The 211,773-nt window shown below is 42.5% G+C and overlaps 7 protein-coding genes across 23 annotated transcripts; 3 read left to right on the forward strand and 4 right to left on the reverse strand.

Annotated features, from left to right (window-relative positions):
• Positions 1-16,753: 16,753 nt before the first annotated feature.
• Positions 16,754-44,333, reverse strand: Ift25 (intraflagellar transport 25). Of its 7 annotated transcripts, none has more exons than XM_058581489.1 (7): positions 44,204-44,317; positions 35,950-36,030; positions 34,312-34,424; positions 23,083-23,189; positions 21,262-21,330; positions 18,507-18,550; positions 16,754-16,896 (listed from the first exon to the last, which is right to left on the reverse strand). In XM_058581489.1, exons 3-7 carry the CDS (start codon positions 34,407-34,409, stop codon positions 16,783-16,785), a joined length of 432 nt encoding a protein of 143 aa, XP_058437472.1. In that variant the 5' UTR covers positions 34,410-34,424; positions 35,950-36,030; positions 44,204-44,317; the 3' UTR covers positions 16,754-16,782. The 7 variants fall into 7 exon arrangements, with proteins under 7 accessions (XP_058437472.1, XP_058437471.1, XP_058437473.1 ...); XM_058581488.1 differs by lacking the exon at positions 44,204-44,317 and adding an exon at positions 43,885-43,935; XM_058581490.1 differs by lacking the exon at positions 44,204-44,317 and adding an exon at positions 43,652-43,670.
• On the forward strand, positions 44,177-66,489 carry Lrrc42 (leucine rich repeat containing 42). 4 transcript variants are annotated; one of them, XM_058581485.1, is made up of 10 exons: positions 44,177-44,315; positions 45,546-45,578; positions 49,722-50,208; positions 56,486-56,617; positions 59,067-59,185; positions 60,503-60,591; positions 60,918-61,031; positions 63,552-63,653; positions 64,754-64,838; positions 65,989-66,489. In XM_058581485.1, the coding sequence occupies exons 3-10, from the start codon at positions 49,736-49,738 to the stop codon at positions 66,261-66,263; spliced, it is 1,389 nt and encodes a 462-aa protein (XP_058437468.1). In that variant the 5' UTR covers positions 44,177-44,315; positions 45,546-45,578; positions 49,722-49,735; the 3' UTR covers positions 66,264-66,489. The 4 variants fall into 4 exon arrangements, with proteins under 4 accessions (XP_058437468.1, XP_046306849.1, XP_058437469.1 ...); XM_058581487.1 differs by lacking the exon at positions 44,177-44,315 and adding an exon at positions 44,541-44,599; XM_046450893.2 differs by lacking the exon at positions 63,552-63,653.
• An 8,415-nt stretch (positions 66,490-74,904) lies between these two features.
• On the reverse strand, positions 74,905-89,899 carry Ldlrad1 (low density lipoprotein receptor class A domain containing 1). Of its 2 annotated transcripts, XM_046450836.2 has the most exons (7): positions 89,804-89,899; positions 89,276-89,330; positions 86,245-86,370; positions 84,678-84,815; positions 82,885-83,013; positions 82,538-82,661; positions 81,449-81,576 (listed from the first exon to the last, which is right to left on the reverse strand). In XM_046450836.2, exons 1-6 carry the CDS (start codon positions 89,822-89,824, stop codon positions 82,579-82,581), a joined length of 552 nt encoding a protein of 183 aa, XP_046306792.1. In that variant the 5' UTR covers positions 89,825-89,899; the 3' UTR covers positions 81,449-81,576; positions 82,538-82,578. The 2 variants fall into 2 exon arrangements, with proteins under 2 accessions (XP_046306791.1, XP_046306792.1); XM_046450835.2 differs by lacking the exon at positions 82,538-82,661 and having other exon boundaries at positions 74,905-81,576.
• Positions 89,900-103,509: 13,610 nt separating this feature from the next.
• Tmem59 (transmembrane protein 59) lies at positions 103,510-122,747 on the reverse strand. Of its 4 annotated transcripts, none has more exons than XM_046450968.2 (9): positions 122,359-122,747; positions 120,130-120,162; positions 119,059-119,164; positions 117,282-117,376; positions 114,853-115,005; positions 112,463-112,544; positions 111,122-111,203; positions 106,616-106,724; positions 103,510-104,138 (listed from the first exon to the last, which is right to left on the reverse strand). In XM_046450968.2, exons 1-9 carry the CDS (start codon positions 122,545-122,547, stop codon positions 103,983-103,985), a joined length of 1,005 nt encoding a protein of 334 aa, XP_046306924.1. In that variant the 5' UTR covers positions 122,548-122,747; the 3' UTR covers positions 103,510-103,982. The 4 variants fall into 4 exon arrangements, with proteins under 4 accessions (XP_046306924.1, XP_046306922.1, XP_046306926.1 ...); XM_046450966.2 differs by having other exon boundaries at positions 111,122-111,206; XM_046450970.2 differs by lacking the exon at positions 120,130-120,162 and having other exon boundaries at positions 122,359-122,744.
• On the forward strand, positions 122,044-159,443 carry Tceanc2 (transcription elongation factor A N-terminal and central domain containing 2). Of its 4 annotated transcripts, none has more exons than XM_046450974.2 (5): positions 122,044-122,184; positions 123,607-123,750; positions 133,070-133,211; positions 150,223-150,416; positions 158,412-159,443. In XM_046450974.2, the coding sequence occupies exons 2-5, from the start codon at positions 123,649-123,651 to the stop codon at positions 158,598-158,600; spliced, it is 627 nt and encodes a 208-aa protein (XP_046306930.1). In that variant the 5' UTR covers positions 122,044-122,184; positions 123,607-123,648; the 3' UTR covers positions 158,601-159,443. The 4 variants fall into 4 exon arrangements, with proteins under 4 accessions (XP_046306930.1, XP_046306927.1, XP_046306929.1 ...); XM_046450971.2 differs by lacking the exon at positions 122,044-122,184 and adding an exon at positions 122,906-123,054; XM_046450973.2 differs by lacking the exon at positions 122,044-122,184 and adding an exon at positions 122,906-123,030.
• Positions 159,444-180,273: 20,830 nt separating this feature from the next.
• Positions 180,274-180,717, forward strand: LOC124096980 (large ribosomal subunit protein eL32-like). The gene has a single exon (XM_046451091.2). The coding sequence runs from the start codon at positions 180,306-180,308 to the stop codon at positions 180,711-180,713; it is 408 nt and encodes a 135-aa protein (XP_046307047.1). The 5' UTR covers positions 180,274-180,305; the 3' UTR covers positions 180,714-180,717.
• A 12,711-nt stretch (positions 180,718-193,428) lies between these two features.
• Positions 193,429-211,493, reverse strand: Cdcp2 (CUB domain containing protein 2). The gene is made up of 7 exons (XM_046450912.2): positions 211,477-211,493; positions 210,935-211,071; positions 204,429-204,776; positions 202,733-203,068; positions 200,753-201,106; positions 197,477-197,655; positions 193,429-194,724 (listed from the first exon to the last, which is right to left on the reverse strand). Exons 1-7 carry the CDS (start codon positions 211,491-211,493, stop codon positions 194,398-194,400), a joined length of 1,698 nt encoding a protein of 565 aa, XP_046306868.1. The 3' UTR covers positions 193,429-194,397.
• Positions 211,494-211,773: the final 280 nt, after the last annotated feature.

The following is a 211,773-nucleotide window of genomic DNA, read 5'->3' on the forward strand; positions in this document are numbered from 1 at the left end:
ATAGGAGCTGGCACTGAAGAGTTTTTAGAATGACAAAATACCCCAGGGTTTCCAGTTCAATTATTTTCAATTTAATGCATCAGACATGAATTGAGCACTAATTCAGTGTGTGGAGTAATGCAAAGACAGAGAAGGCACAACTATTGTCCTCTAGCAGCTTAATCTCCTGGGGGGCCACACAGACACCACAGTAACCATTCAAGATGCAATATGATATGTTAGCCTGAGGTGAAGGTAAATGTTCAGAGGTCAGAGAGGGGAGAGCAATCCCTCCGAGCTGCGTGAATTCAAGCAAGGCTTTGTGGAGCTAGCGACACTTGCACTGGGTTTATAAGGATGCCTAGTACTTCCATATTTGGAAAAAGCCTGGAAAACACAGGCAGGGAGAAGCATTTCAAATGGAGACAATGACATGGACAAAGGTTGATAAAGAATATTTGCAAAGGCCTGCTTGAGGTTTAGGTTTAATTCTAATTGATGACAGAGAAGAGGATTCTTCTTTAGAGGGGACCTCTTTGAGTCTGGATCACAAAAATAAACCCATTCTGCTTATTAGTATTGTAAAGCACTGGTATGCAAACAAGCTTGTTAATATGTCCTGTCCAGATAGGAGTGTAGTCAACACAACACTATCTGCTTTTTTTTTTCCTTTCTTTTTTGCAGTACCAGGGATAGAACTCAAGGCCCTGTGCACGCTAGATAAAAGGCTCTACCACTGAGCTACACTCCCATCCCCAGTCTGTCTGCTTTTAAAAAAAAGAAAAAAATTTTTTTTAGTCGTAGTTGGACACGATACCTTTATTTTATTTATGTATTTTTATGTGGTGCTGAGGATTGAACCCAGGGCCTCACATATGCTAGGCGAGTGCTCTACCGCTAAGCCACAACCCCAGCCCCAGTCTGTCTGCTTTTGAAGGGAAGATTTCCTTCTACTTTGCTCTTTCTCTGAGGGTGATACCTTTTGTGGTACTTGCCTTAACATGGGGACTCGCAGCCTATGCTCCATTCGGACACCAAGATATTGCCTCCTATGCCTGGTAGGAGGCCTAGGAAATGAAAGCTCTGACTACCAGGAATTGGCAGCCTCACCCAGAGTGGCTGATGATTTTAGCACTTGTCTACCTCCCTGGAGCTGGGCTCACAATTCATTCCTGGCCACAGAATATTTTCTTTTATTTATGGTAAACTCAGCCATCAATTCTAAAAGGTTGATTATGATATTTTCTCCAGCATTTCTAGATTTGTATTGAGGGATCCAGAGTACCTAATCTGCCCAACACCTTAGCTCAGTGGAGTTACCAGCAGTTTCATTGAGAAGCACATGTGGGTCCCCCATTCCCTGAGGCCTTGCATGCTGATGAACACCAGTCTGTCATTTTGAAGCCAGAAGGATATGTGGGTAGGTTTCAGATTCTTGTGTTTCAGTTCTCTGCCTCAGATTTATGAACATTGCTAGACTATTTTTTGGCAGGAGATGCCTGAGGTCGGCCTAATTTACTTCTCCTGGCACTTGTATCACTTTTATTCTGCCAGGAAACCTGACAGATTCTTTTTACTTGACATTCAGTAACTCTACCAAGAGAGACTGCAGTGTTGACTTTCCAGGAACACAATATCCTCTTTTAAGCTGGGTGTGGTGTTGTGCACCTATAGACCCAGTTACTTAGGAGGCGAAAGATCGCTTGAGCCCAGAAGTTTAAGGCCCACCTGGAAGACAGCGAGACCCTGTCTCAAATCCAAACAGAAACAAAACAGCAAAATCTTCTCTGGAGCTCAAGATTTATTGTTATATATATTTTTAACTTCAGGGATGTCTTCTTCTGTTGCCTTGAATCTTTCCTGTTACATTTGTCCTATTCTCTTACTTAGCACCTATAATCACAGATATGTTGTATTTCCCTCTCTTTCATAAATATCATCTCTCTATGGCCATTTTTTCCATCTTTGTTATTTTCTATTTCATGTTGTGATTTATTTTTGCCAGCTGTTCCCTCTAATCCTGATTTTTTTTAAAGTTGGATTTGATTGTGCCAGGTGGTGTTGGTTCTTATCCATTCCTACACTTCCATTCTCTTTTCTGTATTCCAGGAAGCAGGAAGTCCAAAAACTGCATTTCCAGGCTCCCCTGGTAGCTACTTTCTGGTTAAATTCTGCCATTGGGGAGCAATGATGAGATATTAGGAGGTGGCTGGATGGGTGAAGCCATCATCCCACTTCTGGCTGTGAGGACAGGTGACTATGCACTGTAGGTAGTAGCTTTGGTTTCACCAGCATGGTGGCAGGTGACTTCTAGCACCTTGCCAGAAGCAGCAAGGTGCCTCCACGGGCCCACAGTACACATGGTTCCTGGGTTTCAGCTCTGGGTCACATGCAGTCTGTTTTTCCAGCCTCTTCAATACTTGGACACCAAGTCCCCTTACGTGTCTCTCTCTGCTTGAAACATCTGGACAGAGTTCAGTCTTTCTAATTGAACTCGGAGGGTCACAAATGCCATCGTCGTCATCATGCCTTCATTGCTTTTAAGATTCACCTCTGAAAAAGTTTTTTTCTCTTTTATTTCCTTTCTTCACTCTGCAGGCTCATGTTTCACCTTCTGTGTCATCATTTTTTCCCTTTAAATCCTTGTATCTCTTCTTCAAGCTCTTTTTGAGATTACCATGTGTAATTTCTTTTACAACACGTTTTGTATCTTATTTTCCTGGGGCTTTATCCCCCCCTCATCCTTTGTTTTACGGTTTCTTACCATAGGCTCTTACGGTATAGTGGTTCTCAAACTTTGGCTACATCAAAATCACCTGGAGGGCTGTTGAAACAGAGTCTTGGGTCACACCCCAGAGTTTCTGATTCAATAGAGCTGGGGGTGGACTGGAAATCTGCATTTCTGACAAGCTCTCAGAATAGGCGGCTGCTGCTGTTCCAGGAACCACCCTTTAAGAAGCAAGGCTGCAGTGGATGGTGCTTGTACTCTGCCCAGATGCCCTTTACGAAGCCAGTGTACTCATCTGCCAACTGCTGTGAGCTCTGACTGCTAATGGCTCACAGATGTTCCTGTTCCTGAGAAGTGTCCTCCAATGACAGGAGCTAGTTTACCCAGAAATACCTGAGAGATTACATCTTCCATCTGAACACGATTCACAGCCAGTTACTGATGGACAGGGACATACAAATGCCCGGACCCTTGCCTCAAGGTGCAGTAGTATGTGCACGTGGCTCTGTGCCATTCCCACTTCAGAGTGCCCTGTGGGATCAGGCTTTGGCTGAAGCCATATCTTCGGTTAGCTTTCTCCTTCGCTCTCTCCTGCTTCCCACACGTCCCCAGAGGTTTCTCCAGAGAGCGTCCCCAATAAATCTAACTCAAACTCTGTTTCTAGAACACCTGACCTAAACTTCTGAGTCTTTTCTGGTTATTAGTTTTCTTTAATGGAGTTTGTTATTTGCTAAACCACAGTGGGGGTAGGATAGGGAGTCAGCAGGGCAATCTGCAACTTTAGTTATTCTAAATACCCTCCTAGTAAGTTCCTTTACAATGTGGCTCACCGAGATCCCTTTCAGTGACATCCTCTGCTTTGGCTGCCATCTCATTTTCTGAGATGAGCTGAGTTGTGCCCCTACACTTCTCAAATTCATATGCTGAAGCCCTAACTTACTCTGATAGGACTGTATTTGGAGATAGTGCCTATATAGAGGAAATTAAAAGTAAATAGGTCATAGGGGAGGGGCCCTTATATGATAGAAATAGTATCCTTAAAAAAAGGTGCAATGGCACACACCTGTAATCCCAGCAACTCGGGAGCCTGAGGCAGGAGGATTGTGAGTTCAGAGCCAACTTCAGCAACTAAGCGAGATTCTGTCTCAAAATAAAACATAAAAAGGCTCAGTGGTTAAGTACCCCTAGGATCAATCACTGGTACAAAAAAAAAAAGAAAGAGGAAGAGACAATGAAGAACAGTTCACTTTGTTGCTGCACACACCTGAGAAAGAGGTCATGTGAGCACACAGTGAGATGGTGGCCACCTACAAGGCAGGAAGGGAGGTCAGAAATTGACCATGCTAGCACCCTGACCTCAGACTTCCAGACTCCAGAACTGTGTTCCCATCAGCATTTGTTGTTTAAGTCACCAGTGCATGGTACTTGGTAATGGCAGCCCAAGCTGTGCTCTACTTCCAGCAATCTCTTTACTGTGTCTTGCCTGGATTCTTCTTTGTCTCCATCTTCCCTCCCATTCTGTGTTATTAATGTGGGCCTCCACAGGGACATTCTCCATCCTCTTGAAGCCACCTGTAGCCCTCTTCAATCTAATCAAGGGATTGCTGGGTAAGCCTTTAATAACTGTGACATGTTCAGTTAAGTCTCCAGCTCTGGAAGCGCATATGTCAGTTCTTAATTCCTCCACTAAAATCTTGATTTCATAGTACTTAACAACTACAGGCATGTGTCTTAGTTGAAAGGGGATCCCTTTATTGCACTATCTTTAACCAGAAATATACATTCTATATTTATATATGACTAATATCTCATAAAGTATGAGATACTTTCTAACATATAGATACATAGTAGTTTCTAGTTTTCTTTTTTGCAGGGATACCAGGGATTAAACTCAGGGGTACTTGACCACTGAGCCACATCTCTAGCCCTATTTTTTTTGTATTTTATTTAGAGACAGGGTCTCAATGAGTTGCTTAGCATCTCGCTTTTTGCTGAGGCTGGATTTGAACTGGTGATCCTCATGAACTGCTGGGATTATAGGTGTGTGCAAATATATTCGACTTAGTTTTCCTTTTTTTATATATATTTTTAGTTGTCAATGGACCTTTATTTTATTTGCTTATATGTGATGCTGAGAATCGAACTCAGTGCCTCACACATGCTAGACAAGTGCTCTACCACTGAGCCACAACCCCAGCCCTTGACTTAGTTTTCTTATCTGATAAACAGGACTGCTATAAATTTTTGTCCATTCATTTCCTGTCTGATTATTTCATTAGAATGTATTTTTAGAAGTGGAATATATATATTCCACTTATATATATTCCATATATATGTATGTGTGTTTGTGTGTGTGTGTATATCTATATCTATATATATATATGTGTGTGTGTGTATGTATTTTGATGCATTTTGGAAGGCTTGCTATCAGGGTCAAGTTACCAAGGAACATCACCTGGAGGGAGAAGCCCATGAAAGGTGTCTCCCAGAGAGGGGAATTCATGAGATAGGACCTGTGTTTTAGTCAGCTTTTGAATCACTGTGACCAAAATACCTGACGAGAACAACTTAGAGAAGACAAAGTTCTCTTGGGGCTCACCTTAAGTTTCAGAAGTCTCAGTCCATAGACAGCTGACTCCATTGCTCTGGGCCTGAGGTGAGGCAGCCATTGTAGTCGAAGGGCCAGTGGAGGAAAGCTACTCAGCTCAGGGTGGGGTCAGGAAAAAGAGGCCACAGAAAAGATGTCCTTTTCCAGAGCACACTTACAGTGACCCACCTCCACCTGCCTACAGTTACTTCCAAGTCAGTCCACGCAAATGAGAACACACTGATTAGGTTACAGCTCTCACAACCAAATCATTTTGCCTCTGAATATTAATGTGTTAACAGGAGCTTTGAGGGGGAGACCTCATATCCAAACTATTACACTCTACCTCTGGCACTCAAACGCTCACAAAACTTAACAGTTCAGCATTGTCCGTAAGTCCAAGTCTAAGACAAACTCTAGGCTGTTTATCCCTTTAAAGATAAAAAGCAAGTTACATATATCCAATATAAAATGGCACAGGGCAAACACTCCCATTCCAAAAGGGAGAAGGGAGCACAGAAAGAAGGGATGGGCCAAAGCACGACCTAAACCCAGCCAAGCAAACAGGTCTGGTAACTCCGCATACAGCATCTAGGACACTTGGCTGTAAGATATTATTTCCAAAGGGCTTGAGCAGCTCTGCCTCTTTGGCCTTGCTGGTCTCAATGCAACTGCCCCTATTTTAGCCTGGCTCTCTCTGCAGTCAGCAGTTCTTCTCAGCAAACAGTCTGTGTGACTGGCATCTTCTTTCCAGTTTCAGCTTCACCTTCGCAGCTTCAGTCATCACCTTCTCAGGGACAGCCCACAAAGTATATGACCCTGCTATACTTTGCCTGGCCTCCCAGGCCTTCCTTTGAAATCTCAGTGGAAGCCTCTACCACCCCCTAACCCAAACATCCTGCATTCCTCCAGAACCAGCATCCGCACATCGCATGGATGAGAATAAGATCTGCTGCCATCTGGCGCAATACTTGGGCCCTAGAGAATCACGGTGGCAGTGACCTTTGAGTGCCTGCAGGGCTTAGCATGGTGAAACAACTTCCTAGGCCCCCCAGTGTGAGCAGGATGCCCCATAATCTCTTTTCAAAGGAATTTTCTTTTATATCCCCCCTCCCCCAGCCTGCAGTGAGTGTGGTCTTGCAGGTTTGTGAGATACCCTCAAGGCATCTTTCCTATTGTTTCTGTGCAAAGTACTGTTTCTTTGGGGGCTATCATTTCTTCAACAAGCACAGCTTCCATGACCCCAGTTTTATGTGCACTTTTTTGGCCAAACTGCAAGTTTTAAAAATTCTATAGCTCTCTTTTCTGTTACCAATTCTAATTTCAACCTGGCTCAAAGCTGCCAGCAACATCTATGCCACTGAATGAATGCTATGCTGCCTTGAAAGTTTCTCTGCCAGATTCATATAGTCCATCATTTTAAAATTCAGCCTCACACAAAGTCTCAGGATATGGGAAAAATGTAGACTTTTTTTTTTTTTTTTTGCCAGCATATAACACAAATGGCCTCTAGTCCAATTTGCAATAGAGTCCTCAATTCCCTCTGAAACATCATGGACACAGTTCACATTCCTATCCTCATTCTGGTCTTCTGAGCTCCCACCAGAGTTGCCCATTAAGCTCTGCTTACACATTTTAAAGCTTTTCTGGGTTTCATTTCCAAACTTTTCTAAATTCCTCCTGCAGATCATTTCCAAAGATTAACCACATGGTCAGGTTAGTCATAGGAATGACCCTACTCCTGGTACCAATTTCTGTTTTAGTGAGCTTTTATATCACTGTGACCAAAATACCTGACAAGAACAACTAAGAGGAAGGAAAGTTTATTTGGGGCTCATGATTTTGGAGGTCTCAGTCCACAGTCGGCTGACTCTCCTGCTCTGAGCCCAAAGTAAGGAAACATATCATGAGGAAAGGGCCCAGTGAAGGAAAGCACCCCAGCCCTGCAAAGTCAGGCAGCAGAAAGAGGGAAGGAAGGAGGGAGGATGGGACCTCAGGGAAAATGCACCCTTTCAGGGCACATGCTCAGTGATCCACTTCCCCCAACTGTACCACACATACCTACAGTAACAACATAGTCAATCCACGTAAACTAGAATGGACTGATTAAGTTACAGTTTTCACAATCAAATCTTCTTTTTATTGCTAAATATTTGTGTATTAACAAAAGGCTTTGGGGCATTCCTCAAATTCAAACCAGAACAACTCACAACTGCATTGCTTGTGCGTGCGTGTGTGTGTTATTGTGGATTGAACCTAGGGTCTTGTACATGTTGCTGCTTTTTTAAAAGTCTGCATAAGCCCAGCGTGGTGGCATACATGTGTAATTCCAATGGCTCAGGAGGCTGAGGCAGGAGGATCCAGAGTTCAAAGCCAGCCTCAGCAAAAGCGAGGCACTCAGCAACTCAGTGAGACCCTGTCTCTAAATAAAATACAAAATAGGGCTGGGGATGTGGCTCAGAGGTCAAGTGCCCCTGAGTTTAGTCCCTGGTACCCCCACAAAAAAAGTCTATATAAAGAGGCAAAAGCCATAGTGCTTTTCATTCTATAATATTTCTTTGCCTTGATTGGGTTCATGACTAAAAGGGCATTAGAGTTTTACTTTTCTATCCATCCCTTTAAGTAAATATTTAACTTTATGCAAGGCATTGTGACAGGCACTGGCCCAAAGTAAGTGATCTGAAAATGTACATATTGTTAGCATTATATTAAAAACCTCCTCAAAGGTTTCACAGAATAAAGAGATACAGACATACAAATCAATGAACAGAATTCATTCATTCAGTCAACAAATATTTACTAAAAAATCTGTGTACCAGACACTACTCTAAGTCTTAAGGATAGCAAAACAAACAAAACTCCCTGCCCTGTTGTGCTTACATTCTAAGCTCTCAAGAGAGACAACAAACAAGATTTCTGTGAGTGATAAACAAGACAGTGATAAGCAGGCTGTGGGTATGGGAGCCTAGGGCAATTCAACCAGTTAAATCCCCTATCCAAGATGCTCACATTGGAAAGAGGCCACACACTGCTTTGCTCTTTCTTCTTCTTTCACAGAAGAATGATATCTTGAGATATCATTAAGGGAGGAAAATTTAGTTGAATTGTAATAATACTTAGAAGAGAGAAATACAGAACACAGGTTAGCTATCTCAGATCCCTAATCCAAGAAAAGGAGAAAATAAAACAGAAGAAAGATTGAATGTGTTTCTGTTGCAGGGATGTGCTGTGGTGTGGTGAGGGGACCAGGGTAGGGAGGTCAGGGAAGACCTTACAAGAGATTTTGGGTAAAAATCTGAAGTAAATGAGGAAGCTCACTGTGCAGACACCTGAGCAAAGAACACACCAGGCAGTGGGAACAGTAAGCACAAAGGTCTAAACTGCATAGTATGCATAGCACAAGGGCAGGCAGGAGTCCACAGGCAGACAAGAGTCCACGCACAGGTGAACAGGTGAGATGGGGAAAGAGGATGCACAATGGAGGACAAATGAAACTTTAAAGAGACACTGGGGTTCAGCAGTGGAAAACAAACCAAAGCAAAAAGTGCCCCTGAGTTCAATCCCTGGTACCCCCACAAAAATGTCTATATAAAGAGGCAATAGACATAGTGATTTTTCATTCTATAATATTTCTGTGTCCTTAAATCTATTGTCTGAAACTTGGAATGGTTTTATAAGGAGAATGTAGGTTTTTTTTTTTTTTTTTTTTTGGGGTGGGAATGTAAATGGTATAACTGCTATGGAAATAAGGATGGAGGTTCACCAGAAAATTAAATTATGACCTAATAGTCTCACTGCTGCTACATATGCAAACAATGTAAAGTCGGGGAGTAGAGGAATTCTCGCTCATGTATGTTGTAGCATCATTTACAATTGCAAGATAAGGAAACAACATAAATGTCCAGATGGATGAATGAGTTTTAAAAACATGGCATATACATAACATTGGAATCTTATTCAACTTCAGATAGAAGGAAGTTCTGCCATATACAACATCATAAATGGACATTATGCTAAGTGGAATCAGTCTCTCAGAGAAGATTAAAGACTTCAGTATATTTCATATATTGAGGATATGAAACAGTCAATTCATAGAAACAAAATAAGAGTATTTCCTAGAGATTGGAAAAAGGCAGAAATGAAAGTTCCTGTTCAATGGGTATAATGGTTCAATTATACTAGATGAATAAATTCTGGAGATCTGTTGTATAACACTGTGCCTATAGTTAACAATAAAGTAGTATGCATGTTTAAAAAAAATCTCTTATTTATTTACTTTCTTTTTTGATATTGGTTTGATTGAACCCAGGTATGCTTTGCCACTGAGCTACATTCCCAGCTCTTTTTAGTTCTTATTTTGAGACAGGGTCTCTCTAAGTTGCTTAGAGCTTCGTTAAGTTGCTGAGACTGGCTTTAAACTTGGGATCTTTCTGCTTCAGCCTCCTGAGTCTCTGGATTACAGGTGTGAGCCACCACACCTCCCGAGAAAACAAGGTCCAGGAAAATTAAGGTTATAGCATGCTGTTTTCCTACCAATATAAAGTGGAATTACAAGTACTATACAACATAGATCACTTGTTCTCTGAATCCATAGAAGATAGAGAAAAATGCTTTAAAGAGAATGTACAAGGCCTGGGCCAAAGAGATCTATCAGATAACCCCTGGAGATCCCTTCCAGCAATCTATAGGTCTCAACACAGTGCTTCTCACACAAAGAATTATTGACATTTCAGTTTAGGAACTTGGCAAAAAGAAAATCCTCAGCATTTCATATTATTGAATGTGAACACAATTGTTCTAAGTTACATTCTCAAAAACCTTAATGGCTCGGGGGTGGCGGGGGTGGGGGGTGGGCTGGGGTTGTGGCTCAGTGGTAGAGCGCTTGCCTTGCCCATGTGAGGTCCTGGGTTCGATTCTTAGCACCACATAAAAATAAATAAGGTATTGTACCACTAAAAAAAAAAAAAAAAACCTTAATGGCCCTAGTGTTATAGGAAAACTCTCAAAAGCACAATATTCAGATTTTAGTCAGATTCTCTGTTTTAGTCACACTTTTCTATTTGTTATTCTTCAAATGTGCTTTATGAATTAGTACTCACCTTCACATCTTTGATTACACAAGGCCACTCCTGAGATGCCTTTCCTGCTCTCCTCCACTTATCTAAAACCTTCTTTTCCAAGAGTAAATCCTTATAAAAACTTCTGGCAAACAATTTACCAGAAAGTCCCAGGAATTTAAAAACTGTTCCTGGGTGGGGGATGTGGCTAGGTGGTACAATACTTTCTTAGCATGCAAGAGACTGCGGGTTTGATTCCCCAGCATCTCAAAAACAAACAAACAAAAAAACTTTGTTCCTAACTTTGATGATAACTCCCTTCTGAGAATCTCATCCAAGAAAGTCAGCACAGGGGCTGTGGTTGTAGCTTAGTGGTTGAGTGCTTACCTAGCACATGTGAGGTGCTGGGTTGGCTCCTCAGCACCACAAAAATAAATAAATAAATAAAATGAAGGTATTGTGTCCATCTACAACTAAAAATAAATAAGTTTACAACTGTTTAAGAAACAAAGCCAGCACAAGGATGTGCTCTGTGGTATTATTTTTATTTTTCTATTTTGAAGAATTGTAAGCATACATAAAAATAGAAAGATTAGTATAATGAACCTCATAAAACCATCACACAGAATCAATAATTTATTGCTACATTTGCCTCAACTAAAAACTCCAAAAAACTTTACTAAAAAATCTCTCCTTGGGGCTGGAGTTGTGGCTCAGCGGTAGAGCGCTCGCCTAGCACAGGTGAGGCCTTGGGTTCAATCAGCCCCACATAAATAAATAAATAAAGGTATTGTGTCCAACTACAACTGAAAAATAAATATTTAAAAAAATCTCTCCTTGGGCTGGGGATGTGGCTCAAGCAGTAGCGCGCTCGCCTGGCATGCGTGCGGCCCGGGTTGGATCCTCAGCACCACATACAAACAAAGATGTTGTGTCCGCCGAAAACTAGAAAATAAATATTAAAAAATTAAAAAAAAAAAATCTCTCCTTAAGTATATCAAATGCCAGATATGCCATTTCATCCTATATAGTTCCATGTGTACCTCTGAAAAAACATGGGCATTGTCTTATATAAGCTTACAACCAGTATCACATCTAGGAAAATGAAAGTACACCCAGTCAACAAGCAAATTTCCCTAACTGCTTTTCAGTACTGGGGATCAAACCCAGGGCTACACAAGCATTCAACTACTGAGCTCAATTATCCTTAAAATGTCTTTTCTCAATTGGTTTGTTCAAATCATCATTCAAAAGATCCACGTATGGGGTCGGGGTTGTGGCTCAGTGGTAGAGCGCTCACCTGATATGTGTGAGGCACTGGGTTTGATCCTCAAAACCACATAAAAATAAATAGATAAAATAAAGGTATTGTGTCCATCTATAACTAAAAAAAAGAAAAAAAAAAAAAAAGAAAAGACCCATGTCTAGCATGTGGTTATAGGGAGCTCTTAGGTCTTAGGAAGCCAGAGTGGAGCCCCTTCCTCAATGAACATTTTTCATGCCAGCAACTTGTTGGAAGAAACCAGATGGATTGTCCTATAGGATAAGCTACAGTCTAGATTAGCTTGTATATCATAGGATAAGCTGGGTTACACTGTGGGACCCAGAAACTCCAGCATCTCATTGGCTTAAAACAATGAAACTATTTCTCACTCCTATATATCCATCTTAGATTGAGGGGGAGTTCTGCTACCATTTAATCATCAATCTCACACCCAGAACCAGACTAATGAAGTAATTACAGTGCAAAACATTGCTGGTTATCTTAGTAGCAGAAGAAAAGAGCTCTAAAGAGTCTCTTTTAGGCAATTAAATGCTCAGACTGGTAGTCAATTATTCTTTATCTCATTGGCCAGAACTGATCATAAAAAGAAATCCAGGAAGTATATCTTACCATGTGCATGGAAATTACAGATGTGAACATTTCAGTGAGCTGCACTAACATCTACTAGTCTATTTGCTCCCTTGTGGTGTCATTTTCCTTGATTTGACAAGAGAACATCGTAGGTTGGTCTGTGTGCTTCACACAGCATCACAGCAGAAGACATGCAGTGTTGAAACAGATTGCAGCAGTAACAGGCCCTTTCTCCACAGCCCCTCCTTGAATTCATGCCCTTGGGTAGATCTCTCACTTTGACACTGGCTTTGATCATGTGACATGATTTGGAAATCAGAACAAGAGTGAATCCGATGCAGTCAGAGATTCAAAAAGTATGTGTACTGCCAAGCATAGTGGTGCATGCTTGGAGGTTGAGGCAGGAGGATCCTGAGTTCAAAGCCAGCCTCAGCAAAAAGCAAGGTGCTAAGCAACTCAGTGAGACCCTGTCTCTAAATAAAACACAAAATAGGGCTGGGGATATGGCTCAGTGATCAAGTGCCCCTGAGTTCAATCCCCGGTACCAAAAAAAAGTATGTGTACCTTGGGACCTTCCCCTCTTGCTACTTCTTAGAATACTGAGACATCATCTGAAGAGACCTGGGCTAGATTACTGGAAGGTGAGAAACTACTCAGAGCAAGAAATGAACAGTTACAGATAAGTCCACCTAGACCAACCATCCTGCATTATCTAGACTTCCTGACCACACAGATCAGTCAAGCAGCACAAACAAGAAAATCTGCCAGTAGATCCACAGAACTGTGAGCAAATGAAATTGTTCCTTTTAAGTCAAAAAATTTGAGGGTGGTTGATAACAGAACACAAGCTAACTAATATACTAGTTAATCCATTTTAGTAGATCAGTAGATCCAACCTGATCCCTGCATTGTAAAGTTCCCCATAAACTTTTCAAATAAGGTTTCATCTACTGATTATTACTGCCTATATCAACAATTAATGGCACCCAAGTTAATGATTTTCTAATTCTATTATACCATCCACACTAATTAGCAGGATTTTTTCTGCAAATAACTTTCTCTTATCTACTAGTGATAATTAATAACCCTTAAATAGTTTGTACAAGATAAATTCCTAATTCTTTCTTTTGAATTTTAAGTTTCAAAGGAAAAATTTGTGCCCTAGTTACTTCTCATGGAGCTCAATGAGGGTTTAGTTTTGTTCATTTATTTATTTTTTTGTTCTCATATCAATATGAATCGATTTTTAAAAAATATTAGATATGGTTTCAATAAACTGCAGATGCTTTTTTTTTTCTATCCAAACCACTCCAGTTTTGGCTCACATGTTGGCTTCTGTATCTTTTTTTCTTTTTATTTTTTTTGGGGGAGGCAGTATTGGGAATAGAACCCAGGGACATTCTACCAATGAGCTACATCCCTCTTGTTTAGTTTTTGAGATAAGGTCTCAAAATAAAGTTGCAAAGGCTGGCCTTGAACTTGTAATCCGCCTGTTTTGGCCTTCTAAGTAACTGAGATTACAGGCATGCACTACCGTGTCCACTTGGTTCCTGTAGCCTTTTGACATGATCCATTAGTTGTTACTTTAAGGCATAATGAAATTTCCCAAGCTCATTTTGTGTATTTCTCCACAAGCTAGCCATTCCTCCAAAGAGCCTTGGATCTAATTAATGGGAAAGGTATTTTGAGATCACAATCTGGGTAGTTGGTGTGATCAATGCTATTTGAATGCCATTGCCTCTAGACAATAACAGACTTTAGTAGACAGACTTAAGAAATATGTATTCCTAGCAGGGCACAGTGGTGCACTCCTATAATCCCAACTACTTAAGAGGCTAAGACGAGAGGATTCCAAGTGCAAGGCCAGCCTGGGAAATGTAGCAAGATCCTGTCTGAAAATTAAATCTTTAATAAGGGCTGGGGATGTATCTTTGTGGTAGAGTGCTTGACTGGCATATGTGAGGCCCTGGGTTCAATCCCTAGTACCTCCCCCTCCCCCCCCCCCACACACACAAAGGAAGGAATAAAAGAAATATGTATTCTTGGGTTGGGGATGTGGCTTAAGCTGTCGCGCGCTTGCCTGGCATGCGTGCGGCCCGGGTTCGATCCTCAGCAACACATACAAAGATGTTGTGTCCACCGAAAACTAAAAAATAAATAAATAAATATTAAAATTCTCTCTCTCTCTCTCTTTAAAAAAAAAAGAAATATGTATTCTTTAAAAAAGGTGGGGGGAGTTTATGCTGCTACTTCAATTAAAATTAAACCATAGAGGAATTTACTCAATTTATTTGATTTTATACCTGTATTTCTTTATCTAAAAAATATAATATTGATTCTTAACCACATTAATATAATAACTAATTTGCACTATCCTATAACTTACAGAATATTAAAACAGTTTCAAAGTATAATATTACTACCAATAATGAAATGAAATCTAAGATCTTTTTGTAGTTCTATTTGTTTTTATCAAAAAATGCCTGAAAGGGCAGCAGAATAGAATTGACAATATGATTGATGTATGTACATTCCATGTATGTACTATATGTCAAAATTCATTCTGTTGTCATGTATGACTAAAAATAAAGAAAGAAAGAAAGAATTAAAAAAAAAAAAAATGCCTGAAAGGACTGGGGTTGTAGCTCAGGCCTGCCTTGCACATGTGAGGTACTACGTTTCATTCTCAGCACCACAAAAAAATAAAAAATAAAATATTGTGTCCATCTACAACTAAAATTAAAAATAAAAAATTAATGCCCGTAGTCTCAGCTTTTAGGAATATCACCTGATCCAGCCTGGATGCGTATATATAGAAAGAATTTTAAGGCTTTGGCTCTTGGAAGCCAGCAAATCCAAAATCTGCAGGGGAGACTTACCATCTGGAGACCCAGGGAAGAACCAATGCTGCATGCAGTTCAATTCTGAAGTTCAATTCTTCATATCTGGAAGAATTCCTTCTTGGCCAAGGGAAGTCAGTTTTTATTCTGTTAAGGCTTTTAAATGATTTGACAAGGCTGCCACATTATGGAGAAAAGTGACCTGCTTTATTCAAAGTCCACCAATTTAAATGTTTATCTTATATAAAAAACACCTTCACAGCAACGTCCAGAATAATGTTGGACAAATATCTGGTCAACATAGCCCAACCAAATTGATCAGTAAAATTAAGCATTACAAATGCACTGCTTTGTGAGTTGAACTGTGTCCCCCCAAAACATATTTGAAGTTTTAATACCTGGAACCTGTGAACATGATCTTACTTGAAAATGAGGTCACTATAGATGTAGACAATAAAGCTGAGGTCATACTGGGGTATGGTGAGCCCTTAATATGACTCAATATGACTGGTGTGGTGATAAGACAAGACACATGGAAAAGTCATCCAGAGGAAAAAACATGTGAAGATACACAGAATGCCATGTGACACTGAAGGTAAAGACTGGCACTATGGTGCCATATGCCAAGGGTTGCCGGCAACACCAGAGACTAAGAAAAGTCATGGAACAGAGCCTCCCTTATAACACCTAGTAGCAACTAACCCTGTCAACACCTTGATTTTGGACTTCTAGACTTCAGAATTATGAGAAAATAAGTTTCTTTGGTTTAAAATTTAAAATCACCAAGTTTGTGGTACTTTGTTATAGTAGCACTAAAAAACTAATGCAGACTACACAGACAAAATACTATCACTTAAAATAATCATCTTTTCCAGTATGTTTATTTTACCAACTTGTAATAAAGTTAGGTTCATGAATTCCTGTTTGCTTTTATTTTGAAACTGCTTTTTAATTTAATTTTTGGCTATATAAGTTATTTATGTTTCAAGTCAAAACTATTGATATATCCATGGGGCTGGGGGTGTAACCCAGTGATAGAGCTTTTGCCTGCCATGCATGAGGCCCTGGGTTTGATCCCCAGCAACACACACACACACACACACACACACACACATACACAAAGATATACTCAGAGAAGTCTTTTACCAGTGTGTCCTACTTTCTTCTTGTTTCCTCAAAATATCAAAAAATATAAAATAATGTGAATAATCGGGAAATATGGTTATGCTTCCTAACTCTTCTATAAGGTTTTCAAATCAGAACAAAATTTCAAAAACTGAAAATCAAAATTACAACTCATTTTACAGGGCCTAGTTCAGGTCCCATGGCCTCAATCAAACTTTCCCATAAATACTTTTTTTTCTTTAAACTCTTACATTGTTTACTATCTATATTGCTCAGCTCTTTGCATCAATCAATAAATTAAAAAATTAATGCATTGAGATCTGATAGGTATTATATTAGATGCTGTGGGGACATACTGTATTATCAGTTAAATTTTCATGTATAGTCATTTCCTTGATTAAGCTATATATTGAAACCAAGGCTTCCTCATATCCTCCATGGTGGTCAGCACTGCTGATTAACGAAACCAGAATGTTTTTGCCCAAAATATTGAAAAAATATAAAAACTTAAGCAGACTGATACACATCTTTTAATAAAGACTACTAATGACAATTTCATGTTTAAATAAATACACTGTTAAAAATCATGCAAGAGTATTTTATTATAATTACTAAGAATGATTTGAGACTACTAGTCCCTCTGCAGAAACACAATGCACAGATATAAAATGATCAAAGGCTTTTGTAATTATGAATCTCAAGTAAGTACAGTAGCCATCATGAACCTGTAGAAGAAAAATCAATATGGATACTTTTAGTAATTGTTAACAAACAGCAGAAGAAAGGGTATGATGCAAGAGTGATATTCTAAATACATAACAATATGCAAGATATAATATTCAGAAGGTAACCCAGCCACATATAACGGTTGTTCTGGGGTGTAGCAGTTTTGAAAGTAGTCTTCATGAAAACAGATTTCCCTTGGTTAATGATGCCTCAGAATATACTACCCTATAGCATAACTATACTTTTATATTTGAATAGATTTTCTGGAAAGCACTTTGGCAAATATGTAAAAAGCTATAAAAATGTTTGTACCCTTATACCTAGTAATTCCATTCCATGAAATTTAATCTTAGAAAATAATCAAAAAGGTGAAGGTCATGATAGCAAGAACATGTATAAAATGTCTCCTGTATATTACTTGTAATGACAGCAGGAGAAAAAAGAAAATTAGTTTAAATGAATGCAAGTAGCAAATGTTATCTTAAAATTGAAATTATGAAGCTTGTGAAATAACATTAAGTTAAAAAGATAAAACAAAATTGTACAATATTATTATAACTATGTGATGCATATGGTCAACAACTAGAAGAGAATAAGTGTAGTAAATCTCTTGTGACAGAGTAATAAAATTATGGGTAATTTCCAGCCTCTAATTCCCCCTTACTACTTTCTGAATTTTCTATAATCCTGCCCTAATCTACAATGAATCCAGAAACAAACTATCAAGACAGCAAGGGCTCACTAATCTTAACCCACTAGGTAAAGAGGGAGAACAGGAAGGTAAAATTCAGCAAAAATAATCATTTTTGTCGTCCTCTCCTCCACCTTCTCAATTATCAGGCCAATTTTGGTGGAAGAAAGAGACTAATGTATTCAAAAACTTCCCACAGAATCTCAATTTCATAGCAGCTCCTAGCAAGATATGAAGACATAAACTTAATGGATAAGGTACCTTTAGAGAAACCTTATTTAAACAAACCTTAGTTAAACAAATACTACCATCTAAAAAAATACACATTCGGTTGTTTTACTTTTGTGTTTGTCTAAACCAAGGCCTGAAAACCTAGCAGGAACACAGGAACTCCTGACGAGGCAGCAGTTCCCTCATCAAAGGGCATTCATTCCACTTGACAAGCAAAGCCCAGTGGAATGTTGTTGAAAAATACTGGTTCTCTTTCCACTTCATCTCTCTTTGGCTTATTTGTTGCTGATCCTATGCTCCAGTTCCTTTTATCTGAATCTCCCTTGTCCTTTCATGCTTAAATTAACATCCAGTTTTGACATCTCAACCTTTTTTTGATTCCTGTTCTAAATGGCCTACAGAATCACATGAAAGAAAGCCAAGTAGAACTATCAAATACTTCCAAATAAATAAATGAGCAGAATAAAACAAAAAAAAATTCTGCTTTATCTTTGCTTTCACCCTTCCTTATAATATATTTAGCTTATAATACTGTTGAGAATAACCTCTCTAATGGTTGATGAGGTACAGAACCTATAATACCATAAGGATATTTATTAATTCTAGGACTAGGGAGATAGATTTAAAAATTAAAAACATTGTGCTTACTAAAGATGATATTTATCTAAACAAAGTATATTCACTTACCAAAATTTCTTCATTTTGAAGCTGCCCCTCTGTGTGTACAAAATCTAAAAAATAAATTTAACAGAAATGAGTTAAGGTTCAAAATATATAAGGATAACTCCTGAAATTTATGTACAACAAAATATGATTATCTTGGGCTGGGGTTGTGGCTCAGTGGTAGAGCGCTTGCCTAGCATGTGTGAGGCACTGGGTTTGTTTCTCAGCATCACACAAAACAAATAAAGGTTCATCAACATCTAAAAAATATATTAAAAATATGATTATCCTGTAAACCATAAGTTAAAATTGAATTTAAAGGAATTGTCAGTGCTTGGGTGTTGAAATCTGATATAAAAATAGAGACGTTTGATATAAAAGTTTAAAAAACTATATGAGCTATAAAATATCTCTAGGGAGTATAAACAAAAGATAACACAAATGTAAATTTATTATAAAGGAATGTAAAGCAAGGACCAGATAAAATGTGAAAATGTCTCCTGACAAGAATTATTTCATCACACTCAGGGATAACAACTAGAGCTTCGTTGCTCAGAGTAAATTCTCACTATGATGTAGAATTATGAGGCTGGTGAAGTGATCTTTTCTGGTATTCAAGTATAAAAAAACCTTTACTTGTATAATAGGATAGATTATTTATTTGGTCATGAGTTAATCACATCAAACATTTTTTTTTGAAACATTGACAACTTAATTGATATAGTAATATTTACTGGCATTAATTTTATTTCTATCAAAATAATTAATGTATGTAATTTTAAAAGACACAGAGTATGAGGGCAGTCTCTAGGAAGAAAAATTATGTGTGACTTCTGCTTCTTGATGAAAAACTGTAAATCACCCCCCTCCATTTGCCCTCATTCTCTTCCAATCATACTCCCTAGCAGTAATGTTTTCAACTCTTTAAGCTGTTCTTCCTGGATTATGATTATATTCCCTTTCTTTTTATATCAATTTTTTTAATTGACTTTACATTATAGTCAGTGAAAATTTAGGTTTCTTAAACCAAGAATCCTTTCTTCTTCCTGCTGCAACTTCTACCTCCTCCCATCCCCTCAGTTTTGAAATCAATATTTGATAGTTATATTATTATATCCATATAAATGTTACTGAGTACTGAGATAAGTAATACATTATGATCACATTTTCTTTCTTATACATCTCCATTAAAAATTAATTACAACCCCTTCTTTTTAAAAAAATATTTATTTTTTAGTTGAGTTGGACACAGTACCTTTGTTTTATTTATTTATTTTTATGTGGTGCTGAAGATTGAACCCAGGGTCTCACACGTGCTAGGCAAGTGCTCTACCGCTGAGCTGCAACCCCAGCCCCTGATAATCCCTTCTTTATTTGCTTAGCTTCTTTTTTTTTCAGTTATGAAAAACTGGAAAATCTCAAAATGAAATGAAGAGAGAAAATAATATTTGCTATATATACCTACTATCTAGATTTTTTAATTACTAACATTTCAGCATTATTGACTTAATTTAAAAAAATTTTTTTAGTTGTAGATGAACATAATAATTTTTAAAAAATTTTTATTTTTTAGTTTTAAATGGATCTTTTATTGTTGATGTATTTATATGCAGTGCTGAGGATAGAACCCAGGACCGCACACGTCAGGCAAGTGCTCTACCACTGAGCCAAAACTCCAGCCCCCCCCCAATATCTTTATTTTATTTATTTATTTTTATGTGGTGCCGGGGATCAAATCCAGTGCCTCACACATGTGAGGTAAGCACTCTACCACTGAGCCACAGTCCCAGCCCTACATTATTTTTGTTACATTATTTTAAAGTTAGCCTAAGATATCATGACATTCCACCTCTAAATACGTGATTATCCATCTCTCTCCCTCGTTTTTTTTTTTTTTTTTTTGGTGCCAGAGATTGAACCCAGGTGTGCTTTACCACTTTTTTTTATATTTATTTTGAGACGATACTGGCTAGTAATCTTTGACTGTCTTTTGTTACATTTGACTAAATCATTTGAAAACTGTGTGCATTTTCTGACTGGTACACTTCAAAAAGAACAACAGGGGGGCTGGGGATGTGGCTCAAGCAGTAGCGCGATCGCCTGGCATGTGTGCGGCCTGGGTTCGATCCTCAGCACCACATACAGAAACAAAGATGTTGTGTCTGCTGAAAAACTAAAAAATAAATATTAAAAAATTCTCTCTCTCTCTCTAAAAAAAAAAAAAAAAAAAGTTATTTGCTTTCTCCTCTATTAAAATATACATCTTACATTTGCTTTAGTTTCCTGAGTTTTGTTTAATTTTTTTGTTGTTGTTCTTGTAAATTTGCTTCATTTTATTCCTTTATTATTATTCTCATAGTATTTGGGAAAGGAAAAGAGATAGCACATGAAGGCAATGTTTTTGTTTAATTGGAGGCTACCGATTTTGTTGATGATATTTATTGTTCAACTTTAATATGCCAACCACTAGTTCACAAAAGCCTTTAAATGATTGGTATCCTCTCTCTTTTTTCTGATAAGGATTCTGAAATTCAGAAAAATTCATTGTTATATAACAAGCCAGGTTTTTCGGTCTTAATTGTGTACAAGAATCAACAAAGTCATATGGAAAAAAATAAAAATGAAAATAGAAATGACCCATAATCCCATAAAAAATAAATAAAACAATCATTATGGTCACCTATTATTCAGCAAAATGCAGTTGGAGTGGAAAAGTAGAGTCAGAGGACAATTATCTACTCTCTTGTGTTCAGAACAATGCTGGTAAACAAGCACATACCCCTTTCAATCCATTGCTCAAAATCGACAGGCTCTTTAGATTTGGTCTTTTCAATCTTCAAGGTCCGCACTGACATTGTAAATAAACAAAATGTTAATTACCTTTCTGACTCTATGTTGTTTTCTCTATATTTCTTTTTCCCTCTGCCAGAGACTGACATGCATTGGTAGAACTAGAGTATTAGGATCAGAAATACCATGTTCTGGAAGTTATCCATTCTGTTTTTCTATATATCCCCACGGTAAAATGTGGTCTTTCCTTTTTTTTTTTTTAATAGTACTGGGGATTGAACCTAAGGCTACTCTACTACTGAGCCATATCTCTAACCCTTTTTTTTTTTTTTTTTATCTTGAAACCGTTTCTGAGGCTGTCCTTGAACTTGTGCTACTCCTGCTTCTGTCCCCCTGCCTTCCCCGAGTCTCTGGCATACAGGCGTGCACCTCAGTGCCACAGAACTGGGCTGTGTCATGGTGATCTTATAATGTTTATAACTGTAAAACATAAAGCTAGTGGAACTGTTTTGAATTTGATCATCATCCAGAATTATTTTATATATTGATGATAACATTTGGTGGTCTTGGTCATAAACATTTATGAAGAACCTATTATGAGTACAGGCAATTTTTTATTGTCTTGTGACTACAGTCTTAAGGGAAAAGTATTACTAATCTATTCTACTGATGAGGATGTAAGCTTAGGGAAGCAAGGTAAGGTGTTTAATGAGAAAGAACAAGTAAGGAGCAGAACTGAAATTCAACCTCAAGGACTGTCTGACTCCAGAGCCTATGCAATTAATGGCAGAGGAAAGACTGAGCCATGCATTTTCCTTCTGCACTGTGTTCCCTTCCCTGTCTTCACCTAGTCTCTGCCACTCTAGATCCATTCCTCCTCTTCTCTATCTTGTCCTGTGCCTTGAATGGCTGACCCCTGTGGACTAGTCTCCTGGACTTACCCATTGGCTTCTGAGTGGAGTTGGCCAGTGGAGGCACCAGGAGTGGACAAAGGGCTGTAAGAAGTAAGATCAGGCTATTCTCTCTCCACTTCCTCTCTGCTTTGGTGTCAGGTGTTGGACAACAGTCAAGTCCCTTCATGATCATAGCTCCTGCTGGGCAGGATCTGGCTCTCACTGGGGTGAGATAACATTATCTCCTTGCCTTGTCCCAGGGAAATAATGGTCTCCTGCTGTAGCTAGTTTCTGAGGGCCTCATCATCCCTTGTTTATTCCCTTAGCCCAGGACATACTTTCATAAGTGGACCCATCAATAAAACCTCTTATTTGAAACATCTGGGATGTGTTTTGTTTCCTGCCATGATTTTGTCTGATATACTCTATCCCTAAATAAACACACAGGATTAGAAGAATGTTTCAATGGGAGATTCTGTTCCTAAATTCCCAGAAAATGTCATTATTAATAGAAGAATCAACACCATTCAATGTGAAAAAATCAGGGTTATTGAATTTTCAGCAAGAATTTGATAGAGAACTCCAGGATGAAGGAATCTTGGGAAAAAAGATGTCATGGAAACTAGCATTCTGGCAAGTCAGCTTCTTATGTTCATAATAGGGTCTTTTGCCAAAGACTTTCATGTCGTAAATTGCATGGAAATTATTATGTGCTTTGGAAGGGTTTCAAATTTGCAATTTAAAGAGGTTAGTTGTGCTGAAGGCAGTTAACCCAGAATCCCTACCCTCCCATTCCAACAATAAAACTGGATTCCACACTGTGAAGAAAAACTAGGGTTTTGCCAAAAGTTTACATATATGTCCTCTGCTTATGGAAAAATTAAAGGATGGTGAAAATTAATGTATGATTTGCTTACCTAAGTAACTTTGGATTATAAGTTTTTCAACCTTTACATGTTTGTGAAAACATATAATGAACTCCTGGGGAAACATTCCTGTGGTGGTCCAAAATGTTTCTGGATTCCTGTCGTTAATTTGAAAGAAAAAGAAAAATAGCTAAATATAAAAGTTAAATCATAAAGTTCTCATGATAAGTATTATAAAAATGACTATGGGATTATGATAATCCATTTCTGTTAATTCTGCCTCTAATCTCTCCCCAAGTTTAATAATTCTTTGCTACCACCAGATATTCTCTTCTAAAACACAGGAATAGAACTGATATCACTCCTGTCTAAAAGCCTTCAGTGGTCCCTCACTGCCAATAAATTTAAACTCCTTAGTATGACATTTAAGACTGTACAGTCTGGTTTCATAATTAAAGGACATTATCCTCCATCACTACATCACCATCAATCACTATAGTCACTCTGGGCCACTTAAAATTCTGCAAACACATCATGCAGGCTCTTGTTTCCACATAGCAGTTCCTGAGATTCTCTTTACCCAAAAAGTCTTTCTTCCCTTGCAAAAGTTTATTCACTTTTGGGCCCAATCTCTCTAACCCCAACAAACTGGAATCACTTCCTCCTTTCTTTGCACTTCCCTGACACTCAGCAGCCCATTTATGCACTGACACTTATCTCTTATGTTTTTATGGCTCCTACAAGATGATGAGCTCTTTGAACCCAAACACTTCCCACTACTCATCTTCATATCCCTAGCAACTGTTAAATAGTTAAACCACAGTATGTGTTTGCTGAAAAAAAAATTAAATATGCAGCTTTAAGTTGTACAGATGTGTGTTTGAAATAGTATATGTGGTACTGACGACAGAAGTAATAATTTCAACAATGTAAACCTTTTTCTTTTATGGAGGCAAAATTTATATACAATGAAATTTACCTTATAACTTCATAAGATTTTGTTTTTTGCTTTTTATGATGCTGGAGATCAAACCCAGGGCCTTGCATATGCTAGGCAACTACTCTACATGAATTACATCCCCAGGCCATTTAATGAGTTTTGATAAATGTATATGCTTATGTAACTGATCCCAGGATAACCAATACCCCCATCAAGATATAGAACATTCTCATGACTCCAGAAACTTTCCTTCCAGACAATCCCTACTTCCCTCAATTATTACTTTGACTTTTATCACCATGACCTATTCTGCAATGTATGTATGTGTATACACACATGTATATATACATACACACATACATATGTGTGTATATATACATATATATTCATATATATATGTAGTGCATTTTTTTTTAACTGCTGGGGATTGAATCCAGGGATACTCTATCACTGAGCTACATACAGTCCTATTTTATTATTTGCTTACTTACTTATTTTGCATTACTGGCAACTGAACCCAGGAGAGTTTTACACTAAGTTACATCTCTAGTCCTTTATCTATCTATCTATCTATTTATAAGCCAGGTCTCACTAAGTTGCCAAGGCTGATCTTTTATTTTTTCTTTTCTTTTTTTTTTAATTTTTATTTTTTATTAGTTGCTCGAGACAATACAATGATCTTGACATATCATACATTTGACTCAAATGGGGTATGAATTCTCATGCCAAGGCTGATCTTGAACTTATGATCCTCCTGTCTCAGCCACCCAAGTCACTGTGATGACAAAAAATTGAGACAGGATCACACTAAATTGCTCAGGCTAGCCTGAACTTGCAATCCTCCTTACTCAGTTACCTAATAGCTGGGATTACAGGCATGTACTACCACACTTGACTTGTTCATTCTTTTGTTTGATATTTGGATTGCTTCCAGTTTTTTAATGTTATAATAAATAAAGCTACTATAAACATTCTTACACAAGTGTCTTTGTAGACAAAGTCATTACTAAGAGTGGCTTTGTAGGATGATAAGGTAGAGTTATATTTAACTTTATAAAAACTGCCAAATTTCCAAAGTGGTTGCACTATTATATACTCTTACCAGCAATGTTAAGAGAGTTCTACTTGCTCCACACCCTTTGTCAACATTTGCTGTTATCAGTCTTTTTAATTTAACCATTCTAGTAAATGTGAAATGGTCTCCTATTGTTTTAATTTGCATTTTCCTGATAACTATAATGCTAAGCCCCTTTTTCATGCATGTTAGTCGCTCATCTATTTTCTTTTGTTAAGTGTCTCTTAAATATTTTGTCATATTTTTATGAAGCTGTTTGTATTTTTATTATATACCTGTAGCAGTCCTTTGGTATGTATGTGTGTGTGTGTGTGTGTATATATATATATATTTTTTTTTTTTTTTCCCCAAATGAATATTTTCTCCCAGTCCATGATTTGCCTTGTTTTTTTTCTTTTTCTTTTTGGTACCAAGGGTTTGATTCCAGGGGTACTTAATCATTGAGCCACATCCCTAGCCCTTTTTATTTTTTATTTTGAAACAGGATCTTGCTAAGTAGCTTAGGACCTTGCTGAGTTGCAGAGACTGGCTTTGAACTTGTATCCTCCTTCCTCAGCCTGCCGAGTTGCTAGAATCACAGGCATGCAATGGCTTGCCTTTTCATCTTCTTAATCATGGCTTTCAATAAGCAGAAATTTCATTACTGACAAAGTCCAGTTTTGTTACTTTTTTTCTTTCTTTCCTTCTTTATGTTTAAAAAAATTTTTTTTCTTTTGTATTTACATGTGGTGCTAGGGACCGAACCCAGTTTCTCATGCATGCTGAGCAAGCTCTCTACCACTGAGTTACATGACCAGCCCCATTTTTTAATTTTATGCTTAGTAATTTTTGTGTCATCCCCTTCCCAAAAGAAATATTTGTCTACTGCAATGTCGCAAAGTTCTTTCTTATGAGGTCCATGATCCATCCTGAATTAATTTTTGTGCTCAGTATAGGATAATGGTCACAGTTTATTTTTACCTATGTTTACTCTGTTGCTCAAGCACCATTTGTTAAAAAGGCTTTCTTTTTCTTATTGGAACTCATAGTGTCTTTCTCCAAAATAAAACATATTCTGTCAAAAATATAACCTAAATAACCTGATGCTGTGGGTCTGTTTTGGGCTCTCTATTCTATTTCACTGGTCTAATATTATAAATATATTACACTGCTTTGATTATTGTGAATTGGTTATTCTATGTCCTGAAATCAGATAAAGTAAGTAAGTGCTTTAACTTTCTTCTTTTTCAAGATGATTTTGACTAGTCCAGGTCTTTGTATTTCCAGATATGTTTCAGAAAAAAATTTGTTAGTGTTTATGTAAAAGTATACCGAGATTTTTAATTTGGATTGTACAGATTCTACATTAATTTAGAAAAAAGCTGGCATTTTAACAATATTAAGTTTTCTAATTATGCACATAGTATATATTTTCATTTATTTAGCTCTTTATTATATTAAAAGTTTTGTCAACAATATCTTATAAACTTCATTGTGAAGGTCTTGTGTGTCTTATTAAATTTATTCTAAACTATTTTATGTTTTAAACGCTATTTTAAGTAGATTTTTTGGGAGGAGGGACGGGTACCAGATATTGAACCAAGATTTATAAAATGATGTTTTAAAATAAAATTTAGGTAAATTCAATCCCAAATTAGAACTAATCCAGATATCTATCACTGACAAATGGATAAATAAATCTGCTTTATCCATGCAATTGAATATTATTTGACAATAAAAAGAAATTGTTCTGAGATATGATCTACCACATGGATGAAGCCTGAAAACATGAAAAGTGAAAGAAGCTAGTCAAAAGGCCATATATGTATGATTCCATTTATATGAAAAGTCTGAATCAGTAACATCTACAGAAATAAGGTAGATTAATAATGGTTACCTAGGACTGGTGGGGATGGATAAATACAGGGTGACTGCTAATGAATGCAAGGCTTCTTCTGGGGGTGATGAAATGTTCTAACATGGATCGTGGAAATGGTTGCGTAACTCTGAATATGTGGGAAATACTAAATTGTAGACTCTAAATGGGTGAATTATACAGCATATGAATATATAAATAAAGGGTATTTTTTTGGGGGGGATACCAGGGATTGAACCCAGGGGTGCTTAACCACTGAGCCTCATCCCCAGCCCTTTTTTATATTTTATTTAGAGGCAGAATCTCATTAAGTTATTTAGGGTTTTGCTAAGTTGCTGAGGCTGGCTTTGAACTTGTGATCCTCCTGCCTCAGGCTCCCAGGGATTACAGATGTGCGCCACCATGCCTGGTATATGTCAATAAAGTTGTTACAAAAAAAGGGTTAGGTCTCCTATCTAATAATTCTGATTTTTAAATTCTATATTTAATAATTTATAATTTCCTTTTTACTTATAACTATATGGTTTAAAATTTTATCTATTTAAATAATTTAGTGAATTTAATTGTCCTAGTTTTTCCTTCAGTGCTTTCAATAAACATGACCAATATAATAATTCTACATATTATTATATAGATGCACTTGGACTTTAAAATGACATAATTGCATCCTCATAATTAGGTATAAGGAAATTGTCAAAGTAGTAGTTTTCTTTTTCTCTTTCTTTTCCCAGCACCATGTATTGAACCCAGGGGCATTCAACCACTGAACCACATCTCCAGTCCCTGCTCCACACACGCCCCACCCTGTTTTGTTTTTTTTTTTTTTTAATTTTTTTTAGTTGTAGATGAACAAATAACTTTATTTTGTTTATTTATTTTTATGTGTGCCTCACTCATGCGAGGCAAGCACTCAACTGCTGAGCCACAACCTCACCCCCCTTTTTTTGGTATTTTATTTAGAGACAGGGTTTCACTGAGTTGCCTAGCACCTCACTTTTGCCAAGGCTGGCTTTGAACTCGCGATCCTCCCTCCTCAGCCTCCTGAGCCACTGAGATTACAGGCACGCGTGGGCCCTGCCTGGCAATAGTTTTCTGTTGAATAAGGATTGACTGCTAACAACTGTTTCACATCTATTATCTCATGTGATTTGTTGTTGTTGTTGTTGTTTTAATAACTCTGAGGAAGGCAGAAAAGGTGGTGTTATCTCTATTTTTTAGATTGGAAATGGAGGCCCAAAGGCTGAAATATATGTCATCCTTAAAAAAAAAAAAGAGGGAGAGTAAAACACCAGATCTCTGAATGCCCCTTTCTTTTCCAAAGAACTTAGCCAAGTTAAGGGAACAATGACAGCAATCTGGGCTGGATGTCCAGATAAATATTATCATGAAGGACACTGGCTTTCTCTGTTATATGCTTGGAATTAGGGCAAGTTAGTATTATGTATGGAAAGTTGCTTTCTTGCACACATGTCAGGATAGCTGCTCCTTGGGATGATGAGCATACAAGGAACAAACTAAACAATTTAATGATTGTCAATGTTTCTGTAGCTTAATTTATAAAATTCTTCTCCCTACAGTAACTGGTATGGATCAGAGCACTGTCTAAAGGGAAGTGCTCATTTGCCACCTCCTGACAAAATACCATGACAGATAGGAGGCACTGTTCTCAGGCAAGGCACCAGAGGTACCGAGTGAAGCAGAGGTATACCTGTCCAGCCTGTCACCTCTGGATTCTCAGGCAAAGTTATCTGTCAATCATTTCTATTGGACTTCCCTGTAAGCATTTTTTTTTTTTTAAGAGGAGGAAAAGTTTATTTTGGCTTATGATTTAAGAGGTTCAGACCATGGTCAGCGAGCTCCATTGCTCTGGGCTTAAGGTAAGGTAGACCATCACAGGAGAAGGGCATGGGGGAGGAAAATTCCTCAGCTCAAGGCCCAGGGTGACCAGGAAACAGAGAGAGAGGGAGGAGCCAGGGACAAAAATGTATAATCCTCAAACCACATCCCTAGTAACCTACCTCCTCTAGCCACACCACACCTGCCTTCAGCTAACCAGTAACTGAAGTTACCCAGTAAAGAAGTACTTTCAGATTAGTAATCCATCAAATGAATTAACCCACGGATTATGTTACAGTTCTTATAATCTAATCATTTCAACTCTTGTATTAACATACGAGTTTGGGGGATAGCTCATCCAAACCTCAACATTCCACCTCTGGGTCCCCAAAACTCATGTCCATTTCATAATGCAAAATGCATGTGGTCCATTTTCAAGAGTCCCCATAGTCTTAACAGCTCCAGTTTTGCCCAAAAGTCCAAGTCCAAAGTCTCATCTGAGGCCAAGGCAAACTTTTGATTATGAGCCCCTGTAAAGATCAAAGGCAAGTTGCATATATCTAATATATATTGTCACACAGTAAGCATTCCCATTCCAAAAGGAAGAAATGGGGGCATAGAAAAAAGTGATGGGCCCAACACAAGACCAAAATCCAGCTAGGAAAACAAGTCCTGTAGCTCTATGTTCTGTATTCAGTGCACATAACGGCAAAATATGATCTTCAAAGGGCTTGTGCAACTCCACCCCTATGGCCTTGCCAGTTGCAGTCCAAATGGCCTTTCTCTTAAGCTGGCTCTGTCCACAGCTAGCCTCTTTCCCCAGCAGATGTTCCATGTTGTTGGCATCTCTTAATCCAGAGTGTCTGCAGTGCATCTTTGGCTTCCTTCTCAGAGCCTCGTGCATTGATATTTCAGGGGCTGCCTGCAGGGATTCTGACCTGCTGCACTTTCCCTGGCCTTCCAGGCCTTTCTCTGAAATTTCAGTGTAAACTTCCGGTATCCCTTAATTCCAGTGTCCTGCATCCATGCAGAATTAGCACCATGTGAATGATGCTGAGGTCTGAAGTCAGCTCAAGCTGTAGCCTGGCCCCCTTAGTCCATTCCCTTAGATCATTACTGCTGTGACCTCTGAATGCCTGGACAATCAAACACAGTGAAATGAATCCTGGGGAAACTTCTTTCTAGGCAACCCTATGTAAGCATAGGTCCAAAGTCTCTCAAACAAGTTTTCACTTCTACACCCTTGAGCCTGCAATGGGTGTTGTTTTGCTGACTCCTGAGATGCCCTCAGGGTATCTTTCCTTTGTCTCAGCAAAGTACTTAACTTCTCTTTATTGATGACCATCTTTACAGTAAATTCCTTGGCCCCAATTTTACCTGCGCTTCTTTGACCAACAAAGTTTTCCAAATCTCTCTGCTTCCAATTTTCACAGTAAACCTAGCTAAAATCTGCCAGCAACACCCAGGCCAACCAGGCCTGAATGCTATGCTTCCTTGAAATTTCTTCCACCAGATTATTAGTCCATTACCTTTAAATTCACCTTCACAGAAGGTGTCAGGGCATGCGCAAAATGTAGACAACTTCTTTGCTGGAATGTAACATGAATATTCTCTAGTCTGATTCCCAATAGAGTCCCCATTCCCCTCTGAAAACTCATGAGTACAGTCTTTATTGGCCACATTTCTAACAGCATTCTGGTCTTCTGAGCTCCCACCAGAATTGCCCATTAAGCTCTGCTCACAACATTCTATGGCTTCTCTAGCCCATATCTGTAGGAACCACGGAAAAGCTCCGCGGAAAAAATCGTTTACCTGTCTGAGATTTTATTAGCAGGACGAAGAGGTCAGTCGCAGAAGAGAAGGGGGTGGAGAGGGAGAGAGAGAGGGAGGGAGGGAGGGAGGGAGAGAGAGAGAGAGAGAGAGAGAGAGAGAGAGAGAGAGAGAGAGGGAGGGAGAAAGGGAGAGAGAGAGAGAGAAGGAGAGGGAGGAGAGGGAGGGGGAGAGGGAGAGAGAGGAGAGGGGGAAGAGAGAGAGCCCTGTAAGCATTTTTTTTTTTAAGAGAGAGAGAGTGAGAGAGAGAGAGAGAGAATTTTAATATTTATTATTTTTTAGTTATCGGGGACACAACATCTTTTGTTTGTATGTGGTGCTGAGGATTGAACCCCGGGCCGCACGCATGCCAGGTGAGCGCGCTACAGCTTGAGCCACATCCCCAGCCCCTGTAAGCATTTTTCAATGAACTTTATATCTCATGTCCCACCTCCAGGTATATTCCTTGGTCTCTCTGATCTTATCTCACTGACCTAGCACAACTGGGCTTAAAACATTACATATAACCTTTGTCTAAGGTAAAATATGCAGTTCAATTCGACAAGAATTTTAATTCTAAATCTAGTATATTCCAACACTATGTAAAGTGAATCAGTTCTCCTAATTTTTTTCTTTTTTCTAGGGTAGAATTTTTTCTACTTTTTCACTGACATTTTAAATATAAAGGACAAAGGTAGGGTCAATGGGAAATAGAAACATAATCATTTTCTTTAACTCTTATTTTTGAAGAAACTGAAACTTTGGAGCAGGGCCATAAACATTCTTCACTGTTGAATAGGGGTAAATTTATAGTATGTTTTCCCTAAATAATTCTATGATTACTTGCATTTAGGTATATCAATTTGTGAACAGAAGTTTTTTTAACATCTAATATATAAGGTCTAATTATATGTGCTAGAATTGCATATGAATTACAGTCAATGACATACTCCGTTCAGTCTGCAGGACAGTAACTACCTATATTCCATGTTTTTCTGTACTAACAGTTTTTGTCTAATCTAAAAAAAATTAGGTCCTTAGTCATTCCTTAATATAAACTTGACAGATCCTAAAATATTATCTGCTACATAATATAGCTAACCCTAATAATCTTTTTTTCTTTTGGTACCGGGGATTGAATTGCGGGCACTCAACCACTGAGCCACATCATCCCCAACCCTATTCTGTATTTTATTTAGAGATGGGGTATCACTGAGTTGCTCGGCATCTAGCTATTGCAGAGGCTAGCTTTAGACTCTTGATCCTCCTGTCTCAGCCTCCCGAGCTGCTGGGATTACAAGCGTGCGCCATCATGCCCAGCTGACCCTAATAATCCATAAACATATTACCTTGAGAGAAAAGTCATCAAAAGGGTAGAAGGTAAACTGATCTTGCCTTAGAAAAATGATCTCTCTCCAATCAGAGATAAGGAATGTTTCTGGAAAGATCTCTATTCCTAGCAAACAACATTAAGGCAAATCTCTACAGTTCTGTATATTCTTTTTTTGGGGGGCGGGTATTGGGGATTGAACTCAGAGGCCCTCAACCACTGACCCACATCCCAACCCTATTGTGTATTTTATTTAGAGACAGGGTCTTACTGAGTTGCTTAGCATCTCACTTTGGCTGAAGCTGGCTCTGAACTTGCAATCCTCCTGCCTCAACCTACGGAGCTGCTGGGATTACAGGCATGTGCCACCATGCCTGGATCAGTTCTATGTATTCTTATAACAGTTCCCATGCTAATTTTTCTACTCCAAGTTAAGAGTGGGATAAGAAATATTACTTCACTTTCAGAAAGTAAAAAACTGACATGAACTAAGAGACACAGGCAAAGGCAGATATTAACTTTTTGATTCAATGTTGATTTGATTTGTTATAGTATAGGACAAAGAGCCCTTAACTAGCAGTTAGAAAATATGAGTGTTAGTTGATTTTGCCATCTGCTTCTCTGTATGATTTTAAGCAAGTCATTTTACATGTGATCATTTGTTTTCTCATCTTTACAGTAGGGTTGAAAATACTTCTTTGGGTTTCTTATTTCCCAATTGAATAACATAGTATATGAAATTATAAAGTCTTATACAAACATATAACATATGCATATACATGTATGTAGGTTTATGTATATGTGTGTATAAATATACACTCTAATACTTTTCAATATTAGCCAAGCTGAGAGCAGTGGTGCATGCCTGTAACTTCAGGTACTAGGGAGGCTAAGGCAGGAGGATCACAAGTTCAAGGCCAGCCTCAGCAAATTAGTGAGGCCCTGTCTCAAAAAATAAAAAGGATTGGTGATGTAACACAGTTGAAAGCCCCTTGGGTTCAATTCCTAGTATTTAAAAAAAAAAAATTAGCCAAGTTTAACTAATATTTGATGTTCTAACTCTGTTAAACGTTTTTTTTTTTTTTTAATATTTATTTTTTAGTTCTCAGCGAACACAACATCTTTATTTTATTTATATGTGGTGCTGAGGACCAAACCCAGCGCCCCGCGCATGCCAGGCGAGTGCGCTACCGCTTGAGCCACATCCCCAGCCCCTCTGTTAAACTTTTAAGGCTCTATGGAATAAAAGATGAACAAGATATAGATTTTGATTCCTAGGAACTCACAGTTGAGAGAGGAGAAAAACATTAAAAATAAACAATTACACAAAAAGGAATAAGAAAGATACTAGAGGTATATACCAAATGCTATTAGAGTCCACAAAGAGATAAACTTATCCTACCTGAGGGGAAAGGAGCAGAAAGGAGATGGCAACTAAAGTTGAAAGAAGAGGTCAATTTGCTAGCATTTTGTCTAGACATGTAGTCTTCATAATAGAACACAAAGAATCCAACATCTCTATCTTACAACCAGCTCTGCCTCCAATAATTAAAGCTGGTATTTAACATACTTACACCTCTCTTACCACAAGTTTAAATGAAGGGCTTAGACAAGATGAACTCATAAGTTCTTCCAGCTCTAAAATTACATGATTCTGTGAGTTAAACTCTGGTGATTATACACAAACCAAGGAAGAGAACTCAAGACAGTAAGGAAATAAGTAGAACTATTAAAAAAGGAGTTCTCCCATTTTATTTCTTGGAATTAAGACTCTGAGAATAGTATTTATCTCTACAGAGAATGATTCTAGACCTGTTAAAGAGTGGAAACTGGAAGGATATCAAGAAGCTGAGAAACAAACAATGCAGGAGCAATAAATAGCATAAAGTGAAACATTCATTTCAGCAAAGATGTCACTTGGGCCAGTAAGGAAATAGGGAGCAGATAGGAAGCTATGTTTACATTTATATTTCCAAGAAAAATCTGGAATAAAAACAAACAAAACTAGACATAAAAATTTACACATTCATAAAATGAAGTTGTTGTTTGCCTTGGTAAACAAAATTATAAAATGTCCTATTGTTGGGGGTGTAGCTCAGTGGCAGAGCACTTGCCTACCATGCACAATGCCCTGGGTTCCATCCCTGGCACTAGAAAAATAATGAAAAATAATAATAGTAAAAATAATAAATTTAAACACCTCTTTGTATAAAGAGGTCCATTTAGGAATTATAAAGAAAAGGATCAAAAACTTAAATATCTACATATGAATTAGTTGCAGGAATGATGACAAAGGTGGATACTACCAGGAAATCTGGTTTATCAAACACTTATTAAACTATATTTAACAGCACTAATTGTACATAGTTCCAGTACCACAGGGGTTCACTAGCCCAATATAAAGACTTCAAGTGAGACAGTATAGTAACTCTTACCCATCAATGATATTTTCAGGTGGGTGTTTTTCATCACTTGATGTAGCTAAAACCACTTCAGATCCTTCAGAGCTCAAACAAAGATCAAATTGTCTCATCTTCAAGTGTTAAACCTGCAAATAATAAAATAAAAAATAAAAAAGCAACTCCATGATTCTCTTAGCTTCATCTAAAAAAGGAAAGAGAAGGAAAGCCTGTTGCCTAGCATACTGTTTAACCACCAAGCAATTCAACAAGTGGGAGGGACTCCAGTGTTTGTTTATATAAGGAAACTTCTGACCTCAACTCTGTTCTACAAAATGTCTTTTGACTACCTAAACTGACATCATTTCTCTGCTCCAATAATTACATGGAAACTGTTAACAAGTCAGGGAGACATAAATTAGTGGAAGTTGTTGATAGTTATACTTCTGAAATTAAAAAAAAAAAACCTGGAAGATAAAAACAGATTTTATAACTGTTTATCCATATACTTTTTTCTTTTTTTGGGGGGTGGGGTACCAGGGATTGAACTCAAGCACTCGACCACTGAGCCACATTTTGTATTTTTATTTAGAGACAGGGTCTCACTGAGTTATTTAGTGCCTCGCTTTTTGCTGAGGCTGTCTTTGAACTCACGATCCTCCTGCCTCAGCCTCCTGAGCCGCTATGATTACAGGCGTGCGCCACTGCGCCTGGCCATGTATTGTTTTTTGTTTGTTGGTTTGATTGGCTTGGTTTTGGTATAAGAGTTTACTACCCTGCTTAATTTTTTGTCATTGAACTATACCATACATACAGAAAAGTGCACACATCATAAACATATAGCTCAATAAAATTTCATGAATAAACGCAACTAGATAAAGAAATAGAACACTCGAGAAGCCTTTCTCACCCACCCCTTAAGAATTACCAACCCTCTTGCCTTCCCATAAGTAACCAATACTAAAGGTTAACTTTGCCCAAAATATATGTACATGAAATCACACAGTTAATACTGGCTTTCCCCCCTCCCCTCATTATTGTTTGTGAGATGTATCAATGTCATATATAACAGAGAATAGCTACAGAGGCAACCCAGCCCCTACTCAGTACAACTCTGTATGAGATCAAAGAAACTAGCCCTTGTGGAGCTTCACAGGAAACTGGGTATGAGCTGAAAAGCAAAGACAGGTTTCTTTGGTCTCAGGTACTTAGACACCAAAGCCCTCAAGAAGGAGGGAATTAATTTCATTCTCAGTTGTATGAAATCAGAGTCAACTAAAAATATTTAAATCTGCAACTTGATCTACACCCAAAATAATTTATAGCTAGACTGAATTGGTTTACCCCTCATCCTCACTACTAGATTAAAGAAAGATTGGGTTTTCTCTCTGGGGAAGAAAAGGAGTGGGGGGAAAACAATCCCCAAACATTATCTATTTCAGTCTCTACTATTATTTAACATGCAATATTAAACAAAGCTATTAGAAGCAAATCTATAGGTAACTAAGTGCTGGAATGACCCAGGTGCTAAATTTCATTAGCAAACATAAACTAAAATATTATATATCTGTTAGAGAATTTAGAGAGAAGATAGACCAATGAGTGAACAGAAGCAGCACCTTAGCAGGAAATGGAGACTCAAAAATGGAAAACCTAGAGCTTAAAATACAGCACCTTGGGCTGGGGATGTGGCTCAAGCGGTAGCACGCTTGCCTGGCATTCGCGCGGCAATAAAGATGTTGTGTCTGCGGAAAACTAAAAAAAATAAATATTAAAAATATTTAATAGTTTATTTAAAAATAAAACTATTTTTTTTAGTTTTCTCTCTCTCTCTCAAAAAAAATAAAATAAAATACAGCATCTAAAATAAAAAATTCATTAGTTGGGTGAAATAGTTGATAGGATCTAGCTTAAGAATGGGATCAGTGAACCTAAAGATGGATTCAGGGGCTGTAGGCCTTGCTCTCTAATAGAGCACTTGCCTAGTATCCTGTTGAGACCCTCTTACGACCAGCTCTGCCTCCAATAATTAAAGCTGGTATTTAACATATTTACATATTACACATATTAACATATATACACCTCTCTTACCACTCCTCTGTACAACCAAAAAAAAAAAAAAAAAGTCAATAGAAATGATCCAAAATAAAACAAAAAAAATTTTAAAAATTAAGATAACAGAATAGAATATTAGATATCCTTTAAACAGTATTAAACTATTAAAGATACTGTTTGGCCCTTTACAGATGCAGACTGAAATACATGTAATTGAATTCCCAAGAGAAGAGAAAGTGAATGGTGTAGAAGAAAATGATGAAGAGATATGCTTGAAAATTTCTCCAAATCTATAAAAGACATAAATCCACAAATCTAAGACTCAGGAACCCACGCTAAATAAATACAAAGATTCCATCTAGGCAAAACATAGTTAATTGCTGAAAGTTAAAGAGAAGAAATTAAAAGCAGTCAGATTTGGGGCTGGGCTTATAGCTCAGTGGCAGAGCACTTGCCTCATCCATTTGAGGCACGGGTTCAATCCTCAGCACCACATAAAAATAAACAAAATAAAATAAAGATATTATGTCTGTCTTTAAAAAAAAAAAAGCAGTCAGATTTTGCAGAACAACAGTTAAGAATTAAAATTAGGGGTTGAGGCAGTAGCTCAGTGGCAGAGCACTTGCCTGGCCTGTGAGAGGCACTGGTTAGATCCTCAGCATTACATAAAAAAAAAATATATATATATATATATATATATATATATATATATATATATTAATAAGCAAAGATATTGTGTGTCCATCTACAACTAAAACAATATTTTAAAAAAGAATTAAAATTAAAGGGCTGGGGTTGTAGCTCAGTTGTAGAGCACTTGCCTAGCATGTGTGAGGCCCTGGGTTCAATCCTCAAAGGGGAATTTTTTTTTTTCCAATTTTTATCAGAAATAATACAGACCAAAAGAAAATGGAATGGCATTTTTGAAGTGCTGAAAAAAACCCTACAGAATTCCATATCTAGCAAAAAATGTTCTAAAGGCAAATTAAAGGTATTTTTAGATAAAAGCTGAGTATATATCAGTAGACCTATACAATTAGAAAAGTTAAAGAAGTTCATTAGGCTAAAGGTAAATGATTCCATAGTTACATTCTGGGTCCAACGGAAGGAATAAAGAGCATTATAAATGGAAAAAATATCGTTAATATAAGTGTATATTCTTAAAATATATTTACAAGGTACTGGGGCTGGCAGTATAGCTCAGTGGTAGGGTGCTTGTCTAGCATGTGCAAGGCCCTGGGTTTAATGATGTCCAGTACCAGAAAAAAGAACTGGACTACTGTCTGGGTCTAAAGAAGAAAAATTAAAAATATTATCAATGAATGGTGGGGACTTAACAGATGCAGAAGTAAAGGCAAGGGGGAAGGTAAGTGAAAGTACTTATAGAGTATTTTAGTAAAGTTCTTACACTGAACATGATGTCATAGAATATTAACTCAAAGTAGACTAGGATGTTAAAGATGCATGTTATAATCCTGGAACTAGAATAAAGTAACTGCTAAAAAAAAAAAAAAAAAAGTAATATAAGAGAACCATTATGGTTTGGATATGGTTTCTCCCTCAAAGATTCATGTGCTGGAAGCTTGGTTCTTAACAACATATCAACACAACTCTGAAAGGGGCAGGGGTTGGGAGTTGGGGTGGGTGGTCCATATGCTGTGGCACAAGCCTAAAATTTTACCCAGCAACTCAGAAGGTTAAGACAGAAGGATTACAAATTCATGGCCAACCTGAGAAACTTAAGTGAAACCCTGTCTCAAAATTTTAAAAAGGACTAGCGATGTAACTCAGTGGTAGAGCATCCCTGGGTCTGATGCCGGTGCTAAAAAAATAAAAATAAAAAAGTGGGACCTTTAAGAGATGGAGCCTATTGGGAGGTGATTGGGTCATAGCTGCCTTTCTAAAGGAATTAATGCTGGTCTTGTAGTAGAGTGGGTTAGGTCTCATAGGAGTCAATTAGTTTTCTGGGAACTCAAGTTATTATACAAGAATAGTCATGTCCTCCATCCTTGCTTCCTTTCTTGCCATGTGACCTCTCTTTCTCCCATATGCTATCCTCAAGGATGCCATCACCAGAGCCTAGCAGAAGCCAGTGCATGCTCTTGGTCCTCCAGAACTGTGAACTAAATAAAATTTTTCTTTACAAATTACTCAGCTTCATGTATTTTGTTACAGAAACATAAAATGGACTAAGATAAATGTCAACAGAAGAGAAAATCTGGAATACCATAAAAATAATTAATCTGGAAAAAAGTAGAAAGGAACAAAAGAACAAACAGGGCAGACAGGAAAAAAAAACGTATCAAGAACACAGAACTCAATTAAGTACAAATATACCAGTTTTCCTGCTAAATATTAATAAACTAAGCATTAGACTATTTTACTGTATTTTTAAAAAAAACCTGTTTTTGAGCACAGGAGCACCCTACCACTAATATACATCCCCAGTCCCTTTTATTTTGAGATATGGTCTCATTAAGTTGCCTAGGCTGGCTTCTGGGCAACTTGTGGTCCTCTGCCTCAGCCTTCTGAGTCACTGGGACTATAGACATATACCACCATGTCCGGCTTAAGTTACACATTATGAATATAAAGATGCAGACTGAGGGCTGGGGTTGTGGCTCAGTGTAGAACACTTGCCTAGCATGTGCGAGGCCCTGGGTTCAATCCTCAGTACCACATAAAAATAAATAAATAAAATAAAGGTATTGTGTCCAACTACAACTGAAAAATAAATATTAAAAAAGATGCAGACTGAAAGCAAAAATTATCAAATTTAATATTTGACATGGTAAATTCCTCTACTTAATTATCAAAATTGGTTTGGTCCTATACTTTGTACCTAGCTTATTAGAAACAATTTTCTTAAACTACATGAAAATTTTGAGATTAGATAGCAATTCAATTAGATTATAATTTGGGGAGAAGAGACATGTTAATGATAATCAGTGCCCTGAATCTAGCATATCTCTTCATTATTAAAAAACTTTTAAAAAATCCTTCTCCAAATATATGTCTCTTTTGTTAGATATACTCTTAGACACCTTATAGTTTCTCCTTCTATTGAAGTGGGATTTTTTTTTTCTTTTTTGGTACCGGGGATTGAACTCAGGGGAACATAACTATTGAGTCACATCCCAGCTCTTTTTTGTATTTTCATTTTGAGACAGGGTCTCACTGAATTGCTTAGTACCTCGCTAAGTTGCTGAGATTGGCTCACGATCCTCCTGCCTCAGCCACCCGAGCCACTGAGATTATAGGCATGTACCACTGTGCCCAGCTACATAAGTGGGATCTTTTTAAAAATAACATTTATTCTTGACTATACAATGGGTATTTCTTTTTTTTTTTTTCTTTGCAGTGTTATGGATGGAACCCAGGCCTTATACATGGTAGGTAAGCACTTTCCCACTGAGCTATGTCCTCAGCTCTATAAGGAATATTTCTTAACATTTCACCATGAAATGTGTCATGTGTCATGTACACTGTGGTTTTTGTTAGATATTACTAAGTAAACACAAATTTCCTTCTCCTTGTTTGTTGTTGTTTTTTTTCTATTAAATATGAATAAAAATTGAGTTTTACCAAATACTCCTCTATATCTACGAAAATAATCATAATAGATTTTTCTACAGATCGTTAATATAAATTAAGGAAATTTCTATCGTTATAGCATCCCCAGTTCCTGGCACAAATTCTATCTATGTGTCTATGGTGCATTATTATTTTTATGGTTAAATTCAGTTTCCTAGTATTATATTTGGAATTTTTGCAAATATATTGTTAAGATTATATTGGCCTATAATTTTTCCTTTAGTTCATATGTCTTTGGAATAAAGATTGTATTCCAAAGAAATCAGAGAGCTTTGCTTTCTTTTTCTAATTGTTGAACAATTTATATAAGGTAGGGATTATCTGATCGTGTATACCTGGTGAAGTGTTCATAGCGTAATTTTTGACAATTCAAATTCAATAGATCTCTTCAGGTTTTCTATACCTTGAGTCAATTTTAGTCAGTTGTATTAATTATTGATAATTTGTATTTCATAAGAGATCTAGTTCTTCTTAGTTTTTATTTTATTATAATAGAAAGTAAAGCCCACTTTTTATCTTAGTTTTAAAATCTAGTAGTAATAGTAATAAAAGCTGGGTCACACTGGTCAAGAAAAAAAGAGATTCTAAGCCAGGTGCAGTGGCACATGGCCGTAATCCCAGTGACTCAGGAGACTAAGGCAGGAGGATCTCCAGTTCAAAACCAGACTCAGCAATTTAGCAAGGCCCTAAGCAACTTGGTGAGACCCAGATTCTAAATAAAAATGGATGGGGATGTGACTCAGTGGTTGAGTGCCCCTGGGTCGAATCTCTTGTACAAAAAAAAAAAAAAATACACATATATGAATATATGTATACCCATACACAGACACACACACAGACCAGACTGGGGTGGGAAATATGGATTGTAGGACAGGCTGCACTTTAGGTAGTTTCTTATAACTTTTTGAGTGGCTATACTCAAAATAATAATGACTATTAGAACAAAATAAACTTGTGGAAGACTTTTATCCTTTTAAGAATTTTAACTAAGGGTACAAAAATATGCTTATCAATTCTACAGACAATAACAAAGATGGGGTATCAGCTAATATAGCAGATGATGCAACTGACCCTCAAAGAGAAGTGATCAGGGTTTGGGGGGTGTATCTCAGTAGTAGAGCATACGTAAGTAATGTGTGAGTCCCTGGGTTAAATCCCTAGAGCACGTCTGTGCATGCATACACATACACACACACACACACACACACACACAGAATAAAGACACAAGAGCAAGCTAGAAAGATGTGTGCAATGAATTATAAGTTAAAGATAATCATAAAGGCTTATACTTAAGTCTTAAAAAATTAGTCCTACAAGATCAGGGGTTAGCAAACTACTGCTTTCAAGTCAAATCTAGCTTGCCACCTATTTTTTTTTATGATCATGAATAGTTTTATTAGAACATGGCAGTTCTCATTCTTTTACATATTGTCTATGATTACTTTTGTGCTATAGTACAGCTGAATACCTGTGACAGACTATAAGACCAATAAAGACTAAAATAATGTTTGGCCCTTTACAAAAAAGTTTGCTGATCCTTGATTAAGATGTATAAAACTTATTGGCTTCATTGATCATAAAGTCAATGACGATAACAGTGTACTATATCTATCTCCAAAGGTAAAGAAATGCTATCTTCAATTATTAAATAGGGCTTGAGGATGCAGCTCAGTGGTAGAGCCTTTGCCTAGCATATGAGCCCTTGGTTTGATCCTCAGTATCGTCAAAAAAAAGGTAAGGAAATACTATATTCTGTCAAAATTTCTGAATACAAACTAAGGCCCTTTTGAACCAAGGGCCTTCTGGGAGCCATTAGCCAAGTAGGTATGACAATTTCCTTGCCAGCGTACCCCATGTTGCTTAGTGGAAGGACTCGTGGAAATAGGACATTTTGCAGTGACATTGCATGTATGTGACCTTGCTCAAGGACCAGGGCGGTTCCAGGATTAGGGTGTTCCTGGTTTAGGATAATCGGGTTTAGGGCGTTCCGGTTTAGGTTCCAGGTTTAAGGTTTAAGATTATTCCTGCTGGGAATAGGGCGTATCCTGCTGCCTGAGTTCCCCTTGAGTTCTCACGGGATTCAGACAGTATTTTTTGGGAGATAGAAGCCCAGTGGAGGTGGATTTGGGCAGAGAACGTGGATTTCCCCAGAATGTGATTGTAGATGGCTGGTGTGAGTTCGGGAATAAAGAGTTGCTGTTTGAATCTACAAGCTGTGTGGTGGCTCGTGATTTTGTGCCCAGCCAGACTGCGGCATTTGTGCCCAGCCAGACTGCGGCAAGGGCCAGGCACCATGCTAGTAATGAAAAGATGCATACAACCTAAGTTACTGAGACTTGTCTGTCTTCAAGCTGAGTCAAGGAAGATGGACAAATATGCAATTAATAATACAATGCCATGTTCTAATATAGTGTGACCCACACAGAATAATTATTCTATATGTGAGAAGAGTTTGTTATTTTTTTTTTGGTACTGGAGATTAAACACAGGACATTTTACCACTGAGCTCCTCAGCCCTTTCTTTTTTGAGATGGTCATGCTAAATTGTGGAAGCTGACCTTGATCCTGTCATCCTCCTGCCTCAGCCTCCTGACTCTCTGGGATTACCCTTGTGGTGGGCTTGTTTCCTTAAAAAAAAAAAACTTAATTCAACTTTTACTATCTGAATTCATTTGAATGTGTTCAAACAAATGAACATAGTAAAGCGTGTATTCTTCATTTCTTATGTAGACCAAAATGTACAAGGAATTATATTTATGAATTAGAAAAGAGTTACATTTTAGGAAAATGCATCTGGAATTCACATGTATATTAAGTAGATAAATGGGATAGGGTGTATTCTTCAAATGTTCAGTTCTTTGCTTACTGCACATTCTTAATTATCTAAGTTGTCTGAAGGAAGCAAACAATATCCTTTGATTCCCTGTTTTGGAAAAATTGCTTAAATAACAAGAAAGAAAGGGAGGGGGCTGAGTTCCCTTTAAGTTTCTTTTGTTACAATTCAGGAGAAAGGCAAACCAATTCCAAAAAACCCTCCAGGAACAACAATATGCTGTTCTCCCAACTCCAAGGTGCAGGTTTAAGATATAGTCTAATCCTCCATACTGAGATGCCTTGCTCTAAATAAACACGTATTTCTTCAGAGCCTCAGTTCACCGAATGTGGGAGGTGCACTCCAGGATGCCATCCTTCCCATTTTTATAATCGCTAACCTTGGACTTCCCTGCCTTACCCTAAGCCTTGGCCACTGGTTTCACCTGGAGTTCACACGCCCTTTCCGTGCATCCAGTCTCCCCAGAGGCCAGGACCCGTTGCTAGAAAGGCGGGAATCAGCCCTGGACACAAAGCTCACATCCATCCCAAGCCTTTGACTCAGTCCCGTCCCAGGTGACATAAAATACATTAATTGAGCCCGCCTTGATAGTAAATACAACTTATAACTACATGGGTTATGTTGCAGCTACATCTAAAGTTTAGGCAGATTCATTAACTTCTATTTGCAATCAGTTTTTCCTTTGGGAGCCAAAGCACTACTTCAAACCTCAAAAAGGTCCTCCCCGGGCCAAGCAGGGAGCACTGGCCGGCGTCAGACGCCTTCATGAGGCTACCTCTCAGCGCCGCCCGCCACACCCCCGCACCTTCCACGCCGCGACTCCGCACCAGCCCCCCGCGCTCGCTCCCTTCGCGCCAGCATCCCTTCCGTCCGCCTAGCCCGCCAGACTCCCACCTCCCCCGGTGCCGGCCTACTCCACCCCGCTGACTCGCTCGCCTGGGCCTCAAGGTAGATCCGGGCGTACTGATGGTCCCGCTTGGGATTTCCCCCGCGCCCAGCTCGAGGCGCCCCGGCGGAGTCCCGGCCAAGCGCACAGCACTACTCAAAGCGCTCCACCCGTCAGCTTCCCTGCAAACTCGCCGGCCCAGCTGCGTAATCCCGCCCGAGAGCCTTTTCCCAGGCCTAACCTCCCCCAGCTCAGCTCGGCTCAACCCAGCTGGCCCGCAGGACCGCAGGACCCAGGAGACCCGCCCTCCCGCGGGCACGCACGCGCAGTGCCCAGGCCTGCCGGCTCCTAGCCCCGAGCCCTCAGGTCGCTAGCCCGGCTTCCAGGCCCAGCCCCGCCTCCAGGCCGGCCCCGCCCTAGGCCCAGCCCCGCCCCTTATGCCGGCCCCGCGCACGCGCGCCTCCATGGCCCAGCCCTCCCCCCGCCCCGCCGGTCCCGCGGTCCCACGGCGCCAGGTCGCCCCCAGCCCCCTCCCTCCTGCCACCCTCTCTGTTTCCCACCCTCAACAGCGTTGTGCCCAGTGTGTCGAGCCGCCTTCCTCGTCAGCCGCGCTACAGAAGGAAGGAGCCGCCGCCGAGGTGCTGCCGCTCGCTGCCCCAGGCAGGGGCACAGGTAGGTGGCGGCCGCGGGCTTGGCCGCTGGCCGAACCCCGGGCTGCGTGTGGGGGCGGGGGCAGGGTGTGAGGGAGGGGCGGGTGGGGGAGGGGAGGGCGAGGGAGGGTGGGAGGATGAGGATGTAGGGGTGTGGGAGGTGGGTTTGAAGGTGGGGGCGGGGAGCCGGGGAGAGCTGTGGGGGCGTGTGAGACTCGGGGTCGGGGTGCGAGGGGAAGCAGCATTGGCTTGGGAGGAGTGGAAGAGAGGCGTGCGTGGGAATTGAGAGGCGGGCGAAGGACTGCGGTACCGGGCGAGGCGAAGGGGAAGGTGGGTGGGGGGGGGGTGCACGGAAGAAGGGAGCTAGGAGTGGAATGGGGGAAGGGGTGGGGTCTTGGAAGCAGGGAAGAAAGAAGAAGTTGGGGCTGCGAATTGTGAAGTTGGGGATGTTGAAGCGTGAAGGAATGGGATTTTGAGGGTTGAGGACACAAGACTGGAGAGGAATGGAGAGGTTGGGGTCCGAGGAGAGGAAAGCCCGAGGGAGAGGAAGGGAAGGATGGATGCTGAAAGACCCCAGGGATGTGGGTGGAATGGCGTAGAGACAGGAAGGGAAGCAGGTGGAGGTGGGATTGGGTTTTGGAGCCACGTTTTTGGAAGGGGTGCGGAAGGATTGAAAGGGTATGATCTCTGAAGAGGGGGCAGATGAGCTGTGAGTGTGTGAAGGGGAAGGTTTAGGATTTGGGGTGAGAAGCTGTAGAGTTGGTAAGAGTATCAAGATGTGGAAGAGATTAGTTTGCCCTTGAGGGAAAGTAGAGAGCTGGGTACGGTGTGAGCCTTCAGAGTTTGTGGGAGGAACGGGTATGGGTGAGAAGGCAGGTAGGGAAGTGCAAGCTACAGGAAAAAAGAAGTAGTGGGGAGAACTGAAAATTGAATAATGGCGGTGACACAGAACAATGAGAGGGGGATTGTTTGTTGGTTATAGGTAGTTTAGAACTGCTTTCTTTTCGAGTTTTTAATGTTAGAAACTTTCTTAAAAATTCTAATAAGCCAAACGTGTCTGCAGTCTTGAAATGAAGGTCATGGGTTGACAGATGTTTTCCTGCTGTGGGATGTGGCTAATTTCTACACTGGCAAAAAGAAGGGAGGCCTCATTGTAACTCTATTCTGGCTCTGTTCCCACCAATTCTCTCCTCAGAATCCCCCTGTTTTTTGGTTTTTGTTTTTAATCTCCTCTCTTTTCCCTACCACTCAGCCTGAGCCAGTGAGTACCAGAGGGATCAAACAGGTGGGTGAGATTAATTTTTAACATTTTTTTAATCCTTAAGATTGATGTCATGTTTTTATTCTTGAGAGAGAGCATCACGCAATGGAAAGAGCTTGAACTTTGGAGTAGTACAGCCTTGACATTGAATTTGGGCTCTGCCAATTACTAGCTCTGTTCCTTGAAGAAGTTACCACCCCTTAGGATAAGTAATTACATGAGGTCATTTTATTTAGTACTTATTATAGTGCTTGACAACTGGTAAGCACTTAATAAATGGTAGCCTTTGCATCCAGTATTGACTAATATCAGTCATTATTATAACCTGTTATTCTTTTTTTTTTTTTTTTTTTGGTACCAGGGATTGAAGCCAGGGGCACTTACCACTGAGCCACATTCCCAGCCCTTTTATTTTTTGAGACAGGGTCTCACTAAGTTGCTGAGTCTGGCCTTGAACTTGAGATCCTCCCGCCTCAGCCTCCTGAGTTGCTGGGATTATAGGTATACACCAGCACACCCAGTTTAACATGTTATTCTTAAGGGGTTGTTAATTATTTTACCTACTTAAGTTAGGTGCTTTCTTACTTTTCTTCTTCAAATTAGATAATCGCAGACTCATCTCACAATTTTAACCCTATTATCCTCTTCATCTTCCTCAGTTCACCTGACTGGGATAATTATGCTTTTTGCTTGGTAAACTGGTTTCAGGGTCTGAAAAACTGTCATGTTTAGTTATTTATTTATTTTTTCCTATTCAAAGAAGCTACAGAGAGCTGAATTTTGATTACTAAGGTCATATTTCATTTATTGGAAGAAATTATATGGCAACTTTGGCTCATTTGTGATGACCAGACCCTAGAATATGCACTACTGTATTGTTTTGTAAGATATTGTGTGTGACAAAGTTGCTTCTCTGGAGAGGACTGGGAGACCTATTAGAATGCCTGTCACTCTGGCCAGACATGGTGTTACATGTAATCAGGAAGCTAAGGTAGGAGGATCACAAGTTCAAGGGCAGCCTCAGAAACTTGGGAGAACCTGTCTCAAAATAAAAAGGGCTAGAGATATAGCTCAGTGGTAAAGCACCCCTGGGTTCAATCCCTAGTTCCCCCCCACCAAAAAAAAAAAAAAGCAAGTACACCTGTCACTCTGTTGACCTAATATAGCTGCAACTGATCTACATTGGACATTGTTATTCTTGCAGATATCCACTATTTTAATTTTCCAATTTCAGATTTTTGCCATCCTATAGAATAGGCCCTGTCTCCTGAGAAGTCAGTTTGTAATAGATTACCATGTATAATAGCCAGGGGCAAGCAAAGTTGAATACAGGAGCTTTGTGTAGAATCATCTTGCCTTTGTGGTTCTTAACCTCAGAAGGTTCAAACATTAATTTAATTCTTAGATCATTTTATAGTACAATACAAACTCCAAGGAAGCACCTTATTGGGAGGATACAGGATATACAAATTTTAGTAGAAGAAATCAAAGGTCACTAGAATTTCCTGAACCAACTTCAGTTCCTTATATATCAGTAGAAGAAAGAAAGGCTTTGAACAACTGGACAAATGATATAGTTCTACTCTTCAAGAAATACTGAGTTTTTTCATTATTTAGAAAGAGAAATAGCATTTGATGAGTAATTTAAAGATAAAATATAGTTGTAACTGTGCCTTTATGCAAAATGATCCCTGGAAGCTCAAGCTGACAGGATTTGGGGCAGGGGTTAGCAGCATTCTTACTGTGGTCCCAAGCTGTTTGTGCCCTCTGCTGGATGAAGTCACACTTTCCTAGTTTACATCAGAAATGGTCATCCATACAATTATTCTTGAATTTGTTTATTTTACTCCAAAGTTTGTGGAACGTTACTATTGGGACTGAGGATTATGAGCAGTGAATATGGACAGACCCTATTTCGTTGCTCAGGGCTCATAATGTGCTGATTTATTCTAATGTTATCTTCCATAGAATTTGCCTTTCTACCATTAAAATTAAGTCATTTCTTTTTAGGGCCCTTGGTGTCTACTTCCTGATTGGCAGGTAGAGTAGGCTGTAAATACCCTATGAATAAAGACTGAAGGAGATCTGCCTTTTCTCCTCATTAGGATTAATGTCTGTGAGGTTGAAGGGGCCAGATATTAACCTCTGCTGGATGAAGAGTTTAGAATAAGTGAGGCATCTCCTTAGCAGCAGACATTGAGTGCTGGCAAGGGAAGAGTGGGTTATGAGAGCTGGCACTATGACAAAATTTTCCCTTAGTTTTTAGTTAAGTTCTTTCTTTCTTTGTTTTTTCCTCCTGGTAGTACCAGTAGCAATATACTCCCTTCATTTGGTCTGCTTCAGCCACCTGCAGAAGGGTCTGGCAAGTGGGGGAGGAGCATGCAGCTGTTACTTGGAGGAGGAGCTGGCTCCTAGCAACAGTATCAGCAGGCCCTGTAACTCAGAGCACTAAATCTGTCCCTTTGAGGTCTCTCCCTTCCTCCTGTTTAGTTCAGCAAATATCTTTTGAGGGCTTACTCAGTACTAGGCACTTACTTTGTCTTAGGAAAGAGAGATGAATCAAATTTTAAGTGCCTTGCCTTTAAATTGCTCTCAGCTCTTGGTACAGTAACAAGTAAACAGACTTAGACATAGTACATAGTACTAACTGCTAATGTAGAAGGAGACACTGGGTGCTCTGGGAAAACCAGACAGACATGTCCTGGTGCAGGGATTGGCACAGGATTCCCAGGAGGGGGATGATGTTGGAGCTCGGTGTTAATGAAAAGTAGGAATTAACTAGCTCAGGGAGGCAGAGAAGGATGCTCCAGCTGAAGGGAGTAGAATAGTTCAAGACCAGTGGAACAGAAGAGCACGACCAATTAACAAGTAGTACAGCATGGCCATGGAGCAGGGGATAAGGGGATGAGCAGGAGAGGGTGAGGCTCTAAGGCTAGACCGGGTCCTCTTTTCTGATGTGCTACATACACATAATTATCCTTAGGAGAATCATGTATAGTACTGATTTTCATAAACAGGATCATTGTTTGATCTCCAGAGACTCAGCATTTTTTATCACTGACTTAATTGTTTGCTGACACTTGTAAGTGGCTTCAGGGCTGCTTGTAGCCCTGCGTATTGCAAAAGCTAAATTGTTCACTCAAAGGTCAGTCAATCTTAGGGATAATATCAGGCCTATTTATATTAAATTTTACCTCTTTTCTCTTTGAATTGTAGAAATGATTATCAAACACTTTCATTTTATTTCAGATAACAATTTTTCATGTGTTTAGAAATCTCAGTTACTCAAGAAAACAAGTATTTATTCCAGTTAGTTGTTGGGCATATAATGTCACCCACATGATTGCAGAAAAACCCAACTGTGTTTTTATTTTTTTACTTACTTCAAAAGTGCCCTAACAAAACCTTAATATTCATGATGCTTTCAAGAGATTTTATTTAGATCTGGTGGTGAAGGCCTTTTTATAGATCCAGAAAATTTTGTTGCTTATGGTTTATGTAAGGTTTAACAAGTAAGAATGCTTTAATTCCACAACTGTCTGCCGAAGGACTATAACATGCCAAAGTGCTGGTTAGGGAGCTTGGTTGAATTAAACATGGTTCCTCCTCTCAAGGGGCCCAAAGCAGTAGGGGGCAGGCCCAGAAACAAATCAGGAGGAGCCAAGTGCAACAGTGTGTGCAGGATGCAAGACTAGCAAGGGAGTTATTTATTTACAGTCTTTTTTTGTGCCCCCCCAATATATTTTTTAAAACTCTGTAATTTTCATGACTTCATAACATGTCATGGTGTGGAATGGATAGTTTACTTAATAAAAATCCCAATTATTAGACATTTATGTTGTTTCCGATTGTTTTTCCAATATAAACTACTACCATGAATTTACTTGTAAAAAAATTGTTGCTGACATCTGGAAGAACTTTCATAAAATGGGCTCTAAAAGATGAGTACGTTACCCCAGGCAAAGGGTAGAAAAGGGTCTTCCAGGAAGAGACAGTAGTTGCACCTCAGGTGCCAGAGTTCCCAAGCAGCTGGTGAACTTCGCTTTCCTCACACCAGCCACAGGGCCTGCTGGGTAGGCTTATAAAGCTCTGGGCACAGCTAGATGAAGTTACATGTTACAGATGGCATTTTAATTGGATTTGCTTCCTTGTGTCTCACTTTTACAGTTGTAACCAAGGCAATGTCTTACTACCTCAACTCAGAAAATCACCTGGACCCAGGACCCATCTACGTACGAGAAAATGGGCAACTGCACATGGTGAATCTGGCTCTGGATGGTGTCAGGAGTGGTTTGCAAAAGCCAAGGCCATTCAGACTGTTTCCCAAAGGCTTTTCTGTGGAGCTTTGCATGAACAGGGAAGATGATACTGCACAGAAAGAGAAGACTGATCATTTCATCTTCACATATACCCGAGAGGGGAATCTTCGGTATTCCGCCAAATCCCTTTTCAGCCTCGTCCTGGGCTTCATCTCTGACAATGTTGATCACATTGATTCCCTTATTGGCTTTCCTGAGCAGATTGCTGAAAAGCTGTTCTCTGCTGCTGAAGCCAGACAAAAATTCACAGAGCCAGGTGCAGGGCTGAGGGCTTTACAGAAATTCACTGAGGCCTATGGAAGTCTGGTGCTGTGCTCACTGTGCTTGCGAAACAGGTGAGTGTTCTCATTAGGATGTTGAGTATTTTACTGGATGTGTTCATTCTGTCAAGCCCAGGGGCTTAGTGGAGAGGACTTAGGAACTTCCAACATGTGTAGTACTTCAGTTTAAAACTTACAAATATTGGGGCTGGGATTGTGGCTCAATGGAAGAGCGCTCGTCTAGCACATGCAAGGCCCTGGGTTCGATCCTCAGCACCACATAAAAATAAATAAAATAAAGGTATTGTGTCCAACTACTTCTATAAAAATAAATGTTTTTTTTTTTTTAAAAAAAACCTTCCAAATATAAAATGACAGGGCATTTTGAGGAAAATAAAATACTCTGTCCTATTTCATCTCCCAGATGACATATAACTTTATTTTGAAAATATTTTATAAGGATTGTTCAGCTCCTCTATTAGGTAGAAAATACTTTGCAGCCAACTTTTCTCATAAAATGGAGAAGATAAGGTATGATCTGCCAAATATCTCTTAGTATGTTCTTGGAGGTGTGAAGATTACTACCCAGAATTCTTGGCCCTGTTTCAGTTTGAAGACCATTAAATATTGATTGTTAGATGAAAAAACAACCTTAAAAGAATGAGTGATTTAAATTTTAAATATTCTAAAAGTTGGGAAATTGTCCAATAAGGTCCCAATGCCAAGGCATGTCTTCTGACAAAGCAGATATTTCCTCTTGTGACTTCCTCTTCTGCTCATACTTTATGTATTTATTCAAAAGTTTTATTCTACCATTAAATAAAAACACTTTCAGAAAATCTACTAATTTAAAACTCTTACAAAAGAAAATAAAAACGGGGCTAGGGGTGTGCCTCAGTGGTAGAATGCTCGCCTTGTATGTGTGAGACCTTGGATTCAATCCTCAGCACCGCCTAAAAATAAATAAGTGAAATAAAGATATTAAAAAAAAGAAAAGGAAAGGAAAACGATCAATTCCAACAGGAACACAGAAAAGTATGAATTGAAAACGTAAGTCTTCCCTTCTGTCTCATCCGTTTCCTCTCGCCAGAGACCAACTAATATTATCCATGTCTTTTATGTCATTCTAGAGAGATTCTGTACATTCACATGCTTATATAGCTCTCCGTGTTATGACACAAATACTTACATACTGCACACAGAGCCTTGCACCTGGCTCTGAATTTCTGCCTGGCTTCAGCAGCAGAGAACAGCTTTTCAGCAATCTGCTCAAAATCTTGCTGTTTTTTTTTTTTTTTTTTTTGCAGGGGTATGTGGGATTGAATTTATGGGCTTGACCACTCAGCCACGTCACCAGCCCTATTTTGTGATTTATTTAGAGACCAGGTCTCACTGAGTTGCTTAGCGCCTCACTTTTTTTGGAGGCTGGCTTTGAATTCACAATCCTCCTGCCTCAGCCTCCTGAGCTGCTGGGATTACAGGTGTGCGCCATCGTGCCTGGCCTTGCTGTTGTTTTTGTTTGTTTGTTTGTTTTGTTTTGTTTTTTTAAGAGAGAGAGAAAGAGAATTTTAATATTTTAGTTTTTAGTTTTCGATGGACACAACATCTTTGTATGTGGTGCTGAGGATCGAACCTGGGCCGCACACATGCCAGGCGAGCGCGCTACCGCTTGAGCCACATCCCCAGCCCCTGGCCTTGCTGTTTTTGAAAATCATTGTTATTAATACTTGTAGACTTTTAAAATAGCTTCATATTTCACTACCATCTGAACTTTTTTTCTCTCTCTCTTTTTTTTTTTTCTAGCATCATATTTAGGGTTATGCACCCAGGACCTTGCACATGCTAGGCAAGCCATTTATCACTGAGTTGTATCCCCAGCTCATGATTAGAAACCCTGAGGGGCTGCTTATCATTAAGATGCACGATCACTGAATGGTAAAATGAGGTTCAACAAAAGGTGTGCAGAAGAGAAAAACATACCAGAAAATGGAAGAAAAACTCATGTACCTTAAAAATAAAAAAAGAAATTATTTAACTGGCTCAGAATTACCGGTTTTACCCCAGGCTGAGTATTGTACTTTAAAAAGAAAAGGCATATATACGTACGGAAAAGAATAGAATCTTGGACTCAAACTGAGCAAGCGCCTTTGAAACCTCTGCCTATGTGCCATGGTCTCAGTCTTGGCAGGACTTAGGTCTGCTGCCAGTGGGAAGGAGAAAAATTGCCTTGCCTAACCTAAGTGAAAAAGTCAAGCCATATTTCGTTGTAGCTTATATATTTAATATTCATTTTATTCCTTCATTTTTTTTTAATTCCAAGTTATTTGTATTCATTGTAGAAAAATAAGATGTGGAAAATAGAATTATGTATATCTTGTTTTAAATTATCTTATAAAAACTACATATTATTTGGGAGTTATTACATACTATAAAACTATAATTAATATTAAGAAAATTTGTGCCAGGCACAGTGGAGAATGCCTTTAATCCCAGCAGCTCAGGAGGCTGTTCAAAGCCAGCCTCAGCAACAGTGAGACACCAAGCAACTCAGTGAGACCCTGTCTCTAGATAAAATATAAAGTAGGGCTGGGGATGTGACTCAGTGGTTGAGTGCCCCTGAGTTCAATCCCCAGTACCAAAAAAAAAAAGAGAGAGAGAGAGAAAAGAAAATTTATAATCTCACCACAGTAATCATTTTTATGCATTTGAGAATGTATTCTCTACAATTTCCTCTTCTACCCTTACAGCTGAAGTACTTTCCATGCTTTTGAAAGTGCTGCTTATCCATTTGTTCCTATGGTCAGATTGGTGAGTCTGTGATGAGAAATGCACTTTCATTCACATTTGATGAGCATATAAATTAGTGTATCATTTCTGGAAAGCAGTTTGGCAGTTTGTGTCAAGAGACTGAAACGCATCAATACCATTTGTTAACCCATAATTTCACTTACCAAGAGTCTGTTCTAGTTTCTGATGTAATAATCAGAGGCGGGAACAAATATTTTTATATAATGGTGTTCCTTTTAGTAATATTTGTACTAGTGAGAATCAAAACTAAATATTCAACAATAGGGAATTTGTTAAGCAAAAATAAGTCATGGTGAAGTATTATATAACTACTTAAGAGAATAATCAAGTATCATTTTACGATATAATAAAATATTGATAGTGATGAGTGATCAGAAGAATGGGCATATACTGAAGAATCCTTTTTTTTTTTTTTTTGGTGGTGGTGTTGGGAATCAACCCCAACCCCAGGGCAGTTGGGGTGATATAATGGTTTTTTACTCCCCAGTTTTTTTTTTGTTTTTTTTTTTTAATATTTGTAGCCAGGAATGATGGCACCTGTCTATGATTCCAGCTACTTGGGAGACTGAGACAGAAGGATCCCAAGTTGGGAGGCCAGGCGAGCACTTGCACAGTACATGTAAGCGTGTGAGGCCCTGAATCCCCAGAACAACCAAAATAGATAGATAGATTGCACATTTAGAAAGACAAGAGAAAATCTCACCAAAATATAGTCTAGACGGTGGGATTGCAGTTTTTTTAAATTTTCTCTATACTTTTCCATATTAATTTTTTCTCTCTCATGAGCATGTATTACATTTATAAAAGAAAATGTAGGAAATGTTTTTAAGGTAATATTTGGGATGTTATTTTGACACAATAATTTTAAACTTTACTATCATTCAGATCTGAGTAAAACTTTTCAAATAAGAGTTTAAAAAAAAAAAAACTCAAAAAACCCAAAACTCTCTTCTTTTGCCTCTTCAAAGGAAAAAAGAGGGTAGAAAGTCTGTGGTTGTGTTTGCAATCCAGGGCTGAAGTTACAGCTGCAGAGGTTTTACCAGCACAAAAGAGGTCAGGTCAAAGGGAATGAGCTTGAGAAAATAAGGTAAAAGGGTAGGTGCAGGCAGTTCTGTCTTGGGTGAGATCACAAAGCTGCCTGTCAGAAGGAGAGGCCAGTGTCTTTGCAACTGGGTTCCAACTCTACAAAAATTTTCTCTTTCCACTGTGTTAAAACTTTAGTGATTTTAATTCCACTGGTGGCTACAGGGATACAAGTATGTTTTCCTTAAAATAGATCCCTGTGTTACTGAAGTTATAATAATAGCTACCTTTTAATGAGGGGCCTATAAGATGTCATATACTTTTAAAATACTGTTTCTGATTTTCTTAGTTCTGAGAAGAAAATTAAAAGCCCCATTCTGTAGTTGGAGAAGCTGATGCTCAGAAAGCTAAAGTAACTTTCTCAAAATTGCAGAAGTAATTAAGGTTCTAGAATCCATACTCAGGTCTTCTGGCATTGAATATGTTTGTGTTTTTTTCTGTTGCTTCTCCACTATACTGTTCTGACCCTTTAAAGGTCAAATTGGAAGACCAGTTGCAAACAAGAACTGGGAGCTTTGAGTATGTACTAGATAAGCATCTGGTATTTTCTATGGTCTAGCATATAGTTTCCTCAGCCTTGATTTTGTAATGTTTTTAATCACGTTGCACAGTGTTATATCCTTTACAAATAACCCTTGTTTTAGAATTACTGAAAATCTTTTGGTTAATTGATCAAAGGATGTGTGTTTTCCTCTCTCTGATTGCCAGTAATCCCCTAAATCCCCATTAATATACTTCAACTCTGTGATTGGAAGGTGGAAAACAGCAGCTTTATTTACAGTGCAATTAAAATACATCTGAGTAAATAAGGCTCATTTGTGTACCCAGCTGAACTCAAGTCTTCATGCAGCTTAGGTTCCACAGTTTAAAAAGGTACCAGTGCCTCGAGTCATCTGTACCTAGCAGTCAGGCCATTGATTGGTTCCAGTACATCTGATTTTGGTTGGATGTAGAAAGAAAAGTGATCCAACTAGCCTCTTGCATTCTGATTATTCCATTCTGGTTTTGGCAGTTATACTGCCGATGGAAGAAAGATGTGAACTCTTAGGTATAACCCCACTGATCCTGGCACACCATCCTGCTGTGGAAATTTAGAGATCTCCAGGAAGAAAGTAGATGAGAATGGAGTGCTCTTGCCACCAGTCAGTTTCCCTGGTCCCTTAGGATCCTCTCCTCTCTGGTTCCTGTCACACCTAATCCCTTTCATTTTTTCTCACTGACCTCATCTGAAATAGACGAACAACTGGAAGGTGGGGTGAGGCCCAGCCTGGGCTGTGGAATGCTGTTTTGATCTCCTTTTCCTCTTCAGAGGCCTCCCTGATGCTTCCTGATAACTTTGGCAAGGTGCTCCAAATTGTAATTAAGTTGCTTGCGCTTATGATTTGTCTTAATAAGCATCTAGTGGAGTGGTTAGTAGGGTGACAGAGTTACAGTGGAATGGATAGGTGTTCAGGCTTAGGTGTGAGGAGGAAAGGTAAAATGTGATCTGCCAAATATCTCATGGGATATTTTTTTTTTGAGAATATTTTTTAGTATTTGTTTTTCAGTTTTCGGTGGACACAACACCTTTATTTTATTTTATGTGGTGCTGAGGATGGAACCCAGCGCTTCGCGTATGCCAGGCGAGCGTGTTACTGCTTGAGCCACATCTCCAGCCTGCTTGGGATATTCTTTAGGGATGTGCAGATTACAACTCAAGAGTTCCTGGCTTTTTTGAAATCACTGGATTTTGAAGATCAGATTAAAAAAAAAAAAAAAAACAACTTTGAAAGAGTGAATACTTAAAACTTTGAATATCCTAAAGTTTGTAAGTTTTTAGAGAAGGTCCTAACACTAATGCCAAGATTTATCTTGTCTAATAAAACAGATGTTTCCTCTTGTGACTGGCCTTTGCTCATATACCTTTTTTTTAGGGAGGTACTGGGGATTGAATTCAGGGGCACTTGACCACTGAGCCACAAACCCAGCCCTATATTGTGTTTTATTTAGAGATAGGGTCTCTAAAATAAGCCTAGTGCCTTGCTGTTGCTGAGGCTGGCTTTCACAACTTGTGATCCTCTTGCCTTGGCCTCCCAAGTTGCTGGGATTATAGGCATGTACCACCGTGCCCAGCTCATATACTTTTATTTATTTGAAATGTTTATTCCACTACTGTATGCAAAACCTTTTGAGGCATTTACTAATTTAAAAATTCAAACTGTGGGCTGGGGTTGTGGCTCAGCAGTAGAGTGCTGGCCTAGCCTGTATGAGGCGTTGGATTTGATCCTCAGCACCACATAAAAACAAATAAAATAAAGGTATTGTGTCCAACTACAACAATAAATAAATAAATAATTCAAACTATGCCCAAGTGTCATCAGTGAAGAAGAGATGATGGGATGTTGACTAGCACAAAGCCACAAACTTCAATGTTCTAAAGGAAGGAAAAGAAAAGCTGTTGATTGCTCTCCACACTCCACAGGTATCTGGTGATTTCAGAAAAACTTGAAGAGATTAAGTCTTTCCGGGAGCTGACTCGCCTGGACCTTTCCTGTTGTAAGCTTGGAGATGAGCATGAACTTCTAGAACATCTCACTAACGAGGCCCTGTCCAGGTACAGACCTGCCACTGCTTGTGGAAGAAATGTTTTACATTTTTAACGATGTCCATTCCTGTAGTTATTTGCTAGTTGTTGATTTGGTTTTGATTTTTTTTTTCCCTAAAACAAATTAAAACCTCCACTTGCTTGGTACAAGCAATATCATTTGCGCAATCCTTAGGAAAGTCAGTCAGTTGGTTCTTTTTTCTAAATAACCTTTATTTCAACATGGACTTGAAGCTACCTGGGTTATAAATTTTTGCCTTTTGTTATCTTATTCTAACGAGAGATGAGAAGTTACACCATTTCCCATAAACATTATTATCTGCTGTTTTTAAGTGTTATTGAGCTGTAAACTATAAAGAAAATCAGCTTTTTAAAAATTTTTATTTAGTTTAATTAGGTATATATGACAGCAGAATGCATTTTGATTGATTGTACACAGTTACAACACAACCCTACATTTCTGTGGTTGTACACAATGCAGTGTCACACCATATGTGCAGTCATATATGTACCTAGGGTAATGACGTCCATGTCATTCCACCATCTTTCTTGCCCCTGTGAACCTTCCCTTCTCTCCCTCCCCTTTACACAAAGTTCCTCCATTTTTCCCATGCCTCCCCCCTCCCCATTATAGATCAGCATCCACTTGTCGGCTTACTTCACTTAACATGATATTCTCCAACTCCATCCATTTACCTGCAAATGCCATAATTTTACTTTCTTTTAATGCTGCGTAATATTCCATTGTGTACATATATACCACAGTGTCTTTATCCAATCATCTATTGAAGAACATTTAGGTTGCTTCCACAGTTATTGTGAATTGAGCTGCTGTGATGTGGCTGCATCACTATAGTATGTGATTTTAAGTCCTTTGGGTATAGACCAAGGAGTGGGATAGCTGGGTCAAATGGTGGTTCCATTCCAAGTTTTCTAAGGAATCTCCATACTGCTTTCCAGATTGGAAGCACCAATTTGCAGTCCCACCAGCAATGTATGAGTGTGCCTTTTCCCCACATCCTCACCGACATTTATTATTGTCTGTATTCTTGATAACTGCCATGCTGGCTGGTGTGAGATGAAATCTTAAGGGTAGTGGTTTTTTTGTTGTTGTTTTTTTAATTTTCAATTGTAGTTGGACACAATACCTTTATTTTATTTATTTATTTATTTATTTATTTATTTATTTGTATGTGGTGCTGAGGATCAAACCCAGGGCCTCGCACCTACTAGGTGAGCACTCTACCACTGAGCCACAACCCCAGCCCTGAAATCTTAGTTTTGATTTACATTTCTCTAATTACTAGATATATTAAACATTTTTTCATATATTTGCTGACCATTTGTATTTCTTCTTCTGAGAAGTGTCTGTCACCTCCTTAGCCCATTTATTGATTGGGTTGTTTGGTTTTTTATTTTTTTGGTGTTAAGTTTTTTGAGTTCTTCATATATCCTGGAGAATCGTGCTCTATCTGATGTGTGGGGGGCAAAAATTTGCTCCCAACATGCAAGCTCTCTGTTCACCTCATTAAATTGTTTCTTTTGCTGAGAAGAAGCTTTTTAATTTGAGTCCTCCCATTTGTTAATTCTTGATTTTATTTCTTGTGCTTTAGGAGTCTTGTTAAGGAAGTCAGGGCCTAATCCAACATGATGAAGATACGGGCCTACTTTTTCCTCTTTTAGGCTCAGGATCTCTGGACTAATTCCTAGGTCCTAAATCAACTTTTAAAGACAACCTTTTCAAGAACCATAATTTAAAGAAATAGCTCAGTTCATACCATTCACAGATAACCTAGCTGATCTCAAATAACTCAGTTTGGCCAGAGGAGTGGAGGCCAGATGGGTTCCTGTATAGTTTCTTCAACACCATGGAATGAAACAGCTTTTTACATCTGCTATGTGGGGCTACCTTCTGAAAGTGATACCTGCATAGTGCCCTGTACAGAGGTCATTTTATGTGAGGCTGCTAGCACCAAGGCTCATATATCTTAATGAAGGACAGTGTAGCATGTTACTACATCAGTTTCATGTTAACTAGTTGGATTAGATTATGGCTATAGCCTAATAAGCCCAATCTGAAAATCTGGATGCATAAAGCATAGAATTCTTACAGGAATTCTTTTGCAGGCTTTCTTGACCTGTTGAGAATGTTTTTGGTTTTTCACACAGTTGGTCCAAAAATGCAGTTTTTTATGTTAAAGGTATATTTGTCCCCTTAATGGAAGACCTTTTTTACCTAATACCCGTATTCCTTTGGTGCCCTCTGCCATCTGAGAGTAGTACTGCATGACACTTTGACCCTTGAGTTCCTCACTTGATAACTGCAGTAGCACCAAAAGAGCCTTAACTGTTCAGTGCATTGGGTGTGACACAGCAGAGGGTAAGGTGGTTTTATATTTTTAAATGAAATGTTTGAAAGCATGTTTAAATAAATTATTTATGGGCTTTGTTTTCCCAGTGTAACTCAGCTCCACCTGAAGGATAATTGTTTATCTGATGCGGGGGTGCGGAAAATGACAGCTCCAGTTCGAGTGATGAAAAGAGGTCTTGAGAACCTAACACTGCTAGACTTATCTTGTAAGTTTTACTGACAATTGTAGGTTATTAATGTTGGAAGAATGGCTTTAGATATTATCTAGTTCTCTTTGTTTTAGAAGTGCTCTTCCTAGGTGCCATAACAAGTGAGTGGCAGAATAAGACTAAAGCCAGAGGCCCTGATTCTGGGCCCAATGCCTTTTCCAGCATAGTGCCCCTTCTCAAGAGGGCAGGAAAAGCCCTTTCAGATTATCCATGCCACTTTGTGGATGGAAGGCACCAGGCAGCTTTCCATCACATTCATAGCGTGCACAAAGGACATTTGGCACTACTTTCTTTGAGTCTCTTTATCTTGATAAAATGTTAGGTCTTTTTTGTCTTATAAGTCTACCTGATGAAAAGCTGCAAGACTCCACACTTGTGGTAGGTAACATACTCAGGATTAGCTGGATATTGATTCCAATGATAGGAAATCATCAGGTCATTTACAGTTTGACTGAGTATCCACTGAATTTGTAACAGGCTGGTGTGGTGCCAGAAGAGTAGGAGCCTGGGATGTGAGGTCAGAGGACTGGTCTTGCTCTGCTACTTTTACTAGCCGCTTATATACCCTTGGGTATATTATCTTAGCATTGGTTTGAACCTATGTAAAAATGAGAATAATAAGTGCTCTACCCTATCTTCCAGAGAAGTATATTCATTCAACAGGTGTTTTCTTTTCTTTTTTCTTTTTCTTTCTTTCTTTTTTTTTTTTTTTTTTGTGGTGCTGGTGATCGAACCCAGGACCTCGAGCATGCTAGGCAAGTGCTCTACCACTGAGCTACACCCCCAACAAGTATTTTTTGAGCATCTACGGTGTGCCAGGCACTGTGCTTGTGTCCGAGAGGACAATACTAAATGCAGTACTCTCTGATGTGATAAGGTAATAAGATTCTGGAAAAAAATACAATTTAGTAAGAGTAGTGATAGCTTCTGTGTTTAAAATACCCTTGCAGATCTTTTTAAGATAAATAAGTGCTTTTACTTTTGAGGTGAAATGGCCATGAATGATGAACCATTTTAACACATGTTTATTTGTGCTGTTTTCATATGGTTCCTAATTAAACCCTTTGGGATAACTACTTGGTTCATTTATTTTTCTGTTTCTCCCCAACTCCTAGGAGCCACCTAGTGTGGCTGTTTCGTGTTACAAAATAGAAAATAGAAAAGATAAGACCATTATGTTTAACTTACTCTGAAGAGTTTGCTCACTCAATATTTTATAGTTTATTATTGCCTGGACATTTTTTCTGAGGTTATAGTTTGCATTTTAGCAGCAGTTATATTATAACTGATGGTCACCTTGTTTTTGATATCTAGGTAACCCGGACATCACAGATGCAGGAATTGGATACCTCCTTTCTTTTAAAAAATTAAACTGCTTAGATATTTCTGGGACAGGGCTCAAGGTAAGTAAGACTTTAAGTTGCTTCTCTTGTTTTTCCCAAGTCTTGATTAATATTTTGTTCCTGCTAATTGGTGTTTAGAAAAGGCTGGTATTTATGATGATCTTCGTTTGCTACTTAAAACAAGTAAGAATTGACCAAATGTATATCCTTCTAGAGATAGTCTATGTAATCAGGTCACTGCTGGCTACAGTCGATAGCATGCATATCATCATGATCCAGCACTTTGCTCTTGTCACTCAGCAACTCTCTTGGAGGTGTATTTACACAACTTTGTATAAAGCTACTTAGTAACAGCTTATATTTCTGGTTGGTCTCTCTTTCTCTAGGACATCAATGCTGTCAAACAGAAGCTCCAGACCCACATAGGCCTCATTCACTCCAAAGTGCCTTTGAAGGAATTTGATCACAGTAACTGTAAGACAGAGGGCTGGGCTGATCAGGTACTCCACATTTTTCTCCCCTACAATTAATATAGCTATTCATTTTAATACCACATGTCTTATACAACAACACATTGAGCAGACATTAATCCTTTTGATATTTCTTGGCTGAATTGTCAATCTCATGTCAAATTGGAAACAGTAATGGGGTAACTGACTCATCTACTTAAGGAGTTAGTGTTGGATGCCAGACCTTCTATCTCAATACTCTGGTCCTTAGATTGTGCCAAATCTTTACTGAATATAGGAAAAAATGCCCCTTTACAAACGACTGAAAACAAATTCAAAAGTGAATTTTGGTTCGCTGTGCAAAAAAGCAGTCTTACATAACTTCAGGAAAGATTCACTTAACAGTATGTTTATGTTGGAAAGAGAATAAACTCTGGTGTCACCTGGTATGGATTTAAATCCAATCTTCCCTTTCCTTTGGGCACATTTCTTACCTCCCAGAGCCTTAGTAAAGAAATGTCTTGGTCTTTCTTTCACTGAATCTTGCCAGTGAAAAAACTTAACTTTGACTTTTGTCTTTCTGATAGGTTTTCTCAACTTGGCAAAGTAGAGACTTAAGTAAGAAGTCAAATAATGAAGTAGGGCAGCATGAGCAAAATGCCAGCTTGCCTGTGGCTGGTGCCTTTTGCCTTCAAATGTTTTTGACAAATGTTTCCTGATAGAGGCTTAGAGGACCTATCAAACTCTTTTGTCCTGGTTCTCTCCTTAACTCCAAGACCTACTGCATGATGATGAATCTATCTAGCGGCCTTATGGTAGCATCACCTCCCTGTAGGTAGATAAGAAAGGAGACCAGTGAGTCAGCCTTTCAGAAACAAAGACTTTGAGTTTAATCTAAAACATGCATAATAAAATAATTGCCAGTTTAAAACTGGTTGAATTCTGGATGCATCCAATGAATTTGGAGTGGGTGTGGGATGGTCACATAAAGGCTTGATGAAGTTTGTTAACAGGTGGCTTGGTGGAGTCAGAGAGCACTGGGTTGGGGATCTTGGCTCAACAACCCCAGAGCTGTATGACCTAGGACAATTTTGAGTATTTTTTTCTCTATCCGTAAAATGAAAAACCAAACTTCTCTTACAAAGAGGGCTTGTAAGGATCAAGTAAAATACCTATCAGTCTGTCCTGAAAGTAAGTTCTTCGGGCAGGTGCAGCTGCCCTGGGGCTTGGTAGCAGTGCTTTTCCTTTTCTCTGTTCCCTTACAGAAAGCACTTGAGCTTGACCCCATTCTCCTCCTACTGTCATTCTTAGCAGGTGCTAAAGAATGAGGCCATGTAACAGAAGTCTACTTTTTTTCTATCTCTGTCTCAAATTTTCTCCATTTCTTCAGTCATATTCTACTTCCCTCCTGTCTGAGGGAACCAGGCACACTACTTTATTTCGGTGTCAAGCCCTTTATTTCTTCATTTTTTTTTTTTTAGTCTATACCTGAATGTCTCCAGTTTCCTCTGTGATATTTACTAATAATTATTTCCTCCTACTTTTCTGCCACCACATAGACAATGTCACTCTTTGGTAGTTTGTTCCTTTTTTTGACATGTTCTCCATCTCCTCCCCGCCCCCCCCCCCGCCCCCACATGCAACTTTTTCCTCTGTCCAGTATTAGGGATTCAACCCAGGGGTGCTCTACAGCCAAGCTGCATCCCCAGCCCTTTTTATTTTTATATAGGTTCTTGCTAAATTGCCTTTGCTGGCTTTGAACTTGCAATCCTTCTGCCACAGCCTCCTGAGTTTTAGGGATTACAGGTGTGTGCCACTGTGCCTGGCTTCCCCAGCTTTCATTGTTTCCTGTTCTTTTTTGTTGTTGTTGTTGTTGTAGGTAGACGCAATACCTTTATGTTATTTACTTATTTATTTTTATATGGTGCTGAGGATCAAACCCAGCGTCTCACACTTGCCAGGTGAGCACTCTGTCACTGAGCCACAATCCCAGCCCTGTTTCCTGTTCTTATTCCTCTTTCCTGTTCACTGCCATCTCAGTTCCTAACCCCATGCAGTCAGTTCTGGCTTCCATTGAGTGTAGCAGATGACCTCCTTCTTCACCTTCCCTGACTTTTCTGCAGCATGTGATGTAAACATGGATGCCTTAGGGTTTTTCTCTCTTGGGTAATTCCTCCTTCCTCTCTCTTACGTCTTTACTCATTCCCACAGTGATCTTATCTTTTACTCAGGATCGTAACTATCCCTATGAGAATGACTCTACCATCTCAGGCCCATTCCCAAATACTTTCCATAAATCTCTGCCTGGCACTTCAAGTTAGTCTTACCTAGAACAAAATCATTTTCTTCTCCTCTCTCCCCAGTTAGCTCTTCGTATTGACATTTTTGTTAGTGAAAGGAAAATTTTCCTATTTCCCACTAAATCAGCAGGTTCAGTTAGTCCATCGTAGCCTTCAATCTGTTCCCATTTTCTTTCTTTTTGTGGGGGGAGGCAGGGGGTACTAGGGATTGAATTCGGGGACATTCAACCACTGAGCCACATCCCCAGTCCTATTTTGTATTTTTTTTTAGAGACAGGGTCTCACTGAGTTGCTTAGCACCTTGCTTTTGCTGAGGCTGGCTTTGGAACTCGTGATCCTCCTACCTCAGCCTCCCAAGCCACTGGGATTACAGGTATGCACTACTGCACCCGCCTGTTCCCATTTTCTATAGCCAGAAAAAATATAGGAGGGTCCGCAGTGAATATTTATGAAATACTTTCTTTAATAGGACATTGTGCTAAACTCTGTGTTATTAATCCTTGTAACAGCTCTATGGAATATATATAATTATTAATCCCAATTAGAAATTGGGACTCAGAAATTAAATCCCTTGTAATTCCAGCATCTCAGGAAGCTGAGGCAGGATGATCGCAAGTTCAAAGCCAGCCTCAGCAACTGAGCAAGGCCCTAAGCAATTTAGCAAGACCCTGTCTCTAAATAAAATGTAATGAAGGGGCTGGGGATGTTGCTCAGTGGTTAAGCACCCCTGGGTTTAATCCGTGGTACCAAAAATAAAAAAAAATAAAAAAGGAGGAGGAAATGAAATTTCTTGCCAAGGCTTCTCTGGCTAGAAAGTGGTGTGAGTAACTCTAGAACCATTCTTAAACTCTGTTGTACTGCTTTTGTGTTGTGAAAATGTTATTCTTTATGATCATTTGATTGCATGCCATAATGAGAACTATTAAATGCAAAGTTTTTGTTATTTTCCGTGTATTGAAATTATCATTTACTTTTCTTTCATTTATTTGTATATAATTTATATTCATTCAAATTGCTTTAAGAATTTATAGTAGCTTATAGTAAAAAAAATTGTAACAGCAAAAAAAAAAAAGGAAACTGTAGGAATATGGAAACATAAGAGGAGGTACATTTTAAGGCATTGGGGGGTTTGAAATGTATGAAAAGTATTATGACTAAGGTTTTATATTTTGGTATTTAAGGATGTGCAGTTTATTTCTAGCTTGGACTAAGAATGGAAATAGTCAGATTTATAGACTTGCCTGACTCCTAAAAAAAAAAAAAATATATATATATATATATATTCAACGTGTATTCTCATTCAACTTACATGAGAACAGAATATCTGGTTCTTATTCTTATTGTGAATCATCTGAAATAAAATTTTTTACAAGGGGTTTGTGTTGATGGAAAAGAAACAAATGGATTGGGAAGCATTTGAGATTAAAAACTTGAGATTTTGTGTGGATTTAAATTTTTCCAAAAACCTTTTAGATTGTTCTGCAGTGGGAACGTGTGACGGTGGAGGCCAAGAAACCCAGAAAAGTCCCCGAACCTCGAGAGGCAACTCAGTACTTTTGTGAGAAATTCCCCCCCCCCTTTTTTTTTTTTTAATTTTTGCCCTTTGGGTTTTGTACCTTTCAAATCATCAGCCTGTCCTCACAGTGGGAAAATTAATAAATAGTATTGGCTTATTTACTGTCATCAAGACTTGTATTCCATCATCATAACTTGCAGTGTAAATTCACACTTAAGTTTTGATCGCCAGCACTCACCAGCAAGATAGTTTTTTAGAATTATTTATTTATATCATGTTTCAAAGAAGATTTGTGATGACACAAAAACAAATTAAACAGGAATTAAGAATAGCCAAAAGGTGAAAGAGGGGCTGGGGATGTAGCTCAGTGGCAGAGCACTCACCTAGCATGTGTGAGGAGTCCCCTGGATTTGATCTCAGCATCACTGGAAAAATAAAAAAAGGTCTTGGGTGAGGGGAGAGTAGGGAGTGACTATTTAATAGTTACAGGGTAAGTTTCAGTTTTCAAAATAAAGAGTTCTGGAGATAGCAGTGATTGCATGTTGTGAATGTGCTTAATACCACAGAACTTCATACTTTAAAAATGATTAAAATGGTTAATTTTATGTGTATTTTTACCACAATTTTAAAGGAGAAATTAGGTGATGAAATCAAAGTGAAGAAAACATAGGTATCAGACTTCGAATCCAGACATATTAAGAAAATATGAAGTAATATTTATTGTTGGCTGGAGTTGTACCACAGATTTGGCTCTTCAGATGCAGAGTCAAGTCCAGATTTTGAATAACAATTGTTAGTTTTAATGTGTGATAAGTCCAGATTTTAAGTAGTTGTTACTACTTATAATTTTTGAGCTTTTAGTGTGTGCCAGGCATTGTGCTAAGCACTTTATCTACATTATTTCATTTATCTTTATATTACCCTATGAAATAGGTCTTATATTCCTAGAAGGGAGAGAAAACTGAATCTTAGCCAACTTACTTGCTCAAACTCATTTATCCAGTCTGAGTCCATGTCTTCAACCTGTGCTGGACATACCACTGTTACTTCACAGGCACTCAACAAGATGTAGTTAACCAGACCTCTCCCTGTTTGGGCCTTTGTCATTTCCCTGGGGTCATTTCTGGATTCAAGCAGTCCTTAGCATTCCAGCTTAGTAGATTCATTACCCTGTCCTTTGTCACTCTTATAGATCGGAAGCGGGCTCTGATGGAAGCCTCAAGGAAGTGTCCCCTGGCAGACTCCCACATGAACTCTTCTGGAAAACTCCAGTTCTATAAAGAGAAAGCCCCAGACTGCCATGGGCCATTGTTAAAACGTGAAGCCACAGAGAGCCAAGAGTCAAAGAAGAGCAAGAAGAGAGCTTTTGAGGAGTCAGAGAAGGAACAGAATAATTCTTCACAGTCTTCAAAGCAAAAATATGTATGTCTTGCTGTGGAAGACTGGGACTTATTAAATTCCTACTGACTGGCAGATACAAGTTGACCTTGTCCTCTCAGCTCTAATGGATGAGAAAAGGAGACTGATGATGACTTACTTTTTGTTTGAATTTACCTACGGCATTAGCGTAGCAAGCAGATATTTCTACTTTTGTGGTGGGGGAGGGGAATGCTATGGAAGTATGTAATAATTTCTAATGTATATTTTCAATACATAGTAATTTTTTCAAATAAACCGTTTTGCTGTCCTTAAATTCTGCTTGTGAATGATGGACTGGAGCCACAGGAAATCACACTGGATAGAAGACCACGTGAGCTAACAAGGCTGCTTATCCTGGTTTGTTACTCCTACAATTGCCTTGGCTAATAGGCTACATATGTGAATGTAGCTATCAATTATTGAATGTCTCCTCTGTGGCATGTCCTGTCCTTGACACCAACCATGGAGGATAGGTACTAGCCCCAATTAGAGTTTAAAAAAAAAAAAAAATCAGCTTCAAGTTAAATGACTTGTTTAAGTTCACCGAGTTTATAAGTGACAGAATTTATACTCCTTTCTAGCCAACTCCAAAGCCCATTCTGTTACATTGCCTTAAATGTAACCGTTTATTAGAATCCCATCCATTAAGTATGTTAAGTAAACCACCAGGAATCTTTACATTTGATCTCAAGCAAATAACTGAGTCCAGTGTCTTGCCTAAGAGGCAGAGGCTTCTTTTTTCCTTGAGACAAACTTTTGGAAAGGGATGGATAATAAATATTTTAGACTATATAAGCCATAAAATTCCAATTGTAACTACTTAGCTCTGCACAAAACCAGCCATATACAATAAATAATTGAATGGAGGTGTATTCCAATAAAATTTTATGTACAAAAACAGGTGATTGACTAGAGTTGGCCTGTGGGCCATAGTTTGCTTACCTCTGCCTTAGACCCATGTTTCTCAACCTTTTTTGTATATGCAAATCACCTGGGGCTTTTGTTCAAATGCAGATTCAATAGGACTTAAGATTCAGTTTCTAACAAGTGTCCAGGTAGTACCAGTTTGCTTGTGGACCGAACTGAGTAGCAAGGCTCTAGACCTCACTGTCCCAATTTGGTATTCCCTAGCTGCGTTGAGTATTGGCTGTAAGATGTCAGAGACTTAGTTAATACCTAAAAGTATGAATTACATCTTCAAGTACTGATAATGTTTTAATCTACAAGTACTTGGACCCATTTTTACTTTTCTAATGTGACTACACAGGGCTTACATTTTATTTTGTCATGTTTTTGTGTATGTGGTGCTGGGGATTAAACCCATGGCCTGCTGCATGCAAGGCAAACACTCTACCAACTGAGCTATATCCCGAGCCCTAGACCATCTATCTTTAAAAAGCAAGCTAACAGCAGACTACAGGCAATTAAAAGGAAGGGGAAAAAATGCCTCAAGAACTGGAGTATATTGGTTTGATATTTGGAAATGCTCTGAAGGTCAATCTAGGATCAGATATGTGTTTTATTTGCTATCCCAAGCTATTCAAGGTTCTGTCTTTGTAAAGGTAGCCTGTTGTCTAGGGTCATATCAGAAACTCTGGTTTTTGAAATTTATGAAAAAATGCAAATATGGTGCAGGTTTTTCATTTATTTGAAAACTATTGGGGCTGGGAATTTACCTCAGTGATAGAATTTACAAGGCCAAGGCCCCGGATTCAATCCCAAAACCACACAAAAAAATAAAATTATCTATTGAAAGTATAACAGACCAGGTTTTAAGGATTCAACTCATAACAAGTATTTGCCTTTGAGGAGATTACAAGTCCTTTAAAGGAAATGAATGAGGGTGAAGGTACATTGAGGGATAAGAATGAAAAGAATTCATTTAGATTTTTAATCAATTTAGAAGGTTAAAGAAGAATTACATCTGGGAGAAGAGAGCCTCAGGGAAGGAAAGAAGTGTAGAAGTAAGGTGGAAAATGCTTAGCACATTGAAGGGACGGGGGAAAGGAAAAGAAGGCCTAGGGCCTTCCCACTCTTAAGAAAGAGGAGTAGATGTTGAGGCTGGAGATAAAACCAGAAAAGGGCTCAATATAAGGCTAGAAATGAAAATATTTCAACAAAAAAGAATGAATCGTTGGCTGGGGTTATGTTTCAGGGGTGGAGTACTTGCCTCGAATGTGTGAGGAACTGGGTTCAGTCTTTAGCACCATATAAAAATAAATAAAGGTATCCTGTCCATCTGTAAGTGAAAAAAAATATTTTTAAAAAAATGAATTGTGTTGACGAGTCAAGTCAGATGAAGACAGAATTAGCTTTGTCAATGTGGAGTCAAACCTATGGTCTCGACTGAGTTCAGGGTAAAGGTGAATATTAAAGGCCTGATTGGAATAGGTTAGAGAAATGCAAGATGAGAAATTGAAAATACAGGAAATTTTCAAGAAATTATATAAAGGAGTATAAATTTCAAATTCAATGATAACTGGGGTCTTAGGGTTAAAAGTTTTCCTTCATAACTTCTATTCAAACATTCAAAAGTAGAATAAAACAAACCTCCATGTACATTGTACCCAACATGGAAAACTAAATAATGGCTCCCTACAGATGTCCATGTCATAATCCCCAGCACCTGTGAATTTGTTACACGGGAACAGTGATGATTATGATTAAGGAATTTGCAAAGGAGACTTTTTTTCAGGGCCTGGATTGAATCCAGGGCTAGGCAAGTGCTCTGTCACTGAGTTATATCCCCAGCTCTGAAGGAGATTATCCTGGATTGTCCCCATGGGCTCTACGTAATCACTAGGATCCTTACAAAAGAGAAGCAGCGCAGGATAACACCCCTGTAATCCCAGTTGCTCAGGAGGCTGAGGCAGGAGGATCCAAAGTTCAAAGCCAGCCTCAGCAACTTAGCAAATCCCTATCTCAAAATATAAAAAGGGCTGGAGATGTGGCTTAGTGGTTAAGCACCCCTGGGTTTAATCCCCATTATCAATAACAGAAAATTTTTAAAAAGAGGCAGGAGGGCCCAAGTCATAGCAGGAGACGTGATGATGGAAGCAAGAGGTTGGAGCGACACAATGAAGAGGCCAAGAACCAGATCAAATAGTGGCCTCTAGATCCTGAAAAGGGCAGGGAGTGACTGCTACCCTGCCGCCTCTGGACACAGGAAAATGCAAGGGACTAGGAAAGCCTCCGAAAGTGGAAGGATTGAGTGCTTAGCCTCCCCAGTCACTGGCAGTTTGGAGAATTTGGCTTCTTCACAAGTCTTGCAGAGGTGCCTTGCAGACTTTTTTCTCATCTTGGAATTCTCCCCACTGTCCTTTTCATTGTTAAATTAGCCATACACTTCTGGAGGATTATAAATAAACAAAGGTGACACCAAGTCAAAATAAATAGGACACCTCACCAGGTGGCCTTGCACCCTAGCTTGTAATGTGGGTCCAGGAGGAGCATGAAGCCCAAGCTTTGGAATAGATCTGTAGGAGAATAATCTGGCAACTTTCAGAGCTGTGTGACTCCCAGCGAGCAAAGAGCAAGGGCCTCAACTTTTCAAGCCTTTAATATTCATCTTTTACTGCCTTTACTTTTTGAACATTGTAGTAAACCCTGAGTTGATAGTTTTTCATAATACATCAGGTGTGTACTCCTGACCATACCTGTGCTCTCTAGATCACAGAAGAGAAACTACATTCAGGAATTCCTGGGTTGGCCTTACCTGGCTCATTTGGACATCCTATTGTTGTGGTCTGAGTTTCCATAGTAGAGGCCCCTCTACTCCTTCCTCTGCTTCCTGCTCCTGGAGACTTCTGCCCTCTATCAACTCTCAAAGACAGTTCTTCAAGCCCAGAAAGATCATCTCTAGATTGGGAATCAGGGAAACCAGGCTCTAGCCCATTTCTGCCACTTCTTGAAAAATCTCTTTCTTTGTCAACTGTATAAAGAAGACAGTAACAAACTTGCTTGATAGAATTGTAGGAATTAAATGACATTAGTGAAAGTACTTTAAACTATAAAGTCTAGCCGGGCATGGTGGCACACACCTATAATCCCAGCTACTTTGGAGGCAGGAAGACCATAAGCTTGAGGCCACCTCAGCAACTGAGAGAGATTCTAATAAATAAATAATAAATTAAAAATAAGGGATGAAGCCCAGTGGCAGAGCACTTGCCTAGTACACGCAAAGCCCTCAGTTCAATTGTTAGTACCAGAAAAAAAAATCTGTAAATTCTAATCCAGACATTATCCAATTAGAACATTATCATAGCTCTTTGTTTTACAGATGGGGAGGCTGAGATTCAGAGAAGAACATACTCATTTTGATAGTTAATCTTTCGTGACAAATTCGCTATGATATGGTGCCCAGCTATTTAGTCTGAGGCCAGTCTAGATGTTGCTGTGAAAGTATTTTTATTTTTGTGGTGATCGGGGTGAAACACAGGGCCTCACATATATTAACAGGCATTCTGCCACTGAGCTATATCCCCAGCCCTGTGAAGGTATTTTCTATATGAGTTTACCTTTTAAATCAGTAGACTTTGAGTAAAGCAGATTGTCTTTCAAAATGTATGTGCCCAAGCTGGAGATGTGGCTCAAGCGGTAGCGCGCTCGCCTGGCATGCATGCGGCCCGGGCTCGATCCTCAGCACCACATACAAACAAAGATGTTGTGTCCGCCGAATACTAAAAAATAAATATTAAAAAAATTCTCTCTCTCTCTCTTTCTCTCTCTCTTTAAAAAAAAAAAATGTATGTGCCTTCAGAGAAAAAGACCAAGATCACCCGAAGAAGAACGAATTCTGCCTCTAGACCACATTTGAATTCAAGACCTTACCATCAACTCTTGCTGGAATTTCTATAAAGTTAGCCTGCCCCTCAGATTTCAGACTTACCAGCCCCCACATTTGCATAGGTCAATTCCTTATATAAATCTTCGATTACAAATACAGATATGCACATAGAGAGAGACACACTGTGGTGCTGTTTCTCTGGAGAACTCTGACTAATACAGATATCTTTTCACTTACGTGGTAAATTATTGGGAACTACTGTGGGCCCAGTTAGACTCAGAAAATGAGACAGCGTTCCTGCCCTCAAGTAGGGGACAGGCAAGTGACTTCCCGTGTGACCAGTGCTGTGAATTGAGTTTGCCTTGGGACACAGCAGAATGTTCAAATGAATAACCAAGAACTGGAAGTCAGGAAATGTTTCCTAAAAGATGCGTGAGTGAGTTTGAAGGATGAATATGAGGTAGCAATCACAGAAGAGAGGGGTCAGGCCTTCCAGGCTCTGTGGGGTATGGAAGAGAGTGGCAGCGTTTCCACATGAGACTCTCAGGAGTTCCTGGTGGCTGGGACCAGTGGGTGTTGGAGAGAGTTAAGTATTGAAGCCAGGATAAACAGCAGGGACCATTTTTAGGGAAGGCCTTTATCCTGAAAATCATAGGGAGTCATGCAAGGAATTCAAGCAGGGGACAGGTATCTGTGTTTCAGAAAGGTATCTTTGAAGATGACTTGGAGGGGAAGTCTCCTGAAGAGCCAGGTAGGGTGTGAGGAAAGCAGAAGGATAAGAAGAGGTGACAGCGGTGAGATGTAATCCTTTACTCAGCACATATTTGTGGAGCATCAGTTACCATTCAGTCATTCTGTTTAGTGATGGAGAGCCATAATAAACACTGCTGCTAGTGAGCTTAGTGGTGGAACTGAATGGATCTGGTATTCCCTATCAATTTATTAGTCCCTTGGGCCTGGGAGAGAGATTGGAAAGAAGCCAGGAGTGAGAATAAAATCAGGCAGGGAGGGGCTGGAGTTGTACCTCTGTGGTAAAGTGCTTGCCTAGTGGGGGTGAGGCACTGTGTTTGATCCTTAGCACTACATAAATAAATAAATGTTAGATTCTTAAAAAAAAAAAAAAATCAGGCAGGAGAAACACTTTGGGTTAAGAACCTGGAGTCATAGGCAAAATGTTGTGGGTTGAGTTGTGAGCTCCCCCACCCCCAAATTCTGTGGAGAGGATCCATGGTCATTATCACATTCTCAAAGGGAAGAAAGGAACTCCTTCAAAATTAGAAATCATCAAGATAGAATTGGGTGAGGAGTTGGCTAAGAATGGAGTGCTAGGGAAGGGCAATGTTTAAAGGGAAGCAGAGGAAGAGAGAACTGAGAAGAAATGGCTAAAGAAAGAGAAAACCAGGACAGTGCACTATTATGGAAACCCAGAGGGGAGTGTTTCAAGATGGCGGGGAGCACTCTGGCTCTACCTCCTGGGCAGAGAGAGCAAAGAGATAGACATAGGCAATTGGGCTTGAAGTTGAGAAGGTAGCCATGGAAGAACCTGTTAGAGAAGGAGGCGGTTTTAATATCAGAAAGATTGCAACATGGCACATGCTTACATGCTTCGAGGAACAAGTCCCTAGAAGGAGAATAGGCACTGGCCAACAGGCTGCACCAGTCCTTGTCCTTCAGGGTGGCAGTGACCATGCTGGCTTCCATGGAGCAAGACAAAGCCAAGTAATAGGTAAATGAAGGAGGCCCTGTACAGCTCTACATGTCTAGTTCAGGACTAAAAATTTTGGTCTGAATAGGAAAAGCCAAAGACTTCAGGACTGTGCAGCTTGAAAGGCCTCAAGGGAAAAGGACTGCTGCTTTCAGAGAAAGGCCTTTCCTGGGGCAGAGGGACCTGATGTGTTTTCTGGATCCAGGACTAATTAATGAAAGACCAAGTAGATACAGTTGCAGAAGGAAATTTCTAAAGTAAAGGAAATCAGCAGGAGTGGCAAGTTCCTTGTTGTTAGAAGCGTGCAGAGGCTGGGTGGCTATTTGTCAGGGTTTGTACATAGTCAATACCAACACTTAGATGGGGTTGGATTTGGTGAACTTAAGGTCCCCTCCTGGCTTGAGAATCTCTAACCCATACCCCATTTCCCTGATCATCTCAAAGGGTTTTATGGAATTATCAAAAAGACATTTTACTTGGTTTTATCCCATGCCACATAGTGCTCATGAAGTTAGACATAGAGAGGAATATTGTAGCTTACCAAAACAACACATTTAGTAAGTACTGTAGCTTTTTTTTTTTTGTACTGGGTTTTAAACCCAGGGGCGCTTTACTACTGAGCCACATTCCCAACCTTTTTAAATTTTTAAATTTTGAGACAGGGTCTCACTGAATTGCTGAGGCTGATCTCAAACTTGGAATCCTCCTGCCTCAGTCTCCCAAGTTGCTGTAATTATAGGCATATGCCATTGCATCTGGCTTGTTATTTGTGTTCTTGATGTCTGCCATTCTAATTAGAGTAAGATGAAGTCTCTATGTAGTTTTGATTTGCATTTCCCTAATTGTTAAAGATGGTGAACATTTTTTTCATACATTTGCTGGCAATTTGTATTTCTTTTGAGAAGTATCTGGTTCATTTATTGATCGAGTTATTGATTTTTGTATGTTAAATTTTTTGAGTTCTTAAATAGTCTGGATATTAATCCTCTGTCAGAGAGTAGTTAGCGAAAATTTTCTCCCATTCTGTAAGTTCTATCTTCATGTTCTCATTTCTTTTGCTGTGCAGAAGCTTCTTACATTGGTGCTATTGTGTTTATTAATTCTCAGTATTATTTCTTGACCTTTAGGAGTTCTACTGAGGAAGTGGTGACCTGTGCCTATTTATTGGAATCCTGACTCTACATTTTCTTCTAGCAGTTGCAAAGTTTCTGGTCCAATTCCTAGATTTTTGATCCTTTCTGTGTTGACTGTGTGAAACGTGAGAGATAGAGATCTAATTTCATTCTTCTACATATGGATATCCAGTTTTTCCAGCACAATTTGTTAAAAATATATTTTTGATGTCTTTGTCACATATCAGATGATTGTAGATGTGTGTGTGTTTGTCTATGTCTTCTATTCTGCACCATAGGTCTATGTGTCTGTTTTCATGATAGTACCATACTGTTTTTGCTACTATACCTCTGTAGTATAATTTGAAGTCAGGTATTGTGATGCCTTTAGCATTTTTTTGGTATTTTTTTGGTAAAAGACCCAATTCTGGGTCTTTTATTCCTTGAAATGAATTTTTGAACATTTTTTTCTGGTTTTGTGAAGAATGTGCGGTATTTTGATGGAGATTGCATTGAATCTGATATTGCTTTTGAGAGTATTGCCATTTTAACAATATTAATTCTGCCTATCCATGAACATGGGAAGTCTTTCCACCTTTTGAGGTCTTCTTCAATTTCTTTATTCAGTATTCTATAATCGTGATTATAAAGGTCTTTCACTTCCTTGATTAGATTTATTTCTAGGTATTTTATTTTTAAAAAACTGTTGTGAATGGAATTACTTTCCTGATTTCTTCTTCAGCAAATTCATTATTGCTGTATAGGAAAGTATTGATTTTTGTATATTGATTTTGTATCCTTCCCACCAAATAAAATTTTAAACTAAAGCCTTAAAGTATCAAACTGTTCCAAGAAAATTAACTGTAGTCCCAGAATGAAGCTTAATAATATTTATTAGAAATAAAAATATTCAGCACTTGGGCTGGGGATGTGGCTCAAGCGGTAACGTGCTCGCCTGTCATGCGTGAGGCCCGGGTTCGATCCTCAGCACCACGTACAAACAAAGATGTTGTGTCCGCCGAAAACTAAAAACTAAACATTAAAAAAAACATTCTCTCTCTCTCTCTCTGTCTCTCTCTATCTCTATCTATCTATCTCTCTCTTTAAAAAAAAAATATTCAGCACCAGACATTAAAATTCACATCTGGAATCCAATAAAAATTATTTGATATGATAGATCGACGTGGATTAACTGAGGGGTAACTGTAGGAAGATAGGGTGTGGTTGGAGGTGATAGGTCAATAGTGGTATGCCTTTGGGGTTTATATTTTTTCTCTGGTGAGTGATGCTCTCTCTGCTTTCTGATTGCCATGTCTTGAGCTTGCTTTTTATCCTTCTCAATCTTCTGCCATGATGTTCTGCCTCATCTTGGGCTCCGAGATGGAGTCAGCCATCTATGGCAATCTATGAACCTCTGAAACCATGATCTCCAAAATAAACTTCTTTTTCTAAGTTCTTGTTAGGTCTTTTGATCTTAGTGATGAAAAAGCTGATTCAAACAGAAATTGATAGAAAGACTAGGGTCATTGCTGTTACTAATATAACCATGTGTTTCAGAAGCCTTTGGAGCTGGTTTGTGGAGAAGAATTTTTAAAAGTTTAGAGATGCAAGCCAGAAAAGCTTTAGAACTTTGTAAGGGAAGCTAATGTGGGAGTCTGGTGGTAGCTCAGGAGACTAAAATGCTAAATGGACTATGGATAGTAAAGACTGGGTTCATGGGATTTCAGAGGGAAAGGAGGACTCTTTTGGATATTGGACTAGAGGCCACTCATGTTATTCTGGCAAAAAAGTCATCTACATTTTGCCCATGTCCCGAGATTTTCTGTGAGAATGAATTTAAAGGTGATGGATTTCTTAATCTTGTGAAATAAATTTCTATGCAGCATAGAATTCAGGTGGTGGCATGGATGGATATTGCTGGTGGCTTTTAGTCAAGTTTAGTGTGATATTCAGGAGCAGAAAGCAGAGAAGATTTGAAAAACTTTAAATTTGGCCAGAAAAATAAGAGTAAAACTGAGGTTAAGAAAGTTGTGGTTGTTAAAGACATTGCAGCCACTAACAGGATGCTAAATACTTTACTCAGAGACAATAGGAAAGATGGTTTGAGGGCATCTCATAAATTGGCAAGACTACACCCATTTCAGGTGAAGGGTATAAAGGCAAAAATCCCTGCTGGGTAAGGTGGTGATGCTGTAATCCCAGCTGCTCAGGAGGCTGCGACAGGAGAATCACAAGTTCAAAACCAGCCTCATCAATGGTGAGGTGCAAAAATTTTCAGAGTTGAAATGACTGAGTAATAAAAGCTTTAACCTGAATCAGTAGACAACTAATCAGTATAACTCCATCAATATGGGCTGGGGTTGTGGCTCAAGCGGTAGCACGCTCGCCTGGCATGCGTGCAGCCCGGGTTCGATCCTCAGCACCACATACAAACAAAGATGTTGTGTCCGCCGAAAACTAAAAAATAAATAAATAGATATTAAAATAACTCCATCAATATGGATTACTGGGTGATAACTATATGCAAATAGAGGAGGTATGTCACTGGGAGTGTGCCTGAAGGCTTTATATTTTGTCCCTGGTGAGTGGAGCTCTCTCTGCTTCCTGATTGCCATGTCCTGAGCTGCTTTCCTCCTCTGCAGCTTTCCACCATGATGTTCTACTCCACCTTGGGACCAGAGCATGATTTCAGACCTCTGGAATTCTGAGTGTCAAATAAACTTTTCCTCTTCTACACTGTTCTTATCAGGTATTTTGGTCACAGTGGCAAAAAAAAAAAAAAAAACTGACTAATACAGTAATTCTACAGAAACAAAGTGATTGTCTAAGAATGGGTAGTTGGGGATGACTGTTAATAGTTACAAGGGTTGCTATTTGTTGTGATGAAAATGTTTTAATAGTGAATATGATGATGGCTGCACAACTCTGAATATACTAAAACACATGGAATAGTACATTTTAAATGAATGGATTATATGGTATGTACATTATAACACAATAAAGCTGTTGTATTAAAATAAAACTACTAGGAGGCTGGGCTTGTGGCTCAGCAGTAGAGCACTCACCTAGTATGTGTAAGGCCCTGGGTTCAATCCTCAGCACCATATAACAATAAGTAAATAAAATAAAGGTATTGTGTCCAATTACAACTAAAAAATAAATATTTTTTAAATAAAACTACTAGGCATTTAAAAGAAGCAAGAAAGTATACTTCACAATGAGGAGAAAACTCAGTTTATCTGAATCAACTCAAGACTGATATAGATACTAGAATCGGCAGAGAGAGAGAGAGAGAGATTAATAGCTATAATTGTGCTCCATGCGTTGAAGAGTTAAGTAGAGACATGGAGAATATCAAGGACCCAAATCAAACTTCGGAGTGAAAAATGCACCAATGGAATTAATGACAAATTAAATATTGAAGAAGAAAGAAACTGTGAATTTGAAGACAGATCAATAGAAACTATCCAAAATAAAATGCTGAGAGGAAAAACAATTTTTTAATATTTATTTTTTAGTTGTAGTTGAACACAGTATCTTTTATTTTATTTATTTATTTTTGTGTGGTGCTGAGAATCAAACCCAGGGCCTCGCATGTGCTAAGCAAGAGCTCTACCACTAAGCCACAATCCCAGCCCAGGAAAAACAATTTGTAAGACCATGAGCAGAATATTAGTGAACTGTGGACATATACTGCTCAGTATGTATGTAATTAGAGATTATGAGGAGAGAAGAAGAGGGACAGAGAAAATACTTAAAGAAATAATGGTCAAAATTTTTGTAGATTGGGGGCTGGGGATGTGGCTCAAGCGGTAGCGCGCTCGCCTGGCATGCGTGCGGCCCGGGTTCGATCCTCAGCACCACATACAAACAAAGATGTTGTGTCCGCCCAAAGCTGAAAAATAAATATTTAAAAAATTAAAAAAAAATTTTTTTGTAGATTGGACCAAGAATCCCACACCAAGGCACACATCATAATATAATTGTTCAAAAGCAATGATAAAAGAAAATCTGAAAAGTAATCAGAGAAAAAAGACATCCTAGCATATCCACACTGTATATACTACCCTCCTGTTAGAAATTAATAGCCCTTGACTATTGAGACATTGCAGTGTTGTATTAAAGTAACCCTTATTTTGCTTAATAATGCCCGAAAGCACAAGAGAACTGTTACTGGCAATTTTATTACAGTATATTGCTGTATTACAGTATATCGCTATTTTATTAGTAGTCATTGTCATTAATCTCCTATCATGCCCAATTTATAAATCAAACTTTTCTATGTATGTATAGAAAACAACATAATATATGTAGTTTTGATGCTATTTGCCCATCCTCTAGGAGTTTTGGAGTACATCCCCACAGACAAACAAGGACTATTGTGTGAATACATGTGTGCGTGTGCCTTTTTAGGACTCAGCGAAATTGCTTCTACCTGGTCTGGAGTTGTGGGTGGCCCTCAAAATCCCCAGCAATAACCACTAGGCAGTGCAGCTTTGGATTGGTGTTCTCTTTTGTCAAAAGCCTGGCTGATGGGGCTGGGGCTGGGGCTCAGAGGTACAGCGCTCACCTAGCATTTAAGATGCAGTGGGTGCGATCCTCAGCACCACATAAAAATAAAATGGGGATTTGTATCCATCTATAACTAAAAAATAAATGTTAAAAAAAAAAAAAGGCTGGCGGCCTCTGAGGTCCCTACTAGCTCTAATGTCTGTGGCTCTGTGAGCCTAAGGATGAAAGGAGAGCCCGGGGCCAACAGTGACAGCAGACAGTTAAACCAGACCAGATTTCCAATCCAAACCCTGGGGCCAAGCCTGAGCCGCTTTAAATTCCATTAATCTATCCCTGAGTGTTTGCACAGCAAAGAACCTGTTGTACTTAAAGTCCTGATCTTGTTGCTGGGGCCAGGGAGGATGAGAGAAGACAAATATTGACACGGGCTGCTGGGTTCTTGCTCCAGCCTACTCTGCCTCCTTGGTCTGGGGAGGGCCTGCCAGGCTGCCCTGTGTTGCTGTCTCTGGGGGCCTGCATAAGCAGCGCTGTTGGGATATTGCTATGGCACCTGCTCCTTTCTGAAAGGAAAAACCAATAAACAGAGGAATAAACACAGGTTCTGCCAACCTCAGCCACTTCCTGTTTACAGGCTGTGGCTCCCTGGCTCCCCATTCCTGGCTGGGAAGACCAGGCTGACGTAGAGTGAGCCATCAGGAGGGCTGTGATGGGCTGAGAATTTGGGCCTGTGTAAGTTTAGCTCCTGGCTCTATCCTGAAGGCTATGTGATGGTAAGCAAGCAGCTTCATCTCTCTGTGCCTCTGGAAGGGTGTGAGTAATAAACCAGGTTCTTGAGAATTGGAGGAAATGATATTCCAGAGACAAGGCTTGCAGCGGTGCCAAGCCTGGACTAAGTGCTCACTAAACACTGCAGCTAATACTCCCCAGAGGCTCTGGCACGGCTCTTGGCAACCCTTCTTCTGTTTTTTGATGGCATTTGCATTCTGGATCTCACTTTGCCCTCTTGGCAAGGCTGTGAGCTAACCTGGTGCTCAGTCATCCTTCCTGAGCCTTGGTTGCAGCTACTTCACCCCCTCAGTCAAGGTCCCTCTCTACAGCTTGTGCAGTCTGGGCACAGGGAACACTTCATGCTCCTTTAGTTACTGGTGCCCTCCCTGTGCCTGGCTGCCTGTCCCTGCCCAGCCCCTACTCCTGTCCCAAGTCCATCTGTCCTCCATTTCCCGCTTTCCTCCTGGCTCAGTCCTCTTCGAGGTCAAGGCCCTGCTCAGCCATCCCCTCTGAGCAACTGGAACCAGCTCCTGAGACAGGGGACCCCTCTGAGCAAGTTTTTCCAGCCCTCCAGAGACAGCACAGAATACTGAGCTGTCACGGCACGCACCTAGGTTTCTGAGTCCATGCGTCTGGTTCTGGTCCCCACCAGAAACATGCCCTTCGACAAGCCGCCTGTCTCTACAAGTGAGAGGTCTTAAGTGCTCTAAAAGCAGTTCCGTTTTCCTGCTTCATGCCCCCCACCATGACACCTCACTGGCCTTGGGATGAAGTGTGACATGCTGTGCCCATCATGCTCGGTCCCTGCTCCCCCCTCTCCAGCTGTCTCCTCTGCCACCCTACGCTTTGGCCACTGGTTGGGTGGACATTCCCTGGCTGAGCTGTACCCTGTCACGTCTCAGTTCACATGGACCAACTCAGGAATGTCCTTTTCCTCTACCCCACCCTCTGAAAAGCCTCCCGGCCCCCTAAGGCCAGTTCGATGCCTGAGACCCTCCATAGCCCCTGCTTGGGCTGCAGTTGGAAAGAAACCCAGCCAATGGTGACAGAGCAGAAAGCTGACTGTCCCTCTGGCAGGAGCCCAGAGGTTCCCTGTCCCAGGAACTGGTTCCAGTTGCTCAGAGTCAGGGATGTAATTGTCCTGGCTCCTAGAGGTCCTTCCTTGGGGCCCAGAATTTCCTGCTGTCCCACTCATCCCTCCAGGGTGTGAGGTGTGATCTCCGTAAGACTCCATATTCCTCCTGTGCTGGGACCCAGTTCTCTTCTTGGGGGGACCAGCACCCTGCTCCTGGTTTGCCCAGAGAAAGCAGAGACTGATGCATGAACGAACAAATGAATGAAAGAGGGGAAGAGTGACCCGGGGCTCACCAGCCTCTCCAATGCTCATTTTCAGTTCAAAACATATGCAAGACTGCTATCTAAAACCAATTTCAATAATTTCCAATGGGGACACACCTGTCTCCTTTAACAGGAACCCTCCCCTTGGCCAGATTCCAAGACTCTCTTTCAGAATAAGTGTGGGACCATTTCTGCCCCTCAAGCTACCTCTTATAATACCCCTTAGAGACTGCCCCTGCCAAGGAAGGACCATATTGGTAGCTTTTAGAAAGGTCTTGAGGTTGAGGGCACATGGAACCTGTCTGGGTACGTGGAACAGTTTCAGCCTTGACTTTGCTGCAAGATCCTGGGCAAGCCATTTCCTGCTCTGGGCCTCAGTTTCCTCATTTGTCTAATGGAGACATCTATCCCTACCTGCCTGGGTGCTGTGAAGCTGGAAAAGTATGCAGAGAAATGGCTCAGTCCAGCTCTGGGACCAAAATAGAGCCCCTTCCTCAAGAGCCCAGGGCTGCTCAGCTAGCTAAAGTGGCCTCCGAACCCAGCACCATCTGCCTTAGATACCAAATAGGCAGGGAGTGGCATATACTTTACTTATGTACCCCCCTTGGGGGCTAAACTCCTAGCTTGACACTTAAGTCTCAAACATTTCTTCTAAAGGGGACAAGATTGGGATCAGCAAGCCTGGCATGGAGTAGAGGACCACATTTCCTCCGCGTTGTCTCAGAGACAGGCCTAAAACCATAGGGGCAGATTCTCCTCGTCTTTGTTAGAAACTGACAACGTGTTAGTGAGCTCCCTGTCACTGGAGGCATTCAAGCAGTGGCTGAGCAACTGGAAAAGTGAAGAGGCAATTCCTATTGAGATACAGTGTGTAGATCCTGCTAGAAGATTTTGAAGGCTCCTCTTGCCTTTTGGTCCAGGACTTGACGTTCTTGTGAAGAGTTACCAGTGCCATTCCAACCAGCCTCTCCCGCTGGCCTGGAAGGCCCTCTCAGGGTCCGGGACAGGAGTACTCATCGGACCAGTCAGAGCAGTGCTGCACGTGGTCCTGGCAGAGAGTCCTTGGGATACAGCTGCAGTATTTGAAGACAGTTGGAGAGCAGCGCCACCACCCAGCGTCACAGGGTGGGCATGCAGTCACTGAGGGGATAAAAGCAGGTAGAAGAACCACTGTGGTGTCCTGGAGCACTCCAGGCCCCAGGGCACTCCCTAGCTCTGAAACCTGCCATAGCTCCCCGTAACCCCACCCCATCTGACATGGGCTGACTGTGTTCTTGGTTTTCTTGCAGAGGAGAGAATTGAGACCCCACTACTCGATGTTTCCTCCCTCACCCTGTCTGAGCCTCAGTTTCTGCATCTACTCAAGGTTGTTATTAAGGAAGACAGTAGTGCTCAAATATGAATGGCTGCTGATTCCCCCTCCCTATCACCTGCTCTACCTCCCAGCCTTATCCTAACTCCAGCTACACCAACCCCTGAAGTTTCCCCAGTGGTGCCTCACAGACTTCTCTCCCTTGCCCCGTACCCTGTACCCTGTACCCTGTACCCTGGACTTCATGTCAGCCCCTGCCTGTTGAAACCCTATCTATTCCCCCCGCCCCTCGGTGTTGGGCAACACACCCAGGGCCTTGTGCATGCTAGACAAGTGCTCTGCCTCTGAGCTACATTTCCAGTCCCTTTTATTTTATTTTGAGACAGAGTCTCACTAAATTGCCCAGACTGGCCTCAAACTTGTGATCCTCCTGCCTCAGCCTCCAGAGTAGCTGGGATTACAGGCATGCACCAGCACGCCCAGCTGTTGAAACCCTGGAACGTCACCTCTCCTGACAAGCCTCCCTTGCCTCCTTCAGGGCCCAGCATTTCCTTTTGTCGTCGGCATGATGTGAGTCCTGGGGGCATCCTTCTCTGACCCCTGACTGTCCCCCACTGGAATCTTGTACCAGGCCCAGGCCCAACGGTGTTCTGGGCGTGATTGTTGATTGAACACCAGGGAAGGGATTTAAAGGAGCAAGACTCCAGACAGGGAGTCAGGAGACGGGTTTTCACCCGAGGTCCCTTTCTGTCACTTGCTGTCCCTTCTCCTCTTGGAGCTTCAGCTTACCTACATACAAGTCGGGTCCAGCCATTCTTGCCCTGCTTTCTTCATGGGGAAAACCCAGGTTCAAATCCCAGGTGGGCCATGCACGTCTCCTTACATGATGACCTCTGGGTCCCAGTGTCCTCATCTGTGCCCTCAAAGGTAAGTTGCCCCTCATAGGAGAAAGAACCGCCAGGAGGCCCCAAGGTAGTGAGCACCCCACCCTGAGGCATTCAAGCAGGAGTAGAAAGCTTCTTCCCGGGATGCAGGGAAGGCAGGTAGAGTGGAACCTCACAGATTCCCTGGTCAACCTCTGCCCTCTGGCCACGGCCTGGCCACCTGCCCCAGTCCCTCCTGTGCCAGTCCCCCACCTGGGCTCAGTTCATCTGAGCAGTCCCCGCAGTTGTTGATCCCATCACACTTTTGGTCTGAGTAGATCCAGGAGGCCAGGTCTCCACAGCGAGCCACAAGGAAGCTGGGGAGGTTCTGGGGCACATCTCCTGCAGAGGGACAGAGGAAGCAGGAAGAAGTTCACACCTAGCCACAGCTACCTCGGGGCCATCTGGAGGTGGATCATCCTGGCCACCCTGGCAGTTGTCAAACTCAGGGTCACCTCCTGCTCGTCCCAGGAAGGGCACAGGTCTCGTGGGAGAGGAGGTCAAGTCCACGGAGAGGAGTACTTTTTTGCCTGTGCATCCAGCAAGAGGCCCAGAGGGCTGCCTCGCCCTTCCTCACCCCCTGCCCAGCTCCGCCTCCCCACCACACCATTGCTTGCGCTATTTCTCCTTCCAGAAGAGTCTCCTTGACACCAATTTTAAATCATTCTGCCTTCAAGTCCAGGTTCAAACTCCTTCACCTCCAGGAAGCCTCCTCCAACTGGAATGTAACAGGTGCGATTCTTGCACTTGGGTCTCAGAACTAAGCAGGTGTGGCTTACACGCCTCTTGAGAGGGACCCAGAGCACCTTTCTCAAAAGTGGGCTCTGTGTTAGGCAGCCGTGTGACAGGAAAATCCAAAGTTCACACAAACTTAGGCCACATCCATACTGGAGGGAAAAGATCCAGACTCGGGATCCTTGGACTGGACAGATTCAGGCAGGAGTGTGATGGATGTTTCTGGGGCCTGACCAGGGAGAGGGACATGGGCAGTTGGTATGTGTACACTGGTAGAATGGGAGGGAGCAGGAACCGGGTCCCCTGGAGGGTGACTGTGGGAGTTCAGGGTGTGACCTAAAGAAGCAGGCCAGAGAGGGAACCCCCAAATCCATGCAGAACCACCATCACAGGAGAAAGATTGAAAGATGGTCTATTGGGGCAGGGGTTGAGGAGAGAGCCGGGCGGGAACCAGTCTGGGAGAACACTGGAAATAGCAGTACTTGCAGGACAAGGCATGCCTTTCCTTGGGAAGAGCATTCAAAGCTGGGGGCGGCCACCCCAGGTGGCAAGTTCCCCATCCCAGGAATATGCAAGCAGAGGTTGGTGACTTGTCGGGGCTTCTGGCAGAGGGGGTGGATAGGAGCTGGGGCACCGACTAGAGGCTGTTCAGGGTTTGAGCGCCAGGCACCGTCCCTGCCGGCTCGGCTCCACCCCACCTCATCAGGCTCTCTCCCCCCTGGGGCTTCAGGTACTGAATCTCCCCCTGCTGGTTCTCCTTTCTCCCGAGATCTGTCTGGCCTCTGGGGTGTGGGTCCAGGTCTTCCCATCCATTCGTCCACTGGTTCATTTGGTGTCATTCCAGATACCCATCTGTGCCGAGCTCAAGCAGACCAGAACTGCCCCAGGGGAGCTGAGTCTGATGGGGCTGCAGAGATGACACCAATAAGCCTAGGGCTGGGTCCCAGGGAGGCACGGCAGTTGTGGACCCTCAACCTAGTGCAGGAATCAGGGGAGGCTTCCTGGAGGCTACTTCGCCCTTGAATTCTTTCTTGAAGGACGAATACAGGTCCTCTGGGAGTGGAGGTGCACAGTGAAGGCATGTACGCATGTATACCTGACTGAGGCAGGGTGGGGACAGGGGTTTCCGGCCAGAGGCACTGTATCTTCAAAGGCCTGGGGCCTGACTTGCTCAGAGATGGTCAGGCTTCAGTGGAGCTGCAGGGAGAGATGAGGTGGGGGCCACCCTCGGGAGGGCTGATCTGGGCAGGGCATGACTAAGGGGCACTCACGGCACAAGCTCTCATCCTCGTCATCGCCGTGGGGACAGGTGCGAAGGCCATCACACACCTGGCTGGCGGAGATGCAGCTCCTCCGGTCCCCACACAAGAAGCCTGTCCTGTTAGTCAGCGTCACACAGGCCTGGGCCCCTGTGTGGGTAGGGGAGGCCCCAGAGAGTCAGGGTGGTGCTCACAAGGGCAGCACCTAGGCGGGCATTGAGCCCCACCCAAGCTCCACCCTGAGAGGCTGGGACAGTACACCGGCCCTGTTTACTCAATGGTAGGGATCCTTTAAGTCCCAGTGTGGCCTCCTGCCAGCTGTATAACCTTGAGCAGATGATCTGACCTCTCGACCCAGAGAGGGCTTCCCAGAGGAGAGCTAAGTCCGGCACAATGAGACCCAAAGCCCACCCCCGTAGGACTCATGTGGGTGCAGTAAACGCTTCTCTGTAGACACACCTAGAGCACAGAAGGCACACAATCAGCCTCGGTCCCGGCTCTCACTGAAGACTTATCTGCACTCTCACAGGAGGCTCTAGGGACAGTGCTCCACTCAGGGAAACCTCAGAAGCAATGTATTTGGGCTGCCATGAGGACTGTGGGTCATGATCCCTCACATCTGGGCTCAGCTTCATGGTCCACAGAACACGGTCTCAATTTCATCCCATTGTTCCCCAAGCATCCCTGAAATGTCATTGTCACCCCCCTCAGAGAGAAGAGATACCCACATATTCACCCCTAGGGCTGCTCCTAAGACTTAGGAAAGAAACTGGCAGATGAGATGTCCCCTGGCCCCAGACTGTGCACGTGTCTGTGTGTGCTCACTGGGGATGGCAGCAGGTTTGTGTGCGTGTGTGTGTGTGTGTGTGTGTGTGTATGTTCATGTGAGCCACATCTCAGCTCCTGGCACCCTCGGTTAGTGTGAGAAGGCCAGCGCTCAGGGACACCAGGCTGTCACAGACATACACACACAGACGCCCACACTGACACACGCATGCTCACACAGACATCTGCACCTACATACACAGTCCCACGCAGATACCGACAATAGGCCCACACGTGGACACGCCCACACTGACACACATACCCGTGCGTCCAGGTGCATGCAAACACTACTGGCACACGCGGGCTCACAGACACGCATGTGCACACAGGCATGTGACTGCGACTCCTTGCGTATTCCCAGCTCTGCTCAGTCCCCTGTTCCTGCACAGGAATGCAGAAGACTGTGAATTTCACTCTCTCCCCATCTTGTCCCCTTACACCCACCCTGCCTGGCGGCAGAGCCATCTCTTGGGTGACCGGGATAGGGGAAGAGAAGTGTGGAGGCTGTGGGGGCTGACATGAGGCACCTAACCCAGCCTCGGAGTCAGGGAAGGCTTTCAGGAGGAGGCGACATCAGAGCTGGGTCTTCTCGACAACTCGTGTCATAGATGTGCAAACCAAGGCTCAGAGACATGTGTACAGTGTGTGTCTGCGTTTGCATCCTAAGGAATTATGCAAAAAGCACTTGCAGAAGCCAGGGAGGGCTGGGCTCCCCGTACCCTGCAGCAGGTCTGACCCATCCCCTCATGACCACCTGATGTGCGTGAAGGGAGTCCAACGATGGTGACCAGGGTGATGAGGGCCGCGAGCATTGCCAGCAGGAACAGCAGGAAGGCCGAGAGGCAGGCCCCACGTCGGGAGCAGCAGGGGCCGCAGGTTGCTGTGAGGGTTGGGACACATGTTGATGCTGCAGCCAGTGGCTAGCACTGGGCCCAGGGGTCCCCTGCACTGATCTGGCCCCAGCAAGCACCCCCACAGGGAAGGCCAAGGCAGGAGAACTTCCCAGAAAGAGGGCTCCTGCATCCTCCAAGGGGCTCTGGCTTCTCCCTGCCAACCCACTACCACCAAGTGCTACCCGGCTGGCCTCTGCTCCAGACCTCATCCTCCACAGTCCTCACCCGCCTATGCTCCAGGCAGCCTCCTCAGGATGCAGAGATGGAAACCTGTGCATTCAGTCCCTACTGTGGGGTGGAAGTGACATCAAGTCCTTCATAACCATTATTTCTATTTTTCAAAACCACCCTTTATTTATTTTTTGGTACCAGGGATTGAACTCAGGGGTGCTTAACCACTGAGCTATACCAGCCCTTTTTTTTATCATTTTGAGACAGCATCTCACTAAGTTGCTGAGGCTGGCCTTGAACTTGTGATCCTCCTGCCTCAGCCTCCCAAGTCGCTGGGATTACAGGTGTGCACCACTATGCCCAGCAAAACCACCCTTTATTTTGATGGATGAAGAAACTAAGGTTCAGAGAAGCAAAGGTCCAGTTTACTCTATGAAAAGCTAGGATGTGCGTCCACACTGTCAAATGCCACAACTGGTATCCTTTCCAGGATTTTAGTTGTTTGTCCATTCTAAAGCCTGTCAGTACACTGGAGTCCCAGCTCCACCACTTCCTAGGTGAGCAACATTAAGTCACTTATTTTTTCTGTGCCTCAGTTTCCTCATATGGAAAATGGGGACCATCGTATGGGTCAGTTTGTTGAATTAGTATACCAGGACAGCATTTGCACATAGTAAGTGCTAGGTGTGAGCTATTCTTAGTGTTTATTGAGCATCTCTCTTGTGTATAGCAGTGCTCCTAGGACTACACTTTTCTCCTTTATCCTCTCTTTATCCTCTCTTGCTGGCAAAATAATGAAAGAAATCTTAATTGAGGACCTTCTGGGTATCTTGCTCTGAAGAGGACACAAAAGTAACTGTGGCTCTGATTTTGTTCCCCAAAATTTTATGGTTGCATTAGAAGGTGAAGCATGAACACAGGAATGAGTGTGGGCTACTGTCAGGTCCAGGTCACAGATACCTCCAAAAAAAAAAAAAAGGGCAGGAGCAGGTTGATTCATATCTGTTACTAGCTCTGAGGCAGGCACACAGTAGGTGCTTTGTGAATACTTTGGGAATATACTCAGCCAGAGATCCAGGGGAAGGCTATCAATTTGATGAGTTTGGGTCATTTCCACTCAATCCACTCACTTGCCCAGAGCCACCTGCCAGTTAGAAGTGGACCTGGGTGGCGTTAGGTGTAAAGGGTGCTAAGAAAGTGTGGGCCAGGTGCCCCGTGAGCTCCATGCAGCTTCAGAAGCATGGGCGCTACCCCTGCAGGGGAGGCCAGGGAGGCCTAAAGAGGGTGTTCCAGGAGAGGCCATGGAAACCTGGAAGCTGGTGGATGGCCTGCAGGACAGGATGTGGGCGTGCCCTGTGCTGGGAGAGGTGACAAAAGCAGGTCGACAGGAGGCTCTAAAGCCAATAATCCCTGCAGCCCTGGCAGGTAAACACAGGGCAGGTAACCCGGGAGACAGTGCAAAGCTGGGCCAGGGGAGGTGTCCTGCTCAGCCAAGCAGCCACTTCTCAAATATTTGTGCAGCATAGGCTACTTGCAAGGTGGGGTCCCCGGGGGAAGGGAGAGGGGGGACTCAGTGCTGAACCTGCTAAACTGAAGCTCACTCCCAGGAGAAGATGACATACTGCAAAGCCCCAAAATCTTTATGTGTCATTGCCTCCCTGGACAGATGGAGGAAAGGAACCTGCTGGTCCGGCAGCCACGCCCACCGTGAGCTAGGACTTGGAAGCAGAAACACCAGTGCAGAGCAGCAAAGGCCCTGGGCCGGGCACAGTGGAGCGTGCCTGTGATCCCAGCACCAGGGGAGGCTGAGGCAGGAGGATCGCAAGTTCAAAACCAGTCTCAGCAGTTTAGAGAGACCTTAGCAACTTAGTGAGATCCTGCATCAAAATAAAATATAAAAAAGGCTGGGGATATGGCTCAGTAGTAAGCGCCCATAACAACAACAACAAAAAAAGCACTGGGCTTTGCTACAAGAGGGACCTTGGTTAGAATTTCAACTTTGTCTTTCCCACCTTCCAGCTGGGTGATGGTGACCTGATTACCCAAACCTCCTAGTCTCAGCTGTCTCATCTGTTATTGCTCTTAATAACACCCAACCCTGCAAACAGCTGTTCTGAGGATTGAAAGAGATGGTGCAGAGCCAGACACATAGTAGGGTGGATTCTTTATAGCTGTTGCTGCCATCTGCCTCTTTGGGTCTGTTTTGTCATAGAGCAAACATGGGTCAAGACAAGGCACATGGGAGACACTCAATAAATACATGCTCTTACTTCCCTTTACTTCATAAAGGCAAAGAGAATAAATAGCCCTGGTAGCACCGTGAGTCAGTGGCACATGATAGGTGCTAAATAATTGTGTGATCCTGGGGTGCTTGATCCCTTAGAGGTACAGAGAGTTGCCCATGTCACTCACCGAGTCAGGGATTTGACTCTGGGCTCCTTTCTCAACATTACATGGGGGCATTGTAAGCAGCGCAGCGCCTGTGAGGGACATAGCACACAGTAGGTGCCCCATAAATGCTTGTGCATGGAGATAATGAACAGTCCTATTAAGTAACTGACTGTCGGCATGACTGGCCAGGAAGCTGGGAACAGATGCCATCTATATGGGGGGCAGAAGGACAGTGGAGGCTTGGACCCTCTTTGTGCCTTTGCAGCCGGCTGCTGGGCTCCAAGGCATCCCCACCCGTGGGAGGAGGCCCACAGGCCTCAGGTCCTTTACCTTCCCCTCCAGGGCGGGCTTTGGTTCCAGCAGCAGCATTGCGGGTGACATCCCCCTGCCCAAAAGAACAGAGCCTTAGGAGAGGCGGTGCCCAGCCTCAGGGCGTCTTCAGAATGGGTGGCTGAGAGCCTCAGATAAGACTCCTGGTCCCACAGCTGTAACTGAGTGCTCCACACTCTTGCTACTGCCTCCCATTTCCACTCGCTGATGGGGCGGAATCCCTTTTCCTCTGTGGTCCACTTGGCAAACACTCATCCTGCAACTTGCTCCGGCCGCTCCTCCCTGGGGCCCCTCTGCCACAGTGCTGATCGCTTCCCGGTCTCTGTGCACCTGGCTCCCGGCTCCTGCCCAGCACTGGCCACTTGAACTCTGGCTGGTTCACCTGCTGGGACCCCTGCCATGTGGTAGGGTGGGTTCTGATTCACCTTGGTGGCCCAGCAGGGTGTCAAAGGACCCCCCTTTCTTCTCCACTCCTAGGAGCAGGGTTTACCATCCTGAGGGCAGGAGCCAGCTCAGGGCAGCTCTTACCTGGGGGAAGATCTTGTTCATGCCTCCAGCACCCAGACTTCAGGAACTGAGGTAGAGAGCAGAGAACTCAACAGGTACCCTATCTTGTCACCAGGGGCTACCTGGAGGAGGGACAACAAGAGGCCGCACCCTCTTCTGTGGGTGGTCCCCTCCCAGCTGCCTCCCTGGCAGAGGACTGGGCAGGGAGGCAACGCTCAGTCTGACAGCAGCACAGTAGGTGAAATCCTCACTCCCACTGCACAGATGAAGAGCCCGACGTTCAGAGAGGGAGAAACCACCCTGGGCTCCAGGTCACACAGTGGGTGGAGGGGTGAGATTTAAACTCTGTAAACTTTTTAGCATGTGCTTTTTCCTCCACATCAAAGGTGAGACTGCAGCATCTCAAGGCACTGGCTGCACCAGGGTGCCGGGTACAGGCAGAAATATCCAGAGTTACATTCCAGTGCTAGAAAGCAGGGGTCATTTTCTCATGGATGTTCTCCTGTTCAATTAAGTAGGAAATATCAGCTGAAAGAATATGCATTTGCCACTAAAGTTACAAAGCAAATATAGTTTTGGATTATTGTCTTTTAAAACATGGCACTGTGTGTTTTTATTTTTCCTGAGATGGCATCTGAGGTGGGGGAAGTCAGGGAGCTCCTTCCACACACCAGCATGGTACGGTTTCCCCAGCAACCTACTCCACTGCTCAGGACACTGGGGCTCTAGAAGTTTATGGGACTGGTCTAAGGACCAGCACCAAGAGAAAAGAGGTGTCACCTTCTGAAATAAGTCCGGGGGTTTCAGGCAGAGTCTCCCTGCACACTGTGTCTGGTGCCCCTGGGTTTTCTAACCTGTGATCATTGGGAAATAGAATCCCTGGGGGTGGAGTGGGATGGGCAGACCAGGGACAGCCCCCAAGAGGTAACAAATGACACTGGGAAGGAGTAAATCCTAGGCCTGGAGAATGGGGTTCTCATTAGGGCCCTGTCTCTGGCTCTGGCTTGGGAAAACCACTCTTTCCCTTCCATAAAATAAAGGGATATTTATTTTATGGAGGAAGGGGTGTTTGAGTTTAGGATTCCTCAGAATCAGACCCCAAGACAAGAACCAAGGGAAATGGATGTAAATGGGAATGAGCCCAAGAAACGTGGGCTGGGAAGTGAGGGGTAGGGGACAGGGACAAAGGGCTTCACCAAGAGCTCGTGGGCCAGCCAGCTCCCATTATGCTAGTGGAACGGGGCCCTTCTGGGGCATTCAGGAACCCTGGTGGAGAAGACACCCCCGTGAGGTACCGGACCGGAGGCTGAGGGCACTGCAGCTTTAGTCCCCATCCCTGCTGGCCATTGATTGACAGTGGCTGGTGGCTGTTCATTCCTGGCCCTGCTGGCCTGAAGTAAGCAAAGAAAAGTCAGTGCTGGCAGCTGTAAGCCTGGCTGATGTGCCCTGAGGCAGAAGGGGCTGAGGGGGATGGGCTCCTGTCATTGACTGGTACAAGCTATGTGAAGCTTGGGTTCAGCAGGATTCTGAGGGCAGCTCGGTGATTGATTAGCGATGTCTGCCATGGGTGTGAGAGTGGAGCATGGCATCATCCGGGATGATTAGGTCATGCCCTCCGGACTCTGGTCTTTTTTGACTTCTTTGACTTTAGCCTCTGGCTTTTTTTTTTTTTTTTCTTTAGTGTTCCTTTAGAAGATGACTCTTCAGGCATGGGAAATGTCCCTTTGTTTGGGTTTCTGCTACAGTCCAGGTGGAGCCACCTCTGACTGTGCTCAGGCTGTCACCAAGAACCATGAGGGAAGGGCAGCAGGGACCTGGCAAGATGGAGGAGAGGCCATGTACCTTGATCCCTGAACTTCTTAATGTCACAACCCTGACCCTCCAGGGGAGGGGAAGAACAGAAGGGTTGTAGCTATTATTTATTGAGCAGCTACTAAGCTCTAGGCACTACACCATCCACATTACACACATCCTCACTTGACCCTCACAATAACTCTATGAGATTTGATTGATGATGCAACGGGTTCAGAGAGGTTAACTAACTTGCCCCAGGTCACACTGTGTGTAAATGCCAGAGCTGAGATTTGATCCCAGGCCAGCTTTGACTGCAAGCCTATGGACTTGCAGAGTTGTTTACATCCCCACTGTTGTGTATGAGAGTTTCTTTTTTATTCTTCACATTTTTTATTGGTGTATTATAGTTGAACATAATGATGGATTTGTTGTTACACATTTGTACATGTACACAATATAATGATATAATTCCTCCCTCCCTCCTCTCCTCTCACCTCCTGGTCCTTTCCTCTACTAATCTCCCTTTGATTTTCATGAGATCCCACACCTCCCCACCTTTTTTTCCCTCTCTAGCTTCTATATATGAGAGAAAACATACAACCCTTGACCATCTGAGTTTGGCTTATTTTGCTTAACATAATGTTCTCCAGTTTCATCCATTTTCCTACAAATGATTATAATTTCTTTTTTCTTTATGGTTGAATAAAACTCCATTGTGTACCTACACCATATTTTCTTCATCCATTCATCCATTGATGGACACCCAGGCTGGTTCCATAGTTGGGCTATTGTGAATTGTTCTGCTAAAAACATGGGTATGTGTGTATCACTACCATATGGGGACTTTAATTCTTCACAATAAAGATAAAGTAACTGAGATAGCTGGGTCATATGGTGGTTCCATGCCTAGCCTTTTAATTCTCATAGGGGTTTTATTAATTTACAATCCCATCAACAGTGTAAAAGTGATCCTTTTTCTCCAGATCCTTTATTATTATTTGTAATTTCTTTTTGTGGGGTTGAGGGTACTGGGGATTGAACTCAGGGGCACTCAAGGGCACTCGACCACTGAGCCACATCCTCAGGTCTATTTTGTATTTTATTTAGAGACAGGGTCTCACTGAGTTGTTTAGGGCCTCGCTAAGTTGCTGAGGCTGGCTTTGAACTCATGATCCTCCTGCCTCTGCCTCCCAAGCTGCTGGGATTACAGATGTGCGCTACCACACCCCTCTGTTATTTGTGTTCTTGATGACTGCCATTCTGACTATTGTGAGATGAAGTCTCAGTATAGTTTTGATTTGCATTCCCCTAATTGTTGATGATGTAGAGCATTTTTTCATATATTTGTTGGCTATTTGTATGTCTTCTTTTGAGAAGTGTCTGTTTAGTTCATCTGTCCATTTAGTAACTGGGTTCTTTTCGGTGTTAAGTTTTTTGAATTCTGTGTATATTCAGAAGAGAAGCTAGCCCAGGTTTCCTCCCATTCTGTAGGATCCCTTTTCACATTTCAAATTGTTTCCTTTGCTATGCGGAAGCTTTTTAATATGATGCCATCCCATTTATTAACTCTTGGCATTAGTTCCTGAGCTTCAGGGGTCCTAATGAGAAGGTCGTTGCCTGTGCCCACATGCTGGCGTGTTGACCCTAATTTTCTCCCAGGAGTCTGTTCACCACCTGCCGCAGTCTGGCTGGGCACAAAAATCACGAGCCACTCAAGCAGGAACAAACTTTATTTTTGAAACTGCCGCCAATGCCCCGGAGGCTCCCGGAAGACCGACCCAAGCAGCGTTCTCCCGGACCCCAACAGGAAGTCCCTCCTCCGGAATTCCCTCCTACCACACTTCCCCAACCAATGGGAACTCTCCAGGAGTCCCGTAGCAGGCCGAGGTGGACAGCAGGAGTCCAATATCCATATGAATGCATATCTTAACATAATCATATCATCTCAATGGCTTGCTGGTGTCACCTTTCAACCAAACATGCCATGGCATGCATCATATTACTTGGCTGTGGCTCTTAGCAACCACCAACCTGCTGACCCTTAGGGCTGTAAGACTTTTGATTCCTGCCAGCCTAGGGGCTGCAGCTGGCAGGTGTCGGGGTCTGCAGTCCTCTTCCCACCCATTTTATGCTCTCAGGTGTCTCATTTCGAAGCAGGAAGAATGACCAGTGTAGGGTGGCGGGGACAGTTCTAGCAGCAGCTTAAGACAGAGGAAGAAGCTGGAAAGAATGGACACAGGTCCTCAGGTCCCCTCGAAGCATCCAGGACCTCAGGAAACTGGGACTCAGGGAGAGCCATGGCCTCATTTTACAGCAGTGGGAACTCAGGAGGGGTGAGGACTTGCCCCAGGCCACACAGCACTCAGTTTCCTGGCCTGCCCTGCTCCAGCTCTGCATCAGGTGGCCCCGGGAACTTCCCAAGGGCTGCCAGCCCTGACTGCCCCAGCAATTGTGCCTCAAGGGCACCAGTCAGATGCTGGGCCCAAGTGGTCCCCTCGTCCCCTACTCTCTGCTCTCTTTCTGGGCAGTGAAACACTCAGGGGCTTTCATTGCAGTTATTGGGATGGTTCTCTTGCAGAGAAGGGAGAGCATGGGCTATATTGTACAACACCTCCTCCTCCCTGCTGGGCATTAGCTGGGGCTCCGGGGCCAGAACTGAGAGAACATCTAGCAAGAGCACAAACTTTGGAGATGGTAGTCCAAATGGTCCCAGAACAGGTCACTTACCCTCTCTGAGCTTTAGCTTTCCTGTCGCGTTCCATGACTAAAACACTCAAAGTCACTCCAAGTGAACTAGGATGCACAAAATAATCACACGGAGACAGAGAAATACCTTTTTCTTTGAGTCCTGTGACGGCTCCTCTGACTTTAGGGGTCCGTGGAAAGAGAGAGAGCGCGAGCACATGCTGAATCCCTTTTATTGGGGAGAAGCCATTCAAACGAGGCAAGGGGTCAGGTTTCAGAGGGCTGAGGTTGACTGACATCTAGGGAGGCCACGCCCATCTCATGAGCTGTGTGGGGATCATGGCAGAGCAAGCAAAAAGACCAGAGCGAGGCCCGTCCAAACAGAGGGGCAACATCGATTCAGTCCACTTGGTGCGCTTGGTGTTCACAGTTCACACACACATACACAGCCTGTGGCTGGCTTGCCACATCTACACATTCTCACCGTTCAAGGCTAAGGGGCGCCCGGTTCCTATGTGACAGCTCCCAACACTTTCCCATCTTCTCTAAACTTCTTTTCCACTTGTCCCTCAAGCAACGTGGCACCCCAACAGGTAGATCTCTCTTTCCTCCCTTCCCGACCCAATACTACACCAAGCTCACTCTCTCCACCCCCTCTCCAGCTTGGCCTCACAAAAGAGGTTTCACAAATAAGAAAAATATATAAAAGTAGGAGGAGTCATGTAATAAATGATCACGTGTCTACCACTGAGTCAGTCCTCATTTCCAGTTAGTCGTTTTTGCTTCAGATTTTTTTTTCTATCAGTATGGCAAAATTGAAAGCCTATTTTTTCCAATTGCATTCCTTCTCTCCCTCTCTGGACTGTTTCCTCAATGTACTGTGGATGCCTTCACTCTGTGTGTTCATATGCATAAACTTCATAGGACTGCCCTTATGGGAAGTTTTTCTCTTTTCTTTTTTTTTTTTTTTTTGGACTGAGTTTTATTGAACCCAGGGGTGCAGCTTAACCACTGCTCACCTTTCCAGCCCTTTTTAAAATTTTATTTAGAGGCAGGGTCTCATTGAGTTGCTTCGGGCCTTGCTAAGTTGCTGACGCTGGCTTTGAACTCACTATCCTCCTGCCTCAGCCTCCTGAGCCACTGGGATTACAGGCATGTGTCGCCCTACCTGGCTCTTCCTTTCTTTCTTTTTAAAATATATATATATTTTTAGTTGCTGATGTACCTTTATTTTGTTTATTTATATGTGGAGCTGAGAATTGAACCCAGTGCCTCACACATGCTAGGCAAGTGCTCTACCAATGAGCTACAATCCCAGTCCTTTTTTTTTTTTTTTAATTCTTATTTTTTTTTTTTTGCAGCACTGGGGATGGAACCCAGAGTCTATCACTGAGCTATACTTCCAGTCCTGTGATACATTTTTTAAAAACTTACATAAATATCACTAGTGTACTTATCTTTCTTGCTCTTTATCCACACAATACATGCAGAATCACACTGTAGTGGGGGGCAGCTCCAACTTTCCCAGATATTGTCAAACTGTGAAATTGGCAGTGCCAATTTGCCCTCTATTAGTTGAGTGTTAGAGTTCCTGTCTCCCCAGGCTCATTAGCCCTTGCAAACATCATACTTCCTGACACTTGCCACTCTGTTAGGTGTGAAATGGGATGTGGTTTAACCTTCACTTCTTTAACTATTCCTGTGGCTGCCACCACTTGCTAACATTTATGAGTGCTTGCTGTGGCCACATGCTGTCCTGCATGCTTTCTGTATATATCACCATCCTAGGACACAAGACTATCATTATCTCCATTTTACAAGTGAGGAAACTGAGGCTTAAAGAAATACAGTTCCTTGTCCAAGGTTCACAGCTGAAAAGAGTCAACGCCAGGATTCAGGGTTGGCTGGCTGAAGAACCGCACTCATCCCCACCTGCCACCTCACTGCTAGCAAGTGTGACCTGTGGACCAGCAGCATCCACAGCATCTGGATTCCAATTAGAGAGGCAGAATCTCTGGTCTCAAATTGGATCTCAAAACCAGAATCTGGATCTTACAAGATTCCCAGGAGATTTGAATGCATGATAAATTTGAAAAACCCCTCCCCGCCCACCCTGTGCTGCCAACCCCTTTACAAATACATTGGTCTTATGGATTTCCTCCCTGGCGAGTTGCTTTTTCTTATATGTCACCCTTTTTTAAAAAAAAATATATATATTTTTTAGTTGTCAATTGATCTTTTAATTAATTAATTAATATGCCCTGCTGAGGATCCAACCTGGGGCCACACACATGCCAGGCAAACACTCTACCACTGAGCTACAGTCCCAGCCCCAATGTTGCCCATTTTTAAATGAATGTTTTCTTTTTATTCATTTATGGATTAACTTTATTTTGAGGGAGGACCACAGGTTTATTGGGGCTCCAACACACACACTCTCTGTATCACAGGACAATGGCCTGCATGTGTCACCTTGGACAGCTGGGCCCAGAGGCAGTGGAGTATACTCTCCTCCCTGGTGGCCCAGACCCAACTGGGTCCTTTCCTCCTGGCAGCTGAGGGAGGGGGCCTCTAGGGTGGGCTGCAGGCCTGGAAAGGGGAACAGAGCAGATGAGTCCAGAAGGGACCGGGGCCACCAGGGGCTTGCTTGCCTCACCCCAGGAACCATGTCACAGCAGCTGAGGGAGAGCACCTTCACTGGGCCGGTCTCAAGGAACAAGTCATCCACAACAGTAAGCCTAAGAGAAGTTGAACACTTGGCCCAGTTTACACACATTGTAGAAATATTCCTTTAAGACCTCCATGAAGTTGTGTCTGTGTCCAGGTATGCCAGGTAGTGGTTGTAAACAAGTAACCCAAACAGGGACAGACCTCACCGATCGGCAAGCTTTCTTTCTTAAGCAGTGGCAGAATGGCACAATTTCAGGGAAGGAATATGGCAACCATCACAGGAGGGGTCTATGTTTTATAGGTTTGAACTAAAGTCAATCATTGCAGAATGTTTAGTGTGACTTAATCATTAGAGACTTAGAGCGTGGGGGCTGGGCAGTCAGGAAACCAGTTGTGCAGGTTCAAAGCCTAAATCAGGAAACCAGGTTACAAGAGTTCAAAACCCATTGTTATTGGGATGAAAGTCTAGAGCCCAATGTTTGCCTTCTTTCTCCCTGGGGGTTGTTACTCTATATCCTTCATTCTCATCGGCATTCACACTTGATGCAGGAGTAGAGGCCAGTGTAGCATTGGTAGATGACAGTAAAGTCCCCTAACATGGCAACCCTGTCAGGACCTCAGTGGCCCTGTCCCTGAGGCAACTGGGCAGCTCTGGCTCTCCATGGATTTCTTTATGCTGGATGTGAATGATTTGTTATATGGGTTATAAATCCCAGTCTGTCACTTGCTTAGAGTGACTTTTGCTGACTCCCTCTACCTTTCTTTCTTGCCCAAACCAAGTAAAAGTCTCATCTCGTGAAGCCTCCTTTGACCCTCCTTCCTCCCCCTGGTTTTATCTTCCTGTCTCTGCTGCAGGCTCTGGCTCCATCCTAGCCTGGTTGCAGCCACTAGAAACCCCTGGACCCTGGGTGGGACAATCCCAGCTTGAGTTGGACCGACCTGGGAATTCACCCTGACTCTGCTGGGCTAATACCTACTTAGGGTGACAAGTCAAAGCCTCTCCAAGTGGCAGTTCCCTCATCTGAAGAACTGGGTGAGGGTATTATTTCCAGAGTGTGCGTAGGATGAAGAGCGTGCACCCTCTGATGGTGGGAGTTTCTTTCTGGATGCCTGGGTTTGTTTCCAGTTACAGAGATGTTCTGGAGGGTCAGAACTGCTTCTTAGCCCAGGGCCAGCACTGGACAAGGCTGAGTGGGCACCACAGAGGCCCAGTCCCTGCCTCAGCATCTGTCACTCCTGCCACCCATCACCCTGGAGTCCTGGATGAGACTGTTTCCTCAACCATCAAATGGAGACATTAACCCCATCTTTTCCTAGAGAGATGGTAATAGAATCCTTTTAAGTAGAGGGGTGAGACTGCTGTGAAGGGCTTAGCTGATATCAGTGGGGAATCAGTAATCCCCATTGTGAATTATCTAAGGCACTCTCGCAACATAGCATCATAATATTTTTTTAATGCAGATGATCCAATTTTTATTGAAGTTTATACATTTAAGTATCATGACATTTGCAGAGTTGGAGCTTCAATAATGACAGCTTGATGTGGTACTCATCTTAAGCAGGTAACATTACCAAGAGCTTTTGCTGGAACCTTTCATTTCCAATCAATTGCTGATTTCATTCCTTCAATTATTGCTATTCTAATTTTGCAAAAAAAAAAACAAAAAACCCAAGTGTGCTGGGGCTGCAGTTCAGCAGTAGAGTGCTTGCCCCGAACACGTGAGGCCCTGGGTTCGATCCTCAGCCCCACATAAAAATAAATAAAAACAAAGATATTGTGTCCATCTACAACTAAAAATTAAAAACAACAACAAACAAGTAAGAAAAGCACATAAGAAGCAGGAAAAGGGGCTGGGGTTGTAGCTCAGCAGTAGATCGCTCGCCTAGCATGTGCGAGGCTTTGGGTTTGATCCTCAGTACCACATAAAAATAAATAAATTAAACAAAGGCATTGTGTTCAACCACACTTAAAAAATAAATATTAAAAAAAGAAGCAGGAAAATAGCCCAAATAATTTAGAACTGATCAAGCAAACAAAAATAAATGACTCTTACAATGACAAAATAAAATCAGACAACCTCTAAACCAGGGGTTCAGTGAGTTTTGTTGGGGGAAAAGAAAACCTTTATTTTTACCAACTTCTAGCTGAAGATAACATTTTTTTCAATTATGAAGGTAGGCAGCAATCCACAGCAGTATCAGTAGTACCTGTGACTTCATCAATAGAAACCACAGACAGCTAAATTATAGTCATTGCACATATTTAAAGTCACTTTGAAACTATGTAAATTTTAGAACTGCCCCTTATTTTATTTTATATCAATAAAAAAATGCCTACACTACTCTATCACAAACTTTTGAAAATATTTTAATAAAATTCGTTTCGTCTTAACATCCCTCTGCCCCAGATTCTAGAACAAGTAGTCAAGGAAAGAGATTAAAAAGGTAACTCAAGCTGATGATACTCAAACATGACAACAGGACATGCATAGAAACTGGACACCTGGAAGGCAGAGCTTAGCAGCATACTGAGTTCATAGAGGCTGGCTAGCAAACCTAGAATTAGAGGATGGTGGGACACTGACTAGTATTTTAGTTTAAAAATTTAGCCCAATAAGAAGCAGTCTGCTGAGAAGCAGGGCCCATAGAGCAAACTTCCCAATTTGCTTGGCACCACTGACTGTGACCAAGACACAGAGAACAGGCTTAGGGTTACCATCCAAACAACAACGTGAGGGGAAAAGTAGCTTTATAGATAAGAACTTTAAAGTATTAGTAAAATAGCCAGTGCATGTTAAAACTCAGGAGGCTGAGGCAGGAGGATTGCAAATTCAAGGTCAGCCTCAGAAAATTAGTGAGGCTCGAAGCAACTCAGTGAGACACTGTGTCAAACAACAAAAAGGGCTGAGGAGTCAGTAAAATAAATGATATTAAAATAAAGGCATTTAAAAAAAAAAAGGAGTACTATGGGACTAAAACATTGTTGATCTCTGGACTTGTCCCTTTGGTCTATCTTCCACAGTTTTTTTGTTTTTCTTTTTTTCAGTACTGGGGAATTTTTTTTTTAATATTTGTTTTTTAGTTGTAGTTGAACACAATATCTTTTTTATTTTTATTTTTTAATGTGGTGCTAAGCATTGAATCCAGAGCTTTGCACATGCTAGGCGAGTGCTCTACCGCTGAGCCACAACCCCAGCCCCAAGTACTGGGGAATTTTTATCACTGAGTCACTGAGCTACAACCCCCAAATTTTTATTATTTATTTTAAGACAGGGTTTCACTAAGTTGCACAGGCTGGCCTTAAACTTAGGATCCTGCCTCGGCCTCCCAAATTGCTAGGATTATATATGCGAGCTGCCATGCCCTATCTTCCACATTATGGTCCAAGTGAATTATTCTGAAACATTGTTACCCTCTTGTTTAATATACCAGAGATATGAAAAATTGTGCTCCATATGTGTGATAAGAATTGTAATGCATTCTGCTGTCATATACAAATAAAATTTTTAAAAAAATACCTTGCAATGACTCTCCACTGTGCTCAAGATCAAGACCAGGTTTAGAGAGATCCTTGATTATCTCATCTGTCTAGCTCAATCTATTGCTATGCTTTTTTATGCTGTATTTCAAGTCTACAATGCACAGTTCCCTACCTCCTTGCCTCTAGCCCTTTAGCCTACTGTTCCCATTGCCTAGGATACTGCTCCCTGTATTTCAACAGACTTTCCCTCTCCCTCCAGGTTCAAACTTGGCTTACTTTTTCCTGGAATTAGGGATTTATATTAATAACAATATTTCTCTCCTTAAACTCTGAGCATCTGGAGTCAGGCACTGGGCCTTACTGCAACCCTATCACCTAGTGTAGGGCCTGGTACTCAGGCTCTCAACTTGTTGCTGCATGGTTAACTGTGGATCTATAATAGAATGTCTGGGCAAAATCACTGCCTTGATGTGGTAGTAAGGGTAACCAGAAACCTCTAGATCACTATCCCCAATGTGATCCCTGAAAACTCAAGTCCACATAAGTTAAAATGGAGTTATTTTATGAATTTTAAAAATCCAAACTAGGTGTGGTGGCACAGGCCTGTAATCTTGGTGACTAGGGAGGCTGAAGCAGAAGGATCTTAAGTTCAAGGCCAGCCTTAGCAACTTAGTGAGGCCTAAAGCAACTTAGTGAGACCCTGTCTCAAACAGTAAAAAGGGCTAGAAATGTGGTTCAGTGGTTAAGCACCCCTGGGTTCAATCCCTGTTCCGCTCCCCTGAAGAGAATAAAATAAAATCCTGATAGAAGCAGTTCACTTCTCTAAGATAAAGCCTGACAAGCAACAAAAGGTAAATTGCTGGTTTTTGGCTGAAATACCAAAGCAAATTTCTGTGCTCAGATTCCCTGATGAAGGAGGCACTGCCAAGAATCTGAGATAAGACTGATAAACCTGATAATCTGGTAATTCCTAATTTACCAAAATGTATCATAAGAGTGCCCAGGAAGTTCTGTGAAAAGATGTGCAAGGGCTGGGGTTGTAGCTCAGTAGTAGAACGCTTGTCTTGCAGGCATGAGGCCCTGGGTTCGATCCTCAGCACCACATAAAAATAAATAAATAAAAATGAAGATATTGTGTTCATCTTCAACTTAAAAAAAAAAAAAAAAAAAAAAAAAAAGATGTGCAACCTGGGCCTACATCATTCTAGGTAATCACCTGAATTAGTATGTCTCTTGGATTACAGACCTGAACCTAGACTCAAGGGCCTGGAGAATTTGCTTAGGCCAGAGACAAGATTATCAGGAAGATGCTTCCTGTGTGGCAGAGAGAAGACAACGCCTCATAGGAAGAAGGAGCTGTGTAAAATTGCACCTGTCAAAGGACAAAACTGTTATCTCAGAAGGGGCCTGGAGTTTATTGCTTCAGTTGAGACTCTCAAGATCAGAAACATTTTTATGCTGTATACATTTGGGGGCATTTGTTATTTTTTTGTGGTGCTGGGGACTGAACCCAGGGCCTTGTGCATGTGAGGCAAGCACTCTACCTACCAACTGAGCTATATATCTCCAGCTCACAATTTTTTAAGTGAAACCAATTTTTAAAATGTCAGTTTTTTTGTTTTAAAAATTTTTATTGGTTATTTTCAGTTATATATGATAGTAGAGTCCATTTTTACATAATTATAAAAGCATGGAATATATCTTGGTCTAATCCAGACCCAGTGCCTCTCCTTCCCCTTTCTCTCCCCACTCCCTTCCTTCCATTGATCTTTCTGCCATTTACCCATAGGTATTTTTTAATTACTAATTTTGTGTGGATATATACGATGGTGAAGATTCTCAGTCTGGTTTAATCATGCCAAAAGTAAAAGGAGACAAATATCTAAGTGGTTAATAATGATCAGGAATGTTTTCACACACAATGAATTATCTCTTACAAACGAGAGTAGAAATGGTTTGATTAAACTTGGATACTTTCTGCTGTGTTGGGGACTGAACCCAGGGCCTCAAGCATGCTGAGCAATCACTCTACCACTGAGCTACACCCCCAATCTTGGATCAACATTTTCAAGAGAGAAGTGAAAGAATATGGGACAATTGTATAGTGGTTTCTTCCTATGTAGCTATTTCTTCGTATTGCTTTGTTTTTATAAGGGAGGCCTTTCTTAACAGTGGGCTCTCTGACTTCTGTATGTTTTTCCCCTTAGTTTGCTTTACTGGGTGCTTTACAATTAAACCCGTGTCTGATTAAGAAATATAAGTATACACTATGGATGGGAGAGATGACAACTTGCCTGCTTTAAAAAAAAATTTTTTTTAATAGTAACTCAAAAACTATTCCCTGTTTTCTCACAAAAATAAGGAATGTTTTCTTGGCAATGACAAGTTAGCAATCCCTCCTCTCTTCTTCATCTGGATGTATTCAAAACTTTCCAGCCCTCTATCTTCCAAATCTAGACAAACTATTTAAAAAAATCAAGGCCTGCATTTTGTGACCAGAAGTCTTACTTGATAAGCTGCTTAACTGTATTCTGACTCAGAGAAATCTAAAGACTAGGTTGTAGGGTGAGTGTGTGACTCACTCTGGTCAAACGGCACCACTGTAACTGTCAGTCATGCTCTGATTAAGCAAAGCACTGGTTCGCAAAATTATTCCACATTTTGTGGTGTAACTATACTGAATCAGATTTGGATTCTGACATATTGTTATATCTGATAGCACTCCTATTTTTACATTTGTATTACTGTAGGTAAAGGAATGGTAATATTAATTTTTGTCAAGTGAAATTTATACCTAATTCTGTACTACAAGAGTGTAACTCTTAGTGTCAAAATGAAAATTTTTCTCTGAAAATATTGTTACCTTATACTTGACACTATCTGATGGAGAACAGATAGTTCTCTGGAAAGACTCACTAACAAAAACATACAGCCCGGGCAAAATGACGTTAAATGTACTGCTGAGAGGCTCATTTTTGCTTCAACCCTGGCTACCTATTTACACAGCAGTAGACATGGAACACCTAATAATTCTTTTCTGGGTTAGGTGAGGGCAGGAGGGAAGACCAAGCAAATCAGATACTCAAATTTCAGCATATAATTATTCAAATAAAATTTTAATAATTTCAGTTCAATACAACTGAAAATGTAGTGTCATTAAACAGTATTTTCTGCTAAATTTCAAATTACAGGTTTGTGGGCCATTTTTGAGCAGAAGCATCCTACTAGGTAGTCAGTTTATTAGCTAAGAGAACTGACAGTATTGTGGCAGGAGGTGGGGAAGAACAATGATCAGCTCGTAGAATTTGGCTAAGAAAGAAAAGAAAAATTCAATGCAGTTAACAAAGTAGCTACAGACATTAGTAAAATAAAAACACAACCCCAAACATCCATGTCTTAAATTACTAGGAAAAAAATACAGGTAAAGTTACAGCAAATACAGTCTTCACAGATTTGGGTAACTTTATTTGCATTTATAGTGATTTCTTAAGGCTATGTCCAATGAAACCATTTTAAAAAGCTCTAGAAGAATGGAAATTTAAGTGTCTATGACACTTTTTAAAACAAAGCTTAAATTTCTGAATGAGCAAGATTCACTTTTGTAGGTAGAGGCCCTGCTTCTTCATGATCTTCAGTTTTAGATCTAACAACCACGAGAGAAGAAGCTGGATATCTGCTTAGCTTTTGTTCATTCACAAATTCCAAGTCACCATAGATACTCAGCTTCTGCAAGAGAAAAATCAGCACACATAAGGAATTTGATCACTGGGAACTTCTCCAAGTAAGTGATTTTGGCCATGAAAATCTAAGTAATTTCTCTAACATTACATAAAATGTAAAATTATTTTTATAATGAACAAAGGAGAAAATACCCCAAAAGAGGTAGAGTATTTATACTACAATATTCTAAAACAGGAAATAAAAACAGTAATATGTATCAAAAATCACTTATACTAAAAAAAAGGGCAACACAAAATTCTAGATACGATGAGTGACTTTCCTGCTTTTTTAAATATGTAGTTTGTAAATTTCTAAACTATTACAATACTTTTATAATAAAAAATGTACTTAAAATTATTACCTAGGCCAAGTATGGTTTCACCTACAGAGTTAAAGCCTAAAAGTAATATATCCAAATGGATTTTTTTCCACACATTTTTTGGAAAATATATCTTCTTAGAGAAGTACAGCCTCTTTTACAGTACAGCACATTCTCTGCTTTCCTTAACACTTTATACAACTATTATTGTGCCACTTAAACTAAACACCTTATCAGCCATAGTAAGATGGTATACAGTAAAAAATACAGGAGTTAATCTAAGGACATAAACTTCATTCCAGCATCAACACTTTCATAGTTATGCGATCTCAGAAAGGTCACCTAGACTCTGTAAGCCTGTTTATTCATCTATAAAATGGAATGATCAAACCTGCTGTAGAATACTGCTGGACACTGTACTGACATACAAAATATATGAAAATACTTTGTGAGTTATAAGAACTACTTAAATGTTAGTTATCAACACCATCCTAGTCTACTTTCTAGGTACCTGTGTCTACTCAACCATGCCAATGACTATTAGATTTTATTTTAATTTCCCTCGTTTCTTCTTTTCTCTCTTTCTATGGTGCTTTGGAGATAGAAGAAAACTCCAGTTTATTTCAGTTGGATCTGATGTCAAAAACCATTACCTTATAGTTATATAAATAACTTTCTTTCCTTGAATGCTAAGTTGAATCATCAAATTACATCATTTTTTTATATTTAGATTTTTTAATGCAAATTTTTCTATTTATATATGACAGCAGAATGCATTACAATTCTTATTACATATATAGAGCACAATTTTTCATATCTCTGGTTATATACATAGTACAATCACACTAATTCGTATCTTCATACATGTACTTTGGATAGTAATGATCATCACATTCTACCATCGTTAATTACCCCATACCCCCTCCCTTCCCCTCCAACCCCTCTGCCCTATCTAGGGTTCATCTAATCCTCCCATGCTCCTGCTCCCTACCCCACTATAAATCAGCCTTATTTGTTTTTTTGGGATCAGCTTACTTCACTTAGTATTATCTTCTCTAACTCCATCCATTTACCTGCAAATGCCATGATTTTATTCTCTTTTATTGCTGAGTAATATTCCATTGTGTATATAGGCCACACTTTTTTTTAATCCATTCATCCATTGAAGGGCATCTAGGTTGGTTCCATAGTTTAGCAACTGTAAATTGTGCTGCTATAAACATTGATGTGGCTGTGTCCCTGTAGTATGCTATTTTTAAGTCCTTAGGGTATAAACCGAGGAGAGGGACAGCTGGGTCAAATGGTGGTTCCATTCCCAATTTTCCAAGAAATCTCCATACTGCTTTCCATATTGGCTGCATCAATTTGCAGTCCCACTAGCAGTGTATGAGTGTTCCTTTTCCCCCACATCCTTGCCAACACTTATTGTTGTTTGTATGCATAATGGCTGCCATTCTGACTGGAGTGAGATGAAATCTTAAGAGTGGTTTTAATTTGCATTTCTCTAATTGCTACTGATGATGAACATTTTTTCATGTATTTGTTGACTGATTGTACATCATCTGAGAAGTGTCTCTTCAGGTCCTTGACCATTTTATTGATTGGGTTATTTGTTTTAAATTATAGCATTTTCTCCAAACAAAAATTCTTTACCTTGGCAGTTATATTTCCTGAGTCAGTTTAATTATAATTACCAAGGAAGTCACAATAGTATTTGCTCTCTAGGGGTTAGCTACAGAACACAACAACTCAGAATCAAACAGCCTAGTTTTACTGCTTCTAAAGCAATAATTACTCCTTAACATTTGTGGCAATTAATTTAAAATTTTAAGTGGTTCTACAAGTCATCTCTATGCCACCTTAGAAACTGAATGCTAATAGTTCTTTTCAGTCTCAGAGAACTGGGAAGAGACACTTTGCTCAAGGCAATCAACATTAACGTCACCACAGTAGTTACCATCATAGAAAACCAGGAACAATGATTCTTGTGTTGCAAACCTGTAATTTTCATATGTGCCAACCTGAACCAGATTAAAACCACCAAATCTTCTCTCATTCTGTTAGCCTTGTTTTTTTTTTTTTTTTTAGTTAAACAAATAAAGCACTTAAAATGGTTTCATATAGCTCAGTCTTAAAATGGCCCAAGGGTAAGAATTAAATTTACCTCAGAGGGAACATACTGCTCTACAGCTGTAGCAACAGCTGCACAACAAATCCAGAGCAACACCATCACCGAAAGGACAAGAGTCATGGTTAAAATCCACCCAGAGTTACTGGAAAAAAAAAAAAAAATCAACAATTGGTCATATTAAAATTTGGTAAAATAAAAAACAAAAGAGTCTTCACATAATTAAAGGCAAGCAGCCTTATACTTACCTGATTAATATAATTAAGACTTTGTGTACTATCTAAAAGTATTTTTAAAACATGCTAATAGAAGGAAACATTATAATAGCAACTAGTGCATTAGGGTGATATGATGTCCTTTCCTCCATTTCTAAAGTTTCTGTAGCATGGCTACATAACTTTCATAAATATAATAATGATGATAATAATAAAATCAAACACATTGACTTTTCACTAAATACATAAAATTAAACTACTTTATTGTTAATAATACTTTCTAGGGCAAATAAGTGTCCTATAAGTTGAAAAATTAATTATATTAAGTGTCACATGTTATTTTTTGCAAGGCATTACATTATACTTTAGGAAAACTCAATATCTCAAAAAGTTATGAATTAGGTAAATTAAAAAATGATCATTTGTTTTACAGATTCACAACTGGCTTCCAAAATTCAGCTTACCTATAACAATTCAAATATTTAACTGCTACAATTTACTTATTCTTGAATTTAAAAGAACTCATCTGAGGCACCTTGTAACCATTATGATATACCATAATAAAGAGACAGTTGTATTTTCATTTTGATTAAAAAATCTTTAGGCAGAGATAAGTTAAGAGAATCAGTTACTATAGAATTTTTTTTTTCATAATTGACTTAATTCAAAGAACCGGGCCTAGAGGTGCTGGCCTGTAATCCCAGCAGCTCAGAAGGCTAAGGCTCTACGCAACTCAGCAAGACCCTGTCTCAAAATAAAACAGAAAAAGGGCTGGGAATGTGGCCCAAAGGTTAAGTACCCTTGGGTTCAATCTCCAGTACCTAAAATAAAATAAAACAAAAAGATTCAAAGAACAGGAAAAAGTCAAGCTTTTTTTTTTTTTAATGTTTAAGAATCTAATTCTGGGCCTGGGGTTATAGTTCCGTGGTACAGCACTTGCCTACCATGCATGAGGCCCCAGGTTTGATCCCAGCACTATGGAGGGGAAAAAAAAGAAAGAAAGAAAAGAATCTCATTCTGAAAAACTGTATATTATTGGCTGCCAAGCTGTGCATCAGTCCACTGGTCCCTGCCAAGACGTAGCAGCAGAGTGGTGGAGCTGTAGAGCCAGGCCTAAGCACAGGTAGACAGCATGGGGTTGGGCACAAGGAACCAACCACATGGTGGGCCTGAGGTACAGACCAACGCCCCAGGTGAGCCAAGGAGTACTGACCTGTCATCCCACCAGAGCTCAGCACTGCCCAGTGGACACCAGCTCCACACAGCACTGCAGCTCCAGACCCTACCCCCACCCCCACTGAGCATATGTGACTTGTGAGAAAATGGAAGTAAGTCAACCCTGAATGGGATTCAGGGCTAACCAATATCATTAGTACTTTTCCAAACTCTTAAGTAGCATAATTTTGAATCAATAGTACTTTTCCAAACCCTGATTAGTATGAATTCGGACCAACAGTGTTGACCCAAGTGCTACATAAACCCCTAGACTAGTACACTTAGGTGGCAACTCTCTTCCGTCCCCTCTCAACTTGTGGGAGTTGTTCTTATTTCTATTCTTCAATAAATCCTACATGCCTAAATCTTACACTCATTCATCCTGGCCTATGGATTTCATTCTTCCATTCATAAGACAAGAACTCAGAAAGAAGAAACTGATGGTGAGCTGCTGGGGTCTGTTGCAACACTGGAAGGCATGGCCATTAAGAGATGCAACACTTCTCCACTGCAGAGACCTGTAGCTTGTGCAGACCTCACCTTCAAGAGGAAGTGGAGAAACTTGGGTATCAATATGGTAGTCTAATTTTTCACATTTCTGCTCATCAGATCCTACCTAATAAATATCTGTACTTACCAACATAATCCATTCACTTAATGGTTTGTCAACTCTTGGACATACCAAAGAAATAGTATACCCAGACATTGTCTCCCAGCAAAAGAGGTGGATTTTGGAGAATGTACTGTATTAAAAAGCAGGGAAATTTACTGTTATGCCTTAAAGCATTCCAATTTAAAAAGAGTAAGATATATTTTTAATGGAAAAAACACCTACTTTTCTCTATATGATTCAGCCCTACTCTGAGAACTACGGAATCTATTTCTATGAATGAGGATACACCTGATAACTGGATTGCACTAGCAACTTGTTAAAGACAGAAAACTGGGGCCCAGCCAGGCATGGAGGCACAAACCTAATAATCCCAGCTACTCGGGAGACTGAGGCAGGAGGATCCCAAGACTGAAGCCAGCCATGGCAACTTTGTGAGACCCTTTTTCAAAATAAAGTAAAAAGGTTAGGGATGTAGATCAGTGGTAAAGTGCTTACATAGCACATGTGAGGCTCTAGGATCCATCTCTAATACTGGGGAAAAAAGAGAAGAAAAGAAAACCAGGGCTAATCTTAAAGTTCATCTTCTTCCTCAACCTCAATAACAAAGAAATCCCTACATCATAGAGTCTCAACTATCTCTGTTATCTCCTGTTCTGCTTATCAACAGCCCTAGTTCAGGCCTTGTAATTTCTTGCTGACTTACCAAAGCTCTCCAGCCTGATCCTTTAATTTATCCTTCACATAGAGGCTTCTTCCTGAAAATTATATTTGATTATTTTGCCACTTCTGTCTGGTTCTTGTCTGCCTATTTTGGTCAAATTTGTGACAGTCCTGGACTTCCATAAACAGTAATATACTTCATACATTTAATAGGAAGACACTTTATCTGAAAAAAACTTAAGTTCAGGGCCAACCTCAGCAACTGAGTGAGATTCTGTCTCAAAATAAAAAAGAAAAAAGGTTGGGAAGGTAGCTCAGTAGAGTAAAGCACCCCAAAGATCAATCTCCATTACCCCCACCCCACCCCCCTGCAAAAATGCCAGGTAATGTACTATTGAGAATCAATTATAATTTTAGATTAGGCAATTATTTAAGTTTCTACAAATTTAAAACTGCAAAATAAATAATAAACCGAAAACCAAAAACAACCTAAATAAATGCAAGAGAAAAACTGTCTTTTTCTTTTTTGCACAAGTCAAAAGCAGGTTTATAAATGAAAGGAAGAAGAAATTTAAAGTTAAACCCTCATTTCTTACATAGTCTTTAAACATTTTGTTTAGAAAAGGTATTAATTTAAAGTGCCATATAACATTATTAATATGTGATAAAACCTGCTAAGAAACTGTAGGAAGCACACAGTTTGAACAACTGTAGCATTATATTTGAGACAGAACAGCCCATTAGAGTGTACACATTGTGAAACAGACCTGTTAAGACTTGTATAGAAGTGCTTGGTCTGGTATCTGACACAGGAGAAAACAATCAGTAAGTGACATAGCCCACTGTGACACAACCCCCCCCACTCCCCAACCTTTGTGGGGAAGGCAGCAGAGAAGATAAGAAGACTCATATTAGAATGCCTTGGAGGAGAGAAGATAAGAAGACTCATATTAGAATGCCTTGGAGGAGTGCAAGCATGTACACTTGATAAAATCCTCTTCTTACCCTCAGAAAGCTCAACAGTCCTTCCTAAGAAAGAATAAGGTACCCTTTACTCCTGTCTCCTGTTTTCCTTGTCATACTTAAAAATCCCTGGCTTAGAGATGACATTTCATAGTGTAGGATACAAAGCCTTTTTTTTTTTTTTTTTTGAGAGAGAGAGAGAGAGAATTTTTTAATATTTATTTTTTAGTTTTTGGCGGACACAACATCTTTGTTTGTATGTGGTGCTGAGGATCGAACCCGGGCCCATGCATGCCAGGCGAGCGCGCTACCGCTTGAGCCACATCCCCAGCCCAAGCCTTTCTTATAGTCTTTATCTGTCTCCTCTAGCCTCATATCTGGCCATTCACATAAAAACAACAACAAAATCAGATCCCAAAACCATTCAGACATATTTTAAATTAGAACTTCATTTAAATATCTAGAGAAGCACATTTTTTAACATTAATCAAGGAATCCTAACAAGTAGAATGCTCTTACACTGTGGAAAACAAAACAATCTGCTTGGATTTCACTAAAGTAACATGGGAGAGGAGGAGCTAGGAAGAGGCTGGTCAAGGGGTACACAGTTATAGTAAGTACTGGCATTTTATTGCATAGAGTTAATGATAATGTATTATACATTTTAAAATTGCTAGAACAGAGGGTTTTGAATGTTTCACCACAAAGAAATGATAAAGATTTGAGGTGGTATGCTAATTACTGATTTGATTATTATGCAATGTATACATATATCAAAATATCATTTTGTACCTCATACATTTGTACAACTATGCATCAATTAAAAAAAATAGAACATTTAGTTTATCTTCTGTACACAAAAAGAGGCATACATACAGAGAGAGGCATCTTAAAAAGCCATCGCTTTCTCCATTCTCAAGATAGTTCCTGTGTGCTTGAGCACTTCTCATTTGTAGATCTGCTGAAATAATAGTACAAATTTATTACATCCTATATTCTAAAAGCTAGTCTCAAATGTTTACCTCTAGATATACTCACTGCACAGATATTCAACAGTTTTTATATGTGTAATCTTAACACATTTTATATGCTTGCAAGTTCCTTTGGTACATCAAAAACCAAATGGCTATTCTACCACATAAAAGGTTTTCTTATTTTCAAATTCTTATTGACATTGATGCTGTTTAATTACATGTAGGCTTGAATGACAGAATTTGGTTTATTCTAGCCTAATTAAAAGATGGTCTTGTGTATGTTATGTGCTATAATTGTCCACAGTTCCTATCTGCCAATATAATCAGAAGTTAATTAAATCAGCATTTAAAGTAAGGTTATTTATTTATTTGTACTGGGGATTAAATCAAGGGGTGCTCTGCCACTGAACTACATCCTCAACCCTTTTTATACTTTATTTTATAATAAAGAAAGATTCTCACTAAGTTGCTCAGGCTGGCCTTGAATTTGTGATCCCCCTGCCTCAGACTCTTGAGTACCTGGAACTATAGGAATGTGCCTGGCTTGGTAGTCTGTAAAATTTAAAAAGGAAGCTGTGTTTTAACTTGATGTCTTATGATCCTATGAGTTAAATTCACTTTTTTTTAAAATTTATTTTTTAGTTTTAGTTGGACACAATACCTTTATTTTATTTATTTATTTTTATGTAGTGCTGAGGATCGAACCCAGGGCCTTGCATGTGTTAGGCAAGGACTCTACCACAATCCCAGCCCCAAAATTCACTTCTAATATGAAAATAAAACTATATGGGCTGGGGTTGTAGCTCAGTGGTAGGGTGCTTGCCTAGCATGTGTGAGGCCCTGGGTTTGAGCCTTAGCACCACATAAAAATAAATAAATAAAATAAAGATATTGTGTCCAATTACAACTAAAAAAAATTATATAAATAGAATAGAATAGAATAAGGAACTCATACTTTGGAGATAGTTAGTTTTAATATTTGGTTAATTTGTTGGGAAATACCAGAATATTTCACTAGTGCATACTCAAAAAATGAAACAACCTAAAGGTTTTAAAAACAGGGGTTCACAAGTGTGGTCCCCAAGATGACAGCATCAGCAAAATATAGAACTTGTAGAAACTCAAATTCTCTGATCCTCTCCCAGACCTAGTAAATTAGAAATATGCAGGTGGAAAATCAACCCTACTATAACCAGATTTGACTACTAATGTTTTTATCCAAGCCATTTAAAATAAAACTTACAGGACATTTTGCTTAGAGATGATTCTCTCAAATTTGTAGGTTCCTGCTCCAACTGTGGTGCATACTGAATTTCTGGCTTAGACTAAAATGATAATGAAAGCAGTTAAGTCATTTGTCTTTCTTAAACTTTTTTTCCACAGCAAGTTCTATAACATATTATCTCTATAAACACTTCAGCTGAGAAAATGTAACAGAAGTCTGGTATAAAACATATTAATTATAATATGTTTTAATTGCATTTCCTGACATTAGATCTAATGCTTTGCAAAGAAACAGATTTCTGAAATCATCAACTATTTAGGCAGTTTAATTTTCTGACCAAATAAAGTGAGCCAGAGAGAGAGCAAGAGGCAAATTATGCATTAAACACCAGAACCTGTAAAAATAATTTCTAACTCTAGTTGATCAGGAATAACTCAGCTGACAAAAACTTTTGGCTAAACACATATTTATTTTTTTCTTTTCAAAGTATTAACAATTCATAAACTGTAGGCAAATACTCCATATTTTCCATCTTTTATATAGCTCTAATTCTCTGAAATGGGGTTCCTCTATCCTATTTACAGTCAAATTGACACAAATTCTACAGAGAACAGCTAATCTCACATCTAATGAGGAACAAGTGAGGGCTCCATTCTCAGTCAACTTAAGTTTTAATGGCATTACGTAGCTTAAGAACACAGAATTTGCTCATGAACTAATTATTTCAGTGCTGGGGATTGAAGCCAGGGCCTCACACATCCTGGGCGAATGCTCTACCACTGAGCCCCATCCTCAGCCCTATTAATTTTCTATTTTGAGACATAAGTCTCCCTAAATTGCCAAGGATGGCCTCAAATTTGCAATCTTCCTGCCTCAGCCTTTCAGGTTGCTGGGATTATAGGCATGTACCACCATGCCCATAAATATAAAGTCAGAAAATTTCTGTGTTTTACTTACCACCTTATTAGGTACAGGGGACCCAAGCTTAGGATAGTGCTCAAAACGACATACTAGCCATTCAGTAAACCGCTTAAATGGCAATAATTAAAAGGTATACCATATTATCTAAGAGGAAGACAGTGTCACAACATAATTTATTGACTGGCAAATTTGAGGAATTTATGGAATTAAATGGAAGACAGCATGGTAATGTGGTATACTTGCCTTGGAGCTAAAGTACCCTGCATTTGAAGCCTAATTCCGTCACTTAACTGGCAACATGACCTTAAAAACAAGCTAAACTCACAGTTGCCTCATCAATAAAATAGAGATAATATAACCTCATAAAGTTGTTTGAAGATGTGAGATAATATAGTTAACTTCCATATATCATCCATAGGTTTCACTTCTTTGGATTCTGCAATCATGGATTCAACCAATCATGGATCAAAAATATTTGGAAAAAATCTGTACTGAAAAAGTACAGATTTTTCCCTGTTGTCATTGAATGATGCAGTATAACAACTATTTACATTGTCTTACACTGCGTTAGATATTATAAGTAACCTAGAGATGATTTAAAATGTAGTAATGCACTGTTCAACAACAGCCTGCATATTTGATGGTGGTCCCATGACCGTAGCATGTAGTCATGTTTTAGCCATTCTAGTTTAAGTACTCACTGTGAGGTTTCCACAACAAAGAACTTGCCTGATCATGTATTTTTCAGACTGTGTCCCATTATTAAGTGACACATGACACATTATTAAGTACATGAGAGGGTTGTGTAGGCTACATGCAAATACTGCACCATTTTATATAAAGGTCTAGAGCATCTTAAAATTTTAGTATCCACAGAAGTTACTGGAACAAATCCCTCATAGACAACTCAGGAATAAACAAATCCCCCATAGTTAACTCAGGGATAACTGCATATATAAAATGCCTAGTGTAACTGAATTTTCTAGGAACAGCAGCTATTATCAAATCACATGGTACATGAGAGGAAAAGTTATCTCTAATAAGAAAAATGTTTTCCCACAAGTTCTCTTAAAAGAATTATGAGAAAAAGCATATTTTTAATTATAAACAACTAAATATTATGTCATATTACTTTCCTCTAATATCTGTATGCTATCTGCCACTGTTTACATGCAAAATATATTAATTATTCTTATTTCCAATATCTAAAGATTTCAATTTTATCAATTTAACTACCAAAAATTTTAGATGACTCAAAGTTCCAATTAGATAAGAACAAAAAGGCTTTAGATAGGGCTTCTAGGAGCACAAGAAAGGGCAAATTACACAGTGTTCTCATGTCCCCTATTTTTATGAAGGCCAAATAAGTATTATTTGATCACATGTATTTGTAAGTGACTGAGTATATGGTTATATGCCAAGACATTCTTTAAGAACAATACATTTACTGTTGTTATTTAGATGAATCTATGAAACATGGTTGTTACCTGGAATATAACTATTTTTCCATCATCAGCTTGAAGATAAAAAGTCCATGAAGAGGTTATGAAGCTCTGTGCAGAGTCCATCACGTCACTCCAGAATGACCTCACGAGAGTTAGAGGGAACAAGAGATGCATTTTTGGCATCAGGGACATGAGCTAAACAAACAAAAAATTTAAATAATGAGAAATACATTATATATGTATGTTCAAGATTCCTCAAATCCTTACTGGGATATGGAATAAATAATTACACGATTTCACCATAATCATTAGCATTAAACTTTTAGATACCTATGCAAATTAATTAATGGCAAAGCCTAAAATTCCAGGCTTCTTTAATTGCACCAAACACATAAGCTACTTGTCCCCTCTAACACAATAGCAGGCTTTTGAGTCAGATTCAAAAATATTGACTTTTAAGATTTGATTAAATACAGACTAATAAGGTCTTCAGAGGTAGAATGAGAGGGGACAAATCATACCATTCTCATCTTTAATGCTTTCATGTAGAATAAATCATGCTATTACGAACATTAATAAAAATAAGGAAAAAATCAACTAAAAGAATATATGCATAACATGTGAGAATCTGGTAATAGAATAGGGTGAGGAGATTATTTTAGGGTTAAGTATATGTAGTAGGTGCTACTGATAGATTTAACATAATTGGTATCACCTCCTATCTAATTCTGACTTATTTAGCAGCACTGGGCTCCTTAGTGTGAAATAACACTAAGGCATTATGGGATATTTAGAACAGTTTTTTAGAATCAGAAGATCTATATTCAGGATCCAATTTTCCCATTTAATAGTTGAGAACTCTTTCAATGATTCACTGAATAAGCATTTTATTGAGGTTATAAATTCAAACAGACTGGGGATCATGTGTGGTTTTAATCATCAATGAATATCTATGTTTTATCTGTATAATCTATATAAAACAGAGTTTCAACACAGGTTGATACGTACATACAGTGAGAGGGGTAGTTTGTATGTATAAACAGTGAGTATATATACATACACAACTGGGGTGAGGGGTAGATAAAAAGGTTTCGTAAAGAAATGACATTGTCTACAGTCAAGGATTCACCAGGCACATGGGAAGTAGAAGGAACAGACATGAAATAGCATGTCATAACTTGAGAACTGTTTAGTATGTACACAATAAGCAGAAAAGGAACTTAAAACACTTGAAATGTTTAATGGCTCTTAAACAGTTAAAAATATGCTTAACGTTGGTTAAGAGAAATACAAATTAAAACTACAATAGATTGCCAAGGGTTGGGGAGAGGACAGAAGGAGAGTGACTGCTAATGGGTATGAGATTTCTTTTGAGAGTAATGAAATATTTTGGAATTAGATGATGATGATGTTTGTACAACTTTGTGAATATATTAAATATCACTGAATTATACACTTTAAAGGGTAGATTTTTCATAATATGTTGCTCTTTTTCTCAAAATTAAAAATGCACATACCTCTTAACTCAGTAATTCTATACCTATGGTTTTAGTCTATAGGTATATTCACAAATGTGCACAATATAGAATATCATTTATAAAATAAAAAGATTTAAAAAAAACCCCCACATTTACAAATAAGGGATTGCTTACATAAATGATACACCTATATGGAATATTATATAGTGGAAAAATGAGTACAAGCTCTTCATTTATACTTGTATCTACGTAAATATGTATATTCCTTTACATGCATAAAATTCCTCCATACTGATAACCTTGCCTACAAAATGGAGGAAAATTGAGTGCTTGACACAGAAAACTTTTCACAAATGGGGAGTAGAAGAATAGCAACATATATTTCCTATGTAAAAATTAATAAAATTAAGAACTATTCCTCTAGTATGTTTGGAGTATAGAGTATGAGGAGTAGGGAACTTTAAGAGATGACACTGGAGAAGTAATCAGGAGCTAGGCTGTGATAATCATTTGAAATTATACCTATATGTATTTGGGAACTACTGAATTATGTAAGACAGGAGAATGACATAATATTTGCATTTAGAAAAAACAAATATCTAGACCCGGTTAAAGTGGAAAAACTGTGAAAAATAATTTAGCCAATATTGATATAAAACAATGATTAGCTGACTTAAGGTAATGGCAACTGGGATGCAAAAAAAGGACTCAGATACTAATTTCTCTTATGCTCAGTTTTTTCACATGTAAAATTGGATATCTCTACCGAACATAAGAAACAAAATGAAAATATAGAAGTAAATGTAATTTTTAACAGAAAAGCATTGTTTAGAAGTCATTCAACTGACTTCCATTTGTAAATATAATTTGTTTGATGAAAACTAAATGTAAAATACAATACTTAAAATAGGATCAAGTGGGTAATAAGCACTTCAACCAATACAAGTCAGAACTATGGAGCAGGCAATTTTGAAAGGCAATATGGTTTCATACTTGTTCTTGTCTCAATTCAGCAAATGGCAGCTGATTCTGGCAACCAAGATGGCAAGCATATTGCTCATCAGATTGGGAATATGCTTCTGTACATGCTGAAAGAGAAAAACAGTCAAATTTAAAAAGAGACAGGGGATGAAAAGAGAATGGATAGGAAGAGAAAAAAAAAGGATTTGGCATTTTATAAAGAAATTTCTTATACCTAAATAAGTATTTCATCAACATGAATTTCCAAATTTGATAATAGTAGGAAATGTAATATTTTAATAGAACTCCATATTATCTCCCTTCCACAAGTCAAATGTTTCATGTAATAATCTATTAATTATACATCCAGGTTCTGGCTATATGATGGCAATCATATAGGGGAAAAGCATGAACTGGTGTCCTGAGGATGTCATTCAAAGTCTTAGTTCCATCATTTGTTGTAACAAAATGAGGTGTTTAACCTCTGATCATTGATTTCTAAAAATCTAAAATAGAAATACCACTGCCTACCTCAGGTTGATGAAATAATAAGTGATTTATATAAGTATTTGAGATTACTGTTAATAAACGGATCACTTAGTTGAGAAACAAGGGTATCAGAATGGCAAGGGAAAAATAAAATAAATCAATTAGTTTAACGCCCTAAATTCTAAGAAAACTGAACTAGGAAATGTTGTCTAGTAGGTGACTCTAAAATTAAACTGGCCCTTTACCAGACATATTCTCTCCATTTTGTTCATTGAAGCCATTTTTTTCTTGTGATACAACATTTCATCAATATAATAATTGTGTTTTTCTTCTCAATTCAGTCATGAATTTGTAAACTCAGAGGTGCTAGATATTAAGCTGAACAGCATTAAGCAAATATAAAGATGGCCAATTAGAAGACTGAGCCATAAAAATGAGTTTACAATACAGAAGACTGGATATGAGCCTTGGTGTGGTGATAGGTGATATTCTACACTGAATAAACTGTACTGATTAGGGAAATTCCATTACACTTATTTATAAATGTCCACTGAGCCCTGATTATAGATTTATTTTATTTATTTATTTTTATTTTTTAAAAAATATTTATTTTTTAATTTTAGTTGGACACAATACCTTTATTTTATTTACTTATTTTTATGTGGTGCTGAGAGCCCCTATAGATTTATTTTATTAAAAACAACTCTTCTAGCAAAAGGAAAGAACAGTGATTCAACTGGTAACAAAGCCTCTGGTTACTTCTTTTACTAGCACTAGCATGACCAACAAAGAATATACTATTAAATACTGAGTCAGAAGCCTGACTCAGGGGCTGGGGTTGTGGCTCAAGTGGTAGTGCATTTGCCTAGCATGTGTGAGGCACTGGGTTCAATTCTTAGCACCACATATAAACAAATGAATAAAGGTCCGTCAGTAACTAATAAATTTTTTTTTAAAAAAAGCCAGATTCAGTAAAAGCCTTCAAGTTAAGTCAACCAACCTGTGATTCAAAGGCTTAGGAAAATTATACTACCTCTGAAAAGGTAATGATGAATTACAGGTAGAGTAATTACTGCTGCATTTGTCTAAACAGAATATTTAAACAAAGGTGTTCGATCCATAGTACAAAATAAATAATGTCTCAACAAACAGATGAAATTTAAAGCCCATGAAATTTCTAGAAACACCCTAAAAACTCTAAATTCATAATAACTACAATATGTTGGATGACCAGTTTAAACAGTATGTCATTTTCTAAGGAAAATGCATAAAAACATAACACAACTCAAAGAAAACACCAATGTTCTATATAGCTTCTTACCAGATTCACATTCCAATTTGGTCCGATTTAAATCAATTCCATCATCCACAAACTGACAAATTGAAAACAGCCTGCAACCTCTTTGACAAGCATACAACTCCTCTTCCTAGGGAGATCAAGAACAGGGAGGATTACCAAAAAGTAAGATTTTTTTTCTCAGGTAAAAAAAGGTCAAGAAGAAAGTAAAGTTAGTAGGATTTATTTTAAACCATCCAATGACTTTTATAACTGAAAGAAAAAAAAAATGAAAGGAGCGAAGTAACACCCAACATTTGTACAACATAAAGAAGTTTAATTCTTAATTTTAAAAGGGATACCAAGAAAAACATCTAGTAGCTAAAACTATCATCCTTTTCCCATATTCTGTGGTCACAATTTGTGGGGAAAAAAATTGAAAATAAAAATGACAGTGACATAATCAGAAACCTAACAAAGAGAGAAAGAAGTAAGCAGTACCCTATGACCAAAGGTGTGCTTCTGCCACATGGTGTTTAAATCTTAGGATTATAGTGACTAGCTTCAGGGGGCAAATGGGTCACAAAGGCCTATCAATAAAGTGAGGTATACATGTATAAAAATGCTATGTAAAAGAATTGCTTAAGTTTGACTTACTTTAACTGCAAACACAAACAAGAGCAGAGTGACATACAGAAAAAGCTACTGCAATAGTTGGACCTAAATCAAACCATTTAAGGAAGTAACAGCACAAGTTACTTTACCTGTCAAAATCTCAGCTTTCTCATTACAAAAGGAGACAATAGCTATTATCTCCAAACTCCTCAATAATTCTAGAAGACAGCTATTCCTAGCACAGTGCCTGAGACATAGAGCGTACTTAACAAATGGTAATATTAAATATAATAGATTTTAAAAATAAGAAACAATAATTACAAGTATCACTGTACACGTGTGGGAGCTCAAAATAGGATGGACGTATGGTTCTTCATTACTGAAAAATAGTAATTGCTTAATAATACTAACAACAGTGTTTTCAACAGGTTTTTTTTCTATGATAAATACATATAGTTTTCAAAACAGACTAGTGCATACAGGGAAGCCCCTTCAACTTACTGTGTGGTCCACTGTGTACAAACTGGCAGGCACCTAATAAGGAAACAGCATGTGCATATACCAGTTAGCAACTAATGGAATACAATGGTATGCATTTCTTTCCAGCAGAAGAATTAGTAAAATTAATGCAGCAGAACAATACATAAGAGATGGCTGCAGATCTAGTATCAAATAAGTTTTATTATTAAACCTCAAAGGTTTTTGGACCTCAGTTCTAGTTGCATTTATTAAGCTCTTGTATGTGCCAGTTAAAAGTATCAGACCAGAAGAGGCTATGTGAGCTTATAAATTCATCTAATTTCTTATAACACACACCGCTTTTTCTTGAATGGCAAAGCATTATAATTTGCTGAAAGGCCAATAGAAATCAGTGAAATAAATACATTATATACTTGTAATGCAATTTTATTAATAGGTGACAGCACAGGGCAACAGTTTGATGACTGAATTCTTATTCCACTACTTCTCTGTCATAGGACCTTCGGTAAGTCACTTAACCTTTCCTAGTTTTAATTTTAAAACACTACTTGTCAAACACTACTTTGCAGGACTGTTTTGAGAATTAGAGAATACAATAACATAAATTCCCCATCATACAGGTTAACAGATAGTAGAGAGTCAATAAATTTTAAGTCCAGGATATTTAGGGAGCCATAAGATTTAGGGTTCCTGGTAAGAATTCTTTAATGAATGAATAAACATGACTTATCAATAAAACACTAACTGTTAGAAAACAGTGGCTATTTAAAAAACGGAAAGGTTCCCAGTATGTATATCCTTTCAAATTATTTATTTTCCCAGCATTCTGCCCCATACTACATATTTGCTAGGAAAATCTCAAAAAAGAAAACAAACATTAGAACAATACAAAGTAAGTCTTGACCTAATTCTAGGCCAAATCAATATTAATGAGTTTCTTCTTAGTAGCCTCTTAATGATGTGAAATTTGTTTGTAAGAAGATAATAGTGTAGTTAGGGGCAGTATTCATTGACTTAAGTCTGGAAGTCTTAATTTCTCATTTCTCTCAATTAATATCTTGCACTCTGAACGTTTTAGAATAATCTCATCTTCTATGCTTTTTTAAAAATTGATAATCCTCATGCAATTAAGTAAACAAAGTACAGAAAGTAACAGCATTTGGGACTTTTTCAAAGACCTGAAAACACTTCCCAATATGGAACATCGTAAATGTCACTGGAATTGTCTTCATAGCCACTCTGTAGTTGAAGAGTGCAAAGAAGACAAGCCACATCGGTTAAGCAAATAGCATTCAAGAGATGAAGGGAAAACGAGGGAAAAGAGAGCCCAGCAACATCAGCAAAAGCACTTATAAAGTAAAGTGTGGGGGAGAATATACCCAAATTATATATGGGGAAGGTGTGGGGAGAGTTGTCAAGCAATTTAGAATGCTGAGTAAACAGACTTCTTAAGAGGCCGAAAAACAATTTGAGAAGTGGGATGAAATTAAAGGAAAGGCAGCAGCTAGGAGCTAGGGGCTAAGGACATGGGGCAGGGGGCAGGAAGTGCGAGTAGGGTGGCCCTCTCTTAAACTGTGAACACCCTTCTGAGGACAGTCTAATCTTTACCACCCAACAGATTCCATCTTCCGCACACTGAGTAGTTTGTTGGTTTTTGTTTTCGAAGGCAGAAACCTAACTGGTGCTTCTCTAAGACATTCCAGGTCTTATGGGCAACATGCCAACACAGGCGGAAGCCCTTTCTGGACGTCTCACGACTCCTGGGGCTGCTTAACACTTTTCAGACTATAGTGAAATAAATTGTCTACTTGTCCGACTCCCCACTCTGCACTCCCGAACCACAGAGGCGCTCAATAAACATGGGTGTCAGTCTTCCGCGGACTCGTGCATCGGCGCCTCCCTCCCCACCCCCCTTGCGCTCCTTGCAGGCGAGGACCCGCAGTCATCACCCGCATCCTCCTTCTCGCCAGTGTTCGACTCTGCTGCCGCTTGTCAAGCACCCACAGGAAAGCGACCGGTTCCTTCTCAGCGTGGGGGCCCCCAGCCTATCACCGAGTAGTGCAGCACAAACTTCCGGTAATGAAAAGCAGGAACGGGGTGCAGGCGGGGTTAAGGAGGAAAACAGGGGCTACAGGGGCAGATCGCGGCTCTAGGGCGGATTCACCGCCAGGGTCCCAGAGCCGACACTGGTGTGGGGAGCCGAGATGGGAGGCCTGGGAAAGGTGGAAGCCCGGTTTGGACGGGCCCTACCTTGGGGTAGGTGTGCAAGGGGTAGGTCAACTGGCAGGCCCGGTGGCAGGACGCCGTATCACCCAAGACCGAGTCAAACGCTTCAGCCGCAGCGGTCCCGGAACCTCCGGCCAGGGCCATGGTCAGCAGCAGCAGCGGCGGGAGCCCCAGTTGAGCCCGAACCCAGAGGCTCGCCTTCGGCGCCGCCATTTTGTTCCCCTCTGTCAGAGCAGCTCCTCTTGTTGCTGTTTTCTTTTCAGGGTTTCTCCTCCTTCCGGGCCAGCCCCTTTCCCGCCCCGCCGGCCGCAGCTTCCGCCTCAGCCGCGGCCTCGGCTCCGCCTGAGCCTACCCGAAATTGCCGCCGCGGGCCCCACCTCCGGGATTAGGAACCTCTAGGCCGGCGTGGGGAGGTGGGCCCAAGCATCGCGATTTTCGGCGCGGAGCGGCGCCGGCTCCGCCCCTCGCGGGGCAGGCTGGGGCTTGTAGTTCTTCGCGGTGTCGGGCGGCGTGCCGGAGGGGAGCGGCTCCCGGGGACGGCTACCGCCCTGGGCGCCCCGCCCGCCCCTCGCGGTGCATTCTGGGGAGTGTGGTTCGCAGCCTTCAGGGGACTGGGCGGCTGAGCAGGCGAGCGAGCTTATAGCTCCGACGCTCGCGGCTGGCGGGGTTTTCGCTGGGCGCTCTTTGGAGGCGCAGGTGCTGTCAGGGCTGCTTTTCGTGGTGGGTGTCCTTTCCCGCGCTCCTGAGTGCGGGGTAGGGGCAGAGAGGGTGGTTCCTTTCCTCCCTCGGGGTCCGGAGCCTGACAGTCGTGGTTGGACTCCTCTGACCATTGATCAGTCCTTCCTGGAGATGGCTGCTTACTGTGAGGACCCTGCCAGGCCTAGAGGAGGTCGTTGCTGGTCACTAAGTCAACCTTTGGGATCGGGGCTGCGGTGGGGTAGTTGTTTAACAACCCTGACCCTAACCCTGCCACGACCTTCCTAAGTTGGAAGATAGTTTCAGGCCGCTTGCCCCGAGATCGGGATCCCCTCTACTGCCTGCGCTTCTGGAAGCTAGGACCCTCCTAACCCAGGAAGTAGACTTTCTGTATAGTTTCAGGTCTTAGGCAGAGTCCCTCCCCCGCCCCCAAGAACTCTTACTTCCTGTTAATACCGTCCAAGAATCACCACGATTCAGGAGTGCTTCCAGAAAACCCAGTCGTTTTACTTTGGGGAACACACACATCATGGCAGCCTTGATGAAGTTTTACAATCTGCTCTCTTTCTTAAGCAGAAAACGCTGTGAGCACAAGAAGGTAGTTGGAATCCCCTAACGATGGATAAATTCGTCATTCGAACGCCTAGAATCCAGAATAGCCCACAAAAGAAAGATCCTGGAGGAAAGATTTACAAGCAGGCCACGATTGAGTCTCTGAAGGTGAGAGGGGATCTGAGACTAGAGCAAATGTGCAAATACTGCGACAGCAGACAGTTCCAAAGAGGTCTATCCTGGGATTCCCATGAATCATTTTTTGCTATGCCCTTCCACAAAGTTTATATGACTATTCCATTGCTGTTTCCCCAGTATGCTATCGCATTTCTGTTTATTGATTCCCACATCCCTGCTACATTCTTCTAATTATTCTGGCTTTTAGATATGTCTTCTAGCAGGTAGGACAAGCCCCCTTGTATTTTGTATGTTTGTTTGTTGTTGTTTTTCTTTTGGAAAAATTTCTGCTCAGGAATGTTAAACCACCAAATATAATTCTATGTGCCCTGTCCAGACTTACTAAGGAGTGACTGACAGTGCTTAGAGTACTGTCATAATTTACCTGCCACAACTATATCACATGGCCTCCACAGCTGTAGCTTGGCCTGAGAGACTTTTAATGGGCTTTGCTACCTGGAACTCAGTTTTATTTATATTATCAAGGAATAGTCAAGGAATATATACAAAAATCCAATGAACATAGGTATTTAATAAATACTAAAGTGATTATTATTTCACTAAAAACAAAACAGCTTGCTGTTAGCTCCTTTTGTCATCTTGAGCCTACGCCTGCATTTGACTTTTTCATTTTCATTTCCTTTGTAGGTTCTGTTCCTCCACTAGATTCCTAATGTTTTTGCTCTCAGAGTTCTGTCACATTTTATGTTATTTGGCCAGGGTGGCTCTAATCTATCTCAAAATTTTCTATGCAGATAACTACCAAACCTGAACTTCCAGTCTGTGTCTCTTTGAAAGGGAGAGGGGGATTTGGGTTTAGAGACAGCATACAAAGAACTATGACAACAAAGCAGCAATTTGAGGGCTTGACTCAGATACTTAGTTGGACTCCTTTTCTATATGTCTCACAAGCTTCCCAGACCCATAAGAAAGCAGTGAAGGGGACATAGACAGAAGCATTGGGTCTGAGGCCCTGCTGTACATCTGGGTGATCTTTAGCAAGTCAGTCCCTTCTCTAAGACCTCAGATCCCTTATCTACAAAATGGGGAGGTTGAACACTATTGGTGTTTATTCAAGGGGCACAGTTGTTGTTTGGGGCAAGATAATCTTCATTACTTGAAACTACCTATGAGTTATGAGTTATAGGATGTTTAGCATTCCTGCCTCTGAAGCATTAAACACAAATAGGACCTCCCAGTGTGAAGACCACAAATACCCTATCTAACATATTTCCAAGCAGCAGGTGGTTGAGACCTGCTGAACTCTAGATGAGCTTTAAAGTCTCTTCTACTTTTGTAGTTCTATGACTTCATGGAACATAATCAAGTTTTCAGTTATCTCGTTTCATCAGAATATTAATAACAACTAAAGGAAGGCTCATGATGTCAGACCCTCTAGAGGAAAATGGGTGGTAGTGGTAATTAAACTACATGTATGCTTACCTACACACACTTTTTGTTTTTTTCTAGTACCCAGGGGTGCTCTACTACTGAGCTATAGCCCCAACCCTTTTTATTTGTTATTTCAAAACAGGGTCTCTCTAAGTTGAACAGACTAGCCTCAAAGTTGCAATCTTCCTGCCTCAACCTCTTGGGCCCCTGGGATTCTAATCATATGACACCATCCCTAGCCCCTACTCATTATTTACACTCTGTTCGTTGTCAGCCTCTCACAGTTCCAAAGATGACATGCTCTTTTATACCTCTGTACCTTTGCAAATACACTATATTATCCTGTTTTCCTGAAATGCCTTACTTCATTGTCTTAGAGGCAATATAGTGTAGTAATTAGGAACACAGACTTTTGCCAGGCATGATGCCACATACCTGTAATCCCCAAAACTCAGCAGGCTAAAACAGGAGGATCACAATTCGAGGCCACCCTCAGCAACTTGGCAAGGCATGAAGCAACTGAGCGAGACCCTATTTCAAAATATAAAGTTAAAAAAAAAAAAAAGAGGGACTAGGGAGGTAGCTTAGTGGTAAAGCAACCTTGGGTTCAATCCCCAGTACCAAGAAAACAAATAAGCAAAAAAACACAGACTCTTGAGCCAAAATTTTTTAAATATTTATTTTATTTCTTAGTTTTAGGTGGACACAATATCCTTATTTTACGTTTATGTGGAGCTGAGGATCGAACTCAGTGCCTCATGCATGCTAGGCAAGTACTCTACCACTGAGCCATAATCCCAGCCCCATTAGCCAAAATATTTGTGTTAAAATCCCAGTTCTGCCTTTGTGACCTTGGGTAAGTTATTTAATGTCTTTGTGTCCTCGTCTAGGGATTAATGCCTATTTTATAAGATACTGTGAGATTCGAGTAAGTCCGTATATATAAAGTGTTTGGAACAGAGTCTGGCACATACTAAGTACTGTGCAAGTGTTTGCTGTTATTGTTATTATCATTACTTAATGAAGTCCTATTCATCCCTTATGACGTAGTTTAAGAGTTTTCTCTACTTTGAGGCCTTTCCTGACTACCCTTCTCTCCCCCAGATACAGAGCCAATCTAATTAGACGTGTCCCATGCTATGCCCTGAGCTTCTCCTAGATAACTGTATCCATAGTATTTTCCCTGTAGGTTAAACTTTGCGAAAGAGAGAGAGAGAGAGAGAGAGAGAGAGAGAGAGAGAGAGAGAGAAATATTTCTGAATCTCGAGCTGAGGAAGTATAATAATTTTGTGTCCTTAGTACCTTAGCACAGGACTTGTTAAGAATGAAAACATTGCAGTGTCTGTTTTAGTGGTCAGAGAAGGCTATGTGATAGGACCTCTTAAAGGGACAGGAAGGTGGAAGTATTGGCATGTAACTGTTCCACAAGTAGCAGTTGCTGTTTTCTTTCTTTCTTCAGTACTAGGGATTGAACCCAGGTCCTGCACATGCTAGGCAAGCACTCCACCACTGAGCTGCATCCCCAGCCCCCAGGGTTTCACAGAGTTGTCCAGGCTGGCCTTAAGCTTGCAATCTTCCTGCCTCAGCCTCCTAAGTAGTTGGGATTACAAGCATGCACCACAACAGCTTGCTGTTGTTTCTTTTATAAATGCATGGTGCTTACTTTCAGGTGTGTAGAATGGCAAATTGAAGGCAAGGTGAGCTAACTGAATTCTAGACTGTTAGCTAGGTCCACTCTCGGCTGAGGGACTTATTCCCACACACCAGCATCATGTTTTAATTCCAGGAATTTACTGAATATTGAAGTTTTTGGTTTCCTCATCAATCACATAAGGATAACACCTAATAGTACCTAACCTGCAGAATCACTGTGAGGACTAACTAAATGCATGTTCATAGGACTGAGCATTGTGCTGTCTATTAGTAGAAACTAATTGTTTGCTCTTCTTACGAATGAAATAGGAGCAACTTTTGTAAAGAGCTGAAGGTTCTATGAACCTTTCTTTCCTTTGTAGGACTGACTAACCAATATGTTGTCTGCTGCCCCCACCAGTGCCCAAGTTATTGCTTATGAGTAAATCATTTGCCCTACTGCTTTTGTCACACCTCATATTACACCCATCCCTAACTATAAAGACTAACAGTAATTGAGCCCATTTCTATGAGCCAAGTATTGTACTGGTGCTTTACATATATTAAAAGTCTTAGTAACAGTTCTGTGAAATGTATGCTTTAAAAAAAAAAAGACATTTATTTTTCAGTTGTAGGTCGGCCCAGTACCTTTATTTTATTTTTATGTGGTGCTGAGGATTAAACCCAGTGCCTCATGCATGCTAGGCAAGTACTCTACCTCTGAGCCACAACCCAGATTGAAATGTATGCTTTTATCATTTACATTTTGCAGTTGAAGAATATACAGCACAAAGAGATTAAGTAGCTTGCCTAAGGTCATGCATCTGTTAGTGGCAGAGCTGGGGTTTGAACTAGATAATCTAGATCCATAGTGTGCCCCCGTAGGGTAAACTTAAAAAAAAAAAAAACAAAGGCAGATTTCTGAATGCCAAGCTGAGGAAGTATAAAAATCTTGAGATATTAGGATCATTGTACTTCTGTTATCAGTATACTGCAAGTAATTTTGCTGTAGCCTTATCATATTCAATAAAAGTGATACTCAATAGAACTCATGTAGTGTTCATTTAAATGGTGAAGGTTAATTTGGTTAATCTCTTATTAGTCCCTTAAGGAGAAATGATTTCTGTTGATTTCAATAGCAGAATTTTTTAAAATTGAAAGTTCCTAGAATATGCTTTTTTTTTTTTTTTTTTTTTTGCGGGGGTTGGGTGGGCAGTTTTAGCATTTCAGAATGTTCTATGAACCTTTCTTTCCTTTGTAGGACTGACTAACCAATATGTTGTCTGCTGCCCCCACCAGTGCCCAAGTTACTGCTTATGAGTAAATCATTTACCCTACTGCTTTTGTTACACCTCATATTACACCCATCCCTAACTATAAAGACCAGATGGAGAGCGTTATCTTCTTTCTGGCATAACTTTCCACTACTCATTGCAGCTTCCCCAATGATAGTTTTTGTCCCAAGTTTCCATGTCCTTTTGTATCCTAAATAATTCAGGTAAGAATTTTCAGTCTCATATTTACACAGATACAAGGAAACATTTTCTCAACATATATAGAATTCTTTTGCTCTGAAAACTGACTTTTTCTACCATTTCTTCCTAAAATTTCAGATCTGAAACACAGTACATAATTTTGTGCAGTTATATTTACTGTGCACTGAGGATAGAGAAATAAATAACATATTGTTGCTGCCCTGGAGTTATTCGTAGTCTAGTGGAGAAGACAGTCTCATTGAGCAATGTATGCAGAAACCATGGATTTGGTAATTGGAATCTATACAGTTTACAATGAGACCTAAAGGAAAATGTGGTCAAATGTGGTAGGAGAGAGGCAAGTAAAGCTTCATAGAAGAGATGATACTTGAGGAGAGTCTTAAGAAGTAAGTAGATTTTTCTTATCAGGCAAAGAAAGAGCATCCCTAGGTTAACAGTGTGAAATACTGTGATTCATTTAGGTAGCTGCCAATAATTTGATGTATCTGAAGGTAATGATAAGACCAAAAAGAATATCAGGAGCCAGGTTATGGGAGGCCTTTTTTATCATGCTAAAGAGTTTGGACTTCTATAGTTTCATATGGTGAAATGATCTGACAGGAACTCCTAACCCAATTCTAACCATGTAGAAATGCTATATATTTAAAAAAAAAAAAAAATCTCCAGGAGCCAGGTGCAATGGTGCATTGCCTGTAATCTCTGTGGCTTGGGAGGATGAAGCAGGAGGATCATGAATTCAAAGCCAGCCTCAGCAACTTAGCAAGGCCCTAAGCAACACAATGAGACCTTGTCTCTAAATAAAATACAAAAAAGGGCTGGGGATGTGACTCAGTAAGCACCCCTGGGTTCAAACCCTTGTACCAAAAACAAAATAAAACAAAACTCCAACACAGAGCTAAATTTGAACACAAGAAAGGGAAGGGGCTGGGGTTGTGTCTCAGCAGTAGAGCGCTCGCCTAGTGTGTGCAAATAAAGGTATTGTGTCCAACTATAACTAAGAAAAAAAAAAAACAAGAAAGGGAAATCATTTCTGATGTGCAAGGAAGAGAGAAGAAATTAACACCCAAAGCTGTGATTGGGAGCTGAAGCTAAATATTTCCAGTGAATATTGAAATCAGATGCAATGCTTAGGCACTGGAGTTGTAAGAGGGGCCAGGAGATAAGGCCACAGGCTAATATGATAGGAGCTGGAACTGACCCTTCACATGAAAAAATGGCAGGGCTGCCATTTTTGTGCAAAATGAGCTAGAAAAATTCTATCCACTGGGTTGGGGTTGTGGCTCAGTGGTACAGCGCTTGCCTAGCACATGTGAAGCACTGGGTTCAATCCTCAGCACCACATAAAAATAAGTAAATAAAGTTAAAAAAGAAAACAGGGCCGGAAGTTAAAAAAACAAAAACAAAAATTCATCTATTAGTCCAAGAAAACAGCATGAAGACTATAATCTTTTCTCCAGGTCTTAGATGGAAAAAGAGTTGACTATATAATACATTAGAATCACACACTTACTGCTGTGCATGAATATATATATATAGTTTTAAGTTCACACTGTCTGCAAAGCTGAAAGAAATTCACGTAAAATCTGGTCTAGTACCAGGAGAATCTAAGGTCCTTGGCAGGGGCAAATGAGAGATTTCCCTGTTAAGTACTTCACGTCCTAGGATATACAGAATGTCCATGGAAAATAATCCCCTTTAAAAAATGAACTCAAAGTCAAAAAATTATAAGCTTTATAGATTCTCTATCTCTAGAAGTGGAGGTAAGAGAACAATCTAAAAGAGATTTTAATTGAAATATGTTTAGAATGTTCATGGAAGTGGGAATAAGGACATGAATAGAAATCATAAGAACAGGATAGTATGAAAAGAACACAGGCAAGTTTGGAGGAAAGAACAGAACTTGTTCAATGAAAAAATATATTTGTTGGAGAAGAAACATTGTTCTGTGTTTAAAAGTAGACAAACCATAGTTAAAGAGAGAATTGGTGAATTGGAAGTTAGATCTATCTGCATTACAAAGAAATAAAGAGATACAAACATGAAAGAAAATGAGATATTAATAAGAGTTTTTGAAATAAAGGCTTTTGGGAAGAAGATGTATAGATTTTGTTGAATAAACATCTTTAAAATGATAGAAGTAAACACTAAAATGAAAGAAATATGGTGTCTAACTTCCAAACCATAAAGAAAAAAACAAAACTAAACTTGGTCCATTACATAGAAGAGTAAGTGATGCCTAATTGTTAATCAGTAATCATAATAAATACAAATGGACTAAACATCCATATTAAAAGGTAGAGATCATTGATTGGATAGCAATAATATCTATCTTTTAATAAAATATTTATAAACACATTTTTCTTTGTGAGGGAGCAAAATAAAGTAGCTTTAGGCTATTTAAAGTATATTGACCCTGAAAAGTGGAAAGTAAATGGGTGGAACACATACAAAAAGCTGTTACAGGCAGGAGTTCATTGAAGCAATGTTTGTAACAGAAAAAATACAGGGAAAGAAATCCTAAATATCCATTAGGGGAATAGATTTTAAAATTCCAGTCATTTGTATGAAAAATAATGGAATACCATCTGATATTAAAATGGATCAATTGGGATTGTATATATCAGTATCAATAAATCAAGAAAATTTGTTGAGTTAAAAATGCCTGATGTTGGGGCAGTGGTTGTAGGTCAGTGGTAGAGTGCTTGACTAGCACACGTGAGGCACTGGGTTCGATCCTCAGCACCATATAAAAATAAATAAATAAAGGTATTGTGTCCATTTACAACTAAAAATTTTTTTTCAAAGCCTAATATTTTCTCCTTTTCCTTTATTTATTTTTCATGTCACTTAACAATAATTATACTGTTTTATATTATAGAGATTATAGAAAGGGATTTTTTTCAACTTTGACCAAGGACCCTAAAGGCTGAGAACAAAGTAATAGGTAGCAAATGGTGTTCTCAAATGAGATTTTGGACCATCCATGCAGAACTTGGGAAGACAGAAACGTTTGACCAGTTTTTGAATCCTGAACCCATTACCCACCAGAGGCTCTAAAGAAAGTTGAAGTTAAATAAGAAGGAAGAGAGAATTCCTTCCGATGAAGTGAGAGTACTGTAGCAGTTTCACTTGGAGAACTGGGCTTCAAGGAGTTGGTAGACTCAGAAATTAGACCTGTGCCTGAGAAAATCCAAAGATGGAGTGACTAATGCCAGAGAGAGAAGCGACTGGGGAAGGCTGATACTCTTGGAAACTTTTAGGACAAAGATGTGGGCAATCATGGGAGAAAATGCTGGCTGGCATAGAATAGAATTAAAGTGGCTGGGTTTACAAGAATCCTTGGACCCCTACAGAGAGAGTCTGTGTGAAGTGGGTTGCCAAAAACTGGGAACTTAAGGGAGGACTTGTAAGTGGCTGGCTGGAAGAAGCAGTGCCCACATTATGGGTACCAAAAGTGAGATCTCAGCAATGGGAGCTCTCCAAGGAACTACAAAAGCCACCCTGAGAGAAAAAGAAAGAGTCAGCTTCAAATATCTGCCAATTCAAAGAGCACTAAAACCTGATTAGCATAGTATCACAACAAAGTAAAACTTTTCCTTTGCTCCCTTCCTTTTCCCAGCTTTGAACCTGGATGAATGGGGAACCAAAGCAAATAAACATATTGGGGAAGAGGAGAAACCAAGGCCGGGGAATAGAGGAGTCAAACATACCCTCCTCCCACCATGGCTTCTAGACTTGAAGCAGACCCCAGCCAAGGGAGGGAGATGGGACTTTTAGATAGTTGCTTTTTATTTAAGTTGCCATATTGAAAATGCATATAGCAAAGTACACAGATCCTAAGTGTACATCTTAAGAAATTTCCACATTGTGAACACATCAGCATTCAGATCAAGAAACATTACCAGGATCCCAGAAGCTATAACCCTTTCTAATTCCTAACTGCCCACCTTCCCAGGGTAGTAATGATCCAAGACAAGATTTTTTATTTTGCACTTATGAAAGCAACTTCATTTTTTAATTGTCTCTGTACTTAAAAAAGTTATTAGTTGAAATACTTTCAAAATTAAAGAAAAGTTAGAACACAGTACAAAGAACTTTCCCATTCCCTTTACCCATATTCCTTCATTGCTAATATTTTACACTTAATGGAAAAATGCATATCAACTTTAAGATGGTAGTTTTTTCCTGGGAATATAAGGGTGGAAATGAGTTTGGTGAAGAGTATAAAGGGACTTAAGTTTTAAAATGTTTTGTTATTTTATGAGGAATGGCAAAGTATTAACCTTTTTTTGTTATAAGTAGTGAGTTACTCTCCTGAAGTTTTAAAAAAATTCTTCCAAAAAGAAAGAGTTTTCTCCTCTACAAAGTAGGGAACTATTGAAGCATGCTTTTTATTGTTGAAATAAACATGCCTTTATGACCTCTGCTCTCTGTCCATGCTTGTGAATTAAGACACTCTTAAGTGATCTATAAGGTTGATTCACCTCAGCATCATTTTTCTTTTCTTCTCTTTCTTATTACCTCTCACAGCTAAGTGCCCAGTAGTGTCTGACATGGTAAGATTAAAACTTGCACTTTTCCTAATAGATGCAACTCTCTTCCTGATTTGCAGTAAGCAGGACCTGCTTTTAAGCAATTACCCATCATTTGGGGCCATCAGACACACTGTGCTTTGGTTCAGGTCATAATCAATAATTCATATGTCAATAGGAGCCCCATTAGCTCAGGTGAAGGCAGATGTCTTTCTAATGAAAATGTTCCATTTTCCAAATGACTTTTCTTTTTCTCAGAGAGTTGTGGTTGTAGAAGACATAAAAAGATGGAAAACTATGTTGGAGCTTCCTGATCAAAGCAAAGAGAATCTAGTTGAGGCCTTACGAGAATTAAAGAAGAAAATACCCTCCAGGGAAGTGTTAAAATCAACAAGGATAGGTATGTTCCTTCAGAATTTTATGAAAAGTCTTGTTTTTTGTCTCCTTTCTTCCTGCTTTCCTCTTTCCTTCAAATTTTAAGTTATCTGTCCTACTAGGGCTTTTCCAACTCTCTGGATAAGGACCATTGTTTAAAAACTTCTCCATTGGTTGCACCCAATACTTTTGTAATATATAATAACATTTATCAGAAAATGAAATTAAAATATACAAAACAAAGCCCCAATTTTTAAAATTAGGTCCAACACATATAGAATAGCTATAAAAGTTTCTAAATGCTTCCAGTTTCTATACTTACCTTATAGACCAGTAACACAGTGATCTATAGATATCATTTTGAGTGTGCAAAAATGAATAAGATATGGTTCGTGACCCCAAGGAACTTAAGGTTTGCTAGATGGGACAAGCATTTAGACAAATAGAAGCAGTGAAATGCTGTAAGTTATAAATGAACATATAATATTCTGGGTACCATTCTGACCTGGGCAATATATGCTGGCACAAAAGACAAAACAGTCACTTAAATCGGGGAATTAAAAAAAAAACTTCGAAAGGGAGATGACAGGTTTTAGTTAAATCTTGAAAGAAGCTTGGCTTTTCTGTATTGAGTAGAAATAATTTGCAAAGCCTATTTAAAAAAAAAAAAGACACCAACAGCAACAAACTATAGTAACATTTGTCACTGTGTCATTTATTGTAGCTTTGGAGATATATCAAAGGTAAGTGAGAGACTATGTTGAATTGCCATTTTAGTACAGTACGCAACTGTGGATAATATGCAAGGGAGGGCCAACATGTGTTCCTCAAGCTGCTCCCAGTTCCCTAGGGAGTCCAGGGCAGTCATTCACAGCTGCTGCTCTTGCCCTCATGAGTACAGCCATTGCCTTGTCTGCCTCCCCTTGACCTCTTGTTTCTGAGAAGCAGGAGAGAGAGCTGCTTCAGACTGGCACTAACAGCTGGGAAGAGCTGTTTTGAAATCCCCAGAGGGTCCCCCAAGAGTTTTAGAGTTGCACCCCTGTAATACAAACCAGAATCTGAGAAAATTAGATGCTTAAAGAACATAAAACCGTATCATTCTGGCCAAGAAGATTCTCCCATCTGCTGCTAGATTTTCTATCTTTACAGGTTGTGGTCACTAGAGGGCAGTAAGACCATTCATATGAAAAGATAAGACATTTCCACCAGTAGAGGGTACTAGTGATTAATATTTTATGACATGTATATATGTACATGTGTGTATGTGCATGTTCATATTTAGACACCACGTGTGATCAGATTTAAATATCAGTGTGATAAACTGGAATTGTTCTACAAATGCAGAACAGATTATTTTAAAAAAATTATTTCTGTATGGCCTTTGAGTATAATTGTGCGAATGCTTTCAAGAGTGGGTGTGTCTGAGCTGGGTGTGGTGGCACATGCCCTGTAATCTCAGCTGCTTGAGATGTTGAGGCAGGAGGATCACAAGTTTGAGGCCAGCCTGGGCAACTTAGCAAGACTCTGTCTCAAGATAAAAAATAAAAAAGCTTAGGGATGTAGCTTAGCAATAGAGTGCCCCTGAATTCAATCCTCAGTACTTAAAAAAAAAAAAAAGGTGGGTATGTCTGATGTTCAAAGATTTTAGCTCCAGGGTCATAGTGAAACTCAAGAGGGCTTGACTTATGAGAAGCTGGAAACCATCCAACTTTTGAACCTTGTTCCTTTTCTAAACCTTCCCTAAACTTGCAATATAGGGGTTTCATGGTTATGTCAGTTGAATGATGAAGATTCCATTTGAATCATTGCTTGAGAATGTTTATATTTTACACCTTTTAGCCTTTTTGCCTGTCACTATGCTGTAGGTTGTAAGGAACAAATACTTATTGAATATATTTTTTGTGCTAAGAATTATGCTTGCATAATAATGGAGAAAGGTATTGTTCCCTTCTTTTTGGAACAAAAAGGGAATAAGTCTAATGGAAAGACAGATATCTTAATGAGACTTTGTCATACAGTGTGATGAGCACTCTGATGATGGAGAGAAGTTAATCAAGTGCCTTAAGTATAAAGAGTAAAGCAGAAGGTGTTTGGTCTTTTTTTTTTTTTTAAATATTTATTTATTTATTTTAGTTTTTTTCGGCAGACACAACATCTTTGTTTGTATGTGGTGCTGAGGATCGAACCTGGGCCGCACACATGCCAGGCGGGCGTGCTACCACTTGAGCCACATCCCCAGCCCCAGGTGTTTGGTCTTAACAATGGATCAATTGCTATCACTGTGTAAAAATTACCCATAATTTAACTGCTTAAGACATTATTTCACACAGTTTTTCTGAGGGTCAGCAATCTGGGAGCAGCTTCTCTGGGTGGTGTTGGCTCAGGGTGTCTTTTAAGAGGTTGTAATCAAACTGTTGACTGGGGCTGTAATCATCTGAGGCTTGATCAGGCCTTGAGGATCTGCTTTTAAAATGACTCCCTCACAGGATTGCATGGAGAAAGCCTCAGTTCCTCATCATGTGGGTTTTTCTTTAGGGCTGCTCATTGCGTGGCAGCTGGCTTTCTCCAGAACAAGTTATCCAAGAGAGAACAAGAAATCTAGAGAAAACCAAGTGAGAAGACAGTTTCTTTTATAGCCTAATATCAGAAGTGACACACTGTCACTTCCCTTACATTCTCTTGGTTTGAAAGGCAACTACACAGTGTGTGAATAATAGGTGAGAATCATTTGGAGTGATCTTGTAGATTGGCTAGCACAGCAGGTACTCCTTTGTACTTATCCTAGATATATTATACTTCCTAGACCTGCAGATTCCTGTTCAGTTGTTGAAAATTTATAGCTATTATCTCTTTAAAAGTGTCTCTTTTGTTTTCTCTGTTCCCTTCTTCTGAGATTCTACGACCAGATTCCTTTTATTCATATTCTTTAGTTTGAGTGTCATCTTTTTAAATCTTGTTTGTTTCAGCTTTCTAGATAATTTCTTCAGATATATATCTTCCAACATCTAATTCTTTCTTCAGCTGATTCTAATGTACTATTTAACACAGTCATTGAATTCTTTATTTCAAAAACTCTGTTTTTCATTTTTGAAAGTTTTTTCTTTCCCCTAAATTTGACTCTTGTCAGTGCTATTTACACATTCTTTTGATTATGTCTTTTATCCTTTGAAATGTTTAATACATAGCTCTTCTGTGTTCTTCATCTGACTGTTCTTATATTTATAGTCCTTGAGGATTTATATTTGTTGTTTATTGTTACTGCTCTCATCATCTTTGCCTTCCCATGTGCTTGGTGGGTTTTAGCTGTAAGCTCATTATTTTATTTCAATCTATAGGAATTCTATGGGGTTAAATTGGAAAAGCTTCCCTCTAAAGAAGATTTGCTGCCTTGTTTGTTTCTGTCAATAGTCAGGAGTCAGCTCTGGCCTAGAACACTTTAGCATACCTTTCGAGGACCCTACTTCAGTATGTCAATACTAAGATTAGCTCTTGTACCTTATCACTGACCCATAGCTAAGTATTTCAGCAGCATTGCTATTGGTGTCAGCCCTGAGGATAGCCTCACCTCTCCCTGAGTCTACTCTTCTAGACTCTGCTAACTTTTTGGTGGGGATAAGGTAGCTTTTATCCAGGATCTAGTTGTGCTGTAGTGAAGGGGTACCTGTAGTCCACCATAAAGCCTAAGAGTTTGCTCTTTATCGTAAAGATAATAGTGTAATTGAAGAGTTTTGAAAAATCCTTCTGGTTGCCATGTGGGAAAGGTGTTGGGGAAAAGCAATCCTAGAGGTGGAAAGCCCAGTTAGGAAGCTAATAAATTATCTGGATATGACATGAGGGTGACCTAGATGGTGTAGTCATGGGGATGCAGAAATGTTGTTGAAATCAAGAGATGCATATGTGATAAAATTCAGAGGACCTAGAGATTGATTGGATGTTGGGGATGAAGGTGAAGGAGTGAAAGTTAGGGCAGGTGGTTGGATGGTGCTACCACTCTGTAATAAAGAACAGGAGGTTTGGAGGTAGGGGAATGATAAGTTCGGTTTTAGACTTATTGTGTTTAACATACTGTAGAACATCCCAGGGGAAATGTTCAACAGGACGTTGGATGTACAAGGCTGAAACTAAGATTATAATTATATTCTTGAGAGTCATTATCAGCATATGGCTAGGAATTGAGGTGATCAAAATAGATAAGCTTGCCCAGGAGGAATATGTAAGAAAAGCAAGGAGCCAAGTCCAAAATCCTGAAGCACACTAATATTTAGAGGACTTGAGGAAGGAGACTGAGAAAGTGTGACCAGAGAAACAGAAGGGAAACAGATGAGAATGCTGTCATGGAAAGCGTGTTTCCAATGGGAAGTTGGTTAGCAGCGTCCATGGTTGTCAAGTGGCCAAATAGCAGTCTGAAAATTGCATGATGGATTTTACCAAAGAATCATTTAGTAATCTTGTTCAGGACAGGTTCAAAGGCCAGATTAGAGGCAGGAGCTTGAGGAGCCAGGAGGAGGTACAAAAGTGAAACTGAAAATAGCTCAAGAAGTTTGATATTGAAAGAAAAGAATGATGTGACAATATGAAAGGGAATGGAGAATGACCAAAGTTCTGATTTTTAAGATAGGAGGGAATCTTAGTATGATGAATGCTATTGAGAAGAATTCAGAGTGAAACAAGTTATTGTAGAAGAAAGATAACATAATGAAGTCACTAAGCTGTTAAGACTGGTGGATAATATGAGGCCTGGTAAGAAACTTGGATCCTGTTTTGATCTGTTTTATTTAGAATCTAGAATCATTTGCCCAGGGCTGGGGTGTGGCTCAGCGGTAGAGCGCTCACCTCGGATGTGTGAGGTCCTGGGTTTGATCCTCAGCACCACATTAAAATAAAGATTGTGTTCAACTACCACTAAAAAATAAATATTAAAAAAGCCAAATATTTGAAATTTTAAAAAAAAGAACCATTAGCTCATTCATTTGTTCAATACATATTGAGAACCTTGTGTGTAACATTGCTTATGCTGAGTGCTAGAGAGTAATGCCTGGTCCGTGTGTGTAAGGTACTCACATTCTCTCTGAACAAAGGAGCATATGGGGATGTAATTATTGTTGACGTGTGAAAATACTAACATCAAGGGGTATACTAAGGTCTGTGGGAGTATACGATTTCTTTTGGGATTAACTGGGAAGGGTTTTTGAAGAAGAGGTGGAATTTTGCTAGGTCAAAGTGAGATCCAGGTCATTGCAGGCAGAAGCATGAGTAAAAGAATGAAGGCTTTAAAATCCTGAGAACAGCATTTCAGAATCTAGGATGCATGGCCAGGATAGGCAAGGGTGGAGAGAGGAACTTAAAAGCTGACCAGTTGAGTCTGGACTTTATGTCAGATGCCAGCATTCTCTAGAGTGCCTTTCTCAGAACTCTGATCCTATGAGGACTCTAGAGTTCAGATAAACTTGGGAAAGGCTGCATTACTATCTCTTCTGTCTTTGAGATTTTCAGTGGCCTGAGAAATTTCACAGTATAGAAATCTGGGCTGGGGGTGTGGCTCAGTTGTAGAATGGTCACCTAGCATGTGCAAGGCCCTATCCTCAGTCCCCAGCAGGAGGGAGGGAGGGAGGGAGGGAGGAAGGAAGGAAGGAAGGAAGGAAGCTATTAAATTTTGTTTTACCTGGGTTTCCCCATGAACTCTCTTATTTTTATTTTTAATGGAACGTCTGTTAGCAACCTATAAACTTTGAAAAAAAATAATACTGGAGCCATTTAGTGTTTTTAAGATATAGAATGATATGATTAGAGTTCTGGTGACAGGGGAAGAATATGTAAGAAAGGAGTAATATGGAGAAAGGGAATTCAGGTCATCCCAATATCCATTCAACTGAGATTTGAATACTGAATGCCTACCCTGTGTGGGCACTGTTCTGGATGCCTGTGACCAAACCTGGTAAAAACCCATTCTTGCGAGGCTCATATTCTACTGAGGAGACAGGCAATAAAGAAGAAACAGAAGTAAATTGTCTAGTTATAAGATGATGATTATTGCTGTGGAAAAGTGAAATGGTAGAGCAGGGGCAGGAGGTCATGAATGTGGGTGGGGGTGGTCAGTAGTGGGTCTTATGGAGAGAGTGACATTTGAGCAAACTTGAAAGCGATGAAGTACTAAGTCCTGGGACAAGGTGTGGCTGTGTGGCTGTGGTCATTGAGTTGAGACATGATGAAAACACTGAGGACTGAGAGAGTGGAGAAGAGAAGCAGCTTCTTCGTGAGACTTTCTCAGGGAGAGTAGATGGGCTTGGCAAGGATTAGCCATGGAGGTGAGGGAAATGCTGTGCCCCAGTTCCTCTCTTTGTTGCCATTTATTACCCTCTGGACTGGCTCTTTCTTTCTGCCTTCAAACATATACAAATCTTCCCTCCTTTTATAACCAAATTCCTTTTAAAATGATTGATACTCACAACTCCCATTTCCAGACCTTCTTACTCCTTTATTAGGACTTTTTCCAAGCTGACATCTCCCACAGCCTCTCAGGACACACCCAAGTGGTTGCATTCTATGCAAATCCAATGGTCTTGTCTCACTTCTCATCCTCCCAGACTGTGAATTTGAAACCATTTTTTATTCTCTATTTTGGTGACATAAAGGCACTGAACTTGGTTGCCGATTCTCTGTTTTTTTTTTTTTTTTTTTGGCAGGGGGCAAGGGGTGCAGTAAGCAGGGATTGAGCTCAGGGGTACTCAACCACTGAGCCATATCCCCAGCCTTATTTTATTTTTGCATTTTTTAAAAAGATATTTTTCTTCGTTGTAGATGGACACAATACCTTTATTTTTATTCATTTTTATGTGGTGCTGAGGATCGAACAGTGCCTCACACATGCTAAGCAAATGCTCTACCACTGAGCCATAGCCACAACCCTTTATTTTTGCATTTAAAAAAATTTTTGTAGTTATAGATGGAAAGAATGCCTGTATTTTATTTGTTTATTTTTATGTGGTGCTGAGGATGGAACACATGCTTCACATGTGCCAGGCAAGCACTCTGCCACTGAGCTACAGCTACAGCCCTTATTTTTGCATTTTATTTAGAGACAGGGTCTCACTGAGTTGCTTGGTGCCTCACTGTTGCTTAGGCTCCGAACTTGCGATCTTCCTGACTCAGCTTCCCAAGCCTCTGGAATTACAAGCATGTGCACCTCACCTGGCCCAATTCTCTATTTTTAAACTGTTTCCTTAGCCTTCATCTCAGTTTGTAATGACTTATTTAATTATTTATTTCTTTATTTCTTATTTGCTAGGCAGTACCCTCCATGCCAACAGGACCATGCTTTTTTATTCACCAATATATTTCAAGCTTTAATGTCACATATGACAGGAGCTATGGATGTGTTTAGCAAATTAGTGAAAAACAAAAGGTTTGACAGAATTTTAGTGACTCTTCTGGCCTTCCATCTCTGTTTCTTCGGTGTTCTGTCTCCCCTCATGAGTGAGGCCTGAGTTTCCCTGAGACTCAGCCCTTGGTCTCATGCTGCTTCTTTAGAGCATTTAGAGAGCGTGTCCTCTTCTCCAGCTTAATTTAGACCTTAATCCAGACACCTCTTGGATATGCATGTTCTGTCTTTATCCATTTTTGAATCTTTGATTTTTAGAAAGTTTGTTCCATTTCTGTCATTTTCCTAATTCTTACTAATCTAAAAGTCACCTTCTTATTTTCAGTTACTGCATAGAATGAATTGTTTACCATGTGTTTCTTGGTACTTTGTTCTTTTTCTCTTTTTTTGTCAGTGTTCTTTGTCCATTTACTATGAAATCTTATAATTTTTCTTATCTATTTCTGTGAGCTCTATAAATCCATTTGGCTGTCTCAGTTTATTTTTTAATGCAATTTTTAAAAAATAACCTTTATTTTATTTTTATGTGGTTGTGAGGATTGAACCCAGTGCCTCAAACATGCTAGGCAAGCATTCTACTACTGAGCTACAAACCCCAACCCTGACTGCCTCGATTTAGAAACTAGGATCCAAGACCCAGAGAGTTGAAGTGACTCATCTAAGGTCCCAGGAGTGAGTTAGGACCAAGGATGTAATGAGAACCCATGTCTCTTGGGGCAGTTCCTTCCTAGTTAGCAGACTGCACTGTGCCCTGGACCCCAGCCATATGTCTTCATTTTATTGGACCTTCTCTGGGTGCTGCCATCTGCTCAAACTTAACCTCATTTAAATCAGAATTTAGTGCTTTTTCTTTTGTACCTCAAATGGGAATTTTCTCCTAGCATTTCCATTTTAGTCAATTTCTCTATATTTTTGCACTAACATGAACTCTTTTGGTGATAATGTCTAACAGGAAATTGGAAATATGGGATTGAAGCTCAGATGAGAAATTTACACTAAAAATTCATATTCCAGGAAGCTCTTGCTTAAAATCACCTAAGTGGGTGAATCCTCTAGTAAAAGGAAAGATTAAAGGGTTGAAGGACTGAAGCTGGGAGAAAATGCATATGGAGAAGTGGGAGGAAGAGGAGCAGCCAGCGGAAGAGACAGAGGCAGTGTAGGTAGGGGAGTATAGTCACTGCAGGCCAGGGAGGAGAGCATTTTTCAGAAGCAGGATAAATGAGTGGACTAGTGTTCCTTGGTGGTCACCAGACCCAAACTTGAGGGTCAACTGCGAAAAAGCCTTTGGACCCAGCAGTTATAGAGCCTCTGTGAGTGGATGCCTGTATTATTAAGAAAGCCAATTGGTAAGGGGTGTCGAGCAAACAGCTGATGAGACAGTGAGGTTGGGCCTTGAACTCTCAGCCTGGTGAGCAAGCATGCACCACATTGCAATACTGAACATATAAATATTATGGGGAAAGGTTTATGTCAGTCATATGAATCTGATTCCAGAAATGCCTTATTTTCATTTATGATTGGTTAACAACAAAAACCCTTTTGTTTATAAATTGCTTTCACATCTCTGACCCATTTGATCCATATAACAATTCTGTAAAGTCAATGTCATTTTTTTCTCCATTTTAAAAATGAGAAAACTGAAGCTTGGAGAGTTTAAAGTGACTTGTTCCATGTTAGACAACCAAAATAAGTGCCAGTGCTAAGATGTTCTTATACTCTTTCTTGCTACCTCCTGAAACCTAATGATGCATAAAAGACTAAAGTCAAGGTGTTGGCAGCTCCATTTCCTTGCCTTTTCCAGTTACTAGAATTTGCCTGCATATCTTGGCTTGTGGTCCCCTTTGTCCATCATCAGAACTAGCACTGATAAGTCAAATTCTTCTCACATCTAATCTCTCTGACTTACCCTTCTGCTTTTTTGGTTCCTTAACCTTGATCACATCTGCTAAGTCCCTTTTGCAACGTAAAGGAACATAGTCACAGATTTTGAGGATAGAGCAGGACATCTTCTGAGGTGATTATTTTGCCCAACAGGTCCTCAAGTTATGCCACGCTATGTCAGTCTTTCATGCTCTTGTTTCTCCACTTTTTGTGCCATTCTGCCCCTTTCAGTCATTGTGAAGACTCAGGACAAACATTGCCACTTTGTCTTCTGTCCTTTTGATTCTCTTAGGAGTTCCCCAAACATTGTTATCTTAGGACCTGTAACACTTTTGTGCATTCTGTGTTTAGCTGTCTTCCCCTGTGCTCAAGGGGAAGCTCCTGCCTGAGCTCTTTAGTGTGGGGCGGTGTCTGGCTCAACATTCTAACCCAGTGCCTGGCACAGGGCCTGGTAAATGCCTAGTATTTGGTAATATTTGTTAAATGAGCAAAAAACTGCTTCCTGCTGGGAATTTGTCTTAACAATGTGCTAGGATGCAGAAACCCCTTAACCTTAAACCCAGGGGACTTGACCCAGGTCATAAGACTAGCCAGTGGTACTGCTCACTTTAAAACATAAACTTCATGGAGCAAATAATGACTTTTTGCAGATCATTAACTTCCTTGATGTAGCTACTGACCAACTTGTGACCTTGGGGAAAGGTCATGGAGCCTCATTTTTTTCATGTGAATCAGGAGGAGGTAGGACTGTCTGATCACAGAGGCAACAGTACAGGGTTAAAGTAGGCTCTGGAGCTAGACTGCCTATGTGTGCACTTGACACCTGGCCCTGCTTTTTGCCATGTTTCCTGAGTACTTAGCCTCTCGGTACCCCAGGTTCTTTACCTGTAAGATGAGACACTATGATAGCACCTACTTCGTAGGGTTGTTCTGAGGATTACATTTGTTCAATATGTCAAGTGTTTAGCACAGTAGCAAACTCATTAATGTTATTTTGAAATCGCCTTTGGAATCTGAAATTTACAATTTGTTTTTTCTAGGAGGGGGGCCCCCAAACCTCCTCTTATCTCATTTCTCACCCCAGACTGGATTATCTTTCTCCATCTTATTCTTTGGACGGTCCTCCCTCTTGCTAACAAGTCTTGCATTTCCCCTGAGCTCCCTTATTAAAACTCTGCCCTTCCTGAGCTGGTTTCCCTAGCAGAGCCTCCAGACCAGTCTGGGCATGGCTCTGTGGGAGCATCTGTGGAATGTACAGGCCGAAAGCAGCAACTCTGCTGTCCTTGCATGAGAGTGGAAGCCTGGTATCCTTGGGCCATTTCTCAGGGTCTGTGCCATTCTGGTTTGAGAAAACCAAGAAGGTGCACAACATTATCTCAACAGAGCCGGTGCTCTATGTGTCAGTCCCTATTAGAGAATTCCAGGGTCTTAGGTGTTCAGTGTGAGGCTCTAGAGTGAAGCTGCTCTTTTCAGGACCTGGCTTCCATACAGACTAGCTGTGAGACCTTGAGCAAGTTACTTTGCCCAGCTTCAGCTTCTCATTTGTAAAAGGAGAAAAATAGTAGTGGTATTCAATGCATTATCTAGTTATAAGAATTAAATGAGATAATTTATACAAAGCAGGAAGAATTTTCAGCAATAGGTAAGAATCAGAAATTTTTTTCTGTTTCCCAATACTTTTGGATCCATTTCTTTATAATATAGTCTGTTATTTTGTCTGCAGTTGTGTGATTTTCCAATCAATAGAATCCATTTCCAAGTGTTAGTACAATTTGAAAGCCAAAGATACAGGCTTTTTTTTTTTAAATATTTTTTATTGTAGACACACAGTACCTTTATTTATTTATTTTTATGTGGTGCTGAGGATGGAACCCAGAGCCTTACAAGTGTCAGGCAAGTGCTCTACCACTGAGCCACAACTCCAGCCCCTGGTACATGCTTTTTTTTTTTTTATTTAACTATTTTGATTGAGCTCGGCAAACATTTTATTAAATGTTTCTTCTGTACCTGGCCCTTTTCTGGGACTTGGGAGTATAACATGGAGTAAGGTACAGGTTCTGCCCTCAAGACATTTACACTTTTGAGGAGAAGGTGGGCATTTACATATTCTAGATAGGACTGGGGATGTAGTTCAGTGGTAGAGCATTTGTCTAGCCTGCACAAGGTCCTGAGTTCCATCCACAGCACCACAGAAGTTCATTAAATAAAAACAGTAAGTGCTAAGGTACAGAAATGTGAGAAGGCCAGACCGCATCACCCAAAACAGGAACCTACAAGCTACTCACTGTATCTAGAACTCAGTGCATGGAGAAAAAGGTGTGGAAGGACTAAAAGAGGACAGTATGGCATAAAGTAAGGCCAAAGAGGTTCTGGACATGCAGAATTTTAATGCTATACTTAGAAATAAACTTGAGAGCAATAGAGAGCCACTGAAGGATTTGGGGGAGTGATATGATCAAATTGTCTTTTTTTCTTTTTTTTAACCACAGATCGAACCCAGGGACTCTCAGCCACTGAACCATATCCCTAGCCCTTTTTATATTGTATTTAGAGACAGACTTGCTGCATTGCTGTGCTAAGTTGCTAAGTTGCTGAGGCTGGCTTTGAACTCACAATCCCCCTACCTCCATCTCCCAAGCCACTGGGATTACAGGTGCCCAGTTTGAATTGTCTTTAAAAGGTCATTTTGACTTCAGTGTAGAGGTTGAGTTAGAGAGGGCCAGATTGGGGCAGAGATGAACTTTTGTAGTAGACTAGTGGAGAGGTGGTGAAAACCTGAATTAGGGCCATGTAAATGGAAAGGAAGGTGAAAAGGAAGAGGAAAAGATACAGAGACTGGTAAGGAAGTGACTCTGTATGAGTTGGAGTGGTTGAATGAACATAAGGATGAGAGAAACAGTGGAGCATTAAGTGATGGATGGGTGGCAGTGCCATAATGTGACAAGAATGGTTGAGTTAGAGATGTTTAGAAGGGAACTGGTTAAATGTTTGGGTCTTATGCACAGTGGGAACCTTTAGCTAGAGATACATAGGTGGAAGTCATCTGCTTGCAGGTGGAGGTTGGGCCGTAGGAGTGGATAAGATTACTCAGAGAAGGAAAGAAGAGGCCAAGGATCGTGCCCAAGCTGGAGCTCAAATAATTAATGGGTAGGGAAAGGATAAGCAGCCAGCAAAGGAGATATAGAGAAGGAAGAAGAGACCCAGTAAACAGGTAGTTCAGAAAGCAGTGGAAGAGGACATTTCAGAAGGAAAAAGGCCAGTGTCTGAAGCCAAGCAGTGTCAGGATGGAGGGAGTCCACTGCATTTGATAAGTGGGACTCTGTTTGAGGGGCTTCTGCATCTTCAGTTTTCATATATAGAGCTGGATCAGCAGGGCCTTTCTAGGATAGAGAAAAAAGATAAGGTGAGGATCACATGATGGTAAGGACTCTGTTCCAAAGAAATCCGAATGTATCCCTTCTATAGCAAGCCCCGGCTGTCAAGATGTTTGTTTGTGTGTAAGCCAGTGCCTAGGTTGAGCCGAACTGTATAGTCCCCCTACTCAGAAGAGACCTCTGTTAATCATTTTATTGTAGGGCTGGGGCTGTAGCTCAGTGGCAGTGCACTTGCCTATCATTTGTGAGGCACTGGGTTCGATCCTCAGCACCACATAAAAATAAATAAAGATATTGAGTCCAACTACAACTAAAAAGTAAATATTTAAAAATAAATAAATAAAATAAATAAAAGCATGCTGTCCATCTATAACTTCAAAATTTATTTTAAATAAAAAATTAAAAAAATAATTTTATTATAAATGCTTAAGACTTTCTCTGCATATAAACAAATTAGACGTTTGTATGTATACACATGTGATTTTTAAAGTCCTTCATATGCTGTGCAACTGTGCATGCTTTTTTTTTTTTTTTTAATTTGTGGTGCTGGGGATTGAACCCATGGCCCTGTGCATGTGAGGCAATCACTCTGCCAACTGAACTATATCCCCAGCCCTGTGCATCCTCTTTTGAGAACTTTTTTTTTCACTTAACTGAATGCAGTGATCATCTTTCCATGTTACTACATGTAAAACTATTCCAGTTTTTAATGGTTATAAAGTGGTTTGTTTAAATGGACCATAAATTTTTTTAACAAATTGAACTCATAATTATGAGGTTGTTTGTATCTTTTCACTACCTGAAACTATATTGGGATGAATATTTTTGTAACATATGTCTTCCCTACAACACTTTGGCAGAGTGTTGTAGTCAGCTTTTTTGCTGCTGTGACTAAAGGACCAGACCAGTGTAACTGTAGAGGAAGAAAGGTTTATTTAGGGGCTCACGGTTTCAGAGAGGTCTCAATCCACAGATAGCAGACTCCATTCCTCAGGGCTCAAGGTAAGACAGGACATCAATAATGATCAGAAAGCAGAGAGAGACTCCACTTGTCAGATACAATTATATACCCCAAAGCCACGCCCCAATTCCCACCTCATCCAGCCACACCCTCCACTTCAGTTACCACTTAGTTAATCCCTATCAGGGATTAATTCACTGATTGTATTAAGATTCTTCTAACCCAATCATTTCTCCTCTGAACTTTCCTGCATTGTCTCACACATGAACTTTTGGGGGACATCTCACATCCAAACCATAACACAGGGTAAGTATAAGCCAATTCCAAGGATCGTGTCCTACTCATCTCTGTCCTCATCATCAGGCACAAAGTAGGTACTCAGTGGGAGTGTTGCAATACCTTGAATATAGGTATCTTATGCATTTTTAAATGTTTTTATTTGATTAATTGAATGATTAAACCCAAGACCCTATGTGGTAAGCATGTGCTCTACCACAGAGCTACATCTCCAGCCCTGATCTTTGTGCTTTTAGCGATCTGTGTGTGTGTGTGTGTGTGTGTGTGTGTGTGAGTGAACAGCACACACACACACACACACACACAAAATTGCTGAGGGAAGAGTCTCAGCTATATCAAGAGCTGTACCCAGGAAAGGAAAATATCAGTAGTGATTTCTGCTTTGAAATGATGTGTGTTTCAAAAGCAGTCTCCTCAGCATTATCATCTAAGAAATACCTTTAGATGTCTCTAATGAATGCTCTGCATTCCTCTTCCTCATCTTCCTGTTTATGGTGAGTATTGATGTACTCCTTTCCCTGCTCAATAGAAAATCCAGATAAAAATCCTTTCCAAATAAATGGTTACAGTGAGAAGTTAAAGACTCTTAATATTCTGTTACCCCTATCTTTCCTTCAACATTACTTTTTTTTTTTTCTTTTTTTAACCTCCAGGATTCTCTTTAAACTTTTAAGCAGCGATAGTTACTTGTTCAAGCCCCCCATGACCAGTCCCTGGCTAGTACCCAGCACAAATGTCCTTCAGGAAGTGTGTGGAGAGTAAAGGAAGCGAATAGTGTTAGGCTATATAGTTGGCATAATTGGAGAAATTTTGTTTTGACCATTTTCCCAAATTAAATGTAAATGTCTGCCTTCCTTTTAATTATCATTGCTTTATATATGTTCAAATATCTTATAAGGCTATTTGTACCTGGGAAACTCCTCTCTTTCATACTCTTGCCCAGTTATCCTTCTAAAATAAGTCTAGAAACTTTGGGTTGTATCTAACAAAAATAATCATTGAGACATTTTCATTGAGATTACAAATTAATTTCTATCGTGGTATTTTTGTGCTTATCTTTCATCTAATTATATGGTATATTTTCCCCTTTATTAGATCTTGTTAGGTGCATCTAGTAAAACAACAAGCTACTCTTCTTCCTTCTCCTGCCACTGTGCTCACTGCTGGAGATACAAAGATAAATGTGTCACAGTTCTTTCCCTCAAGAAGCTCTCTTCAGTGATTATCTGATAACTGATCAGATAATTACAACTATTGTATTTATTGTAATTCTTGTGATAAGCAGAAGCAAAGGGGCCAAGGGAACACAGAGCAGGGGTCCCAACCAGGATGGGGGCTAGTAAGGTAGACTCCTGATAGGAGACCCCTGAGTGGCTCTGAAAGCCTGAATGGAAGTGAGCCAGATGCAGAGGGAAGAGAGTGTTCCAAACAGAATGTTCATTGGGATGTGAATTCAAAACTAAAGAGATGAAAAAATATTTAAGTGATTTAGGAACTACTGAAGGATTTAAGTGCAGGTGTGAAATGGTCAAATTTGTGTTTTGGAAAAAAATGAGAAAGAAAATAATAAAATTAAATGAAGGCCTCTCTAGCTTCAGGAAGATGGCATTAACAGGTTCCAAACCTAGCCAGAGAGGCCAGTCAGGAGGCCTTTGTGGTCACCTGGAGGCAGTGTGTCCCAAGGCAAGGGCACTGGTTCTAGGAATGGAGCAAAAGAAGCATCCAGAGCTGTTAAGGAGGTAGGCACCACTTTCATTAATGTGTTACTAATACGGTTTTTACTAGCTTAGGCAGGATTTTTTTGCCTATTGGATTCTAGCTGGTTATTGCTGCCTTAAGAAAGCTCTTGATTTTTAAACATATATCTGTCTTGAATTCTTTCTTTTTCTGAAATTTTAATTCCTGTGTTTAGTTGATTTCTTTGGCTTTTTATGCATATTTATTCTTATAGATAATTTTGCATATTGATATGTTTGACCCTTCCCCCTTTCTTCCATTTTTATTATAACAATCTGAAACATACACAAAAATAAAGTAAAATATGAGAACAAAATTCCATATGCCCTTTGGCCTCTCTTCATCTTTCTCTGTTTTGCTTTTGTGGTGTTTGCCAGATCTTTTGTCATTTCAGCTCAGTGTACTTGAGTATGCATCTCTAAAAAAGTATGAATATTTTCTCAGGTAACAACAGTGCCACTTTCTTGCTTAACAAAATTAGCAATAATTCCTGAATATAATTTAATTTCTGGTACACATTCATATTTTTATTTATCTCAAAGTAGTTGGTTTTTTATGATGAAATCACATATCACATTTGGTAGTTCAGACTCAGTCCTTAACCCACCTTTTTTTTTTTTTTTTTAGTTGTATTTGGACACAATACCTTTATTTTTTAAAATGTTTTTTCAGTTATTGATGGACCTTTATTTTATTTATGTATATGTGTTACTGAGAATCGAACCCAGTGCCTCACACATGCTAGGCAAGCACTCTATTACTGAGCTACAATCCCTGCCCACCTTTTATTTTATTTATTTATTTTTATGTGATGCTGAGGGTTGAACCCAGCGCCTTGCACGTGCTAGGCAAGCACTCTACCACTGAGCCATAACCGCAGCCCCCTACCCACCTTTTTAAATGTTGAAGAAACTGTGTCTGTTATCTTGTAGATTATCCCACATTCTGAATTTGTCTCTATTTCTTCATACTATAATTTAATTTAACTTTGTTTTAGGTACCAGGGATTGAACCCACAAGTATTTAACCACTGAGCCACATCCCCAGCCCTTTTATTTATTTATTTATTTATTTATTTATTTATTTTTGAGACAGGGTCTTGCTAAGTGGCTTAAGGCCTCAGCCTCCTGAGTTGCTGGGGTCGAATAACTTGCACCACCACCCCTGGCTCTTATTCTTTTTAAGAATCTATTGATGATGCCTCTAGTTTATGACTTACTCTGTCAACAAGTCTGATTCTCTCCACTAATAAAACCAGCCTTTGTGAAAACCGTCTCATTTACACAAGACCCTTCACATCCATAGGTATGTAAGTGACTGTCAGTGCCACACATCAGACCATCTAGTTCTGTGCTTTTCAGAGATAGATACAACTATGTCTCCTTTGTTTTTTCTCCTCCTTTTCCAGGTCACACTGTGAACAAGATGCGTAAACATGCAGATTCAGAGGTGGCTTCTCTTGCCAAAGAAGTTTACACTGAGTGGAAAACGTTCATTGAAAAACATTCGGATAGACCTTCTATTGAAGTTCGAAGTGATCCCAAAACTGAGTCACTTAGGAAAAATGCCCAGAAATTACTCTCAGAAGCCTTGGAATTAAAGGTAAAGTTCTAATTGGAATGTGATTGCTAGGAGCTCTTGCTTAAATAAGCCCTAAGTTTTTCGTGAGCCTTCATAGACTTAATGCTGTGACCTTGTTCTAACAGGTAACTCTAAGGATTCTAGATTTATAAGCATTCTGGGAAATAGTGTTATAAGAATGTGGGCTTTGGAATTAGCAAGACCTAGGTTGAAACCCTGGGTGTCATGATGCCTTAGGCAAATTTCTTAACATTTCTGAAACTTGCTTTCTTTTTCTAAAAAAAGAGAATTACAATTCCTACCACCGACATGGTTATTGGGAAAGTTAAATGAACCATTTATACAAAGGAATAGTATCTAGTGCCTGCTGATTACAAGTCACTTAATGAATATTGGTTCCTTCCCATTTAAAATTCTTTCCCTTCCCAGTGAAGTAAAAATTCTGAGATGGCCTGTGTTTTGGAATATCAATGACAAAAGAAAGAGCTGTCTACTGAGTTGGGGGCGGGTGGCACACACTTGAATTCCATTGGCTCGGGAGACTGAGACAGGAGAATCATGAGTTCAAAGCAGCCTCAGCAATTTAGTGAGTCCCTAAGCAACTTAGCAAGACCCTGTCTTTAAATAGAATATTAAAAAAGCTGGGGATGTGGCTCAGTTTGGTTAAGTACCCCTGGTTCAATCCCTGAAACAAAACAAAACAAAACAACAAAACAAAAAAAGTTGTCTATTGAGAAAACTCTGCTCTCCCATTTTTGTTACCCCCCTACTTTTAATTCTTTTTTTTAAAATATTTATTTATTTATGTATTTATTTTAGTTTTTGGTGGACACAACATCTTTGTTTGTATGTGGTGCTGAGGATCGAACCTGGGGCGCACGCACGCCAGGCGAGCACACTACCGCTTGATCCACATCTCCAGCCCCCCTACTTTTAATTCTAAGGCATAAAATCAATTGCATAAATATATTCCTTATCATCTTCATAGCCAGAAGTTGAGATGATATTAGTGGTTTGAAGTATACATGCTGGAATAATTTTTGCTCATTTATAATGGTATTAATCATCACCAAACAACAAATCTTGCAAGCTAATTAATACTCTGGAAAAATCAGATATATAACATTGTTATGATTTGAATCAGAAACATCTCTCAAATTCTGATGTGTTGAATTCAGGCTTGGGTGCCCAGTGCAGCAATGTTTAGAGGTGGAGTATTTGGGAAGTGGTTGGGTCATGAGGACTCTGATTTCTTCAATGGATTAATCCATTGATGGATTCATAATTGAATAGAGTTCTAGGAGGTGGTAGAAACTGTAGAAGGTGGGGCCTAGTGGGAGGAAGTAGGTCACTAGAAGCATGCCCCGGAAAGGTATATCTTGTCCCTGGCTTCTTCTTTGGACTTTGTTTCCTGGCTGCTATGAGGTGAGCTGCTTTGCTCTTCTCATCATTCTGCCCTGATGCTCTGCTTCATCCCAAGCCCAGAAACAGTGGAGCCAGCTATCCATGGACTGAAACCTCTGAAACTATAAGCCAAAATAAAGATTTCTCCTCCAAGTTGATTTTGTCAGGTATTTTGTCACAGTGACAGAAAGCTAAATAAGCAAAAACATCTATATTTTTCTTCTTCCCAGGATATCCCAGGCTCTCCTTATTAAAATATCCTTAAAGAATAATTTAATTATTTTTAATAAAGGAAGGAATTTAGCAGTCTTGCTGAAGTGTTAGATCTGTTACTACATTGTCAAATTTTTTTTTCTTTTTAACCTTACCACTTCTATCTGAATTTTTATCTACAAAAGAAGAGTAGGTGGACTTGTGCTATATTATTTACTTTTTGAAAAGAAGATTTTAGTTTAAAAAAGAAAACTTAGAATAGAAAATGAGAAAACTGTAGAAAGCAGAGAAAAATCTCCACTGAACCTACCACCCAGGCATAATCTTAACATTTTGGTGCATTTCCTTTTTCAGTAAAAATTACTATAGCTTTTTAAATGAATGCTGGGCAAATTATTATTAGAGCAAATTATATGCCAAACATTCTGTAAGATTTTTATTGATTATTTAAATAACATTGCATAAAATTGACATGATTATTTACATTTGTGCTTTCTCTTCAATCTTGATCAATTTCAATTAACATCATTTTATATATCCTTTTCTATATATCTTCATTTTTTCATGTTTATAATTTTTAATGTCTATCTGATGGTGCAGGGAATTGCTGTTTAGTAAGTTTGCTTAACTTCTTTTAAATGAAGCTTCAGTATGAATATTGGAAGAGAGAAAAACATATGTAGGTTATAAGTAACTTTCCACAGTATTGATTAGCCAACAGATGTGCTATTTTAAATAAAATTCATTTTTTAAATAAGCCAAAATTATTGTAGAAACATACAGTGTGGGTATATAATACGTAGTTAATGTGGTGGTAAATACCAGTTCCCTGTGGTATCTTTTTAAGTAAATGATAATAACGAAGCTATGCTTGTAAGGATTAATGAGCAGTTTGCCTGCTATATTAAACTCCATAATAATTATCCTTTTAGTTTATCCATTAATTATCCTTTAAATGGCACATCAAGTGGTAAGCACTCAAGTGTTACAAAGCAAAGTTAAAAAAGTGATACATTCGTTAGTGCTTTCCATCGTAATTGGAAAAAATATCAGATTAAGCATAGCTGAATGGTTTTGTTCCCAAAGAGTAAATTTTAAAAATTAAAAGTATGCATCTTACTGCCTTCCTTGGCCAAAAGAAAAAAAAAATCAATCTGTTTTTCTTGCATAAATAGCATTTGATGGTATTTTTGTTCGTTTGGGATGTAAGAAAATGTAAATACAAACACTTTTTCGTAGGGTTAACCCTAGCACCTATCATCATGAGACATTTCCATATTAGGGTAAATCAATGAACCATCTAATCCAGTATCTGGTCTTTGACAGTAATCAATGTGGAGTGCATTCAAATCAGACACCAGGCAATAGTAGTAAAACCGTTGGGTAAGTTATTGGCCCAGTGACTGAAAAGCTTTTACAATTTGATCCTAGCATGTGTTTTTGTAAATACCAAATCTACTCATTATATTCTTTGTAGAAAAAGATGTTTCCATGTTGTTTCAGTTATATCCTTTAATAGTGAAAGTCAGAAATGAAGAATATACACACAGCCAAAAGATTCATCTCTTTACTACCCTACAGATCTTGCTTTCTAGATTCATGGATTATGTTCTTGTTCTTGGAATAATGGAATAGATGAATAAAAACTCCATCGTTCAAATCCAAGCTCTATTCCCCTTTACTATCTCCCTTCCGGATCTTCTTTGTTCTTCTCCGTCTTTTAGATCTTTCCTCATATGAACATCCCCTGTGGTGTCATTCTCTTACTTCCCCTTCCTCATTATCCACTCTCCTTCCTACCTCATGTCCTGTGATCATTTTCCTATTATGTCATTAAAAAAAATGAACCTGATTCTCAAAGTGAGCCTGTATCATTAAGAGTTATGAAACACTGGCTGGTTGGCTCAGTTGGTTGTCAGATGGTGCTAATGAGATCCAGGTCAGGGGTACATTCTCCAATGGGACTGTTAGTTTTTTTCTTTGTTTAATGGCCTCAGGCTGCACCCTTGGCTTTGACCAGCTCTCTCATAAATGTATTCAAGTGGTCAAAAAGAAGTGTGAGTTGATACGTACAAATCCAATCACGCTATCAGAAAACCCACACAAAGTTTGCTTCTTGTGGATGTTCGATTCATTGAATGTTTAGTGGGATTCTACTAGGTGTCAGGGGAAAATACAAACATAAATGAGCTGCAGTCCCTCTCCTAGGAAAGCTTGCTATCTCCTGGGCTGGGGTTCCATCCCCAGTAACACACAGAGAGAGAGAGAGAGAAGTGCTAGCTTACCATCTTTTGAATGAGAGCCTGTAAATAATAAACAGAAACATGAGGCAGTCTGAAGTAGTGGTGTAAGCCCAGCAAGGGGTATAGACATATAAAGTATGGAAATGTTAACTCTGGTATAAGAATCTGGGAAGGATTTTGCTAACTAGAAAACACATAATAAAAAGACATTCATCTGCTATGCATGATGTTATTGAGAGGGCAGGAGAGGAGGTAGGTATACATGGGGAAGAAGCACATTCATTTAATAAATATTTATTGAACACTTCCTATGGTTAACAAAAGAAGAAGACCTTATTTCCTTGCATTTATAGAGCTTACAGATGTGGCAAACATCATGATTGATGATGGCACCATTTCCCACCAGATCTATTCCCTGGTGAAGAAGAGCATGTTTTATATCTTCCCCAGCTAAAGCCAGTTTGCCCAGGATTAGACAAGTGAATTACACACGCTCCACACACAGACACAAATAGATAAGGAAGGCACGTCAGATTCTCTGTCTCCGAGAAACGGGAACTAGGAAATACCAAGAAAACATCAGTGCAAGTATTGAAACAGAAGGGATGTTGGAGGAGTTATGAGGAAGCAGAAGGTGTGGGTAGAGATGTGTAGCATAAGAGGAGAGAACCAGGCGGTTAAAATTGGTAGTGAGTAAGACCCAGGGAGAGGAGCAAAAATGTGTGAGAGAGACCAGGCAGAGGATGAGAGAGAGAAATATTGCTAAATACAGCAAATCGCTAGATCTCTTCTAGGGTTTCTGTTCCCATTCCCATTTCTACAGATGTATCTTATAGCAAAATCTCTTTTTCTCAGGGTCTCAGTGAAACTGATCCTTTTATCCAAAAGGGTTTACTTACCTAAAGCACCAAGTTAGGACCCATTGGAAAGGGCTTATCAACTTGGGCAAGTTTGGATTACCCAAGGCTGTTACAAGATAGGCCTTCTTCACTTTGTGCAATGAATTTCTTATACACAATGGTGCAGGATGAATTATTTTCCTTTATGACTTATATTTTAATATCACAAACATTTTTCTGCATTTCTTCATTTCATTGTCCCTCATTTAGCAAGAGGCATGTGTGAGAATTGTTAGATACTGCCTATTCCCATCACACCTCGGGCCTAGCTTCTGTCAAGCTGCGCCAGGCGCTCTCTATACATTCCATCTCCTTTCTAGGCTGTGGCTTCCTAGAGGGGAGGGGTCAGTTCTTTTATGTGCTGTGTCTCCAAGAACCAGCCAGACTCAGAGTACCAACTCTATTTGCTGGATTAAGATATATGAGCAGCCATTTATATGAATTCCAAGGCACTCTCAGATTTGGGTTTGTTTTTTTATAATAGCACAATTTGATGGAATGGCTATGACTCTTTTATAAACACACAGACCCTTCTTCCTTTATAAGCATGCCCCTTTTTTAAAGAAAGATTTTCTTACCTGTTAAACTAAGTGAATCTCTAAATATTTGGTGAGTAACCAGCCTCATACTAGAACAGGAGCCTCTCTGGAAAATGCTATGGGTCAAATGCTGGGCAGCTAGGCAGCCACCTTGCCAGCCTCCGAACGTAGTCTGGTATCAGGGCTGCCTCAGGCCAGGGACTCACTAGTGCATCGTCTACTCAGGAACCCTTGACTTGAAAAACTTGAGCTCTGTGGGTTCTAGAGAGCTGTGGTGGCAAGTCCACTCCCTCCAGCCCAGACCTAGAAGGTAATCAGCCAGCCACTGGGACCACAGGCTTTCATGAGCATCTTTTGCCTAGTAGACCTCGGCTTATGTCTGGGCCTGACAGCATTCATATTCTGTCTCACTCTCTTTCTCTCTCAGTCCTATTCTGCTCCCTGTTTGGTTCTTGTATCTTCAGAGTTTCTCTTTTTATTCCTTCTGTGTCTGTCTCACATGTTAGGACATGTTATCAAATATCAGATAAGACTTTTTATTTTTGGTGTCTCTTTCTTTGTTTTTCCTCTTGTGTGTATGATATGTGTGTGTGTGTGTGTGTGTGTGTGTGTGTGTTTTACTGGGGATTGAACCCAGGACCTCACACATGTTAGGCAAGCACTCTACCACTGAGCTACACCTCCAGCCCTTTAAAAAAAAAAAAAAAAAAATATATATATATATATATATATATATACACACACACACACACACACACACATGCACACACACACATATTTTAGTTGTAGGTGGACACAATACCTTTAGTTTGTTTATTTATTTTTATGTAATGCTGAGGATCAACCTCAGTGCCTCATACATGTGAGGCAAGTGCTCTGCCACTGAGCCACAACCCCTCCACCCCATTTTTTAAAAAATTATTTTAGTTGTAGTTGGACACAATACTTTTATTTATTTATTTTTATGTGGTGCTGAGGATTGAACCCAGGCCTCTCATGTGCTGGGCGAGTGCTCTACCACTACGCCACAACCCCAGCCCCTCAGCCGTTTTTATTTGATTTTGAGATAGGGTTGCACTAATTTGTCCAGGATGGCCTTAAGCTTGCAATCCTCCTGCCTGAGCCTCCTAAGTAGCTGGGATTACAGGTGTATACCACCACACCAGGGCTTTTTCCTTTTTATCCTTTTTACATAGAAGTATAGGATATACAGAACAGTGTGTGTCGGCTCACTGAACTGATCACAAAGCAAACACCCACTTCACCTGGCCAGATCCTAGAATCCTTCAGTTTAGGAAAGACATCATTTCCTCCTGAAGCCAGGTGCTGCCCTTCTGAGTGAGGTGACTTCCCTGTGGCTGTGCTCCTCGGCATTCATTCCCACCCCCTTCCTAGCACTCAGTGCCCTTATGATCCCCGTTCACCACCTGTTTCTCTTATTGCCTTTTCTCCTCATGGCCATAAAAGCTGTGCCTACCCCAGTCACTGCTGTTCCTCAACCCAAGCACAGAGCCTGGCACGTCATAGATGCTGAATAAATATTCAAATAAATGCCTAGCAGGAAGAGAAGGAATAAAGGGGAAAGAGGGAGTAAGAAAAATTTGTTCCTCTTTTCAAAGAACTTACTACCAGGGGAGACAAACTCAAAATATAGATTATTATGACATTATGATAATGACCAAGGGAAGCTCAGGACATAGTGGTAGCCTGAAGAACTTTCAGTCCTTTGTGCTAGGGTTTTTGTTGGTTTCTCCGTGGGGGTATGTTTGCCTAAGCTTTGACGTACAAACACCGAGTGTTTCCTGAGGAAAGGTGTGTCTTCTAAGGGAACGAGTGCTGGTGCCGTGGCGTAGAGGAGCATGAAAACAGCTAGAGCACTTAGGCCAGGGACAGTGGTGGGGGGAGATGGGCTGGGGGTCTCTGATCAGCAGCCTGACCTGGCCTGGATCCAGACCATGTGGACATAATTCCAGACCTGGTCTGCTTTGATTAGGTCTGTGACCTCAGGGTGGCCTGAGTATGAGCCAGACCACCCCAGAATTGCTCCAGGTCCCATCGCCTAGGCCTGTTCTGCTTAATTGAATCTGCATGGGTCTCAGAACGCTGAGGGGGCCGCTGGGTGCCAAAAGGGGAGGACCGTGAACTTTGCAGTCAAGGTCTAGGGCAGAGTTCCAGCTCTGTCTCTCAGTAGCTGTACAGTCTTGATCTTTTACCTTTGAACCTGTTTCCTTATCTATAGAATGTGATAATAAGAGTTATGAGCATTAGATGGGAAAAGTGATTTATAAACTGCCTCATGCACATTTTAGGATCCAGACCCAGTGTTTCTAAAATGCTGTAAGGGGTTAAAAGGCCCTTTAAAAACAAAAAGAAGCATGAACTGCTCCACTGATTTATTATCCTTGGACTTCGTTTCCTGGTTGGTGAAGTACAGGGCCCAGTACCCGTTGCTTAGTTCAAGCCAGTTTCCTGTTATAATGGCAAATATTACCACCCGGCAGGGGTTGTGAATGAGGTCCCTGTCACAAAGCACATGGCCTTGTTCCTTAATTGCCAGGGTGGAATTAATTTGCTCTTCCTGTTTCTCTTGTGACAGGAAGTAGATGTCCTTGAATTTCAGTTGATTAATGGAGGCCTCGAGCAGAGTGCTGCAGCCTCTCTTACTTTTAATCCTTATGCAATGCAAGGCCCTAATTTGATAATTTTGCTGTTTTTTAGATGGATCACCTACTGGTTGAAAATATTGAGCGGGAAACGTTTCATCTCTGCTCCCGCCTCATTAATGGGCCATACCGGCGGACGGTGAGAGCTCTGGTCTTCACATTAAAGCACCGAGCTGAAATCCGGGAGCAGGTGAAGAACGGCTCGCTGCCCGTCGGCACGTTTGTACAGACCCACAAAAAGTGACCCGAGGACGGTTCCAACCCTGGGCTGGGCAGAGAGGAAAATGGGCCTCTCTCTGCCATTCAAAGACTCTTTTGAGTCTGGGTGATGGCTGGTGCTGGCTGTGCTAAATTTTCCCATGGTGCCATTCCTTCAGACAGAGGATGCGGGGAGCCCTGGGAGACAGGCCTGCGGGAACCTGCTTCATTAGCCACCACGCGCTGGTGCTGCCTAACAGGATGCACGCAGGCTGTCACTAGGAAGCGCCATACGATTGCCATCACCCAACACAGTGAAAGGGTGACGGATTTCACTGTGAGCATGCCAAGGACACCTCTAAACTTCCCCCATGTCAGGCAGATGAAGTTAACACTGTATTTCGCCACCCTGCAGGTAACTGAAACTCAATTACCGCTGCTGCTCACTCGGTTCCATCCCCCTGAGTTTAGACAGCTCCGGTGCCTCTCAGAACTCCCTGTCTGTTCTCTTTGCTCTACCCCAGGGGTGAGCCTGCCAGAGCCCGCCGACCAGCCCTGCTTTCCAGAGCTCACTTATCTGAACGGTTCAGCTCTCCCTGGAAGACCTTCTGTGTGGGTCTCCGGAGCCCCCATGCTGAGGCCTCTAATGAGCAACTGGCCCAAAGCCTCCCCACACCTCGGGGTTTATTTGAATACGCTGGCTCTGGTTTAGGACTCTGTAGAACATACATAATGAAATTTCTTCTGCAATGAATTACTGTGGTAAGAAAAAAATGCATATTTTTAAAAAAGTGAAATACCTATGTACAGGCCTGCTCAAAGAATGATGTAAATGATATTTGCCTTTTTTAAAGTACTATTAAACTGAGACTTGTGTTCTAAAACAAAAGGTGTGGTTTCCTCACTGAAAAGTGTTCTGGGTTGCGAAGGGGTACAGTTGGTAAAATTAAAGAATGGCAGGATGAGAATTTGAGGGAAGGGATAAGACCCAAGGAAAGCTTTTCAGACTAGGGGAGACAGGTGCATGTCTGCAGTCTGAAAGGAAGGAGCCAATTACAAGGGGGAGATTTAAAATTAAAGAAAAAAGGGATGGGTTGGAAAGCGAGGACAGGAGGAAGGGCTAATGTCTACCCAAATGCCTGGTGCTTTTCCTAAGAGGATTTATTGACATGCATCTTTATATATATAGTCTTTGAAAACCCTGTTAATTCCTTTGTGTTTGGTAAGTATTGTTCCAATCTTTTAGATTTGTTCACTACTGAGCAACGTTTACCGGGTGCCCATTCCATGGGGCATGCTGGATACCTAGCAGTGGCTGCAGTGAGACCTTGAGGCTCAGAGCACAATATGCTGTCCAGTTGCCACTGCTAGTCACTCCTGGAGCTAGAATAATAACAGTACTTACTGTGTGCCCAGGACTGTGGTAGCATTTTACAAAAAGAAAATACCCGATTAAAGATGAGAAAGGTGAGCCTCTGAAAAGGGCAGTAACTTACTCAGGGTCACAGACAATGATCTTGGTCTGCTTGATGGTATATAGTATATAGTCTCTAGTTGATTCCATCAGCTCTCATATTTTCAAGCTTCATTTAGATGCCGATGGGATTCCAGTTTGTATTTGCAGCCCACACCTGTGCCCTGTTTTCAGCAGTATCTCCTAGATATTCCGTGGACATCCGTGATGCTAAAACCCATCAGTGGATCGATCGCTGTTACCTTCTGGATAAAGTACAGCACCTTCGTGCTGGTGTACAAGGCCACCTGTGATCTGGCCCCGCCTTCCTCTCCGTTCTCACTTCCTTCCATTTTCACCAGACTGCTTGTAGTTCTTCCACATCGTATTTCTTTTTTTTTTTTTTTTTAATATTTATTTTTTAGCTTTAGGTGGACACAATATCTTTATTTTATTTTTATGTGGTGCTGAGGATCGAACCCAGTGCCTCATGCATGCTAGGCGAGTGCGCTACCACTTGAGCCACATCCCCAGCCCCTCCACATCGTATTTCTTAAAGCAACTGAGCATTCCCTTCCTCGAGTGCTGCTCCCCGCCTAATTCCTTTCTTGCCCTCACCACAGTACCCTGTCTACTCTTCTAGACATATCCATGTGTTCTGTCATTATGTCAGTTCTGTCTCCCCACTAGATTGTAAATCCTCCCTGACTGATCAGAGATCCTGTCTCACTGGGTATCTTCAGTGCCTGGAACAGTGCATGGCCATAGTAGTAGCCAATAAATATTTGTGGATGTCCAGATGTCTGCACTCTGCATGGTTCCCCCTTCCTCTGTTATCCACAGAGTAGCCAAAACGAGTCTCTTAAAATGTAAGACAAATGATCTCTTCTTTGCTTAAAACCTCCCAGTGGCTTCCATTCTCTTGGTGTAAAATCCCTTACCATAGGGCTGGGGACATAGCTCAGTTGGTAGAGTGCTTGCCTTGCATGCATAAAGCCCTGGGTTCAATCCCCAGCACCACCAAAAAAAATCCTTACCATATCCTACAAGGCCCAGCATGATCTGGCCTCTGACTGCCTCTGACCTCATTTCCTGTTATGCTCTCCCTTATGCTTCTGTGGTCCCATTGGCTCCCTTGCTGCTTTGCACCTACTTACTAAGCATGCTTCTGTCGCAGGCCTTTGTACTCACTGTTCTGATAGCAGTACTTGTTCCTTAGATGTCTACATGTTCCTGCCCTTACTTGGATCAAGTCTTTTTCCCTTATCAGAAAAGCCTTCACTGACTTCCCTGAGTAATATTCCCTCCCAAATATTCTATAATACTCTACTCTGCTTTATTTTTCTGCAGAGCATTTCATATCCCTTGACACAATTCTTCATTTCTTTATTGTCTTTCTCCTGCTTCAAGAATCTAAGCTTCAGGAAAGCAGAGGCTTTGTTCTGTTCCCTGCAGCATCTCCAGCACCTGGAACAGAGACCGGCACAAGCTAGATCTCCATAGCCATTATTGCCTAGTTGAGTGAGTGGCTGTGGATGGAGAGGAGAAGCATCTAATTCAACCAGGAAATACTTCCTGGAGGAGATGATACTTCTGTGCAGTTTTAAAGGGCAGAAATCAATTGGGTAGTTGAAGTGCATGCCTACAGAGAAGACAGTAAGGAAAGACCCAAAAATGGAGATTTCTGGAAGATGATTTGGGCTGGGTATGGTGGTACACACCTGTAATCTCAGGAGGCTGAGGCAGGAGGATCACAATTTCGAGGCTAGCCTCAGCAACTTAGTGAGGCTCTAGGCAAATTAGTGCTGCCCTATCTCAAAAAGTAAAAAGGGCTGAGGAGGTGGCCCAGTGGTTAAGTGCCCCTGGGTTCAATTGATACCCCACGCCCCCAAAAATGATATGTATGGCTGGAGTGGGGGGACACATGCAGGAGAGTTGCTGGAGATGAGGCAGGAGAGAAAGGCAAGAATCAGGACCATATTTGGAGTGTCCTGAAAATCAGGTGAAGGCCTTTGACTGATTCCCAGCGGGAACTGGTCGTTTTTGTGTTAACAGAAGCTGGGGCAGGGAGAGTGAGTGGATGTAGGAAGCTTCATTTATAAACAACCAAAGAGTTCTGCTAACTTGGGAAGCCAGAGTAAGTTGAAAACACTGCTTTCTGGCTGAAAGGCTTCAGTAGTGATAGTTGGAAAGTAAAATGATTGCAGAGATGTGCTTTGGAGATTTGGAAAGTGGGCTGTGTTATTTGTGGCTGTTTTCTCCTTGATGCATGTGCAGAATTTCCATGAACGCTAATGGAGCTATTCTGAGCACTTGCAGAAGGGAAGGAGGCTTGCAGACACCCATCCACACTTGCCCGCCCACCAAGAAGCACTTCTGGGCTCTAGTCTGTTAAAAATGAAAGGGTTGCTCCTAGAATGGAGTGAGAAAAGTTCCTGGCACCTCTGAGTTACCTGTGAGTTTCGGTGCGCGTGTGCCTTACAGCCCTTTCAGTCACTTAAGGAAATTTGTAAGCAGCATCAGTCTACACCAGCGGCTTGTTGATCCTCTTCTCATGCTGGAGTCCTAAATTGGAGTCCTGGTTCTTTGGGTTAGGGACAGAGTCTTTGTATTTTCACTCATTCACTCCACAAACAAAAGTTGTTCCTCTCCTCTGTGCCAGGACTAGCCTGGCCCTGGGGAAACAGCCGTAAATGAGATGTCATGTCCACCTTGAGGGGCTCTTAGTCTGGTGAGACAGACACAAGTAGATAATGATGGTAGAGCATATTGGGTGATTAGACATTTATTTCAAATATGGAGACAATAGAGAAAGGAGTGATTAATGACTCAGAGGAAGAACATCTTCAGAGAAGAGCTCATCTTTGAACCAAGGCTGTGCAGAAGCATAAAGGTGTGAAACATACGGTTGGCCTCTGAGGGCAGACAAGGGGCCGTGGTTGAAGTCTAAGGGCTCAGGAATGAATTGTGGTGAGAAATGGGCGAAAACAGTAACAGGGGCCTTGGAGGCCTCACCAAAGACATTGGACCTTGGCCTCCAGACAGTGGAAGACCATGAGAAGTTTTTAAGGAGCTGAGGGACCTGATTAGATGTGTGTTTTAAAAAGATTTGTTTAAAAAAAGTTCCTGCATAAACATATTTAAGAAAAATTTGAACATTTATTTTAAAAACTCAATTTTTTTAAAAAAGGAAAGAACACAGTAAATGAGAGTTTTTTGTTTTTTTTTTTTAAATTGAAGTTTAGAGTTGCCCAAACAGATACCATTAGAGTCCCAGGCTTGAAAAATGGCAGGAGGCTCAGATAACACACTTACCGCGTCGGTGGGGAGAGAACAGGCAGCTGGCATTTTCCCATTTATACAATGTCGGGTTCTTAAACTTGTGCCTGTCAACCTTGGTTTTCTTTTGCAGCAGCCTCAGGCCTCACAGCCTCACTCTGAGCTTTGTAATGTGTTTTGGATGCGTTTATCACAGCCAGATGGGGCAAGGGCTCAGTTTGTTACTGCCCATTATTGCTATCAAAGGGAGTCCATCCAGAAAAACAAGGCTTTGGGAGCTTCCATTAGTTCAGTGACACTGCCCTGGTTTCAAAGGAGAGATGGTTTGATTGGATGACATTGTGTTTTCTTTTAAATTACCCAAAATGATACAATTGCTGTCAGGGATGGACTACCCATAACTTGGGTATGTTGGTTTCAAGATCCTAGAAGACCAAGATGTCCAATCAAATGCTGTTTTTCATCTTGTTGAAGTCACTCATTCAGTGCATATTTGTTGAATTCCGTGCCAGGTACAGGGATCACAGGGATAATTGAGACAGTGTCTGGCCTCAAGTTCATGGTCTAGCAGAGGAGAGAGAAAATAAATGGACCGTTTTTAAAAAAGCAAACAACTATGACTTATGGGAATTCAAAGAAAAGGAAATAAAAATGTTAAAAGATGCTCAGCCTCCCTGGTGATCAGATGATGACAGAGATTAATGCCGTCCTTAGAGAACTAAAGGATACAGGGGTGGAGATCCCCATGCCTCTCTAGTTAACCCCCTAGATTGACCCCTACATAAAGCAGGTGGCTCCTAGAAGATGTCTGCAGCAAGACCAACCACGAGAGTTCTGCGGGCAGCTGCCGTGCCAGATGTGGTGTCTTTCCTCGAGCACGTTATCATGTTCTCAGGCTCTTGGTGTGTGGCTGTGGAGCTAGTGAGGGTTTTCTTTCTCTACCCTATCACAGGAAGATCAGGAGCAGTTCACATTCACTTGGAACAGATAAGAGTATACATTTACAGACTTGCCCCAGGGATGTTAAGGCTCTTACCCTCTCACAGCCTAGCCTGAAAAGACCTGTACAGCCTAGACATCTTACAGAACATCACGCTGAGCCCAGAGATTGAAGTCATCAGCTGATTGGTCCACAGGAGCAAAACCTGGCAAGTCTATCAGAAGCCTTAGACAGGCTTTGCAGAGAATGGTGGAGAGAAAACCCTATGATGATACAGGGGGCTGACAGATCAGTGAAATCTTTAGGGACCTGGGGTCTGGATATGCCAGGGACATCCCTTATAAAGTCGACCAATTGTTGCATCTGCCACTCCCACCATTAAGAAGGAAGCACGGGTTTGGCAGGCCTTTGGGCTGGGAAGGCAGCATACATTCACACCTGGGAATATTGCTCCACCCCTACACTAGATGGAACAGAAAGCTGCTGGGTTTTATAGGGGCTCAGAGAGTAAAGGGCTCGGCAGCAGGTCCAGGCTACTGTACAAGCGGCCATGCTGCCTGGGCCATATGAGCTGGCAGAACCTGGGGTGTTTGAGCTATCTATGGTGGGAAAAGACACCCATTGAGTTTATGACAAGGCCCAATAGGAGAGTCATCACAATGTTGACCCCTAGGAATCTGGAGCAGGGCCATGCCATCTGTAGCCAAGAATTTTACACTCCACAAAAAACAGCTTCTGACTTGCCACAGGGTTCTGGTATCTGACCGTGGGTCATCAAGTTATCATGTAGCCAAAGCTGCTAGGATGAACTGATCTTACTGGATTCATCAAGTCACAAAGGCCAGAAAAGTCCAGCAACAACTCATAAGTTGGAAGTACAACTGGGATGGGCATAGCAAGGCCAGGGGATAAGCTGCGTCATGAGCAGGTGGCCCAGGCCTCTATGTTCTCCACCACCTTGGCACCAGCTCACACCCATGGATGCCTGGGGAGCACCTTATATTCAACTGATGGAGAAGAAAAATGAGCTAAGCTTTGTTCACAGGTGAATCAGGTCAGGATGTGTGAGCACGACAAAAATAGACCGTGGCTGCCCAGTGTGTGGCCTCAAGTTCACATAGGGATGTCCTTAAAAGACAGCAGAAGGGGAAATCCTTCCAACAGGCAGAACTTTAGGTAGTGCACCTAGTCATCCACTTTTTATGGAAAGAAATGGGGCCAGGTGAAATGGACATCATGAACAGTGGAGAATGGCTTGGCTGCTTGGTACAAGGTCAGGAAGGAGTAAGATCGGAAAATTGAGGTCAAGGAAACTTTGCCAGACACATGTGGATAGACCTATGGGAGTGCTCACCAAGTGTGAGATCCTCGTATTCCATGTTAACTCCTATCAGAAAACATGGAAGAAGCACTAAACAACCATGTATATGCAGTGATGTCCCCCAGTCTCTCTCTGAGGCTACCCTACAGCCGGCACAACAGGTACATAAGTGGAGTAACCATCATGGCATGAGAGAAGACATGTAGGGGCCCAATAGCATGATGTTTAGTTCATTTTCTGTTGCTCTAACAAAATACTCAAGACCAGATGATTTATAAAGAATGTTTTATTTGGCTCACGGTTCTGGAGACTGGGAAGTCCAAGGGCATGGTGCCAGCATCTACTCGGCACCTAAGGAGGGCCTTTTTTCTCACTGCACCACAGCACAGCAAAGGGCATTCCGTGGCGAGACAGAGCAAGTGTGATCTGGTCTTCCTCTTCTTGTAAAACCACCAATGCCATCATGGGTCCCCACGCTCATTACCTCATCTCATCCTAATCACTTCCTAAAGGCTCTACCTCCAAATACCATTAACATATGAATTAAGGGAGGAAGTTTCCAATCCATGAGCTTTTGGGGGACACATTCAAATCAGCATATGAGCTCCCACTCACCAAGCTATTGCTGCTGCTGTGTGTCCAACCTGCCAGCAACAGAGACCAACGCTCAGCTTCAGATACATCTCCACCCTGCAAGGAAAAGGACCAGCCACTGGGCAAGTTGATTATATGAAACCCCTTTCCCTGGAAGGAGCTGTGATGCATTTCCCCTGGAACAGAACGATCCCAGGGTTTGCCTCTGTTGCTTACAGGGCTTCATTCAGCACAACTCCTGAAGGGTTTACAGAGTTTTAAACCTGGAATAGGTTACAGGATCTATAGATGACAGGAGAGTCATATGGGATCCCATTTGGCTCTTCAGCACGGGAGCTGTAGTAGGGGACACATGGCCACGGGGCCCACTCATCCTTTCACATATGACACTCTTGAGCTGCCAGCTTGGAACAAACTTTTGAAGGCACCAGCTCAGATGTGACCCCCTGAAGGAACAGGATGTCATCTTCCAGGATGAAGCACACATTCTAATCAAAGACAATTACATGGCACTTTGTCTCCAATAGGGAAACTACACGAGTCCAGGAACCGAGCATGGGAAGCGGGATTGGCTCACTATTACCATGACTCCCAGCGACCCTCTAGGGCATTTGTCCTGGCAACTCTGGGCTCTGCAGGGGCAGAGGTCCTGGGTCTCAAAGGGAAAACAACACTTCCATTGGAAACATCAAGATGGCTACTTAACTTTTAGCTGTGACTCCATCCAGGCACTTTGAGCTCTTTGTGTCAAGGGACCAGCAGGCAAGAGAGTAGTAGCCATTTTCAGAGCTAATTATCCTTGATCATCAGGCTGCTGTTAAGCAACGGAGGCAGAAGTTAGATCTTTGGTAGCCAATTGATCCGCTTGGAGACCTCTTGATATTCCCTTGCCAGATATTTATAAAATAAGTACAGCAAAGGTGACGTGGCCTGGGCAGGATATGACAGCCACAGGATCAGGCTTTTCAGGGCTGAGGGTCTCTAGGTCGTGCCTCCATGGAAGTCACTGAGGGAAAGAGGAATCTAGACTGGATAGTGGAAGAGGGAGGTGGTGAGGAGCATGGAGCCGTCCCAGGGGTGGAAGTTGTAGTTTAACTCCCGCCCCCAGCTTTATGTTTCTCCCAGAAAAAGGGCCCACAGAAGTCAACCCAAGACCTGGAGCTGAGCAGAACAAGTGTGGACTGAGTGGATGCCATTCTGTACTCCCCGGGTCCCCGGGTCTTCCCAACTTGCCAACTTTGCCAGCAGCCCTGCTGGGAATGTCCCTCCACTGAAGAGAGTTACCTCACCTGAGGATGTTCCCCTTTTGTGAGGCAGGTCGATTCAGGGTTGGAAAGGCCTGGCCCCACCGCCCCAATTCAGGACAACTCTGAAGGGCCCTGCCAGCTTCCGAGTTCCCCACAGGGCTGTCAAAGGTCTTCATAATGAATTGCAACCAGTTTATCTCTACCACCTCACCAAGAGCAATCCCTAATAAAGTCACCACGTGCTAATCCCCATCTCAGAGTCTACCTTCCAGGACCTGGACCTGGTAAGACTCTGGAGCAGGAGTCAGCAAACTTTGAAAAATAGTGGGGGAGGGGAAGGTGGTAAAAATTTTAGCCTTTGTGGGCCACATGGTCTGTGTCACAGTATGCTACCCTGCCATGGTAATGCAAAAGTGGCCATGGACAATAAGCAAATGAATTAGTGTGGCTGCGTTCCAATAAAACTTGAGGTACAAAAGCAGGCAGTGATAGCCTAGTACAGTGGCGCATACCTATAATCCCAGCGGCTTGGGAGGCTGAGGCAGGAAGATCACGAGTTCAAAGCCAGCCTCAGCAATTTAGGAAGGCCCTAAGCAATTTAGCAAGACCCTATCTCTAAATAAAATATAAAAATGGGCTGGGGATGTGGCTCAGTGTTTAAACACCCTGGGTTCAATCCCTGGTACAAAAATAAAAAAAAAAAAAAAGACAGGCAGTGCACTGCATTTGGTGTGTGGGTCTTAGTTTGCCAACCTCTACTCTAGGAAAAAACTGTTATATGTACACAAAGCAGGCATGTACAAAGCTTTTAACAGCAACATACTTTGTAACAGCAAAAGTTTTAAAAACAATCTAAGCTGGGCATGGTGGTTCACGCCTACAATCCCAGATGTTTGGGAGGCTGAGGCAGGAGGATCACAAGTTCAAAGCCAACCTCAGCAAGAGCAAGGAGCCAAGCAACTCAGTGAGAGCCTGTCTATAAATAAAATACAAAATAGGGCTGGGAATATGGCTCAGTGATCAAGTATCCCTGAGTTCAATCCCTAGTACCAAAAAAATAAATAAATAAAATATAATAATAACAATCTAAATGCACATTAGAAAAAGAATGGTTAAATAAATACAACTAGATTTGGGAATACTATGCACAGATTTTTTAAAAAGTGTGTTTTAATCTATATAACAGCATTGTTCAATAAAAATGTATGTAACCTCTTGGGTGTGGTTAACAAGGGCAACTGCCAACATCTTATTAGGGGGTTCTTCTTCCTGCTCAGGAGGATGTAAGCCACCCTAAAACTTAAAGTCTCAAATCATTAGTGAATAACATAACAAAAATAGCCAGAAATATATTTACAAAAACAAAGTCCCTGATAGACATAGTCCACGTGGCACTGGAACCAGACAAAGAAAAGATGGCTCTGAAGGTTTATTTAAGGGGGACATCAAAGGCAGGGATAAGGTTTCAAGGGCGGAGTCTTGCTTTGAAATGTTCTGCAGTCAGCAGGTTGATTGGCATTTTCTCAGGTCACACTTATCTCAGGTGCTATGGGATCTTTGGCAGAGCTTGAGGGGGAAGTTCACTGCATCAGGCACTCAATCCCTGTGGAGGTGCCACAGAAAGTTCCCAATGCCAGACTTATCCCCTCATTAGGCTACAATGTGCAACATAGTCCACCCACAGCCCACGGATGGCTCATGACATGTGGAGGTACATATCTGTAATCCCAGTGATTCAGGAGGCTGAAGCAGGAGAATTGCAAGTTCCAGGCCAGCCTCAGCAACTTAGTGAGACCCTGTCCCAAAAGAAAATTTTAAATGGGCTAGAGATGTAGCTCAGGGGCAGAGCACTTAGCTAGCATGTGCAAGGCCCTGGGTTCAGTCTTCAGTATCAGGAAGAAAGAAAAAAACAAAAGAGAGAAATACAATGAAAATCACATATGTAATTTTAAAATTTTCAGTAGCCACATTAAAAATGTAAAAAGAAGAGATGAAGTTAATTTTAACAATATACTTTGAGCCCAATATTCCCAAAGCATTATCACTTCAACATTTAATCAACAAAAAATGACTAATGAGGCATTTTATGTTCCTCTTTGTACTGCCTGTGGAATGTGGTGTACATTTTACTCTTAAAACATACCAAGTTAGGCTAACAGTATTTTCAAGTGCTTCTAGCCACATGTGGCCAGAGTTTACTGCTTTGGACAGCTCAGATCCATAAGGACAAACATGGGAACACCACGATACAGTGCTAGGTGAAAAGAAAAGAGTTGCAGCATCCTATGTACAGGATGAACCAATAGGAGAAACTATTTCCATAGGAGCATTTGGAGGGAAAAGAGATGGGGGAAAGGTGTATACAGATACATACTTAAATTAGAGAGAAGTTTTGGATGGGGGTGTGGACTGGCAGCCCAGGGAGACTCTCTCTTTACCTGATTTTTTCTTTCTTTTTTTTTTTGTATCAGGGATTGAACCCAGGGGTGCTTAACCACTGAGCCACATCCCCAGCCCTTTTTTGTATTTTGTTAGAGACAGGGTCTCACTGAGGTGCTTAGGGCCTCATTAAGTTGCTAAGGCTGGCTTTGTTTACCAGATGTTTTAAAAATAATTTTTAAAGTTTCTGGAATAAGTATAGATTTACAAAAAGTATCAAATATAATACAGAGAGTTTCTATATGTCCTTCACCCTGTTCCCTCTGTGGGCAGCACTTTACATTCATGGGTTACATTTGACAAAATTAAAAGTCCATTGTTGGTATATTTCCATCAACTAAGCCCCAGACTTCTTTCAGCATCACTATTAATGTCCCTTCTCTGTTCCAGGATTCAGTCCAGAATCCCACATTGCATTTAGTACCCCTGTCTCTCCAACCTCCTCTGCTCTGTGACAGTTTCCCAGTCATTTCTTGTTTCCTGTAACCTTGACAGTCTTGATCAGCACTGGCCAGGTGTTTGGTAGAATCCCCCTCATTTCCAGCTTGTCTGAGGATGCCCTTCTCACTAAATTGAGATTATGGGCTTTTGGCAAGAATACCACCCGGGTGGGTGTCCCTTTTGGTCACATCTCATCAGGGGGCACATGGCACCATGTGGCATTGCAGGTGACTTGAACCTTGGGTGTCTGGCCAGGTTCCTCTACTGTCGGGTTACTAGTTTTCCGTTTCTGTGTTTTCTTCTTTGGAGGCAAGGCATAAAATCCAGACAGCCCTCAAAGGTTGGAGGACGAGAGGTGGTGAATTCAGCCCCACCTCCCAGAATGCACAGGTTCTACCTATATTATTTAGAAGTCTTCCACAAGAAAGGGCATCCCTCTTCGCTCCATTTTACTTACTTATTTTGATAATTTTTATATTGATATGGACACATTTATTTTGTACATTGGGTTATAACTTAGTGTGATTGGGTTCTTTTCACAGTGAAGATATTCATGTGTCATCTATATTTTTGAACATGAAGAGCCACACATAACAACTCTGTGTGAGAACAAGTCCAACCAGGGGCGAAGGTCCTTCCTCCGCAGTTCTTCATGATCGCCCTTGAGGAGGCTGATCATCCTTTACTGCGGTCTGACTAGCAACTGCAGACAGCTGCTCCCGCCCTCCAGGCCTCAGCTTCCCCATCTAAATAAGAGAGTGTTTCATAAAACGGTCTCAGAGATGAAGAAGGGGATGATGTTTGTATGTTCATAAGTGTTCCGGTATTTTGTTGCCTCAGAGAACTTAGGTCCTTAATGGTTATCTTCTTTTATTTATGTTGGAAAATAAACTCAGAGCTAATAGCCCTTGAGAACATCCCATAAACATAATCAATATTTATGTCCCCTCCCACAACCCCAGGGAGTACTCCTGCCCTGCTCTTTACCCCTCTGCCTGGGATCTGGTTCTCCTCTTCTTCCTTGGCTTTCTGTCCAGGGGCTATAGTCTAGCTGAGGCCCATCACTCTGCTAACCTCTCTGGCCTCATCCTGAGCTTCTCACACTCCTAGGCTACGGCCACACTAACAACTGGTCACCCTCTTATGGGCTGATTTTGTCCCCCTGAAATCCCTGTGTTGAAGTCCTAACCCTCCAGACCTCAGGAAGTGACTGTTGGAGATGGAGACTTCTAAAGAAATAATGAAGGTAGAATGAGGTCGTGTGGGTGGGCACTGATCCAACACAGTGGTGTCCTTGTAAGAAGAGGACACAGACAACACGCAGACCGTGTGAGGACATAGCAAGAACATGGCCATCTGCAAGACAGGAAAGAGGCCTCAGGAGAAGCCAAACCTGCTGACACCTTGATCACAGACTTCCAGTCTCCAGAGCTGTGAGAAAACAAATGTCCTCTGTTTAAGCCACACTGTCTGTGGTATTTCCAGGTATGTGGAAGTGGTACGTCCAGGAAGGAATCAGCTTGCTGAATCCCTCCCTCCTCTATGCCAGGCCTCTGCTAGATCCAGGCACAACATGGACCAGAAGGGCTCTAGGTCCAATGCCGAACCAAGACACTGACCCACAACAATCCGACATATCAGGGGATGACAGGAGGGCTGGGGGCCAGTGGAGGGACAGCTTCACTATGCCTGTGGGGACCTGGCTGCAGTGGACCCAGAAAGGTTTGGCAGAGGTGGATTTTCCAGCTGGGCCTTGATGGAAGGAGTTTGCAGGCAGGTAGTGAGAGGGACAAGTGGCATTTCAGGTTACAAAGAAAAGTATGTGCAAATGTGCAAGCTAAAGGAACATCAAAGGTCAGGGAACAGTACCAAGTGCAGGGTGGCTGGAGTCAAGGTGCAGGAAGAGAAGAATAGCTGGGAGACAGCCTGGACAGTGAGGGAGCCGGTGGATGAGCGGCCTGGGAGTTCCTGCTTAAGGGGAGGGTTTTAAAGACTGTGGAATTAGGAAACTCCTAAGCAAAATCCTAGCTACGTGTGCCAGGAGCTTCCTACCTGGACAGCTGTTTGATAACCAAAAATCTGGAGCAGCTGGAGAACATTGGGTATTTTATTCGCACCCCCACCCCACCCCAGCACCTGAATGTGAAATTAGGGCAGGGACTGTGTCTGATTCATTTCTGTGGCCCCAGCAGGTTCTGGTGCAGGTCAGGGACTCAATGCACATGCCAGGAACGAGCAAATTAGAAGACAAGCCTGATCAGGGGCCAAACCCTCCCTCTGCCATGGTTTCTCAGGGTTCTGCTGTTGGTGCTGTCTCTAAACGTGCAAGAGCCTGCGCCCGCCCTCCTGATGCAGACAGCAACGCACCCTGATAAAGCCAGAAGGGTTGGTTGCTTCAGAGCCAGAAAACACCTGGCCCGTGGCAGACTTACTTCGGAGGCAGGCAGCCCACATGGCCATAGGGACACCACTTGAGGCCAGCTCACAAGGAAAGATGCATCCAGCATTGTCACAGGGGCCTCGGGACCAGGACTTGAACCAATCAAATATTAGTGTTTTCCAAAGGTATGATTTGGGGGAAGCCGTACAGTGGGGAGGGGGCGTCAAAATAATCCAAACCCTAATCAGCATTAATGAGCTCCTGCCGCACACAGGAGATGTGTGGTGTGTGCACAGTGACCCTCTTTATCTTAGTCTGTTCTCCCACTGAAACCCCCTCCTCAACCTTCCATCCCCTGTGCCATACCTGGCCTCTTACCTGGTCTCCTTGGCACGCCTGTCCTCCCTGTAATCCACTCTCTACCTGGCTGGCAGAGTGAGTGCCCATACTGCACCGTGTCATGCTCCTGCCCAAAACCCTCCCACGGATCTCATCACACTGAAAACAAACTCAACTCCTTTCAGAGGCTGGCTTGGCCCTGCGAGTCCCGACCTCTGGCACCAGCTCCATCTTGTCTCTTACCCCTGGCTCCAGCTGCTCTGGCCTTTGTCCCCCAAACTCACACCGTGCCTTTTGGGCCATTGGCAGAGGCTCCTCCTCTGCTCGGCACACCCTGATCCTCCTTTGACTCCTTGTCCTGCAGGTCCTCCTCCAAGGGTCTTCCTGGCCTCGGTCTCTAATTAGGCCCACACCCCCGCGTCACTTGCTGCCACATGAGTGTCCTTCTTCACAAGACCGCATGCATCTGAACTTACCATATTCTCTTATTTATTCCTTGCTTCCCCCCACACACCAGAACACACCTTCCTGGGGCAGTGACCTCGGGTGGCTCTGCTTCCTCCTTCTCGGTGCTGGTGTCCCCTAGCAGGGCCTCATGCAACGTGCTGAATGAACGTGTGGCAAAAGACCAGAGGGCCCCCGCCCCACCTCCAGCCGGTGAGGGTCCCCCGCAGCCCGGCAGAGTGGATCCCCAGCGTGCGCACCGACAGATGGTGTGGAGCCCAGAGTGGGCGCAGCTTTTATTAGTCTGAGTTGCTTTTGCTCAGAATAGGATTAGCATAAGCACCGTCCTGGCAAGTGGATAAGGTAAAGCTCTGTTAGTTACATTCGGATTTTGCTTCTCTGCTGCAATCCAGAGCCCTCCCTCTGCTGGGTTAGCCTGGCGCATGGCTCAGGGTGCTGCACAGAGAAGTGGACAGGGTGGAGCGGCAGGGTGGCACTGGGAATCCTTGACCTCTCTGTCCCCTGCATCCTACCCTACCACCCCAGGCAGAAAGCCTGTCACTGGCCAGCCTGCCCCCATGTCCAGGAAGGTGCGATGACAACAGACAACTGTCTCTGGACTCCTGCGGAACCCTCCCAGCAGCCCAGCAGGAAGATGAGCAGCAGTGTCCTCATTTGACACTTGAGAAATTGATGGTTCAGGGAGGTTGAAGGACTTGCCCAGGGTGACTCAGCAGGTCGTCGCAGACAGGCTACAAAGCCAGGTTGTGAGCCTGGTCCTCGGCCTCCCAGCCCTTCCCAGCCTCACTCTGGGGAGCCGCATGCGCCTCCAGGGGTCAGGTGTCAGCTCACTGAGGCAGCGAGCAGCCGCGTCAGAGGCCGGAGTCTGCCCTGGGAGACCTCTTTTCTGGCTAAGAAGTAACCCTGGCCTCAGCCGTGGTCTCTGTGCTCCCCAAGAGCATTCAGCTTCAGTTCACAAAGAAAGAGTTCCGTAACGTCACTTTGCAACCATGTGTACACCAAGAAGAAAGAGCTACTAACATTGTGGAGTGCTTCTTCAGGGCCAAGGCCATGCTGAGGAAGGACTTTCCATGTCTTATCTCAGTATTTGAAATTCCATTAATTTCTCTAAGTAAGGAACCTCCTACACATGATTGAAAAAAACAGATTACCAAAAAGTATGTAGGGAAAAATAAATCTCTCTCCCTCCTGTGGACTCTGTACTCTTTCCCTCTCTAGATATCAATGACTAGTTCCTTCCATATCCTGCAAAGTCCATGAGTTATTACCATCTCATTCAATCATCTCAACAACCCTTCGAGGTGGGCATTATTATTTTTGCATTACAGAATCAGGAAACTTCAGAGACAGAAAGCTACTTACCCAAGGTTACACAGCTTGAAGTGGCAGAGCTGGGGTTTAACATGGGCTTACTCTAAAGCCCATGTGTTGATGACCACTCTGTCTCCTGCAAAGAGAAGAGAACCAGAAAGGTGAGTTTCAAAGCGTGGGCTGAGCTAGTAGCAAAGCCCCTTGCAAAGTCATGTTTTAATAATCATAAAAGAAAGTTGGAGCAAATCTGAAAGCCCCTTCAGAAAAGAGCTGGCTTAACTCACACCCACCATCTGGTCACGCTTTCCCATCCCACCTGCCATCCAAGCTGCATTTGTAACATTTTTCAAACCTTCTTCATCCATTATCTCATCAATCCTTGTTGAAGTCCTGCTTTTGCGAGGCAGGAGTGACCACTAGGGAAACTGAGGCTCCAAGAAGGAAGTGAGTGGACCAAGGCCACAGAGGTGATGAGAGGTGGTCTGGGGCCCAGACCGGCAGTGTCACAGCCTGCTGCAGTGGCTGCCCTCGCCAGCGGCTCCCATCCAAGCTCCTTAGCTTGATGTCCCCATGATCTGGCCTCCACCTTCCTCCTGGGTCACTCCCTTCCACACTCCAGTCTTTCCAAATGTGTCACCGTTCCCAAACATGCAACAGCCTTTCTCAACCCCTATTTTCACCTGCCATTTCCTCTGCCAGCTTGCTTGGTGGGCTCGTGCACATCATTTCTTAATTTCTCTCTGGTCCCTGGGACAGGTGCCTGACACGGTCTTTTCATTGTTGCTGTTATCACTAGTGTATGGGTCATTTCATAGGGTGGCCTGGAGCCCAGGCTCTGGAGCAAACTGCTTGGGTTGAAAGCCTGGCTCGGGCAGTTGCCAGCTGAGTGATCCTGGGCAAGTCATCTACTTGTCTGTTCTCGACATCTCTGCTGATATTTTCTCAACTCTATCACGAGGAGATGTTGTACGGAGAAAACACCACTTACAGAACATGAAACATGGAGCCTGGCGCAGAACAAGCCCTCAATGTAGCCTGGCTATCATAGCTTTATCTGCGCTCTGCGATGCCTGCCTGGGACCAGTCCCTGTGCTGGGCACCACAAGTGGACTCCGAGGCCGTCTCTGGCCTTAGAGCCCAGGAGGAGAGAGGTGTGTAGACAGCCCATGTTGGTGCACATTCTGACCGTCACTGTTCTACGCGAATCCACCCTGGTGCCTGGTTTCTGTGGATCCAACACTATTCTGCCACCACTCCTTCCCACCAGAGGAGCCTGGGGCCCCCTGCCCCCGCCCCCTGAGTGTCTCCTCCCTGGGGAATGGCTCTGTCAGCTCCCCCTTCTCTCCACGTGAACACCAGAGACGGCTGTCCTCGAGATTGAAAAAGCCAGCTGCACTTCAATTTATCTCCCCAGGCTGCTCCCCAGCTGAGACTTACTGGCTGTGCCTGTCACAGTGACCCCGCAGGCTCAATTACACATCTGCTTCCAGGAGAGACTGGGGAAGGAACCTGCCTAGATTTGCCGGGTGGCCCCAAGGGAGGGACATGGGCCCTGTCAAACGTGGGACCTCAGACAGCATGGGGCCCCCTCAGCTGCCTCTCTTGGCATGCATGAGGAAACTGAGGCCAGGCCCAGGGAGATACATTGGAAGTTCCTGCCAGAGAAAACGGGCCCCGAATGAAGTCCAACGTGGGCCCTGAGTGCCATCTCAGGAGCTCCTCTCACTGTCCTCGAGGAGGTGACTTCATTATTCCCCAGGCAGCCTTCTTCCTGCATAATGAAATGTTTGCTATGGAACATGCTTTGAAACTTAAGCTGAAAGAAAACATTGCACTTCCAGAGACCAAGACCACAATCTGTCCCCAAAAACATGTTAGAAATGCAGCAGCGCAGGCTGACACGGGATCCCGGGTGTCACTGGTGTCACTGGTCTGTGGTGACAAAGCAGAGTCCCAACTTTGCCCCCAAAGACAAGGACCCCGAGCCCCCTTATACATAAGCATGAACTTATTCTTCTCAAAGGGCCCCCCAATTATTCCTGGGAGTCCCCAAGAGTAGCTACAAACCAGCCCATCGGCTATAGTCACTATGAGGTAGCCCCACGCTCTTCCTCTGGGGCTCAGGCTCCTTTCCCATCAATAGCCTCAAGGGTGAGGCCCTTGGAAGGCTGCCACTCCTGAAGGTGCCTGCCATGGGGACAGGGTCAGGGCCCAGGTGCTGTATTCTGTGTCCCATGCTGCCTTTTGTCCACTCAGGGGCCATGGGAATTGAGGGTGAGTCCCAAGAGGGGAGCACAGGTTCCTCAACTCCCAGCTCTGCCAAGTGGAGTCTGACCGACATGGAACCCCTTAAAGATTGAAAGCTTATCATCTGAGAGGCCCGGATCAGCCCACCCCACTCACCGTACCTGAGCGGCCTCCACAGTGAAACAAAGGTGAAAATGCTCACTTGGTAGGGCGGTGGAATGAGGTCATGTTACACAACGCCTGGCTTACACTAGGTGCTCAATGAATGATGGCTGCTGCTGCTGCTACTACTACTACTATTCTGTCTGAGACTGAGTTCCTGGGGATCAAAGGCAAGTGATTCGTTTGAGAGGTGATCAGAGGATTCTTCATTGAGGTGTTGGTATGAGGGGTGAGGGAGCTGAGGTCTGGGATCTGCTGCAGGAGAATGGGCATGAGGTTCCTGGTGGCTTTCCTGCATGAACACAGGCCAGGCTAGGGGCCTCTGAGGCCAGAAAAAGTCCTCAGGCAGAGTGGTAGGGCCAGCCCTGAGAAGGTGCCAGGTTGGCAAATGCAAGATGGTGTACCCCAAGAGACATAGACAGGAACTACCAGCGTCTGGCACAAACACTATGTAGTGTCACTTCACATGAAAGATGAGATGCTACAAGTGTCTGTGTCAGGCTGGGGGACCCCAGAGGGGGCGGAGGCTTCTTGACTGTGTGACCTTGGCCTGTGCAGTCTTTGTCCTGTTTCCCTGCCCACCAAGCAGGGAGTTCAGCCAGCTCCCAGAGGTTCCTTATTCCCCAGCATTTAATTCAAGCGTCCCAGGGCCCTTGGGAAGAGGCAGGCAGCACCAGTGTGAGGCTCCATGTCAGAGGTAAGAACAGAGCAGAAAGGAAGCAACTAGGCCAGTAGATCCCACCTGCACCTGGGGATCACCTGGGCACTTGATAGAAATGCAAATTTTCAGGCCAAACTTCAGAAACTCTTGGGGTGGGACAAGCAATCTTTTGTCTTTTTTTTTTTTTTTTTGGTACCAGGGATTGAACCCAGAGATGCTTAACCACTGAGCCACATCCCCAGCACTCCTCCCCCCCTTTTATAAAAAATATATATTTTTAGTTGTAGTTAGACACGATGCCTTTATTTTATTTATTTTTATGTGGTGCTGAGAATCAAACCCAGTGCCTCGCACATGCTAGGTGAGCGCTCTACCGCTGAGCCCCAGCCTCAGCCCATCCCCAGCCCTTCTTAATTTTTATTGTGAGATAGGGTCTCACTAGGTTGCTTACAGTCTTACTAAGTTGCTGAGGCTGGCTTCAAACCTTTCATCCTCCCACCTCAACTTCCCAAGCCGCTGGGATTATAGGCATGTGCTCAGCTAGCAATCTATCCTTAACAAGACCTCCATGGGGTGCTGGTCCTGTGCACGCTCAGGTTCCAGACCAAGGTCCAGCTGTGAGTCAAGGCCAAGCTGGGACTGGAATCTATCTCCTGTGTCCCAGACTGTCCCTTCAGTCATTTGGACGCAGGGCCCAGTGTCTCTCTGCTTCTCCCAGATACCTTCCCCCTCACATGTGATGTGCCTGGGGTTTATGAAAAATCTCAGCGTGAGGGGAAGAAAAGAAAACCATTTTGGAGTCCTGGAATCCGACAGATCTGGAGGCCTTTGTTATCCCTTCTCTGCCTACCTACTTTCTACAACCACTTAAAAACAGAGACGTCCATCAGTGCTTCCTGAGGTGGGAGCCCTTCCCCTTGCAGCGCCTGGGTCACAGCAAATAAGAGAGAGGGAGCAGCTGCAAAGGTATAAATTATGCAGGATCCCCCAAGAGCAGGTTGGCTTGTTCCATTGCCTGAGAGGAGGCTGAGCATGATGGCCTGTAATTCCAGGGATTCGGGAGGCTGAGTCAGGAGGATGGCAAGTTCCAGACTAGCTGCAGCAACTTTGGGAGACTCTGTCTCAAATAAACAAACAAACAAATAAAATGCTGGTGGTGTCACTCAGTGGTAGAGCATTGCTGGGTTAAATGCCTGAGAGGAGAAGGGGATCAGGCAAGGCCACTCAGCTAGACAAGGTTCTTGACCAGGCCACCTGCACAGAGGGGACCTTCTAGCTCACTTTCCACTCCACTCCTCTCTCCTGCAAGGGCTCTTGGGATTGCTGGCCCCCTAACCATTCTTCAAGTCTGACTCGATGCTCATCAGCACTGTGTTCCTGGGCCTCACTTGGGGCCCTCACCTCTTCCACCAGCTCTGGTCAGCCCACCATCCATGGCCTCCTCGGCACAACTCCAGGGTTCTCCCTTGCCTCGGCCCTCCATCCCACTATTGCCTCCTGGACTCCTAACAGACAGCCTCGACTCCATGAGAAAATAAAAGCAGCACACAGGGGCTGCCTCACCCTCCTCCCTGGCAGAACATGTGCCCGCACCACAGCGCTGGGTTCTGAGAGGCCAGATGTTGTCCCTGCCATGCCCGTCCCTCTCCGTACTCACACCTCTCCCACTCAGGGCAGCCCGCTCTGCTTCAGCATCCCCCTTTCTCCCTTTCTTAGCTTTTCCCATCAGTATGTAAATGCATTCAAATACCCCATCCAAGACAAACGCAAGCAGCAGACCGAAACCTCCATCACCATCTACGAAATAACCCCCTCCATCACCTCTCCCCGCCCAGGCTGTTCCCTGCCTCCCTCCTGCTCTTCTCAGCAAGCCTGTCCAGAGGCTGGGACTCTGGCTGCCTCCATTCCTCACCTCTGCCCCCTCCCTGCCCTGGCTTCCCTTGCCTGGGGTCACCAACGCTGTTCCCATTCCCATATAAACCACAGCTGCGGACCATTTCATCCTTGAGACCCATCCTTTCGCTCTTCCAAACACCCGCCTTGTTCCCAGGCTGCTGGGGGCTTCTCTTCATGTGTCCAACTGGGACCCAAGTGGCTACTTTTAGGTGTTGGTCACTGTGCTTGGGTCTAGTGACTCAGGGAGGAGCAAGATGGTTAGAACTTGTCTTCCAGACAGTACAGAATAATGACATCCTCAGGGGTCATGCTTTCCTCCCCCAGTCTCTCCTGGGAATCACACCTTGTGCAGTCTTTGAGCTCTTATCTTCTGCCCAGACCTCTCTCCCAAGTTCCACACCCACACCTCTAACTACTCTGAGGATAATTCCTCCAGAATGGTCCACAAGCAACTCAAATTTGCAAGATCCAAATCAGACTTGTACTCTTCCCCTTAAATTTCTCCTCTATTAAGAATCAGGCCATGCTCTTCCTCGGCGCTGCCTTTGGAGGTGGCCGCCATTCGTATTCGGCACCATGGCTGCCCTCAGACCTCTCGTGAAGCCCAAAATCGTCAAAAAGAGGACCAAGAAGTTCATCCGGCACCAGTCAGACCGATACGTCAAAATTAAGCGTAACTGGCGGAAACCCAGAGGGATGGACAACCGGGTGCGGAGGAGGTTCAAGGGCCAGATCTTGATGCCCAACATTGGTTACGGGAGCAACAAGAAAACCAAGCACATGCTGCCCAGTGGCTTCCGCAAGTTCCTGGTGCACAACGTCAAGGAGCTGGAGGTGCTGCTCATGTGTAACAAATCTTACTGTGCGGAGATTGCCCACAACGGTTCCTCCAAGAACGGCAAAGCCATCGTGGAAAGAGCGGCCCATCTGGCCATCAGAGTCACCAATCCCAATGCCAGGCTGCGCAGTGAAGAAGATGAATAGACAGTTCACGTGCACATTTTTTTGTGTGCTTAAATAAAGCCACAAGCTGCCAAAAAAAAAAAAAAAAAAGAATCGGGCCAGCTGGGCGAGATGGCACATGGCTATAATCCCAGCAGCTTCAGAGGCTGAGGCAGGAGGATTTTGAGTTCAAAGCCAGTCTCAGCAAAAAATCAAGGTGCTAAGCAACTCAGTGAGACCCTGTCTCTAAACAAAATACAAAATAGAGCTGGGGATGTGGCTCAGGGGTTAAGTAATCCTGGGTTCAATCCTTGGTACCAAAAACAAAAACAAAAATAGAATCAGGCCATCACAAACCACAAACTTGGAAAATATTTTTCATTCCTCCTTCCAGTACCACCTTATCTATCTTCTACACTGGCTTTTGTCCTTCCTATGGCTGATGCCTTGTGCCCTTTTCCCTGACACAGTCCCTAGACTACCCTCCTCTTGCCCCCTCTGAACCATGGCAGGGACACAGCTGGAGGGAGTAAAAGTAAATCTGAACAGACCAAATGTCCATCTGTGGTGAGTGGATGAACACTTGTGGTCTATCCATACAATGTGGTATAGACGGTCCCAACTTACAATGGCTTGACATTTTTTTTTTTTTTCAATTTCATGATGATACACAAGTGATAGGCATTTAGCAAAAACTGTACTTTGACTTTTGAATTTCGATTTTTCCAGGCTAGTGATGTGCAATCCTATCTGTATTCTCTCACGATATTGGGCAGTGGCAGCAAACCTCAGCTTCCAGCCAGCCACATGGGTAAACCACCAACATGCTAAGCCATGGTATTCAGTAGCTTAGATATATTAAATTTTTTTTTTTTTGGTACTAAGGATTGAACTCCGAGGCACTCAACCACTGAGTTACATCCCCAGTCCTAGTTTTAATTTTATTTAGAGACAGGATCTTACTGAGTTGCTTGTGGTTGCTGATCCTCCTACCTCCACCTCCACCTGCCTAGCATGTGTGCACCACCAAGCCCAGTCTTAAATCCATTAAAAAAATATAGATAGATAGATAGAGAGAGAGAGAGAGAGAGAGAGAGAGAGAGAGTGTAGATAACCACAATACCTTTATTTATTTATTTTTATGTGGTGCTGAAGATCGAGCCCAGTGCCTCACACATGCTAGACAAGTGCTCTACCCCTGAGCCACAACCCCAGCCCCTTAAGTCCATTTTTGACTTAAAATATTTCAGCTTACCCTAGGCTTATCAGGATGCTACCTTATGGTAAACTGAGGAGAATCAGAGCATCTATATCTCTCATCCATAAAGAAGAATGAAGTGGGGTTGTTTTTGTCGTTTCTGGTGCTGCCGATTGAACCCAGGGCCTCACACACACTAGGCAAGCCCTCTCCCGAGCCACGAGAATGAAGTATTAGTACTCACTGCAATGCTGACGACCTCGAAAACACTGAGCTAAGTGAAATAAACCAGACACAAAGGTCACATTTCATGCGATTCCTTTTACATAAAAGGTCCAGAAAAGAAACATCCATACATACAGAACGCAGATTTGTGATTGCCAGGGGCTGAGGAGGCAGAATGGGGAGAAATTGCTTAATGAGTAAGAGGTTTCACTTTGGCATGATGAAAATGCAACTACATAGAGGCGCTGTTCACACAATGTATGAAATGCCATTGAATTGACCACTTTAAAATGGTTAATTTTATATGAAATGAATTTATGTTAATTTTTATGTGAAATTAGCTTTTTTTTTTTTAAGTAAAACACACACACACACACACACACTGACCTTGTTAGTAGTCCCTTGTCGGTTCCCTGGTTCAGCTCTACAGTTTGGCTGCCCAGGCCTCCCCTGGTCTGGCTCCCTCCACCTCTTTGGCCTCACCTCCAGCTACTCCCTGGAGTGGCCTTTTTGCCACACAATCTCAGGGACTTCTAGTGCGTCACACCCACCCACCATCTTCTTCAATGCTTCTGGGCCTTTCTACATACTGTGGACACTTTTTTGTTTGTTTGTTTGTTTTTATATTTTTAATAATTCTATGCCATGTAAATAAAGTTTTTATTTTTGTTTCCTAAATAATACCTATTCTTAATAGCAAAATTAGAAAATATCAATAAACACAAAGGAAAAAGAGTCATGCCATTTACAGGCAATTACCTGTGGACACTTTCCCCACTTGTCCAGGCTCATGCTGCATCTTTTAGATGTGCCTGGGGATTCTGATCCCTGGGGAGCCTCTGGGGCCTCTCCCACCCTGGTCAGGAGCCTCTGGACGTCCGCCCTCCCAGCACACTGCGCAGGTCCCTCAGCGTCCCTGTCAGCCTCCGTCATTGAGTCTGTCTCCCTCCAGGCTGTGAGCCCTGACGAGGTTCTGGTCATCCCTGTACAAGAGTCCACAGGGTCGCGAGGAAGAGCATCAGTGTGGAGGTGACAGCATGAGGAAGATGGAACACAAAGGAGGCGGAGACCTGGGGGGCCCAGGGGAAGGGGCTACTCTGCCCCTGTCATCGAGCCCAGAGTCTCTTGGAGGTGGGGCATTGCCAAGGGCAACATCGCTACAGATGGAGGCACAGGGCATTGGAACAGGAGTGAAAATCACGTGGGCTCCAGGTCACAGAGGACAACCGAGTGGCAGCCTGTAGAGCAGAGGCCTGGGGGACTAAGTCGAGGGGAGGCCCTGAAAGCCCTGTTTGACCTGCCACCTGCCATAACCACACACATGATCACACCTGCACACATCATGACAACCCCCCACATACACCAGCCCAACCACCACACACCATCCCAACCACACACTATCACACCTATACACATCCTGACAACCTCCCACATACACCATCACAAAACCACACACCATCACAACCACACAAATACAACCACCACACACCATTACAACACAACCACAACCATACCATCACAACCACACATATTATCATACCAACACACCTTCACAACCACACACAATCGCACCAATACATGACAACCATATACAACACACCCACACCCACACTATCACAACCACACTCCTTCACAAGCACACCATCACAACCATACACCTCACAACCACATACCATCACAACACATACCATCACAACCACACCATCACAACACAACACAACCATACCGACACCATCATGATCACATACCTTCACAACCACACACACACTATTACAACACAACACAACCACACCAGTACCATCCCAACCACACACCTTCACAACCACACACAAGATCACATCTACACACACTATGATAACCCTCATACATACCTCCATCCCAACCACTACACACCATTCCAAACACACACAACACAACCACACTCGTACCATTACAACCACACACCTTCACAACCACACACTATCACACCTACATATATTATGACAACTCCCACACACAACACCACAGCACATGATCACCCACACCATTATAACACATAACTTCATGGCCATACACACCCCAACACAAGCACCACACACAAATACTACCACACCATGCCACCTCTACCACACACACCATCACCATTCTCCACTGAACAGAGACCAGCACACAGTGGGGAGGGGTAGAGCAGCAACCAGAGGTGTCACCCCAAGAGCAGAGGGGTCAGTCACACAAGGCAGGAGAGCAAGCTCCGACTCTACCCTGAGGGCCTGGGAGGAAGTCCCCTTGGCTGTGTTACGGGTAGAGCACAGGGGCTGGCCCTGTCGGCCGAAGGCCCTCAGGACACTGGTTCCTGCAGTGTGGGGCAGGTGAGTTGGGTGTCCCCATGGCAAGGACTCGTAGGACCCAGATCAGCCCACGTCCTCACCCAACCTTCCCCCGGGGCCAGGCTGGTCTGTGCCCAGGGTGATGGCCAGCAGCAGTGAGGGTAGGGCTGGCTGGTGGGGGCCACGAGGACGGGGGAGAAAGCAGGTCGGAGAGACAGTGGCACATGGACGGGCAGATCTGGCCTTCCAGGTCCCCTGCGCCACTCTTGCCCTGGCCCCCATTCTCCTGAGGTGGCCGTCTGCTCCCTGGTGATGGCACTGATACCTCCTTGCAGCCCCACAAGGTGGTGCTGTGTCCAGCGCCGGCCCTGGCTTCTGCCAGGTGGGCAGAATGGCCTGCAGAGGTCTGGCTGGTCCTCTCAGCCCTGCTCCCCACCCCCCTGCTCCCGGGGCTCAGGAACTCCACAGCACAGCAGGCGCCCCCCTCCAGGCATAGACCCCATGCCCTCTCACACCCGAAACACCCAGCACTTGACCACACAGGCCACACCTGCCTCCTGTAGCCAGTCCCTGGGCGGCTCTGGCCAACTCCTAGCTCCATTGGCAGCTACCTTTCTCACGGCTCCTACCACCCCATGGTGGGCATCAAGTGAGACACCAGGGGAGGTGCATATGCATGAGTGTATAGAGGGGGTCACATTAGACACATGCACACATGCAGACACACCTAACACACCTGCACACTCGGCAATATGCAACTCCTCAGCCTACGCCCCAGCCCCACACAAGGGAACTCAGACATTCTTGCATATGCCCCAGAAGGACATGGGGACACAGGACCCAGAAATGCCCTGATGCTCAGAGTGGCAGGTCTGGTTGTGATGCCTAACACCCAGAAGGCCTCCCTTCCAATGCCTCTTTTGCTATAAAATTGATCTGGGAAGGCGGCCAGGGTCCAGGCAGGGTTTCTCCAAGCCCCAGACCAGCCCCCATTCCAGCCTAAGTTCAGCTCCAGTAAGCAAAAAATCTCTTGCCCCCCACCTGCACCCAGCCCTGGTTTTGCTCCCTCTCCCCTGGCTGTGTGACCATGGGCAAAGCCTTCCCCTCCCTGGCCCCTCTTCTCTTCCCGAGGCTGGGTTGTCCTCTACCACTAAAGGGAACTTGGATCCTGGTGAGAGACACGGGCAGTGGGGACATGCTGTGCTGGAGGGTCCGGCACGCCTAGATCAGACCCCCCGACTTCTGGGTGACCTTGGCACCCTGAGGAAACTGAGTGATACCTATCTTATAAAGAGCCCAGCCCAGGGCCTGGTGCACTAGGCACAGGTGGGAGATCTTTGCTTCTTCAATGAGGTGGGGAATTTTTACCTTATGGCAGGGGTTGATGGAGAGGGGACGCCGTGTTTTTAAAAAATCCACAAGACTGACAGAGCTGGTGGTGCCTAAAGACAGGGAGCTACAGCGTTAGGAAGAGAGGTGACTTGGTCTCCTACCCCACTAAAATCCCTCCCCTCCATGCCCTCGGCCTGGCACCCAACTCTGCCAATGCCTTCACTCTGCAGGTCAGGGGAGGATGTACGTCCAGGGGCATGGGGCAGTGGCCTAGTGTCCATGCTGTGTGCACCTGTGCACATCTGTAATGTGTGTACACATAAATGACGGTATACCTGCCTGTGCAGGAGGACCCCTCTCCACCTGCCTGGCAGTGTGTGCAAAACCACTCAAAGGAGCCTGGTGGTTTGGGTTCGAATCCTTAAGTCACTTGAGGGATTTATGACCTTGTCCAAGTTACTTCACCTCTCTGTGCCTCAGTTTCCTCATTTATAAAATGGCATCACCCTTGCTTGGGACTGTCCACCTGCCTCCCGCCCTCAGGCCTCTGCCCACACTTTCTCCACCTTTCCCCTTTTCTGCCTGGTGATTGCTCTGTAGTCTTGGCCTCAGTAGCTCCTTCTCTGTCTCCTTTGGGCCAAATACCTCTTGTTACCACGCTGATCAGAGAGAAACCATTTAACTGATGGGTGACCCCAAGAGCAGCCTCCTGAGGCCACTTGTTTCTAACTCCACCATCAACTTGCTGTGTGGCCTTGGGCACCTGAATTCCCCTCTCAGGCCTCAGTGCCCCCTTTGTAAAATAGCCAGCCCCTCCTCCTCAGGACAGGCCAGAGGATCACAGGACAGAGGGTCTGGGAAGAGCACTTTGCAAACTGCAAGTGGCTTGGCACCTATACGGAGGAGTTTTTATACAAACAGGCCTCCTTCCTGCTCCTGGAGGTAAGCCCAAATGTGTGCACACCTGTTACCTGGCGCTCAGGTGTGGGGCCGTTTCTGTTTGGGTTTGCTTGGGTTTGATTTCAAGGAAGGGGCACTCCCTCACCCAGGTGACGTGGGAGGGATCTGATCAACAGTGTTGCCAGGGGAATCCCGACGGCAGGGGGCCCTGATCACCCCCCACGGTGATCAGGCAGAAACTCACCCCCCAGGAAGGAGAAAGGGCAGCGAGATGGCACTGCAGGGACGGGTATCCCTTGGAGTCATGTGATCTGGGAGTGTGTCTGGTCCTCTGGGCAACCTGAGGTCAGTAACTTTCTCTTTGGAGCGTCAGATATAAGCCAGGATTTATGGTTTGGGGAGCCCCTATGCCCCAGAGGGGCATCAAGTGAGGACCCAGGGAGGGGTGAGCATCCTCGACCCCCAGGCTGGGCCCTGCTCTGTGGGAAGGCTTCCTCATGCCCTGTCCCCACCGCCTAGTAGCCTCTGCCCTCTCCCTCCTGCTCAGGGCTGCAGCCTCCTAGTGAACTTGGAGCTCTGCTCTCCCACACCCCCTGCTGGGAACACCCTTCCTCCCTCCCTTTGCTCCCCTGTTCATGTCCTTTTTCAGGATCCTGCCCAGGCACCCCCTTTTCTTGGGGAGCTTCCCAGCCCCAGGGCAAAGCTGGGACTTCTGGTTGGTTTCCCCAGACCACTCATACTTGCCACTGGCTACTCATCATCTGCCCAGTTCAGGGCCTAGTACCCCAAGGCACAAATAAATACCCCTAAAGTGTCTTTCTGCTGGTGACAGTAGAACATCTCAGAGACTCCATGAGGTTTCGTGGGAAGAGCCCCCAGAAGGAACTGGACTCAGTCCCCACTCCATCTCTTACTCCATCACTACAGGGGGAGGGGGTAGTCTTTGGTGAGCCCCTGCAGCCCACCCTTGCTAAGCCTCAGCTTGCTTTCTTCCTTTTTGGACTGAGGGTTGAACCCAGGGGTGTTTTACCACTGAGTTATATTCCCGATCCTTTTTATTTTTTATTTTGAGACAGGGTCTCACTAAGTTGTTGAGGTTGACCTCAAACTTGCGATCTTCCTGCCTCAGCCTCCTGAGTCACTGGGATTATAGGCGTATGCCACCATGCCTGGTGAGCCTCAGCTTTCTTACTTGCAAAGCCGGGAGGTTGCAAGATTAGAGTGGGTAAACTGTGCATGTGGCCCAGTGAGCAGGAGCCACTGAGATGTATCTCCATTTCTGCCAGCAAGTCTAGGGCTCTTTGCAGTGCACTCCCAGGAACTGCATCCAGGGATGGTCTGCTGCTGAGAGGTGTAGGCCTAGGTTGGGCCAGGGTGCTGAGGAAGCTGGAGCTGCCCTCCGAAATGTATCCCCTATCCCAAGTCTGGGTGAGCTAGGAGGAAGCCAGCAGAAGGTGGTGAGCTCTGTTGGTTGTTCACCAGATACCACTGACTTTGAGCAGAAGCATCAGATGCTTGGGAGGCCCTGAGGCTGTCTGGGGCAGCCGGGCCTGGCTTGGGCACTGTGTGTTCTGTGTTCTGGGCTTCACAGGCAGGCCAGTGCAGCCCTGGTTCGTGGAAGCCTTGACTGAGAACAGCCTTAAGCTCTGACAAGGCACATGCTGGGATCTCAGGAGCCCAGAACCCATTTTACCGCTTGGAGTGGGTCTATGCGTCTGTGTGCTTCTGGTCGGTATTTAAGAAGCTCATAGTTTGCATAGAGAATATACCAAGAAAAAGTTTGGTAGCTGGGGGTTAGGAGAAGGACTCTAACATCAGATGGCCGGTGTAAGTCCTGGCTGCACCCCTCACTAACCCAGTCTCTCCGTGCTGCACCTCTGTAGTGAGACCTAATAGTTAATATGAGAACAATGCCTGGAGCTCAGCACTGGCCCTTGCCTAGCGGAAGCTATTATCTGTGACCTCAAGCAAGTTACTCAGTTTCTCAGTGCCTCAGTTTCCTCATCTGTGAAATGGAACTTATAACAGTATTCACCTCACAACCTTATTATGAAGATTCAATGAACTAATTTTTAGAGTGTGCTTAGATTCTTAGAACACCACAAGCCCAAAGTGCCGGATGTTAGCACCTGGCACATATTTTGATCCAGCTATGAGTGTGGGCAACAGCTGGCATCTGCTCTCCTCGTCAGCTCCCTGACATGCTCTACTGAAACAGCTGAGGTCCACGCCCTGCTGACCTGTCCATCGGCCAGATTTGAATCCCCACTCTACCATTTCTTAAAACTTATAATAAGAGTTACTGTTCGGAAAATTAAATGAGAAAATAAATGCAAAAGAATCTAGAAAGATGCCCAGCATAGAGTAAATTTCCGTAAATTCTCCTCTCACTGTTCCCAATTCACAGATGAGGAAATTGAGGCTTTAGGAGGTTATGAAACCTGCCTGAGCCTCCACACATCACCAGTGGCAGAACCAAGACAGGAGCAGTTTCAACCTGATCTGCTGATGCCTTCCTGCCACCTTCCTGCCTGGACCCCAATGCCCTAGGGTCCTGGCTCCTGCGGGGTGCTGGGAAGAGCTGCTTGAAATTGGATGGACAGACCAAGATGACTCAGTCAGGAGGTGCCAGAGACAGCCTGGAACCTAGGGCTCAGCTCTGTGGGACAAGCCGTGCGTGATGCCATCAGATCAAGAGCCTTTGTACATGGCGGGCTGTGCCCCTCTTGGCCCAATGGTTTCCTCCATTCTGAAGCCAGGACACAGGGACTTCCACCATCATTCCGAGAGAAGCTGTTGGTCCCACCTTGGTGCCTTATTTAATAACTCCTCTGCTGGCCTCTCCCACTTCCCCTCCAATATGCTGAGCCCCCACCCCAGCCCAGGCACCATGGGCTCTTCCATCCTCTACGCATTGCACATGCTGTTCCCAGTGGCTGGGATGCCACTCCAGCTCCTCTGCCTGATGAGTGTCCTCTCAGCCTTAGACTCCCTCTGTCCTCCTCCAGCTCTTACACAATTGTCACTCATTTCAACCCCGTCTTGGTCCCTTCAGTGTCGAGAGGAGAGCACTCGTTTATCTCCACGCACATCTCCACTCACCCAGGAGATCCACTGTCACCCCCCGGGATGCTTGAGATCTACTTGTCACTCTTCTGTACCTGCTGTGTCCCAAGGAGGCTGACCCACATTCACTGTGCCCACGGTATCAGAGGGTGGAGGACAGGAAGACAGGTTCCCCGTCCTCTTGGCTGTGCCCCAGGAAACACCCGCCTCCTCTGTGTGACCCCCAGTGTCACAGCCCAGGGCTGCGTGCTCTCCTGGGGCCTCTCCACACGCTGACACACCTTTGAGAAACATCCTTTTATTGAGCTTCTCCAGATCCCTGATTTCAGGGGACAGTCTCTTGGTTCTTGCCACCCTGACTGGTACCCGCGGCTTCAAGCATCCTGCACCTCACAGTAGTTTTCAGGCAAATCTCTCTCCCTGAGGCAGTGAGCTCCGCAGGGCAAGGCCAGCGTCTGGGCCAGTCTGCTTCTTCATGCAGAAAGAGGACACAGGGAGGACACTTGAGAAATGTCCTTGACTTGGATTGTACCAGAACATAATAATCGCACACACAAAGAATTGAGTGAATTTTGAATCCACTCATTCACCCACTCATTCAACTGCAAATGCTCCTTGAATGTCACATGTGTCTGGCAGGGGTGAACAAGACAGAATGGATGGCTTCCTGGGGTTCGCGTTGTGATGAGGAGACACAGGCACAAAAAGCAAAAGCAAACAAACACCTGGAATCATTTCAGATGAATGCTCTGAAGAAAAGCAGGGCACAGGATACACAGTGACAGGGCCACTGGAGCAGGGAAGGCCGGGAGGAGGCCAGGTTGGGGGTGCTCTGGTGCAACACGCAGGCTGTGGGAGGAAGGGCCTTGTTCTATTGAAGGACAGCAGGGAAGAAGGAGGATGAAGGGATGATGCGGGGGATGAGTGGATACCACCTTATTGAAAGGCCCCTTCCACCTTTGAGATTTGAGGACTCCTGGCCCTGGCCCAGGTGAGGCCTAGTAGCCAACAACTTCCTGAATCCATGCAGGTGAAATCCCCGTGTGAGATGCTGCTCTCCATATTCTCCTAATTCATCCTCACAATCATCTACCTCCATTCCACCCATGAGGAAAATAAGGGTCAGAGAAGTTAAGCAATCTGCCCAAAGCCACACAGAGTCAGGGAAAGAACTGGAAAGAAACCCAGATCTGCCTGAACTGTGGCCCAGCAGGTGATTTCCTAATACTAGTGCACCGATTTGCCAGGGACCCCCTGGTCAGGGACATCAGCCTTACAGAAATAGTCTGGTAACAGGACCCAGAGCTTCTGTCCAGGGGTAGGTGCACCCTTTGGAAGCTGGGGTCCCCCCAAGCTCTCTCCACAGCTCTCCGCTGTCTGTAAAGGGAGCACTACGACACTCTTGCAGGGCCAGGCACATTGGCTAATGGGTATCATTTCAGCCCTTTCAGTTCTAATAGACACTGTGCTGCCATAAAGACTGTCATTTCCTGCGGCTCACGCAGATAATCAACATGCTGGCCGCCTGGAGGGCTTGGAACAGCAGGCTCTGGGCACATCTGCGAAGATAGAATCATCTTCTCATTCTCTGCCCTTCCAGGCCTTCCCCACCAGACACTGCCCTTGAGCCTGAGGGCATCGCCCTGGGTCCCAGGAGGCCCAGCTCACTGCAGAGCTCAGGGAAGAACCATCTTGTCTCAGTCTCACTTCAACACTTCAGAGTCATGTGACCCTGGACACAGCACTTTCCCACCCAGAGCCTCAGTTTTCTCACTGTAAAATGGGGGCAAGTGTGCCTAACTTGCAAGGTGGCTTAAGTGAGATGACACCTTTTAAACACCTGCCACATGGTGGGTGCTTGGGCATCAGCAGCTATGACATCAGTGGTTCTGGAGATGGTAATTATGTTTGTCACATTTTGCAAATAAGGAAAGTGAGGCCAGAGAAGGGAATAGGCTTCCCCAATGTCAAACATCAAATCAGTGGCAAATTTGAGCCTAGAACTTGGGTTTCCAGGTCAGGGATTTTGTATGACTTACAAATCCCCAGGAATGACTTACTGAATCCCTTTCTATGGAGTATGGTCACATTATCTCATTTAATTCTCAAAGAGCTGAGGAAGTGGGCATTGTTATCTTCCTTACTTTGCAGGTAAGAAGGCAGGGCTCTGAGAGGTGGGGTGACTTGCCTAAGGTCACACAGCTAGCCAGAGGTAGCCCTGGTTTGACCCTAGGTGGTCTGGCTACAGAGCTCCCAGCCTCTGTGCAGTTGCCCATAAGGGTGGCCTTGGGGGGTGGAGATGGAGCCCCAGCTTTCCCACAGGTGCACACAGGCAGCTCTGAGATTTCCGCTTGGCCCAGTCTGGGCCATCATTTCCCCACCTGATACTACTCCCAAGGACAAGGCCTGGTGTGCGTCCTACAGCCCACACCTCACCAGCTGCGCCCCAAGGTTCAGTCCACAATCCCAGAAGGCAGAACATCCTTGGAAATCTCCAGTGGGTGTTTCCAATTCCCCCAGACAGGGAAACTGAGGCCCAGGGAGTCTGTGAGGTGTTCACCAAGCAGCCTGGTGAAGAGAGGTGTGAGAGGAGGGGGAAGGGGCCTCCATACAACACCCTGGGGAGATTCAGGACTCTCCTGCAACACACCTACCAAGACAGAACCCCCCCAACTCACCATGTTGCTACAGCCTCACAGCAAGAGAGGATCTGCAGCACTACTTTGCAGATGGAGAAATCAAGGCTCCCAGAATCAAAGCGACTTGCCAGTTTCACACAAGTAAGTGGGAGAGCGTGGACGTCCACCCAGTTCAGGTCCCAATGTCCAGGCAGCTCTTTCTCCCTTGCTTCATTTCTCGCTTTATGGGTTCTTTCTCTCTTTTCTCTCTCATCTTTTCTTCAAGATTCTGCCCCCTCACTCCTCAATTCTGCTCTGCCAGAACCACCTTCTCATTCTCTTCCCTTCCAGACCTTCCCCACCAGACACTGCCCTTGAGTCTGAGGGCATTGCCATAAACCCTTCTTTTTCTGTACTGGCCTTTGAATCCAGGGGTGCTCTACCACTAAGCTACATCCTCAGCCATTTCTATTTTTTATTTTGAGATAGTATCTAGCCAAGTTGCCCAGTCTAGCCTTGAACTTGCGATCTCCTGCCTTGGGCTCCTGCATCCGACCACTCTAAATATCTTTTTTTTTTTTTTTTTGGTATAGGGGATTGAACCCAGGGACCCTTAATCACTGAGCCACATCCCCAGCCCTTTTGTGTGTTTTATTTTGAGACAGGGTCTCACTGAGTTGCTTAGGACCTGGCTAAGTTGCTGAGGCTGGCTTTGAACTCGAAATCCTCCTGCCTCAGCCTCTTGTACCACTGGGATTACAGGCATGCGCCGTTGCATCCAGTCACTCTAAACACCTCGAAGGCAGGAATGTCATTTGATTTGCACGCTGCTGTGTGTCTGGAGCTGTCACAACTACAGACACAAGTATGGAAACCAGTGGCTGCTTGTTGGCTTGTTAAATGTACTGTGATTGGGCTACCATTTTTTTTAAACCTGAGACGATGGTCAGCATCATCAGTTTGGAGATTTCTGTTATTGTAGAAGGACTGCTTGAGCAATCAGTATGCAAATACGAAAGTGAACAGGGGAAAGTAGTGTATTATAAAAATAGTTTTGTTTATTTCTCATTAATAAGATTGCTCTACTTCTTGGTATCTGGTAAATCCCTGGAAAAAGGTGGGTTGATTTGCATAATAATCCCAGAGGTCATCCCACTAGGAAGGGTTGGGATTCTGATCCCTGTGATATAAGTTGAGAAAGAAGTTTACATCTTCTTTCTAAGTTAGATATGAATGGTAGAGGCTCTGAGTGAAGAAGCCCAAAGAAGTTACAGAGGCCGACAAGAGAACTCATCTGAGGACGAGGATGGACTAGTGATCTGAGCTCAGGATTAGGGGCGAGGACAGACACACACCGGACTTCAGTGAGCTTTTTGGTGAAAGATCACAAGAAACACCTGTCCTCAATCTCTATCCTGCGCTCCTCCTGAGCACAGTGCTGGGTCTGCTGTGGTTTCCACTGGAACTGACCCAGCAGGCCACCACCACCTGGGTTGACCAGCATCCAGCAGGATGTGCAGGGCCCGCCTTTAACCCCACATCATATGGCAGGGCTGAAATACCAGTACTAGATGGGATTTTGGCTCCCCTTCCCTGTCCCTGGAGTTTGGAGGCAGAGCTGGCTTAGATGAGGTCTTGAGGTACCCGGGTCAATTTAGGAGGCTGGAAGCCTTGGAGAGACAGTGGACTTCCTCCTAGTGAAGGCTTGGGGTGAGCAATGAATGGTGCCCCGAGTTAGTGAAGCACTTATACAAGTCACAGAATGTGTCCATGGTACCCACACTACCACCAGTGACGACAGCTGTCCAAGCCGACAAGTGACACACACAGGAGAGTCCTTTTCTGGAGCAGAATATTTTTAACCTTAATCATAACCACAATTGGGCCCACACTCGGCAGGCTGCAGTTTACAAAGCCCTTCTCCATTCATGTTCTGAGCCTCACGCCAGCACTGTGAGATAGCAAGGCAGGGGGGTGGTCCCTAGGAAATGGAGGCTCAGAGAAGGACCTGACTTGCTCTTGGTCACCAACAAGTCGACTGCCTTCTAGGGATGCCAGATGCAAGCCCCTGTCCTGCCTGCTCACAGCAGCATCAGGACCACGATAGCAGTGATCATGAGGACTCCAGCCAGGATGCAAAAGCCCAGGAACACGATGTCACTGGTGTCCTGGGCCACCATGGTCACTGGGCCCTCCAGCGCCTCTACCTCCTCCCTGGGGGGTGCCTCCTGAAGGTGCTCAGCAGTGGCAGCATAAGGTCCAAGCCAGTCAGAGCCGGACAGCAGGTGCACAGAAGCCTCCTTGCGCCGCGGCTCACAGCGGACCTCGTACTCATGGATGTCCTCCAGCCCAGGGGCTGAGAAGTCGATGTATAGCACACTGACGATCACCGAGGTGTTGTTTCTCCTCTGTGGGGTCACAGGGCACTTGCTCTCACCTGATGGAGCACAGGCTGACCTGTTCCCTTAGGCATATGTAGACCTGGTCTGGTCCTCACTCAGCCACCCATTCCCTTTCACTCAGAGCCTTGGTTCCCCATCCAGAAAAGGGGCCCTATGGGCATGGGCTGTCTGGAAGGAGAGGATCAGATTTGATGAGGTAAGGTTAATGAAAGGCGGTAGCAATAACCACGGCCAACAGTTGGGGGCTCATTTACCATGTTTCAGGCTCTGTAGCTTAAGTGCATTATCTCATAATTCTCATTAATATCCCTATTTTACACATGAGGAAACTGAGGCCCAGAGGTTAACTCTTATCTGGGATCATCTAGCATATAAGTGACAGAGACTGTATTCTCACACAGAACTGTTCAACTGTGCTACTCAAACCAAAAAGCATCAAGACAGTCCCCATCTGTGACAAATGTGGGTGACCACCAAGGCCAAGAGAGCAATGTTTTGCCCACAGTGAGGCTCAGGAGCAAGTCTCCTGCCTCTAAATTAGCAGCTTTGTCCCTGGGGTTGTGGGGCCTTCCTTCTGGAGGCTTCTCTCCCAGTTGTGTGTGCAGTATGAGTCCCTGCTCTCAAGTCACTGGACACCCAGAGACAGCACCCTAGGATAGGGAGGAAGCACTGTGGAATGAGATGTTGGGGAGCCTGCTGCCTCCCCACCCCAAGAATGACAGAGGCAGGGGTCAAGGTACCCTGAGTTGGTGGGGCACCAGGGCCTGTGGGGCAGAACTTTGGTGAACAGTCTGGGGGTCTGGAGGGTGGGGCTGCAGTGACCCAAGGCCACTCCTCACCATGTCACATATGTAGCAGACTCTTTGGGCCACCCAAACTGTCCCTTCTAAGGGGGCTGCTGCAGAGGCAGGGCTCCTAAAAACAGAAGCCACCTAAAATAGGTAGCAGCACAGGCAGAAGGAAGCTCCCATCTCCCAAGACTGGGCGACCCCTTGGGAAGGGTTGAAGGGTGTGACAATCTGGAGTTTTACAGACTAGGTGACTTCTGGGATCTCTTTGGGCTTCCAAAGGACCCTATTCCCATGTCCCCAAGGGAGCCCCTTACATTTGTTCCTCAGTCTGTCTGCCTCTATACCCTGAAAGGGACTTTTGTCCTGAGATTTGGGGACATGGGACGAAGTAAGACAGGAGCCAAGAGTAAAATGGGACCCAGTAAGAAGGCTGAAGCCAATCTACATAATGAAGAAAGGAGAGAAAAACCATATAAGATGAGGAGGGGGTTCAGCAGGGGGTGGGGGTCTTTCATGAGTAAGAGCCTTTAAAAGGACAAGAGGTTTTCTAGGTTGGGAAGTCAAGTCTCTATGGTTTTCAAATGAGCACAGAAAGATTGGGCTTTCATTTTTTATTGTTGCTTTTGGCCATTTGAGCCTCTTTGAAAGCAATTCTACGTAGAGACCGGCCTCAGGGGTCTGGGGCTGGTAAGGGTTACACTAAGCATCTATGATCCAAGGTTTTCAAGTTTTACATTTCCAAGCTACTGACTCCACGATTCTATGGGTCTGCGGCCCTGAGTTCTGAGGTGGTTCTGTTTCTATTAGTCCTTGGTTCTGGGAGTTTCTGGGATTCTTTGTCTCCATCTTTCCATGACTCTGGAATGTGATTCTGTTCCAAGAAAATCCCCAGGGGACTCAGGGCATGGAGCAAGGATGAGTGCAGAATGTCTTTGCAGCAAAGACCAGCCCCCCTGCACTTCTCCTCTCAGGACCAGGAGGCAGAGGAGCAGACTGGAGGGACCAGAGGCCTACAAGTGGCTCCTGCTGCAGGACAAACAGCATCTGCTGAAAGCCCGTGATTTCTGCCAAGTCAGCCCAGATTCCAAAACTGGGGAGTCTCTGCAACAGAGGGCACAGTTCCTTCTCTCACCACTGTCTTTCCTGACCTCTTCCTGGAGGGTGCTTAGGGCACTGGTCAGTGACTCTCTGAGGGCCCTATGCCTGGGTTCATGACCTTCAAAATCCAAGGATAGTAGAAAAGTTTCATTTGTGAGCCTCACAGCCTTTGGAGGGAAGTGGATCCTGTGATTTGAAAGATGCTTTTGTTTGTGGAGCCTAGGGATGGATTTGGATCCCAGGTTGGGGAGGATGGGCAGGAGTGAGCCTGACAGCCTTGTGTACTAAAGAAGTAGAGATGTGGGTGCCTGGGGGGGTTCTGAGGGAGAAAGGGAGGAACAGCAAAGATCTTAAGTGGTGTTCATCAACAGGCTTTTATCATGTAGGGGGCGGGAGGTGGGGACTGGGGATTGAACCCAGGGGTGCTTAACCACTGAGCCACATCCCCAGCCCTATATTGTATTTTATTTAGAGACAGGGTCTCACTGAGTTGCTTAGGGCCTTGTGAAACTGCTGAGGCTGGCTTTGAACTCACAATCCTCCTGCCTCAGCTTCCTAAGCCACTAGGATTATAGGCATGTGCCACCATGCTGGGCTTTTGAGAGCAGCACCAGGGGAGGCTATAGGTTGTCACTGGGCTGTCCAGCAGGATCCCCTATTCAATCCCCCCACCTGAGTTCTTTGCTATGTCTACACTAAGCAAAGATGTTGGGATAAATGAAGCCAAGAAGGGGTGAGCTCTACATCCAGCCTTGTGTACCCCCTAGAGCCAGAGGAGAAGCTGGGGCAGGCAGGTGCCTTTCTGCAGGGCCAAAGCCCCTCCCCCAGACCCATGTTCCTCCTCTCCTCCCTCCCCATCTCACCCCTACCTGAGATTCAGTGCCACAGGTGTCAAAGCGGGCCTGGATCCGGAAGTTGTTGCCGACCTCCTGGGCAGCACAGTTTCGGCTACCTAGGTAGACCTTGGTCCGCTCCAGTGGGGCCAGCACTTGAGCCGAGATCAGGATCTGGAAGTCCGTGCGTGAGCAGCTCACGTTCATGGGCACCACTGGAAATGAGAAGGAAGAGCTGAAGGCCTTAGGGGCAGGAGTCTGACCCCTCCCTTCTCAACCCCTCTCAAAGGGTAGTGGATGGGGAGAGAGGCCTTGGAAGGGAAAGGCTCCTGTGGAGTCGTACAGGCGCAGCGTGGGGTGTTCATATGCACCACTCTATTAATGCCATCGGACTGGGAGCACTCGAGGACAGGCACCATGTCAGGGATTTATGCTTGCCTGGTGTCCCCAGAGTCCAGTGCAGACTGGACAGTCAGCAAATGCTGAATGAATGGTGGAGTGAGGAGTGAATGAAATTCTTAAGTGTAATAAAAGCACCTCATGCCAATCACTTTGCCATGTGCCCACCAATTCACTTAAACACTCATTCAGTCATTCAATAAATAGCTGCGCACCAGATTTACAGAAATGGGTGGGGGGAGCATTAAATCCCTGCCCTCATGGAGCTTACATTCTAGTTGATGCAGAAGGCAATAAATAGGTAGAATACACATAGCATAGAGCGGAAAATCAAGCCAGGATGGAAGACAGGAAGGGCAGTGTGGGGAGGAGGAAGGAGAGTTGCAGGGGTTTTGGGTGCATCTGATACTGGGATTGAGCCAAGGCCTTTCGGATGGTAGGCGCTAGGTGAGTGCTCTGCCTCTGAGCTGCATCCACAGCCTAAGAATTTCAGTTTTGAAGAGGGTGGTAAGGGGACCCCCACTGTAGGTGGACCCCATGAGGTAGACACCACTAAACCTATTTTAGTTTTGGAAACCGAAATTCTGAGAGGTGAAGTTGTTTGCAGCGGCCGAGTTGGGATTTTAACCATTGAGTCTATAGAATTCCCAAGTCCGACGTCTCTCAGGGGGCTCTTGCTGCTTGACAGCTCCCCGAACACCTCCTAGTCAGCACTCTGTGTATGACTCTGAGCATCATATGCGCGTGTGTGTGTGTGTGTATGAGTGTGTGTTGTGTGTATTTGTGTGTGTGTATTTGTGTGTGTGTGTATATGGGGGCCAGGGGCAAATGTAGGGGAAAGGAAGATGGTGGCTGGTGGGAGGAAAAGAGACTGGCCTCTCAGGCCTCTGTGGGAAATGCCTCAGACACATTTCAGCCTCTGGTGTCTGGGCAGTCAGGGATTTATGGGCTGGCTGTCTCCCACAATGATCTTGGTGGCGCTGAACTGTGTGTCACCCCTGATTGATGCTGCGGCTGCCCTCCCAGTGGGGAGGCCGCCCGCAGTCTGGCCCCATCTGGAACCTGGCCCTGCACAAGTACCCCTGTCTGACCCTGGGCTCCCAAAGGGATCTGGGAGGGCGGGGAGGGGAGTCCCTGCACTGAAGTCCCTGGAACAGGAGCCAGGATTAGAGCTGCCCCAACCTTCAGTATCTGGAGGCACTGAAAGAAGTGGCTGGTCCTAAATCACACAGAGCTGGGAGAGGGCTCAGGACTGAGAACAAGACTATCACAGGCAAGAGGGACTCTAAAGATCTTTCAGTGAATGTTTTCATTTTGTAAGTGGAAAACTGAGATCCAAAGAGGAAGGCAGATGCCAGCTCCCTGGGGCAGAGCCCCAATGGCACCTGGCTTTCTGGAGCATGCCCTCCCCCCAGTGCAGAATCAGGGGAGGTGATCAGTCTGCAGAGCCACAGCTGTCCTGCCCGCGGGGATGGAGCCTACTGAGGCCCAGAGGGGTGGGTCTGCCCAAGGTCACTTCCCAACCACCGGCTTGCTGCAGCTCTGTTTCCTTCTCCATTGCCAGGGCCCCCAAATCCCCTGTTGTACAGGGTAAAGAGAAAGGAAAGAAGTTGGGGTTGTGCTCAGTGGTAGAGCACTTGCCTGGCATGGGTGAGGCACTGGGTTCGATTCTCAGCACCACATATAAATAAAATAAAGGTCCATTGACAACTAAAAAAAAAAAAAAAGAAAAGAAAAGAAAGAGGAAAGATCTTCTGAATGCTGAATAGGTCGAGACCCTTGAAGGAAAGATGCCCTCAGAGCCAGGCTTCTAGAGCATTCATCAACCCCTTTTACAGAGGAGCCCACTCGGGTGGTCAGCAAATGGCAGCTCTGGATGTGGTTCTGGTCTGTCCAGCCCTGGGATCCCCTCCCCATGTCCTGCTCAGGCACACACAAAGGCAGGAGAGTGGGTTCTAGTCCTGGCTGTGCCATGGACTGCCTGTGTGACCACAGTGAAAGTGAAGTCCCTTCCCTCCAACACCTCCATTTCCATATCTGCACAGCAAGGAGATTCGCCCGACTAGGCAGAGGACACGATAGGTCCAGAGTGCAGGCATTTCTAGGGCCATGAGCCAGAGAAGGGTGGTGGGAGGAGGGGAGAAGAAGTGGCCTCTCTTCACTGACAAAACTAACCAACACAAATACCGGCTTCCTCTGCAGTAGAGTATGGCCATCTGACTGAGTTCAAACCAATGAAAGACAAGAGAAAATCTTGTGAGAGCTTCTGGAAAAGCTTTTTGCTTTCCTGAGACATGTGGCTGGCACATCTACTACCCTCTTCCAAACCGGAACATGGACAGGATGTCTGGCATAATACTGGTGGCAGCCATGTTGCAACCATGAGACAGAGTCTGCCAGAAATAGCACTTGGAATCCTGTTGAGTCCCTGGATCAATAGGTTGCTGCCTAGCTCCAGACTTTTCTTTGTGTGAGGGAAAAACTAGTGCCATTTGTTCAGTCAGTATTTCCAAATGATACGAGCAGGGCTGTAGGCATCTCCATGGCTCTGCCAGTTGCTTCCACAAACAATATTGCCACATTTTGGGTAGTACCCCTGGATCCAGGGGATCAACCACAGTAAGAGAGAGGCCAGGGCTCCATGAAAGAAGGGGCCAGGAGAAAGGAATTAGGATGGTGGAGTTCAAGCTGGAGAAGGAGGGTCCTGCCATAGTAGAAAGAAGCAAGGGCCATCCTTGTGTGGTCTCAAGGTCCCAGGAGTTGGCAGTGGGACCAACCAAACAAGGGCTGGCAGAGGCCATCCATGGGATCAGAACGAGCTGGCAGGATGGAGGGAGAAGACTGCACAGAGCTGGCTGCAGAGCCTCACCTTCCCCCTACTCCAGTGCACCCACGCCCTTGACCCCAGCTGACCTCCAATGTAGGCCACAGAGAAGCCCCTGCCGGTGCTGCTGCGGTCCGTGTGCAGCAGAAGCAGGAGCTGGTTGTGGCTTGAGGTGATGGGTGGTGGCAGATGGTGGCCACACCAGTTTCCCAGCTGGGGTGCCTCCTCACTGGCCCCATCAAAGGCTGCCAGATGGTCGAAGTCACAGGTCCTGGTCAGGCTGTTGGGCTCCTCCAGGTCCAGATCCAGGAAGAACACCTTGACCCGGTAGCCAGGAGGCAGGCGGATGGTCCAGTGGCACCGGATATTGTTGGGGTAGGAACTGGGGTATTGAGGGCTGGAGAAGTTGCCTCGCACAGCCATGTACACCTCCTGGCATTCTCCTGGGTGGGGGAGAATGGGGGAGGAGGAGCATTGGGGAGGAGGGTAAAGAAGGCCCCCTCTGCTGCGCCAGCTCAGTCAGGGCACTGCAGGGGCCTCATAGTGACCACCCTGGCAGGTATGGACACCACAGCCAGCAAAACAGACAACCGATCCTGAAGTTTGCTTTAAATTGAAACTAAGCTGGGTACAGTGGCCCATGCCCATAATCCCAGCGGCTCAGGAGGCTGAGGCAGGAGGATCGAGAGTTCAAAGCCAGCCTCAGCAATGGCAAGGCACGTAGCAACTCAGTGAGACCCTGTCTCTAAATAAAACACAAAAATGGGCGGGGGATGTAGCTCAGTGGTTGAGTGCCCCTGAGTTCAATCCTTGGAACCAAAAAATAAAAATTAAAATAAATTTAAATAAATAAATAAACTGAAACTAGCTGAAAGCTGGGACTTTCGTTCCAAGTACAACCCCTTCAAAAATGTTGGTCCTGTTAGGAATTCAGGAATAACACCTCAAATGTGTCCTCAAACTTAAGTCCAAGCTCCCTGGTAGACAGACAAGGCAGCTCAGACAAGGCAGCTCAAACGTGGCCTTGCCCTTTTCTCACAACCCGTTCCTGTGGACTGAGAAATTGTCCTCCACGTAGTCATAGGTACACTCCTCGTTGTCCTCCACCTCCTATTGGCTGTTAAAGCCAGGTCACCAGCCTGTGGTGCTCGTGGGCAGTGGTAGAATCTGTAAGTGACCCCTATGGGAGGAAGCTGGGCCACTGGGAACAGAGCCTTAAAGAGCATATTGGCCCCGGGCCCCTCCCTGTCTCTCTGTTTTGCTTCCTGGCTGCCATGAGTGAGCAGCTTTGTTCTACCACACGCTCCTGCCACGCTGTTCTGCCTCGCCACAGTCCCAGAGACCACAGGCCAAGTGACCATGGGCAAAAGCCTCTGCAACTGTGACCCCAAATCAACCTTTCTTCCTTATACGTTACTTTGTCACAGTGACAGAAAGCTAACACACCCATGCACCCCCTACATTATTACAGCCTTACCAAACAACTTCCAGTACTGTGAGCACACCAGATACTGTCTTTCCTGCCTTTACACACCCTGTTCCTCCTACTTGGAACCCTTCTGCCTCTGGTGAAGTCCTTCAAGGCACTGATCAATTCTCTCCTCCGCCAGGAAGCCCCCCACTATTCTTTCTGTTAGCACACGTCACAGTGGGCTATCATTGTCTTAGCCATCACCCCCACTGGACTGTGAACTCTCCAAGCATTCATTGTTCCTTTGTACACATATTAATTGAGTACCTACTATATGCTACATAAAAAAAAAAAAAGCCCATGAGGAACTCACAGTGAGGCAGGAGGAGATTGATATATAAATGACACGTGCAAATGAAAAGCACTAGATCACAGTGAAAAAAATTTTGCTAAGGAGTTGAGGAAGGGATTCATTCTTTCTGAGTGAATCCAGGAGTCTTCACAGAGGAAGTGACATGCTTATGCCTTGCTATTGGCCAGGAAGTGAGTACTAGAGCATTCCAGAAAATGCAGAAAGCCCAAGGCCCCAAGGGGACAGAAAAATGTGGCCTCTAGAGGCATACAGGGAGGCACAGCATCCGGGTGAAGCTCCTCCTACCTGAGAAGTAATGGGCCTTGAAGCCCCGGCCTCCAATGTTAAAGTCGGACTTGAAGACCACCTGCAGCTCGTGGCCCAATGACACGAGGGTGGGGGGCCTGGTGCCACCACAGAAATGGTGCCCATGGGCAGGACCAGGCCCCCCCAACACTGCCACGTAGTCATAGGTGCACTCCTCGTTGCCCTCCACCTGGAAGTCCACAAACTCCAGCTTGATGGTGGCAGGCCCTGCAGCCCGGATCACCCAGTGGCATTCCACGTTGTTGGGGTAGTTGTTGGGGTACTCAGGGCTGGTGAGGACCCCTGATAGACCAGTCAAGACGCCACCGCACACATCTGCAAGGGAGCCCACTGGAACTGAATTTCTCTCCCCATAGCTCCCAGCCTCCTCCCTCCCTGGGAACCAGATGCCCCCAAATGCTGCTCCCACAGGGATGTCATGGGAACCGCATCACCATCCACTGAAAGCTTGGTACACCACAGGCAGAGGCCTAGCACTCAGCACCTACTCCACCTTTTAAAATCTCTACCCTAACCCTGGCGGGCATGTGTTGTTGTTTTCCAGGTTAAGTACGAAGATCAAGGAGCGGAGCAGGTAAGTAACTCACCTGAGTTTGGGTTCACCAGCAAGACCCCGGGGACAAAGATCAGAGTGCAAGGAGCTTATCTGAGAGATCTGGGAACATAGATGGGAGGGAGGGAGACAGGGACGGGAAGTATGGACAGGTAGCTGCTGAGCCTCATGAGGAGCTCTGAGCCAGGAGGGCACAGTTTATGTCACCCAGTGACATAATGTCACCGTTTACGAGGGCACTGGGCATTTACACACCAGTTCCCAGAGTCCAGGATGGGGGCTGCTGGGGTCGGGTGACCTTCTGAAACTTCAGAGAAAACAGGTTGGCGGGTTAACAGTCTAAGATTCTTGTGTTTTAGCATTCCATGGTTCTGTGCTTCTAAATTCAGCAGGACTGGGCATTCCACCCAAGTCCCCAGTGTTGCTGTGAGTGGACCCTGGGAACCAGGAGCCTCTGCTGTTGTCTGTTGCTTGGGCTGACCTGACTGAGCCTTTGGTCTTGACCTTGGGAGAAGGGAGAGCTTTGAGTCTGCACAGAAGCCTGAGGACACGAGGAAGGAGTCGAGGAGAAAGGCAAGAAGAACAAAGCCTTGGCTCCCTGCGCCATCCTACGCTGCAGGTGACATGCCTGCTTGAGGGAGTGAGGGTTAGAGACTCCACATAAGGGGCCAGTTCTAGGAAAGGTCCTGGGAGGGAGGGTCACCGCTGCATACAGACCTATATGCACCTGCCCCGGGCCCTGGGCCTCCCTGCACCAGGAAGGAGCAGGATGTGGCAAAGCGTCAGCAGCAGGAGCAGCAGCAGGGTCCCCAGCAAGCTGGTGTCAGGACATGGAACAAGAAGGACAAGGCAGAGAGCACCCAGGCCTCATTCCTGCACGTGATGAGACCCTCTGGGGGCTCCAGGAGCAACAGAGAGAGGCACAGGACTACTGCCTGAGCGTGAGAGCCCACGGCCACCAGGTCAGTGAGGTCATGCTGCCCCAGCCTAGAGGTGGTGCCCAGGAGCAGGGTCAAAGGTCACAGCACAGCTTCCACGCTAAGGTACAGACCTCCCCTGACTCTGCTGCCCTCCTCCCACCTCCATTCTGGGGCCAGCCTCCCACCCGTAAGCCCCCTTGACCTTTCTGGTAGCCTGCAGAAAAGCCACGGCTGGCCACATGCTTGTCAGAATGGAAGACGACAGCCATGACGTGCCAGGAGGAGGTGAAGGGAGGTGGGGGCACCTGGCCACAGAACCTCCCCAGTAGATTGCCCTTGTCTCCAGAGGCCCCGTTGTAGATTTCCAGGAAGTCAAAGCCACAGGTGTCATGGTACTCCAGGTCAAAGGTGTGGAAGGTGAGCAGCACAGAGGACCCCTCGGCCACCACAATCAGCCAGCTGCACTCCGTGTTGTAGGGGTACAGACTCGGGAAGTTGGGGCTGGAGAAGTTTCCAGAAGGTGCTGAGAGCACACCCCCACACTTGACACCTGGAGCAAGAAAGAAAGACGGCCCAGTATCAGTGCTGGGGAGGTTGATGTGTGCAGCAAGGGAGGCTGGGTCCTGGTGCAGGCCCTGCCCCAAGGCAGTCCGGGTATTCGTGTGTTTGTTCATGGATTTATATATTCTTTAAATTCTCGTGAAGCATTCTTTTTTATTTATTCGACAAATGTTGTCTGAGATGTCAGGGCATTGTTCTAGACATTAGGGTTACAACAGGGACAAAACAGAAAGTCCTGTCTTCACAGAACTTACATTCTGGTGGGGAAGACAGAAAATACACATGAGCCAACTGTGAAATAGTGGTAAGTGGAGAACAAAACAAGTGAGAAAGAAAGACAGTTGGCCTTCCAACCCTGGATAAAACTGCACTGTGTGCCAGGTCCTGGGTATGTGCTATCAGTGATTTAAAAATTATTCAACCTTAAAGAAGAATGAAATTATGGTATTTGCAGGTAAATGGATGGAGCTGGAGAATATCATGCTAATAGGTGAAATAAGTCAATCCTAAGGAACCAAAGGCCGAATGTTTTATCTGATATGCAGATGCGAATTCACAATAAGGGGGGCTAGGGAAGAATAAAGGTATTTTGGACTAGACAGAGCGGAGTGAAGGGAGAGGAGGGGCCATGGGGGTAAGAAGGACAGTAGAATGAATCAGACATTATTACCCCGTGTGCATATATGACTACACAACCCGTGTGATTCTACATCATGTACAACCAGAAGAATGAGAAGTTATACTCCATTTATATACAATGTGTCAAAATGCAATGTACTGTCAGGTAAAACTAATTAGAACAAATTTTTTAAAAAGGAGAAAAAAAATTTTTTTTTAAAGAGAAAGTGAGAGAGAGAGAGAGAGTGTGTGTGTGTGTGTGTGAGAGAGAGAGAGAGAGAGAGAGAATTTTAATATTTATTTTTTAGTTTTCGGCGGACACAACATCTTTGTTTGTACGTGGTGCTGAGGATCGAACTCGGGCCACACGCATGCCAGGCAAACGCGCTACCGCTTGAGCCACATCCCCAGCCCAAAAGGAGAAAATTAATAACAACAACACCCTTCAGTGAAAACATGCAGTCTGTTAACAGCATTCAAGGGCATAGGTACATACACATATGCTTGTATTTTTAAAAGAGTACAAAAGGAAACTAATAAGAATGATTCTGTGTCAGGGGAAGGATACAAAATACAGGAAATATTGATGGCCAGTCCTTGTGACACTCACCTTGTTTCATCATTTTGACTTGTGATCCCAGAAAATAATTCATATAATTTTAAAAGATAAAAAAAATTGATGAAACCCCTAAATATCCCACCTGGAAGCAAACCTAGCTGTGTCAAGTTGGAGACATAATCTCATGGGAAAAAAATTATTACAAATGACTTAGAAATACTACACTTTAACTGCACCTGCCTAGTAGAATATATCCTGAGGTCAAAATGAACCACGAAGAAATCTTAAACCATATTCAGCAGTCTTACTATTAGTAATAATATCAAATATTATTAAAAGTATTATAATATTGGAACAAAGAAAATAAGTATGCTGATGTCAATACAAAGCAAAATTTCAGTGTAAGAGATGAGAGATCCAAATACTACAATAAAAAAATAAAACTCTGTATCCTTAATATGAATTGAACATATCAATTTGAATTTAAAATTTATTTTTATTTCTAAAAAAATACTCTGTTCATTAAACAGGCCTAGAAGCAATGATATTTCAGTACCATTTTATACCACTAGACTTTAGATTAAGATTCTTATGCCCAATTGAACCAGGTCTCCTTAGAGAAATGGTTGATACTAGGTCTAGTACAAGAAATATATAAAACATACTTGAATAGCTTTGTGCTAAAGAGCAAAGAAGGTACCAAAGACTGCTGGGATTATGTGAAAGGACAGAGGAGCTAAAAGTTATAAAAGAAGGTACAATTTGAGCATCAAAAAAAGAATAACTACTACAGTAGGTTGAAACATATCAAATATATTTTTAAGAACTCATGAATTCATAATGTGATGCAAAAGAAACTTATTGGTTTCTTTTAGAGATTGTTAAGGTACTAATTTATTTTTGGAAAATTGATAAGTAGAAAGGAAAATAAATTAAACTTCTACTTTGTCACTCCCACATGGACTGGATTTTCAAACAACCAAATAGCTAGTGAGGGAAAATTATTTTTATAGACAGCTGCAGAAAGAATAACAGCATTAGAAAAATCATAGTTTTGCAAGTCTTAAGGAAATACTGGATCTACAAACATCATCAATATCTACTCTCATCACTGAGTAAAAAATTGATGATAGGTAAGAACTCAATGGTTGGGTATATAGGTAGTCTCTATAAAGCTCTTTTAATTTGTTAAATGTTTGAAATTGTTTATAATTTAAAAATAACAAAAGTTGATAGGTATAGTGGCCTGTGCCTATAATTACAGACACATGGGAGGCTGAGGCAGGAGGACCACAAATTCAAAGGCAGCCTCAGTAATGTAGTGAGATCTTGTCTCAAAATTAAAAAATTAAGAATGTAAAAGGGTTAGGGATGTAGCTCAGTGGGTTCAATCCCTAGTACTTAAGAAAAAGTTAAGTGGCTGGGGCTGGGGCTCAAAGGTAAAGAACTTGCTTTGCATGTGTGAGGCACTGGGTTCAAGCCTCAGCACCACACAAAAATAAATAAAGATACTGTGTTTTCATCTACAAGTAAATAAATATTTTTAAAAAAGAAAAAAAAGTTAATATGGAAATTTATAATGGATGAATCAGATTAATAATTCCTGAACCCACCAATAAATCTTATTGTCAAGGTGCAACCTTGGACAATATGTAATACATACCACCACCTATAAAGTCTTCTTGGAAAAATAAAATAAAGGAGCTTGAATTTAATAAGGTCTCTGGATCTATCTATAAGTTAGAGTGAAATGGAGGGGGATTTGTGTGTGTGTATGAGGGTGTGCTGGGGACTGAATCCAGGGCCTCATACATGCTAAGCAAGTGAGCTACATCCCCAGCTCTAGAAGAACTTTTTTTTTTTTTAAAGAGAGAGAGAGAATTTCAATATTTTATTTATTTATTTTTAGTTTCCGGCAGACATAACTTCTTTGTTTGTATGTGGTGCTGAGGATCGAACCCAGGCCGCACGCATGCCATGCGAGCGTGCTACCGCTTGAGCCACATTCCCAGCCCTAGAGGAACTTTTTTAAAAAATGAACTAAGTTAGGAGGTTTTTTCCCATGGGTTTCACTGTATTGCCCAGGCTGATCTTGAAAGCAATGCCCAGGCTCCCTGGCCCCCCAGCCTCCTGAGTAGCTAGGCCCCATGTGCACTTGGCCTAGACAAACATTTTTTTAGTCTTTTTTTTTTTTTAGTTACAGATGGACACAATATCTTTATTTTTATCTATTTATTTTTTAATGGGGTGTTAAGGACTGAACCCAGTACCTTATGCTTGCATGGCAAGCACTCTACCACTGAGCATCAACCCCAGCCCCTAGACAAACATTTTTAATGACACTTCAGGGATATGTTAAGCCAAGTCCAGAACATAGGATATTCTATAAGATTAAATATTCGGGATACTTTAACAACAAATGATGGGGGGGACACATTGTTATGTTGAAAGAGTCAAATACAAATATAATGTATGAACATTTTTGAATTCTGATTTGAACAAATGAACTATAAAAAAGACTTCTTCAGGCAATAATTAGGGAAAACTGGGCATGAACAGACTATTAGATAAAATTAAAGGAATTATTCCATTATAATGATATTGGGGTTAATATGGTTTTATGTCTTTCTAGGTTATAGGTATATCCTGACATATTTGTGTATGAAATATGAAATCAGCTTTAGATTCTTCTAGAACCATCAAAATGGGAAACAAGAAAGGTAGAATGTTAACTGTTGAAGCTGGTTGATGGAGATAAAGGGATTTATTATACAACTTTTCTCTACTTTGTATAGGTTCAAAATTTTTTGTAATTCAAATTTTATTATGACATTTTACCACCCTACTCACAATCAAGAGCCCCTCCCACTCCTTCCTCCACTCTTGATTTAGTGTTGTATTTTTCTCCTCACTATGCATCACTATCTAACACGCTTTTACTTGGGTAATTCAGTTCATTGCTAGTCTCCCTCCATGAAAATGGAAGCTCCATGAGAGCAAGGATTGCGATCCCTTTTGTTCCCTGCTATATCCCAAGCCCTAGCACCAGTGCCTTCTTACCAAATGGATGAGTGAGTGAATGACCTCATATAATGTTCACAGCAGCCCCATGAAAGGCAGGGCAGGTGTCACTGACTCCATTTTACATATGAGAAAACAGCTGCAGAGGGAAGCTATTTGCCATTTATTGCTTTGCTCAGTACCCACCCCCTACCTCCTGCTCCCCTTCCTTGCCCTGCAGGCAGACACATGAGCCTAGCAGGGCCATCCTTGGAGCCTGCCAATGCAGGACCAGCCTATTGGGTGTGCCTGTGCTCAGGTGGAGGCCAGAGCTCTGCTCAGAACATCTGGATGGGATTCCTTTCCTTTATAGTCTCTAGTCTAGGAGTGGGAGCCCTGGGTGGGACCAAGCATGGGGTCTATGAAAGACTCCTGGTGGGCAATTTGCAAGAACCATGTGAAGAGTGAAATTGGCCCTGGGACCAACAGGTCCTGGTTGCTGGCATCCCTGAGCCCACCTCAGCTACACCCCTGCCTCCCTGGTTCCATTCCCATGCTGCTTTGTTTTGCTTAAACTCATTCAGGTTGAGCTTCTGTCACTTGCACCCAAAGGTGTCCTGAAGAATGCACTTGACTAAAGTCCTCAGAGGTGAGCACATGCAGCAAGTGCGTGCCCCAGCAAGAAAGAAACTAAGGCTAATGAGGGATGTGGGTGGCTTCCTGGGCAGCTCAGGGAGGGTGCAGAGGCGGGATGGGAGAGTCAGGCGAATGAGACAGAGTGCAGTGTGACTGTGCTGTGGCTACACAGGAACTTTGGAGTACAGAGTGAGGGAAGCTGATCTGTCTGGAGACAACAGTATTAGGTGAAGGACAAGAGTTACAGAGAAGATGATATTGAGTTTGACCAAGAAAAATGAGAAAGTTTTGCTATTTGGGGAAGACTGGGGGAGAAAGGACACAATTGCTTGATCTCCGTGTGCCTCAGTCACATGCCTATAAAATGGAGATGCTGCTGCCTTCTTTGCTGGGTGGCTATGAGCTGGCTGCACAGATGTACACTGGGGTCACATTGTTGGCTCCCTGCCTGGTCCCTGGGTAAGGCCAGTGCCAGCAATAGTGTCTGGTTCACGCCTTTATGGCAAGAGGATAAAGAGACATTATGTCCAGTGCCTGTCCTTGTCCTTCCCCCAGTCTTGCCCATAGGCAGGAAAGGCCATGAGAGTATCAGAGCAGAACTCCTACAGCTCAGGTGGCCCAGGGCACCAGGACAAGTACAGACCTTGTCCACAAGGACCCAGCCAGGCATGCGGAACCCTAAGGTCACTCCAAAGCCATTGGAACCCCGGTGGCTGGAAAATGGGAATGACTAGCTCCTCCTGCTGCTCAGGCATGAGCTGAAACACGTGAGTGTCCATCCCATCTCTGCCAGCAATGAGGTGACTGAGCCCCCTTGAGCTTGAGGAAGATGGGGCACTGACAGCTGTTTGCTGAGCCCTCCATGCATCCCTTACAGAAGTGTGAAATTCTATCACCCCAGCCTACTGAATGGTACAACAAGGAACACTGACTCCGGCGCAGTTGGCAGTGGGATTCAGCCGGCCCTTAGGAGGACAAAGACTTGTTCCTGTGAGGAAACTTTAATAGTTCTCTGGGCCATTCCCTTTGTCCTTCATGATCCTGTGGCCTTGGATGAGTTCCTTAACATAGCTAGCCCTCAGTTTCCTGTAAAATGGGGACTGATACCACCTCGAAGCTGGTTGTGAAGATGAAATGTAATCATGTAGGTAAAGCCTCCGGCAGACACCGGCACTACAGAAATATTATCTTCCCCATCCCAGAAACAAATCCTCAATTCAGCCAGCCTCCACTAAAAGGGCCTCCTGCTTTCTGGTTTCTCACATGGAAACCTCAGGAGACCCTGGCTCTGCCTGCTCCCCACTCCTGGCTCTGACATCTCCAGGCGCTCCTACCTTTCATGGCCTGGGCCCTGGGGCCTGGGCCCAGCAGTGCCACAGCCAGCAGCAGACAAGACCCCAGCTCTGTCAGCATCTCCTCACCAGGGGACCCCACAGGGCTGCAGAGTTCAGATGAGCCTGAATCTGAGGGTCTGGAGCAGGGGAAAGAGAGGTGAGGCTGAAGGGGCCTCCAAGTTAATGGTGGCGTGAATAATTCATAGGCCCCTCGAATTAGTAAGCTGATCCCCAGGTGCTTCCTTCACTCCACTCTAAGGTGACAGATCTAATGTCACCAGGTTGACACGTTCTGAGATCTGCACTGGCCAGACTCTGTCAGGAAGGCAAGCAGCTTGGACCTGGAAGGAAATTGGGTGGTAGAGAAAGGGCCTAAGTAGTGGGGCCAGGCAGATCTGGGATCAACCCCAGTTCAGCCTCTAACTTGAACAAGTCATTTAACCTGTGTGGGTCTTGTGCTTCTCATAGTCCAGGGGGTCCATTCTAGGACCGTTGTGAAAACAGAATGAGAATGTGAGCTAAAGCATACAGTAGGACCTTACTGGTTTTTCCCATTCATTCTTCCCTCAAGGGAACCAGAAGGAGCCTCAAATGCATGGAACAAATGGACAAGCTTCCTTCAGATGTGAGAATTAAACACAGAAGGAGAGTGAAGGAGGACAGCAGAAGGAGACAAGGAAAAGTCTTTCTGATGAAAAAATGCAGCAGGAAGAGCAGAACTGGCGCTTGAGTTATGTTGTGCAGCTCCTACCAGCTCTGGGCCACAGTGAGCATTCTGGCCAGAAATATTACATGTTGGTTCCTTTATTGATCCACAAGCCTTGCTTGAACATCACTAT

The sequence above is a fragment of the Marmota monax genome, unplaced genomic scaffold, assembly GCF_021218885.2.
Source record: "Marmota monax isolate L192 unplaced genomic scaffold, Marmota_monax_Labrador192_F-V1.1 WCK01_AAM20220418_F8-fsc00023, whole genome shotgun sequence".
In the NCBI taxonomy this organism is placed as follows: domain Eukaryota; kingdom Metazoa; phylum Chordata; class Mammalia; order Rodentia; family Sciuridae; genus Marmota; species Marmota monax.

What these genes read in the sequence shown, in the direction of transcription:
- Ift25 (XM_046450903.2), bottom strand. Translation starts at nt 34,409, where the DNA reads ATGAGACAATTTGATCTTTGTTTGAGCTCTGAAGGATCTGAAGTGGTT. An exon ending in CCTGAAAATATCATTGATGG is followed by an intron (nt 23,190 to 34,311) that starts GTAAGAGTTACT and finishes AATTAACGACAG; the next exon opens with GAATCCAGAAACATTTTGGA. An exon ending in TTCAAAATGAAGAAATTTTG is followed by an intron (nt 16,897 to 18,506) that starts GTAAGTGAATAT and finishes TTTCTTCTACAG; the next exon opens with GTTCATGATGGCTACTGTAC.
- Lrrc42 (XM_058581485.1), top strand. Translation starts at nt 49,736, where the DNA reads ATGTCTTACTACCTCAACTCAGAAAATCACCTGGACCCAGGACCCATC. An exon ending in ACTAACGAGGCCCTGTCCAG is followed by an intron (nt 56,618 to 59,066) that starts GTACAGACCTGC and finishes TTGTTTTCCCAG; the next exon opens with TGTAACTCAGCTCCACCTGA. An exon ending in AGAGGCAACTCAGTACTTTT is followed by an intron (nt 64,839 to 65,988) that starts GTGAGAAATTCC and finishes TCACTCTTATAG; the next exon opens with ATCGGAAGCGGGCTCTGATG.
- Ldlrad1 (XM_046450835.2), bottom strand. Translation starts at nt 89,824, where the DNA reads ATGAACAAGATCTTCCCCCAG. An exon ending in AGCCCGCCCTGGAGGGGAAG is followed by an intron (nt 86,371 to 89,275) that starts GTAAAGGACCTG and finishes CAACCCTCACAG; the next exon opens with CAACCTGCGGCCCCTGCTGC. An exon ending in CTCAGATGAACTGAGCCCAG is followed by an intron (nt 81,577 to 82,884) that starts GTGGGGGACTGG and finishes TTATCCCCTCAG; the next exon opens with TGACTGCATGCCCACCCTGT.
- Tmem59 (XM_046450966.2), bottom strand. Translation starts at nt 122,547, where the DNA reads ATGGCGGCGCCGAAGGCGAGCCTCTGGGTTCGGGCTCAACTGGGGCTC. An exon ending in CCTTGCACACCTACCCCAAG is followed by an intron (nt 120,163 to 122,358) that starts GTAGGGCCCGTC and finishes TTTCCTTATTAG; the next exon opens with GTGCCTGCCAGTTTGTACAC. An exon ending in ATCTCTAAGCAAAATGTCCT is followed by an intron (nt 111,207 to 112,462) that starts GTAAGTTTTATT and finishes CTATTATTTCAG; the next exon opens with CAGATCTACAAATGAGAAGT.
- Tceanc2 (XM_046450974.2), top strand. Translation starts at nt 123,649, where the DNA reads ATGGATAAATTCGTCATTCGAACGCCTAGAATCCAGAATAGCCCACAA. An exon ending in GTTAAAATCAACAAGGATAG is followed by an intron (nt 133,212 to 150,222) that starts GTATGTTCCTTC and finishes CTCCTTTTCCAG; the next exon opens with GTCACACTGTGAACAAGATG. An exon ending in CAGAAGCCTTGGAATTAAAG is followed by an intron (nt 150,417 to 158,411) that starts GTAAAGTTCTAA and finishes GCTGTTTTTTAG; the next exon opens with ATGGATCACCTACTGGTTGA.
- LOC124096980 (XM_046451091.2), top strand. Translation starts at nt 180,306, where the DNA reads ATGGCTGCCCTCAGACCTCTCGTGAAGCCCAAAATCGTCAAAAAGAGG.
- Cdcp2 (XM_046450912.2), bottom strand. An exon ending in CAGGGCCCAGGCCATGAAAG is followed by an intron (nt 204,777 to 210,934) that starts GTAGGAGCGCCT and finishes TTCTTGCTCCAG; the next exon opens with GTGTCAAGTGTGGGGGTGTG. An exon ending in CCTGTGGCACTGAATCTCAG is followed by an intron (nt 194,725 to 197,476) that starts GTAGGGGTGAGA and finishes GTGACCCCACAG; the next exon opens with AGGAGAAACAACACCTCGGT.